Source organism: Tyto alba, unplaced genomic scaffold (genome assembly GCF_018691265.1).
Source record: "Tyto alba isolate M040663 unplaced genomic scaffold, T.alba_DEE_v4.0 Super-Scaffold_45, whole genome shotgun sequence".
In the NCBI taxonomy this organism is placed as follows: domain Eukaryota; kingdom Metazoa; phylum Chordata; class Aves; order Strigiformes; family Tytonidae; genus Tyto; species Tyto alba.
Window position 1 is genome coordinate 3,012,732 of NW_024881321.1, and position 288,358 is coordinate 3,301,089.

General features: G+C 41.5%; 7 protein-coding genes and 1 long non-coding RNA gene across 14 annotated transcripts; 5 read left to right on the forward strand and 3 right to left on the reverse strand.

Annotated features, from left to right (window-relative positions):
- Nucleotides 1–6,103: 6,103 nt before the first annotated feature.
- RCBTB2 (RCC1 and BTB domain containing protein 2) lies at nucleotides 6,104–42,758 on the forward strand. 3 transcript variants are annotated; one of them, XM_033006698.2, is made up of 13 exons: nucleotides 6,104–6,219; nucleotides 16,107–16,170; nucleotides 19,054–19,212; nucleotides 19,692–19,842; nucleotides 21,940–22,106; nucleotides 22,801–22,959; nucleotides 24,599–24,706; nucleotides 26,488–26,630; nucleotides 28,406–28,596; nucleotides 32,085–32,211; nucleotides 35,275–35,411; nucleotides 36,023–36,153; nucleotides 39,506–42,758. In XM_033006698.2, the coding sequence occupies exons 2-13, from the start codon at nucleotides 16,129–16,131 to the stop codon at nucleotides 39,644–39,646; spliced, it is 1,656 nt and encodes a 551-aa protein (XP_032862589.1). In that variant the 5' UTR covers nucleotides 6,104–6,219; nucleotides 16,107–16,128; the 3' UTR covers nucleotides 39,647–42,758. The 3 variants fall into 3 exon arrangements, with proteins under 3 accessions (XP_032862589.1, XP_032862587.1, XP_032862588.1); XM_033006696.2 differs by having other exon boundaries at nucleotides 6,136–6,219; nucleotides 16,107–16,158; XM_033006697.2 differs by lacking the exon at nucleotides 16,107–16,170 and having other exon boundaries at nucleotides 6,140–6,219.
- Nucleotides 42,759–44,887: 2,129 nt separating this feature from the next.
- On the reverse strand, nucleotides 44,888–125,721 carry RB1 (RB transcriptional corepressor 1). 3 transcript variants are annotated; one of them, XM_042805884.1, is made up of 28 exons: nucleotides 125,512–125,721; nucleotides 125,150–125,267; nucleotides 116,780–116,892; nucleotides 112,914–113,048; nucleotides 110,983–111,021; nucleotides 110,267–110,334; nucleotides 108,537–108,647; nucleotides 106,202–106,350; nucleotides 105,409–105,486; nucleotides 102,681–102,790; nucleotides 101,591–101,668; nucleotides 96,505–96,592; nucleotides 95,752–95,868; nucleotides 95,300–95,356; nucleotides 95,180–95,211; nucleotides 95,026–95,102; nucleotides 94,608–94,810; nucleotides 54,763–54,881; nucleotides 54,182–54,327; nucleotides 52,277–52,422; nucleotides 51,609–51,713; nucleotides 50,368–50,481; nucleotides 50,110–50,276; nucleotides 49,149–49,179; nucleotides 48,671–48,813; nucleotides 48,170–48,219; nucleotides 46,850–46,919; nucleotides 44,888–45,153 (listed from the first exon to the last, which is right to left on the reverse strand). In XM_042805884.1, exons 1-28 carry the CDS (start codon nucleotides 125,604–125,606, stop codon nucleotides 45,111–45,113), a joined length of 2,802 nt encoding a protein of 933 aa, XP_042661818.1. In that variant the 5' UTR covers nucleotides 125,607–125,721; the 3' UTR covers nucleotides 44,888–45,110. The 3 variants fall into 3 exon arrangements, with proteins under 3 accessions (XP_042661818.1, XP_042661821.1, XP_042661819.1); XM_042805887.1 differs by lacking the exon at nucleotides 51,609–51,713; XM_042805885.1 differs by having other exon boundaries at nucleotides 44,888–46,919.
- LPAR6 (lysophosphatidic acid receptor 6) lies at nucleotides 77,714–81,174 on the forward strand. The gene has a single exon (XM_033006727.2). The coding sequence runs from the start codon at nucleotides 78,569–78,571 to the stop codon at nucleotides 79,589–79,591; it is 1,023 nt and encodes a 340-aa protein (XP_032862618.2). The 5' UTR covers nucleotides 77,714–78,568; the 3' UTR covers nucleotides 79,592–81,174.
- Nucleotides 125,722–132,944: 7,223 nt separating the features above from the next.
- On the reverse strand, nucleotides 132,945–161,956 carry ITM2B (integral membrane protein 2B). Of its 2 annotated transcripts, none has more exons than XM_042806171.1 (6): nucleotides 161,709–161,956; nucleotides 144,341–144,469; nucleotides 142,079–142,282; nucleotides 139,906–140,016; nucleotides 134,956–135,106; nucleotides 132,945–133,672 (listed from the first exon to the last, which is right to left on the reverse strand). In XM_042806171.1, exons 1-6 carry the CDS (start codon nucleotides 161,805–161,807, stop codon nucleotides 133,584–133,586), a joined length of 783 nt encoding a protein of 260 aa, XP_042662105.1. In that variant the 5' UTR covers nucleotides 161,808–161,956; the 3' UTR covers nucleotides 132,945–133,583. The 2 variants fall into 2 exon arrangements, with proteins under 2 accessions (XP_042662105.1, XP_042662104.1); XM_042806170.1 differs by having other exon boundaries at nucleotides 142,079–142,285; nucleotides 161,709–161,954.
- Nucleotides 161,957–169,401: 7,445 nt separating this feature from the next.
- LOC116965029 lies at nucleotides 169,402–184,084 on the forward strand. Its single transcript, XR_004409083.2, has 2 exons — nucleotides 169,402–169,510; nucleotides 183,706–184,084. It is a non-coding gene; the product is annotated as an uncharacterized LOC116965029 (long non-coding RNA).
- Nucleotides 184,085–192,218: 8,134 nt separating this feature from the next.
- On the forward strand, nucleotides 192,219–202,059 carry MED4 (mediator complex subunit 4). Of its 2 annotated transcripts, XM_042806169.1 has the most exons (8): nucleotides 192,255–192,381; nucleotides 194,677–194,743; nucleotides 195,067–195,237; nucleotides 195,607–195,664; nucleotides 196,633–196,719; nucleotides 198,296–198,427; nucleotides 201,276–201,493; nucleotides 201,643–202,059. In XM_042806169.1, exons 1-7 carry the CDS (start codon nucleotides 192,260–192,262, stop codon nucleotides 201,446–201,448), a joined length of 810 nt encoding a protein of 269 aa, XP_042662103.1. In that variant the 5' UTR covers nucleotides 192,255–192,259; the 3' UTR covers nucleotides 201,449–201,493; nucleotides 201,643–202,059. The 2 variants fall into 2 exon arrangements, with proteins under 2 accessions (XP_042662102.1, XP_042662103.1); XM_042806168.1 differs by having other exon boundaries at nucleotides 192,219–192,381; nucleotides 201,276–202,059.
- Nucleotides 202,060–203,088: 1,029 nt separating this feature from the next.
- NUDT15 (nudix hydrolase 15) lies at nucleotides 203,089–205,932 on the reverse strand. Its single transcript, XM_042806172.1, has 3 exons — nucleotides 205,692–205,932; nucleotides 205,385–205,563; nucleotides 203,089–205,027 (listed from the first exon to the last, which is right to left on the reverse strand). Exons 1-3 carry the CDS (start codon nucleotides 205,841–205,843, stop codon nucleotides 204,882–204,884), a joined length of 477 nt encoding a protein of 158 aa, XP_042662106.1. The 5' UTR covers nucleotides 205,844–205,932; the 3' UTR covers nucleotides 203,089–204,881.
- Nucleotides 205,933–218,784: 12,852 nt separating this feature from the next.
- On the forward strand, nucleotides 218,785–241,583 carry SUCLA2 (succinate-CoA ligase ADP-forming subunit beta). Its single transcript, XM_042805979.1, has 11 exons — nucleotides 218,785–218,959; nucleotides 220,905–221,088; nucleotides 231,413–231,512; nucleotides 231,715–231,877; nucleotides 234,558–234,686; nucleotides 235,143–235,281; nucleotides 235,814–235,975; nucleotides 236,059–236,201; nucleotides 238,572–238,692; nucleotides 238,999–239,087; nucleotides 240,782–241,583. The coding sequence occupies exons 1-11, from the start codon at nucleotides 218,873–218,875 to the stop codon at nucleotides 240,854–240,856; spliced, it is 1,392 nt and encodes a 463-aa protein (XP_042661913.1). The 5' UTR covers nucleotides 218,785–218,872; the 3' UTR covers nucleotides 240,857–241,583.
- Nucleotides 241,584–288,358: the final 46,775 nt, after the last annotated feature.

A 288,358-nucleotide genomic window follows, 5' to 3' on the forward strand; every position in this document is an offset into this window, starting at 1 on the left:
TATTGTGAAGTAATTTTTTTATTAATCAACATTTACATGAAAGACATTTTGCTTTGATTAAAACCTGTTATTTGTTCCTATTTTAACTACAGGTTGTATCACTTCTATTGCAAATATTTTGTAATTTCCTGTATAATAAATGGAATTAATGATAGAATCCTGAAAGTAGAAAGGGCCTCAACAGGTCATCATGACTTGAATTAGGATCAACAAAAGTTATTTTAATTCTGATATACAATCTCAAACGATGAAAACTACAACCTCACTGGGCAATCTATTCCCAACTTCCTTATTACTACTGTGAGAGCAGTTCTGACTATTGCCAAAGCTGAATCTTCTTTATTTCAATTTTTCTCCTGATCATGCAGGGAAAAAAAAAAAAAAAATCCCCTACCTCTTTTCAATAGCATTTTACATTATTCAAAATGTTCTTTTCCTTCTGTCCTTCTTTAGCCTAAGAAGCCCTGTTCCTTCAGTCCTTCACCAGTTCTGTTTTAATCGTTTATTAACTTTCTTTGAACTACTTAGTTGCTTTACAGCTTTCTTGAAACACAACTTTCTGCAACTCTTCTACAACTTTTTGGAGCTCCCATAACTGAGAATAATATTCGTTTGAAACTTTCTCAGAACCAAGAAAAGGGCAATGATTCTTTTCTGCCTTAAGATACTCTTTTTAAACATCTTAATATGATGTTTACCTGTGCTGCAATGATATAATCCTACTCTATTAGATAAATTAGACTGTCTTCCAGTGCACTGCCAGTCCTTCCCAGCCTCATATCAACCAAAAATGTAACAAGCATCATCCATTAAGGAAGACACTGGAAAGAACTGGACCTGTGACAGACTTTACAGAGGTTTTATTAAACACATTCACTTGGATAGCGAACCATTGGTAACTACTATGAACAAAGTTGTCAACACATATGGCAATGAATTTTTCCTTTCTATTATTTGCGTAAGATCCACAGCTATGAGTGTCTATAATGAAAGACATTCTGATGTGAAACGTCCTGCATATTATCAGAAGATATGGAAATAACTCCTCTCCTCTGTATCTGACTGGTGTAGCCATCAAATCGTATACACCTGTTGGTTAGAAGGTTAGAAGCAAAAATAACTGAAGAAAGGCTAGCACAACTAATTTTACACTAATATTATTTGCTAATTTTATTCTGGTTTATGGTAGTAGGATATTAATAAAGCAAAGATTAACAAGGCAAGTAGCAAGGAACAGGGCAGCACTATGGTAATGTATTTATAAATTTAAGGATTGCTTGGATCTTGGTCAACTTGAGAAGAAAAAACATATTAAAAGACAAACCATTCAAAATAAAGCTACCTAACCACAGCAAGCCATTTTGTTACAGCAAAATGACTTGATTGCTATTGATCCATAGCAATTATAAGGTACTTCATGCCCAGACCTCCCCTTGAAATGAAGCAGGGATGTGGTCAGAACACAAAACCAGACTTCAAGAGTTTGAAAATTAATGGATCCACCAGCATAACTGAGCCTTCTTAGCTTTTATCTGCTAAGAAACTTTTTACTGTCAGGACAGTAACAAACCCCAAAGCACATTAAAATGTTTATTTCCTTTTTTGACCTTTGTCAGAAGACAACTCTTGTTAAGTATCCACTTCTTGGCAACTGCCCCCTTCCTTAACTTGCTCTGTCTGCTTCAGTTCTAACAACTTTATATAAACCCAGTCTTAAATCTCTTAAACTTCCTCCCATCTTGCAGCTGTTGCCTGAACTTACCAGCCTACAGTTGCCTTCCACATACATTATTTTACTTTTACAAAGGCTAAAATGGACCTCTTGTGATGGCTAATAACCCTGCAGACAACAGCAGTTTCCCCCGATGTTCATAACTGAAATATCATTCCCCAAAACCACAACACAGGTAATGGAAAACCTGCTACGGAGGTCAGAAGTTGGTTTTATCTTGACTTCAAAGGACTCCTGGCTTTCTTGCTTCCTTCCTGCTGACAGAGTCCCTAAGAAACAACACAACAAATAGTCAGCACCTTTATTTTGCAACCGAGTTAAGCAATGTAAGTCTGTACCTCTGCCACCTCTGTCCAACAGCACAGTCGCTGGGCTCAAGTACAGAAATTGTAACCACTCAATGAGAACTACAAAAGTCCATGTTTTTGTAGCAAGCCCCAAAATTATATGTCAGTCCAAAGTTACCTTGTCATCTAGGAAGTACAGAAACTCTTCCCAATGCTTCAAGTACTTCAGGAAGATCCGTTCATGGATGTGAGTTCAGTCTGTTTGTAACCACATCTGATGGAGCTGGATGGGTGGCAGGGGCAGCATTCGAGACAAAGTTTTGATGCTCTCCGGGCAGAATTCTGTAGCTGGTTTTGCACATCAGGTCACAGTGAGTTCAAGATGACAGAGGCAGGTGGTGGCTCTGGATGCTGCTGTGGGAGGACAGTTTGCATACGAGAAGAGATGATGCTTCAAAAAATACAGAGCTACCTTTTAGATGCTGCAGATAGCATTTTTATTAGATTTAAAAAAAAAAAAATGTTACTAACTTTAAACTACTCTACTTTTACTAAGTGAGTCTCTAAAAAAACCTGCTCTGCTCTCTGCTTCCTCTCTTTGGCTTCCCCGGTCCTAAGCAGTAATCCCCCCCATCCTTCTCCTTGTGGCACCACGATTACACCAAGGTGTAGCAGACTACTATAAGCCAAGCGTTCGGATGCAAAATCTCTCCCTGCCGGAACAACATGGGCTAAGCCCTTCCTCTCCTTTGCAGTTCTGGAGGAGAACACGGCCATGCTCTGTGCTGCTTCTAGCTTTGCAGCCACAGAAGAGCATGATCTCCAAAAGCGCCTGGCGTGTATCTGTATGGTCCCGCCTGGGAGGCTCCAGACCGCTGCTCATCCACCGCAGCTCAGAACGGCCTGCAGACCTGCCCTGGGACTCCTGGAGGCCTTGCAAAACCCACCTTCTGTGAAGGCACGCAGACCCTGCTTGGAGAACTCGCACCCTGAAACACCACTGGTGTGCTGAACTGGCGCTTAGATGCTGCAAAAAAAAAAAAAAAGAACAACTTCATATTGAAGATGTGATGCTGAAAAGAAACAACTGAAATCCTGCGTGGAGTACTTTGGTGCTTGGACTGATAAGCCAGTTCACTGATTTATAACTGTTTATGATTCCTGCTACATTCTCATTTAATGTCTAATTATATTTTGCAGTGTACAAAATACTCCTGCAGAATTAAAGTAAAATAACCATCGGTTAATCAGAAAAGAAAATTAGGTCAACTCCAATTAAGTTATTACGAAGACCAAGGGGAAATGCAGAAATTCGAATTAAAAGTAAATTAAGAAAGAGATATGAAACTCAAACTGCAGAGGCCAACAATAAATTGCTAGTGAAAAAAAAAAGGAAAATACAATCCTGACACATACTCACAAGAGTGTCTGTAAGGAGAGGCACATATTCCCATCCATTCAGTGCTGTTGAGTTCTGACTGGCATTATATGTAGGAAAGAAGAAAAGCAAACAGGAGGCAGCTCAAGTGAGAAGAAGAAAATGAGACAGGTGTAGAACAACGGGTATGTAAGGAAAGGCAGAAATAACTGGATCAGGTTTTTGATTGAGGGCATAAAAAACGGAGACCACTTTCACTGCCAGAAATCTGTGCTGTTTCTGATTTGAATTCTTGTGGCTTTAATTTCTCTCCATTGCTTCTTGTTATGGCTTTTTCCATTAAATTAAAATGCCACTCAGTACCTAATATTTTCTCATTGTAAAGAACCTATAAACTGTAATCACCTTTAAACCGTTTTTAATAAACTAAACAAATAATCTCTTTAAGTACCTTATTTTCAAACCATTGATCATCATCATGCAGCCTATTCCATTTTTGACTTCTCTATCAAAATGTGTAGTAGCATTATATGCAGCATTCCACTAGCTGGTTTAAAATAGTAATTACTGGAGGCAAATTTCCGTTTAATTACTGTTGATTCCTCTCTTTATCCATTTAGGAATGACATGACCCTTTTTCACTTCCGAATCCTCTGGCTTTACACTTTCAGTTGCTGTTCACTGACCTCAATCCTTTAGCTAAATGTTCCAGAACTCAGTTTCTCTGTTTGTAGATCTACATCCATTGCTTTTTGATTTAAGGACTTCACTGTATTAAAATGTGTTTTGTTTCAGTGGGTTAAATACACCATCTCTTCTACTGATTCTGAGTGTGACCTTCAGCCTAACACGGCACACAGCACCTCCTTGAGTTAAACAGAGCATGACTTTTAGAAAAATAACCAATAATGTTTTAAAATGTGCACTAAAGAATCCATAAACAGCTCACAGCCCATAATGAAACTTGTTTTAGGGGACAATTGCTCTTTGCTTTACTGACAGTCTGAAAATCGATAGCTTCAACTTCCACTGGGTCTTGTTACTTGACTGAAATTATCAGGTATATTATTATACACGCATCTGTGATCCAGTAAGTTTTTTCCCCCTGAACTGTGTTTAAAAAAAACCCAGAAAACTGAGAAGGGAACATGGTAACAGACAAGAAGTCGCTTTGTGCTATAGAGTGATCTTTTTATTCTACATAAAGCAAAACCAAAAATATAGGGAACCCCTTACAGTCCTTACTGGTCCCAGTGCCCCAAAAATTCATTGTCTTCCATTCTACATTCTACACAAATCATTATGGATATCTCTTTCGAATGAAGAAACCACCCTCGGCAAAAAATACTCTCAATTTTTCCTCAGAAGAATCAGAGTAACTGAGCCAACAAAACAGAAAACACATACTTTTTGTGGATTACAATTCATTCAGGATACACGCATAGGAAGTTGAATACATTCTGAAATGTAAATAATAGTTGATAAACTAAAAGGCGATAGCGACTCCAGAGAACACTACAGTCAGTGGCAGAGAACAGTAGGAAAGAACACTGGCAGTACAGTGATACAGGCACTTCATGCGTTATGTATGTGAAGAACAGGGTGCAAGACACGTGTGATGTATCACGTGAGACTGTCATACAATGCAGTAAGTATGGAGAACATATTTTCTCTACTCCTTTGGTAATCATAAGGGCAAGTTCTTGCTACTAGAGGTACTTAGATATCCAATTTTTGGATATCTAAAGTCTCATACCCAAGTACATTAATCTTTAAAATATCAAAACATCTTTCTGAGGCTGCCATTCCCAGCAGAAAATCTCCCCTAGGTGATAAAGGAATTTTCAACAGAAAGTTAGTTCCTTAGCCCCAGAGCAAACTTTCTCCTCAATGAGGTTTCTACCGCAATAACCTAATAATATTGTCTTCCATTCTACACAAATCGTTACTGATATCTCTTTTGAATGAAGAAACCACTCCTGGCAAAAAATACTCTCAATTTTACTTTGGAAGAATCAGAGTAACAGTTACACAGCTGGGTACCACAGCAAAGGTCTCTGAACATGTACCACGGCAAGATGGCAGGGTTATTACCACACTCAAGGTAAGAGAGGTAAGAAAGTAAAACAGCCAGGTTGCTGCTTTTAGGAAACCTTTTCAAGTTTATCCTGTTTGTGAGCTGGATAAATTTTAAACATAAGTTTTAAGAGAGATAGAAAAATATTTGTATTCTCTCATTTCCTTTGGGTAAACGATTGCAATGATTGCATGCTGGAACAGCATAGTAATACCTGACATCCCCTTAACAGTCATCTTTGACCGTGTGTCTCTTGCTACGTATTGTTGTCACACATATTTAGGCCCGGGCAACAGTTCGAGGATTGGTGAAAGGTGGTGTTATCTCCCTCGATGCTGAGTGCCCTCTGAGCATCCAAGTCCTCCCGAGGCGGCCATGTCATCGAAGGAGAAGATAAAGAAAGGGGTTCTAGGGGTTTCTCCCGGCCTCTCCTCGCCTCCCCTCACCAGGAGAGAAGCACTCTCCGGCAGAGAGCAAGCCACTCTGCAGCCGGGGCCAAGCCCCCTTCTCCACAGCAGCGTCCACGCAGGGCTCGGAGGACAGAGGCCGCCGTTCCCCACGCTCCTGCTGCAGTAGGTGGATCCCTGGGAGGCGCTAACCCGCTTCCCTCCTCCTCCTCCTCCTCCTCCTCCTCCTCCTCCTCCATCCCTCCCTTCGCGGCTGAGGAGGCGCCTGAGCGCGGCGGCATCTTCCCTTGTCTCGTTGGCGGGAGGAGGAGGAGCCGCCGCCGCCGCTTGGGAGGAAGGTAAGGTCGGGAGGGAGGAAGGGGATCGCCTCCACCTGCCCCCGGCTCCCCGTTCCGCGGAGCAGCGCCCTGCGCGCCGCCCCGCTGAGGGGAGCGGGGGCGGGCGAGGCCGTTACGCGAGGCCCCGGCGGGCGTTCCCGCTCCGCCCCGCCCGCCTCCCGCCCCGCTGCCCGCCGCCTGCGCGGCCCTCCGCTGTGGGGGGGGCCGGGGGGGGGGGGCTTCCCTTCCCGGGGCAGCCACACACACCCACACCCACACACACACACACACCCACACACACACACACACACACCCACACACCCACACACACCCGTGACCGCGGAAGGGGCCGTGGCCTGGTTGGGCGCGCACTGGGCCGGCGTGTGATGGCGCGTTTCCCCCCCCCCCCCCTTCGGTTGCGTTTCCCAGGGCACCTGGTTGGTAAATGGCTGACAACGGGGGGGTCGCGGCTTTTGGCAGGAGCTAAATTTGTACCGTGTTGGCCGCGCCCTGTCCGCAAGCGTGTAGAGGAGGTGTGAAGGGTAATAAGAAAGCCATTTGTTTAATGCAGCTGATTAATTGATTGATTAATTAATAAAGCTGTTGACTTGCTTTCTCTGTCGCTGTAGGTAAACATACATGAAGTAAGACCAGGTCTTTTTACAGTGCAGTAAGGAAGGAATGAGTGGAAGAATCACTAAGAAAATTAGGCAATTTATGGGCAAAATTAGACAATAGACAGTCTTAGCTTGATGGCTGATTATGGTTTTAAGGAAGAGAAAAAATACTTGGGGAAACCAAAGATTGTTCACACGTGGTAGATGGGAGGATGGCATTGTTCTTCCTTGTGGAGATGAAATTTCTAATATTCTAATACTGGTGGATAAAAAGAGAGGGCACGCTTGGCAAAGAGGTTTTACTCCAGGTTATGAACTGAGTAAGGTCTGTAGACGGTTATGTTTGTGCACCATCAGGAACCATTTGGACTGAACTAAGGTTGAACGCTCTGAAAGCAGACATGGGGTAAGGGAAAGACAGCGAAATAATGATCCTGCTGAATGTGGGGTAGGAGAGCTAATACTGTCCAGATGTGAGAAATAAATAGGACAATGACATGGGATGTGAATGTTGTGGTGGACTGTAAAGTAGCAGGAAGAGATGGTGTGCATTAAATAAAGAGTCAAGGGTATCATTGCTTTGAGAAAAGAAAATTATAAGAGCTTTTGATGGTGTCTGCCTTGGTCCACAACAGTTGGATTTGGATAAGGATATTGCTTACTGAGAGATACTCTCAAGAATTATGTTACACGTGGATTTCCTTCATAGATACAGATAACGACATCATTTCAGGAGGACATAGAGCAATCCAGTTGTTCTTACATACAACTGCGGTAAGCTTACCAAATGAGCACTGAGTTGCTTAGACTTGCTCTGGGTAAGTAGTGTGGGAAATTTGGAGAAGAGCTGGTTTATTAATCAGCTTGTGATCTTGGATAACATTTTTAATTAGGTTAAATAAATAGAAAAAGAGGACTAAACAGAGGCAGGTTTGAAATTCTCAGAAGGGCAAGCTTTGAAAAACCAGGAGGATTAATTAGTGATTTTAGTTGCACTGGAGTCCAGAGGGCCCTAGAAGCGAAGAAGGTATGAAGCTCTTTTATGTGAAAGGTAGAATCTGTTTGGAATTTATATCCAAAAAATGAGAAAAGGTCGATTGGAAAGAACTTTTACACACCTCAGAAAGGATTTTAGGAGTAAGGACTAGAGAAAGGATGGATAAGCAAAGAAAAATACAAAGTGCAGTACTAAAGTGAGAATTGACAAAAGTAATTCTGAGTTAGTTTTAAGCAGTTGTTTTTTAAAGCTTCTTTAATCATGTAAGTAAAAATAAGAATAGAAGACCACTGAGTGATAAAGTTGAGGTAAAGTAACCTTGGCATCATGGTGCATATGATCTGTTGCAGTTTGGAGGAGGCTACTGCAGTGGTTAGATTTAATATTAGATGATTAAATTTATTCCACAAAGAATAACATTTTGTCTCTTAATTATTTTTTAAGAGTTGGGAAGCCTCTATATGTTCTCTCTAATCCAGTGCTCTTGCCACTTAATGTTGTTTCACTTCCAGTATCAGAAGACTCTTAAATACCCAAATGAACAGTTACAGTCATTTACTCATAGTGGAAGTGGGCTAACTTTTCCTTCTTTACTATTGGATCTCTCTCTGCTATAACATACGGTATATTTTTATGCAGACAGCTATAACTATAAAAGTTTAAACTATCAGAATCCTCAGCTCCAGGTATATAATAGCTGTTATATGTGTGTGTATTTTTATATATATATATATATATATATATATATATATATATAATTTTTTTAAGTATATGCATTTTTAGATATATGTTTGTTATACATACCTATGCAAATACAGACTTTGTGTCAGGGAGAGATTGCACCATCCCACCCAGGCATTGCGTGCTGGGTTCATGGGAAGTGCTCTGGCAAGTGCCCAGTGTTACAGGGCAGCATAGCTACAGCCAGATTCATGGAACTGTGCTGGGCATCATCTTGAAAAAACTCCTCTCTTGGTGACCCAACATGTTGCCCTCTTAGCTGTAGTCAGGGGCCCTTATCATGGACCAAGGCTCCAATGTGCAGAAAGACTGTGCTGAACTGAAGTAAGCAAGGAATGTAGAAAAGAAAGCCAGGTGTGGTTCAATAATGCTTATGTTTAAGCTTTTTTATTAAGGCTTAGAATGTTTTAGCAGATACATTTTATAAATTAAAGCTTTTAGTCTAAATGAGGCTAGAATTACCTTCTTTGGGCAACTAAGGAAGTGATTAAAGGTTAGAACTGTAGGAGCTGTGAATGTTTTTTTCTTTAACAGCTAGAGCAGACTGTGAGGTCAAAGATCCAACAGCCAGACCCGCTACGTGGCTCAGCGTTTGGCTGGATCACGTAACTGCAGACTGCTGACAATTTAGGCTAGATCAGATCTACTTAGAGGGGGCATAACAAAATACGTGCATTGGCATGCTGTTTTACTGTTAATGCAATATGGTATTTCTGATTACATAATAACAGAAGGGTTCTTCCCAGACACGCTGTTCCTGTGGCATTGAACTGGTGTCCAGTCAGGCTCCCACATGCAAGTGCAATGCCACCTAACATCTGAAGCTTGAACACAGTTTATCCCGAACAACTTGATGACCTGTTAGTGCTTCTTAAATTCTTAAAGCTTCGATATTTTCTGTACTAAGATTCTTTAAGCTTATAAAAATATAATAGCTGTTTCTTTCACATATTTATTGCTTTATTTTTAAGTATTTTGCTCTTTTACGTGGTGAATGTTTTTAATAAAGTTATTTTAAAACCAGGGCTTTGGAATACTTTTTTTTTTCTCTAAAGTTGGTTCTTCGAACTCTCATGTCGGAAGGTCAAAATGAAGAATGAGTATAAGTTTCAATTCTACCAAATCAGTTATATGGTAAATTAAATTTTATGTAGCATTTAAAATAGACAGTAGCTAACAACTGCATTGTTGTGTTGTATTACATTTGTGTGTATGTACAGATTACAGGGAAGTGAAGTGTGTTTAGAGTTTGGCTAAGAAAAGTGAAAGATCTTTTCAAATGAATTTTCTGAAAATCTTGGATCAGCCTCATTAAAAAATGCAAAGCAATGTTTTTCTTCAGCATCTCAGGTTAGATTTAGGTTACCTTAGATTACATTAGGTTAGATTTAGATACAGGAATTACATCCTGTTCCCAAGAGACTGTCTAACAAAATATTTGATTATTTTATTACACTTCAAGGTTTGGAGACAGTACTTGTTATATTTTTTTTTATTTTACTGCAGAGGTAAACCACTAAGTATGTGAAAATGCCTCCAGCGTCCTCCTATAATGTTTTTCAGCACTGAAGGTAGTTCTTGCATTGTTTCCATGATCTCAAACACTTGATAGCCTTCAAAAGGTATTTTTGCACTTGTAGAAAGAAGTGTAAATATGTTTAAGTGAAAATGTTTTTTGATTGGCACCTTATCAGGCTTTTTTAGCTGCTGACCTTGACATTTCAGTAAGTGTATCAGAGGCATAATTTTAGTATAAACTTCATTACTTTTTTTCTAGTCTCTGTATTTCTGGCTTTCATTAGTTGGTTAAATAGTTTCTCATTAGTTGTTAGTCACTTTATTAAATTTTTTTTTTTTTTTTTTTTTTTTTTTTTCAGCCAAGTAGCTGGATAGCCAAAGCTTTGAAATTATTTTTTTTAGGGTGACTGTAGGGTTTGTAGAATGAGAAAAGAATTTTTGTTCTGCTTTAAACATTTATCCCTCTGGTGGGTGATGATGCATTTTTTCAGACACTTCTGCTCTTGTTGCTGGTAAACAATACACCATTCTACATCAATGATGATGATAGGCAGCAGTTCTAAGTGGAAAAAAAGTAATTGGAATAGGAATGGGAGAGATAAATAATATGGGCAGCGTGTCTTGCCATCACATAAGACTTTAAAAATTCCTAGATGATTTTATAAAATTTAAATTAATCAAATTGTCTTGCTAGCCCAAAATCCCGAGGTGTGGATTTTTTTGGAGGTGAGGGTTAGGTGTCCCAGGAATCTACATAGAATTTTTCAAAGCAGTTTTGTCACATAGGGCAGAAATTTCACACCAGACCCTAACATTTTTAAACCACTGAAGAGTTGAAAAATCACGCCCTCTGTTTCTCACTTACTTAAAAATGCTTTTCCCTGATGTATTTGCTCTTTATCCTAGCGGTACTGAACCTGCAGTGAAGGTTGATGCTAAGCATGGGTAGCAGAACAGTACTGCTGCTATCTTCCTTGCTTTTCATGTGCCCACGGTCTCTTCTGTGTGTTTTTTGCTTCTTATCTTTCACTGCTTTGATTCTTGCCAACCGCTTTCTTTTTGGGGGTGATGACGTTGCTGAGAAAAAGGCCTCTGCAAATAGATTTCAAGCATCTAGCTCCAGTACAGCATACTGCATGTAGATGAACCTCGGAAAACTTTGGTGGGGTCATGCTGGAGGTTCATCCATGAAGCCAGCAAGTGGAACTGGGTGTCATGCCAAAAGAGAAGTGACGTCTGCCAAGATGTTTTTTGTTAGTTTTGTCTCTGGAGACTGAGACAATAAATCTGCCTTATCTCAGATCATTTCAATTAGAAATTTCTGTAGCAGCTACCAACCTTGCAAGGCCAAGGGTATCAATCTTTCAGACTAAATACTCAAGTCTTTCAGAGTTTCTTGGATCTAGCCTCTAAACTGCATGTAGATTTGCTCTTACAGTTAGGAGGCAGCCAGTGGAGCTTGTCTTCGGGAGCGAGAAGTCACAGTCTGGTGTCAAGAAGCAAAAAGGGAAGAAGAGAAGGCTATGCTTTAGTTGGACTTAGCAGTTTTTCAAACAACCACTTACTGTTTCTTAAGGTCTGTAGTTTCTTGGTAATGGAAAGTGCTGCATCAATGGAAGCATGTATGACAAGATGACTTCCATCAATTTATTGTCAGCATAGCACTAGTGACATTTCATGAAGAAGGAAGGTAATTTTTAAAATAGTCTTCCTAGAAAGGGAACATGACCTGTTGAATTGGAATAACTGTTGACAATATTACTGGTCTGTCCTCTCCTGCAAGATCTCTTGGACAAGTTAACATCATTTCATGACTACTCTGGTAGGAAACTGCTGAGAAATCAAGAATATCAGAGAAGGTTGGGTTCCTTTCCTAAAGGTGTCAGGAAGTCCCTTTTTTCTGTGACTTCTTCCTCCTAATCTTTCCTAAGCCTGTGGTTAGAGTCCTTGGGGAAGAAGCTCCGGACAGACCTTTGATTCAGCAGATGAGATTCATAAACGCTCAAATTACGTGGGAGGAAATACTAAGTGGAGTTCTGAAAAATTTTGTTTGCTTGCCAAGTTCCTAGAGAGACAGTCTGCAAGAATGTTTACATTCAAATGAGTCAGTGAACCTCTTTAAATATTAAGGATTAAGTGGCCTTAGACTGCTAATAGAATTTGGCTATTAGAGCTAGTACTTGTGTTGGTCAGCTCAATCTTATCTGTACTGCAGGAGCATATGTGCCTTACCCAAAGACCTGTCATGGTTGGACCAAAACCAGGGTCAGAACTTCCAAATTCCAAGACCTAAACTCAAACTGCTGGAGTCTACTGTGCAGATTCATAATTGTACTTGGACTCCAGCTAAGTAATATAAATATTTTTGTATTAAAATGCTGCGCACTTCCTTAAGAAAAGGACATTTAAACAATGAAGTTTTCTCCTTTAGATCTGCACTTCAGAATTTGTTTTGGAAACACAGCTAGTGAAAATGTATATAAAGTTTTAATACATGAGAAATATTTCTTGCTTACCTGTTTGACTTTCTAAAGTAACTACTGCATTTTTATTTTTCTTTAAATGTAGTGGCTAGCTATTTTAAAGTAATGTTTCTGGGCAGTTATGTTCATATTACAAGATTTAGTAGCTGAACAACCCCAGTAGCTTGTCTTAAATAGCTCAGGTGTATTTTTCTTCTGTACCTGAAGTTTTCAAACATACAGGTTTTTATCTTTCAATTTTTGATGAAAATGCTGTTTTTTTCTTTGCTTCACTATGTATATACAATGGTTATTTTTCTGGAGGGAAAATTCCTACAAGTAGGCAAATATGAATCATCACTTGTATTTTAAATTTATACAGATAAAAATGATTTTAGACAGGCTTAATAACGTGGGTTTGTTGTTTTTTTTTTTTGGTCTGTCTTTATTTTCAGGATCCCAGGGTGACTATGTACTCTTAAATCAATTACAGGTTTTTAGAAAGAACACTTTTGCAGGTGCAGACATGTGGCAATCAATATGTACTTTTATTATAATACATGAATTTGAATATAAGAATAAGCTGATGTGATTTGAGCTGTCCCGTGTACTCCTGTGGGGCTGCTCAGAAATAAGTTGTCTATGTTTGCAGAACAGCTTGAAGAATGGAGTTGCAGGGTAATTTTCACTTAGTTACATATGAGATAAGACATGTTATGTTATAACTTTTGAGTTGTGAGGACATGTAAGTGATCTTAGTTCTTGAAAAGCTAGGGCTAAACTTCCAGTGTGTTTGTGGGACTCTGAAAAGTAGTGAGCTGGAGAACCTTTTATTAGGTAACTGAGGCAGTGAGATCCTACCATATCTTTCTTTATACTAACAAACTGCTTTTAAAGTCAAATTATGCTTTTGTCTAAACAGAAGCAATTGAATTGAAATAGTAGAACTTGAAGAATCATGGGAATCAGTTATGTATCAAATGGCTTTAGGAAGGAAATACAGAATCCTATATTTATTTAAATTAGAAAATTCATCGTTAATAGTTATTCTCCTGGGGGACGTCAGCCCTGTGGCCTGAATGTAGGCTAAGGATCGCCAAGAAGTGGGTAACGTATCAGCATTGCTAGGGAGTACTGGAAATTAATGCTGCAAAATACTGGATAGCCTTGATAATCAGTTTCACAGTAGGACCACTCACATACTGGAAAGAAAATGTTTTAGAGCTGCAGTTCAGTAATACAGTTCTGCTCAGACTGTGGTCATACCAAAGGCCTTGTCCTGGGTTTGAGTGAGTGGTGGAGTTTTTTGGTGGCAGGGGAGGGGGCTATAGGGGTGTCCCCCTGTGAGAAGCTTCTCGAAGCTCCCCCAGCTCCAAGTCAGCTCCACTTCTGCACCAAAACTGAGCCCATCAGCTGCGCCTCTGCGATAACGTATTTAAGAAGGGACGTGGTGACGGGCAGTGGGACTGGTGAGGAGGAGTTGCTGCAGCTGCATGAACACCAAGGTCAGTGGAGGAACGGAGGAAGAAAGGAGGGGGGAGGTGTGCCGGAGCAGAGACCCCCCTGTATCCTGTGGGGAGACGGCAGGGCGGCCCCCCCTGCCACCCATGGAGATCTATGGTGGAACAGACACCGATTTGTGGCCAGTGGCTTCCACCTGAATGATCAAGGTGATTGTGCCTGAAGAAGGCCGGGGTCTTGTTTCCCCATCCCAGTCCTATCTCTAACCCCAAGCCTGGCTCTCTGTCCCTTCTTATTGCTGGAAGAGAAGGGAGAGAGAGTGGCTTCGTGGTGGTTGGCTGCCGACCAGACTCAAATTGGGAGACAGCCTTAATTGGGAGAGTTGTTTGTAGTGTAAATACAGGTAATGTACACAAAATCAATTGGTTGCGTTCTTGTTGTTTGAACAAATATGTTGAAGAAAATAAGAAAGTAACAAATTGCTTAACAGCAAGAGCTTAACAAGCACCTGTTAGGTTGTAAAGCATGGTAAATAGCTACATGTGCTTATTCAGGGTTCTGTTCAGATGTTCATGCGTAACTGTCTGGTGCCATTTGGTTCTTAGATGCTGCTCCAGCATGGCATGGTTAACCTATAGGTCCTGTATTATATCTGCCAGCACTGTGTGGTGTCGGTGCTACTGCGGGTCATCTCAAATAGCAGTAGGTGCTAATGTGTGGCCGCCTGAATCAGCCCTTTAGTCCTCCCTAGCTGAAAGGGAATATTACTTCAAGTTTTTCCAGTTTGGTTGTGTGTTCGAGCCTTAAGCTCAAAGTCAACATGGAGGTGAGAGTAGCTAGACTTTCACACATGAGCTGAATTTATCATTTAATGTCTCAAACTACGTGTATAAAATACACTGTGTATGTAATTTTGTGGGGTTTGTTAAAGCAGAAGCTTAACAGTGTGCATATTAAGTACAGTTGAGCTGCAGCAATTGTTTGGGTTTTTATTTGTTTTAGGTAAATAAAAATAATTTTGTTTATTCAGGAAGTTAAATCGTATTTGTTAAATCATTAACATTTATAATATTTAAATAATCTGAATCTCATGTATTCTGTATCCTTGGCCTAGGTCTTACAGCGTGAAGTTGGATTTAAGAGGCGTGTTTAGTAGTAAGTTAGGTAGTTTTATAAAGCTAGATTTGATACTTCTTTTAAAGTGGTATTCCTCTGAAAATGAACTGAGTAAAATGGTAGCTTCTTGTTTGTTGGATGTTATTCTGCCTGTAGTCAGAATTTTACAGACCATTAATTTGATGTGAAAAGTAAACAGATTTTTGACATTGGCTGAACCAGTGTACCTCAAAGAAAATGATGTGCACAGCTTTCTCACTTGTTGAGTAAAAGAAGCCTGCACAGCTTAAGAGCTGCTTACTCCTTTTTGCAGTTTTACTGAAAGTGGAGTTGCATGGCCTTGTGTTAGGAAATAACGTAAGGATAGCAGAGCTGTGCATGTTTGTTTGTGAAGAAACAACTGATCTGAAAATCTATTTCTATTGATAATGTACGTCATAGAAATTATACAAGTAATTTACAGGGTTGGCAATATTTTCTGAAACAGAGTAAGTATTTTAACAGCTCTCAGTAAATTGGAGAAGACCCAAACGTTTTTCTAACATTGGTTTTCAGAATGGAACAAGTAAGAGCCTCTGAAGGCTTAAGCCAGAAACAGAAAGCTCGGACCAGTGTGCTTTTTCTTTGCAGAAAGAAATGCCTTGAAAAATTAGGTCAGCAAGGTTCTGAATTTGTTTTTACTGCAATAAAAAGACATTGGAGTATTGTGTTTAATGTAACTTCTTCCTTTCTAATCACAGTCTGATTAATTTTACTACGTATTTTAAATAAATTGTTTTGGCCAACAGTTGTTTTAGGTAAGAATACAGAAGAGCAGAATCTGTCTAACTGATCACTGTGTAGTTGAATATAAAACCAAAATTGACTGAGCTTTGTGTTTCTTGTTTTCTCAGCCCAGAGAAGCAAATAGTTCTGACTTAATACTGTGTATAGTTCCATTAAGTATTGTTGCAGCAGTATGATATGGTGATTTTAACCACAATTCTCTCTCTGCAGGGGGACACAAGCACAAATCCATATGGAGGATGAACCTCCTCCTTCTCGAGAAGTCAGTGTCAAGGTTAGAGTGTGAATTTGTATTGAGAATTCCGTACTGCTCTACTCAAAAGGAAGAAGCTTTGCTCTATTTAGCAGTAGCTTAGTACATGCTAGTAGCTTTCAAGATAAACAGAAAACCAAAGCTATGGGTAGAAAAAATGATACCAGCAAAAGAAATACTGCTTATGTGATCCATAAAATATTAGAACAATATATTAATTTTAATTAGGTTGAATTGCTTCTTTGGCTTACAAGGCTAGTTTAATTTAATATTAAGTTCTGAGGTTACATGTTCCAGCCTAATGTTTCAACAACATGAACTTGTTAGAATTAAATTTTGTAGCATAATTTGGGTCAAAAGCTTCCTTCTATTTTTCTTTTTTATTTTCTTTGAACACTGCATGTAGAACTTAATGAAACATCATTCAGATTTTGAGCTTAATGGTGATGCCTTTTAAGATGATCTGTGTGACAAATAAAACTGAATAACCAGCTTTCAGACTGATTGCTGAGGTCAAATGAAGTGTAGAATTTTTAGGAGTTCTTGAGGCATAACTGATACACCTTTGGCATAGGTAGCTGGACCATATGAAATCTCAAATTCCGGTCTAACTTTGTCTTTCATGACTTTGTGCAATATAATGAAGGAACGGATCACTTACAGGACATAAATATTGGCAGGCTGATAGTTCAAGCTGTTTTTCATAGTTTTGGGACAAAATAGATTGGAGAAGTCTGGGAGGGGAGAAAATCTTGAAAGGTGAGAGAATGTCTCTCACTGAGTTGAATGAAACTAATAATTCCAGAGACAGGATTTAGATTATGAATATTTTTTAATCTGATAAAGTTTGTTGATCCTTCTTTCAAAAAAAATCAGTATCGCAAGTGTTTCCTTGGGTGCTTTCTATAGTAGTAGTTTGGGTTTTTTCCTTCAGTGTATTATTTTAGTGTTAAAAAATCCTACAGTTTGGGTTTTTTTTTAACCTGGTAATTATGAGGGTGGAACACGAGTGCTTTGTAGAAGGAGGTTACAGAAGAAAACTTTTCTATTTAAGATGAATGGATTCTGACCCACTGTGCACTTGGAATTTAGAGCCCACATTTTAAAGAAACCAGTATGTTACTCCAGTAAGGGAATCTGTACAGTTGAAGGACACCCTGACTGTCCTTTTGAACCCTGGGTTTCATCAGTTTTGAGCAAAAGCGGGATGCAGTTTTGTTGATGCAACTGGAAGACTAGTCTGTGATGCTTTCGCTGTTCACTATCATGTTTTAAAAGTGCCTAAAATCCTCCATCGAATTAATGCTAACTTCTTGACATAAACCAAATTGTTCTGTGAACAGCGGATGAATTAAGCCTGATTCCATGTGGATTCATGGCCTTTGTCTCTTATAACCCTGCTGTGTCAGGGAGGACAGCATTTACTAGGACTAGCTTGGACCTACTTGCTTGCAGAGTTATTTCATACCATACGTGTCCGATTGTCCAGCTGCCGACTGCCAAATGGCTTGTGTCAGCAGAATCTTACTTCCCTTTCGTTTGCAAATTTGGCTGAAATTGGTCAGTTAGTTGGTATGAGGAGGTGGGGAAAGAACTGGTGTGATCAAAGCCACAGCTTTTCTTTAGGGAAGATGACCAGCCCTCCTTTTCCTTCCTCAGGAGTATATTATAAGGAAATGTGTGATTAACTGCTGTTTGTTTAAAGACTTTAAATCAGGATTAATTTAGGGATTATTTCTTTAGTTTCAAATGTTATTTATGTTTCTGTGTATGTTTTTTCATACTAAGTGATACTAATCAAGAAAGCAGTATCTTTATGACTAACACAGTGTGCTTCAAACTACAGACTAGAATTTATTCACGTCTTTGTTTCAGTCAGAGGTAGAAAATATTATGTTCTATAACAGATCATTTTGTAAGTCAGCTACTTGCTGGAAATAAACTAAGGGCGCAGTCCTCACTGTTACGTGGTAAACTACGTAACACCTGTGACAGGCAAAATCTATTCTTATTTACTTTCTGATCTGGCAAGCAATGCTACTTTTCTTTCATGTCCAGAGCCTGTTTTAATTTCAGTCAAGAAAATTTGATGCATGCCCCATGCGAAATTTGCTACTAAATTTTGATACTGCAACATTTTTCTGATTTATGCTATACTAAAGCAGTAGAAATGCTGCTCAAGGTTCAGACATTAGCTTGGCTGGTTTAAATGTCTGGAGAGATCCGTGTTTTTTTCCTTTAACTATAAACTTGTCATTTGTCCTTTGATAAGCTGGAAAATGTTCCATTATCTTTTTTTCTTGTATTATATGTCTACTTGCATAAAATGCACATATTCTTAGGAATTTTCCAAAGATTCAACAGTTGTTGAAACACAGAAATAAATTTCAGAAGTAAAGGAGAAAGGAAAAAGTTTCTCAAGTTTTCTTAATTTCCATTTTCAATTAATGAAAACAAATCTTTGTATTTTTCAAAGATTAGTATATTCTTGGGCAGATTTTTTTTTATGGTTTCTTCTTTTAACAGTAACTTTAACACCAGACAAAAAGCCACAAATTATTTTCAAGTTTTGAATGTATACTTTACAGTTTGTATTAGAATCCTGTACAGTGAATTATATAAGCTAGGAGTTACGTTGTGTGAATATAGTGCAAATATGACCTCACCATTTAACTTCTTAGATTGTATTTTTCTCCATGCGTATAGATCCTTCCTTTCTGGATCATGATATATTATATTTGTTTATTTTAATGGCCACCCTGTAAGTATTTTTCTAGAATTGAAATACTGGTTTGTGTTTGAAAAAGGAGATGGTGGTGTTTCTCTAAATTTTTTACTTTTTACTGTGCCAAGGTAAACATTTCTCTCTGTCTAGGTATTTGATATCATTTTTTATAATACCAGGTCTTGGAGGCAACATTACTGTCAGCTCTGAAGATGCTGGATGTTGGGAAATGGCCAATTTTTTCTCTCTGTTCCCAAGAAGAGCTCAGGTTAATTCGTCAAGCCTGTGTGTTTGGCAGTGCTGGTAATGAAGTGTTGTATGCAACTGAAAATGATGAGGTAATTGTCCAAGAGTGTGCATGAATATGTCATATTTAGTCATTTCTGTATCAAGTTATTCTGAAAGCAAGTACTAGGATAGTATACCTAGAAAAAGTTGCGTACAAAAATGCCTGATCATTTTGATTGCTACTAAAATATTCTCAATTCAAATTAATGGCTTCCTGCCACAATCAGAGGATTAAGAGACAATGGAGTTAGACGTTTCTTGGAGGAGCACAGTAACAGGGTGAGAAGCAATGACCCAGTCTGGAATATAGAAACTTCTGATTCAATATTAGGAGAAAAAAATCCTGATGGGAATGGTTAAATCCTGGAGGGGGTGTGAGATCTTTTCCTTGGAGCTGTTCAAGACTCAACTGGACATGGCCTTGAGTCAACTGATCCGTTTAGACCTATGAGTAGCGGGTTGGACTAGTTGACCTTTGGAGATCTTCCATTCCAACCTAAATTATGATTCTGTGATTCTTTCATAACAGGTTTTTGTGCTTGGCATGAACTGCAGTGGGTGTTTGGGAACAGGTGACATGCAGAGCACTATTGAACCAAGGAGGTTAGATTCTCTGTGTGGCAAAAAGATAGCCTGTCTGAGTTATGGAAGTGGCCCTCATGTTGTTCTTGCTACAGAAGGTAAAGTATGATCTGAATATTGCTTTTCAGATACATCTTTAATTTCTCCAGCAGGTGTGAAAGGTCTGTGCTGGTAACGTAAGAGAGCAATTGAGATAGATGTTCTGGGCTATCAAGTACAACATATTTTCATTAGTGACCATGACATGTCAGCTAGCTCTGTTCATAGCTATTTCTTTTCAAAAGTTTTTCATGCTCTGCTTTGATGTTGTTACTACTTTTGGGAGGTTTGTTTTTTTTTTTTTTTCACTTTGCAGTTAAGTTTGTAGCTTCTGATTGCTTTTGAAATGCATTAGTGGTTACATTATGTCCATATGTTTTTGTGACAACGATGCCCTTTAGCTAAAATGCATCTTTTCCCTCCTGTACTTCCTTTTGGATGTGCTTAAAAGACCAGTTAAATTGCCTGTCAGCCTTTTCTGTTGTCTCGTTGACACTCTATTATCCACATCGTGGTAGTGGCCCTTCTGTTCATAATCAAGGACATTATTATCAATGACAAATGACTGATGTTGTGTTCCCAGTAGAGTCTCTGTTAGAGCCCGACTGATGATGTTAAAATTTGTCTCTTTCCCTCCATTAACGAGAATAAATCTTCTTGAGTAGCCTAGATTAGATGACTAAAGGTAGGTGAGGGGAATTGTTTTGTAAATGTATGACTGTTCTTTATATTTAATTACATTCCACCATTTTCTTCCGTCTTCAGCATAAACCATTCTGGAAGCTTTGTATAGATGTCTCTGTATTCTTCTGAGCTTTGTTGCTGGCAGATCTCACTGACATGCTCATACTCCTTACCCAGATGATGAACTGAAATATTGCAGAAGAACAGGTTCAGAACTGATCCTTGCTGATTTTTACTCATAACTACATTTGCATTAATAATTTCCGTTTAGCACAGCCTCTTTAAGCTACCTTTCAGACTGCCCTTACATATTTCACAATTCTTATGTTAATGACTGTAATTTCCAGTTTATGTTGTATGTTTCTATGTGGCTGTTTCACCTGTTTACTGAAATTTGTATTCTCATGTTGGTGGAAGAAGAGGAGGTTGTTTGCTTTTGACAGGGTAAAGTCATTAGATTTAACCTGTTGAGAAATACTGGTTTAGTGTAGCACATTTTGCCTTTGTAGTTTGGAGGGAACCCTTCCTAGGGACAAGGACTTTGGTGACCTCATTAGAAACCCGATAGAGTTGTATGTCAAACCTAGCTCTCCTGTAACAATGGTGTAATTTAGGTTTAGAAAATGATGATGGTGATAGACAAGGTGAATGGAGGACAGATATTCTCCGAGTCCTGCACTACTCTAACTAGAGGACACTTCATTTAAAACAGATGAAAGAAAATGAGGGTAAAAAGGTGTTAGCTTCATGGATAATGGGCCAATATATGTACGTTAAAGAGGATCAGAGAGGTATGTGGTAATACCTGTACTCTAGTGATTGTAAATGCTTGGGAGCTGCAGAAAGTGACCAGGCTTATGTTTCCTTTAAACAGCAGCTTTTTTCTATTGTCAGTTGGAGACAGAATTTTGTACTAGGTGGACCATCAGTCTAACCCAGTCAGACATTTCTTGCATTCTTAATTTTACTAGCATGTTTCTCAAAATACAAGATATGACTAGTATGTTTAAATAATAAGTAAAGAATAGGATGTTTATAAATAAGTAATAATAACTTTTTCTTACCAGCATCATCATGTATATTGTAAGGGAATGAAAACTTGTTATTTGAATTTTCCAGAGTGGGAAACAGAACACAGACAAGAAATTTTGATTGATGATCAGTTACAGAGAAATTGAAACGGGTACTCCTGACAGTCATCTCATCCTTTTCTTTTCTGTATTGCACTATCTCCTTTGTTTTAGCTATATGATTTCTTTTACTAAGATTGTCTTAGATTTGTGGTCAACTCTGTGTGGAGGTAGCATTGGTATGTCCATGGGCATAAGAGCCCCAAAGGGCACGTATACATATTTAAGTGTGTGTGTATATATATATTGTTACATAATTTGACTTTTCAGTTTGTAATCTTATGTTACGTACTCATTGGAAGAACAGAGATTTTAAACTAGCTTTTTACATTTTTATTATAGAAGGAGAAGTGTATACATGGGGTCATAATGCCTATAGTCAGTTGGGCAATGGTACAACAAATCATGGTTTCATTCCCTGTCAAGTCTCTACTAACTTGGTGAACAAGAAAGTCATTGAAGTTGCCTGTGGCTCTCATCATTCTATGGTGTTAACATCTGATGGAGAGGTGAGAATAGCTGGAATAAATCTCTCTTTTCTCTTAATGAAATTTGTGTATGTGAGAAACAGGAAAACATTCTGCACCTAGAGCATTAGACCGAGCATTAGACCTTGCTTCTTGCTATCCTCACAGTGCTGATGCAACACAAATGTTTGATAAAAATGGAAAACGTGTTAGGGTCTAGCTGCTTTGAAGTGCATGCAGCACTTTGATTTTTGTGCCACATCTGCTTGTAATAAGAAATTACAGTTTCTTTGTAGAGGACAGCCAGTTCCTTCCTATGCTGTACTCCAAATGCTTAAAGGTGTTAAAGCTGACATTCATATAAATCACATTCACTTAAGGAGTTCTAACCACCAAAGTAAGTTTTCTGTCAATTACTTTGAGGTGCCATTTGTGTCCAGTTAGCCATTCTACTTTGGGTTCTGGAAGACTAGCAACGAATTCTTCCAGCATTCATGCAACTGTCATGTTTTGATTGGAGGAATGTAAAAGGATGGAATATGTAAATACTGTGAGTGGCATATTTTTGACAGAAACAGTTAAATTGTACGCCTATATGTCTGCCTAGATCCTTAAAAGATTACATCCACCTGAACTCAAAATATAATTTTTTATGCATATAACTTTTCTTCTCTTGAATATGTACTTTGAACTGTATGTTATGTAGTGTTCTTTTATGACAATTCACTCACGACAGGTGTACACGTGGGGCTATAATAACTCAGGCCAAGTTGGATCTGGTTCAACAGCTAACCAACCAATTCCTCGAAGAGTTACCAGCTGCCTACAGAATAAAATAGTAGTTAATATAGCTTGTGGACAAATGTGTTCTATGGCTGTGGTGGAAAATGGAGAGGTAAGAGACTTTAAGTGAGTTTTCTGACTGAATTTTGTTGTATGTAATATTATGGAATGTAGATAATTTCAAACCAAGAGCTACTGCTGAGAAACCGAGTATACCTGTCCAGGCTACCTCAAATCCCCCTCTTTTTGCTGCTTATAAAAACCTTTGTCACAAATTCTCCTGCACATTCTGACATACTTAAGCACATCTTCCTATCCATGCTGATTATGGTTTCTTCTTTAGAAAGGAAGTAGAGTGCCACAGGGAAAATTGGTCACTAACGTTTGCTTTATGACTTTTTGGTTTATGAGATTACCCATAAAATTTAACAGCTTTTACTTTGTATCAAGTATTGAAGTTGGCTTTGAATTGAACGAATTCAAGTATCACATTTCAAATTTAATTGAAAATACAGTTTTGAAGTAAAAATAGCATTATGTAGGTCAGGAGATTTTTACAGATTTGGGGATTAAATCATACTGAATTTATATACGTATACTTAGCATTTCATGCTAGCTTCATTTTCTCTGTGTAAAGATAGCTAAGCTTGTCTCACCGATTTACTGATTTTTTTTTTAAAGCTGGTATTATATTCTAGCAACAATGAAAGTGCTGATTAATACGTTATCCCACTGCTGTCTTTAGCGTTCATAGAAAAATAAATTGTTGTCTGTGCTAGAGTCATAAGTATCAAGAATGTGAGAATAATCAGTGAATACTGTTTTAATTTTCATTGCTCATATATGCACACTTTATCTCAAGAGAAAACAGAAAAATAAAAGTACAGTGCATATATTTGTACTATTGCAGTACCCCTTGAATCCCTCTCATTTTTTTCATGCTCATACAAAAGATATGAAGGGGTTGTAGCATTCTTGTTGGTTTAGTTCATATGAGCTGAAGATTTTGGGCAGCCTGCATCCTCTCTAGCTCCACTGCGCCAAGCATTTCAGTTTAGACCTAAGTAGCTATTGATTGTTTGCGGTAGAACATATGTCACTGAAATTTTCAGAGCTCAGTATTTTCCCTTTTTCTTACGTTCAGCAGAAAGCTGTTAACAGCCTACTCAAACTGTTTGTCATGTTTTCCAGTTTATACTTGTTTTACTGTGTTTTATTTTCAGTGAGAGGGTTTTTGAATGAGAAATTAGCTCTTTGTAAAATTGAAGTATTCATGCTGAATTTGTTCTGTGCTGGGAAACAGCCGTCTGAATCACTTATTTTCCACTCTTCATATTAAAATTTTGTAGTCTTATATCATCTAACTCTTAAACAGCAACATGAATGCGGGGGTTTAGAATTTTAGATGAGCATGCAGTTGGTATTTTAAACGGAAGCAGCATCCAAAATTTCTGGTACGGAAAAACATATACAGGTGTGTGTATATAAGAACATATGTATATATGTATGTTTATGTAGGTATGTATATATGTGATACATGTGTGTGTCTGTCTGTATGTATATATGTACATTTATATAGGTATGTATATATGCGTGTGTGCTTGCGTGTGTCTACATGTAAAGTACAGATCCTAAGGTGTGGGGACAGGAAGTACTGCAGAAAATGGTCCCTGTGACTCTGAAGTAGTTACATAGCTTTCAGAAGGAGTAGGCAGTAGCAAACAGTTAAAACCCCTGTCTCTGTTTTTAAGGTCTATGTCTGGGGTTACAACGGGAACGGGCAGCTTGGGCTGGGCAGCAGCGGCAATCAGCCAACGCCGTGCCGAATAGCAGCCTTGCAAGGCATTCGTGTGCAGCGGGTACGTGCGCGTGTGATGCTCCATGTCAGGCCCTTTATCCACAGCTGAAAATGTGCTAAGGCATCTTCTACGTTTAGAAGAGCTAATCCTTTATCTCTTTATTTAAAATGCCATTTATCGGAATAAGAACATGTGTCTTCAAGCAGATCTCTGCCGGTAGGGGAGAAACAGTGAACCTGGGGAGTTCAGTGGGAATTTTGCCATTGACTTCAGTGAGGTCAGGGTTTTACTTCAAGAGGACTAGGGCATTAGAAATGTTTGGGCTTTTTTATCCTGTGAAACTTAATTAAAAAAAAAAAAAATCCTGTTATTTTAGTAAATAAAAAAGTCTTCTTAGGCTACCCTGTTCTTCATTAACCCCGGTCTTATGGGGAAAGGCTGCAGTTTAGCATTTTGTCTTGCTGGCAGGCTGAATATCACTATTAGAATTGCACGCCAGCCACAGTGACTAACTGGTGTTTAGAGTCTGAACAAATTGTCTGCAACTGCTTTTGGTCAGTAGTTTGATTCCGTGGTTGTACGGTTCCGTGGTTAGTCTTGATCTTGGGTGGTTATTATACTTCACCAAATAGCTGGGCTGCCATCAGTGTAACTAGCAAACCCAGAACTTCTTTTGACCGATAGGGAATACTTAAAGTAACTGCAGAACTGATACTGAAAGTTTTTAATGGATTTATCCAAAATAGAGGGTACTGTCAAGAAAATGACAGATTCTGCTAGAAAGGATTGGGTTTGTAACCTAGTGAAAATTTACAGGTGTGTTTTGAAGTCTGGATCCTATCAGATTTATTTGGGGAAGTTACTTTTCACATAAACCTATTTAATTACATAGTTTTACACTCGATTTCTAGGATGTAGACTGGAACTTTGATGGTAACAATTGCTGTCGGAGAATAACATGATAAAGTGGATGTTATTTTCCCCTGTATTTATTCTCCTGTTTAGAGAGCGTGAGTGCTCCAGTAAGTTCGACTGAGATCCTATTTCCATCCAATTCGTTTGCTTAATATCGATTAATGCCAAGCTGTAGACCTCCAATCATGAAGTAACTTAGGGATTTATTTAATTTAAAGCACATCACATGCTTCACGGATGTCAGTGGACTGCACGTGCTTACGGTAGATCTGCTTTGCAGGTCACAGAGAGATACGGGAGCTAGTTTTGAACAAGGTAAATTGGTTATTGATAGCCATCTAGCTATAAGAGGTTACACTGACTCATGCAGAGCAAGACCATTGCTGGTAATTTTGCCGCTGTGTGTCTGTATGTGCAGCATGTGCTGCACGTGTAGATTGTAAAGTGGATATTCAAGCACTAGGGCTGGCACAGGGAGGGGGCAGTTCTGTGTGGCTGGCAGTCAGGGAGGAGAGGAGCAGACGGGGAGACCTTGCCTGTTTTTATAGTGGTGAGCTATTCACGTTGGAGCAGTTGCCTGTAGAGCAAGAGCAGTGCAAGGCAAATGATCTGCCCTTTTCTGCATTTTTTTTTTCCTGCATATTGTTTGTATTTGTCATATAGCTTTCCTGCTTTCTTAATTTCTAGTTATCCTTTTGCCGTACTCTTGAGATTATGTGGCAGGGTTCCTCACTGGTAAATTTTTTCCTCAAAGCCACCTCATCTCCTTTGTCTCCCTTTTTAATAAACCTATCTGTATTTGTAGTTTTTGTGATTTTTACACTGGTATAGAATCAATAACATTAACGTATAGCAAAACATGTATCTATCTGTATTAACTTATTGTTACATACAAATGAGATTTTTCTTTTTATTATTCCTTATAGGTTGCCTGTGGCTATGCACATACATTAGTGCTAACAGATGAAGGTCAGATTTATGCCTGGGGAGCCAATTCATATGGCCAGTTAGGTACTGGGAATAAAAGTAACCAGTCTTACCCTACAACAGTTGTTGTGGATAAGGACAGGTAATACTTACAGTCTTGCAGTCAGACATTAGTTGGCATACTCTCAGAAGAGCTACAGAAAATTATGGCATTTTTAATCTGTTTTTTTGAAGAAATAGCCTATAATTTTTTTGCACTCGTTCTTCTGCTAAATGTGAACAGAATTTTCACTGAAAGTGCTTGAATCTGCCCCATAACCATCCTTGTGAAAGAGAAACTGAATGCTCTGAGCCCCAATGTGCTATTTTCTGCTTCGGCTCACACTGTACTTTATAGGCCTGAATTGCAGTTTCTCTTCCATGGTGTAGTTTCATTGCTTGAAGTCAACAATAAAAGCCTTATCGTCTCTGAATATAAATTGTATTTTGATATGCTACTTTTGACAAGAAGTACACATAGAAAAAGAGTGGACATCTGCAATTTGTGTTATTTCTGCTATTAAATCTGGCTCATAACCCAGGAGAAAGGGAGGAGTTCTTTCTCAGTACTGTTGCCTGAAAATTAAGCTTAGATTTTTACAAGTTAAATACTTTCTTGTAAGTCACAGTTACTTCCATTGCTAGTGTAAAGCTATGTGGTCAGAAATTTGAATCTATTCCTTACTACTGAGGTCTTGATTTTGGCCTCCTGTTGTGAATAATAAGAAAACTGAGATGTTTCTCTTAAACTCCTGTCTGTGTACATTATTGTAAGGCAGAGGCAGCTCCTCTGTGGTGATGAGACATGGCCTGGTTTTGAACATTGCTATGTCTTTCTGTGCCAGCTTTTGCTTAAAATGTAACTGATTTTCTTCCAGACGCTTTGGCTGCAGTTAAAATGTTACCACATTTTCATACAGATTTTAATGTTTTATGCTGCCTTTCCCTTCTGTTGGCCAGAACATGCATTCCTGGTGTCAGTGAGAATATTACCTTACTAAAGCCTGCAAGATTTGTACATACAGCTTTAAACAAGTTGTTTCCCAGCTATTTTCCCCAGGCAGCTGGGAAAACAAGTAAACAAGTGGTAGTTCAGATTGCAAAACAGTGGGTTGTGTAATGTTGTACACAGTGGGAGTTCTGAAATCCTAGGATTAGTGAGATAGCCTAACATAGCTAAAATACACTTAGAAACAGCTCTTAGTGCTGTTTGGTTCTAATTTTTAATTTTCAAAATGAAAGTCCATTAAACATAAGTAATAATAGAGTTGTGTGAGTAATGACACTTCAGTATTTTAATTAAAAGAAGTATGCTTATACTTCTGGTTTATAACTGTTACCAATAAGCAAGCAGGAAAAAAATTTTCATTAACTTTCAATTAAAAGCCAAAACGCAAATTTTTTTTTTTTTTTTTTTGCTTGGTTGTTTCTCGTTTTTTGAAACCCCTTCTCATTTCCTTCTTTACCTTCTCCAAGTACCCGTTTTCTTCAGCTGAATGCAGCCACTCACCTCACTGCCCAGCATCACCAAAGGCATTCAGAGACTTGAAACTCATCATAGCTTCCTTTGAGGGGGCCGAGGGGGTCAGCGGAGCCTGTGCTGCAGCAGATAACACCGCTCTGCTGCAACAGTGTCTCCTCACTCCCAGGGTGCTTTTTCACTGAGAAACTTTCTGAGCGCACACTATTTGAAGAAACATTGAGAGCCCTTTTAATTTTGCTACGTATGATCAGAAAGCATTCTTGCAACTGAAAGCGCGTGCATGCTTACAAATATGTTTTGCACCAGAGAAAGACAGGAGGTAGCGGGGCTGCTTCACTGCGTTTTGTTTTTACGAGAGTGACTTGCTTTTCTTCTTTGTTTGCTTGTAAATCCAGAGTTATAGAGATTGCAGCCTGCCACTCTGCTCACACGTCGGCTGCCAAGACGCAGAGCGGCCAGGTGTACATGTGGGGCCAGTGCCGCGGGCAGTCGGTGATCCTGCCCCACCTCACTCACTTTGCCTGCACTGACGATGTGTTTGCTTGCTTTGCTACCCCTGCCGTTATGTGGAGGCTTCTATCCGTAGGTGAGCTTAAATATTTTTTTGTTTTGACATCTTCTAAATAGAATCATTAGAGCATAAAAACAGTTGTGTGCGTTTGAAGCCTAGACTTAGTTTCTTGCAAAAATTTATGCTGAGAAGCATAGTCATAGTCATATATTACGTATCTATAAATGGTAATATGGAATTGTAGCAATTGCTAAGGCCTGATGGCAGTGCTAAATGATTATCTGTTTTATGGACGTGTGGGGAAATGCCTTGGGTTTGGGGAGGTTTTTTTTTTTTGTGTAACCACTGAATGATACTGTACAGTGGCCACAGGTGGAGAAGCTGAGTTTGAGTTTGGAGACCTGAGGGAGCCGTGCAAAACGTTTAGGAACCCTGAAGCTTTCTGTGATGCCCTTAAGTAGACTACTAAGAATTGAGGAGTCAAATTCCTGTGTTCAGAATTGGCCACAGGCACTTAGAGTCTCCTCACACATGATCATGACCTGGGCTTCTGAAGAGACAAGTTGCTGGGTCTCAGATATTTGATTAACACTAAGCTCTGTTTTGCTGGCCTTGACTAGCAAGAGTTAAGTATATAGCATTGTCTAACAGCGAGCTCATTCTTCAGCTACAAATTCAGTTTCGTATTGGTTGCTGTTAAACTTACTGGCTTTGCTGACCTAATCAAAGATGAGACTCTTGGTGTTGTTCTGTACTGCCTTTGTAATTGCTTTTGTGTTGCTGTATGCTTTTGTCTGACAATTGTAGAACACTCTCTCCTCCCTTGGTGCCTTCTGCATGCCAAGGTTAAGGAAATTTGTTAACAGTACTCATATTTCAACTTTGAGAGACCAGAGGATTCGATGGAGAATCCTGTTCTCAGGAGACTGCTTTGCCAAAAGTCACGTTTCAGGGCACAGTCCAAAGACCCTCATTTGCTCTAGATTGAGGCAGTTGTGCTTTCTAGGGTGGCTTGTTCAGAACTGTAATGTATATGCTTAATTACTGTGGAAATTCTTAATATTCCTGATATTTGCCTACCACTAAATGGATGTAAATTGTGTTACTGCACTAAAATCCCAGGCAATGGGGTGGTTCCTTCATGTAAATATGTGTTTGTTGGTTGTAAGTTCCACATAAAAGTATCAGTAGCATGTTCAGATTTTTCTTCCATAAGAACTAGTTACTTTATGAAGGAAATGGGACATTACTAGTCTATGTAGCTTAATCGTAAATTCAGTTATATGTAGCTTATGTACATTAGCAGGGTTCTAGGGCTCTTCAGCATCCATCTCTTCTTGCCCGGTTAAAATGCTATTTCATGCTATTGGAATTTCACCTCCACTTTTTCTCTTGCCATTTCTTCTCAGTTTAGTGCAGGGTATTGAGGAATTTTTCAAAGGAGAGTGGAGGAAGGCAAGAAGCAAAACCTGCCTCTTTTCTTATTTCATTCCTCACAGACAACTGCTGGAGTGAGACCGAAACTGTATGTTCCAGTTTTTCAGTGCTTCTTTCCGCAAATTCACCTTTTCTTATCTTCTTTTACAAATGCTGTTTTAGGTCAGAAAGGCTGTTATAGGTCAGCTAAAAGAGGCCTGAGTGGGATTATATATGATCATTCACGTAATTACCACCTCTATGCTGAAGACTTCCAAGTAACCCATTTATTAATAAGCATGTTGCTCATTAATACTCACAGATATTCACTCTCTTTGAGACAATGTGGTTAGGTCTACATTTGTAACTATTTCCCAACACAGCTTTTATCCCCACCTTCATGGTCACCCTGAAGGATACACCCCGCCTCCTCGCACTGCTTCGCACCTTGGGGGTGATTTTGACTGTAGCAGCTCCTTTTATTTTTGTTTTTTTTTTTTTTTAACCTTGTCTTCTTGGGCCCTTTGGAAATAGTGTTGCGATACATTAGCAACACGGTACCAAAGCACAAGGTTTGAACCTTACAGGAGGAAAAGGTTGTTTTATTTTTAAACAAAACTAATTTCAGATGCGCTTTCAAACCCGCATTATGTGCCCAGGGGTCTGTCCAGATTCCTGGCACTAAAATGTGTATTCTGGTGGTCTGAGCCAGGGCTGCTAATGATAAAGATACACAGGATAAAGGGCTCTGGCTGTCAGGCCCCTTGTCACGTCTCCTGGATTCCCGTTGGTTAGGTGACTGCTGGTTTTGGATGTGCCTTTTTGCACGCTGAAGGTGTCTGGTCTCCTCAGCCTGTCCCACCTTGGTGAGTCGTCAGAACTGACAGACTCACTCGTTCGTCTCCTGACCTGCGTGTGGTGAGAATCATCAGGCAGCTGCATCCTAGGATCTTAACACCTGCTGAACTAGGTGCCACGGACATCTGCCATGCCCTTCTCTGCCTGTTGGATTCTGGTGCTTCCACACCCAGGCGTTCCCATTCATTCTCTGCTTGTGGCAGTTCTAACGTTTCTGTTACAATTCTCGGCACTGACTGCTTAAGAGTTTTCTTGGCTTTGTGCCTTGTCAGTGCAAACTGCCTCTTCATAACCCTCCTCTGGTTCCCCTTTGACTGCTGTAACAAATAGAAGCATCTGTTTTCCCTCTAAGAATTTCGTAGCTGAACCCCACTCTGTTCAGTTGGCCTGTAGAAGTAGAAGCTGTAGAAGTCTTCTGGAGATGTGTATTGGTGGACATCTGAATTGCCAGTTAACTTTGAGGAAGAGCTCCAGCTTTGCATTGCTTGTTAAAATTGTTACTTATTTGGATAGCAGAGGTCTGAATAAATAAGCCACATTGTACAAAATAAGAACTAACGAAGTTTTTTGCAGTATCATTATTTCAGAAGGATTTTTTATTACCATTACATTGGATTGCTCCCCCTCCCTCAATCCTTTTACCCGGAATCCAATGAACAATGGGATATACATACATATGACACAAACAGGAATATGCAGACATTCACACAGAGTGCTTCTAACACCGTAACTCCAGGGAAAACACTTTTTGAATAGACTCGTGACTGTTGGTATCTACCTTTAGGGATACTGAACTGGGCAGTTTCCCTGCCCACCAGTATGTTGGTGATGTAATAGCTTTATTTCTGCTGTAAGATAATGTTTCCTCATGGAATTTTAGAAAACTGTGATTTTTTAATGACCTTTGGGGTATCTTGTAATAACTAACATTTTTCATTGAGGATCATTCACCCAGTAACGACTGATAGCATTTGCTATCACATGCAGCACTAAACTTCTGAGACTGTTAAAATTTTTTTTCTGGCCTTATATAGAATAGTTAGAGGAGTGAGACTTCTTTTTTAATAGGGGCATTTGTTTTGAGTAGGAAACTAGTAAGGACTGAAGAAAGCTGCTCTTTATTTGCTTTTCAGGGGGGGTTTAGAATGAACGTGTAGTCTGCTGGGGCTTTTTGCTAACCTAAAAGAGAGGTCATCTTTATTAAGAGTGTTAATTGCTGACAGATACCCATAGCATGAGAGATACTTGTATTACCTACTACTTACTAGCGATTCCCCTTTTTATTCTAGAACCTGATGACCATCTAACAGTAGCCCAGTCACTAAAGAAGGAGTTTGACAACCCTGAAACTGCAGACCTGAAGTTTCTAGTGGACGGAAAATACATTCATGTTCATAAAGTTCTTCTCAAAATTAGGTAAGGCACAAGCTGTATAGTTTAATATAAACTGTATAGTCTAATCCACTGTGCTGATTAATTACTGCTCAAAATTCTTGACTTACTCTCACAAACTCCCTTTTTCCTCAGCCATGGGATTCACCTGCTATTCTTCACTGTTAATCTCTTCTACATGTCCTCGCTGCTTGGAATTACCAAACATGCTGCTTACTACCAGCCTTTCCATCACTTCCCTCCATCTGATGTGTATCCTCCTTCGTGCTACCTAAATGGCCTTGACCCCGATTTCTAATAACCTTTTTCCGCTGAGGAAAAGTCTCACTTCTTTCTGCTGCCTTCCCAGTAGTTTGAATCAGTTTTTCCTCCTTTACCTGCTTGGCTTCCTCCACTGGGATGATTTGAAGGTTTTGTGTTTGTGCTCACCTGCCTTTCCTTCCACAGGACCCTTCAGTTGTTTCAGCAACTTCTGTAGATCCTCTTCAGAGCATCTTTTTTATCCTTTTTTTGCCAGATTTCTTATCCTACTTGTTTTAAAACTTCTTACCAGTGAATTTGAATTTGAAGTTGGCTTCTCTTTTTGTTTTTCAGCTTGTTGCAAGTTAACACCCCTTTACAGTGAGATTTGACATACAGAGTTCTACAGAGTAATCGCATTGTTATTAACACGCAGTGATTAGTTTGTTATTGCTGACACAGTTTCTGCTCAGATATTCCAGAAGGCAGTGCTTTAGATCTCTTCTGTCTTGCTAACTGCTTCTGCTCAATCCTCATTGTTACAATATTTTTTTCTCTTTTTAATTTTCTTTCTCAAAATGCTGGGCTATCTCATCCTGCTTATCATCACTTTTATCTTCCTACTTTCGCTCCTGTTAGTGATTTCTTGTATATTACTGCATAAAATTACAGTTCCGTGTTAATTCTTGCCTGCCCTTTTTTTGGTCTTTTCTGATCTCCTCTTACTACTTCAATTACCCGTGTTACTCTTTTCTTCCCTTTGCTGGTTTCATTGCTTGTACATTACACTCGTGCCTGTTTGTTTGGAATGCCGCATGCCCTTCATCAGATACCACTTAAAATCTTATGTATCCCCAAAATGTTTCTGTGATACTTTTTCCTGATAATCAGACTATAGGTAACTTTTCCTTATCTCTGTTTTTTTGTTGCTTTACTTTTCTCAGTTTATATGGCATTCCGGGAAGGAAATGTGTCTAATTCTAAAATGGATTTAGATGTATGGCATTATCAAAATACTACGCAGGAATAATAAAACATCAGGCACAATCTGTAGATTTAATATTTTCTTCAAGCCTTATAGTCTCATGATGCAGCTGGATCAGAGGATGATTTATTTAACATGATATTTTGCAGCATTCAGTCTGTTCCAGAGCGTTGTCATGAATGCAGTGCTGGTAAAAGCTCCTTTTTCTTATGAAGTCATTTCTTTACCACTTCTGAGGACTTTTTCCCATCTTGTTCTGTGCCTACAGTTGAACTAGATCTTACTGTTTGAGGTTATGAGCTTGCAGTGGTGGTGACGTGGCCGGACAACACCCAGCTGGGTGAGAGGCTGGCCGAGGAACATCCCGCCTGCAGAAACAGATACATATGAGTATGTGGGTGGGATTCCTCTGCTCTGCATTTAACCAGCTAAAATTAGGTGTCTGGTCTCTACTGAGAGAGAGAGAGAGAAGAGGAGAGAGGCACTCCAAAGGATAAGTCACTCCAGGATACTTTGGAGACTGGAGGAGTAGTGCCAACTGATTTTTATTTCTTTACGTACTTGTTTTTAAGAGAGCAACGTGCACCACCTTTCCTCTGACTTTCTGCTTTTGTGCGGTGCCGTTGTGGCCACAGACCGTTCCCAAGGTCTGCTCCACAGCTGGGTGGTTAGCATGGTCACCACCACCTAACAGGAGGCTCCAGAAAACAAAGCAGCGGGGTTTGGTCTGCCTCTTCCAATGCTGAAATGGGGTACAAGATGTGGCAGAAGCTAGGTAATGACTTTTTAACTCTGTATGATTTTGATTTGATGTTTATTGACTTTATTAAAACAAACAAACAAACAAACAAACAAAAAAAAAAAAAAAACAAAACACCACACTGAGAAAAAAATTCTTTAAATAACCAGTAAAATAAAATGTGAAAAGGGTAAATTAAGTGATAAAATAAATAATTATTTTTCCTTTGAGTCAAAGTTATGCTGTCTTTATGATGTAGACCTGTGCCAGCATCATTAAGAGGAAACCAACCTACATTTTACATAAAAGTTTTAGTAAAAGAAAAGCAAATTCTGATGTGGAGAGTTAGACAGTAAGTAGTGTAGTATAAAAGACTCCAGTTAAATTGTGGCTGTTACCTGAGGTGGTGATGTTCATTTCCATCAGAAAAAATTTTGAAAACAATGAAAATGTTACAGGATGTTTTTTAGGGAGCAGGAAGGTACAGTGAGTTGTAAGTTACTGTGAACTGTAAGTTGCAGAGTACAGCTGTTAAAGACAGGGCTTCTTCCTTGTTTGTATGTTGTCAGTCACAGAAGTATTCAGACTTGTAAGAAAAAGGTGATGAAAGATCTGGGTGAGAGTGCTGTCACTTTAAATTTTTTTAATTCTTGAGCATAATGATTAAATCTGATGCTAAATTGTGTATGGACTCTGACACTGGACAAACATTATCTAAAATATTAATAAATTCCCTCCTCCCTAGATCATGTTGGAGAAAGGTTGAGAGGTGAGAATTGTCTAACTTAATTGTAAACTTTATCTTTTATGAGGCAGATAATAAAATTTATAGTTAATGTATAACGTATTTAAGAAAATGACATCAAAACCACAAGGACCATCCTTAAAGATACTGTAAGTAGAAGGAAAATTCTGAATTCTATATTTATAAGGCTTAAAGAAATTAATGTGTTCAAACCAAGTAATCATGTAGCTAGAGTTTATGCTTGTGTATTTAGTCTGTTATGACTGATTTTTTAATTTGTTTTTGTTTTGTTTTGTTTTGTTTTTTACCAGCTTCTTCCTTCAGCTGTCTTTCAAGCTTAACTCTTCACAGTATGCAGTCTTTGTCCGTGTTTTGTAGGTGTGAACATTTTCGTTCCATACTGAATAATGATGACGAAATTATAGAAATGAGTGAATTTTCTTACCCTGTTTACCGAGCCTTCCTGGAATACCTGTATACAGACAACATTAGGCTCCCTCCTGAAGATGCAATAGGTATTTGTCATACATGGAAATAACTGTAGGTTACTGTTTCCGAAAAGTTCAATTTCTGTGTCGTAACAGGGCGAGGAGAGCAGGGCTTGTTAACTTTAGTTTTATTAGCACTTAAATCTTGAGTTTGGCAGGCGTCAGGAAGAAGGGATGCAGTAGCAGGAAAATTACCCACGGAGAATGAGTGGTGGGGACGTGTTAAGATCAAAGATGCAAAACGTTCAAAAAGAGCTCGTTGTTTCTCATATTAAGAACTTTTTTCCTTAAAAGGGCACTAGTACCATCCTAAAACTTTTCTGTTCGAGTAGCTGTGGCAATTTGATCATTAATGAAAAGGGAGCTGTTCCCCACATGAATTTAAGAGGATATAAGTCACTCATTGATGCCTAGAATGAGATCCAATACAGCGAACAAGAAGACAGAACACTTGCGTAGTAATACAAGGATCTGGTTTTGATATGACTTTTGAGGACCTTTAAAAATGCACACATCATCTAGGGAAATAATAGAGCAAGTCTTTGATGAATTCAGCCTAAACTAGAGTAATTGATTAATTTAAAAATAAATTAATATGTTTTGCACCAGGATAGTAAAAGCTGTATGAATTTTTACAGGACTACTAGATTTGGCAACACTGTATGGAGAAAACAGATTGAAAAAGCTTTGCCAGCAAACCATCAAACAAGGCATTTGTGAAGAGAATGCCATTGCTCTTCTTTCTGCAGCTGTCAAATATGAAGCTCAGGTAAGGAGAACTTCTTGCCAGGCGAACGGTTGTTTTCTGAGAAATGAAACTGTTTCATATAAACACAACTGCCTTTAACTAATGAGGCACGATTACAGCATTTCCCTTTCTGGCTTCCCAGATGTTTGTTTTCCCCTTTTTAAACTACAAAAAAAGGACAGGACAGCTACTAGTGTTTTCTTCCTGGCCTTTTGGCTTGCACCTGTGATTCAGCATTCTTAATCTGCGTCCTGCCTGGGCAGCTGGCGTGGCATGGCATGCAAATTTCTCACTGCCATTTACTTCACCCGTGGATTTTGCATTGCTTGTTCACTTCCCGAGTTCTCCACCTGATCATTTTTCCTGGCAGTGTCTGGCACAGTTGTTCTGGTACCGCCTTTTACAGGCAGTGGTAGAATTGACCTGTAAAGTCTCTCCATAGTCACACTTGTGCTTATGTAAAAAAAAATCTCAGTTTTGCCCCGTTGTTCACAATGAGTCGTGCTGACATGCAACAGATTTACCTATTGTTATTCCTCTTCCCATCTCCTGTCATCTGGTCTGCCTTTGGCTCTGGAACGTTTCACTAGCACTCAACCTGCTATCAGCAGTACTGCAAGCAGTTTTTTTTTTAGTTCAACAGACAAATACTTTCAAAGGTGTTTGCCTTTTCGCAGCTTCTTAGCGCTCTGCTGGTTGTAGAAATACCGGTGTGGTGTTTTTTATTATTCAAGAAGTCTGCGTATGTATTTTAGATTTAGTAGCCGCTGTTATAACTGAGCATCTCAGCTGAGAGGCCCTCATCTTTCTGTTCAAGATTCCTTCGGCTTGACAAGAAGGAAATTAATACAGACAAACAGAAGATTACCCATTAGGAGAGCCGAAACACGTAGGCTGGAAGTCAGTGGGGTTTGTAAATCGAAAGAGGGGATAACGTCAGATTAGTAGGTAGGAAGGTTATCAGCTGCTGGTTACAAGGCCGTTGTAACCAAGGTATTGGTAACGGAAGGCATGACCAGCTGAGGCAAAGAGGAATTGGACTTGCAGTGTGTTGTGGTGGTGGAAGCCCAGCACAGCAGGGAAGAGGGCTGGACGGGAAGGGAGGATCCCGTGATTTGATTCTCCTAACAGCAGAAGTTTTCATTAAAAGTTTACTCTGGAGTTTCTCCTCTTACAAGCTGTTCGACATCTTTGAAGCAGAACTACCTTTGGTTGACCTGTGTCAGGCCAAGTAGTTAAAGAGCAGTTAAGGACACATTTAGGTGTATTGTGAAGTAGTAAAACTAGCCTGGGCAAAGTACTAGAATTTATAATGGCTGAAACACAATAAAAAGGGATCGGCTAGATGATTAACTGTATGTTATCTTCCTCTTCCTTCTGTGCTTCAGTGTTTTATTCTGTATACCTGGTATTCTTTCAAAACATGAAATACTTCTAAGATGATCCATCAGGTGATGAATTGGTTCAGCTGCCCTGGGTGCAGCACGTCCCAAACTCAGGCGTGCTGCCCTCCTCCCTACATCCACAGCTCGGAAGGGGATGGGGGAGAACTGCCTCAGAGAATTGCAGCAAAGGCTCGTTTGTCAAAGACACGGGATACACTCTGTCTAAGGAGTCATGAAGCAAGCCAGGATCTTTTAGCATACTACATGAACACAGTAAAAACTGGATTGAGAACCATGTGCACTTCAGTAGAAAACTGCCCAAAGGAGGATTATGAAAGAGGCCTGATATTTTAGAAGTTTGAAAAGATGGAATTAATTCAATTTTTTGTCATTAAACGTGAACCCTGCACATGAAAGATTAGAGTGCTGTGTCATCTGCCACTAACACACCGAATTAACTGAAGACTGGCTTGGCTACTGTATGCATATGGCAGGATTAAAAATGCTTGAAAATATTTTGTCCTATCCTCAAAAAATGCAGAGTTGCCGTTAAAAGATATTTTTAAAGCATAATTCCAATGTACACTGTAGCAAATTTTAGGTTAATAATCTTCTATGTAACAGAATGAAAAGCCAGCATTTCTTGAAACTGCAAAATTGGTGGCCGGGATATGGATCTCTATGGAGCATATCGTAGGATCAGCACCAGAAAAGGCAGCTGCCCGTCATTTCATTTAGTGAAAAAGTTTACCCTTTGACTGTAAAGCAACCCAGGTTCTGGCAGTAGCATTTCAAAGGTCTGCTGAAATCTAAGCTGTCAGTTTCTTTCATCTTCTACGTTTTTTTATTTCTTCTATTTTCATCCCTTTTCTTGCTTTTCCAGTAGTTTTTGACGAGAGATACAATTTACTTCTGTGTATTGCTGCTACCTTATTTCTTTATAAAGGGTATTTTGTGCTGTTTGGCCTCTGTTAAAGCTTTAGTTACATCTTGATGGGGGCAATATACTTGAACCATTCAATCTAAGGAAGAGGTTTCAAAGGGGAATGCACCAGGTATTCTGCTAAATTTCTTTCTACTATTAATCCCTGGCTGCAATATTCGTGTAGTTAAGGCAGAATGAAACTGGCGTGGGTTAAGAGACCTCATTTTGCTGTAACCCCTGAAGGTTATAGATCGTGGATCACACTGCCAATTTAGACCCACCTTGCTGCTGGCTCCAGCTCTGTTTGCTGCAGAAGGTAAATAATCTGCCTTCAACAGCAAGTTGTTGCACAGGAACCAACTGAAGGGGCTCGACCCGGTGCATGGAGAGAAGGATTGCCACTGTCGTGAGGTGTTCGAGCGCCCAGAATTTGTTGGGTGAAATCATGGTTGTGTGGCTTGTACCTCTCCTGAGCTGAATGTCTGAACACTCTGGAACAGCAAGGCCAGAACAAGACAGAATCATTTTTGCTGTGTAGGAGTCCCAGTTCCTTGGTAGGGGGTCACAGTTCCTAGGTTTGCCATGAAAGACACGTGCATCCTAACATCCAGGTTGTGCTCAGCGAGCACCATCGTATGTTACTTCATATTTTGCTTTTATTTTCAGCAAGACTAGGCTATCTACTATTTCTCACAGGACCCACTACTGAATTCAGTGCAGGAAGGAAAATAAAGGAGTTACTGATGCTCTCGTAGTTTTATGTGGGGGAAGCTGATGCTTTCACTTATAAATAACTTTTCTAATGAGCTCGGCAAATGTGATGGGGTTCTAGAATCGATTTAGGTGGCTACTGTTTTCTCAGAGTGGGTTTATTGACCGATTGGTATGAATAAAAAAAATTTATCCTATAATTTGTGATCTAATCAAACCGATCAGGACAGGCGTTGGTAATGTGAACAATCTGGTATATTCTCTGCTAATTAAATGACAGGTTTTGAAACAGAAAAGTAATAATTTTGCTCTTGGTCATTCATATTAGAAATTAACCTCTCTTTGTTCCTAGGACTTGGAAGAATTTTGCTTCAGATTTTGCATAAACCATTTAACTGTTGTTACACAAACTCAAGGCTTTGCAGAAATGGACCACGACCTCCTGAAAAACTTCATTAGCAAAGCAAGCAGAGTGGGAGCGTTCCGAAACTGAGGTCTGACTACTGCCAAGCTGAAGAGCACATCCTTGCCCCTCCTGGAAATACCTCTCCTTTGGAGAACTTACCCCTGGTCAGAATGTGCAAAGGTTTGGAAAGAAAGACTGGGTGTCCATCAGTTTAGGAAATGTGTAAAAGTCTGCTAACGTACAGGTTTTTATAAAGATGGCTACAGTGTAGATGTACGGTGAGAGTTCACTGCCAACAGTCAGAATTTTAACAGCAAAAGTCAAATGCAGAGAACTACATTTTCCCACTTAAAAGTCAAGCAAACATCATTATCTTGCCTGTCTGGTTTGAGGTTTTTTTTTTGGTTTGGTTTGGTTTTTTTATTAGACAACCTGCATTTGGATTTTATGGGACAGTGAGCTGTTTGCTGCTAAAACTTTTGTCACCCAACTAAGTTAACATGCCGTAGTGGGCTGCTTTGTGCCTGGTTTATCATCTGGTGAAGATACAAACTTGGTTTTCTGAACATATGATAAGGTAGTAAATTCTTTAGGATGAGAGGCTTTCTGATTGGTAGGAGGATACGTCTCACTTGGTCATTATTTGGAGTGTAAATATGTAAACCCTGGATATTACAGTTTTGAGTTCCTGGCACTTACATCCATTGTTCTAGACAGAATGAAAAAAATCTTCCTTTCCATTACGCCAAGCACGTTCTCTGGCACCCCAGCGGGCCAGGAAGCATTCACAGTAGTTGTCTGGATGTGAATTACTGCGCTGTGTGCTCTGGTACTCAGAAAACCATCTGGTTGCTTGTTACCAAACCCAAACAAAATCTCAAGGAAAGGGAAATTCCAGTTGAGGTTTGTTTATTCATGTTTTGCTGTCTATCTCCAGATAGATTCTCTTAAGAAAAATGGAGGGAAAAATACAGTTTTGAAGCGATAAAAATGGGTCTTACAATTAAATCTGAATTTTCCACATTATTTTCCACGTAGCAATAAGGACACCTTGTCCAAATGCGTTGTTGCAGGTTCTCCTTTGGTCAGTGCTATGAGGTGACCATACCACTTACCTTACATGCCTGGTTTAGGTGAGAGGAGTTTGCCCTCATCATGGACCATGGAGGGGACCGGCTGGCTAAGGTGGAGTAGATGCTTAATTTCTGACTGACTGAGGTGAGTTAAGATGAAACCCCACCCCGTGTTGCACAGAGGGAGGTTTGCCCCGTTACAGAGGATGCTGAGCTCATGAAGCATTTACTTGAATTTTCTAATCGGCAGCTGTGAATTAACCCTGAGAAATTCTTTCTCTTAAAATTTTGGCTGGGTGAAGTGGCTTTAAGTGCCTTTCGTAGCATTTTTATAACTGGAGAAGGCAAGGGGCTGGATGACCAGGCTCAGTCCACTAATAGTCACGCAGCCTTCCTTCAGATCCTCGCTGCGCTACAGAATCCTTCGATGACTTTTTCTAAATCCTCAAATGCGGTTTCTAAAAGAACCTAATCCCCTTAAACCATCACAGCCTCATTTCCACATTTCTAAAGTAGAAATAACTGTTCTTTGTTACATTGGGGGATCACTCCTCAAACAGTTCTGTTCCTCGGGGAGGAAAGGGAGCAGCACTTCCTCAGAGAAGCAGTGAGTGGTGCCTCTCTTCACATCGGCCCCTGGGAGTGCGCGTGGAAGGGCGAGGCACGCAGAGTTTACTTAGGAAGAGGGCCGTAAGCAAATTAGTTTGGAAAATGCTGTGGTTAAAAAAAAAAGGTCTTGTGCTTGAGGCACCTGCCTCAGGCGCTCACTAGAAATACATTGGATCACCTGCTGCTGCCAAGCGTGCTCTGCCACCCCCCGGGTGATTGGTACACCTTCCCCCAGCAGCTGAGTCTTGGGGTCGCGCCGGCCTTCCCGAGGAACGTACGGTAACGGGCCTCTCCAAACGTTTCTGTCGTTTTACTTAAAAGAACCAAACGGAAACCGGAAATGAGAAATGCCTGCTTTTAACTGAAGGTCTGGTCGCAGAGGTTCTCTGCTCGGTGGCAAGCCCGGCTCCCTGGAGACACCCCTCCACGGAGCGGCAGCGCCGGCGTGCGACACCGCTCTCCTGAGCTGGCTCGGGGTGGGAACACAGTTCCCCAGCTGCTGCTGGCACAAGGGCATGCTCTCTCTCCTAGCACCGCTTTTTTTGCCTCGATATAACCAGCGGAGCCCTTTTTTCCCCAATCTATTTCCTTCCTGCTCATAATTTCCAACCTACCGCGCGCATTAAAACCTAGCTGCAATTTCAGAGTAATTGACACAGCCTGTAATTCTGAGGAGAAAGCAGCTCTGGCTCGAATGAGGGCGATTCTGAAGATCCAGTGCTGGCTTTGATTTCCTGCAGTATGTATCACCAGACCTGGATGTGATAGTATTACGTTCATAGAGACACTTATTTAATTTTTTAAACTTTCCTTGCATGCACTTTCCTTGGCACTTGAAGGTCAGTGTTTAAAAAAACATACTGGCTTAGGTGGTTAAATGTGAGTGGAGGTATGTGCTTGAAACCCAGTCGTGGGACACTTAAGCAGAAATTAGGGATGCATTTTACCATCGTGAGATGGTCTGCCACAAACTTACATTTATGGATCTTGCAGGTTAAATACTTAATACAGTATTTAAGGATGTAAGTATTGTTCTGGTTTAGGACACCCGAGGGGAAAAGGTATTTGTTAAAAAGTGAAAATAAGGTCAGGCATAAATTGTGTCTGGGGTTTAAGTACAGAGGAACGTTCCATTTTGCAGAAAGGGAAGCAGGTAGATAACTTCCTGAATCAAATGGAAGTTGAAAGAAAAAGAAATTAGAGGGATGGGGTCATTTAAGGGTTCTCTTCTGATAGGGAAGCTGAGAGCCAGCATTGCACTGTCACCTAGCACCCGCTGCTAGAGTTTCATTACAATGCCTGGTAACTGTGTAAACTGCTGGGTTTGCACAATCGGAACAATTTCCACGAGCTCTCCTTGTAAAACAAAGCGTTTACGTACCCCACAGAGACAGGACTCATTGGCTACCACCTAATGATGTAGAAGGTTTACAGCCCGAATATAAAATCATGTTTTCATTTCTTGTTTCTTTATAAACTTGCCTGGTTTCAGTAATAAAGACGCCGTAATATTTAAACAGGACGAGTGGGATTTTTTTTTCCTTTTCAGTAAAAGTGAAGAAAGTCTGACACTTGTAAACTGAGTTGACTATGAGGTTAGCGGTGTGGGGGGAAAAAAAAAGAGATAAACCAGAGATAATATTTCAGAGAGATATTTGAAAGACTGTTTGTGTTCTTTAGGAAATAACTGCCACAAGATAAAGTCTTTGCAAGCAGAATAAAAGGTGTGTAAAAAAAGAGCTGGAGAGTTTCCGTAAGTGTATTTCTACCTTTCAAATAAATGAACGCCCTGGTGACTTGGTGTTTAATAAAAGTGTCCTCAAAACCTCGAGAATTGTTTCTGAAGCGAATGTACGTTACCACCAGCTTGCTTGTTACTTTTTTTTTAAAATATTTCAAATGTGTGCTTTGCACCAGTGTCACAGAGTGCTTGTTACTTTTTTTTTAAAATATTTCAAATGTGTGCTTTGCACCAGTGTCACAGAGCCATCACCTTCTCCAGCTGTTTCACGTTTGACACAGGTACCTTCCAGCTGCCACACCTGTACCTGAAAGACAGGCGGTTCACCCATTCTGCGGCCCCTGAGAACAAACAGCATTTGGGAACGGGGCAGCACCAAGAGGTGACGGTGTAAAACCGCGAGTAAAGAGGCTGGGCCTCAGCTCAGCTGCCTCGAGATGGCTACGGAGCCAAGCCGCCAGACTGAAATCCTCCCCTGAGCAGCAAAGGGGAGGAACTGGCCTCTCCGAGACGCCGCGCGCTCGAGCCCGTTTCACAGGTACAGCTTAGGTAGGGACGGGCTCTCTCCACAGATGTATTTCTCCACTGGGATTAGATGAGTTTGATCCGTGGGGCGTTCCTTACCATTAGGCACCTGGAACGCCCAGCCCGTTTTCTCTAAATTCTCTTTTTTTCCCCAAACAGTTTCAATATCCTAGCCCGACGAGGCCTCTATAAGAAAAGCCGCCTTGCTCTACGAAAAGTACTCTCAGACAGAGAAAGATTTCCCAAATCTGATCCAAAGCCGTTACTTCCAATCCACGTTTATTTGCGCATCTCTCTTGCTTAAAAAAATAAGACACTTGGGAATGTGTTTTCAGAGGGGTGAGGGACGGGCCAGCACGCCAAGCCTCGTCGGGAACGCTGCCGCCAGGAACGGCGCCGTGTGCCGGGCTCCTGCCGTCCCCTGGCCAGCGGCTCCGCAAGGAAAACGCGTCGATGAGGAAAAAGGGGGGGACACACACACACACAGACACACACACAGACACACAGACACACACACAGACACACACACACACACACACACACACAGACACACACACACACACACACAGACACACACAGACACACGCAGACACACACAGACACACACAGACACACACAGACACACACACAGACACACACACAGACACACACAGACACAGACACACACAGACACACACACAGACACACACACAGACACACACACAGACACACACACAGACACACACACACAGACACACACAGACACACACAGACACAGACACACACACAGACACACACACACACACAGACACACACACACACAGACACACACACACACAGACACACACACAGACACACACACACACACACAGACACACACAGACACACACACACACAGACACAGACACAGACACACACAGACACACACACACACACACAGACACAGACACACACAGACACACACACAGACACACACACAGACACACACACACACACACAGACACAGACACACACAGACACACACAGACACACACACACACAGACACACACACACACAGACACACACACACACACACAGACACACACACGACGGGAACGCTGCTACACGCGGACACCAACCTCTCCCAAAGGGGAGCTGCCCTCGAGCCGGCCCGGCGGCTGCCGCCAAGGTGGGAGGGGGGGGGGGACGACGACCCTGGAACAACATTTCCAGAACGTTCTCTGGCAATTTCTGAAGGGTTAACTCCCAACGGTGGCAAAACTATTCGGAGCTCTGCGCCCAGAGGGAGCCGCTGGAGATGGAGCTGCTTGCACCAGCTGCAGCATCACGGAAGCGGAGGACATCGTTCACCATCTGACATCACCACCTCGATCTAATAAAATAAAGGCACCAACTAGAAATCTTTTAAAAGCTATTTTATTTATCTTGGAGGGAGAGAAACGGATTAGTCGTATAAAATGTCATATATTTGATGGAAAGCCTTCAGTCGGTTTGAACAAAAGAAAAAAAACCACCATTGTCACAGTAAAGAAATAACGAATCTGCTCAGGTACTGGACTCTTATATCACCCCTCCGACCAACGGATCAGGGAACAACTTCAACTGCTGGAGCAGAGCTTGTGGTCAGCGTAGCCCAGTGTTAACCTGTTTTTTTCTCTGTAAAACTCTGCAAAAAGTGAGAAAATAAACACTAGGTACTCTTAACGCTTCTGAACGTTCTTCAGGGAGAAAGCTGAAGCCGTGTTGAGACTAAAAAAATAATTTTATTTTAAAATTCATGGACAAAGCGGTGTGCTGCTCAGAGGATTTTTAGTAGCTCCAGGATTAGCTTCCCGTTCAACACAAGGACTTCTCTTTAAAATGTACTGCCGTAAGTATTCTGGGATCAGCTAAACAACTGCTAAATAAGCTACCCGGAGAAGATGTGGTTTTAAAATGTTTGGGTAATGAACAGCATGTTTTTCTACTATAACTTTTAAATTAAGTAGCTGCAAAAGCTGAATTTCATAAAAATTGGTAATTTTAAAGCAAGAGTTCATTTATTTACTTAATCCACTGGAAGTAAAACACGTGCTTTCCTTAGCTGGCTGTTTTGCTACATCATTGCAAGAAAAAAAAAAAAACCAGTATCTGAATCAGTAACTTCCAAAGACGTAAGATGAAAAAAGTTTTGGGTGGGTTTGGTTTTTTTAGGGATTTTTTTTTTTTTTTGGTTGGTTGTTTTTTTTTTTTTTTTTTTTTTTTTTGCTAGTTGCAACAGTTCCCAAGTTGCCCGTTAAACTCTGCCTCCCCAGTAAGAGGCGGCAGACTGATTTTCCCAGCATCGGGCCGTTACGTTTGGCTTTGGTGCAGGCGCTGCAGCGAGGCCGACGGGAGATGCCCTGTGCCCTTACACACCTGGAGACCCTCCGCCTTCAGCTGTAGCAAAGAGCCTGCTCCTCAAGCTCGTTGGCCTGGCTACAGTGAGGTGAACATTTGAAGAAATAACAAAAATTCTACATCATTAGAATTTTAAAATATGTGTACCAGGCTGGATTAAGGTTTGGAGTGCTTTTTTTTTTTTTTTTTTTCAAAATATTTTTTTTCTTTTCTTTAAATAATTGAGATTTTCCAAGATCAGAAAGTGCACATCAAGTACTCTGCATATGGGAAGAAGCTTCAGCTTCCAGGAAGATTTTCTGTGGGATTCACATTCCGTGAAATTCAAACTGATAGAAGTGCCCTCTGAGATTACCACTGGGGCAAGAACCGGGGAAGGAAAACGACAAAACACTTAATTATTGGTTTCAGTAGTACGGCTACAGAATGAGCTCACTTTGAAATCCGGTTGTAGTTCTCAGGTGAGGCCCTGACTCTGCACGGCCTGTGACCGCCGTGCAGTTTAAGTTAATGGGAATTCGATGTGCTAGTTACATACAGAGACAGAAATCTTTGCAGTGTCTGGCCCCTCATTTTCAAAATTGGCAAGTAATGAAAATCTAAAAATCTAAGAAACAGAATTAGTGCATTTCAAATCATTCTCGCTAACATTTTGTCTTTAGACAGAGAAATTCAATCCAAGTAGACTGAATTGGCTTAAATCAGTAATGCTGCAATAGGAAACTAAGACCCTTTCCAAGTCTGTTTTTAAAATCCTCAAAAAAATATATAAATTAAATTCAGTGGCTTACATTGTATATATGCTACATCGTAAGGCAAAGTATCATGAAAAACATTTAAAAATTTTAAAAGTCCAAATCCTTTCAGCTAGCAGTTTGGAATAAAAAGCAACTAAAAAAGCAACGCAATTAATGAAGGCTGTAAAACAAAAACAAATCTAAGAGGGCCTGCGGTGCAGCCCTTGGTCCTGAGTAGAATCTCACTTTTCTTCACTGGCTGAGGTATCATTTCCATCATTCAGTTTCTGCTTTTGCATTCTTGTTCGAGTCGATGCTAAAAAAAAAAAAAAAAACAAAAAAAAACCAAAAACAAACAAAACAAACACAAAACCACAAACAAAACAAAACAAAAAGAATGAAATTAATCCTTTCTGACTTCCTTCAGCATTCCTTTGGGCGCGTATTGTAAAAATCTGCGATGGCACCAAGGAGTGGAAGGTGCACACCATCCTACGGAAAACAGATCCCTCAGTTTTAACAATCGAGGCGTTAACGCTCGGGTTGCTTCAGCGGCTCTTGCTCAGGCCCACGCGCCCTGGGAAGTTGGCTGGGGAGTTGGCTGCCCCCCCGGCCGTGGGGCAGACCCACGCGGGGCCGCGGCCTCGCTGCGGGGGGGCACGGGGCGGCACAGCCCCTCCCCACCGCTGCCCCGGGGGGAAACGCTGCGCGATTCCTCCCACCCCGGGGAGAGACCCCGAGGTCCCTGGATCTGCACAGGGAGCCACCCGGACGGGCAGACGCTTTGCTAGGCAAGAATTTGTAACGAGCAAACCCGCCCGAAGCTACAGAGCTCCGATTCCACCCGGGGGGGGGGGGGAAGCTGGTGGGGCCAAAGCGTGCTGCTTCTCGGGAGGGGGGAAGCACAGCTCGGATGTGGCGGTGGGGCCGGTTTGCTTTTCAAACCCGAGTTTCACTTGGGAAACACAAAGCGATCCCGTAAAAATCTGAAAAAAAAACCACCGAGCCGCAGGGAAGACTCTCAGCAGTCCCGGGCATTTTAGCATGAAAGGCAGGAAAGCAACGTAGAAATTACACGCAATTTTCCTGCGTGGATAGTTTTCCTTTACTGCCCTGTCAACACCTAAAAAGGTGTTCCAGTCAACGGAACGCTGCTGCAGTTACTGCCCATTCCTGCCTGCAAGCTCTCAGCTAAGGGTCTGGCACTGGGACAAACGGGAAAGCCTTGCCATGCACTTCATTCCATTTCAGCAGCTCGAGTCTTTCGGAAGAGTGTGTCACGCCCACTGTCTGATTCACACGCTGTACAGCGTCTTCTACGCTGCTGTGCCATTCAACATCCTCAGAAAAGGCTTTTGAGGATTTCCATTTTACGATCTGCATTTTCAAGATTCGGTGGAGCCAGCACAAAAAAACTAAGCAGGTTACCGAAATGCCATCAGCGTTGAGCAATTTTTTTTTTTTTTTTTTTAATCGGAGTGGGCACAAACTCTTTTACCCAGGGCACCCACTGCTGTGTAGTTAAAGAAAAAAAAAAAAATACAACAAGAAAACCCCCAAACTCACTCATTTCTGCAAGCTTTTTTTGGAACTTGGATTCCTGGGGCAGGTGTTTGCTGCAGACAGAAAGCATATGATTAAGCAGAGGTTAAAAACCACAACTTTTTATCCTCATAACCTAATTTTAAATCCAAATTAGTTCATTTCAGTGCCACTGCCTTCTCTTACAAAGATGCAGACTCTTTTCTTCACCCACGCTAAACTCAACAGTTGCTTGATTTCTCCTACGTCTGAAAAATTTGGGGTTTGTTTTTCAAAAGACTGAAGACAACAGCATGGCTTGTAGCACTCAGCAGTCACACCAGGATGCCGGACGTATAGGCACCGAATAAATCCTTGCTTCTGACATCAAAGCATCTAATGGAGAAGTACTATGCTATTGTCTCTCATTTAATATGTTTATTACTAAATTAACAGGGGTTCGGATGTCGGGAAGAAGTTAGGGTGGAAGGCCCCGAGAACCAGGTGAGATGTAAGATTACCAAAAAGCCAAGAACAATCTCTCACCTTCCATCTGCTTCGTCCTGCCCTTCTATATCAAAGCGCAGCCTCTTCAGTGGCTTCGGAGCAGCGCTTACTTCTGCGCTGCGTTTTAGCTGGCAGTCACTGTTGCACACCATCTGGTTTATTTTTTGAAACTTTTCAGAAGCCTGAAACGACAAGGAAACAGGGAGAGAACTGCTAATAAATCCTGAAAGCACTCAAACTTCCCGGATCATCCACTAAGAGAATTAAGGGTTCTAAAACCCTGCGGTCTATCTTCTGTCAAAGCAACTAAAATAAAACGCAAAACATTTTAAAAGTGAACTCTGGATATCTGAAGGGAGTTAACAGAACGCCCCTGTAATCTCTGTGCTTACAGATTCCCTCAAACACTGCGTTAAGTTAGAGACACTCATTGGGCACTGCGACGGGTGTCAGCTATCCCACTCCTCCAGAAGTTACGCGCGTTCAAGACCAGACATTCAAAAATGTTAAAACTCACCCCAAATGATTCACCAATTGACACCAAAATTCTGTCAAATGAAGAAAAGAAGCATTTAAGGTTAAGATTTAACAATAATAGAATTTAACGACAATAGAAGCATCCGCTAATTTGCACAGCTTAGCAGAAGACTTTAACAGAGTCAGAGTCTCCTCCCCTCGGCGTTAAGAGAGCAAACCCACGCTAGGCTTTCCTGGCCCTCGGGTTTCTATTCGGGCCAGTGAATGCTGAATCACCAAATCAGCTGTACCCCACAGACAGAAAAGAAACTGTGGCTTGAAAGAATCAGAGGCCCCCACAGTCTGTCCCTTACCAGCAGGAAGACACTTCAGTGCTGGGTACCCAGATAATCATCCTTCCATTGACACCTTTAGGTATTTGCTAATCGAAACCACGCAGGACTCACACCTAACATACAATATTTTAATTTTTGTACACAGGGTGCAGTGGGACTCACTTGATCCTAGTCTGAAAAACCCAGTGGAGACCTGCACACTTGCTGTCATCCTTGTCTGCTAAGAACTAGTGACCAACAGTTTGAAATGTTCTGCTCAGTCAACTAAATACCGCACCATTTTTTTTTTTTTCCAAAAAAGTATTTTGTCTTTAAAGGAGAGTACAAAGCTCATCTATGTTTTTCAGGAGTGTGATCCAGAGTCAAAGCCAACAACGTTTAAGCAGCTAGGTCAGAAAACCCCTCTTGGATGTGACCATTCTTAAAAAAAAGAAAAAGGAGAAAAGTTAAAACCCCCAAGCCCCTTGAGCACACCGACTCAACTGAAACAGAGAAGTGCTCAAAGATTAATAAAGATTGCAAATACAGGGCCTAAACTTTTAACCAGAAAAGATAAAATAACCACAGACTACTGAGAAACTAGACCGTGCCATCTTCTAATTTGCTTTCACTAAAACCCCCCAAATACCTTTGATTTAGTCAAAGAAATGCTTGCCAACAACCTACCTAGACCTTGGAGTCATCTTTGTGGGTGACTGAAACCCATCTGAGAATTTGTAAGGGCTCTTCAAGGGTGAGATGTAGATGTTATTGCCAGCAGGGACACGCCGAGGAGAGTTGGAAAACTGGTAAGGGCTGCGAGGAATGTGTGGAATAGGTGACAGAGTGGGAGGCTGTAAAAATAATAAAATAATCATAAGGGTTTACTGTCTATATATTCCTATTCTGTTAAATAATTAATACCGAACACAACTAACAGCTTACCCTGTTGGAGGCATACTGCAAAATGTTTGTTTTCAGCTTCTGCATAAACACTAAGTTGTAGAAGACTATAATGGAGTCATACTGTTCTTCCCTGATAAGAACACGCTTGAAAGTCTACACAGGGTGAGAAAATCATACGCAGTTAAAGAAAAAGAAAAGACAAGACAATTTTACATGTGATAAAGTCATTCAAAAAATCTGTGTTAGATAAGAGCTAAGATGGCATGGGTATTGTATACAAGCCATTGTAACTACTATTTAGAACTGTTCTAGATTGTTGGTTTTTGTTTGTTTTGGTTTTTTTTTTTTTTTTTTTTTCCCAAACACGTATGAACAGCAGTGCTGGCACCTACTGAATTAACTGGTCACTGGCACAGCTCCCTGGTGCAAAAGCAGTTCATCAGTACCATAACAACATTTTTCAAATTTAAGCTCCACTTACTCTTATACATGCAACTGTCAAAAAAAAAAATAAAAAGGCTTCACTTACTGTGTATGCCTTGCAAGCCTGAAAAAATCATTACTGACCTGACGTGGATAAAATAGTTCTTTAGGCTTGGGGACAAAAGACTGGAGTTTAGCCAGGATGCACAAACACACTGTGAGAAGTTCTGCTAATAAAAGTGTGCCTACGGGTCAATTAACTCTTTGATTGTTTGCTTGATTTTCTATTGATTTAACTACCATTTGGGGCAAAAATTTCAGTAAGGCCCTTACAAAGAAAGGAACATCTTAACCTTAGAATTAAGCCTGTAACTTTAATATACACCTACCTGTTTGATATATAACCATACATCTCTGATACCTAACCATATTTCTAGGTAAGCCTCTAAAGAAGGTTATCTGCTCGTCTGCCTTTAACGCCCAATGGCAGTTAGGTAGCTTTTAAAAGAACTTGGGTTGCTTTTGAAAATCCTATTAGCAGTACATCTGAATCTTTCATAAAGCCTCCAGGCAGAATTATCACCAATTATTTATTAACTTTACGTAAAAAAGTGAAGTCTGCTTTCTGAGAAGAGTTACCAAACTATTTGTGTGAGATTTTTAAAGAAACATTTAGTATTAGAGCCGGTTCTCTCCTCCACAAAATGGAGATGCAGTGAAAGAGTTTACTTTTGTATGTTCAAGTGTAGTTTGGTTTTTTTTTGGTTTTTTTTTTTTTTTTTTTTTTTAGACAAACAGAGAGAAACAATTAGTTAGTAAGATTTTAATAGAGGGGTAACATTAAAGAATTTCCATACCTCTTGATTTGTGTTGGGAAGCTCCTTGTATGCCGAAACTATTATTTTAAATCTAAGATCTACATTCTTTACTTTGCATATGCCATACATGCAACACATCATGATCTATTAAAGAAACGAGACAAGACAACTATAAATGCAGAAAATTAATTCATCTTCTTCATTTCAAGTTAAGGAATCAATTGATGAGCCTTCTATTACTGGTTGTGCTCTGTAAACTAGCTTACAACTCAATTTCATAAGAACTTCCAGAATATACATCAACTACCATTCCCTCCAATTCTGTATGACAATCAACTAATCTGAGCTGATAACAGCTTCTCAAATTCATTTCACACGCTGCAATTTTAAGGCAGAATAACAAAAAGTGTATCAGCAACACATGTTGTCTTCCCGAAGAAAATCAGTGTTTTTTTAAGCAAAATACTAGAAAATTTGGTGCGTCTTCATTATTTCGAAAATAGCTGCAAATGGCACTTGAAGATCCCATAGTAACTGCCAATACTTAAAAAACCTGAGATGATAGACTTCACTCTAATTTCTCCTCCGAGTGATCAACAGAGAAATAAAAGCTCAGATTACAATTTCTAATGGCCAAGTAATGCATAAGGAACATTTTGTTCGGGAGAGTATTTTAAAACTTTTAAAAACTTTTTTGTTAACGTTACCTGGTCCAGGTGCCTGTCTCTCATAAGTTCATACTCATTTTGCAGCGTGTGCTGGAAGAGGGTCCAGATCAAGGGTTCCAGGTCAGGATGTTCAGAGAGGAGCCGAAAGAACAGGGTATGTAGTCGAAGATAGGCCAGTAGATACACTTCAGAAAAAAAGAGAAGAAAAATATACTGGAAGTGTAATAATAGAGGTATACAAAATAAAAGGAACATCGTGGAGGATAGACAGCAATTGAATGTTCACCATCTCCCACTGCAAAAACCAGAAGCCCTCAAATGAAGGTAGTAGAAGCCAGGTTCAAAATAAATGGTTGAGTGAGTGGTGGGTTTTTTTGGTGGCAGGGGAGGGGGCTATCGGGGCGGCCCCCTGTGAGAAGCTTCTCGAAGCTCCCCCAGCTCCACGTCAGCTCCACTTCAGTTTGGGAAATTGAGCCAATCAGCTGCGCCTCTGCGATAACGTATTTAAGGAGGGACGTGGTGATGTGCAGTGGGACTTGTGAGGAGGAGTTGCTGCAGCTGCGTGAACACCAAGGTCAGTGGAGGAACGGAGGAAGAAAGGAGGGGGGAGGTGTGCCGGAGCAGAGACCCCCCTGTATCCTGTGGGGAGACGGCAGGGCGGCCCCCCCCGCCACCCATGGAGATCTATGGTGGAGCAGACATTGATTTACAGCCTGTTGTTCCTGCTCGGATGATCAAGGTGCTGTGCCCGAAGAAGGCCGGGGTGTCTTGTGGGAAAAGGCAGCCCCGCTGCTGTAATTCAGCACTGGGAGGATTGCAGCATGTGGGGGAGTCCCACGCCGGAGCAGCTCGGGAAGGGCTGCAGCCGTGGGAGGGAATCCAGTCGGAGGAAGTTAGTGACCCATGACGGAGCAGTGTGGGGAACGCTGCGGCCCATGGGAGGAATTCAAGTCGGAGAAAGTTTGTGGAGGACTGTCTCCTGTGAGAGGGGGACCACGATGGAGCAGGAGGAACAAGTTCCAGAAGCTCCCCTCACCGAAGATAAGAGAAGTGGCAGCACTGACTGCACCCCCCATTCCCTGCCCCTGCGCCACTGGGGGAGGAGGTAGAGATATCGGGAGCAGAGCTGAGCCTGGGAAGAAGGGAGGGGTGGGGGGAAGGTGTTCTCAAGATGTGGCAATGCTTCTCACTGTCCTACTCTGTTATGTGTTGTTAGTGTCTGTAATAAATGTATGTTCTTTTTTTTTCTTCCCCTAACGAGTCTGCCTTTTGCTCGTGATCATAAAAGGGGGATTTTCCCCCATCCCAGTCCTATCTCGAACCCCAAGACTGGCTCTCTGTCCCTTCTCATTGCCGGAGGGGAAGGGAGAGAGAGCTGCTGCATTGTGGTTGGCTGCCAACCAGGCCTAAACCACGACAATGCAACAGGCAACGGACACACGGAAGTCCACACAAAACAATGCTGCACAGGTATGTTCATCTCAACTCAAAAAGAGTCTGGACAAGCACTGGGAACGTGCATCTGCTGAGAGTTACCAAGCAGACAGACACGTTGCAAAATGCTCAGGAAAAAACCCTGGTGCTGGGGAAAGTCAAAGCTGCATTCAGGGGAAGCACCACACGTGCTTGCCCAGTTCTTAAGCTTCCCGTGACATCGACTCACGGTCACTGCTGGGAAAAGGATGCTGTGAGAGGAGAACCCTCCGTCGGAGCCCACACGGCCACTCTTAAAATTTATAGGTAAGCTTCCAGTCTGAAACTGCCGTGCCTCAAGTGCACGCATCAACCTGCTGACACCGTCCCACCATTTCTTCCAGAGGCAGCTGAGAGCTTGCAGAGAGTTTACTACAGACTCCATTATAATCTTCTCAGCTCCAAAACCCGAAAAGGATAAATAACAAGAGAGAAGCTTGCAATTTCAGCATATATACAGAAGCAACAAACCTTTCTTGTAGAACAGAGAGAGGGAGGTAGACTTCTGTGGTTTCTGTGTTTGGGGGGTCACAGTTGGCTGAGCATCTGCAGTGGAATTAGCGTTTGGAGAAGGTCCAGATGCTTTCTTCTTAGGAGATCTCACAGGAGAGAGATAGCTGGAGATTCAACATGTATTAAGCACTTAATTTCACAGGATAAAGGAACAATTTTATATGAGTAACTCTTGAATAAACTCTTCCCTCTTCCCCCATTAGAAGAAATTAACTGCTACTGTAACCTGTTATTCCCATAGCAGATATTAAAAATTCATGTTATTGATTAAATACCTGATTAAGGGACTTATTTATTCCTGGGCAAGTAAGATAACAGTTTGCAATTACAAGTTTGACAGGGCTTGGGAAAAAAAAAAAAAAAAAAATTCAGAATTTGATTTAGCTAAATTTACGTGTAGAATAAGCAGCAGCAAATACAACATTTCAACATAAGCTGAGTTCCAAGCCTGACAAGTAGGAAACCAGAATACAAGTGGATTTAAATATTAAGGGTGATATTAACGTCGTATTTTACTAGACCTCAAGCACATCACTTACAGGTCTGCTGCGGTGTGATTATGTTGGAGAGGCAGATTGAGAGTGGAAGTAGGCTCAGGCTGATCAGTTTGGCCTTCTCGTTCCTTTGACTGCCTGATAAGATCGAACAGAGGTGACCCCTAGAAAAATGACAGTAACATTACACTGAGAACAGACAACCACACTGGATGGATTCTGCTCCTTCTTCTCTAAAAACTATCCCCGAAATTTGAACCTAAACTGAAGATTAATGTTGTCAAATATGACAGAACACTGATATTTTGCCAGAGAAATTTTAGCTATTTAACTGACAAATTTACACTATTAAATACACCAAACACTTTTTCTGTTTCAATAGCAGTCCGTTAGATAAAAACCTGCAGATTTGAGACACAGTTGTATTCTAGAGTCTCTTCTTACTTCCTATTAAATAGCCATTTCTGTAAAGAAGAGCAAACAATACAAGAAATTACATAAAACGTCCCGTTAAAAAAAAAAAAACAAACAAAAAAAACACACACACAAAAACCCCCACCCTATCAATGACTGAAAGTTACTCCTGTATCTACTGTCAATCCATTTCTGCTACATCATCTACACAACATTTTACACATGGTAACATACACACCATTGCCATAACTCATCTAACTACACCGGGGACTATTTCGATCTCTATAATAGCACGTTTCAGAGCGACCTCCGGCAAGAGTTACAGTCACTCGGGATACATCAAGCCTCTGCCCTCACGCCCCAAAACAAAAATAATTTTGATTTTAGGTCAATTTTCAGTACTTTAGGCAAGGCAGCTGGGGTAAGTCCAAACCAACTAAAAGCCTGAGGTAGGAGGCAATGCAGAGGGGATGTAAACGGCTGGCTGAAGCAACATTAGTTGTTAGTAATAAACAGCAGAATTGCAGAAACAAAATCTCAGGCTCTTCCAGCTTTGCTGTCATGCACAGAGTAGAATTATGCTGAAACAGCAAGACTGCATGGGAAAATACTTTGGCACCGTATTTATAATTAATTTTGAAAACACAGGGTTGCTGGCTTCTGTTTTTTTTTTTGTTTTGTTTTGTTTTCTTTAAACGGGAGATTCATCCTTGAACACAATGTTGCCTGCCAACAGTGCAGCATCCAAACTCCAGAAGCAACAGAAGAACTACTGATTAGCAAGTATCTGCTTTCTCAGGGGGAAAGCAGTGTCCATAAAACTGGGAATGAAGCGGGCAAAAACTGACATTCAGCATTTCCCTCCAAATGATCCCCCAAGGGACAGCAGTGAGATCAATTCTCTGCACATAATGCATTGTCTGGTTGTCCAAAATCTATTTGATCCTACAAATGCCCGTTACTAATATTAAAATATGATGGCACAATGACAAATCTATAGCTACAATAACAAAGAGGAGTACAGCACGCATGTAAAGCAAGCTGCACCACCCGGCTAAGGCAATAAGGCCCAGCAAAACTAAACTAGATTTACCAGAATTAAAACTAGCATTGAGACTTTCCTCATTTAGCCTTATTTCTAAATAAAAAACCAACACACTTCAGGAGTTCATCAACTAAAAAAATCAGAGCAACAAGAGTGACTTGAGATATACATTTTTTCACATTGTGTAATTTTTAAATGATGATTTTGGCAATTCTTGGAGCTGTTCCATCTATAACAGAAAAACATCAGTTACTGACTCATAACCACATGGTTATTTCTCTGTCATTTCTCAACCAGCTCAGCTCTTGGGCTGGTTTGCATCATCATTCCCTGAACTTAGGAGTGCATGCACTTCTCACTGCTGTCTTTCAGCGCTGCCCTTGCTGGAAATGCAGAAACGTGACCTTCTCTGTTTCTCATTCTTTTGGCCACTTGGCCTCTTCCTTCTTATTATTCCCACCAGTGTTTCATTATGCTCTGAAGAATCCAAGTTTCTTTCCCACAGCGATCACTAATTCATTATTGAAACATCTCTTGATTCCTTGACTAAAAGTGAATCCCGCTTAATTCATTTCACATTTCAGCTATTAATGACTGGGAAAGGGGTTGAGAAAGGGGAATGAGAAAGCAAGAAACAGAAGCAAAAGCTACTATTTTTAAAGTTAGCACTTGAGACCAGCAGTTCCAGGTCCTCTCTCAACCCTGCTCCAACTTCCACTACACAGTGTGATTTCATTAGATAAGGTGAGGGCACGCGGTAGCTTGGTACCTATGGAAGGGACCTGACTGTTTTTGCATCGTTTCCACTCCTCTTCTACTTGCCAGCTTTGACAATCAGTCAACCTCCACGTAAGTCCGTTTGATGCACTGAACCAGCAGAAAGTTAACGGAAAAAGCAAACCCAGAATTAAGGCAGCTCTGCAGAGAGTCACAAGCGGAGCCAGAACAAGCATTAAGAGAAAACAGGGCAGCAAGACCACGGAGATGGGGAGCAAAGGAGGAAAGCAGAAAACAGGGAGCACAAGGTGTCTGGCATTTACTGACAACCACCTCTTCAATCATCTGGTTGGCAGGAATCCCTGAAACTTGCCTCTGCTGTCCATCAGTAAGATGAACTGCAGTTGACAAGAAGACGTTCGTTGTGTAGAAACATCTACGTGCAGACACCGCGTAGCAACACGAGCCCGACGCACCTTTCTTGGCGCCCAAAACTACTGATCGCCACGGTGGTTAAAAACCGTGGCAAGCAAAAAAAAAAAAAAAAAAACGGGGTGTTGTCACCCAGCTGGCCCAGAGCAGCGCAGGGCAGCCAGCACCAGCAGCGGTGGGATGGGAGGAAGCACCAACCCACCGTGTGCCCTTGGACAAACCGCCGTCGGGACGCCCACCCCGACCGCAGGAACTTGTGTTAGTGCCGCGGTCGCACGGGGCAGGGGAAAGGCTATTTCGTTCTCCAACCTGGTGAAACTTAAGGCGGGCGTTCCGCCGAGCACAGTTTCCACCTTACAGGTAAGAGGACTTCACGCAAGCCCTCTTCCCCCAGGGAACCCCCCTACCACTCTCGCTGGTAGCTTACCAAATGCACAGCCACACAGCTGGAGAAGAGAAGTAGGCGCTGCACTCACAAGGCTGCTGGGTCACGACAAAAATCCTGAGCGTGCCATAATGTAGAAATCCGCAAGAGATGAGTCTGCTCAGATGCACCCACCCCCAACACTGCCAAAGCCGTGGGTTTCATTACAACCTTGCCTCCTTTCTTTACATTTAAACATTAAAAAGACTTCTGTTTAGTGAATCCGAAGTGCATTCTACAGCTTACAGGGAGTTTTCAAGCTTATCAGGGCAAACTGTTTGGCTCCACTGCCACTATTTGGTATTCAGCAATCTACTTCTCACTTGAATGAGTGAAATACAGTATCAACCACCAGACAATTACCAGTCCTCTAAGTAATAGTCACAAAAGAACTTTAAGTCCTGGGTCCAGCTTTATCGAACAGGAATGTTTACCAGTGACTTGTTTCTAGAGTGACATTGTTCACACTATCTTTTACAAATTTTATATTGCTTTGTAAAGCTTTGAAGCAGCATTTCAGGTGAACAGGTCACCTCCAATGCATTCCTTTCACGTGGAAGGAGTTCTGCAGTTTTTACTTTAAATTAATGCTCAGTAAGTGATTAATGTTACCAGATGCAGCCACAGAATACATTTTACTAATTAGGTGAAATGCTGCTTGTCATTTAAGGCTTCCCTGAAATGGCTAAAGAAGCCCCATTTTATTAGTGTGAAAAGGGAGAAAGCAATTAAGGCCTAATGTTTCTCAGGGTCAAACAGCCACTGGTATCAGAACGAAGGACTTTGTTGAGTGAGCCTCTGCAGGGTGCTTCCCTGCAGCAACACCTCCATCGCAAGCACCTGCAGCGATTCTTCCCAATCTGAAAGCTCCTTTTTATGCACAAAACAGGCAGAGTTTCTTGTGGGTTCATCTTCATTTGGCTATGATGATGCTACAGAACATACAGGTGCTTCCCAGCTTCAGCTCTGTCCCAACAACGTGTTTAACTGGAGTTTGGTTTCCATGACAAGATTAAATGAGACACCTAAACCCTTAAATATGGGAAACAGCTACCCTGCGGTTTGGGTGTAGTCCACTAACTACAGAGGAAGTCCCTGAGTAGCTTTACTCTCTGCAGTGCTAATTAGCAGTTCGCAGTATTTTAAAAACTGCTTTTGTCTTTGTTTTCTATTGCTTGATCTTTTTATTCTTTATAATAACTTCCCAATATCTTTTCAGCTTTTAGTTATTTGTCCATAATAAATTTTAATGCAGTGTTTATCACTAAACTATGTGTGTATCTCAATGCCAAATTCCCTTGGGGTTGTGTTTTGTTTGGTTTTTTATATAACCAACACCACCTCAAATTATTGAATCAGTCAATACAATACATAACATTAAGAAATGTTCTTCTTCATAATATTCCAAAAGGTGGCTGTGATTTTGCAATGCAAAACAAAGCTAATTGAGAATTGACAGCTTTGGAATGCAAGTGCAAAGACTGGATCAGCATGAGCTACTTCCAATCCTTTTTCCCACGACAGAATTGCACGCCCAGAAAGTTGACTTTTGCTTGCAATTGTATCTTCAGAAGCTTCACGTGACTATTAGTATTCAGAATTATAAAATAATTTTGGCCTGCCAAAACAAAATATACTTCACAGTCTAAATTTAAATAGTATTAACCATGAAAAAACAATACGATTATGGATCACATTTTAACTCCATACATATGAGTTGTGTTATATTAATAATGTTCCTAACAGGGTTTGTTCTTACAAAATTTATAAAGAAAAACATTAACAACTGCAGTGTTAATGGTTTAGTTCATATAAGAATACTGTCAGATCTGCTTTTAACTTAGAGCAAATGTATGTTTAATACAAGTCCTACCCCCACCTTACTCATCACCAGCATTTTAAGATCAAGTAATACTGTCATCAAGCTTTGTGAGGATCTCCTTTCATCTAAATGCATAGTATGCAGAGGGGGAAAAAAAAAAGGCAGAAAAGAAACAGTGACTGTTAATTAGTTCTGGCCATTTGAGAGCAGTATTTTGACGGGCTTTTCCGCCTCACACAAGAGGCTTAGAAAGTCATACACTACTGTGGAAGTGACAAGCACATACTGATACACATACAAATCATGAAAACTCTGATTATTGAAGACCTTGACACAAAGCTGACCTGAAAGCAGGTGCCCTAGCATCAAGCCTGTTCAGAATTTTCAAGTTCAGTACTCTCATGTTCCAGTTTCTTATAAAATTAAAAAAAAAAAAAAAAAAAAGTTCTTGCACCAACAAAAGAGTAACTGCTTCTGGTCTGGCACGTAGGACCCATTGAGGAAATGTGGAACCAATTTAGGCAGTCTCTAGTGAATACAGATATTTATTAATATGAAATCAAGCAACTCTAATGGGAGAAAGTGAGATTTCCTATCAAAAGCTATTTGAAGGCCTAGTGAAAAAGGAGTTCAAATCTATCCAGTCAGAGAAGGAAAGCCAGATCGCCACAGCCTGCGGATGCATCTTAAACTCTTATTCAGCACATTAAAGCCTTCACTACACAAATGCTCTAAGTCAGTACAAGCCAGTATTCCACCAAAAGATACAGCCCCAAACTTCTCCATCTACCTGTGCCCCTCCCTCCCTCCTCTCCACCATCCCCAGTCCCTCCTGTGCCCGCAGAGTTGGAGATCTGGTCCAGAGAACTGAGGTTGTGTTGTTATTTTTATTTAGTTGGAGGCTTTTGCTGTTTTATGTAAACACACTTGGCAGGGAAGGCCTTAGTTTTACCTTCAGAGCAGCTCCCTTACCCAGTCTACCTTACGGCAATGCCAGCGTTTGCCTTTTGTCAAATAAAGAGACAGAAACGAGCAGCAGGAGGACGACACGAGACACCGCGTTTCAGTGGCACTACCAGGGCAGAGAAAGGGGAGTCACGACCCACAAATTCCCAGGTTTCTCCTCTAAAGCGGTCACAACGCGCCTTCGAACGGGATGATCCTGCAGAACATCTCCAGATCTTCAGAGGGGAGGTTCTGACAGGCTCCTTCGGGCGAGGCTCTTTGAACAACGTGCTGCCACAGGGCAGACGGGAACGCCGTTACTGGTTAAACGAGAGATACTGGGAGCATGAATAAATGGTCAATTTTACAGCGGAGAGAGGTAATCGGTGAAGTCTCATGCTCTCTGCTGGTACTGCTGCTGTTTAACGTTCACAAATGACAGGGAAATGTGGCACGGGCAGGGAGGAGAAGGTTGCCAGAAGCACAAAATTATTCAGTTTTAGGAAAGATGTGTAAAAAGATCTCATGACTTTCAATGACTGGATGATGAAAGAGTTATAATAGTCAGTGATGATAAAAGGAAAAATAATGAACAGGGGAAAATGACATTAACTTTACATTTAAAAAAAGGGCTCTAATGTTACCATTATTTAAGAATTTTAAAAAAAGGTATCTAGAGTTAGTGTAATTCTGAAAACACCAACTCAACACTCAGAGACAAAGAATTACTTTACAAAGTTAAAGAATTACTAGCAAAACAATAAAACAGAGTTATCATTATGCCAGTATAGTAGCCCAAACTAAATTATCAGGCAATAGGACTGAAAGCCAAACCCAACTACTTTACTGTACATGCCAAGTGTTCAGCTGTGGAAGTAACTGCTACAAAACGTGAACGTGGAAAATACAATTTGCTTCAGAAGACAACTGCACACATAAGTCCACAAAGCACTACAGAACACAAGAATCCTTACTATGTATATTTTGCCAAACATTATCCAAGAAAATAAGCCTCATCTTCCACATGTTTTTTTCTCCAAAGCAATTGCTAGGAGTCTCTTCCAGATGGATCTGTGGTCTACACCGGCAGTGGTGCTGCAGAAACAATCTGTATCTGAAGAAATCAGCATGTTTATTACCTAGCTCCCTACGGTAACCAGGCTGCAACATGACTAATTCTCGGACAAAACTTACTTCTCAAGATTTTTAGGCAAAAGCCAAAGGTCTCAAAGTCAAAGAGAACTGATACAAGTTTTCCCCCCTCTCCGCACAAGAAACTGTGTACAACACATCAACTAAATCCCACCCAATGTGAACCATTTGAATGTCAGAAATGACAGTGTATCAGTAAGCTACAAAATGTCCTGCCAAAAATCTTGAGATTGAGATAATCCTCAACAACCTTAAACTCTGAAAACACTCTATAGAGCATGAAGACTTTTTCAGAATAGGAAGTAGAGAAGAGATGCTTTAAAGGACCATTACACGTTAACTGACACCACACAGGATTTAAGAACAACACTTCTGTAGTTATTTCCATATACAAAAAATTATTACCCTCAGGAGCAAAACAGCACTCAAGCATTTACTTTCCTCAGAAGAACTTTTGGGCCACAAAAAGCCCATCTCAGTAAATAATTTATTTATGTAACTATCATTGTAACAATCCGACTGTCACAGTACCACATCACGCTTTCTAGCAGTTTCATTTCTAATTGACTTACACAGTCCCAGTTCCCAGAACAACAATTGAGAGCAGTTCCAGGAATTATCTTCCCAAGTACAAGTGGAGACATGACAATGAAGCGCCTCTGAAATTTTCAGTTAAAGCCGGTAATTCAGTTTCAAGTCTCTTCAGTTCTTTTCAGTTTCTCGTCAGCTGGACAAATTTAGGTACAATGTACCCACAACAACTCTCTTAATCCAGCTAAAAGTGGTAAGTGTGCCAGGAAACAGCAGACAGCAGTTTTTGAAAAAGCAGGACAGTATCTTTTACCAACATAACCAAAGAATCAACCAATTCTGAATTGAACAAAAAGGGATAGAACAGATAATGTGCAGTAGATGTGGATGAGCATGTACAGAAAGACCAATTCTCTAGAAAAAGCAATACTAGCTAAGGGGATGGTACATGTCCTGAAACCATTAAGAGCAGACTGCTCTATGATGTTTAAAAGCAAAAAGGACTATAAATATCTTGCAGTGTGCTTTGTATAATCTAAAAGAGAAAAACAGGACTAAGTAATTGGAGTTCCAAAACCAATATGCCATGTTTCATAACAAAATATGGCAACACAAGCTCGAAAACTTGTTTTCTGCAATGGATTTATGAACCACTTTTAGAAAATACTTAAATCTGAAGAAAATTACACATAAGAAAGAGAAGAAAGCAAAAAAAAATGAAGTTGTAACAAAACTATCGGTGTAACATTCTGGGCATAAACCCATCCCTTAGAAGAGTTTTGGTCTTAATTTGAGCCAATACTTCTGTGACTCCCATAACAGAAAAGATCAAGCTCAGCTCCCTCGGTCTATAGCTAGTATTTGCTCAAGGCAGACAAAACCTGGCAGTCATCAGGTTGTGCTTAGCTTTCAAAGTGGAACCATACATAGAGCTTCTGAGCTCTCAGCTGACAGAATTTAACAAGATGTCTCCAATTAAACGTTTCTGCCTTACAGTTATTTATTGATCAGACAAAATACAGTATAAAAGAGGGAAGGAGTAGTGCAGTGGAAATCAGAATAACAAGGTAAAATTTGAAAATGTCTTGGGCTATTATTTAGGTCTTATTGAAAATGCATTCTTCCCAAACCAAAAATAAATAATTGAATTTTGACAGTGTGATGCAGAACAGTATAAAAATCACTCAAAACACCCCAAACTTTCCAGTAACTTGCCTGAACAGATCTGAAATAAAAACTTGGCAGACACGGGTATCTCTGTTTTCTGATGTTACATCCATTTCATACTCACTTTTTAGTAATTTTACAAATCTAGTATTTTAACATTTACTGTGTGCTTTTCCTACTGTTTCCTCTCAAAGTTTTGCAGGTAGTTCTGAGCCTTTCTACTAAAAAAAGTGCAGATCTCCTGACCGCCTCAGCTCTTTTCCAGTTGTCACTTCATATCCACCCCCTGGCCTTCTTGAGGGCAAGGTCACTGATCTACAGCAGTAGTTGGCTTCCTTAACTACAAACTGTAAATTTGTATAACCATACCAGAAACAATTCTAAAGCTAGTAGGTCAGTGTTAGCTTTTCAGAGACCCGAGATGGAAAAAAATTTAAATAATAGCGTTAAACACGAGCAAACCTCAGTAAATGAGTCAGAAGTGTCTTACACACTTATGTGGAGTATCCATGGAGTTACCTAGGATACTCAAAAAGACTGAAGAAACCTTAATACAATGCAATATATCTGCTTTAATTTTTTTCTAATACCAAAAGATGCTGCTGAGCTATGAAAGAGGGGCAAAAACACTAAAAAGGAGCAAAAAAAAATAAAAAGTCTAACAATTTATGTAAGATCCAAGTGAGTTTGTCTATGTGGTAAACTACAGCTACAGCGAAGGAGACCCGGGCTTCAGCAACATCTGCAAGAAGCTTGAGCTAACATTTCCCCCAATTAGGCCAGTATTATTTTACAGAAAATAACGTAAGGCATGATATTCAGTGTCTCTCCTCATGGCCACACACAAAAATCTTTTTGGAGTGAAGGCTATCCCAGGCTCTGCAAAAACATTCTGGAAGGCAGAACATTTTCCCCTTACATATTTGGAGCCAAATGATGCAGGAAATTACTCATTTACAGTGCTTTAAAACGCCTTGTTTCCAGTTTACAACATAAGGTCAAGCCTAAATACTTTTCTGTGTAAACATAACGGCCTAATATACAGTGTCTGATTACTGGCTGTTATAGAGGACAGTTGCTGGTCACTACTTCATATAAAATGAGCTACTTTCATTTGCCTTGACAGTTTGGGGGACAGCAGACAGAATGGATGGAAATAACGGCACGTTGTCATTCTGAATTATTTGACTAACAAATAACAAATATGTAGTGAGTTGTAACATAGCCAGGTGACAGCACCATAAAATTTTTGTTGCCAACTCAACATTCTCATTTTTAGCTTCCTTTCAAGTTTGTTAACAACCAGACCGAGATGTTTGGGGTTTTTTTTCCCTTAGCTGCCTGAACTACATAAACGACCAGAGCAGAGTGTAAAGGTAAGTGACTTTAGAGAAAATGTGGTTTGGGACAAAAACGCCTGAGTGCTGAAGTACAAAAGTAAGTTAGATCATGCTGATGCCCAGGGAAACAACACGAACTTGCATTTAAAACCCAGCGCACTGCTCTCTGGATGACCTCAGAGAAGGATCTGGGAGAGCAACATTAATCTTCGTCAAGTTTTAAAATCAACAGCTATAAAAAGACAAAGATCATGGCTTTTTTTTCTAAAATACCACATATAACAGATCCCCTACTTCACATTTGAACAGCACTGATGCAAAAGCTTCTCTCCCTATGGGAAGGAAGGCCTTGTGCTACACATCTATACAGCGAAGGACCCATACTCAGCATCCAGTCTTCCCACCTGCGGCCCCGTTGCCCACCTACTCTGGAATCTGAAGCCAGAACGGGGTTTGGAGGTTCCTTGCGAGATCCATGACGGCCACCAGCTGCCTCAGAAGAGAAGAATGGCAAAATCACAAAAGCCACGCTGGCCGAGACGCACGCACGCAGCTGGGGACTTAAAACCAAGGTTGCCCAGCTCAGACACGAGCACGTGCGTCTTAGGTCTGCATACAGACAATGAGGAAGCCAACCCTGCTTTTAAAATGACAAAATTCAAAAAGTGACATATCCTAAAAGAATATAAAAATTTTGAGAATGCTTTTGATGCCTTTTTTTTTTTTTTTTTTTTTTTGGGGGGTGCTCAGATACTCCTGAGTGTAGGAAGTAGATGTGTTCATGAAAACCAAGAAATTTGCCTGACCTCTGCTATCTCCTTCCTCTGTGCAACACTTGCTCCTTGACCACTTATCTTTGCGTTCTATTTCTATTGGCATATAATTAAAAACTGCAACATGTACAGAAAAGAACGTACGTGACTCTCGGAAGTAATAAATTGGTGACATTAGGCAATACATGAAGAACACCTATCAACAAAGCAGTAAAACTGACTTAGCTGACAAGGTACATTAAATTACCAAATGATCAAAACCTATGTTTCCCTTGAACTCATTAAATTACAAATATCTTGATGTTTCCGCATGAAAAATGTGAAATCCTTCAGTAGCAAAGTGCTTTTCTATTCAAGCTCTCTGAATTCTTGTGAGAAACTCTCAGTCATTTGTAAACAGATCAAAACCAAAGTTTCAATGTTTCTGATGAAACCACTATATTTTACAACCTATTTTGAGAAAATCTAAGTCATTTGCTCCTAGCTTTACTTCTTGAAATTTAAGGAAAATGAAATTAGCTTCTAAAGATTTTTAATTTTTTTACTTCAGTTGGCCTTTTTGGAAGAAATTTCACAGAAACATATTCCCACAGAAACCTTACATTTTGCCAGAACGTTTTCCAACAAAAAGATTTCAAGCTCCTTCTGCAAGTCCCACAATGGAGTTGCGGTATCCCTTTTATCAGTTTCAAAATATAAGCTCACTGATCAGTGCTTTAAAAGGCATCACAGTAATTTTAGAACTTGATCATGTTGTGAACAACCACTGTGCATGATTTAATTGAAATATCTGAACTCTGTTTTACTGAAGTTGCATGCAACCATGTGAAACTTGCTACTGTTTACTTTCTACGGCTTCAGCAAATGCGGGAAGACTGGGATGACTTGGAAGTTTTCCTCTCCCTCCAAGGAAATTTAAACTACCAGGCTTATAGAAGCCCCCCAGATGTTTCCCTTTGGCTCTCAAAGTCCAGTGTCTAAAGGTCGCACGTTATGTAAAGAATGATGCAATTTCAAGTCTTCTGAATTTTACAGCTTCTCCTATTTGCACTAGAAAAACAAAACCAGAACTGCAGCTTAGCCATTTCTCCTAAACCTACCTTTCACATACTTTTTATTTGGATCATTTCCTGCCATCAGCACACAGTGCAATACTGAAGCTTACCATGCTCGAACTGTATAGACGTGGAGCAAAACTTACCTCTCCCAGGCTGGGAGATTTCAGCTACAGCTACAGCCTTGAGCACAGCTAGCTCACCCATGGCAAAAGCAACTTAAAGGTGCCTTTTGACTGGCAGGTCCGTGCAAGAAGAAAATGCAGATGCACAGCATGGTCCAATGGCTTAAATAAACAGTTTCCAATCCCAGTTATACAGATCCCCAAACACCTTTCTCCCTCCCACCAGAAACTGAAAATCATTTCTAAGAAAGGCTAGGGGACAGAAACAAAGGGCTCATTTTGTTAATTAAAAAAAATAATTTTTATCAACTCTATTATAGAGGTGAGCTCTGAAAGGAGTATCTTAAAAGAAGTAAAATTCCCATGAAATTAAAAAGTCATAGCTACCATAGATTTCTGTTCTATTTTAATGAGGAAAACCTGCCTGCCTCAGAAAACGTAGATAATAAAAAGAGGACTTAAAACCACAAATTGACCTTGAAATTTCAACACATTGCTTCTGGTAGGGAAACAACATTTTCACACTGACTTATGTATATACATTTAGGTTGTTCTGTGCATCAATACATTCCAGTGTTTCGCTGTCTCAGAGGAAGACAGACAAAGTAAGCATGGAAACAGCTGTCAAATTTAAAGGAGTTACTTTGTTATGGATGCATTTTTACTCTTCTGTCTTCACTGCCACTGAAGAGAAAATGCCCGTTTTCTGGCTTTGGTCAGTGGTATCTATTATGGGCAGCTTGACTGACTTCACTACAAATATACTGACATAAAACTTGCATAGAAACCAAAGCAAATTATGTTAAGTATTACAGTGCAATGTGTACCCACAAGTACAGAAAAACAGCAGACAGTAGCCTTGCATATAAATGCCACTGTTTAAGAAAAGACCATACAAGGCACTTCAACTCACATGCAACAATCCATCAGTAGGAGTTCTACTATGGAGACTTCTCTATTTTTCTTTTTAACTTAAGTATCCAACAGGTTCCTCACGCGTCATTCAGTGCACATATGCTACAGCTATTCTGAAGCATATAAGCCAATGTCTAAGCCATAATAAAACCCAGACGGGTTCTACCATCCATTTCCAATTAAATAAGAGGACGTAAATTAAGGCATTTCTGAAGTTAGACCCACAAATGACGTTCTCAAAGAACCTGAATTTCTCTCTCTGCTACCTGACTCTCTATCCTGTCTGTTTTAACGGCCTGTGACGTGAAGCACCTGTAGCATATTTGTTTGTGATGTCCTAACTCTCTAGATTGGTTGACGTTAAGTCTTTAGACTGTAACATGACACAGAAGATGAAAACCAATACCAATTGAAGACAGCTGGCCCAAGGCATCCACCACCCTGGAGTCAGTAAGAAAGCTTACAGCATCTTCAATGGAATCCTGATCGGACATTTGCCTTGCAAAGCTGTCATCCTTCATCACCCCTATTCATCTGAAATAGGAAAGCACGACTACACACAGTATGTCTGTATTAATGCTCATTTTTATCCTCCTTTGTGGAAAAATTAATCAGGCATATATGGCTCTTTTATTATGTTGTAAATATCATTATTTCAAACTGTTTACATGAAAATAAATTATAGGGAAGTAGACCAGAAGCACAGATCTCACTCGTAAGCTTAGCAGAAGCTCACACAGACAACACTAAGTTAATGTGTGGCTAAGAGTCGAAACAACAAAGATTTGAAAGCCTCAAAGTTGAACATTCTGACACACTTCCAGCAGTTTCACAATTGGCTTAAATTAGTTTAAGTGCGCTGGTGCTTCTCTAAATTAAACTTCTGCACTTTCTGCTTCATCCCTTGCTTTAGCATTAGCATAGCAATGACTGTGGAAATGATGTATTTGTTAGGATTAGTTTAAAACCCAATAGTTCTCCACATTCAGCTGAGTGCATATATACACATGGCACAAGGGAAGAAGCAGAAGAAGAGAGAGAGGCCTGAAGGAACAGCAGTAGGATTACTTCAAGCAACAGCCCGTATTTAAACTGTTTAAGTCAATCATAAAAACCGTATCAGAACTCAATGAATTCAAGTACAGGGAGAGTCAAGGCAGAGTAAGCAGAAGTAGGACCTTTGTGTTCTTTCCTAAATAACGGGTACCTAATCCACTCTTAGCCCCTGCCCCAGTACCAGTCATTTTAATTTTTTCTTTCAAAGACAATGTAACTGATAATCATTGAAACTTTGAGCTAATGACTTTCAACACTACTGTTTCTACCTCAGATTTGAAAATCTTGTTAGATGTCACTCTAACACCACCACTGGAAGTGCCCAGAGAAGCCAAATCCTACTGCCTGGGCAACTCACTGGGAATTGCAGGGTAAAGCTTCTGTTCTCAGTGTAGCGTCTTTTTCCTGAGGCTAAACGCCCTGGCTCAGAGGGCTCGCCCTCTTACAGGAAAGGATGAGAAATCCCTCATAATGAGAGCACTTGCTCAGAGCGTGAGACCTGGGTTCCAGCCTCCCTTCTCCTGCCAGGGTCAAACTGACATCTCCCAGACAAACGTCCTGCCCCTTCCAGGAAGATTATTATTAACACAGATTCAAGTGAAAATGGTTCATTTGTGGCAAATGTTCTTTCAACCAACCTTCAGACCTCTGTAGCAGCTTAGCTGATGAAAAAATGGCTTTGCTTTTTCTCACGTACTCTACAGCTTTTGCACCTGAGAGCCTCACTCTACTCTTTCCAAGATTTCAGCAGAAAATTTCAAAATATCATGCATGAAGCATGTCCTTTGTGCCTCCTTCAGAGTTGTGACGTTTCCTTCCGTATCTTCTAGAAATTAGCTGACTGCCACACTGAAAATACAACTGCTAAACACGGTCAATAATGTAATAAAAAAAGTTCATAAAATACTGGATTTATTTCGTAAAACTTCAGGACATGGGCTGGAAGGAAAGAGCAGTTGTGGGTGGGGAAGTCAGCTGAAGTACTTGTAATTGCTGTTTACCAGTACTAATGATATGCTAAATAATCACTTAAATGATCTTATGATGCAGAATTTAAAGAGGTTATTTGCTGAGTTAGACATTTAGAAAGTAATAGTTCTTCACATTAATCGAGTCCAAGTTCTGCTTTTTGGCAGCAGTTCTCCCCTGACAAGCATTTTCATGTCTGTATTTATCTATACTAATTAGCTTACCAGCTTGAACAACTCTTATGAAACATTTTTTTTTTTCCTTCTTACATTCCAGTTTTGTGAAGGAAACCAAATTAATACCAGAGGTTTGGTTTTTTTGGTTTTTTTTTTTTTTAAACTACATGAATTCACATAAATCTTACTGAATGACTATGGCAAATTCTTTCAATAGCTTCGTAATGTTATCCTTTATAAAAAAAGAGAATAGGAAGGTGACTGTGGGCTTTGTGCTATCTCTGAAAAGTAGAGGTTAAAATCCTCTCGTACAGTCAGATGCCTCCATTCAGTCAAAACTGCAGGAGGCTTCAAGCACTTGATGAGGTGGTTGCACGTAATTTGGTATGAAAGTGAGACACATCCTCAAGAACTATGTGGATAAACACCAGTAATCCTGACATGGAACCAGCCTACCTCAATCCAGGCGAAAATTTAAACTAAATATCTGAAAAATAAAAAGTAATTGCCTTAGAATTAAACAAACAACAAGTTCCATTCTACAGGTTCTGTTCCGCTTACCCATTTCACTTTGTGTATTTGGCAGAGCTTCCAAAATAATTCATTAAAGTTTTTCCATTTTCTTCCTATCATTCCTAGTATTTGCTTACTATAGCAGCTGATTTTTTTTTTTTTTCATAAAACAGTAATGTTTTGCACTTGCAAAGTATTTTGAGGAAGAATTTTTAAGTCATGGAACACTGCAATTAAACTTTGAATTTCTAATTCTATGATTTAGAAAGTGTAAGCTTGAGTAGAGCCAGAATTTGCCACAGTGTTAGGGAAAGCCATTTAACTTACTTCCTGTGCATAAGGTGGAGACAAATACTGACATTATTTCAATCATGTTTGCAGAGTGATTGAATAAACACATACATTTCTAATACAAATGAGAGTTCAGGAACTCAGGTGTTTTGTTCTAATTAAGGCACCTCTCTTCCTACCTGACATTTTAGAAATTCCTTTCATGTTGCTAAGATTGTTTACTAATCCTTTTTCCATTTTCTTTTCCTTTGAACAACACTGACTTCCATTTTTCAAGCTTTTCATCTTTATGATCCTTTACCTCACTTTTTAGCCTATCCCTTTTAAACCACTCAATCCATAGATTAAAGGGCACAACAATTTCATGTTATCTTACCTCTACTAGCCTACTGCAAGATCAGCTAGGCTTAGGTGTATGTCATAATCATCTGCTGGCTGACATACACTTCTAATGCATGATGCCATGCTGCCTCTTCTCCAGGGAATACACTGCAGTATACAAAAAGAAGCTTTCCTGAATTAATCTATAAAATGCAAACGGCCCATCACCTCAAGATGTATCTGGATACTGTTACAGACTGCCAGCTCTTCGTGCAACTGTCCCGAACAAACATCCATACAATGTCTACCAGGTATAATGTCGGGCCTCTGAGAAACACCGTACTGTACAGAAGCAGAACCATTTTCAATCATCTTTCAAAAGTCTCCTTATCTTGCCAAGTGGACTCACTAAATTACTCCAGAGATACAATGGAAATGGTGATTTTGTTTTTCATGCCAAGTAATTTCTCCCTTAAAGTGAGACTATATAAAAGGTGAGAGGCTTGAGTCAGCAACCCCTAACACAAACACACGCGTGCACTGTTCATAACTACAGAAAATGAAAAATTTAAAGCTGAGGCTGGAGGAAGGGCTAAGTAGTGTGGCATTTCTTACCTGCTCTTCTTGTATATATTACAGGGAGGTGGGGGCCACCATTTTAAATGTATCAGATAACAAACGGACGTGTTGATAATATCCAATTATTGCTTGCTCCCTCTGGATATCTTTATAATTGTATTCTCAGAACAATTTACTTTGCACATCAAAACATGTGAGAATGTAAGCAAAAACTGCTGCTGGGACTTTCCATGAGTTACACAAAAAAGGCAATTCAATAACCTTCATGCAAGTATTTATCAGTCATCCGTTAGTAGCCTAAAACACTGCTGTAACTGCTCGTGTGTATTTACAATGCAAAAAAAAACAATCTGCATATTCCATGATACCATTTACATAATTCTAGACAAGCCTAACATGTTCATTAGCATTAACTGGACCTTTGAGATAACAAAGCTTCTTTTACTGCTGGACACTGCGCATTTCTATTAGTGCCATCACAAAAATTACTTTCAAACTTGCAGTACTGTGCTTTAAAAAACTGATCCATTATTTTCAATCTCTGTCTCAACTGCTGCGGTCAACAAACACAATAATGTCAAGAACAAGCTCTAAAATGTAAGCAGAGGGTCCATGTAATATTTTCTGAAATTAAATATTCTAAAATTATCTTCAGAACTTGTATGACAAGCTCCAGGACACAGCTCTACACTTTTTTCCATCCCTGTGCATGGGAAGCTTTTCCCAAAACCCTGCTCCAAAAAAACTAGTAAAATCAAAATGAAACAAGAAAAAGAATGTCAAATTAGAAGCATTTTTAAAGATTCTCCCATTCTCTTATGAAGTTCCTTGTAATTTACAGTATTTAAGAAAGCTTCAAGTAGACTTGTAGGTATTCTGAAGGGTTACGTTAGGATAAGAGATGCTGCAGTGACTGAACACGGTCCCAACAGCAGCGCTTTAGCTCCAAAATTCCACTTCAAAGGAGTCAGGTTCCAGCGAGGAAAGAAACAGAATATACTTGTTTGCCTTTTAGTTAGTTAAAAATTATTAATCAACACATGTTGGCTTTCCTTTCTGCCTATATCAGCTTTTACATAGTATTCAAGTAAAAAACACATTCTCTGTAGTCCACTTCTCTCTATAATGCTAGATAGATAAAGGACTGTACAGGAAACAGCAAGGAAGAGACTTGATATAACTAACTGAAGTGGTTCAAAGAAACTACTTACTCACCCACACACATACAACAAACACTGTGAAGAAGTGTTTCAGGACTAGAATTTGACTAAAAGTTGCATTCCTTCAAGTATGATTGTCAGATTCACGGCACATTTTTAAAAACAAAGAACCAAAGCAATTTTTTGCTAGCAAGTTATTTAGAGAGATTGTAACAACAAAATACCTTTGCCATACATATATTTGGGTTTTAAAAGCCCTTCTCTCCATGAATCCAAGAGGAAAAAACCAGGACTCTAGCAGCCTGAATTTACACAAAAGGAGAGAAATTGTTTCCTCTTTCTGCAAGCAGGAGAGGAGCAGTTGTGCTTCCTATAATGGAAATTGAACTGCTTCTCTTTTCTCTTTAGAATTGTTTCAAATGCACAGGAGTTAAGAACTGTTGTTTTATTCTGAGCTTCCTTTTCCTTTTTTTAAGCAATTACACACACAGAGAACTAATTTTAATTTACAGAACCTAACAGATTCACAATGCAAATACTTTAGCTTCTCCTGCCTTTTTTTTTTTTTTGAATATTTGAAAGATTTTTGGCAGCTGTGTATTAGAACATAGCCAGTAAAAAATTACAGGACAACTGGTTCTAGAAGGTCAGTCAAACTTTCAGCAGAAAATATTTACAGGGTTTTTTTAACTTTTACTTGTAATTTATACGTGTAGTTTCATTTGCATGAAGCTAACAAGTTTCCTGATATGGAGGAGTCTGACTGGCTAGGCAAGTGTCATGCAGGATTAGTCTGGCTAGATAAAAATAGTCTGTTCAATGTAAGTGTTACAATACTCAGTTAAAGACTTGCTTACTACACTGGGAAAATTTTTAAGAGGGAAAAAGGGAATATTCAGTGCTACTATTTCACACTGTCATTGCATTCTAAGGCGGCTGTAAACCACGCACCAGAAGCAGTCTTACAGTGACTTACGAATTTCTGTCGGAGCAGGCAGCTCCGAAAGGTACCTGAGAAGGTTGAAGCCCCCAGCCCTGCTTTCTCTGCACCTACTTCCCCACAGGCTTATGGAGTTGAATCAAGTGAAGTCTCTTAACAGACCCTTTTGCCTGGCAGGAATCTAACCTAAAAATACAAAATTTTAATCTTTCCACATTTTTATCACATTCACTAGCCACTGTAATTATCTCAATACCTTATTTAATAAAGAGTTCTCCATCAAGGACTTCAAACTCTATTTAACAATTAAGATGGCCTCACATCCCAGTGAGGAAGTGAGCAAGCTCTTACACAGAGGGAAGCTAAATCATAGAAAACTTTGCCAGGATTGGAACAAAAAAATCTGTGGCACAGCCCAAAACAGACTTCCTGGCTCCCAGCCTTATGTCTCAACTATAATAAATTCCTTCCTGTACATATGCACACGCAAAGAGAAACTCCGGTCAATAGACTAAAAAAGGTAAAGCCCATGAAAATGATTGGATAAATAATAACAGGGCAAAGAAAATACTGTCCTGCAAGGGTTTGTTTTACTGCAATAGTTAGCATAAGTTCTTTTGCATAAGCTTCCTTAACCAAAGTGAGAATAAATGCCTGTACCATGACACAGTCGTGCCTCTAAAGCAGTAACATTAATTATAGAATAATGGAGTTACATACAGCATCTTGTGCACCTGACAGCCTTAATTTAACAGTGCATACTCCGACTTTGGGAGCACCGCAAGAATTTATTACAACATTATTATTGTTGAAGTTGTTTTTTTTTCACTGAAGTAAGAGCTTTTAGTATTAGCATCAGCGTCAGACTAAATGTGGCACACGAGAGAAGTTAAAAATTAATTTCACCTCTGACTACTACTTCTGTTTCATTCCAGCACTGAAGACTAGGGTAACACCAGAGGAACACAGAACCCTGGCCAAAACAATCTGAAAGGCTTCAAAAGCCTTCCAGTACTTGTTTTATTTCAGTGAAATATTTCTTTCCACCCAACTTGGACTTCTGAATTTAAGAGATCCTGCCCAGGTCCTGACTGAGAGCAAGCATCCGACTCTGTGGCATCTAGGGGTAGCAGCTGCTGGTGGCAGAGCGTCCGACAGCTCCTCTAGTAGTACACTGCTTCAGTTGTAAGGGCTTTTCTTTCTGACCCCCTGTTCAATGCTGGAATAGGTTTGCTACACAAACCCAAGGGTGTGAAGAGTCCTAGATATCTAAACTTGGGTGTCTGAACTCATATAAGCGGAGTTGAGTGGTAACCGCCTGAAGGAGTGTACAAAATCTGCTCACTGCTGAAGTGACAGATGATTTCAAGCACCTCATCAGCTCTTAGCTTTAAGAAGCCCAAGCTCACTCTGCCTTCGATGCCTCTTCAAGAGCCACAGGAAGCCCGTGATGGAAACGCAGTCTTTTGCTTATCTCGCACCAGCGCCAAACGACAGGTCCTAACTCATTCTCCTCTCCGATGCAGAAAGGCAGACAGACTGACATACGCATCTCCCTGCAGTGCCAGCGTTGTTTCCTTTGGAGAAAAACACCCCCACAGTGTCCAGGACCCTCCCTGCAGCTGCTTCCTCCTGCCTATCCCCTGCTCCCCATCCCGAAGGAAAACGTGCCCATGGTGCAGGAGCATAAGCAAGGTCATTACCGAGTCAATTCTTCCCTCCATAATAACTGATCGACTTTTTTATTTTTTTTTTTTTTTTAAAGCATTGGGGCTTACTGAAGGCTTTTCAAAATCTGACAGCACAGAGCCCAACGTCTTGAAACGTGATCCGACAAGAGGAAAGCGCGTGATGAAGTTTCCTCCCCGCCCGCCCTGGAGCCCAGCCAGAAGGGAGGCTGCTCTTCGCTCCCGTGGCTCCCCGCGCGCGAACGCAGGTTCTCCAGCTTGGAGAAGCTCACACAAATTAAAACGCTGCTCGATAACAATCAGCCGCATCTGAATTAATAACACGGGTATGCAGTTCACCATCGCCATTCACACTTTTACACCAAAATGACTCCGAGCGCCTGCTCTGTCATGTACTGAAACATGGTATGAAGGAAAAACCTGTCGACTTTGGGGTTTTCAAATTTTTCTTCTGCAGGTGGAGATGCTATTTCCCTGCAGCTGAATGCTGTTTCTGGAAGTGTACAAATACCATTGAACTCTTCAGTTAGAGTAAAGCACACATGCTGTCCTGTCCCAAGGAGATGCAAGAGAAAGTCCCAAAGACAACCAGAAGCGTATACCCAAGCCCCTAAAATACAGCTCTGAGTAGTGCCCACATTCGTAACAGGAGCAACAACTTGGGCCACAGCACGGCAGCAGCTCTGGCAGATGATCTGAAGGCTGAGGATGCACCTTCTCAATTGCCCTAAAGCACATTTAGCATGGACAGTGTCCCAGGTCAGACATCCCTACCCTGTCCCTGTGCACCCACACCTTTGCCCAAACAGGAAATCAAGTACTAATGAATAAGAGAGACATATGCATTTCCATTAGTTTCCCTCTCTAAATGTGAATTATTGCTTGAAGTTTTGACATGTGACGTCAAATCTCTGTACTTCAGGGATTTTCATTCCGGTAACTGAGCTTGCCCCACAGTCTTCCTGTGCAAACAAAGCTGGAGCAGGAAAGCTGAACTCGGTTCCCACAGCTCAATGAAGAACTCAGAGGCTCTTGCACGAAAAGTCCCCTTTTACCATGCAAGGCTGCCAGGAATAGAAACAAAATTTAACCACATGTGACAACTGCTTTTGTGAGGGAAGCCAGGTAAGGCAACTTTAAGCAAAGGTACAAGTTAAGTTGGACACGCAAGAGACTCCGCCAAGCTCACATTTTCATTTTTTGCTGACTCGGATGAAGAAACACACACTATGCTTTGCAGTTAAGTATGAATTCCAACAGTAGCCAAAAAGGTTTCTTGTGGTTATAGCCTGTTGAAGTGAAACTGCTTGATTTCACCTCAAAATCACGGTGAAAGAGTTTCACAGAAGACACCTACGAAGAAAATTTGAAATAAAATAAGAAAGACTATTTTTGCATGTTTCTGAATTTTGTCTGACATACCTTACATTAAGAAACTATGCCAAAGCCCTATGAAGTGCTATTATTTACTCCCCTTTACAGCAGACTAGAAAGGTTTTGCCCAGAGTCTTGCTTAGTTACAACTGATTAAAATCTAGTTCAAAAGAACCATGCCACCCAGCCAGATATTAAGAGATTTGTTATTCTAAGACTTAGGAATAGACTGGTTTTGATGCCAGAAGTAAGTCTATCCAAGGTGCTGTTAAATAAATGAGTCTGTCTAAACTGGGGTTTATCTCATATCTGCCCCTAAAGGCAATAAGCGCTGCTTTTTTTATATTTAGTTAACAATTTAATTAGTTACAACATGTTTTCGTTTCATTAATCAGTGACTAATGGGAGTATTTTGTGCATGTGCGATAACTGGCCCCCTTTAAATTATCAGAAACAGTTGCATAGGGCAATATTTATTTTGCTGTATTAATTCTACATTTACATATTGAAGAAAATGCTTTCTGCACCACAAAATATATATTAAAAAAAAAAAAAAGGAAAAAAATTTTTTTTTTTTTTTTTTAAAAAGAACCATCTTTCTGATTAGAAATAGAGCTTGAGATATGCTTTCTAATACAGAACAAGCTAAAAATCTCTCCTTCAGCTGTAACACATCTCAGTCCTGGGCAAGTCACAGGTTCATAATCTTTATGCCTCTCTCCTTCAGTATTCAGTATTATATTATTTGGAGAAATTATTTAATTACCTATCAATGTTACTTCGCCCTTCCTGAGGTTTGTACCAGTGTAGTAAGGGAATTAAGATAGAACTACTCAGCTGATTTTTGGTGATTAACATGTTACCTATCACGTGCAAAGTTATCTATCAAAAAACATAACGTTAGTTCAATCCTACATAAAATACAAAATCCTACAATTACTGCGATCTTCAAAAAAAAAACCAAAACCAAACAACCCAGGAATTTTAAGGCGTGAGAGTTATTCAGACACTGAAAAGTTGCCTCATAAGTGAAGAAAAAGATTCTGCAATGAAGCTTTCAGACTCCAGCAACGCTGACAAAGGACCTTTCAGGGGGGCACGGAAGGAGTTAACAGGAGGCTGCAGCTGCAGCAGCACTCTGCAAGGTATGGTCCCAACAGACACATCGGATTAGGGGAAGGCAAACAAACCAAATTGAAACCATTCTTCAGCCAGTCCGACCTCTTCCTCCTGTGATGTCACGTTACAAATTGCCCGAGCTCTTTCTCTCTTCTCCAGAAGGAACCGGGCTGGCGAGAGGCTGCCGGGGCGCGAGGGCCGTGCTCTGCAGGAACAAACACGCTCTGGAATTTCATTTTCTGCCCTCGCAAGCAGCTTGTTTCCCGCCCCGTGGGGCCAGCCAGCGCTCGGAGGAGCCGGAAAGCTCGTTTTACAGAAAGGAGGCTGAAAGAGAAATGCAAGCGCCGGCACCTCGCAGCGCCCAGGAAATCGTTTTCTGAAGCGCACGGCCCCTGCAAATCTGGATGGACGAGACCCCCCCCGCCGTGACCTGCAGCCAAGAGTGAGGCACAAAGTTCTACAAGGGCTCCGTGGGATCCAGGCCGGGGGGGAAATGGAACTGAGCAAGCTTTGGGATGACCTCATCTGCCACAAATGATACCTTTTTTTTTTTTTTTGACTTTCCAAGACTGGCGATGTGATTACAAATAGCACTAGCAAGAGGAGAGTGACCTCCCGGTGATTGCTGCTGGAGATGTGCGCCCCTGCTACAGAGCGGGTGCTCCTTCTCTGAAGCTTTACAGTGCAACAGGCTTACCCGGCACACCCTTCAAATACATCTGCAAGTTCTTCTGGCATTTCAAAAAAAGTTGCAACAAACATACCAGAGAAACCTCCGAGTCGCAGGACTTTTAAAAATACCATTATAATGGTAAGCTCTAATTGTTCCACTGAGGACTCCTTTAAATATACTTTATATGGGTGTATCTTTAGTATGGTGTTTGTTCTCGGCCTCATAGCAAACTGTGTTGCTATCTACATTTTTATTTGTACACTGAAAGTGCGAAACGAGACTACCACTTACATGCTTAATTTAGCAATATCAGATCTGCTCTTTGTCTTTACATTACCCTTCAGGATTTATTACTTTGTAACGAGAAACTGGCCATTTGGAGACATTCTTTGCAAGATTTCTGTCACCCTCTTTTACACAAACATGTATGGGAGCATTTTATTTCTGACTTGCATAAGCGTCGATCGCTTTTTAGCTATAGTCCACCCCTTTCGATCTAAGACCCTCCGAACCAAAAGGAACGCAAAAATCGTCTGCGCTGCCGTGTGGATAACCGTGTTGGCGGGCAGCACACCAGCAAGCTTTTTCCAGTCTACAAACCGCCGTAATAACACTGAACAAAGAACGTGCTTTGAAAACTTCTCGGAGGACACATGGAAAACCTACCTATCCCGGATTGTTATCTTCATTGAAATAGTTGGGTTTTTTATCCCGCTCATCTTGAACGTGACCTGCTCTACTATGGTCTTACGGACTTTGAATAAACCACTTACATTAAGTCGGAATAAGTTAAGCAAGAAAAAGGTACTCAAGATGATTTTTGTCCATTTGGTGATATTCTGCTTCTGCTTTGTGCCTTATAACGTTACCTTAATACTTTACTCCCTTATGAGAACACAGACCTGGATTAACTGCTCAGTGGTAACTGCAGTCAGGACTATGTACCCCATCACCCTGTGCATCGCCGTGTCAAACTGCTGTTTTGACCCTATAGTCTATTACTTTACATCGGATACGATTCAAAATTCGATAAAAAATAATAGGTCCACTAGACCACGGGACATCAGATTCTCCGAAAGACCAGTTTCAGAAAACTTCATTCAACACAGCCTTCAGACTATAAAAATGAAAATATTTGACAGTGACTCTACAATATAAACTGTGTTAAATACTACTGGGGCTAAACTGGAATTAGAAGCCTGCACATTTCTTCAGCTGTGGAAATATATTCTCGTATGTATATGTTACGCTTCCTTCACACCAGAAAAGATGATAAGACTGTAAAAGTGTTAAGCATAACAGTACACGGAAAAAAAATATTTTAAGAATTTCTGTCAAATGTCAGTTCTGACAGATTGTATGTTAGAAATGAACTTTTGTTTTCAGATTAGGTTGACCAAAGTCCAAAGACTATCTGCCAAGTCAAACACAAATGAAAGTAAGTGTTTTTTTTTCTGTCGTTAAAGTAATTACTCATTTTTAATATCAATATTTGTTTCCAAATTACTGAGGACGGGGGTGAAACTACCTGGTGTACACTGCAGGATCCAGTTGCTGAGAAAAACAGCACCATATTGATCGTATCACTTCAGCTACCGTGCCTGCTCCGGATTTTCCTCTTCTCTTACTCCTCCCTCCTGTCTCTCTCCGGGCACTTTCCTTCTTAGGGACCATTACATTCACAGGAGGCTTCGATCAATGGGCTACAAGAACTTTGTTACTCCCAGGTTTATCTGATAAAGTATATGCTCTCTCCACAAGCCTGGCCCCCATAAAGCAATTAAATCTTCTGGTAGTTTAGGGCATCTGGGAACAACTCAGATAAACTGGTTTTTCTTCTCACCTCTGTCTCAGATGTCTGTGTAATTACAACAAAATAACCTCTGATGACTGAAGTTAGTGCTTCAGGTACAGTAACCACTTCATTAAAGACTTTTGTGAGAAGTTCTTCAACTCAACATGACTTTTGAGCAAAATAACATCCTCCAAATAAGGTAACTCAATCTCAAAGAGGCAGTTTCTTAGAAAAACATGTCCTTTGCTAACTAGAAATGAGCGTGTGCGTCAACCCAAATATTTCTTCTAGGAAACTATTTGGTGTCCCATAAAGAAACTCAAGATACGGTAATTTTTAGAGTGAAACTTACTCTCAATCTTTGTGTTCTATAAATATTTTTAACATAAACATTTAAAATTTCAAATGCTATTTTCTTGCAAACTTTATAAAGTATAAAAATAAATTACCTGGGGCTACATGCTGGCAAAATTAACTGAGACACTTTGAAAAGTCAAAGCCATGTAAAAGGAGAAATCTACGTATATTACTGTTACAAACAGAAACATATAGACAAAAGTACTTTAAATCATCCTGCTATGTATGTTTCCCAGCTATTAGAACATTGTGTACATTTTCCTCAAAATTAATTTAACATTGCTGTAAAATAAAATAAATATTTAAATGGTAAAAGCAAGCAGTAAGTGTCGTTTTTTCCTTCCCAAAAACAAGGGAGTCAAGAATAAGAACTGAGTTAAAATGAATTTGCAATTTAGATTTAGGGAAGTCGCTTGCAACACATATATAGCACTGAGGCATTTTTAATTCAGGCAGTATAGGGAATCACAAATCAACGTTGGAGAAAATGCATACTGAGCTGTCACAGAGTACATGACATTATCTGAATGAGTTTACTTTCCTTTGCAAAGCTTTTGCTTAATTGTTATAACTAACTGTACTAAAAAACTGCTAGAACCTAATGCCAATTGAATTTTAAATTTACCAGCATTTTAAATCTTTATCCACACAAATTATGAAAGGAAAATTCAAATAGCATGATCTTAAGCTACAAAGGTAGCATAGATGTAAACGTCTGCATAATATCTGAAAATAGGCAGTTATCTTAGTTGGGAATCGTAAAATCTTCTGATTCATATCCGACCTCAGGAAAAGGCACGAAACCCCCAGCATGAGCAGAAATTCTGTACGTTTTCCATACGCCACTGACAAATCCAAAGCTCAGAAGCCAGGTGGACACCTCTAATGTCTCAACGCATCTCTCTCTGAAGAGCCCATTCAGTAACAGACTCCCTCCAAAGACTTTGAGACTAAAGCCCTTAAGGTCACTGCTGGGCTACCTTTGACGGCTACCACTCTCCCTGAGCTTGTCAAAGCTGTTACTTGTTTGGGTGACAACTCCTTCAAGCAACACCCCCGCGCTACAGCAGCGAGCACCCCGGAGCCTCACCCTGGTAGAGAGAAGTCACTCCTTCTGAGATTACAAAACTGCAGGGGAGAAAAAAAAATAACCACTGACTTAAAAGCAGAATAAGCAGATCAAGGCACGCGGATGGGTCATCTTCTTTAAACCAGACTTTCCTCGGTGTATGAACTCAAAATGCCTGGGGTAGCATGAAGAGTAGCTCTTTCTGCCTTGCACTCACTCTGCAGGACAGTAGCTTCTGCTTTTTGCAATAGAGCATACTGCAACACAGTACAATAGCTTTCCAACCAGTTAGCAGCCTTTTATCTCCAAACTGTTTGAGGGAGCTTTGTATTTTTTATTTTTAAACACAGTTCACTCTTTCCACAGGGAGGAAACAAACAAACAAGAAGGACTCAGTCAAAAAAGCAGCATCTGTAATTTAGAGAATCTGGCCATTACTTGAGAAATTCCTGATTCAGGGGGAGTGAACCTGCACCTCCCACAACGAGCTGATATAAAGCCAAGCTACCAGCTCTTCAGGACTGGATGAGGTTTTCTCCACCTTTTCCAGTTCCGCAACAAGATTATCCTGGAGAGCTGTGGATGGAGCAATGTACATTCCTGAACAGCCGCACTCCTTCCCTCTGCTCCTGCCTTTGATACCAACTCTTCCGTCTCTCTGGTAAGAGCTTATGCCAAAATTTAAATCTACATGAGGAGTTATGCTCCTAAATCATGCCTAGGCATCTCAAATTAAAAAAGACTTACATTGTCAGAGCTCCTAAGCGTCTGAATGTGTTGTATCCAGTACCTCCTAAAAGTACATTATTTTCACTCATATGCCTATGTGGGGGATTTGGGGGGGGCAGGACAGGTACAAGTCCCGTTTTAGGATCAAAACTTACAAATTTGTTCTTTGTAGTTTGTTTTCTTCATCCACAGAGTGCAGATTCTGCACGCTTACCATAAAAATAAAAGCAGTGAAAATGTAGTCGATTCCAAGCATTTTTTTTGATCAAAACCAAGGCAGGCGGCCATTGTTAACTAAATAATTTACGCGCAGTTTCAAAAGTCAAGGAAAAAGAAACAAACTTTCTATCAACACATCTGATTTACCTCAACATATCATTACTTTAAAAGCAAAATATTTTGCATTTTATACTTCTTCTATTCGGCCTGAAATTTTAATTTTTGCCTTTCTCAGAAACAGAATGCGAGTCAAAATTTGTTTCACTCAGTACACACGTCTGACATTTAAGGAAATACCACGTCAAATATGTCTTTACATTTTTCATCTACAAGTGCTTAAAAAAACCCCAAAGGTGATACTTCAGGCAGGCAAGAAATCCTTAACTGGAACCAACCTCCAAACTTTTATTTCTTAGGAAAGTAACCTCAGTCATAGAAAGGCAAAGATTGAAGAAGAGCTCAGGAGATCAGTTGGAAGATATGAATGGCTGTACTGGATCAGACCCCAAACATTCAGCTAATCTACAATCCTGTCTCCAACAGTGGCCCAGGCTGGATGCCTGGGGAAGAAGATAACAGCAGGAGAGGCATAACAAAGCTTTCTCTCGTCCAAGCACTGTGCTACTTCACCGGTTGGATCTCAGGACCTTCTGGGTCAGATGCGTTTGTTCAGCAACACTAAAAAATTTGTCTTCTGTGAGCTTGTCCTGTCTCCCTTTGAACTCGTATAAGCTTTTTTAATATCCACAGCAATCTGCAGGAAAAAGTTCACGTTGTGTGCATGTGTGGAGTGAGAACAAAACTAGAAAAAAAAAACAAACCAAAACAAAACAACAAAACCAACAAAACCAAACCTCCCTTTCTTTCAAATCCACTAGTTTCGTTACTGCCTCATTTCTTTTGGAAGAAGCAAGGAGCACTTTATTGGCATTCAGCCTTTGCATATCACTGATTAAAGTCTTCCATAATGTCTTGCAAATGAGGAAGTGATTTTCATTTGTAATTTCAACCGGCATCATTGCCAAAAATTAGATTTTCAGAATGACAGAAAGAACTCAGCTAAAATTACAGTGAACCCAGAGAGGTTCACTTTGAGACCGATAATTTTGAAAATCCCACTTAAGCATAGCATCCTCTAGCATTATTTATTCTTCCAAGTCATTTTCTAGGAATTTTATCAATGAATAGAGATTTGTTCATATTTTTCCAGAAGTAAATGTAATAATATAAGGTTCTTGCACCTGGGCAGACCTGTAAATCCTGACAAGTTCCCTTTTTTGCTAGACTACTATCATTTATACCTCGGGGTTACTGGCATTTGAGCATCACTGACAAAATGAAGTATACATTCCAGAAGCTAAGGCAAAATGTAAATCAGAACAATTCTAAAAGTTGTAAATGCCTGGACTGCATTTGTTATCCAACTATCAGAGTGCTGAAAAAATTCTATAAATACAACTGACAATCACAGAATTAGCACATTTTCAGAACGTAGTCAATAGAGCTCATTAAAGATGAATGCAAATTCAGAAACCCACACTTTACAGTCTAATACTTCTGCAAGAAGTTGGATGGAGAAGTTTGTTTTAAACCTCTAATTCTACTTTGACACTGAAGTTTTCCTATTTATCACCTCCCCCCATCTAGTTCCTGTTATACAACTGTTTATAAAGCAAGCCCAGTTTTTCCCCCGCAAGGGAACTGCACTTATCACAAAATTAAAACAAAGAAAAAGAACCCGGCACACATCATCTAGTCTTCTATAAACCTACCACTTGGCTGGAAAACTAAAAATTTCAGAACCAAGAATTTAGATCTAAATTTATTTTTTTCTATTTAACAAGCAGTCTGTCCACTCTAGTTATAGCAAAACTAAAAGTTGTCCTGCACCAAGGAGTAAATTTGCTACAGTTTAAACGTGAGAATCAAACAACAAAGGCAGGCCTCTAACATTAAGTTCCCAACTTTTTACGAAGAGATAAAAGAATACATTTCCACACACACAGCTTTAAGATTTGCCCTAACTCCACCTTTTTTAAACAGTGAGTTGCTGCTTTAAAGAAAAAAAATTATTAAATAGCAATGCTTGTAACAGGAGACACCTGATATTAATGCCATTATCTTGGGAATAATATTAGGTCTATCTCACATGAAAAAAACTGTGGCTATGTTAACTCTTCTGCTTTTCAGATGAATTCTGCAAAAACTGATGCTTTATGAAAGGAAGTCAATTGTACACTGTAGTTTGCAAGTCTTCACCCTTCTGTAAAATTATGCAACATTAAATTTACTACTTTTTGGAAGTTTGTCCTATAAGCACTTTCTAAAAGCAATCATTAATGTAATAAAAACTGAAGATACTCTTGGTCACAGAGGGGTGATGCTGGATTACAAAAAATTTACCATTTATCACAGCATCAAAAACTACACTTAACTAAATTGGGAAGCATCTATAATAAAACTGATGCTTTTATGAAGTAATGAAAAAAGTACCCAGAGCATTGCAGATATTTCTTAATGGAGAAACTTGTTAAGTATATAGCAAAACAATGCAAAAAAAAATGGAGAATACAGATGGTAAAACAAGTACCAAATTATCTACCTTTTCAGCCCTAACAAAAGTATCTTTCGTAATGAAACTAAATCTGAAAACTCTTGGTCTACTTGTTTATTTAAGTTACTTATCATTTCTCTATGTGTGAAAGAAACTTTACTATATATACTGCATGCTCATGTTGTGTTTCACATGGTCCCGCAGGTGGGTAGGTGCAAAAAAAAAAAAAAAAAACCAAACCAACCCAAACCACCAGCAGCTACTTTTGTCCAGATAAGATCTGCGAGCTCCTCTGAGCTGCTGGAGGATGCAACAGGCACAGACAGAGCATGCCAAGCTCAGGCTCTGTCCTGGGCAGGCTGCCTCCCAAACAAGAAGCAGAGGGTGATGGCAGTTCAGGTACTTACCCAAGCCAAGTTTGGAACAGGTACAGTCTAACTGGGTAAGCCTGAAGTCTCTGCACAGGAGTTCAAGAGAGAAACATGCACGCAGGTCTGGACATCAGTGGCACAGCACTCAGCTGTATCGTTGGCACTTGCCAGCCTGCGCCTAATCCGAACCAAACCCAAACCAAACCCATCCCAAATGAAGAGCTTCAACACAGCTTAGAGGGATTACCTTTCTGGAGGACACTGAACACTATGCCTACTCAGCAGTTGTAAAGAGGGGTATCCTCATCCCTGACAAGGACTTTCTATTACTCGAAAGTTACTGCAAGACACACTCACTGATACAAACATATCACTGAAATACCATATGTTTATACAGCATAAAAGCAGGCACAAAAGCACCTGTTTGGCTTACAAACAAAGAAAAAACCCCACATCCAATGACATATAATTTGGCAGTCTGAGTTTGTCAAGATATTGTTACCCCTTAAGAGCTTGAAAATTGAGGATATAGCTGAAAAAAACCCTCCACATTAGAATGTTTGTTTAGCACCTACTTTGCTTCCTAACAGAGGCTAATACTATCTTCCATAAAAAAAGTTAACACACAGCAATAAGGCTAGAAAGAGGAATAAAAGCTTGTGACAGTTATTCAGGACTGTAGCTCAGATAAATAAACAAGACCAAAAAAACCCCAAAACAAAACTTCGTTCTACCCATTTCACCAGTTTTGTTCCACTACAAAGTCAGAGAACATAATCCCATCCCAAGAAGTAGCAGCAGAGACAGTGCCTCAGAACTTAACCCAAGCGTTATTTACTTTCATATTTAAGGAGACAGCCATATCAAATTTGACCCAATTCAATAAGATTTTACAAATTAAAGAACTGCAAGTATCTCTCTGAATTCTAATGTATTTTTTTCCTCGTGGGCAACCTTTAAACATTCCTACAAAGATACTGCAATGCTACACAATGAAAAGCTGAAGTTCAAGCAACAGAGTAGGACTCAAATGAAAGTCCTACAGCCGTGGCACGACCACCAAAACACTGAACAATATAAAAAAAAACCTTGAAAATCAAGGATTCACAGAAAACTATTTCACTATTTTTTTGTTAAAATGTTACTAATAATCAGGGCAACCTTAAAGAAAAAAAGACTAAAAAAAGTGTATCATGTTAACCCAGTCTTATTTCTGTGGCTAACTCTGTACTTGGGACCAGTGTAGACACAGGCAAGTTACCTTTCTACCGCACCAACAGAGCTGCAAGCTTCACTGAGCACAGGCTATAAAACCCAGCTCCCTATTACAGCTGTAAATCTATAGCCAGAGAGATCATGACACCTCCTCTGCTTCTGTAGCCACACTGATAACAGTACACGACCTCCACGTGAACAAAACCCACAACCGTGACTATAGGTGAGATATATAGCACAAGTAACCACCTAAAGCAAAACTAGGCATAATTAAATAACTACCTCTTACTGATGTCCCCTTAATGCTGAAGAGGGAAACACAGTTATGAAAAAATAATATTAAGCATATGATTCATTTCTACTAACCTTAACAGACAAACATTATATATTTAGTTTAGGTCTGTCATTGAGACAGATGCTCTCTACAGTCAGTGGAGAGAGGCACCTTCAGAACGTGAATAATCCCATTATAAAATACCTGTTCAAGATAAACAGAACAAATTGCATTCTGGAAGTGCAGAGCTGGTCTCAAGTATAGAAGGAGCTTAAATACCTAAGCTACAAGCCTAATAAGAGAAACTTCAAACTTTAAAGCAGTAGACGAAGTAGAAAAAAAACTTAAATCCTTAATCAAGAATAAAAACTCCGCATAGTTGCTGTGTCTTAGGTAATCCCTTTGGTCGTGTTTGTACTTGAATCAAAATAGCATCTTAAGGGTTGGGCTGGCTTGGTAATCCTGCAACAGATAAATCCATTAACAAGGTGCTAACGTAACAAATGTCTTGCAACCCCAGTGAGTGTTTTGCAGACTCGGTGAGTGCCTACCAAGAAGCGAACACGCTGCCAACACAAAGGCAGTAAACGCAGAACCTCGGCTTTAGGTATTCTGGTTTCTCTTCCAATAGCCTAACTGATATGCTCAGATGGTAACACCCAAGCATGAATAACAGCTTAAGTCATCTTCACGATAAATAGGAGTGGCAGGGAAGATTTTCAAAGTGATGGTGCAGACAGTGAAGACTATCATTCTGTATTCTTCCTGGTTTTTCAATTTGCCTTCAGCTGTTAAGGCAGATAAAAGTTTCAAGCCTCTAAAAGCACAGCACAATTTCTATAAAAGGAAAATCCTCAAGAGTACTATAACGTCATGGAAGAAGCACTCTTACATATTTTATTTATGCATTTATTTTAAAGTGTGTGTATGTATATATATGCTCAAACTAAAAAAGCATGTAAACATATATATATTTATATGATGTTATACGGTATATTCACAAATACCCAAAAATCAACCACTTTATAGACTTCTAAGAATGCACCTTGTACGATAAAGGCAAAAAATCACAGAAGGCTTTCCAGCCACAGCTGTGACAACTGAAGTGTCTGAGCTAAGTCATGACCTTAAATAAAAAAAAAAAAGCACATGCAGCAGAACCCATATGATCCTTTAGCACTATCACGCCAAGCAGCAGTGGTGGCAGTGACCTCTGTCTCATCAGACACGCTTCTGGAACACACTCATGATGCAAGCAGAAATATATTTAGTACGTACAGACAGAAAACCTCAAATCAATTCTCAGTTCCTTCTTTAAGGTTAAAGCTGCACCCTTCTAACGTAACTTTTTTGAAAGCAGCATGATGAGCACATGAAACTGTATAATTTGGTGACCCTTAGCACACTTTTTCCCCCGTAAGAAAAACCCTAGAGAATTCTACATTAGAAATCATTGTCCATAGCAACCCCCATGCTGAGACAGGATACCAGGTGCCTAAAATTCAGAAGATCACATCAGATGGGTGATGTCTGAAAGAGCAATCTGATGCCTGCAATTCCTGAGGTACCTGTCTTTACACTGGTGAAGTTCCCTAGGTGGTTCATACCCTGCCAGTGAGCGTGCTTGCAAATGCTGTCGTTCTGAATAAGCCGAGGGGGTTTTTTTTTTGCGCCCAAGGCTGGCCCTCGTTCACAAATTAGGTATTCCTATATCTAAGGAAAGGTGAAATTTGGTAGGCATGAAAGGAATATGTCTGACATACACTAGCTTTCCCAAGAGAAACCAGCTGCTGTGCAGGAACACGTAGGACTCCTGGAGCCTAGAGGAGAGGCAGCGAGGGCACGCCTGACTCATTTGCCACCGCTGAAGTCACTCATGAGGCTGAGCGTCTGCAGTCAGTAAGACAACGAGCCATGGCCCGTCCTAAGGCCTTGAGGGCAAGCGGCAAAGCAGGGATTGCATCCACACAGCTAACCTTTCTCCGCTTCTAATCCATACCAGCAGTTGAAAATAGTCCCCGAGCTGCATCATGCCCCAAATCTTGCCTGGGCATTGTCCAGAGGAGTGCTGGCAAATGCGAAAACGTGCCAGGGAACACATTGCCAGTGGAACACCGATGACTGTGGGGCGATATCCAAGCCCAAACTATTGTCCCTTTGAGGCCTGTAGTACAGACACAGCCCCAATACTCAGTCCTTGCTGACTGGCCTTACTTGGCTGCCTATGAACAAGGTTTTAGAGGCATTCTTCTAATACAACAGTAAACGATTTATCCAGTAACCTATTGTATAAAATGTTGACAGTACGACCATTCCTACTTATTCCAGTTTTAAAAGGAATGACTTAAGACATCGAAATCAAAGACAGGACTTCAAACTGCTTGTAGACACCTACCTCTAGAAGAGGTGTAGTACTTCAGACATAAACCTAACAGAAAACACTACTGAGAAGGATACATACCACAAGAAAAATATACTAACTCCCATTCCTAGATGGCCCAATTCCTCCTTTCAAGGAGCACATAAACCTAATTTGAAATTGTATGCTGCATCCAAGGAAACAGGCACTGAGCACTCAAGTATGGTGAGCTCCACAATGACTGTGTCCTTGGACAATCAAAGACTAAGAGGCTGCACAGTTAAGCCTGTACTATCCCAAAGTACTAAGAAGTACTTGCTTACCTGTAACTTCCTGCAACTTCATCCTGAGCTGAATTTGTCTAACACTTTTTAAGCAAATCTTACACATACCTATTTAATACTTTTTTCCTTATGGCACAATTGAAGTAGGTCTGCTGTTATTCCAGCTCAGTAAATTTGTCATATTAATGCAATAATACATATTCTTTGGGAATATACGGTTTTCCTCAGGAAGGCATTTCTGCCACAATGAGCTGCGTAATTTAAAACCAACAGAAGTGTGTGGTGTGGGATGAGGTGTCCAAGTATAAACATTAACTACATAGTTGACAAATACTTATTGCAAACATTGAGTTATGTTAAATCAACAGTACGTGAAAAAACAGTACTGTACATTTCATTGCAAATGTTAAATTGACAACAGAAACCAGCAGAAGACGGAGCTGATAAAGGAGAAGCATTATGGAGCACAGTTTAGGTGATGCTACATGGAAGAAGTTGTAAATAAAGCAAAGCACACTTGCCTACTTCTGATCATATTTTAAATATTAAGAGAAGTAACCCTGTAGAGCCATCTTTATCTTTCATCAGCCATTAAAACTCCAAACCACATTACGCCTCTAAATCACACCACCTATCAATACTGGTGCTCCTTCTTTCTTCGAAAAATACAAACAGCAATTAGGATAGCAAGTGTTAAATAGCAATACAGCCAAAGGCTGCAGTGTCAACAGCTTCGGTTCAACTTCTCTTTGTGCCACCCACATAAACAAACACCAAAAAAAAAATCCAGTTGAAGCTAGCAGACCAAATCAGAGTGCAGTTGAACTCCCTTTAGCCTGCCACAGTGCACCTCCCCATTCTGGGCCGTTGTGGGGTTGTAGAAGGTGACACAGCTGCCTCTCATCCCTGTTAACAGCAAAAGCTACCACATAACTTTTTAAAACCGCAGTCCTACAAGGAATACCCCTTGGACTCCTAGTGCTCATGTGGACAAGTTAACAACAGACCACTTTACCCTCTTGTAGAGCTAACCAGGAAAGCAATACTGTGCTTCTTTCTCTAACCTGCCTTGCTGGGCTGGCATAAATTACTTTATCTTTGCACAAGGTTGTGGTTGGTCTGCAACTCCAGCGCAGAAGAACAAGACCCTTCCACTACCCCAGTACTGGGCAGCTGAAGCATGATGGAGCAGAAGGCCTTCGTGCATCTCATCTCTGGCCCACCAAAGGCTGGCTTGCAGAAGAAGTATTTTGTAACGCGGTCAAAACTATTTTAAGCATACCAAATGTAATGATTTAAAACATCCATACGCTCCACACTCTTCACTTACTGTACATGTGAAAAGGCATTTGCAAGAAACGCATTCTCTAAGCAGCAGTATGAAAGAAATCTAATACTTTGCTTGTAATTTCAGTTCCCTTGATCTAAAGTTACAAAATTGAGATAGTGGCCAAAATACTGTAGTGAGATGAAGCACAAACATTCTACAGTAAAGAAAAAATATGGCATGGTGTATTTCTACTTTGTCAATAAAAATTATGAAGCGTTATTAACATATTCTAAACTGATCTCCACATAATCTGCATCTGGAAGCATCATAACCTCACTGGTAAATCATATTTGAGTAGATAAATGAGGCTTCTCCCTTTAGGGTTCAATAAAGATTTAAGAAAAAGGAAGTACTTTCCATATTATTTAGTCAGTATGGACACTTGCCCCTTTTCAAAATGAAAAGCTATTGAGAAGAACCTTTAACTTTTTTCCACCCTTTATTTCCTCTGGCTATGCTTTTTTATTAAAAGAAAGGATGACCGAGAAAAGTTTAATCTCCTTCCTAAAGTACAGATGACTAAATCACTAGCTATGCAAAGGCAATAAACATATTCACAATGACTAACAAAGGAGTGATATATTATCTTCAGACACCAGTAAGAAACAGAATCCTTCACATTCATCCGATACAGCTTCCAAAGTCAGATAAAGGTCAGATGCACTTAAGATTTTTCTCTTCGGGGAAATTATGCAAGGCGTTTTTCCTCACAAAAGCTCTGTGACGAGTAAAACTACAATAAATTCAAGCTATTCTGTATTCAATTGCTCAGCCCCTTCAAACCTCATGTTGAAGTCCTACTTCCTAAAGCGGTCCAGAGAATGAGGAAAGACTGGATACAGAACTGACTTTCCAAGGAGCAGATAAGCAGCCTTGTAATGAAATGTACTACCTGTGGGGGAAGGTAAGGACTAAACAAAAATACATGGCAAATAATTGGGGGAATCAGAGTTGCATTATGCAAATATTAGTAAATAAAAGTATTTCAGATGTTTCTATTCTTATTTACCAAGCTAGAATTTTTTTGCATAAGCTTTACTCATTCCATGCTTTTCTTCTTCTTCATTTAACACTTTTTGAAAAATACACATTCTCTAACCATATTAGGAAACTTGAACCTTCTTGAGATTCCATCTTTTTTGGATTATCAGGTAATTTATTTAAAATTATCCCAAAGCAATCACTTATGATGAAATATTCTTTCTGACAAAGGAGAAGTCATCTTCTCTCCTCCTTTACCGAGTGTTTGGAGGTAAGAGATATTTACTGGTATGAACTACACTTTTCTAATTGCCTACCTCTTCTTGGGGGAATTACTAATTAAGCAGACACTTTGTAAACACTATACATGGTTACATGGAGAAAATATCCAGGTAATGAACTGCAGAAGAATGTGGTAAACACCCCTCCTTCCTTCACTAGCTGAACCCTTCTGGGACACCTGACCTCAACAGCCTTGCAAGTCAGCCATGGAACCATTTTCTTCTGTTGCTAATAAGTTACACTTTTCAGACTAAATCAGCCAATATTTAAATGTGAGGCATGGGTGGATTTTCTGCACTAGAGGACTCATGGCTTTGCATTTCTATCTGCAGCCTTACGATGTATGGGCCTCAGGTCCTTCCCTTCCCTACAGTCACCCAGAGACTCAGAAAGACATTTTAGCATAACATTTCACTCCTCCTCGTCTCCTGAGCCACCACTATGCAGTCTGCTGCTTACAACTTGCAGCCTTTCCCCTCTGGGCAGCTGGAGGAGGCAATGGGGGCCAGAGCAGGATCAGAGGGTGCCTGCACCCAGGCTCCAACTGCCCGTAGCCGGCTGCCACAGCTTCCCTCAGCTTTTGAGGTAACCTGGCTGTGTCCTCGAGTGACAACGGGAGCCCGTACGCTGTCCAGGGCTTGGGGGCATCCAGGTGAGTCATGACACACGAGTCAATGAAGCAGAAGGGCCCTTGGATACGTGTACTGCTCATTTCTTTTTAGCCCCTCCACTGTGCTCCACTCTACATATCTTACTGGCACTAGATGATCATTGTAGGTCCCTTCTAACTCAACTATTCTGTTAACATTCAAAATCAGCTACATAAGCCACCCCAACACAGTATCAAACATATACCTCTGGCCACTCAAGAAGATAGATTCAATAAAATGCATCCAAACAGAGCACTCTGGAAACCTGAAATAACCCTCTGCTTACTGCTGACATTATAATTTGTTTCACAAAAGCCTGCAACTACACCTGTAATTTTTGAAAACACACTGCTTTGCATCTTCCAGTCTGAAAAGCCAAATCCAAATCAGATTATCTGCATGAGGTGCCTGAATTACTGGGTAGAAAACTGGTAGATATGTCTTACTGCTGGCCAGTAAACTGACTTCAAACCAGTCTATGGAAGGTAGCAAGAGCCACTTTTTGCTTGTAGAGTCAAACTTGGGTATCTGCACCTCTGCCTTTTGTCCTCCGAATGCCACAAGTCTCAAATAAGCACTTTCTGTATGCCTGCAAGCTTCTTAAAATACTTCCTGGATACACAAGAATTGGCTCCCCCAGCAGAGAGGTGACCTTCATAACAGGGCATATTCAGGGAGCTACACGCGCCCATTGACAGTCAGCAAGGAAAAGTGAGTGGCCAGGGCTGGTTGGTACAAGCCTGCCCACCAGATTCAGCTTGAAACATGGCAATTGCTTCCATACAACCCTGAGGCCAGCACGCTTCTCCTGAGCTAGAAAAACCTAAACATGGATGGGGCTCTTGCTGCTCAGGCACAACAGTGCCTCTTGAATCCAGCAGTGTAACCCCATGGCCTGGTAAAGTATCACCCATACTAGAAAATTGTTAACTCTTCACTCTGAAGTCATACACAAACCAAACACAGATTACCCTGAAAAGAAAACCTGCTTCATGATTAAACTATCCCGTTAGCTATGGCATACAGTATTTTTTAAACATCCCAAAATTATAAGATATGAGATGGGTTCTTAAACGGTTGCTAGATGTCTCTCTGGTCAAAATTATCAGTCTTTATAGTCTCCTGTTTTGTGGCATTAATAGCATATTTTTGGCTTATAAGTAACACACAAGAAACAATGTTTGATTTAATGAAATCCAGCCTAAAAAAACAACCCCATCTCCTAGCATTTTATTTTAATGGCATCCAAAAATACCAAAGTGAGTGAAGCGCAAAGGACAATGCGAATCAACATTTTAAGTACTATTAACAAACATACCAGATGCACAGAACTAAGGCCCTATTGCCAAGTGGGAATAGCAACTGGATAAAAATTAACTTACAAATAAAAACATAGAATTTATTGCCTGTCTTTGGCACCAAAATAGTTTAAGGGTATTACCCTTATGATTCATGCCAGACTAGTAAAATGATGTTGGCTTACAATCACATAAATCAGCAGAGCTATGTCAACTTCTTCTTATACACCCCTTTTATTCAAAGCCTGAAGACATGCCAAAACTAATCTTGTTTTGCTCTTGTAATTTATTTTGCTAGAAATAAATCTCAGCAAGACCACAACTTATTTTACAGTGTTGGATGTGATTTCCTTTTTTTAGATATGCACATTATACAAGGACAAATACTACTTTAAAGTATTACTTACAGATTGCCAAGCAAGAGACTCCATAATTCGATGCTCACAGCGTTCTAGATGCTTTATCATTTCCCTCGTTAGGCTTGGCTCCGCTTTAATAAAGCTTTCAATCACCTTGTAGAAGTCAAAAGATTTTAAATCAAATACGTTGAGAATCCATGGGAAAGACAAGTCTGTTTCAGCACTGGTACCATCACTCTGTGAAGCATTTCCTGCAGGGAAGACAGACTAGTATTATCAAGAGTACTACATCCTTTCACTTCTTACATTTTTTCCTTTTTGTATTTCTTGAACCATTGCTAGTTCAGAAACTTCTCTGAGCACTTTTTTTTTTTTTTTTGCTATTTACTGTATTTTATATATTAGAACAAATGGCAATAATTATCAATAAATAACAATGCTATTTAGCACTTTAGATACAACTTACTGCCATATGTAGCCATGACAACCTCAACAGCACATGCCAGCAGAGATGTGTGGAAGACGTTATCGTTCAGAAGTTTGCTAAGGAAAAAGAAAGTTATTAATACTTGTCCTAACACTAAAATAGCAAACTTTAATAGCAAGTTAGGGGCACATACCTGAAATTCTGCACCGAAAGGCGCTCTTCCTCCTGAAACATATAAATCAAACCAAAATTGTGACTATTCTTAGTATTTGTAAACACAATGCCAGTACTAAGCTACCAGTACTAAACTTACCGACTTTAGCATAGACTCCATTACTCTGTAATATAGACGTACTCCAAGCTTATATCTCTGTTAAAAAAGAAGAAATTCAAGAATATAACAAGAAGTTTTAACAGACTACAACAGGTAGACTCTCATGTTTTAATGATTCAGGACATTTCTGTTTTTTGGAAAATATACTAACTAAATGTATTTTGCTCAGCAATTTCCCCATTCTTCATGAAAGTATTTCCAGCATATTTCCACCTAGTTCCTATTGCTCCTTATATATTAAGAGCAATTTGTTGAATACTATCTTTGCAGAGCTTTAGAAAAAAATACAGGTCCATTCCTCACATTGAAAAGAATATTGTTACTTTTTACCATTGCTGATCTGCACTGAAGGACAGTCAAAAAGTCAGGTCTCACATTAGCTAGTACCAACAGAGTTCAAATGAGTAATACTAGAACAAAATGCTAGTTACCTGTGAGCCAATTTCAGCACAGCCCTGTCCAACAGCTTCAGCAAATTTCTTTTTGAAGATGTGGTCAAGAGTTTCCACTCTTTTCAGGATACTATCCTTTGGGTTCACTGTGCAATTCTAATAAAGTACAGAAAGGAGGGCAAGGGAAGGAAAGGACATTTTACTTCAAAAACATTTTAATGACTTAATCACATTAGTCCTGCTTCACTTTGTAACATCTCTCAATCAGCTCATTAGTATAAATAAAAGTGGAGTATTTAAAAAAGACAGAAACATTGTATCTGTTCAACAATTTGCAGTAACTACAACTTCATGTCTTAGATGCAACTAGCTGCAACTAACCCAACTAATATGTGAGCAGTGTCACCAATGTTAATATCTTTAAAGTTAGAAATATGATTAAGTTGCTCAATGTGGACACAAGAAATCCTCTGTGAGTACATCCTCCTTGTCTTCTTTGTCTCTCTTTTATATCCCTTTCTTTTTCCATCTGATATGTAGATAAACAAACCTTAATATTTAGTGCAGTAACAAAAATATTTAAGACCTTATCAGGTTTCAGTACACATCAGTTAGATAGAAGTGCTCTCAAACGATTAATTACGTTTAAACCATCCCAATTAAAATGTACTTCTTAAAAAATGGTTGTTGATAAAGGAGTTCCCAAAACGTGTGTGTCAGATCTCCATATGTACATTTTACTTCAGTGATAATTCCAAGAAACCTTCACAAATCTTCCCTCCAGTCACTTACATTGAAATACATTATGAGAGTATCAGACGGTTTATCAGGTGTCGAGTTTAAAATCATCATCAGTTGCTGAATGTTATTCATTGCAGCTCTGGAAAATACAATAAAATGTATAATAAACATTAAGGTTGGCTTGACAGTTTCTGGAAACTGAACATAAAAAAATAATTAGGATTTTAGTTCTTAACTTAGTTATCAAACAACCTGCTGGGAAAAAACGTTGTCCTGTGTTAACCATTGTGAATTTTAATAATCTAATTAATCTAATCTTCTCATTATTACAATGATTATAATCCATAAGTAAACAACCAAAAGAACATAAATTGAGTAATAAACATTAACAAGCACTTCAAAAAGCAATAAAATGGTGGAATTGCAATCCTTGTATGTGAAAGTAGTCAGTTATATCAAGCAACTCCCTAACAAAAAACCACTCTTGCTATTGTACAAAAATAATACAAACGACTGGTAAATGAAGACAGCTTTTACGTTTTAAGTCACCTGTTCACAATGTAGTAAGAAAGTTGTATTAAAGTATCCTTGTATGTGAAAGTAGTCAGTTATATCAAGCAACTCCCAAACAAAAAACCACTCTTGCTATTGTACAAAAATAATACAAACGACTGGTAAATGAAGACAGCTTCCACGTTTTAAGTCACCTGTTCACAATGTAGTAAGAAAGTTGTATTAAAGTACAACAGTCACAAGAAAATACAGCCTTCTTAACGTAGAAGCTTTGAAAAACCCACATTTTTCAGAGGCAGAGCTGTCAACGTTCCTATTGGCAATGGCATGAAAATAAAGCCTTCTCCCTCCCTGGATCTGAACCCAAAAGTCATATTAAAACTTAAATTCTTATTTTAATTCCAATTCCTTCTATTTCCAATAGAAAAGCTAAAACTTCTGTAATCCTTATTCTACCTGCTGTATCCATAGCTAGGTTAGAAAATCTTAGATATAAAATCCTTTTAAGTATTATGGGTGTGGGAAGGGACGTGGACATTAAAGAGATTTTTCAGCGTTTCCAAGAAATACAAACAATATCTTCTTAAAAAAAAAAAAAAAAAAGTAGAACAAAATTCTTTATTGTCTTGACGAAAAGTAGATAAAAAACACGAATAACACTTTATTAACTTGGGACAAGTCCTGTTTAATATATTCGTCCACGTCAGAGACGGCGGGATCGAGTGCGCCCTCAGCCAGTTTGCAGATGGCTCCAGGCTGAGTGGTGCGGTTGACACGCCTGAGGATCCCATCCAGCGGGACCAGTACAAGCGCCAGCAGTGGGCCGACGCGAACCTCGTGAGGGTCAAACAAGTACAAGTGCAAGGTCCCTGGTCCCCGAATCAGGGCAACCCCCGGTATCAACACAGGAACTGAGAGCAGCCCTGCGGAGGGGGACTTGGGGGATACTGGCGGGTGAAAAGCTGGACACGAGCCGGCAACGTGCGCTCGCAGCCCAGAAAGCCAAGCGTGTCCTGGGCTGCATCAAGAAGTGAGGCCGGCAGGTCGAGGGAGGGCATCCTCCCCCCTCTGCTCTGCTCTGGGGAGATCTCGCCTGGAAAACCGCGTCCAGATCTGAATTTCCCAGTCCAGGAAAGACCTGGACCTGTTGGAGTAGGTCCAGAGGAGGGCCACAAAAACCATCGGCGGGCTGGAACACTTTCCCTGTGAGGCCAGGCTGAGAGGGTTGGGGTTCAGCCTGGCGAAGAGAAGGCTCCGGGGAAGCCTTATTGCAGCCTTTCGCTACTGAAAGGGGGCTTACAAGAAAGACAGGGACAAAGATTTTAGCAAGGCCTGTTGTGATAGGACAAGGGGTAATGGTTTTAAACTAAACGAGGGCAGATTTAGACTGGATGTAAGGAAGAAACTTTCCCAATGAGGGTGCTGAAACACTGGAACAGGCTGCCCAGAGAGGTGGTAGATGCCCCATTCCTGGAAACATTCAAGGTCAGGTTGGACGGGGCTCTGAGCAACCTGATCTAGTTGAAGATGTCCCTGCCCATTGCAGGGGGCTGGAACTAGATGGCCTTTAAAGGTCCCTTCCAACCCAAACTATCCTATGAACTTGAATATACTGAAGTATTGAAGTATGCCTCCATGTATGATCTTATTTGCATTATTTTACAGGTACAGAGTAAAGTAAAACCAAAAAATACTGACATCAAAACTCTTCGTATCGCTACTCAATGCCTACAAATTTTATTGCTAAAACCAGATTCAAAACTACAAGTAATATCCATTGATTCATATCAAATGCCTTAACATAGAAAACTACTAAAGCTAACTGCAGTAACAACAGTTATTTCAGAAAAGCTGTAATAATTTAAAGAATTAAGAATATGCTTTAGCCAAGTGCACAGGATCCTGTTTATTCCACAGTTAAATGCCTTGTTAGGGTGAATGCGTATCTCTCTGAAGAAAGCATTTTTCAGTTTCTCTTCTAGAAATGAAATCCTGATGACAAACATTTTTCTGAGTTTCAGAAAGATCATTATTTTAAGATACCAGAACATGACCGTTTCTCAAATAGCATGTATTATCCAGAAGGTGATTGTAATATCTATAGTTGGAAAAATAAGAACAGTAATGATCTTGTCATACAGGACAAGAAGATTACACACAGAACTAATAATATATCTGTATATCCATAAGCACTAATGTATCCTGGCTTTTTTTAAAACGTATTTCAAGGTGTGTATTAAGCAATAGCATTAAGTTTCTATTCTTTTAGAAAGGTTAGTATAATAATTTCTCTCCTAACATGTAAGAAACAGTTTGCTTCTTCCAGTAGTATTGTTACTTTCTGATTTTTTCTCATTATGTTTTTTGGTTGCTTGTTTGTTTTAAATTTCTGTGCTATTTAACCTCAGTTTGGCTCATATCACTCAGAAAATAAGTAGAGAAAGAAGAAAAATATGTTCAGTCACTACAACTGCAGGAGTGCGAAGATGCATTTTTCTTTGATCTACTTTTTAGACGGTTTTGGTAGAAGTGATTTTACCAACACTCTGCTAGTGATGAGGAAAAGCACAAGGACAATGGAAAACACGAAAACACACAACCCATTCTCACTATGCTCTGAACTATTACTTAGACCCAATGTATCTACTGCTTTCTGTATAAATGACCAGACACAAATCCTCTCATGAAAATTATTCGACCCTCACCAATTTCAGGGGGCTTTAGAGCAGATCCTAAGTGTCTAGGTCCAGAAATAAGATATTATAAGATGATTCAAACTAGTAAGTCTGGTGCTTTCAACATAATCTATAAGGGGTTCTACCTAATGCAGGGAGAGTTAGATACACCTTCCACTTTACGCTCTTGATCAAAGTTTTACTGCCATCTAGTGACAGTTCTGTGGCTTGATGAAAAACAGTTACTACAGCCCAAATAAGTCACTGCTAGTAAATGAGCCTTCACTTGGACTGTCTTAAATGGCATGTTTTCGAAACCTCAGAGAAGATCCCAAGTGTGGATGGAGAGAATCTAAATATCTCATTAGACACCCTCTCAAGATCAGAGTTGGTTTAGCACATTTTAAATATTTAGCAATGCGGAAAATTGGTGCTCCTGGACTTTCTTAGTAAGACTTGCATGTTAAGAACTTTAACGAAGCATCTTTCACAGTGTTGGCGGGCTTTTCAAATGCGCATATAACTGAAAACTGACAATAACAAACTATCTGTATTTGTCAAGAACAGGATTTGTTCTCAATCACCTTCTTGTTAAATACACTGCATGTTACAGATAGACCAGTTCCTGATACCGCACATTCAGTCCGGGAACCAAAAGGCAAACTTTTGCCTTTATGGCTAAAAAAGCATCACTGGCAGTTACAGATTTGAAGCATAAGATTAAAAGGTACCACTAAGGCAATCAAATAAAACCTTTTGCTGTCACAGGCAATTAAAAGTTCTTTCATATACTGATCAATATCTATCTCAACTGCATGCCTCCTTTTATAGTATTTATGAAGAAGCTTTTCAGAATCTTACTGCTCTGTTGGCTAGAAAACAATTAGTTTCTGCGTATGGCATTTAGTAGATTTATACTGGATGCAAAAGCCCAGACTCTAATTCATTCTTCCACAAGCATATAAACACTGCAGAGTATTTTTAATAAAAATGGTTTTACTTATTTGAAAAAACTGAAGTAATAATTAAGGGTACAATATTTTAACTTCTCTCATCTCTACAGCATGCTATAATGAAAGGCATTTATACAGCAAGCATGGAACAAGAACATCTGATTTTATTAAACCTGACAACTTAAGAATGACTGCCTGCATGAACACTTCTCTGTTTGCCCACACAGGACATGGCATTGCAGTGACACAGTTGGCTGGTTCTTGAGTGTCCAGGAATTTCTAAGCACCATCAGCTGAAACCATAGTGATTTTGACAAAAAATGATGTAGCATAAGGGAAAAATGGTACATGCAAATCTCCTTTCCTTTGGTTAACTGAATTAAAGCTTGCAGTTTTTCTGCATTTGATTGTAGGTGAAAATCTCCAATACCTCATTTCTACTGTGTCTGTCCATTTTCCCAAAAGAACAAAATATGTTGGCACTCTGAAATGTTCATCCTTTCCAATACAGGAAAAAAAAACTGTTGCTACTCCAAAATGTTAATCTTCTCATACAGAAAAAAACAATACTAAGAAGAACAAGATAAGATCATGGAAGAAGAAATGTGCGTACATATACAATTTGGTATCAGGAAAGGAAGCCAGAAGACACAGAGGAAGAGAAAAGATGGGAAAGGAAGATAGAAGTATAGCAGACATAAGTTACTGGAAGTATAAAGTTACATTCACGTAAGAACTAATACAGTGATTTATTTTACAGACATCTTGCACTTCTTAAGATAACTCAATAAAAAGCTTTTTCTGTTTTCCAACGACCTCACCAGGAACTGAGGGCACTCAGCACCCCTCAGTACATGTTTACTGCTCATTAGTGACCAGAACTACAGTCTGTTTATTGAAAACCAAAACAGTTGCTTTAAAATTGAAACAGCTACTCTAAAGATGAACATTTCTAGTTAGGATATTAAACAAAAGAACACAGCTTAAAACTCATACCGAACAGGAGTCTGTGGAAGTATAAGATTAAGCTCTTCATCTGGATTGTTTTTTAGTGGTGTCCTCTCCAACTGTGAGCTACAGAAATGGAAAACAAACTTATGAAGTACTAACGTAATTCAAAAAATAATGTTTTCTATACTCATTAATCTGCAGAAAAAAACCCTGTGGAACACATTTTTAGAAGATCTAGACATCCAATTACTCCAGTTGTTAGAACAATGTAATTTAAATTCCCAAGTATATCTGCTTTGAGCAGGATGTTGGACTAGACCTCCAAAGTTCCCCTCCAACTTCATTTTTTTTCTAAAATTCTATTCATAGCAACTTCATTTATACATACAGCTGGTATTAGCTCCATTTTAATCCCATTTTAAAACTAAGCATTTTTCTAGCATAAAATCACACTCACACTGTGATCTTATATTAGGTAAAGTTATGGAAATGTTGAATTGCCAGGGACCGCCGGAATTTAAGAGCATGACTAGAAGAATTCAAATACATCTGTATTACTGAACAGCACCAGGGAGTGTGCCCGGGCACTGATATTCACCTGTTCATTCTGCAAAACCATCCGTGGCGTAGTTCTGTCCCATGCAAACTACCATTCCCCAAACAATTTGTGGGTACAGAAGTCAGAATGGCCTGAGGACCACTCCCAGCAGGCAGCTTCCAAATGCCACCGGCCGGTTTTAGGAAGGAGGGGGACAGTGAGAACCCAAGCCATTCCACGCAAGCTGGCCCCAGAGCCGTAACACTGCCTTGGGCATATCTAGCATGACGTGATCTTGGCCTCCTCCTCATGATTCCTCAGCTTCCCCCAGACAACAGGGGCTTGCACAGAGCAAGAATTACAGGAGAGCTTCCAAATCACTTTAGGTAGAGTCACAGTCATATGTTTCTAATTATTTGAGCTATAATGTAAAGCAAGGCTGGGGTTGCCAGAAATATCTTAGCTGAACTGCAAATCTAGGAGATCAACAGGATACAGAGATCTCCTTTTAGAACACACAGCAGGGGGACAAAGGGAGAAATCAACACAAGTTCACATTTTCTATTCTAAAATTGAATTAGTAAATGGAAATATTACCGTGCTATGATATCAGGCTGTAGAGTTTCATCATGATCCAGAAATAATCTTGCATCTATATCTTTGTTGTTGAGATAGAGCTCATCATACTGTTTTGAGAGAACCTCAACCTCAAAAAACATTGAAAAAAACTTTATAGGAACAAGTTTGACAATTTACTGAATAATATAAGCCAATCCTACCTCATGAACACAATGTTAAAATGCTAAGAGAATGACCTTGGAGATTACAAAGTCACTTCTCACACAAATAGTTGAAACATACCCAGAGGAAAATTATCATTCCCACATGCAAAGATAATCTTTTAGAAGAGAAAATCCAAGATCATGAGACTTTTTTGAAGAAATGTAGGTATTGACTCTGTAAAAGAGCTAAAAATTGCTACAGTGGGAGACACAGACCTGCAAGCCAAACTAATGCTTCCAGGCTTTGAAATCTTTCCTTGCAGAAGAAAAAAGTGTCTCTAAGAGCAGGAAATGTAGCATGAGTGTCTTTAGAATAGCTGCCAAAGAATTCACTAGGTGCCTGTTTGGTGCTGGTTTGGAGATGAAGGCCAAGACCCAAATTCAAACCCTCTTGTTCTGAGTGTAAGAAGAATTTCCCCATTCCACATTAGTATTTGTAGCGGTATAGTTTTCAAGAGACAGGCCGTTACTTCATATCCACTTTCTTGTTTCTTAAATTACTGTTAAAAGTTTTTCAGTTGATTACATCCCATACCAATATGACCATTTTGCATGGAAAAGTTTGTTGCTGGTTTTTGTTGTTCAGTTGGTTTGTTTGTTCTTGTTTGGGGTTTTTTTTGGTTTGTGTTTTTGGGGTTTTTTTTGGTTTTTTTTTTATTTTGAGTGACTAACTGGAAGTCTGAAATTTTTCTATCAGGGCCAAAGACTAGCCTCAACTTCAAATCTGCTGCTGTGCTCCTGCAGAAGTAGGTAGGCACCTCAATTATATGTTTCTTGAGCCTTTAAACATACTAAATGAGGCTGTGCTCTAGCAAACTCCTGCTATAAAAACAGACAACAGTGTATATGAACCTAAATTAGTCCCCTCCCAGTCCCAAAAACAAGCAAGTTGCAAATACCTCCTACACAGCTTTGCTCCTCAACCTCTTCTTTTACCGTGGCCAAATCAATTTGCTCCAAACAGATCTCATGGTTAAAATTTTGAGATTAGGACTATTAAATCAATTATTATCTTTAGATTCCTATTATCATTTTACTTGTTTCATTTTAAAAGTTCCTTTCACTTTTCGTTATCTTCCTAAAGGCTTATGTGTCCTTTTTGTCTAAATATTTCAGTATTTCATAAACTTCTAGAAACTTCAGATTCTCACTGAAAAAAACAGCAGCTCTTAAACAAAATGACTGTATTGGGCTAAACAGGAAAAAACCTTCAGCCAAAAGTAAGAGTTCTGAATCAATCTATTCATCAGTTCATAAATCCTGACCATCAAACACACAGTGAAGACACATGAAATGCCAACATTAAGCCTCATAAAGTTTTTCTTGTTTTGGAAACAACATTAAAATTTATCAAAAACTCAGTGGTTTTTAATGAAAATGAAAGTCAATTTATATGTCCCATATTATTAGCTATTGTACTGATGATCTCAGCTATGACTCATGGTTAGTTGGATTACCTATATGAACTGACTACCTCTGACATACAGCTGTAACTTTCTGCTTTGTTTTAGAACATCCCCTCAAGCACTCGAGTTTCAGGAGCAAGGACTGTGTGACTGGATTTTTCTTCAAATGCATCATTTTATACATTTTTCACCAGCAGAGTCTTAGACTGATAATTCTGATACTATGCCTAAATTAAGGAGCCTTGGATAAGAACCCTCATAGATTTGAGAATAAGCTGTATAATGACCTTTGCCTGTAAATTCATACAGGGTTTCCCAGCTACATATATCCACACACTAAAAGTCTAAACAGACTGCTGATACCCTGAAATTCATTTTGGAAGAGATGAAGATCTTTAGTGGGTCTTGTATTTTGTCCCCCACCCAGCACACTATGAAACTGAACAGAACATATACTTGGCTGAATCTTGCAGACCTTCAGTTTGATAAGGTTCAGAGATACTTATTTTCAGGTTACAACACCTACTGCTGACACAAAACTAAACCTACTCTTTTAAAAATGATGGATGTGAATACATTGCAAGAAATTACTTACTAAGGCTCAGTCTTGCATGCGATTGCACAGATGCAGTCTGCTGCATCCAGGCCACAGCTCAGGAAGGTGAGAGTACTTCTGTACGGACACAGAAGTCCAAACTCTGCCAGCTGTGAAACTGAGACTAATCTTTTGGATATCTCTCCAACATGACTACAAGAACACGTCTCAATTATATTTAAATTAAGGTGTGTAATTTAAGACTGTATGCATTTATAGACTGACTTCAGAGATTTGATATTGTAATGGCTGTATTTTAGACTAAGGGCCTCACAAAGATCAAGGACATGCAACTCTTATGCCATGTTTTCCTTTGAGCAAAAGCACTGGTTCAGCCTCGGGAAATTAATTTATTAAATTCAAATGTAAAAGCTAAATATACTCCGTGAATACTGGAATCCCTGCTAAGCCACATTCCTGGAAAACAATGCATACTGCTATACAGTTTTAGAAGAACCTATTAGAACTTCATCAATGTGTAAAGAGAATCTTAAGTAATTTGGCATGAAGTGAAGCACTGTTGTTGAACTGTCTTAAATTACCTCTGGCAATCCATTTGAAGCTACAATACCAATAGAATTCAAGAAAGGAATAAAGCTTGTGAAATACACATTTTTGACCTAAAAAAAGAAAAAACATAACATTACCAACACACAGAGGCAGCCATACATACACTGCTTTCATGTCTTTAACAAGAAACTAAATGAGACACTTCTGTAATGCACTGTGTTTTGTTTTCAATGAAGAGAAAATCAAATTGCCTACGTATCCAAAATATATTGGTATGTAATCATGCAGCACATAATCCACTGTTAGAACATTAAATGACTGAACTGGGGAAGAACTGCACTCTTCCCAGCCCTCTTGGATTTCTAATTCCATCATCTACTTGGATATTCAAAAAAACCCAGTCCTTTTTATACAGGAATAGATTTATCTGTGAAGGAAAAGGGGGATGGGGTCTTTAAGATCCCATGCAGAAGCAACGTGCTGGTTGTGTACATCTTCTCATCATGGGATGCAGCTGTGAAACCCCATCAGAACAGCCTCGCGTCCACACGCTACAGGCTGTGATCAGCGGCTAACTGTGTACTGTGTTCTTCACAGTTCGGTTTCCCTGGCAAAAAGTTACCACCCATACCCAAAGGGCTTTGTTGTTTCTTTTCAACTACCTACCAGAGAAACTAGAGAATGGTAGAATACCTTCATTACTGAACCTGAGGGAATAGTCAAGCAAGCACAACTACTGAGGTTTAAAAAGACCGTTTAAATAAATGCATATTCCAGATGGGGTTTAGCAGCAAGATCTGACAGACTTTAAAACACAGGCATTACCTCATCTAAATTACAATCATGCTCTTTACAAAGGACTTCAATAACTTTTGTATCGGTATCAATTTGCTTTGAAGTACGTGTATTCCTGTTCTGACCTCTTCTTGGAGTTCGAGCTGATGCATTAACAGCCACTGCAGTCACAGCAGACTCTGGAAAGACAGTCAGAACCACCACAAGGTTAGAGTCTTCTTAAGAAAGAAGAGATTTAAATTTTTAAACCTAAAGAGATTTAATTTTTTATATCATTTTCCAGGTCCTCTTCTTAAGTATCTCCCTTTTCATCCGTTCAGCTGCATGAAAAAACATCACTACAGGTAACATGTATGAAAAGAAAACTAGTTTTTAAATTCCCATATCAGTATTTGGACATTGTGCCTTTTAAAAGCTATTCAACACGGAATGTAATTAGCACTTTCTGTAAGTAGCTTTGAAAAAGCATCTGTTTTGAAATACTAGGAAAGTCTTATCTTTTCACAGATGAATAACTATTTTTTCTATTTTTAAAGAAGCGTGAAACAGGGAACTGAAAGAGTAACTTCACTCTACGTGTCTGAAGGTTAATGAAGTCGCACAAGGCTTAAATGCTGGTGGGAATCTGGAATATGGTTCTGCAGGGAATTCCTCCTTTCCCCAAATACTTTCAGGCAAACAACTGTGAAAAAAATTAGTTCACCTCAAAACAGATATCAAAAAAGCCTTAATTCACTGAGATAAAAATGTTTCAATCTGTTCAAGTCGATGGCTTCATTATTGTCACCTTGAAACACGTGAATTATACTAATAACATATAGTATTGTCGTTATATTTTGTTGGATTAATAACTGACACTCTAATCAGCATGCTGTTCTCATTTGTAACTTCATCTTTATTCGATAACTGTTCTGAGAAAAATCTGACAAACTACACTGCTCATGTGGCTGCATCTTAATCCCCCTCGGCCATGGTCAGCTCATAAAGCTCGACATCATTTAGCACAATGTGAAGCCTCCTGGTCTCAAGGATCTGAACGCTACAGTGTGTTACTTGCTAAAAGAATGAAGCGCCTCATAACAGTTCACACAGCACCTGCACATACTGCACAGCTTCAAGTTAGAAATCTAATGCTTTACACTTAATGACAGGGATACCCGTATTTGCAATTTAGTCTGAAGTGGCAGCGTTTTTCAAGATGCAATGCACAGAACCAAAGTGTTTCTAATAATGAGCTCCTAGTTTCCACAGTTCCACTAAGAAAAAAAAAAAAAAAAAAATCAGCGTGAAGAGTTCAAAACCAGGTTGTTTCAGTTCAGTGTTCTTTGAAAAATATGTTCATTTAAGACAACTATGGCTTTATAACACCTGAAATAAGCAGTAGCATGCCTATCCTACTACAATTGACAAATTTAAATTCAAAATAGTACTGGAGGAGGGCAGAGATTTGCTTGCCACAAGCCCATCCTTTCCCATCCTTTATTTGCATTGGCATTAAAATTGAGTAAGTTTTGGTATAAAAAAACAGGTTATTTGTCCTTACCTGCAACAAATAATTACAAGGTCAGATAAGTATCTCCCAAACCATGTAATTTAAAGAACAGAGCAGGGAATACATTTTCTGTTCTATCCCACTGTAACCCAAGTGGGTATTTAGTTGTGAAACAAAGAAATAAAGCAATACATTTAGACTATAAATACTAGTGTCACATCCAAACCCAGCAGAAGATAAACCTAGTTAGTATCAAAAAATTGTATTCTACATACTGTGGCTCCAAATACTTCAGTGTATCAGTCCCATAGCTTGTAGAAGAAAATATTCAACAAAAATAAAATTCTGTCTTTGAAAGATACAGTAAATGCTTGCTTTTTCTGCCTTTTTAGTGAGGTTTTGGGCATAAAAACTGAATGTACAAAAAGTTACTGAATAGGATTTTCTATAGTGAAGACCCATTATATTTTTACTTAAAAGAGACACTTCCTAATAACTTCCTAATAACACCATCTTTTCCCTTTGTAACTCAAAGCAAACCTAAATAATAGTTCTCAGCTCATCATCTACCCAGAACCTGAATCCTTTTACCAAAGTGAAGCTGCTGTTTTAACAAGCCCCTGAAAAACTTGTATGGGCAGAGGATATAGTAAATGGGTGGCAAGAACAGAAAAAAGAATTATATTAAATATACTGCCACATTCAGACAATTTAATTCAAGTTCACTATCATCCAAATTGAACTAAAACACCAAAAAATTCCATTTTAATAAGCTTAAAAAGTTTTATGTTAATTATTAATGTTAGCATGACTCTAATAGAAATTTAACCAATTTACTTTCTACTTTAGTGAACAAAAACCTAAAATCCTTACTGTATGGTTCCTTGAGCATAGCAGGAGGTGACAGTTTGATAAAATAATCTAAGACACACAGCAACAACTGGAAAGAAATCACCAGGTCATCTTCCACTTGCAACACTTTACCTGCAAAGGTTTAAAAAGGTAAAGAAAACCTTTGTGAGATGTTTGACAATTAAGTCAATTAAGTAAATTTGAGAAGTAATTTTGAAAAAATAAAGACTTGGAAGTTCATTTAATAAAACACTTCAATCAGAATTCAGAAAACATCATACAGGACGCCAGTGTTCTTTAAAGGCTATTGATTTTAAAACTCTTTGTTCTTAGGAGGTTTGTTGCTTTAGAGATTGCACATATATAAATAAACTTATCGTGCACAAAATTCCTACCTCTCAGCGCTCCTTCCTGATTTCTTTTTATATAGTGGAGTAACTGTGTAGACTACTCTAGGGACATGTACCTCTTATTTCTGTGCAATTCTTCCTCACTTTCTTTTCTGTAGTTTTATGCAAGCTTTGTGAAAGCTGCTAAGCATTCAGAGAGCAGGAGCTGCTAGTTTATAGTGGAGAGAAATTCGTAATATTCTATCACACCGTATGCTCAGCTTGTCAATTTTATCTGAAATGACTTAAAAGTCACGCAAATATTAACACTAAGAGCACTTTTAAAACTACATTATTCCAGCTGTTCCCAAATTATGATTCATATGCCAGAGAAGATCTACAGGGCCATTCCAAAACGGCATGCATCACCATGAAAGATCTGGAAAGCCGACAGTGATTCAGAACAGCTACAGACTGCTATTTGTGTTCCATTTACGTGTACAGTTTCTGTATTGTTTTCTATCAGAATTACCAAGGACCACCCAAGCTCTCCTTGGCTTCAACTTATTTTCAGTGAAAAAGCAGGCTAGAAAAACTTTGTGGGTTTTGCTTGATGTTTATGATTGGAGAATTCTAGTGAAAAAGCTCCATGAAGACCAGCTGATCCAAGACCAGTTTCAGTGGCAGAGGTGTGTACACTTCACTGATAACACAGGCCTGGAATAAGCAGTAATTAGGATACAAGATTCATTAATTTTTGTAAGAGGAGTACAATGAGACAGGACTCTGTGGGCTACTATTATTATTTAATCACTCGGTTTTAACTGGAACTACTGCCTTTTCAAGGAAGAATTGTAGCATTTAAAGCGTATAATTTCAAGAACTTACTATCTTATAATATCTTATTAAATTTATTTTTATATTTTAGTTTACATAATTTTATATATTTTTATTTATTTATATGTACATTTTATTCCTCTTCTATTTTAAGATATATTTTTATATATCATATATTTTATATTTCTATTTTTATATACTTTTGTAATATATATAAGCCTATTTTAACAAATCTGCCAGTCTTTTCACATTAAGCATACATTATTAAAATACTGGCAGACTATAAAGCACCTCAGAATAGACTCAAATACAGAATACCAACCTTTAAAGTAAAAAAAAAAAACTTAGAAAGCTTAAAAATAGATATATATTTATACACAGGAAGAAATACTAGTGAAAATAGCCAAATTGAGTAAAAATAAATATTAGTGAGTAGTTACAAAAGCTACACAATGAAAACATTCCGGGCCTGTACTGTGCACGTTTGTAATAAGGATGCTAGTCTCATACTGGATGTGTAAAACAAACCCATAAACTCACCTCGACAATATTCATTAAAATAACTGTCTTTTAATCAAAACTCACCTTTTGCCAGCAAAAAAGTAATCCAGTAATTTTTTAGGACTAATAGAGAACTGAGTTCAGCAGAAATCCTGTAGACACAATAAAATAAAGACTTTGCATTAACAGCTCTGTAATAATTTAAACTACAATTTCTGAAAACATTCTTCAGTCTATGGAACAATTTAGGACAACATGCAACATGTCCCATATGGTTAAGTTTATTAATTATCTCATTCCATTCCCTATGCAATTATGACTACGCATTTGAAAAAATTAAGTCTCTGTAAAGCCATTCAAGAATCAGGAAATACCTGGATCATCGTTGGAAAGGAAAGTGAATGTAGATAATTCACTTAACTGTTACAAGCTGCTTTCTCTCTTGTGCCTTTGACTAATGCCCTATTCTCCAGTCACAGCAGGAACTCAAGCTCATTTGGGAATCACTAAGGCATCTTCTCATCCACTCCTTGGTTACTACGATTAGGAAGCTCACTATCCAAATGTTCATTTCCACCGTGCTGAGACACCCACCATCGGGCGGCAATCCTTCACGGAGGAAGTGATCAAACAGATATCACTTCTGCAGCCCTCATCATCTCACTGAAATTCAAAGTCCCCACTAAATCTAAATTAAACACACGACATACTGTGACTTGGGCCAATCTTAATGGGTTAAAAGATAAAAGGCTGACACATTTTACATCTTGACGAATGCAATTTAGGAAAGTCAAACTTACTCACTACTAGGTTGTTCCAGATAAATAAGTCCACAAGTCCTAAAAAAAAAAAAAAAAAAAAATCTTATTTTTAAACACTTCTCTGAAAACAAACTACGCAGTTTCTTCGACTTGAAAGTAGCAAAAAATACAGCCAGTTCACAAAACGTTACTCTAACTTACTTTAAAAAGATGATGACTCTCTGAGAACAAATTAACAACAGACCAACTACAGCCCTGCTAGAGCTGAAATAATGCTGCTGCTTGTGCACTTACGTCAAAGCTTAAACAGCAAAACAATTTTCATTTGATGTAATAAAATTCCTTATTGTTTTTTTCCAGAAAGACAAGGTTTGTATGTACATTGGTATACAGTGGCTTGTAAAACACAGCAAAGTATGTGCTACAGATGTGCAGAACACTCTAAAAAAGGGCATTTTAAAATCTTTACTATTTCTGCAGTGTCACTGCAAGCCTTGTGGTGTAATGTTGCTTCCTAATTATTCTAGGTACGTGTCATTTAAAGAAATAAATTCAGGTTATTCAAAAACAAAACAGGAAAAAAAAAAGATCTTTCAAATCCTGTTTGAAAAAAAAACTGTTACTGCACTTCCAGTTTCAAAAAAGTAAGCAAGTGAAGAAGAGTTAGAGGAAGGACAAAACCCAAAACATACCTGTGCAAATCTGCAATGATACTTTTATAGACCAGAAAAGACTTGCAATTAGTAAAATCAAATTATTTACAACTTTCATAGAACTTCATAGCTTTAAGGCAACTATAAACTTTACAATGACATTGTGATATACACATTACCCAGGATAATGGTAAGTGTGATGAATCAGAAAAGACAAATAAAACTTTTATCACATTTATGCCTTGATTCTATAAACTACCAAGGGGTGACCTGCTACCCCTTTCAAGGGTCATTTAAAGGATATCTGAGAGCCTTTTGTGGTTTGGGAGGCAAAACATTACAGTGACTCAAATTCCTGCAGATGAAAAATACCACGGCGCTCTGAAGCAACGGTATCAAACAATACATCATGGAATAATGCTTTGATGTTTAATAACATGAAACCATTTTATACCGGTATATTCTGTAGAGAATTTCACAGAATTATTAAAAATTGCCTCAGAGGATATCAGGTTTTGCCAATATGCACCTGTGCTAGCACATACTAGCCCGTAAAAGGATCTAAAGCCTTTATCATCTCTATCTTCACATTAAAGCACAGAGTGCAGGAACTTACCACCGTGGAGTAACAGCAACTCAAAAAATCATCCATTTGAGAATCTCCTGACTTTCAAGTTACACACAGCTCTTAGCACTCTACCACAAGCACATTCAATTTGTTCTGTACAAAGAGAACGTCCCTCAATTTTCATTGTATGGTCAGCTAAACCACCTGGAAAGGTTTACCTTGATTACAAGTGAGAGAGCTACTAATAGTGCAGGCTCTGCAACACCCCTAGATGCTGGAACAAACTGCCTGCAGTTCCAGATCTGGGAGAGAAAAACTGTCATATTTGTGGTTTTTTTTTTTTTTTTCTTTCCAGAGCTCCTTAGCAAGAAACTCCTGGATCGGGATTTGAAGAGGGATAGGCGGGTAGAAACAGAAAGTCCATTAAATAAATAAAAAAAAGATAGTAAACCCATCCTCTTTATATCTGTAAAAAGCTTAACGAAGGGACTAGCAACCACTTGTCATGCTACTCCTTACTGTTTGTATTGCAACAAAGGGATTGTTTAACAAAGTATTGTCACAGTTATGGATTAAAATGTAAGATGTGTTTATTCAATGCACGTAAACAGTTCCATGTCACTGTTCTGTAAATATTAGCACACAAAGTTTAAAATGGGCTCTTCTAACATACAGTTTGAAAAAGCTAAATACTTAAATGTTGATAGCCATAAAGAATTAATAATTAAAAAAAAACCAACATATATTACCTTTCAAACTTGTGGTATAGTGCAAGTAATACATCATATTTCTTTTTCAGCCTTGATACAGTGCTATCAACTTTAGTGCTTACAGTATCCATGTTAACATCCACCTCTTTCAGAAACTGAAAAAATGTGCATACACTGAAAAAAAGGAAAAAGATGACAGATTATCATAACTCTGAGAATGAGTAGTCTGAAATAGCTCTTCAAATAAAAACATCCCACCAAAGCCCATTATTTAACTAGACTTCAGCATATTCTTACTACAACTAGCAATGACTGAGAACCTCGCCTTGGAAAACATCACGCCCCACCTTTACATTTTCCAGACATAGAAATACTACAACTAGGTAGCAGAGGTATATCACAATATGGGCTCTACTACAGAAAGAGAATTTTCTTGGCTAGTACAGGTATTATCTTTGGAAGTCAGAATTTGCTAACTAGACACATCTTTATTCCTTGCCAGCAAAACCACACATTTCCCACACGGGCATCTCGACTCATCTGTTCTGCCTAAAAGTTCCACTTTAGAAATGTTCTTAGTGCTCTAAGAACATGAACCTTAGCTCCATCCATGCTAAAGAGAGGCCTAGGAATTGAAAGCTGAGATGAATGCATTGAATTATATGGACTATAAAGTCCTGCAACAGGTACTGGGGGCAAGAACATCCCCACCCTTTGGAAATACTTTTACACAGAGGTCCAAAATTTTCCCTACTTGTCCATGTAATATTGTGGCCATCAAAAAAGCACCTTGTTATGTTCATAACCAAAATGAGCAGATTGCTAAAAATTAATGAGGAGGAAGCTATCAAATATATTCAACTATTTCAACTATATCAAATATATTTTGATCCTTTATCAGAATATAGTATTCAGAGATTTTTTGATCGTAAACAACAAGCAGAAACAGAAGAAAAATACCATCCCGCGGCTAAACGGGAGAGGTGAATTAGTCACCAACAATGCTGAAAAAGCTGAGGTTCTCAACACTTTCTTCATCTCTGTCTTTACCAGCACTGTTGGGCCCCAGGCCTTGGGAACAAAAAATCCAGGTTGATGCAAACACCAGCAGTGAAGGAAGGGTTGGTGTGTGAACTATCATAGGAGCTTGACCCCTACAAACGGGTGGGTCTTGACATTATCCACCTGAGAGTGTTAAGAGAGCTGGCTGACACCATTGTAAGGCCACTCTCCATAATCTTTGAGAAGTCGTGGAGCTAGAGAGACGTCCCAGAAAACTGAAAGAAAGCTAGTGTCACCCCTATCTACAAGAAGGGCTTGAAGGAGGATTGAGGAAATTACAGGCCCACCAGTCTTAATTCAATCTGTGGGAAAGTTATGGAACAAATCCTCCTGAGGACTATCACAAGTCAAATGAAGCATATGACTGGGAAAAGCCAGCACAGATTCACCAAGGGCAAGTCACGCGTGACAAACCTGATCACCCTCTACAACAAACTAACCTGCTTGGTTGATGTGGGGCAAGCAGTGGACATAGTCTACTTGGATTTCTCCAAGACTTCTGATACGGTTCCCCACAGCCTCCTCCTAGAGAACCTGATACATTATGGTCTAGACAAGTGGTCTGTCTGGTGGGTAGGGACCTGGCTGACAGGCTGCACCCAGAGTGTGGTGGTAAATAGCTCTTTTTTTTCAAACCAACAACTTGTCATAAGTGTGGTCCCCCAGGGATCGATATTGGGCCCAAGACTGTTTAATACCTTCATAAGTGATCTGGAGGATGGGATTAAGTGTACCCTGATGAAGTTTGCTGATGATACCAAACTGAGTGGGGAAGTGGACACTTCAGAAGGGAGAGACACCCCGCAGGAAGATCTGGATAGGCTGGAAGAGTGGGCTACAAAGAACCTTATGAAGTTCAACAGGGACAAGTGTAAGGTCTTGCACCTGGGAAAACATAATCCAGGAATGCAGCACAGACTGGGATCTACCTGGCTGGGGAGCAGCTCTGTGGAAAGGGACCTGGGGGGTCTTGGTGGACAACAAGCTCAATATGAGTGAACAATGAGCTGCAGCAGCAAAGAACACCAACAGGGTGCTGGGTTGCATCAGCAAGGGCATCACCAGCAGAGATAAAGAAGTCATTATCCCACCTCTACTCAGTGCTTGTCAGGCCACACACAGAACACTGTGTTCAGTTTTGGTCCCCACTATACAAAAAAAGATGTGGACAGGCTGGAGAGAGTCCAGAGAAGGGGCACAGAGATGATCAAGGGACTGGGAAGCCTGCCATGTGAGGAAAGGCTGAGAGAACTGGGTTTGTTCAGCCTTGAGAAAAGAAAGCTTAGGGGAGACCTTATCACCATGTTCCAGTATTTAAAGAGTGGTTACAAAGAAGATTAAGACTCCCTTTTTACAAGGAATCACATGGAAAAGATGAGGTGTAATGGTTACAAGTTACTCTCGTAGAGATTCCAGTTGGACACAAGAGGAAAATTTTTCACAGTGAGAGCACTCAGCCATTGGAATAATCTCCCCAGGGAAGTGGTGGATTCTCCAACATTGGACACTTTTAAGATTCAGCTGGACAGAGTGCTGGACCATCTTGTCTAGAACATGCTTTTGACAGAAAAGGTTGGACCAGATGATCCTTGAGGGTATTCTATGATTCTTTGTCAGATTAAAAAACACAACATATAGCCAGTCAGAAGTTTATTTAGGAATTTTTTTTACCATGGAATGAAAAATCTTTCCAATGAATCTGTGTGGCTCTAGAGGATAAGGTGACTGGTAGAAATCTGTCAGTTTGACCTTACAGCTGACAAAAAGCCCAGGGCTAACAAGCAATTCAGTATTGCTAAAAATCAAAATCAGCAGAGTAACAGCTTACTCTTTGAACCCCTCAGGGAAGAAGTCTCTTTCAGCTTGCAGGACAAGTTGATCTGTACCCAGGTGGAACATGCTGAACACTGCTGCACAAATGCAATTAGATTTCATCCACATGGTTCCAAGTCAGTCAAGACTGAAGAGATCGAGTCAAAAGATAGGACCTGACCGCTGCTCTGGGAGATGGCGCAAGGTAGAAGAGGCACGGAGAAATCTAATCATAACAAATGACTTACAGGAAAAAGATATTCTGGCCCAAGTCTGGGGCTACTGCCATGAAAAGCCCAGCATTCTGCCTCAGCCTCCTGCCCTAGAGCATCGAAAGGCTCTGCTCCTGCACATGCTTTTGACACACAGCACAGTTACTAGTTATTAGGCAGACAGCACTGGAATTCTTTCCTTGTGTGAATCTTGGATAAGCTATGCCTATTGCTGTTGCCACCTAAGTTTACCTTAAAAGCAGGTATTATCCTTATAGTCTTCATTTCTGTATTATGAACTCTGTGAATATACAATACGACGGTAAAAATCGCCTAGCAAAAAGCATGTACAAAGTACAGAATTTAGACTGGTATTAAAATGTTTGAAAAAGAGTAGCATGCTGGCAAACTATCTGAAAAGCAGTATTTTTTCTCCATTTCTTGATTTAGCCTAAGCCTGATGGTGGAAAAAAAGGTTTTATGGAAAATTCTGATACGGGGAAATAAATGAAAATATTTTAAGTGTAATTTACACCAAGTTAAATTAATGAAGACTTTAGCTTGAGAAAAAACAAGAATCGGCTGTGTGATACAAAGTCAATCATAGTTGAATCAAACAAGTATCATTGCTCCCTCAACTAAAATATCATAGCAAGACCCCTACTTTACTGAAATATTCAGAATTCCCATAAGTAACCTTCATTTAAAATCAACTAGCCTGATATGCAAAGATTCACAATGCTTTAAAAACATTCTCTTTGTAAAAATGTTGACTAGTTAAGTGTTGAAATCTAAATTCATACACTTAAATTTACTTACCTTATGCTTATACTTTTCAGAAGCTCTGTGAAAGTGAATGTCATTTCATCCAGATCAATTGCTACAATAAAGATACAGACTCCCCATGTTTCCTTCTTCTTTTTGCTATAAGCCTTTTAAAAAAAGAGAGAAAAGCAATTTTTATTATGCAATAAAAGTGGGTAATATATGGAAAGCATTAATTTGTCCAAATTAGATTAGAAAAGGCAAAACAAAACACCGTTAAGCAAACATTTGACTATAATAGCCAATCATTCAATAATTGAAAACCATCATGAGTTTTACATTACAGATGAAAGACTAAGCACTTCGACTCTAATGCCTAGAGTACAAGATCAATTTTACCCATACAATTCAGGTAAGCTTCGAAATAGGAACTTTGGTTCCACAGAATGTTTATGCAAAGCAGAAGCCACGATTTTACTATTTTTTTTAAAGTTCCTATATTTGACTGTAACAAGACACTGAATGTTAAGGAATCCGGAGAGAAGCCGTAAGAAAATACAAATTCATTACAAGGACAAGCAGCAAATACTCATTAACTTTATTTTCCAGCTAGGTCTCAACCACAAACCCATCTCTTTGTCTAGTAAAGCATGACAGTAACAAGCACCTTCAAGCATTTTCCTACCATACATCTACACTTCGGGTGTGACTTCTGCTGCTCAGAAGTAAGGTACAAGCTGCAACCGATCATCCTTCACCAAAGAAAAGCCCTCCCACAATGACAGATGCGCCGTCCACACGGAGTTCACTCTTGACAGTTCACAAGCTAGTCACTTGAAGCTGGCCAGGCATCTGTTGTAATTCCAGTACCCTTCCACCAAACCACCATCTCAAAAGAAAACCTCTAAAGAGCGATGCTTTGTCGAAGCACAGAAGAAAAAACCTTAAGCAGGTGTAGCACAGGTTTTGGAAACAAAGCCGTTTTGAAGGCAGAACTAGGTGTGGGTTCAGCCCTGCAAGACTCCTAAAAGAGCAAACTCTTAAAATACTCTTCAGTCATTTGGCATCCTTGTAAATAAATCTCCACTGCCACCCAGGCCCACAGCCACTTCAGCAAAGGAGCAGCATTTGAGCTCGTGTCTCAGCTAGGTCAGATGTGACATCTGTTAGAGGACAGAGGTGAAACAGACCCCCAGAAGTGAGTAAGCTGAAACACCAAACTCCTGCTCTTCTACGTTCCTTAGTTTTATCCCCTTCCCCACACTACCTTTTTATCCTTTCCCCAATCACTCCACCTAGCTGTCCCACAGACAACACCAACGCAAGCCACGTGGGCCAGCTCACTCTAGAAAATATTCCCAAAAGGCAACAGGAATAAGACTGCACCAGACCTGGCTCCCTCCATCTTACATGGTCTCCCAAAACCACCCCAAAAGGCTCTGTGTCCCCTGCACCCACTCGCGTCCTTGCTTACCCAGCAGTGTAACCATGACAAATACCTTGCCGTGCCCATAAATGACACAATTTCACTAACACTGCCAGCAATTACTTTTTTTTTTTCTTTTTTTTTTTTTTGCAATTGCTCTGCTTCTTTCTTGGGACCAGTGTTTATACACTCATGAAGACTGGCTGGGGCCTCCTCCAAAGAATGAGAAGTTTCAGTGGTTTGTGCAATTGCTGAGAGTGATAGTACAGGCTTGAACACTGAAGTAACCAGCCACCTTCAACAAGACGGTAATTGTTCATTATTCAAATTACTACTTTCTTCCTGCGTTCCTACTTGAGCATTTCTATGAATTGTGACACCTTGTACAACAGAAAATTATTTTGAAAGAAGCTGTTAATAGACTGAGATGCATCTGATGATACATAAATGGATATTAATATCAAATAGTCACTGTCTCTTTGCTTTTTGGAAACCCTCACTTTTTAGATATTTTATGCACCATCATATACCACCATCAAGTTAAGGATGAGGCAAAAAAATTGCTCTCAAGGGCGATTTGCACAAAAGGCTTTGGTAAGAGATGCGCTCCTACCACCTCAGCCAGTCTCAACAATCCTTTGCTGACGTGTACAAGCTACCAGACACATAAGAACAAAAAGTATCCTGTAGGATGGGGACGTCTATTTTCCTACATCAATACATCTGTGATGCATTGTAAAAAATCTTGAAGGTTAAGACTAGCTAGTGATCTACCAAGGAGGAGGATGATTAACTCACTTTCCCAGAACATCGCTGCCACCGGACTCAGTTGACCTCGTTTCATGAAGGAGTTCCTCTCACTTCATGCTCCTGCAAACTCAGACCATGGCAATACATCATCTCATAGGGCAGGAGGACCAAGTGCTAGGAAGTGGTAAAATTGTTCCTAGTTTGCTGCCTATCCAAACAAGCCTAGCTCTCCCAGGCGGCTGAGCTCTACCCTGGGAGGATGAATGCCTGACGGCTATAGCAATGCTCTGTTTGCTAAGAGTAAGGTCTGGTTTTGCAAAAACAATAAACTCCTTATCCAGTATGGTTTGGGGTAATAACTCATTTATTTCTAACATTAAACAAGACGGCAGCCTCAGGGGCATCCTGTCAATCCACTAGATTCAAACCATTACAGTAAGTCAAACTCTAGTATCAGGACTAACCCCTTATCCACTCCTGGTGTTACAGGATGCTTTTTGAGCACCTCTTCCTCAACCAGACAGATGTTGAATGACTGCTGGCCTAATAAAAAACATTACACAGAACCCAGGACAAACTAATAGCTTATGATTGGTTTTCAGTAGCAAAGAAAAGGTGAGCAGCTATTGAGTGTGCCCGCCCCTTAACACCAGCTGCATCAGGGAAGAGAGAAAAATAAGCAAGAACAGCAGACTGGGCCTATCCCATCAGCTACTGCTGGTTAAAGCACCCAAAACACTTCCTCAGAAAATAAAACTATCTGTCCATACCCATGCGTGAAGATTTTAGTGATGGGGTAGAAGGCGAGAAGAGACAAAGAGAGGTCTTCCTGATAAGTCAGACTCCAGAGTATTCTCCTCGTATCCCTTCCCTCCCAAAGCTCACAGATATTTTTCAAGTCCTTTCCTATACAAATGAATTAAAACTGACTGCGGAACAAAAATGCAACAGCCTCACTCTGTTCAACTATTTTGCCAGCATCATAACTCCAGGGGAGCCAATCCTATGACACAAATTAATGGTTTGTTTACAGCCAAAGCCAGACGATTCATCCCGGACGGACTTGAGGGCATGGGAATGTACGCAGGACAAATTCACAGCCAGAAATTAATTTCTGAGGGTTTTCTTCTTGACCACAGTGACTCAAGATCTTTGTTGATACAGCACCACTACAGAAAACGGACAGGACAATAGCTCAACATTTGTCCTTGGCTGTCAGTTCCAGTAAGATAACTTCCAGTGACCTTATTTCAACTCACCATGAATTGAAGCCTACCAATCACTAGCTCAAAGACTATTTAGCACCTAGTAGTCTTCACAGATTTCTTTCTTTTTCATTTAGGATTCTGGGGAACCAATGCTATAACTTTCAGCAGTGTAGGTCAGTTCTGTTGAATCAATGTATTTTTTTGTAGGAAAATGTATTTCTCATTCTGGACTTACTATTACTACTATTTAATATGTTTTTAGCAGATCATCAGTTTGCCTAAATACAGTGAAATAACCTGGAGGAGCCATAGGCTTAAAATGCTCAAACTGAACTACTGTGAAACAGGATTCTTGCCTTTCTTCTTCCCAGACGTTGTTGCAAGGTGTTAAAGGCACTAACAGAAATAACTTCTGTTCACTACCTCAAGAGTTTCTCCTGTACTAAACCAGTCACAAGGAGGAATCTGTCACAGGAAGCCTCAGTTCTAGTTTGCAGTTAGAGATGTTTATTATTCTGCCAACACTGATAACAGTTTTGATGACAGTCTACAAATGTGATCCAGGAATAGAAACCTCAAATGATGTTGTGTAAAAGAAGGTCAAGAGGAATGTACATGAAAAATATGCAAATGCAGATGGGTATCTGAAACAAATGGGATGTCACTGTAAATAAAAACATGAATTTTGAAGATGAAGATATGGAACTTGTTGGCTTACTAAAACCTCAGCCACCACATCCTAACTGGTATAGAGAACTATAGTTTCACAGTAGAAAACTGATCAGGAATTTTTTTTCTAGGAAATTTTTCTTACAAGTCTTTAATTCCAATATGAAAACTTCCCATTACACTTCTCTTGCATGTAGTGAGACTGGAGGGGACATCAGTCTTTCCCCAGGATGGGCAGATGATGAGTAAAAAGCAAAAATGTCTGCCAAATTAGCTATGCTTTTGAGGTGCAAGGACACAACACATACATGCAATGCATTTGTTACTAAGATACTGAATATCACCAGCAAGAGGCCACGGTGATATTTATGTTTGCTTCGGGACTTTCGGTAGTTCTTTGTTTTTGTTTAATAACAGAGGATCTTAAAATAGCTGTAATCTTGCTCATCCACACCAAGCTTCAGTGGATTCAGGTTCTGTTTAGCTGCCATACTATAAGAGACAAAGGTCTAGACAGAAAAGCCTTTATTAGCTCATATGTTTCAGGCTTTTGCCAAAAGCAAGAAGCCTTTGCATGCCTTCTAACACGGGAATGAAGTGTTTTTTTCATAAGGAATTACAACCAAAAGGAACTGATCTAATTTAAATGTGAAATTTTACAGATTTAGAACATTTGACCTGCTGATCACTAACCTTTTGGTCTATATAGAGCACCTTTGCTGTACTTAAGAACTCACTATTTAATTTCTCCAGTTAAGCTACAGTTTGTCTTTTAAGTTTTCTTCACTAAGAACATAGTTCAACTCTTGTGCAAATCAAGTGCTCTGCAGTATCCGCATACCACTAAGTCACCAGTTGAAGCCAATCTCAGAATGTAAGATGAGCAACTGGGAATGAGGAAAGGTGACAAACACCTTCAGATGCTAGAGACTTTCTGGAGTTTTAAAAAAAAAAAAATAAGGTGGCAATAATACATCTTTCACCTCCATGGGGTACAGAATAATCACCGCTAGCTTGAATTATAACACAGAAACAGATTAGTGTAGTACATGGGGGAAAAAGTCATAGGCAAAGAAAGTTAAACTAAGAAGGATTTACTATGCAGACTGCAGATCTTTCATCATCACAATTTTTTAATAGTGGGTTAGACAGACACTTGATAAAAATGATTCAGAAATTCATGAGTCTGAACAGCTGAGCAGCAGCAGGAGAACAGTGGGCCACATTTCCCAAAGGGTGCTACGAACCGCAAACAAAAAACGAAGCTCCTGCCCACACACAGCAAGTTGGGCTGATGAGGTTGAAGTACCATAGACCCTGTGCCTCAAGGTCCTTGGCAGGCTCTAATTACATATCAATTTGCTAAACCACTTACATTTTCTTTGCAGAAGTTTGTTTCCAATTTAGTCACTGTGTCATCTGTTCCTCATATTGGTTCTTTCCAATATATCAAAGCAACAATGCACTGAAGTTTCTTTTTCCTGCTTACATCACCCAATATTCTACTTCAACTTCTCGTTTTGTTGTTCTTTACCAAAACAAACAGTAGCAGAACATAGCAAACACCCTGAACTTGTTCCTAGCAGTATTAGTATGGCTTCCAGGACATCTCCTACTCTTTCTTACACCAACAATCATATTCTGCTTACCAAAGTACATTAGTAATTCCACCAAGTATTTATTCCATCTAGAGTTTACAGGCAGTATTGATTTGTAACACAGATTTCAGGACAGTTACAAAAAAATAAAGAGTACGAGAGAAGCAAGAACCAGAGCCAGTTTTCTAAGACAACAACTGTCAGCATACAGGAATTCTAAAATTAAGACAGTAAAAACTGCAACACTAAAATAAATATTCTGTTTACCTAGGTAGCTTAGTTTGGTAAACCAGAGAAATTATAGTACAAAAGTCTTTGCATGACACTAATGTAGAAGCTCTGATTTAGATACACACTTCCGTATTTATAATTAATTTGTGTGGGAGTTCACCAGATAAAAAACGAATGCAAAATAAAACAAAGCAAAGACTCTTTAGGTGTCTCACTGAAGTGCAGACCCACTTCGGCTGATCAGTCACTATATCCTAGCAATCTTTTGTGTGCATGTGCCAAAAATAATTGCTTTAGACTTTTAAGCTGCACATACCTTGTTTGCAGAGTCTCTTTGCACATGATTGCATGTACCCTAAGTGAAACAAAAAGGACAGTGCTACTTGGTGCTTTCACTTTGAATATTTAGTGAAATATTATTGAGCAAGGATACAGCAGGTGTTCAGACTAGGTCCAAGACCACATTTGAACCCTGAATCTCTGCCAGTCACCACAGCACCTTATGTCTGGGCCACGCCACCTCCTAGTTAGCACTACCAGCCCCCTCTACATCCTCAGAGGCTTGGCAGGCACAATTCTGAGATCAACCACAAAGAACAAGGCCAGTGTGCCAGAGAAAGTGAGGCTTCGGCTTGAGAGTGGGATCACTAGATGATACCTCTATTCCCATCAGTTGTCTGATGATTTAACCTTCCTCAACTCAAGCCAACTACAGGGTTAAATAGAACTGTTCTGGTAGGTGTTTCTCTCAACCGGTATCCTACTATTTCCCTTTTTGCTTGAGAACAGAAAGCTGCTACAACATAAGCAGAACCAAACAGGTTAGCACTGAACCACGGTCATTAAAACAAACACAGCTGGTGCTTGCAGGCAAAACCCTGGGGCAGCCCCTCCAACACATTACCTTTACCACTGGGGAGAAAGGAGTGGGCATTTAAATACAGTCTCCTCCCGAGTCCCTGCAAACTGAACTAGAGAGTCACCCTGAGAAGCTCTAGTTCTCCATGATAACAGCTTGACTTGGAACAAGAAGCAGCAATCAGTCAGATGTTAATCTGCTTGACTTCCCACTCAAATGAAGCCTGCACTGGTCTCAGCTAGAAGTAGCAGCTCCAGTGCCTGCCAGGTCCCCGTGGAGGCACATGCTTGCCAGCTTCCTCGCTTCAACACCTGGCCGAGACATCAGAAAGTTTGAGGAAAAGGCCTTGGATTGAACCACAATGTAATGTAGATTTTTTTTCCTATACAGCAAAAGGCTCTGAGCATAGGCCTTAATTGCATGACAATCAGTATTAGCTACGTGGCATAAAGAAGATCTATCTAGTTAATTGTCATCTTCTGAATAGGTAAAGGAGGTCATCTCCAGATGCTGAAAAGAAGGGTTGAAAATGCCCCGTGTCTTATCTGGCCACTGCTGGGCAATGATCAGTGAAAAGAAAATTTCACCTGTAAGTGAAATTTGCAGACCTATACTCCAAAGTGCCTTGTTTTTCCTCACTCAGTAAAGCTGACCGATCCTCTCCTGTTTCAGTTCATACAGAAGAGCTTGATCACGTTAAGTAAATGCTCCCTGGGAACATCCACGGCCAGAAACTGTATCTGTTACTGAAAGAGTTCTACAGCCTTTCTCCCCCACACTGTTACTGTATTGTGTTGCAAAACTCAAGTGCATCAAGAGCTGGTATACCCATGCGGTGGTTTAAAAACCACAGCCAAGGTATTACTAGTGACAGCACAGATAGGGCAGGTCAGTTCAAGCTGCAGAAGAATAAGCAGAAGTTGCAACAAATACACGGATGCTAGTTCACACACTGCGAATAAAAATCCCAACTAGGTATTTTAAATGTAGTTTGAGTCTGTATTACAAAGCTTCAGTGGTGATTTAATTGTATTGTAGCTGTCCTCCAAGTCAGCTTGTTGAGACAGCACTAATGCACTGAGAAGAGGAAAAAACATCAGGAAAGGGCACAGCATTTTAATCTGTTTACACATGCCCAGTGACTAACTTTGAACGGAAATACCTCAACAATAAGTACGTGCAGATTAACATCATGGAGTAGAAAAAAAGTTTAACATACAAACATCCCTTTCTCTCCAGCAGTCTTCCCCAGACCCCCTCTGCATCCTCATAAAGAAGGAGGCAGCAGGAAGAAATTCGCAGAAACACATGAAGAGATGACCCATATACAGCTGACTCAGGCATATTTGAAATAACTGGCGGTGTGAAGAATTAGCTGATCACAGGGTGTTGTTTTCTACTGTCATTTATTAGTAATCTAAAAGAATTCTTGAGTCCGTATCGTTATTAGAAAGCATTCATTAAAAAAAAAAGGGAAATAGATAGAAACCAGTTTATGCAGGCACGTGCACAGCAACGTCCAACTTCAGTCTAACTGCATCTGGGAGAAAGAAAGTCATACTGCACAAGCCCTGGTTGTGAGGCACTCGGCCCCCAGCGCAGCAAAGTTATAGTTTTAATATTTCAGCTTGGGCACAGGCCAGGCACCACGAGAGGTTTGAGTTACAAGCAGCAGGTACTCACTACAGCTCCATCCGCAGCCGACAAGGTCTCGTACGTCTTCCACGCTCTCTCCCTCACGCCCTCCGACGCTTTCAGAGCATCACAGAGCGCAACGAAGTCAGCTTCGCCGATTTCGAGCCTCGGGAAAAAAAAAAAAAAAAAAAACAAAAAACCGAAAAGCTTCACCAGCGCGGACTCCAGGCAGCACAGCGGGGACACCCCAGTTGCGGGAGGACGCCCGGCGCGACGCCCCCAACCCCCCCCGGCGCCACAGAGCTCGGGAAGAGGCACAACCCAAACCACCTCCCCCCAGCCTGGGGAGCAGCGAGCCCCGAGCCCTGGGGTATCCCGCCCGCTTCCCCCCGGCCCCGGGCGGCGCTTACCGGGGGGCGGCGGCCGGCGGCGGCGGCGCGGAGCCGCTGTCGGGGCTGGCGCGCTGGCTCCTGGCGGCGGCCCTGCGGGGGGGCTTGGGCGGCATGGCGGCCGGCCGGTGGGCCCCGCCGTTCAAGCGCCCGCCGCGGCGCGGCAGTAACGACGGGCCCGCCGGTCTAACCGGCGCCCCCCCCCCGCCCCGCCCCCCTCTTTCCCAAACCGCGGGAAAACTGCGTCACCGCCAAGCCGCTCTACCGTCACTTCCGGGCCGGCTGCCGCTCCGCCCCCCCCCCCTCGGAGCGGCGGCCGCGCCCCCGAAACACCAACCCGGGCTCCGGCCCCCCTCGGAACCCGGAAGGAGAAGCTGCCCGCGCCCGCCGCTCGACCAATGAGCGCGCTGCTTTCTCCGCGCTAGCCAATAGGAGCCGGCGCCGCCTCGTCGCGTCCCGGCAACCGGCGCGAGGGCGCGTCCCGCGGCGCGAGGGTCGCGCGGCTCCCTGAGGGGAGGCGGGGGGAGTGTCCGGTTTTGCGTCACGGCCGAAGCGCGTCACGATCCCCGGTGGGGCGGTCGGCGCCGCCGCTCCCCTCACAAAATGAGCTGCCGGGGTCCCTCAGCCGCCCCGGGGGCGGTGGCCTGGCTGCCGCTATCTCAGGTACTAAACAAGCTGGAGGCAGTCGATGCGTCCTTCCTCTGACATGAGAAGAACCGTAAACCTCTACATAAAAATAAGTACGCAGATGTCAAGCGGCACAGAAATTAAAAATCCTCTAATTTCCCTCACTCTGACTTCCAAGCCCTAACTAAAATACTGCTTATTAACACCGTGCATTACAATTACATTTAATATAAGAAATTCTCCATGCCTTGGGCAACTTCTGGATTTAAAGCCAATGAGATTCAAAACCCCAGTGCCCCAATTCATAGATCTTCAAAATCCACCCTGTTGTGAGCAGTCACCTATCTGCATTTAGAAGGCAGATCACTGTTGCAAATGAACATGCTTACTTTCAGATTTTTACGATGACAACTTTTTAGAAAAAAATATTTGTATGTAAGGACTCCTACTTCATGCACACATTTATCATTTGTCTGTAAAGCAACTAGTTTTAGTGAGACTGCTGTCAAAACCGGATTAAAAAAAAAAAAAAAAAGGCATGAGTACAACTATGGTATACAATAAAAATTCACTAGTATTTTTAAGAGTCACACTATTCATTTGTTCAGGATTTTTCTTTATATTCGTTAACTTACAGACAGGAGAACAGTCTGTTTTTCTGGTTTGCAATTAGAATTAAACCAATTACAGTAAAGTGAATACAGAGCAAATGGGATTTTGGAGGCAAATCAAAGTACGCAGATGCCAAATGAAATGTTTGAGTTGTAGACTATAGTGGGATTTAGACATTCTGTGTTATGATTCTAGTAAAACTGTGACAGTAACTTCACCCTACTTTTCGGCGCATTTAAATACTTCTTGTAATCTGATGGTACCAGATGCTGGGGAAGGTTTGGAGCCTAGGACTGCATGTTATCTACAGCCAAACCGCAGACAACTAGATACATCTACCAGCTTGGAAAAGTAAGCTAAAACCCTAAGCCACGTATGAATCCACTGACCCTTCCTCACGATTGGCATCAAGGGCACAGAAGAATTTAAAACGAGAGCAAAGCATCTCAGAAAACATGGTCAGAGCCAGTGGAGACCCTCCCAGCTGTCAGCAAGGAAACAAACACACCCTCCTGGGTAACTTCGCTCCCAGCCGCTGTAGCAGGCTGATAGAGCCAGGCCCCGGGTCATCCGAATGACAGGCAAATACTCTGTGTTGCTCTGTTGTGGTTTGAGCCCGGCCAGCAGCTAAACGCCCCGCAGCCGCTCACCTGCCCTCCCCCCACTTGGGAATGGGGAGGGAATAGGAGGGGCAAAGGGAGACTCGCGGGTTGAGATAAAAACAGTTTAATAACAGTAACAGAACAATACGCTGACAGCAAGATCAACAGGTAACGTACAATACAGCTGCTCACCACCCACCAGCGATCCCGAACACAAAGGCCCCACAGCCACACTCCCAGAAGTGAGAGCCCCTCCCAGCCCTCTCCTGCCTTTATATAGTGAGCACAAGTGTCACGTGACATGGGATATCGGCCAATCGGGGCCCAGCCCTCCAGCTGTGCTCCCCTCGCCCCCGCGCACAGGTGAGGGCACTCAGACCTGGGGAGCCCCTGGGGTCTCAGGGGGCTGCAGCTCCTCCTGCTACTGAAACCAACAGGAACTCTAGTCCAGCCCCAACCAGGACATGCTCTCATAACCTCCTGTACATTAATGCTCAGAGAAAACCATGCCCTTTTAAAGAGCTGACAACCAGGCTCAGTGTAAATACTAATTTTCTAAAATTGTTAGTGTGCCAAGCACCTTCTCAAGTCAACTTCTGTGTGCTTTTTCATCAAGCAAGGCAATGGGGGCTCCCCTCCATAAGCAGCTACAAGCAAAATACAATCTCAGAATGCTTCCAGTTACAACTGGAGGGAGAAGAAGGGAGGCAGCAGATGAATTGAGCTACAATAACCTTTGATCCTCCATCCTGGAGCCTCAGGTGTAGTAACTACACATAAACTGCAGTAAGAAGATTTAATGTGTATGTATGTACTTCCAAAGAAAGGTGCATGTGTAAAACTGTAAGTAAATTGCTGCACTTTTTCCCCCCGCTTTGTTAGATATACTGGTTTGAATGTTTTCATTGTTTATTTTAAAACTTTTTATTTTAAATGGAGCCATTGGGCTTTTGGAATAAAATAAGAAAAGCAGCTCTTACTGGGGGTGGGGGTGGGGAAGGAAACACTGCAAGGTCAAAGAAAGTATTAATGATAATTTCTCATCTCACCTGACCATATCTTTATTCTAAACATCTTGTTACAACAGCTTTTAAAGTTAAGGTCATAAACAGATGGCAGCCTGTGAAACATTGCCCAGTCAGGCAGTCCTGACTCACTGTTTTCAGCTGCCGCACAATCTTAAGTAATTTTATTATCTTAATTTTTTCACTTAAAACTGTTGCTATAGTTTCATGATAATTGCCCGTGGGAATAGGAGTCATGCTTTCATTGCAAATGCAACCAAGCCTTTTTATTTTGACTCTTACTGCTCAGATGTGATAGAAGTTTGCTACTTTTTTCAGTTCTCATAAAAATGAAATATTTGTGATGGGGAAACTTGGCTTAAGTGCACCTCATGGTCTACCGAGACTAGTTGCTTATTTTTACATTATCACAGAACTCTACCACTGAAGATGATAAAATCAGTTCTTCTGGAAATGCGTGACAGAAATGTATGCATTAAAAACACTAAATTGGGAGTTTCTAGATATTAGCTGGCTGGTTGTACCCCTTGTTGGTGAGCCTGGCCCCTAATATCATTGTATTCTACATAAAGACTCCGTTCAGAATATGGATAAAAACCATTTCTGAAAGTTAGTATTTCTACAGTGATGTAAAATCCATAGGGACCATGACAAACTTCAAGCCATTTCTCTAAACAGAGAGGTATTTGTTAGATGTTGCCTCCTCTAACAGTTCTAAGCCTCTCTCTCTATATATACACACACATTATTAATAAAAAGGATATTTCCACTCCATGTTTATACACACCCGTGACTTGCTCTTCGCCGAGCGTTGTGTAGGGCGCTGCTGGAGTCTCAGGATACCGCAGGGATGAGTTGAAGGCAGGAATCTCTATGGATAAAGTGTTTTGACCAAATTGCTAGTGGGAGCTGAAAGGACGCTCTGATTCGTGTGCCTGGATGGAGAAATGTCTGCATGTATATAGTGCCTACATGCAAACCCCCTGATTTGTGGTAGCCCTGAGGACCAGAGTACTAAAAAATAAAATGCAATTTATCAGGTGAAGCCTTAGTGCAAGTGCAATTACATCAGAAAGAACTAATCATTCCTGGTACAGCTTTACTTGCTTATGAAGGTGTCTGGACGTTAGTATAAAACTTGGTTTTGTGTGCAGAGCTGCATCACACCACGTGCTTTGTCATTGTCCTCTGTGTCTCCAGCCAGCAAAGCGCTTCTAACCCCAGACATGCTCTGCCCCTGGGGTGCGCAGGGCATCCTGCACCCCCTCTTCAGGGCTCTTCATTCCCGTTGGTCCTGCCAGCTGGTCAGGAGAGAAAGGTCGACAAAGAAACAAACCACAGCCCTCTCCTTGCTTGCAATTCCATGGCCCCATTAACAACCCCAGCGCGATCCCTCCCTTCCCGTCCCGCTCAGTCCCAGGTTCTGCTTCCTCTCTCCGCGTGAGAAAGCGTGCTCAGGCAGGGGCAACACCCTCTCCTGCTGCTGGCCGTCTCTCCAGCGAGGATGTTTCCCGTGCTCCAAGATTTCCTCAGCCCACAAGAAGCAGAATACGCTCTACTGAAGGTAGTTCTCAGAAATCAAATTGATTTTTACAGACTACCTGAAAACCAATTGAAAATCAGCAACGGTCGTCTAGAGTGAACAGACAGGGATTTGTCTGAATTACGTCTGTGATCTTCTTTTTGTTAAGAGTGAGCCCGAGATGATGGCGTTCTTTACCAAGGCATGGCAGTGAAATACCCCAATTAGGTTAAAGCATTTATGTATACCAGCAAAACACATAGCACTGAAACAACTCTATAGGCTCTTCTATGTTGCTTCCCTCGTAAAACATCCTCCTACAACCAGAACAAGAAATGCCAGAGTACAGCTCTGCTCGTATTTCTAAACCACAGGCTTCTGCTAACACAGCCGTGTCAGACTTCCATCCTCCCACACACCTCACACAGACAAAAAGCGTGTCCCCACCTCTGCAGGAGACATCGCTACCCTCCGTTGACGGCTTCGATAAGCCTCTGTTGGCTTCCAGGGTACCGAGCAGCTGGAAACGATCTGCTGCACACGAATAAATCCAGCCCCTCCTTCTTGTCTCTGCGAGTGCAGCACACCCATGCGCGTTGCTTCAGGTAACCCCGCAGCTGCTCCTTGCACCAGATAACCAAACGCCTGCATTTTCTGTCTCGCGGGCCTCCAGTATTTTGGTCGTGCCAAAACTTGCCCGGTGGCTCTTTGCTAAAGCTGCAAAGACTAGAGAAGGAGGCAAGACTTGTAGCTTTTATGCTTTGCAAGCCCAGATCATACACGCAGCCTGGTGACAATACCCTCACGCATGCAAAGACCGACAGAGCTTCAGAGGCTGCTCGGGACCCACAAGAGAACAACACAGGATAGTGGCAACTACTTTGATTTGGTTGCTTCGGTGACAAAGTGTGTCTGAGCATTAGGATTAATTTTCTTTCTTACGAGGAGTTTTAAAAGATAATTGTCCAGTGAGGTCATTTTTATGCTAACCCTTTTCTGGAATTCACTGGGCGAGAAATGTGGTTTTCTTCAGTATAGCACAGCTACGTTTCTTTATTGTACTTTTTTTTTTTTTTTTAACGTAAAAATAAAAAAAAGGAAAAAAAACCCCAAGCAGCTCCTAGAGCTAGTTTGTTTCCATGTATTTGTGGCCTGCACTTCATCAGCTCTTTCTAAGAGGGCAGAAATTGCAATAGATCTTCCCGTACAAACTGCCCGGCATTTAATAAGATGTGAGCGTGTGCTGGGAGTCTTCCCTCAGTGCACGCGAGTTTCTCCCTCCTTCCCCTCGCTTATTTTCACACTACTGATAGAAATAAATTTCCTTCTGCCATCCAGTGGGCTCAAAAGCTACTAGGGACACAGGCATGCAGCATGATCCTGTCTAAAAGGACAAACCTATTTCTCCCCCCCTCTGCCACCTTCAGCAGCCTTGTTTGCTGGTGTCTCCATTAAAGGACTCACCACAGATCACAGAGCTTCTTCCCGAGTTTTAAAAACAAGTTAAAGATGATGCAAGGCTTACTTAAAAATGAGCACGTTTCTTATTAAGGAAAATAAGGACAGTACGCTCATTAAAAGGTAGGAAACATGCTTAAAAGTACTTCAGCATAAATCTCACATCATATGGGGCTGCCAAACGTACCAGTAACCCTTTCTTGACATGTATCTGACCTTTATTGCAAGCACACACTTGCAACATCCTGAATGTCTGTAGCTAAAGTTTTCCCAGCAGATTTTCCAGTTTGCTTACATCGATACCAAAGTGTAGTTCTGTGAATATAATTTATACACGAGCATCTAACCTATATCTACGGGAGGCTTTATTTGATGTTCATGACTGCCATGCACGACCAAGAATGGATTACAGAAGTCCAGCTTTTGGAGAGTAAGAGTTATGCTTTTTATTTGCACTTATCCTAGGACTAAGCTGTAAATTAAGCCAAATGCAGGCGATGGAAAAAAATAAAATGTATTGTGTATTTAAGAAACTTCCTTTAAAACAAATTATTTTATCTCGATCCAAACATTCACAATAGCCGGAAGCTGGAGGATAGCATGTTTACAATTGTAGAATAGCTCCAAAACCAGTCAAGCATCCTCCCACTATATTAAGAAAAGATCTTTTGAAGGGTGAAAAATAAGATTAGTCCAAAGCCTCTTGACTGAATTAACCTAAGACAAAAGATGTGGACACCCATGGTGCATATTATCTAAAAATCAGTTGAAGCAGTACTTTTTTTGCAAACAAATACGGGAATATTCTATTAAACATTCCTACTTTCCTGAGAAATCAATGTCCAAAATGTGGTCAGAAAGACAAGTCAGTTCCCATATTATGGAGCCTTAGAAGTGGATTTGGGGAGAGATTTTCCAGCCTTGGTTTTGAGTGTTACTCCTTTTTTTTTTTTTTTCCTCTCCCACAGTTTTTCTTGCAACCAGCTTCAAAACAGCAGGTACTGATACACCTTACCCTGCGCTCTCCCCTACCGAAGTTACCATTACAAAGATCCCCGCCATAAAAAAAATTCAAACTTGCCTTAGGAGTAGCAGTTTTAAGTGTAGATGGCTCCACACGGAATGGTATTGGTGACATCTGAGCTGGCTCCAGCTTAACTGGCAAAGCTCAGCGGCGCAGGCTGAGCTGGCAGGAATGCTGTGAGGATGAACCAAGGGAAATGCAAAGTTCTGCGTGTAGTGAACGCTCCTGGCTCTCAGCGGGGTCAGCCCGACTCATGGCATGCTCCACATCACACACATCATTTCACAAATACTCAGGACAGGGATTCCAGACATGAACAACATGTTAAGTCAGCTTTGGAGCTCCACTCTGTATCTGCTGTGGGAATACCAACGCAGAATTTAAGCAAACAGCCCAGTATTGCCTTTAAATGAAAAAGGAACAGCAAAACACGCTTCTCTGTTTGTATTTCATTTCCCAGCCATCCCCTGCTCCATTTTATATTCTTTTAAAAATAGCATTGCAAGTAAAAAGCATTAATTTTAACTGTAGCCCCCTTCTCTAAAAAAAAAACAACCCAGTAACAGCAGAAGAAAACACAAGACTTTTAGACAAACAGGTTTATAAGGTTTATTTTCCATTGCACGTACATGGATTATATACAAGTTAGTAACATAAGTTACTTCTTAATTTTCTAAAAGACTGTTACAGCAAACACTTGCCATTTTAAAACATCAAGTCAGAAATCAATCTAAAAAGGTAAATATGACAACATTTTAAAAACGAAACAAATTGCACTTTGTTAGGGAGAGTCAAATACAGGTTTGTCTATATGCTGTAACAAACTATATAGCAGGTAATATTACAGTTAGAAGTAGCTCTTGCAGTCCATTTGTACATTAATAATTCTTTTCGATTTTACTTAATTAAAAACTGGTGGATATTTCAAAGACTTCCTCTTCTTCCTAGTATTCAAGATTCATCACATGAAATGCACTAGCAACTAAGTCTTTATACAATTGCTATTCAAATATAAGAAGAACACCACACCTGAAAATAAGGAAAAAACTAAACCATATTGATTTTACATGTATCTTGAGATGAAAAGTATGGAAGGTGTTCAGCAATAAAGCCCTGTCCACTACTTACATAAAAGAAGATTTTAAAAAATAATCACTGCACACAATACAAAGGGTGGGGTCATACTGTAGTTTTTAAGTCTCCTGTAACAGTAATATTCCTCATTACTGTTCACAGATGAGTGTTTCCATAGCAAACCTGTTCTCAAAGTGTCGAATCTTTCGGCAATTGACGGCTTCACGCTTCTGAATTCCTGTTTGCATTAGGAAAGAACAACGGAGGGTAAGCAGAAGAGGAGATCAGGTACATAAGTTTTACACGTGCTATAATAAACTGTCACCAGAAATAAGAACTACCCCTCTTCAATCCCCCTCTCACAGAAAACCCACGCAGGCACACATTCATACTTCGAAAAACAAGCGGGCGATGATCCGGAAGGAGCGGTGAACCAAATCGCAGTACTAGTTTAGTTAAAACCAACCTGCCCCCAAACCCTCCCTGGCTAGTTTTAACCCAGATCAGTTCCCCATCTCCTTCTCTGTGTGTCTGTAAAAACAGTTGTGAGGACGTGAGAGAGGGAACAGCACAGGAATAAACCACTGTGGGCAAAGAAGTGTGGGCCAGTAGTATTTAAAAAACGTCTTGGAATCGGAGAAAGACAGAATTTAGTCAAATTTTAGCCAAACAAATGCTCACTGCTGACCTATGCTCATCATTTATTTCCACAGGATCAACATACTGAATTTTAAATTGGATTCTGCTATTAAGATCTTCTCATTTTTAAACATTCTTCTAAGTTATTTTTATAAAATTTATTTCTTTTCCTTGTTTTCCCAAGAAGTCAGGTCCAACAACACGACTAAAGCAATTAAATTGCTTCAGTGTGCACTTCCACATCACATACAGACTTTGTTTGTTTGTTGTTTTTTGTTTGTTTGTTTGTTTTTTTTTTTTAAATAGTCAAGTCTGAGTAAAATCTGAGTGAAAATTTTAGGGCAGTATTTAATAGCTTGCCAAGACTCTTCCAAATGACGTTTCTCCACCATTTTCCACGAAGCAGTACAATTCTGTGAAGACAACTCTTAACTCATGTTTCACTGATGCAAACAGGAAGACGTGGACTAATTTATAGTTGGCTTTAATGACAAGAAGAACCTGCAATTCTGTACTTGGACTACAAGGCTACGGCTTCTTACTTAATTTAAGTTTCTTCTTGTTTTGGCAAGGTGGGTCAAGAAACAAGATTAAAGAAAAGCGTTGATGAACCCCAGAAAACATACCCATGCATACCCTTTTACGCTTTTTAACAGCTCCTAGCTCACTGGGGCCTTGAGCACTTTTGCACAATAAAATTACTTATTTCCATACCCACACAGAAAATCTCAGACGTACTTAAGCCCACAGAGCCCGTTACTGCAATAAGCAACCTCTTGCTTTAATAAAAGTCATTCCTTTCAACACAATCGGGCCTATTGATTGAACTCAAGCAGCACTGAACTTTCTGGCAACACAAAAGATCGCAGGAAGAACGTTTACCTTTCACGGCTTCTTTGCGCTGTAGTTTATAGGTCTCCTTGCCACGGCAGAGGCGGTAAATAAAGAATCCCAGCTGATCCACATTTTCAATGCGATCAGTAACAATCATCTGTTCATGAATCAAATAGGACTGAGGCAAATATGTTCCAGCCTGTTGAACAAAAATGTAACAGCTCTGTCAAAAGCCATCTCTTCGCGGTCTAAGTACGCAAGAAGCACGCTGCAATGTGTTTCTTTAACACAGCTCTGACATATCTTCTCTGAATTCTTTCAAAGTATGTATTGCCCACAGAGTTTTATTCTAAATGTGCAAACACGACTGCACTGCGCTACAGAAATACAGGATGATTCTGTTCAAAAAGGTCACAGAACTTCCACTGATGCATACATCCACCGCCCTCCTGCTACAGGAACGTCAGTCTTCAGCAGAGACCAAACATTTCTTTCCAGGAGCACCCACTGTCACGGATCAGTCCTGCGCTTCTCATCCAAAGCTTTCACTTAATTAACAACAGCCCAACAGACCTCAGCAGGAACTAACTCCCAAACCGGAGCTGGCAGAAGCGTGCTCTATGTGGAGACGCTCTCGCTGCCGAAGCACGCCAGCCGCGGTACCCTCCAGCGGCCGTCCACGGGGCCTGGGAAGCCTTGGACATATTCACAGCGGGGGTCACAACCCTCAAGCCAAACGCAAGACGAGACTAACTAGTCCTCTAAGTTAGTACGGTGAGGCCCACAACTGTGTCTGTGGGAAAGGTATTAGAAAGCCGTTTCGGTGTCGTGGTTTGGGCCTGGTCGGCAGCCGACCACCAGGCAGTCGCTCGCTCTCCCTCCTCTTCTGGCAATGAGAAGGGACAGAGAGCCAGGTTTGGGGTTCAAGATAGGACTGGGATGGGGGAAAACCCCCCTTTATGGGCACGAGCAAAAGGCAGACTCGTTAGGGGAAGGAAAAAAAGAACATACATTTATTACAGACACTAACAACATGTGACAGAGTAGGACAGTGAGAAGCATTGCCACACCTTGAGAACACCTTCCCCCCACCCCTCCCTTCTTCCCGGGCTCAGCTCTGCTCCCGATATCTCTACCTCCTCCCCCAGTGGCGCAGGGGCAGGGAATGGGGGGTGCAGGCAGTGCTGCCGCTTCTGCCATCTGCAGTGGGGGGAGCTGCTGGAACTTCTTCCCCCCTGCTCCAGCGTGGTCCCCCTCTCACAGCAGACAGTCCTCCACAAACTTTCTCCAACGTGAGTCCCTCCCCCAGGCTGCAGCGTTCCCCACACTGCTCCGTCATGGGTCACTAACTTCCTCCGACTGGATTCTCTCCCACGGCTGCAGCCCTTCCCGAGCTGCTCCGGCGTGGGACACCCCCGCATGCTGCAATCCTCCCAGCGCTGAATTACAGCAGCGGGACTGCCTTTTCCCATGAGACCCCGGCCTTCTTTGGACACAGCACCTTGATCACTCACGCGGAAGCCACAGGCTGTAAATCAGTGTCTGCTCCACCGTAGATCTCCATGGGTGGCAGGGGGGGCCGCCCTGCCATCTCCCCACAGGATACAAGGGGGTCTCTGCTCCGGCACACCTCCCCCCTCCTTTCTTCCTCCGTTCCCCCACTGACTTTGATGTTCACGCAGCTGCCCCAACTCCTCCTCACCAGTCCCACTGCCCGTCACCACGTCCCTTCTTAAATACGTTATTGCAGAGGCGCAGCTGATGGGCTCAGTTTTGGTGCAGAGGTGGAGCTGACTTGGAGCTGGGGGAGCTTCAAGAAGCTTTTCACAGGGGGTCGCCCCTATGTCCCCCTCCCCTGCCACCAAAAAACCCCACCACTCACTCAACCCAGGACAGTCGGTATGTCAGGTGTTTTAAGGCAAGACACCAACAAAGGAAGGAGCCATGACGACACACAAAGGCTTCCCAAGCCTCTTCTAGTCCCTTCAGTGCTATTTTGCCACAGCTGAAATGAAGGAGGAATCCGGCTCCGTTCACACCTCACTGCACACAGCTGAAGATGCAGGTACTTAGCTCTCAGCCAGCTTGCTAATACTGCTGCTGGTAATCACCATCAACATTTTGGTGATACTACTTCATTTAAGAAATCCGGCTAGTGTGACTGTAATTTATGGCAGTAGAGGTGGTGTTGCTTGCTTTCTAAAAATAAAGTGATCGCCTAATACGGAAACAAACTCAGTGTAGGTGAATCACTATGTTTTTAGCGAAAGATCACTGTATTTTTTATTGACAATAAAAAACTTGAAATTTCAATTGCAAAACAAGACTGTCCTTTTCAGTCCGAGCAACATGTTGAGAAGAAGCTGACTGAATGCTATTCTTTTCGGTAAAGGAAGAAAGGACTGTATAAAATTCACTTTAAATTATGAAAGTTTTCTTCAGCACCTACTATGAGGAAAACAACAGCGATTTTTTTCGTTAGATAAGAGCTTAGAAGACTTCAGGCTCCCAAGTTATCCCACTCGTGTTTTTGTAACTGAATCACTGTAAATTGTTGTATCTTAACCCCCGGTCTCTCCAATTTCAGGAGAGAGCCCCAGAGCAACACGGTGGCAGGGTGGGCAGCAGTGCTGGGGACGTGGGGCAGCCTGCGAGGACACTCCTGGGCTCGCGCACTCCAAACCGCAGGGACCTCCTGGAGCACCCCCCAGACCCCCCCCCAGGGGGTTCCTCAGTGCAGGAATCTCCTCTGCCCAGCTGGTCCAGAAGCAATTACCCAGCACTGAGATCCAGCGTCGCCACAAATATTGTCGTCTTTGAGATGCCCCGTGCATCACAGACAGTTAAAATTGGCTGGCTGGCAAAACAACGGGAACGAGGTGGATGATGCCTGGGTTTCAGCCTTGTTTCCCAAGCAAGGGGGAAGCTTTTCACTGTCTGCATATTCAAGCAAACTGTATCACTATATAGAAATGTGGTTCTTTAGGCTAAAATTATGGCTTCTTTTTGTAAAAAAAAAAAAAAAAAAAAAAAAAAAAATCAAACCAAACCAGCCCAGAGCACCTCCATTTTCATAAAAAGCCCTCTGAGTGTATTCAGAACTCATTTTAATGAAACAAACACTTTGCAACCAGTGTGACTGCAGGACAGTGAACAGAAATTCACTCACTTTGTGGATCTGCAGAATAGTCTCCCAAATTTCAGTTACAAAACACTGAGCCTGATACTCTGAGACATCAAATGCCCACAGCATTTTGTTAATACAATGAGAATTAAACAGATGTCTCATAAAATTAGGCCACTCATTGTTGGGGACAATGATCAAAACAGTTTGCTTTTGCACAGATTTTCAATTAAATGCGTGATGCCTGGTTATCCTCTCACTTGTAAGCCAAGCATGCTTGATTTAGTACTAATGACAAACTAGGAAACAAACAGTTTTTAATAGCGGAATTTGTGTGAATTAAACACAATGGAAATGTGTGTTTAAATGGAAACGAAACAGCATACACAAAGTAAAAAAATAGGGGTTCACTGTGTTTTGCAGATACCACCTCATCCTTACGTACGGGCAATGAAAGTGTGGTTAAATAGCCAGTCTCAAAATAGGCAGCAAAAAAAGCAGCAGAGGACTTACTTGTGAAGTCATTTTTCACGTGAAATTTATTTATAATACACAAACCACTCAGAAATTGCTAAAATGGTTCCTGGAGCCCTACTGCCAAAGCCTTGTTCAAAAGATGCAAACCCGATATTAACAATTCTAAAGTCACAAAAGCCCAGTAAAATAAAATTTAAAACACTGTCCCCAAATCTTAGCCACAAGTTAGCTTATCAGCTCTCTTCCCCACCCGGAGTGTTTTGCTGTTCTGTAAAGAAACCAGGAGGCTGAAATGCAAGGTAAGTACCATTTAAATCTGCATTAAAAGCATACATATGTAAGAGTTAAAAAGAGAAAGATAAAGATGATTCATATTAAATTAGTAAGAGACTCCATTAGATTATCTGCTTTGGCCTCCTCAATGTCACAGGCCGTTGTGTTTTACCCGGTCAGTACCGAGAGAACAGCGTGTCCCTGTGGCAGCGACAAGCCAGCCAGCACCAGCACCAGCACCACGGGCCAGGCAGCAGAGTTCCATTATCAAACCCTGCTGGGAAGAGATTAGGAGCTCCCACAACATTTTACTGGAAACTCATGTTCGGGTTGTTGAGTGATTGTGGTATCTGAGCCCCGTCCGCGGTCGGCGGTTTTAAGGACGCTGAATCTTGTTCTGAAGGTCTGGTGCTGGCAGAACCAGGAATCTGGCTGTACTGCAACCCCTCTTGTTTAAACAGGCTTTGCTAATCACACAGCCCAAACCCTGCTCACTCCTACAAAAACCTCCCTGGACACAGGAAGATCCGTCTCAAGGCTGCTGGAAGCCTCATGAACTGGCCCGTCACACCGAGCGCCACCTCTCACTTCCCTGCGCACGCACAGCACATCCAACACACCCCAGGGACATCACCCTCGAGCCACTGGATCCGTTCAAAGTCGGGGCCAACCCTGGGGACCTACGCTTGCAAGGATGCCCCCGTTCAAAGGATTTCCCAGCGTACCTACTTCAAGCCTTTCAGCTAACCAGTCCCAGTCCAGCGCACACGTGCTTTATGGAAACCAGTCACAACGGGTTATAAATCAAAAGACACACAGGCTACTACCAAAGAGTCTAAGTACACCACATCTTCACAATTTTGTCAATCAAATTTGTGGCACCAAAGAAGGAAATCAGGTTTGTTTCTCTTCCTCTGAATTAATAACTCCTTCATTATTGTAGTTCATTAACTGAGAAGGTTTTAGATTTTTTTTCTCTCTTTGCAAAGTTCTCTAATGATCAGTTAACTTTCTAACGCACCTTTTGAGAATGTCAAGAGTTCTTGGGGGGGGGGGGAAGCAAAAGCAAAAAAAAATTGTTTTTTCCCTGTCTTAAGAACAAATTAGTTACGATTTAACTGTACCTTGATGTTGATGAGCAGCTCCAGGAAATTTTTTGGTGGCATAACAACTGAAGTGTTCAGAGGAATCACATAGCACTTATCCAGGCTAAGATCGAGATAGGCAGTGAGTCTCTGTTGAGGAAATACTTATTTTAATCAAAATAATGAGAGTATCGGAAAATTCACATACAGACTTTGCTAAACTGCTATTGCCTCATGTTGTTCTTCAAATTATTGCTTTGTACGCTATGAAGTGTGTCCAAAAACCTCCAACTTGAGGGTAGGTAAATGCAGAAATAAAAGGCAGTCTTGATGAAAGTTTAAATCTGTGACAAGGATTTATGCAAGGCAGCAGGCAATAAGCAGCTCAAATACACTACAGTAATGAAATTACAAAGGTGTATCTGAGCTGTTACAGAATCAAGTAGAGCATTCATTTATTCCTAGTGCCTGCATTTTGAAACAACAGGGGAAAAACCTTGCTCTAAGCTCCAGGCTTTTATATTTTGTTACAGTGTAAAGGGGAAATGCTACCGGGAAGAACAAAATCTAGAAGGAAAAAAGTACTGCGACCGATAATGCAACAAAAATCCCTTTCTTTTCAAAAATGCTACTGACTTGAAGTGTTAATGATTATTCATAGCTGAATTCTTATCTTTATAGCACCTCAACGGCAGTATTTGCCATTATTTGATAAAAACAGAGGTCTAAAAGCCCTGGGAATTATCCTGATGAATCCTAAGGCTCTGTTCACTGAGCTGTGTTTTACTGCATCTGTTCTTGCTAAAGAAGACATTATCTCAAGCTGCTGAAAGCTCTAAGGCTGCGGACGTATATAAAATACTGAGCACCAAGAGCCCAACAGTCAAAATAGTACCAGGACAGCAATCATCAGTGCAACTAATCTCATTACATGGGAGGAAGTGTTGTGCCTATGGCAAATGATTCTTGCAGTGACCTTTAGAGCAAAGCCTTTAACCCGTTAAGTCAAAAAGTATATTTCTACCATTATACTGTGCCTATTCAGTTCTTACATACTGCCTTTTTTATTTTTTTTCCTTTGCTGGTTTTCCCTCTTTAGAGGCTTTGCTCCAACTCTTAACAGAAGCTCCCTAAATATATTCAGGAATATTTTTAAATGACATAGCTCAAGCAAGCAATGTTTTCCTCCAAATCTGGTTATGAATATTTGATAGAGAGCACTCATTTTGCTTAGAAAACTTTAAACTCTGAAGTTTGCATAAAAAAAAATAGGATGCTTCCCTATTCTTCTTTTGCAGCCTTGCTTAGAAAAGCTGTTCAGCAAAGTCTTCAAACGTTTGCAGGAATTTAGCTTCCTGAAAACCAGCTGTAGAACATTTCATCGCTATCAGACAGCTTCCATCAGGCTGATACAGAAAAGAAGGGCTTCTAATTGTTTTACAGCTGTCGTTAATACCAAGAGCTGCAAGCCTGTCAACAGCCTTAGCAAAAATTTATTACCATGATTCCTACCAATCAAAGTCGTTTCTATAAAAAAAAAAAAAAAAAAAAGGAAGAAACAGCTAAAGGCACCTCGATACCTAAAGGCACTGAACCAGGGAACAGCCTGTGGCGCCCAAGAAAAATTCAGCTTCTGGTAGGCTTCCAACAGCATCTGGAAAAAGAGCTCTCTCCCACTGGTCAGTCAGCAGGTCGCTTCCTTCCCTTCCTGCTGCTGCTTTGGGGTTTTTGAGTTACGCCACCAGAGCAACCTCTGGGGGTGCTTGAGCAAACCCGGTGACACCGGGCGCAGCCAGCCCCTGCAAACTCAGGTCAAAGCTACGACAACCCTTTCTAAACTTCCCCCAGCACCACAGCAGTGGGCCAGATTCTGGCTTGGTGGATTTAGCCCAGCAAGAACTGTAGTCTCTTTACTTCCTCATAATAAGGAAAGGAAATAGCTCTCAGATTTTTCTCTTTCTAAAAACAGAACTGTATTTGCAAATGGTGGTTTACAAACTACCTCGTGATGATTGTATAACGCTGTACTTTGTATGCCCAGTTAATTATTGCTTGCAGCCTGCTGCTGATCAAAATGTTTCTTCCTGCTGCCTCCTCCACCCTCCACTTTCCCCCACCACAATAATTAGTGAGTACATTTATCAGGATGACTGAGGGGGAACATTTTTTCGAGTTTTTAAATGCTTTCAACTTCTGCAGAAATATTCCTTACCCGGTGGAAGTCATGGACGATATCGGCAGGATCGCTGTCAGCAAACTCGGGGACTGGCACGCTGATGAACTCAACATCTTCCTCCTCCAGGATCTGAATATTTTGCTCAATCGTGTGGTAGCGAGCACTCTGAGCCTCTGCCCCAGGCTCAGGTAAACTTAAGCCGTCTTCAATATACTTTATTCCACAGAAATACACACCACCCTGCTAAAAATAGTAAACATCCCAGCAACAAAAACATCAGTAGCCTTGTTAGAAGCTTAAAACTAATATTCTCAAAGCACTGTGGAGAAGAAAAACTTGTCAGACTAGATGAAATGTTTTCCCTTTAATTTGATTCAGACGCCAAAGTAGGAGTCAATTGCTATCTACAACAGGGCAATGGGTAAAACATTGATTGTACGGAACCCAGAGGGAGTCCTTCCCTTGAATTCAAGGAAAAGCAGGTTCTTAAAATCTAGTCTTCTGGTTTGCATCCATTATCTGTGGCACACAGCACCTTATTTTTAGAAAGATGCTGAAGCTCCTATGCCTATATGCATATTGTTTTTATTATTAATTTATGATTTAACCGCAGTCAGTAATTAAATTTAAGACATTTAAATTGATTATCCACGTCACCTTTAAAAAGGAAGTCTAATTCTGAATTTGGCTCTGCTTACAGTAGGGGTGTTGGATCAGATGATTTAAAGACTACCCCTCCAACCTCAATTATTCCGTGAAGTTGCTCAGTTTCGCAAAGCTTCAGGAGTTTTGAAAGTCAGTTTCTAAAAGAAATCATTTTTTTGTTTGTTTTGAATAGTTTTAAAAGACAAAAAGGTAATAAAAATAATTTAAAACAACCCATTTGTATCCTTCTGTCACAATACATGTGGCAGCTTACCAGAGTGAAGCATAAAATAAAGTCTTGAGTCAGGGCAAGTCATATACCGAATTTATAGGCCAGGTAGTTTTAGAAACATACAACTTGTGCATATGCACATGCCATCAATTTCAAGTTTTACACTGAGAACACGTCTTCAGTACAATGTTAGCTCGATTCCTGAATGTTTCCTTCAACCCAGATCTGACACGTAGACAAGTACCACAGGTTGGAATTAAACAGCACCTTCCATTTCAGATAGCTGGCATGTGAAAGGTGGAGCACTGTGGTGCCAAGCATGGGCAAAACACGCGTTAGTAATACAGCAGGCCTTCAGCTTCTCCGAGCTTATTAATCCACCAAGATACGCCACGCTGTTTAATCATTGTTTACAACACTACTGCTCCCCTGTAAATTAGGTTAAAGCGACAGCCAAAGAGGCTATAAACTGCAAATTCAGCTAGAATATCTCATGTTTAATTACTTCGCCTTCTACACAGAAATCCTGGTAGCAGGGACAAGAACACAGAATTTCTACCTTATAATTACGTGCACTAACCAGTGGACTAGAGGGGTATGTGTTTTGCTTATACTCTCCCTTTCTGGCCCTGTGAATCTTGCAGCCCCAGCAGTTTCTGAAGGAGGGAGGGTGTGCTCGCACCATGCTGCCCAGTGACAACTCCCCCCCCCGCCAAGGATGACAATATTTAACTCGGATCTCCCACGTTCCAGGTAAAAGCCCCCCTTCCCTGGCACCACGGCCTCCACGGGGCTCCTCCTGCAGCGGTGCCATTTGCTGAAGACTGAAAACACGTTTTGTCAGAGGTCTCATCTCGTCAGCGCGGATTCGACTTGACAGAGCATGTTTAACCGCGCTGACTGTGCTTCTCCCAAGACCGCTGCAGGGCCTGTATTTCTTATTCCTTTGGAGGCCAGGAAGGAGAAGACTCACTGCACTGCTCTGACAAGCAGTCCCTTTCCTGTGCATTAGCAGTACTGTATGCACGTAGGAAACCCGGGGTCAAAGAAGGAGGCTTTCGAGGGATTAACCCACCTCCAGTATTCAGCATGGCAAAGCAGGAGAAAGAGCAGTTAAAAATGTGGGATACCACTGGGGTTCCTAAACCCTAGTCCTATTTAGATATAATCCTTTCTCTGCAAAGTGTGATTTTCAAAGGTGTTGCTCTCTTATTTGCCAGCTTCGCTCCCGCCCTCCCCTGCCAACAGGAAACTTCAGAGCAGGCGATACACTCTGCCTTTAGAAAAGCTGAAGTTTTCTTAAGATAAAAACGGGACTAGCAATGCTATTATTGGGTTGAGTCTGCTGTCGTCCTTCTAAATTTAAGGCCTAACAGAGAAAAACACCAGCCTCCCATACCAAAAAAATCTATTTGACTCACCTGGAATGCAAAATATTTGTACAGATAGGCACCCCCCAGGATGACACCAGCCAGCATAAAGGCCAATCCGAAGCACATGCACCAGCACCAGGCCCTCCTCTGCCCAACAGGCACAGCATCCTCGGGGTCCTGCAATGAATGCATCAGAAACCGACCTTCAGCACGTTGTTCCCAAGACACAGAGGACAGCAGATACTTCAGGCCCAGCAAGCACAAGCATTGCATCCATCAGAAAACATTATACGTGCTTTACCACAATTGTCTGGAAAAGTAGGGTATTTGGTAAAGTTTAAAACAGATGTGTTTAAGATGAGGCTTAGGAAAACTTGTACTAACAGTCACTTTTAATGCCATTGTCACTGACTAAGTCAGCAGATTTAAGGAAGAGAAAAATATAACAAAATCTCCCGTGATACCTAATAGCACACAGTGAGCCTTTTTTACAGATTGCAGACAGAAAAATATCCGTTCTCAGGCAACCTTCATACAACAACAGCAGAGCAAGGAAGTCAATTAAGAAAGCTCCGATTCTTTTTTATTTTGGAATATGCAATTTAAGTGAACCTGGAGAACTAACAAAAGATCAAAGGCAGTATGAAGAGCAAAATATATCCTTTCCTGTGCTGTCCTATCAGGACAAAAGAGACTTCAGCACGTCTTTGCTGGCAGAATAATAAGAGAGAGAATGAAAAGAAGATGCTTTGTAAGTTGCTGTTAAGGAAGCTTTCTGCTCTAAGACAGTGCTGGCCATGCCTCTAGCTGCTGTTCCGGTTACACTAAACCAATGACAGGATGTTTCCCCTTTGGGGCACTTGTTTGCATAACCATGCAGTCCCCACAGGCATCCTAAGCAATAAACTGCTGCTTGCAAAATCTTTCCTCTATCAGCCACATTACAATGCTCTTGCCTCCCCGCATTGTTTGCATAACTCACACCCAAAAAAAAACCACCCCATCTTTGAGTCACCCTCTTCCAAGCCATGATAATCCTGGGAAAATATCAGAATTCAAATTCATTACCCCTTTGCAACTGAAAAAAAACAACAATAGGGTAGAATGATGACCAGGGCAAAATCATTATGGCCAAATAAACAAAAAAAAAAAAACAAACCAGAAAATGGAGGAAGAGCATGAGGGAAGGGCTTGAGAAGACAGCGCTATGGTTCTCAGTCCATGTTCTGCCTCATGTGTTTGGTTTTGTGTTTTGTTTTGTTTTTTTTTTTCTGCAGTATTTGCTAATTAGCATGATTTCCCACTTGAACAAAGTTGTTGGTGTAGTCCCCCCCGCTGCCTTGGTCCAGTTAGGAAGGAATTCCTCTCATCTGGCAGTAGCCACCTAAGCCAGTCTGACACCAAATGGCAAGGGGACCCTCCCTGCAAATGGTGGTGAGAAAGAGGCACTGCCTGAGAATGGCTCATCCCAACCGCTCCTGAGAGGGAGAAGGAGCCTTTCCGTGGGGCTTCATCCTTTTCACCGATTAGAGAGAAATTTCTTGGTTAACAAACTAGGTACCTAATCCATACGTAGCTAAAATTAGGTGACGTGAAACCCACCTTTACAGTACACTGCAATTATCTTTCATAGAGAAGTGGCAATGCAGGTTCTTTGCCAGGCAACGGCTGCCAAAATCTGATTCAGAAATATTTAGAGTAAAACTGAAGATATTTCACAGATTTTGTTTTATGTTACACCTTGCAAACTACTGTAATAAATCAGATTGTGAAATCTCCATCTTTGGAGGTTTTCAAGACTCAACTAGACAAAGCCATGGCTGATCTTGCTTTGGCAACCATCCTGTTTCTAAAGGGAGGCTGGACCAGATGACTTCCAGAAGCCCCTTCCAACCAACATTGCTGGGATACATTACAAGGCAAAGTGAGAGTGTCTAGAAGACTGCTGCTGTGGACTGAAAAAGCAAGTAGCAATTTTTAGAAGGAAGTTTTTACATTACTAATTATTTAAAGAATTCAGTGTAAAGAACTGCACAATTACTAGCTGCCTGGTTTTTAACCTGGCTGTTTGCAAAGGCTGAGAATAGGACATAATACCCATGGTAATCTAATTAACTTTCAGGTCAGGTTAAGATTCACTGTGGATTCTCCTATAAATCATCTCAATTATAAATCTAAACTAGGTAAAACAAGGATTTTTATTTTTATGTTGCCCTGTATCATTAGGTAACTATTTCCCTTGACATTTCAAAGCATAAAGGGCATCTGACTGAAACTTTTAGAAATACTGCCATTTGAACGGTTGCAAGTTAATGTCAGAAAAACAGAGAGCAAACTGGCTCTGGGATACAGTGCCAAAATATTCCCGAGTGAAGACTATAGAGAGTATCTTTATTCTTTCCCAGTACTGCTTTTATCCCTGCCCTCCCCTACCGTTTTTATCTCCAAGCAGAATTATCTATTAGTGGAATAACTGCCTCTTCCATTTTTACATCATTTTGTAAGTTCAGAAAGACTAACAAAATATGCATCTGGGAAATGGTGCAGAAGGCATACACAGTGCGAACACCTACCTGGAAATGGGGATTAGTGTCAAATCAATTTTGCACAGGCCACAAAAATAATCAGAAGAAGAAAGCAACTTGTACATTTTTACCATGCTAAGAGGAACCTGAAGGACAAGTTTATCAGTATTCCACCCTAAATAATTTCACTTTGATATATGAGGTGACAGATATAAACAACAGGTTTAATACAACTCTCTTATCCTCTACCAGCAGCTAAATTTTATCATTATTATTTCTGAAGGCATCCCCAATGGTGGCACGTTAAGCTATTTTGTATTTGTAGTTGCTGATTGCATTGATTTGTCCACAGCCTACTTAAAACAGCACACCAAATTTAGAGCAAGAGTTCAAGCCCAGTTTAGCCACTTGCTTAGGACAGCACACGAAAGTACTGCATCTCAGTACAGAGGAACCACAAGCATTAAGTAACACAGAAAACATCTTATGCTGTTGAAGGAGAACACAAAATGGATTTCCTCTTCTGAATTTGAAAACTAAGTACATCACCAAGCAGTTTAAAACCACCTTAGATTAATATATTATAAATAACCTACTGAAGTTAAATTATACTCATATTAGTAGCTGTCCTGGGGCTAAACTGGCTAAACTTCTGTATTGTTGCCATGACATCTTAGTTTAGGCTGAATTAACCCGAAAGAATAACTCATCCTTCACTATATAAATCTGACCCTCCGCACTGCAAGAGGAGAAAGTGTGACGGATGCTCATCCTCCTTCCAGGTGACTCATGTTCTGAAAGAAAAAACACTGAGTGAAAGCAGATCCCCCCTAAGAGGGTCAGTGCTGAATTTGCACCTCTCCCCACATAGTTACGACTGCACTTTGTTCCCAGGCAGCAGCACCAGCTTCTTAAGCCAGAGCACAACATGAAACTGCAGCCTCACTGATTTTTCTCTAGGTCAGCTTTCCACTGCCAGAGTTACCTGACAAAAGAAAGCATCGTGTACTTGAAGTGAAAATTGATCTCTAAAAATATGCCTCTCTGCTTTTGTGAGCAGTAATAATTAATCATTGCTGTTCCGGTCTTTTCTTTCCCCACTTCTGTTTCATCCCTGCCCTGTGTACTTCCAACTCCCTGGTGAATCCTCAACCTTAAGATGATGCCACAGAACTAATTTTCTTTGATGCAAAATGCCTTAGGAGGAACTGGATACAAGCCCAATACTGGCTTGTTTCCCTTGATGAGCTGATTGTTCTAATTGGAAAACATTTGATTAGCCTATTTCCCGTGGACAAGACATGAAACAGAAGCATCTCTCTGCCACTTGTACACTAACTCCTACAGTGCTAAAATTAAATGGTTCAGAACTTCCCAACCTGAATAGCTTCAAGATCTGCAGGAAAAATTTTCCTGTAGACAGAAAACGAGAAGTACTAAATTCTCTATTATTTGAGACTGGCAAGCTTCAAATCTGTTGTCTTCTCACAAAGAAGTTACAAGATGACCGCCGTTTTCAGTAAAGTTCCCTTCATCAGGGACCACAGCAGCTAATAGAAAGTTGTATTCTGTCTTGTTACTGGAACAGTGAAAGACTTTGGAGATGGGCAAATGATACCACAAGCTATTTATCAAAACACCTCTCAACTACAGAGAGATCTCCACAAGAACGTATTTATGACAATTAGCAAAAAGAAAAAAAAAAAACCTAATGCCCCCTAAACCTGCAAACATTAGCAGTTATTAACAGCTACTGGCCATATATTCTCCTGCTCTTTTCAATTCAGTTTTATTGCTACATTTTTTTTTTCTTTAAATAGATGCTGAATTTCAGAAGGACCAAATTAATATTTGGAGTAGCATCACAAAATTCTTCTACGAAGCTCCAATACCAAGCCACAAATGTGTATAATTAGACTTGGTAATTGCTTAGATTTTCCCCTTGTGGCTTTTTGTACACAGTGGAATATAATTGCTTTAACATTGTAAAAGTAAAGCAGTCTAAAAACTTATAAGGCATATGTCTAGCTCGTATTAAAATGGGTGAGAAGACTATCAGACCTTGTTCCTTTCCAGAAATTAAGGACACATCAACTGTATGATTAAAAAAAAAATTACTATGAGTCAATTAGGTAAGAATCCACCTAAACTAAATATGATGGATATGCTGTGGGGAGTGCAGAATATTGTATGACCGCTGTGCGAAAGGTAACGGCCCAAATTTAAAAATACATACAACAGCAATAAAAATAACTTGGGGAGGGGGAAATGTCTTTCAGAAGCAATACGCAGCCTTTGATCCACAGAGAAACCAGTTGCAGAGTATTACAAGTATTACGAAAAATGTCTGCAGTATAATACACAAACCGCCCATAATGACGCATCTGAGAATAACATCTAATAACATCTAATCCATATGTGTGTATATACATATATATATATATATATACACACACACACATAAAAGCTTACAATTAATGTGGGTAGAGCTGGCTGGAAGCTGTTCAGAAGAGTTTTCTTCCCAGGTCCTTTGCGTGCCAGTTAGCTCACATGGATGGACAGAACGCAGCGGGGCAGACGGAGCTTCCTAAAGGCAAATATTGACCAACTGCAGCTTTAATTAGTGGAATGGGGAGAAGTTCATGATGACTCCCTAAAAGTGTTTTTTGATGAGGGAGGCTAAAAAGTCTTGAAATAAAATACTGACCAATGCCTGTATAAACCGCATTCTGTTGGTCAGGCATGCCTGCTCTGACTTGTAAATCTGACATCTGTAGAAAATCCTCCCAAAAGACAGTCAATTTAAAATGAACTTAATATAGAAAGAGCTCTGCATTCCTCCCATGGTATTCCTGCCTGAAGACTGCTTCAAGCCTGGTATTCTATTTATTACTTGTTGCAGATGGGAAATTAAGGCAGGCTTTTGCAAGGCTCCTCACTTGGCAGATGCTGCAAATCTGGAAGGCCATCATACTAATCTGCCTCCCAAGCAGCAATTTTATGCTTCCTAATAAAATGAAATTTAAATTTTAAGTACAATGATCTTTTAACTTGCTAGTTGGAAAAACAGACTGTCTACAATAGATGCTTCAGAGACCTCTCGCTTATCACAAGGAGTGAAGTATTCTTTCTACTCAGATGATGAAGCCTGGAAACAAGCTATGGTTGTTTATGTGCAGTCGATATCTGAACGCTGCAACCCTTCTGTGGCAGCACTGCCAGTTCCTCTTCTGTCAAGACGGACAGGGACTTGTCCATCTGGCTAAAGGCTCTCTGCCTAAAGAAGAGCTTGAAAACCAGACCTTAGTTCCGGTGTTGCTTCTTGCAGTCACATAGCTTGGATAACCAAGGAGATTAATTAATTAGAATTATCTGTCAGGCAGTCGGTACTTATTAACCTCTTCGTGTATTTCTAATATCTGTGTATGTTCCATAAAATAGTACTGTAAATACAAAATTTGTTGTACAGCACTGAGAAATCCAGAAGCAAGAAGAAATTACGTTCCAAGAGATTTCCAAAGTCCAAGGCCATTTTTATATTACTTGAATGCTACCTTTCAGCAAATAATGGGGGTGTTTTAACAAAATACGAGGTGTCTGTCAAGTGACTCATTTCATGGTTCAAACGTCATAACCACCATGGAATGAAAACATTAATATAAGCAGCCAGATCGAGATCATCTTACAAAGGGCACCAGTGCTGGTGGATAGGAAGGAAGTTGCATGTATCGGGAAAGATGGAGGTAAAGGGAGAACAAAAACAAATCAGAAAACGGGCAAGAAAAGGGGAGCAGGAAATAAAACTAGACAGAAACATTGAGGAACATAAAGAGTTCAATTTCTCTGCAGGAAGTCAAGGAAAATAACAACTGTAAAGTGAATGTAAAGGATGTGAATCAGCAGTTTACCCACAGATACCTGATAAAGGGACAATAAAAGAAGCTGTGTTGGAAGAGTAATCCTGATTTACCTAAACCCTGCCTTCAACTTCTGAGATAAGAGATTACAATAATAGATAGCAGTCAACAATTAAAAAGGACTCGTAAAGAGGAAGAAGCCTGTAACTACTTAGTCTGCTGTTCTGATTAAATTTCGGAGCAGTATTGTTAAGAGTGATTATTTTTATTGTTACCTTTGGTCTTACATAGACTAGAAAGTGGGGAGAAAAAACACAAGCCAAGCCACACCAAAACAAACACAAAACAACCACACTTACTTAAACAGTCTGAAAGTTCTCGTAGACCAGGCAATGGCTTTCTTCTGGTGATTCACACATACACCTTTTGGCTTTATCCTCATCCCAGACCCACACACTGTATTTTACTCTTTCCTTCAAGCGGTGTTCCCCAAATTGTTCCTCTTTTCTCTGCCCAGTTCCAAGATCCCCCAACTCCATTCTCTCACCGCCAACGCCCGTGGTTTCAAGCCTTTCTATCACTTCCTTCTTATCCTGTGCCAATATCCCCAGTATCTTTCCCCATCCCAAAGCAGAGTTCTCCAGTCTCTGCCACACGCAGAGTACTGGGCACACTTTATTTCCGTTTCCAGCATTCATTACCGCTAGAAGATAACCCATTTACCTCACCAGCGTGCCACACTCTTGGAAAGAGGAGCTGGGCTATGGCTACAAAAGTGCTCTACACTTTTACCTGCCCCACCAAGCAGCCCCCCCGCTCCCTTTGTCCTGCATTTTCACTGTAAACACTCAGGGCCAAGGATTGCCCTCTGTTGTTTTGGGTTTTTTTTTGTTTTTTTTTGTTTTTTTTTTTCTGTACAGCAATTAGCACAACAGGATCTTACTGCCATCTTATATTCCTTATGAACATCAGGAAATACTTTTTCTACTGTAAGAGTGACCGAGCACTGGCACAGCTCGGCCAGACTGGCTGTGGAGTCTCCATCCTTGGAGACACTCAAAAGCCGCCTGGACGTGGTCCTGGGCAACTTGGCTCCAGGTGGCCCTGCTTGAGCAGGGGGATCGGACAAGATGACCTTCTGAGGTCCCTTCCAACCTCAACCATGCTGTGATACACCTTTACAAGTTTTAAGTGACACTATGCAGGGGGAGGATTAATGAACCATTAAAAAAAAAAAAAAAAAAACAAAAAAAAAAAAACAAAAAGAAGAAGTCAGGAGTGCTAGGTATGTGCTAGACAAGTAATGAAACTCCACACATCCCTCCTTTGCTGTGGAGCTTTTAGGATTCCTCTGCTTTCTCCCCCCAACTCAAAACTTCAAGAATACCTACAACACTTGGAAAATGTGTTGTCTTTAACTATCTGGATGCTGAATTCCAAAGTTCTTGTGCTGCTGACAGCCAGAGATCCGCAACTGCCACTGTACTGAATACAGAGTGTTTGCATAAGCTTGGCTAGTGAGCAGGTGGTGGAAGCCAGGTTTTTTATATCATGTATAAATGTTGATGAATTTACCTACACATTTCAGTAAATTAGAATGATGGAATTTTGTCCTGCATTCCACATTATTTTTCTCAAGTATTTTAAGAAAAGAGAAATGTTCTGGTGCAACAGTTTGCAAGTCATAGTCCAGAACATGCAGATAAAAGCTTGCACAGCTCTCTGGCACCAGGTGCCTGAGGGATCTTTCTTGTTTAAAAAAAATAAAGCCCAAACCTAAGAGGTTATATAGGACACTTTTCAGAATACATTTTGCTTTCAGAAAACAAAATCACTACACTCTTTATGGTTACAGCATATCAAACCTGGCATTTCATTAAACTGTCCAATTTTGAAAAATGCTTCATTTTTACACATTGCCAAAATAAACCCTTTTCCCCCTCTGAATTCTTTAACTTGTAATTGACTTGTGTTCTCCCATACTTCTAAAAACTACGCTAAATAAATCTATAACTTTAAATGCAATATTTCTCTTGACTTTATCCTCAATTAGATCAATGTTTAAAAACAGGAACTTGGAAGATTCCTACTCCACTTAAAATGGATCAATACTAAATTATCTTTTTGACCTTGACTGTTCCAGTTCCTGTCTCTTCCCTACCCTGCTCGCTTCTTATGTCTAAATTTTTCTGCTTTTTTCCTACAACTGCCTGAATCTCAGACATCGCTATGATGGAACGCTATGTGGATTTAACCTAGATTTCTCTCAAGGCTATTTCCCCAAGAGGTGATGGCTCTTTCACCCAAGAGATCTCATTAGCATGCACATATGCACCACTGAGCCTCAGAATTTAATAACTCTATTCCCAGTTCAGCCACAGATGGTATGTCATCTCAAGCAAGTTACAAACACTGTGTCTCGGTTTCTCTCAAAAGTAGAATCTAGCATCACAGAAACCATTCGGGGGGGTCTCTAGTCCAGCCTCTTGCTCAAAAGGAAGGGGGACTCTGAAGCCTGTCCAGATTGCTCAGAGCTCTTGTCCACTCGAGTTTTCAAAGCCTCCAGGGACTGCCACTTCATATCTCCTCTGGGTAACCTGCTCAGCATTCAGTTCTCAGGTTGAAAAATATTTTGCTTATACCCGGTTAGAAGCTCTCCTTTTTGTATTTACAGCCCCTGTCTTTTCAGACACGTGCCACGAAGCGGCTGTGAAATCTCCCCTCAGCCTTCTCATCTCCAGGCTGAACAAGCCCTGCTCCCTCGACCGCTCCTCACAGGGCATGTGCTCCAGCCTCTGACCGTCGTGGTGGTCCCTGCTGGACTCACACCACTTTGTCAATGTCTTTTTTTTTTTTTTTTGGGGGGGGGGTGGGACGGGAAAGCTCTCAGCCTTCAGCAATACCAGTGACTTGTGCCCAGCTAGCTGGCTGTCCACCAGGAGCCCTGGGTCTTTCTCAAGCAGATCAGCTTCCCAGCCAGGCGGTCCCCAGCCTGTCCTGATGGACGGGTGACTCTGGTCCAGGTACAGGACTCTGCAGTTGTTATTTCTGGAACTCATGAGGTTTTTTTGTTCAGCCCATCGCTGTAAACAGTTGGGGTCCCTCTGAATATATACCTTGCTAACACACGTATTAAAGCGATCTAAGATGTGTAGTACCTATACAGCAAGCGGAGTTCTCTGAGTAGAAACCATTCTACGTGCAAATGAACAGCATTTCAGTGTAGCATTTAGGGGTGTCAGCACAGAAGAGGCTGACCTTGAAAGGCTTACATTTAATTACGCCCTCTTTCTAGAAGAAACCGTTGTACCAATCTGACGGGCTTCACTGCAATTAGACTTTTCAGAGCCTGAAGTGGAGCACACGCTTCAGCACCTGGGTGCATCACACCCTGCAGAAACACAGAGGCTGGGGCCAGCCCTCAAACACCCCACCAAGCAGCAAGGGAACTTCCCCAAACTTTAAACCTTGGGCAAGACAACTCACTGCACCCTGCGGCAGCCTCCAAAACTCACGTTCAGCCTCCCACCCTGCAAAGGGTACCGCATTTTCAAAGGTGTAAATGCAAGGGCTTCCTACGTAGACCGCATCTTTTAAAATAAATAACTAACTAGACCGTTGTGATTCAGCAACCACCTATGATCCACCCCAGAGATCACTGCCCCCTCCTCCCAGTTATGATCTCCCCAGTGTGCTCTTTTTCCAGAGTCATTCCACTGTCTCGTTCTACTCTCAAAACAGCAGAAAGCCACAATCAAAAGCAGGAGTTTGCTGAACCCTGGGAGGAAGACAACCACAAATTATCCAAGGATTTGCATTCTTGGAACTCTACTCTTAAAATGCCCGTGGGTTTTATGTGTGTATTTATACATATGTATTTTAAAAAATATATACTTAATAATATATAAACTCTATAAAAATATCTGTATACACACAGAGAGACACTATTTGGAAAGGGAAAAAAAAAATAGCAACTTATTTTTTCCACGGCCTCTATAACAACTTGGGCAAATATTACTTTGCTTTTTTTTTTTTTTTTTTTTTTTTAATGGTAAATTTTGCAAGGCTGTTGCACAAAGGACCCTTGCTTGTAGATGCTGCCTGGATTGCTCAGATAGGAGCTGGAGTCGTTCTTTATGTCTGTTGTGGTCCCAACCTTGGGCCACGTGATGTCTGCTGCAAAACCGGTTCTGACTTCATTGCAGAGCTCGGTCTTACTAATTATCTCATTCCTTTGGTTTACCACATCTGTAAAATTAGGACAGATATCTGAGTTTTATCAATTAGCACGTTCTTCATCTGTAGATTCAAAATAATTTCCACTGAGAATAAAAAGCAGTACATAAATAGTAGGAAAATGAATGCTGTATTATTTCATATGGATCAGGAGACTAAAAACAGGTAACGCTAAACTTTGTCAATCATAGCAAAAAAGGCGAGGGGGGCAGAGGGGAAGGAACCTATGCATTTAGCTAACAGAACACACCATCACTTAACCCAGCTGTAGTTCTTATGTTTTAAATACGTCACAATGTTTTTGGAAGCACAGAAGAAAGAACCTTACTAGGACTTAAAAATGTAGGATTTGCTTTCAAAGATATTTCCTGAGAGAGACAGAGACAACTATTTTCTTTGTATGTAAGCTATTTGGTGCCTGTAGCTAGTGGCTACTGGACAAAATATGTATAATGCTGACAAATATACCAAAATCAGAACTGCAGAAGAGTTAACTGAAAACATTACTGGAGTCAAGCATGCTTACTATTCTTATAACCCATCCTCAAATGACCATTAGCATCAAAGCTTATTAAATTGTTGATAAGAAAAAAAAATGGGAAGAACTACACAAGTAACAAAGAAAATTGATTTATTTGAGTCTATAAAAACACAACTGTTAGATGACATTTGCAAGTGTAAACATTAATTAAAATACTTAACAGGAAAAAAACCCACATACACACATTATATTTTGAAATTAAAGTTCTCTTTAAATAGACATTCATATGTTGGATTAAATATTCATTATAATGGAAGGAGTCTAAACTATTTCCCTTGAAAATATTGTTGATTCCAAGAACACTTTCTTTCAAACGTTTGTTTTTACAGGAAAGTTCAGCATTTCACCTTGATCCACACGTTCTGAAATTAACTAATTTAACTTTAGCTTTTCCCACTGAACAGAACTTTTGATTCCAACAGCCTCTGTTTAAGTGTTGTTCTTCGTACCACCATGCAATGTTAATATCCAAACTAGTTTCTTGAAGCTTATCAGAAAGGAAAGAGTATTGCAACAAAGTAAGACAGGAGTGAAATTAAGTATTTGTGGCCTTAACTATAACAATACATTATAGCACAGGATAGTTTTTCTAGATTGTGCACTATTATAAAGCTTCATCTAATTACAGGCTTTTCCACATGACAATGGTAGGCAAAAAAAAAAAACCCAAAAGGTCTCCAAAATACATTTTTAGGGCAAGGGGCCTCAGCCAAGCATAAATTTGTTAATCTGAAAAGAGAAACTATTTAGAACTGCATAAAGGATTTGCACTGTCTCTATGCTCATCCCTGCACTGAATTCATACAAGCTGTAATGTACGGACATCAACTCTTGCTCAGTCAGCCAAAAATGTAAATGATACAAACAACTGACAGAGCAATTATCACAAAGGTCTGGTGGAATACATCCTGTTTGAAATATCAAATATCATTTTTCTGGGAAAGGGATGTATTTCCCAAACAAAGCTTTATATTTTGTTATTCAGGTTAGGAAGTGATGAGAAACAGAAAAGGAAGTGAGATACAGACCACTGACAGAACTCCTTTGTCCCACAGGTTCATTTCTATTGCCGGGGGGATGGGGATGACACAATCTCTTCCAGATTACTTTCTGATTTTCCTAACTTCTAATTCCAAATTCATGAACTCACTTCAGAACAGCAAGGTATTTTCAGAGGAGCACCACAAACTTTTAAAGATCTTGGTCTTTTAGTATTGTTCTTTCAATTGCAGGCAACCTCGATGAAACAGCTTTAGGAGCCAAATGTCTCAAGACGACAGTGATCTTCTATTCAGGAAGCTGCACTACTTAACCAGTAGCACAAATTCACCATGTAAAAGGATGCAGGGACTGATATCAGCCACAAGGCTTCTTTTCTTAGTAAGAATTCCTCATGCCACGTATTTTGTTTACATAAACTCAATTTCCCTGAATCTGTGAGTGCAGGTACCCATAAAGCCAAGTAAGTAACAGAATCCTAGGTAGCGTGTGTGTGCGTGTGTAACTGGAGGGTTTTCCATCTGAGGTTTGGTGGCTTTTCACTAAAATCTTAGCAAAGTCAGGGAGGAGAAGGAGAATTCAGTTTGTCAGGATTCTTTTTGCTTCTGGTCCTCTTTTAAATAATCACGCCTTAATACAGAATGCTCTGACAGACAGCAGAAGCTGGTTGGTTGAGTGACCTAGTTGCATCACAGAAAATACAGGAAAATACAAAGACCGCTCTTTCCCCAGCGGTAACTGGTGAAAGGCCTATAGAAAATTTCCTGGAGGAATGCTTATAAAGGGAGTAAGGAAGCTCCTCCAAGAAAAAAAGAAACCAAAACCAAACCAAACAACCCCAAAACATCCACCTACAGGCATGTCCCATAAAGTAGGAAAACCTACTTTCCTGACAGCAAAACAATAAGCAAGTGACTATTAGTGTGTATACTAACATATACAGTATATAAATATGCTATATACTATTTATATATATATATCTCCACACACACTGTAAGGCTAACACCTTTATTTCAGAAACACCTAACACCAACTACACAAAAGCTAAGGGTTTTTCTACATGGAAAAATCATGCTCACTAGTTGCTTAACAGTATTTCCCAGGTGGACCCTCTTACTCTGTGTTAAAAATGCTTATTTTAGTATGCTTTACAAAAGATGAAGCTAAACTAAAAAAAAAAAAAAAGATTCGTTTTAGAGTGTAATAATGTTCTCATAAGGAATAAATGCAGAAAGCTGCTGCTTTTAAAATTCTTAACATTTGCATTTTCACACTGAAATCTCTCTGCAGATACAGCTATCCAAAGGTCAGCTATGATACTTGTGTGTGAATCCACAGCTTCCACACACAAAGCTGTATTTGGTAAAGATGTGCTGAGTTGAGCACCTCAAGAATTAAGAAAATAAAAAATACAAATAGAAGGTTGCCACCTCCAGCGGAAGGGAGCAACGGCCGCAGAGTTACCGAGGGCCCAAAGAACTTTCAGGAGGACTTAGTCTACTGAACGGACTCTGCAAAATGGCTAAGTCTTCAACTGTGCTCAGAACCATCTTTGGCTCTTCAAGGATCTATTGTAGGGAGAAATGTTAAAATACCACACATTGTTAGTTGGGAAACTGGGTCATAAAATATCCTATTGTACTGACAATGAGCAAAATGGGAAATTAAATGCGGCCTGAGAACCTTCACTAAGAGTATTTTGCATTTTGGCCAAGAATTATGGCATAGAAATATTATCCCAACAGCAGTAGCAGAGTTGTAATGGTTGCCTACAGCAAGTATGGAAACACTTTCACAACACGCAATAACACTGACAGGTGATTTATACAGAGACAGGATTAGCACTCTTGATTTTTAAACTCCTTTTTAAGTAGCACACTCCAATGCATAAGGCCATTGCCTTCTGCAAAAGCTTTTTTTAAGCTGTTGTTCCCGTGATACATTCCCTACTCTTCTCACATCTTTCTCTCCTCCCTTCCCCAATTCATTTCTTATTAGTGTCTGATCTCACCAAAATCTGCCCAGTAACCTCTGATGCAGAGTATTTCTATGCCACATCAGCAGCATATTTTGGCCACAAATGCTCTTTAATAAACCACAGGAAGATTATCGACTCGAGAGTTATCTGGCGATGGCAGACATGAGCGTCAGTCTTCACGACACCATGCTGGAAAAAGCAGCAGAATGAGACTGTCTAAGAACTAGCCCAAAGGCTCATTCCACAAATCTTTATCTTCTGGACATTTCAGAGTATTTGGTTTTATTCATTAATATCAACTGGTTTACTAATATCCCTTGCTCAAATCTTTAGAAGTTCTTGATAATAAAATTCTGAATGCAGAATTCCACTGATCCCCTTCCATTTGTAAGTGTTGCCATTTACTTCAAGGCCAGAACACCTCCCAGGACTTTCTCCATAAAAGAATGCTTCATAAAATGCTGTAATACTTTTCACGTTCACACTTGTGATGCAGATCTATTTATTGACCTAGAGAAACAATGTCTGTAAAGATACCAGAGAGGGGAAAACAAACATCCCATATATGCTGTTTTGGAGATGTGACCTTTTTTTTCAATCTACCGGGACTCACTCTTCTATACACATTTTCACATTGCCTTCAAACCTCACTTGAAGCTAAGGTTTTTCCAGCAATGGAGTAATACGAATAATACATTTGTCAGATGTGGTTTTGTAGAGGTTCCTTGTAAAGCAGGTAAAAAGATTAGTTTCTAATGCATTTCTATTAGAGGAGGCAAAGTTCAAAGAGTGTATCTTGCACTTACCTCAAAGGTGTCAAGGTTTACAATGGCCTTCAGTTCTTTTTTTTTTTTTGTCCGAGATATGAGAATAAACTCCCAGACTCGAAGATCCAAATACCTCTACAACTACATGAATTAATTTGTTTCAATATTATTAATCCTACGTGGATTGCATAGCCTTTTTTACTAAAACTACAGACAATGCTACTGTACTCAGACCTGCTTTTATTTATGTTCTAAAACACACAAGCTCGGAAAAAGCTTATTCCAGAGAATTTTGCACACTGGTAGGTGTAGGTCTGCAGTTCTGCTGAGAAAAGACAGAAATGTGTCAAGGAGAACGTCAAAGGCTCAGTGTCCCTTAAGTGCGCTCACTCGCTTTTGGAATTTTCATCTGTACAGACCATCCGCTCCTAGCGTGCTATTTTAGGACTCTTTTAAGCCTCGTTCAGGCATGCTCATCCCCTGGTAACAGAGCAAGAACTTATAAGTAGCTACTGTGAGGCCAGACCACCTTTCAACCTGGTTAATAAATGTTTGCAAGTCTCATTTCTAGGCAAGCAAAGCAGTACTAAGACCTGGGCAAAGTTAAGGCAGATCCTCTGTCTTATCCTCAACTGCAAGAATTTACAGCTCAGTGTTAAGGAAATCATAGTCTAATAACACGCTTCCGTCAGTATCTGGACAGGGTCAGGAGGATTTGCTCCCCAGTGTACAATTAGCCAGATGTATTTTGTTTGTTTAGCAGCAGGAACGACAAGTCCAAACTGGCAGTCTATCTGGAAACAAACACCATCCAGGGCAGATCTGGATTCCAAGGTACTATGAAAGACCTGGTTTTTGGAACTAGTTTGTGTCTTGCTTACGTGCTCAGCGTCAAACAGATGACCAAACTGGGGGTCAGGGAGGAACTCCACAGCTCAAGTTGTGCTCAGGGAATCCATTACCTGCTAGAGAACGGCACTCCCGCTAGGAACAACCAGGCACACATATCACCTAACAGATTTCCCATAATTGCAGGCAATCTGAGTGCTGATATTGTCTCATTCGTTGTAGCACACTGTTCCAAGGACTTAAATACTTTGGTCGGAGTTTTGTAAGTGCAGTATGTTCAGCAGAAGTGTGAAATTTAATCCCTCACTACACCAGGAAGATGTCCCTAGAAAACGTCTTGCAGTCCCTCTTGGCTTTGCAGCAACAGCGGATTCTGCAGGTGAAGAACCTGGCCCCATCAAAATCACTGCAAAACCTACACTGGGGCAGGACTTCATGCTAAAAATTCGTCAGATATTGTCTTCCCAGGCAGAAGTTCATCACAAACATTTAGGAAATTAATAAACACTCTTTTGCAGATCCAATCTGGTCGTCCAGAGGTCTGATGCACAAAAGACTGTGAAAGCAAATGAAAACAGCAACGCACGCTGTTTATGTGCAGCTGGCCGTTTTTCAAGTTTTTATTCTCTCCTCAAAGAGCTGAGCCTAAATTACGCTACTCCTAATTAAAAACTGCTTCTGATTGAGGGAGCAGAGAAATTGCAACCAAAACCCTTTACATTCTGGGCAGTTTTGCAATTCAAAAACTTTAAAAGCCCTTGCTGTTTTGTTCTTTCTTGCTCTTTGGGGACGCGGAGAGAAGGGAGACAGCAACTGGAGTTTGGGTGCTGTTTTGGGGCGGGGGGGAGTGGGGTGGGGGGAGGCGGCTCTTTGTTCTTTTATTTAAACCAGCCCAAGTTTCAAGGCGAAGTTCGCTGTAATCGCCAGGCTTTGGAAACACGCTGCGGCACAAGCACGGCCGAACCTCCCAACTTCACCCTCGCCAAAGCGCTCCCTGCCCTGAAGCGTCTTGAGGTTTTCGAGGTGGCCGGCAAGCTCGCCGGATTTACCCGTGCCGGCCGGAGGGGATTTAAACGCGAGGGGAAGACCAGACGCGACCTGCCTTCTCCACCTAAACCACCTTCCACCACCGACCCCAACGCACCGAGGGGCCGCCCCGACTCACCCCCCCCCCCCCCCCCCCCGGCTGGGGACCGGGGGCAACCGGGCTCGGCGCCGCCTCACCGCCCCCCCCCCCCCCCCCCCCGCCTCACCGCGCCGGGGCCGGACGGGACGCCCCAAAAGGAGAGGAAAAGCGCCTTAAAAGCCGAGTCGGAGGCGGTCCGAGCGCCGTCGAGCTCAAAATAAAAACAAACCAACACCAAAACACCACAAAAATCCCCAAAGTAGAGAGAAGGGGAGCTTTAAAGCCCGTTCTCCTGTCAGCCATTTTAGAAGCGTGAGCGGAGAGGGGCGGCGGGGCACACCGCTGCGCAGCTTTCCCTGCCGGCCCGCCCGCGGTTTACCGCCGCGGGAGGAAGAGGATATAAAAAAGAAAAACCGTTCCCAGCGCGTTTCCCTCCCCTCCGTAGCCCCTCGCCGCCGAGAGGTGCGGAGCGGAGCGCAGCGCCCGCCGCCGCGCAGCCGGGCCGGCCCCAGCGGCTCGGTTCCCCCGCCGCCCTCACCTTGGCGTCCGGCGGCAGGATCAGCACCTGGCTGTTCTCCTCCTCCTTCTTCGCCGCCTCCTTCTGCGCCAACGCGGAGTTGAACGACACCTTCACCATGGCCGCTCACTCAACGCCCCGCACGCAGAAGGAGAACGAGAAGGAGCCCGGACCGGCGGAGCTTCGGTAACTGCCTCCCACCACCCCCCCCCCCTCCGCTGCCGCCTCACCGCGACTGCCGCCCGCGTCCCCTTGTCAGGAGGAGGAGGAGGAGGAGGAGGAGAGGCGGGCTGCGGCGGGGCGGGGAGAGGAGGAGGCGGTGCCCCGGCGGCAATGGGGGAGGTGAGGGCGGTGGGGCCTCGCCCGCCAAGCCCGGCCCGGCGCGGTGAGGGGGCCGCGGGGTCGCGTTGGTTCTTCCCCCGGGCGCGGCGGGGCGCGGCGGGGCCCGCCTCTCTCTCTCCCTCTGAGGGGTCCGTCCCCCTCAGCCCCGGGGGCCGGCTCCCGCGCAGAAGGCCTCGGCCCCGGGCTCGGCGGCGGGTCGCGGCCTCGCCTGGCGGCTGCCGCCCGTTCGGGAGGCCTTGGGGTGGCACAAGCGGTTTGGTTCACGCGGTGCTGGGTCTGCCTTTCACAGGTTGTCGTTTTGACTTATTAGAAGGAAAGGCATGGGAGTTTGGGAGGGGAAGAATATCCCCGAAATGCTATAGAGGCAGCGTGACGGTGAAGCCCGCCTGTTGTTAAACCCCCCCCTGGGGAGGGAGGGGAGCGGTACCGGGAAGGTGGAGGTGTGTGACCTTGCCCCTTCCCTTCTGTGGTGGGTGTCAAAAATCAAGTGAATCCGACACACCGGCCCGAGTAGGGTGCTCGATGCACCCAGTCGCGTTGTGGGTATGGTCACAGCCTGCTCCAAGAAGGATTTTGTTTTGGTGACTCACCTGGGTAGAGTAAATTTCTTGGCAGGAGCTTGTAGAATAATGTTTCTGGCATTCTTGGTAAGGTACCTGGCAAGCGAAATGCAGTCCTTGAGCTCAGCGGATGCTGTACTCTAGCAAAATCTGGTCATTCTCCATACGGCATGAGATGGCACCATGACTGAATTGTCCTTAAGTTATGTGCTTGATCATCTGTGTCATTTAAAATTGTTGACCTAAAATGGCTGACAGAAAATCTAACTTACCCTGGTTCATGCTATCATCCTAAAGTATCTAGGGATGATCTAAGGATCTTTTTTTTTTTTTTTTTTTTTTTTTTTTTTTCTGAGAAGGATAGAAAATCCACAAAGCAAACGATAATTTTACATTATCTCAAAACAGCTGATGGGACAGCTTGCACCCAAGACTGCAAGTTGCCCCACATATTCCAAGAATTCAGTCTAACTACCTTAAAATTCAGTAGAGGTTAACTGAATCATTTGCAGATACTTCACTGAAGTATAAAAAGTCATGGGTGCCAAGGAAGACAGAATACAGAGATTTCTCTAAGCACTTTCCGACCATATTTGGTATGATTGAGGAGGTTTTACTTTAGTAGGAACTTTCAGAAAAAGTACTAGAATGCTCATTCGATATGAAAGCCATGAAGTACTTTAATAAGGCTATCATAAGCTACAGTTTCCCAGGCTATGACTATGTTTTTTTCATTATTTTTTTTTGTAAGTGAGACTTTATTGTCCCACCCCCAGACTGAGAAAAGCACCGGATGACACCTCTGCTCCCATTTCAGTGAGAATCTGTGCAGGTGCATTATGTATTCAGGACAATATTTAGCATGCAAAGGCTGCAGTTCAGAGGTTTGCTTTGCTTTGTTCTACTTAATAACATCTTCAGATATTCCTCACAGAAATATGGGTATGCAGAAGACAGTCAAGGCTAAGGCATGGCATTTTATTATCTATGTCAAAGTATATCTCTTTCCCCATTCTGCATACACTCTTATCTTTCCAGATCAAATATACTCTGTCTGCTTCTTGAATCATGCTTACAAGTCATGGCAGTTTACCACAGCTGGATTAGAGCAGCACCCTTACGGTGTTGCTACTTCTGACCTTTTGATTAGCAAGAATTTAGGATGTTTGGAGTTCTTTCTATTAGAGAACAGAGTAAGAATAAAGCACCAGGAGAACCTCTCGGCTTACTTCCAGACTGTGCTTTGCTGCTACGTGCTTGCTTTCAGGCTGTGGTTTCACAGGCAGCTGAGCAGACTGGATGGCTCCGTGTTCTCCAAAAGGAATCTTGCCTCATCTTCTTCCTCCTCTTGCCCTTCATCCTCCCCCTCATCTCACTCTTTGTACTCCCCTCCTTCCACCATCAATCCCACCCAGTGCCTGTGCTACGTGTGTGACCCGTGCATACCTAAGTTTTTCTGGGTTAATTTTCTGCTGGGTTGGTGAGTTACGTCAGTTCAAAGAGATACGAGGACCAGCACCAGCATAAACAGTGGGCCGAGAACGGGGAGGAGGGGGGAAGTGGGAAGAAAGGCGTCCCCACTTCTGCATCGATACAAGTGTTAAATCAGCCCATCACGTCTCTCAAAACCACAACCTCGTTTTTTCTCAGGCGAATAGGTGCATCTCAGTTTATACGCGGACACATCCTCTCTCACGTTTCTTCCCCTCCTCTACGTACAAGGCTTCATTGCCTTCAGTCCCCTGCCCCACGGTTGATCTGATCTCAGGAACCCCCACAGGTTGATGACCTACGCTGTTCAGATCTGTGTGTTTGTGTCCTGGGGCAGAGCTTTGCCATTGTTTCAGCTGACACTAAAAAGGGGGGACTTTCATTGATTCCTCATTTACCCTGAGTAGAAAATGGCTATTGCATCCATCAGGACTGGGAGTCGCTTTCTCTTTCTGATGACTCTCTTAAACTGCCAGGATGTTCCAAGCTGTATCTCTGCTTGCCCACCTACAAATCAAAATCAGCCTATGTGCTGTCTCTTGCACCGGGATCATAAGTTTCTAATGCCTGTACTAGACAATCTGTGGATTCAAATACGTAAAACTGCAGGGGTTTTAAATAAGGATATTGTCTTCCAACAAAGGACACTAGTTTGAGATGAGGAGAATGTAATTGTTTTTAAAGGTTTTCTGATAAAGCTTTTAAATGCAACTGAACGTGGAAAGTTCCATATGGTGTCACGGTATTTTTTAATTGTCTCTTCTCATTTCTTGTTAACTGCATGACATTTTGATATGGTGTGTCTTACTTTTCCCTCAACCACTCTTCCCAGTTTTATGTCTATATATATCTATCTATCTATCTCTGTCTATGTATATCATTCTCATTTCTTGGGGCAGGGGGAGGGAGGAGACAAGTGAAAGTTGTTTCTGTGACAGACATTTCTTCAGCTTGCTTTCTTAGCTAGAAGTTGAAATCCATTTACACTGTTTCAAGGCTTTTCACACCATGGCTGGCTCTTCCTCTCTGCCCTGTTCTGCCTTCCACCCCCCTTTCTTCTCCACACAGCCCCCTCAACTCCACGTGAGAGAAGTCTCATCTACCAGATTCTTACCCAAATGGCCCACAAAAAACTTACTGTCACACTGTGTCTTTTGCACAATCCCTGAATTAATTCACAAGGACTTGTACTAAGAGTAGACTTAATCTTAGATATGTTAGTACGCAGGTAAGACTAGTAGTTTTACTTGTATAATTCCAGTGACAAATCCCTGTACTGGGAATCCTACTTTTATCAGCAAAAAGGAATTTATTTTTTTTTACCATTGTTCGATGTGTCGATCTGGGAAATTTTTTCCAGATTGTTTGTTTTGGTTAGATGGGGGAATATGGCCATGGCAGCTTTTTTTTAGCCTTGTCCTAAGTTAAATCTGCTACCACCTCAAAAATCTACCTTTCATGTAACAACTCAAAACAAAAAGAACAACATAAATTCCTGACGGCTAAAGCAGAAGGGAAAAGATGGCATTTACTTTTGTAAATAGGATAGGATAGGAAAGAAAACCTGTCAAAAGGCTTATGAGTCTGTTTATCAGCCTCTATATTCTTCTTAATATCCCAGAGCCTGCTGAAGTTGGCAAACCAAATGGTACATAAGTCTTCGCTATTCTTTAGCTTGCAGATGGTTGGGATTGCAGGCTGTTGGTGTTCTCACATATTTTGGGACCCAACCATTACAGCAGAATCCCCAATTTTTATTAGCCTCTAGGCAGTAATGTAATCTAAATCTTAAAAATAACATGATTTTCACAATCTGTCTAAAATGTAGCCACTACAACAAAGCATGAAATAAGCTTGACAAATCTATTTCAACTTGGCTTGTGCCTCCCGGCACCTCAGTCATCCCTGCTGTGAATAAAGCCCATTAGAGTGCGTAAGTGGCACCACAGCAATGAATTATGCCATAATCCAGCAAGCTGCTTTGCATGGCTGGCTTCTGCACCCACGTGGAACCCCGAGGTCCACCAAAACACAGCAGCTTGCCTGACTGGGTCTGTAGTTTCTCTGGTGGGAAATTACCGTGTGCAAGATGCAGAAACGTACCTGCATGTACAGTACCCAGTGGCACGCTCTTCATTTCAAAGAATTGTTTGCAACATGAGCCATGCCTCGTTTGAAGGCGGTGGAAGGACTCTCATACTCTCTTAAAGCTGATCCTGTGCTCAGGTTCAATACAAATGTTTTTATTTCAGTTCTAACTGGGTGTCATCTATTAAGTGCCAGACTGCAGGAAGGCAACCTTTATATTAATTTATCAACATTTTATTTGTTCATTAAGCATCAATGATTTGGCCAGGACTGAAGAAAACTCAAATTAAAGACTATTGCTGCCTCAGGGATTTTATAATCTAAATCAGATACAGAAAGAAAAAATTCTTAGGGAAGCTAAGGACCCAGAATAACTTTGAAGGCTCACTCTCTTTTCCCTTAAGCTCTTCTCTCATTTCCGTTCACAGAAATAAAAAATGTGCTTAAGTCCTTGTCCTCTAGTATCCTAGCAGCTGCTACCTTCTCCTTACCAGCCCAAGAATGCCATTTTCCCCCTTTTTATACCTTAAATATACGCTGCAAATACCTTTTGTCTTTTAGGCTTTATCAAGCTGATGTTTTCACTCCTTTTTTTGTCCATTGCCACCCAAGACTGACAGGATTGTTGGGTCCAAGTGCTTCATTTACCCCAGGACACCTGCTTTAGGAGGTTAAAGATTAATTCAGCTCCGTTACAATATATCCCAGCATAGAGTGTCATAGTCTCAAATTTCTGTTTAGGCCTGGGGAATTTGTTGTACCTCTCCTTTTGTCTCCTTTTCTGCTACATCAAACACAAACTTCCTCACTTGGCCTTCCAAACCTTCCCTGGCTGGTGTGTGGCCCTGTCCATATTGACTGTTAGATCTCATGCCAGGTCCTACAGATCATCACTGCTGCAAACTTTATTTTCTTTGGCTCTGGGTCCCCCACACGTGGAAGAAGCTGTCCTGTCCATCAAAAAACCAAAATATTGCTAAAGTTAGGTGTGTTCATCGCCCAACGGAAGAATCACATCTGTGGCAGCTGGGTCACCACAGATTTTGAAAGTTTCCCTTATCTCACACTTCCCAGCCAAGATCACTAGGATCTCACATATCTGCACTCAATGCTATAGGATTGCTCTTCCTTAGGGCAAAGAGTGTCTATGCAGAGGAGAAGACGAAGCCACAGCTGAAGTCTGCTGGATGGACCCACACTCTGAGACCCTGCGGAGCCGCGGACAAACGACACGCCGAGACGGGTTCAGTGTGGGAGATAGAGCATCAATCAACGTGTGTGTTTATTGGTCCAGGGTACATATATTTATACAGACAATGATAATTATTATGCCTACTAGTCACTAGCTGATTGGCTTAAGCTCTAAGGGTCGTATTCGCACGGTCCACCTACTTGCAGTTAGCTTACAGCCCAAGCTTCTCATAACACTAAGTTTCTCATGCTACTATTTCTGATTCCTGTTGACTTGTTTTCGATACACGACGGTACCGTAACACAATGTTTCTCAGACCACCGTTACCATAACACTGGGTTTCTCAGACCACTATTCCTAATTCCCCTTAACCTGTTTTCGACACACCACGGTACACAGGGCTGAAGCGTCCTTGACATTCCTCCTGTATCAGCAGCTGCGAGCAGCTGCAGGCAAACCCTAGTGAGGCCCAGCATCAGCCCCTAGAACAGGCTCTGATCATACAATTGCTCGGTGGGCTCAGGACCCTTGTCTCTGAGCCATTCTCCAACAATTCCCCCTTTTTCTTTTTGTATGAGCAGAGCCTGCGCTAACGTTCGTTCAAAGATTTTCTTAATACATGACAAGGCACAACTCAGGTATGCAGGCTTACAGTCTACTGGCTAAAGGCACAGGACCCTTGTCTCTGAGCCATTCTCCAACAAGACCCTACTGCTGCTGTTCCTCTGCGGTCCTGGGACTCCTGAGCACCAATGTGCGGATAAAACGAGAGTTCTGCTGAGGTGAAGCGACAGGCTGCTCGCCTCGCTAGTCCAAATCATCTTACCATTGCTCTGCACCCTTGTTTTCACCCCTTTTCCCCCCATTTGCTGTATATCACTGTATTCCCAGGGCTTTTTTCTGGACCCACAATTGTCTTTCCGTAGACGTGGTGTGAGCGTGCAGGCAGTGCTTTCTGACAGATGCCAACTAGCTCAGTGCCCTGAGGCACTCTTGTGGTACAAACCATTCCGAGAGCATCCTTGCTGTTCATTTGGGGGTTTGAAGCAAGCAGGGGAGTGGAATGTCAGCGGTGTGGGATTGCAACAAAATTGTCATTTACTGAATTTGACAAAATTTCTATTAGTCAAGGTCTTTTGGTTGGTTGGTTTTGATTTTTGTTTTGTTTTTTTTTTTTTTTCCCTCCCTAGAGCTTTTGTCAGCTCTGTTGATTTTCAAATCTCTTCTATGCTTACCAGCATTTGGCAAAAAAGTAAGGAACTGACCTTTCCAGCCTGATGCTGTCATATTATTCTACCTAGCAACTGGTGGTTTTTAGGATAAACTTCTGCAAGGCTGCATTAGTTACACAATAGAAAGCATGAAAGGCTCTACCCTGTTTAAAAAGGTTTCAGTGTGGTTGGCTCACACCACCGCTCAGGGAACAGCAAACTTGATGTCTTTTGTTGAAGGGTTAATTTCTCTGCCAGCTGCTCTGCCACACCTAAGACAAACCTTCCCAACAGCAGGTCAGCGGCTGCACCCAGGCTATTTAAAGCATCACCTGGTACCTTCAGGAGAAAAGTTTCATGATACACTGAGTTTTGGACAACTGCATGTATCTGCTACAGTGGCACCCCCATTGCTTCCTACGAGTCAGGACATGTTGTGGTCATAGATAAACTGGATCCAAGAGTAAAATTATTCTTTTTTTTATTACTGCGCTTGCTTGGTGGATGAGCTTGCGCTGGATCAGCTCAGAGCCACTCACTGTTCAGTTGCACTATCCCTAGAGTTGCCTCCAAGGAAGCAACCAGAGCTCGCTGATGGGAGGAAGGAGAAGGAGCAGTGAAAGGTCTCCTTGCAGGCAGCAGCGCAGTCACTTTGCTTTAGATGGAGTACGAAACCTCACTCTTAATGTCAGAACAACTGACATTGTCAGCCTGGTAATTAAGATGTTGGGGGGGAGGTGTAAAATGGCTCAGATGCTGAGATCTCTGTGCTCCTCAAGTTTTTTTCTCTCTTTGTTTCCTGGCAGGTTGAGCATCCTGGAAAGACAGAAGGAGCAGTAACATAAATTAAGAAGGGCTGCAGAATACTAGTAACAGAGGATGGGATCCACCAGTTGTCCCACGGCAGTAGTCAGAGGTATTCCTACTTTTGCAATTGAGGTGAGATATGTTTTTCAAGATGCTTGGACATTTAGTTACCTTTCTACTCCATTTACAGACTTGTCAAATAGCCTACCCCATTTTATATATTTTAAAAAACATGTGTAATTTCAGTAAGATCACCTGACTTATTAAGAACAAGGAAGGATTTCCCCAGGAATGCTCGGCATGAGGGAGGTTTCCTTCATGATACGGTAATTCTAGTAAAGCAGAGCAATAAGCATGCATCCCCAGCGTATGACTTGTTCCCATTGTATAGCCCAGACTTTCCAGGGAAGGGAAGGGGAAAGGAAGGGAAGGGGAAGGGGAAGGGGAAGGGGAAGGGGAAGGGGAAGGGGAAGGGGAAGGGGAAGGGGAAGGGGAAGGGGAAGGGGAAGGGGAAGGGGAAGGGGAAGGGGAAGGGAAGGGAAGGGAAGGGAAGGGAAGGGAAGGGAAGGGAAGGGAAGGGAAGGGAAGGGAAGGGAAGGGAAGGGAAGGGAAGGGAAGGGAAGGGAAGGGAAGGGAAGGGAAGGGAAGGGAAGGGAAGGGAAGGGAAGGGAAGGGAAGGGAAGGGAGTGGGCTGCAGCATACTGCTGCTTAAGTACTGACCCTGGGCCAACGAGAGTTTTGTATGTGGCAATAATTTAAACCTATTCTAAAACTTCCTTCAGGAAAATTTACTAAAAGACTGCATTCTCAAATCCTGAATGGATTTCTGGAAAGATGTTTACTCCTCAGAAAGCCTTATCTTTTGCCTGATTATAGAGACAAAAAGATCAATAACATACAGTTTTCCCCAACATTTTTCTTTTCAGGATTATTTAAAGATATAGAGCTAACAAATTGAGTTTCCTTTATATTTTTGAGGCTGGTTAGTGGGCTAGTGATACGATTACGAGAATGAAACACTGAAAAAGCTGAAAGAAATATTTAATAGTTTCTCAGGAAATCGCTGCGGTCTGTTGTTATGAACTTCTTCAGCATAATACATCACTGACTGCACCAGCCCAGGGTAAAACAAGCTGTAGCAAGGTGACTACCTACTGGTTCAGGATGGCTCAGACTGCACTGGGGAGATAAATTTATGCAGGAAAAATAAAGGTAATGGTAATTTCTAAGGAAATGCCAAGACTCAGAGAGAAAACCATAGTCTCAATCTAAAAACAATTTCTCAACTATCTCCTCTGGGGACGGTTAGACAAAAAAAAAAAAAAAAAAGATCTGTCTTCCTGCCTATGACTTCGTTCTGTAGTTACTGAAGTCAAAAGTGATATTGCCATTGATGGGAGATGTGCAATTATAAGTCTTAATTGCCTTAGACATAAATCATCCATCTTCACTCTGCTAAAAAAGGAGTTTACAATCCCCTTTCAAGATTAATGAAATTTATGTACCAAGAAACACCTGGCCATTTCTGGAAGCAACAGAGAAGAATACAGTGGTTTTAGCACAAATTGCATCATTCAGGTGATTGACAAGAAGCCATCATGAGTCAAAGGCATGGGTCAATGTTTTTACATATGTACCTTGCCAACAAACCAGTTATTTTTCCTTCAGTCTTCAATAATTCATGGCACAAGAATTAGATTTCTAAATAAAGTCCCTTCCGAGTGGAAACCATCTTAAAAATAGGTTAAAAATAGAAAACTTTGTGAACAATAAATTCCTTACATAGATTATAAATGGAGACATAGTATTTAATGGGTCATCTGTGACCAAATCTGAGACTGCTTGTATATTGGTAAATATGTCTACCAGCATGCAGCTTGCCACAGAAGCAAGATCCTAATATGAAAGCCGTGGATCATTTCTGTTGCCTTTTTTCCAGTAAGATTGTCATTTGCTTTCAATAAAGAATCGCCTGAGTAAAGACAATAGATGCAGGTCCCATATTTGAAAAACAAGAACAAACACAAATAAATACAAACCAGGAATGACAGAGAAGGAGCCAAAAATGAATTAAAACAGAAGAAGAAGAGCTAGAGAAATCAACATCTTAATGAGATTGGGAGTGTGGAGATTAAGACAATTTTCATGCTAGTTTTAAAGCAAAATTAAGAAGAAGGTGGTAAGTATTTTATTCAAAAAAAAAGGGTAGACATGGTTTGGCATATCATGCTTTTCTCAGTATGCATGGGGGCTATCGCCTTGTTTTGGTTTAGGAGACATAAAGACATGTTCTTCAGTGTCAAAACATCTTTTAATAATTTCCATTATCATATTTGCTAGACGCTGTGTTCTCTCCCGTTTTGTACAAGTTACGGACTGAGTTTGTGGGCCCTACACTCAGCCTCATGGTACCTCTGTCTTCTCTAAAGTAGTAACTTCTGAACACAGTTTCCATTTATTTCTTGAGTTCCAGGGAGTATTCTTGGCACAAGTGGGCAGAACTCTCTTGATTTTAGTAAATAATTATTAATGAATAAGGAAGAAAAACTGAAGAGAATGGAGAGCCTTTTCCCTATGTGTGTCAGAACTACAGTCCCAGGCACTTTTCTAAGTGTGTAGTGAACCACAAATCCATTAACACCTTCTAAGATAACAGTGCCCATCCATCCTCTCTGTTTGCCCTTTCAATACAGCTGGGACACACCCACACTCTGGAATAATTCCTCTCACAGACAGAAAAAAAAAACAGCAATCGTGGGGGAATGGATATGAACGAAGCACTAGAGGTAGGGAGGGAAGGAGGTGGGGGGAATTTGAACTGAAAAGAAAGAAAAAAAAAGAGCATAAAGTTCTTAATGTAGGGAAATTAGGGACAACTGAGCCATGAGCAGGAAAAATGAGAAGACAAAATCCTTGTGCCGGGTGGGAGGGTAGATGGCAAGGGAAAGTGGTATGGACAGAGAGCCTTTGGCGTGGAAACAGAACTGAGATCCTGGCAGAAACACTGGGGTACACTGGTGCACGCGTGTTTGTGGAGGCTGGGGGGTGGGAATTATTGTGGTACTTTTTAAGTAGAGAGCAGGTGAAGAGGGAGTAAAATAACGACCACGTGGGCCTGAGGGAACCCTGAAACTGAAAGGGGAGGTGTCACATAGGGAGCTTATTTTGTGTACAGCACGAAAGGTGGCTTTAAAAAGAACAAATCTTACCAATTCATAGAGTGAGGCAAGACAAATGGAGATTCCAGGAACCGGCTCCTCTGGGGCCCCTTTGCTTTGTCATAAACTCCCCCCACCTCAGCTCGAGGGGACTGGGGGCAGGAACCTGCTGTCCTCAAAGGGCTCCTGAGCCGCTGGGCTGGGAACAGTTTTTTCAGGCAGACCCTCACGGAGGTCGGTTAACCCTGGCCGTTTCCACAGAGCCACCGTGAACGTGAACTTGCCTCCCCCGGGGAGCCGTGTGTCACTTCAGAGGAGGGCGAGCGAGGATGCGCCCTGCGAGGGCAGCACATCCTCGGGGCCCGAACAGCGACTTTCTAGGAGTGATGGCAAGCTGTGCTCAGTCTGCCCAGCCCTTTGGGAGTGCGTTCACGCAACACCAGAACGAAGAGATGCTGAAAAGACATTTTACAGGGAGCGAACTCTCAGCATCCCACCAAACCAGTAACGCTGCACATACGGCCTGTCCATCCACACTCCAGTACGCCCCATTTTTCTCTCTCTGACAACGCAGAGGCATTAGTATCTTTTCAAGTTTCTTTTGAGCTATTGTCACGGAACCGTTTGTATCTTTTCCTGGCACATTCAGTTCGGGTATGTACTTGCACTGCTACTAAAACACATCCTGAACTGCACAGCTTTCTCTTCACCACAGAGCAACCACCAAATACTCAGCGACACAGGATCTTTTTTTAACACTGCGGTTATAACCACTGACTTTATCTAACAGGTTCATATCTGCCTCAGGAAGCACCAGCACAGGACCAAGACTATGGCTCTCAGTACCGTCTCAAGGTGGCTGTTTTGTGCTTGGGGAGAGATATAGGAAAGGCAGATCTGGCTGGGAACTTTTGCTATCCGTATGTGCTACACGAAGGGGCTGCCCACTTGGGGGTGAAGCAGAAGAAATCTTTAGGGGTGGTAGGTTTGAGTGGCCTGTTATAGGATGGCTATAGCACTTTCATAGACCTAGGGCACAAAAGTCCTGTGTAGGAGCCCTTGACGAGACACACTGTAGTCCCCCAAATTAATGAGAAGCCAAGGAAAAGTTTTTGTTCCCCATCCCTGCAGATTTTGCTGCTCTGAGTATAATTTCATACTCATTCAGGCAGCGGGAGTAGGATTACACAAAATATGATTAAACATTAGAAATGGAGAAGAGCAATTAGGAGCAATCAGATTGCATGCATTTTCAGAAACCTGAAGCGATGGACACAGGACACCACAGTGATATGTGCTGTACAGACACAAGACAGAAGGTCCCCACCTCTCGGGACCGAGCAGTTAAGCTTACAACCAGAGACAACAGACCAGAACAGTCAAACCAGACAGGACAACAGTTCAGGCACCATGACAGACCTACGTGACAGTCTACGCGCTGTTGTCAGCTCTTCTCGGAAAGTACAGTTTTGAGGAGTGCAATGAAGTACTTGAGGGGCGGCGTAAGACGACAACAAGCTTTCTGGAGAAATCCTTCCTGGGAGAAAGATGTGAGGGGCAGAAAGCATGGAGATCTCTGTCAGCCTAAGCCCTGGCGTTAGCAGATTCAGTGCATACGTTTGTCACGGCTGCGTAGCCTCTGAAGGACACCTGAACTAGCGTTTTGTTGGCCTAATCAGTTCAACTGATCAAAAAAGTGGTTAGATGGAGGGAAGAGGGAGGGAAGAGAAAGAAAAAAAAGCCATATCTGCTGTGTAATGAGAGCAATGCCATGGGCTGGTTGGAAATGTGGCAGCGTACTGCAAGTACATGCCACTCCCCACTTTGAAGAAATCCCATTTTTCTCCTCTCTGGCTGAGATCAAGTCTGGATGGGGAGAGGGAAATAGACTTTGCAGAAATACAGTGTTTTGCCTATCTCGTGACCAGACACATATTTAACTCTGCCTCCGAATAGTGTCAGTCAACGAAGTGGGAAGTGTCAGTAAATTCCCGCCTGGAATTGCTTTTATTCAATCCTGTTCAAGTTCTAGCATGGCACCTATTGACTTGCTGCTGAGTGGCTCTGTGGTCAATGAAGCATTTTTTATTTCCAACCTGGGACATGGCAGAAAATAAGAAGGTTTTCCACTTAGAAAAAAAAACCTAACCTTTTGCAGGAAGGAAGGACATTCTGAGCAGTCCTTTCACAGTATCTCCTGGCAAAGAAGGGACTTGCTTTTGTTCCTTAGCACTTCTGTCAGATCTGGAAGTCAGCCTCGACCCATGCGTGCCCCTTTTAGTCTCCAGCTGCTGATTAAGATTGGATGGAGTCTTCCCTCCCAGTTTTCTTGGGATACCATGATCAGGACGGTGGGATCGATGCACCCTCAGCAAGTTTGCCGATGACACCGAGCTGTGTGGTGCAGTGACACGCTGAGGGCAGGGATGGCATCCAGGGGGACCTGGGCAGGCTGGAGAGGGGGGCCCGTGCGAACCTCACGGAGTTCAACAAGGCCAAGGGCAAGGTCCTGCCCGGGGGTCGGGGCAATCCCCAGCACAAATACAGGCTGGGCAAAGGATGGATTGAGAGCAGCCCTGCGGAGAAGGACTTGGGGGCATTATTGGTTGAAAACCTGACTATGCAATGTGCGCTCGCAGCCCAGAAACCCACCCGTGCCCTGGGCTGCAGCCAGAGCAGGGGGGGCAGCAGGGCCAGGGAGGGGATTCTCCCCCTCTGCTCCGTTCTGGGGAGACCCCCCTGCAGTGCTGGGGCCAGCTCGGGGGCCCCCAACAGCAGAAGGACACGGAGCTGCTCGAGCGGGGCCAGAGGAGGCCACGGAGATGCTGGGGGGGCTGGAGCAGCTCCCCTGGGGGGCCGGGCTGAGAGAGTTGGGGGGGTTCAGCCTGGAGAAGAGAAGGCTCCGGGGAGCCCTTCGAGCGGCCTCCCAGGGCTTAAAGGGGGGACAGGAGAGGTGGGGAGGGACTCTGGATCAGGGGGTGGGGGTAGGACAAGGGGTAACCGTTTTAAACCGAAAAAGGGTAGATTCAGACTAGATATAAGGAAAAAATTCTTTGCTGTGCAGGCAGTGAGGCGCTGGTCCAGGGTGCCCAGAGAAGCTGTGGCTGCCCCCCCTGGGCTGGGGGAAGGGGGGCCCTGCCTGGGGCAGGGGGTGACACTGGATGGGCTTTAAGGTCTCTTCCAACCCAACCCATTCTATGATTTTGTGATTCTGTGATTCCGTGGCTGGCAACCACGTGTTTATTGCCTACTTATTATGAAAAGGGCAAAGACTGGTCGTGGTGAGGAGATGCTTGTGAGACAGAGGTGGAGTACAAAAGAAATAACAAAATATTAACAAAACATGTCTACGTAGCACATACAGAGTATGCAGACTTTTTGACTGTCCCAGATGGATCACCTTGAAGCAATTTCCTGATGTAAATTAGCTCCCCTTGAAACATCCTAGAAAAAATTTCAGTCTGCTGCAGGGAAACTGAAATTCTTCTTATAGATGAAGATTAATAATGGAAATACAAACTGAAAAAAACTGTAACCTATAGGTGAGTACGAGGGACAGGAAAAACGTGGCTGTAGAGAGAGGTTAAATATGAACTGATCATAGGAAGGAAATCTTGGTTTCTCAGATTCACTGTCACAAGTTTCTTTATAAAAGGAGAGTTTAAACTGCAGAGAGTATTATTTTTCAACCGTAATACGAATATTACAATGCAACTGTATTATGAATATCATAGTATCCAGAATGCTTCTGTAGCAGCAAACAAACACAAATGAGGGAAAGAATGATCAGGGAATAACATCAAAATCCCGAGTCAAAAAAATGTGCTCTTGTCCCGTGCTTGCGAGGAAGTTCCTTTATCTGGACTAATGAGAGTTTTTCACCCTATATATCTACTCTCACTGGGAACAGGCAATGTGTGGGGTGCTATGGGTTTCATGGTGTGTCCCTGCTCTGTCCTCCCCCTTCCCTGCCCTCGCCCCTGTCGTGATCCGGTGTCTGTCCAGATGAAGACTGGTTGGAGCACACCGTAATCCTTCATTTCCCATATACCTGAATTTCCTTCCAGTGGAAACCAGGATGCAGGAAGGGGGGAAAAACTGTGCATCAGAACCTTATCCCCACGTGCAGTTACAATGTGGCCAGGGTACATTTAGGGAACTGAAAAGCCTGTGGTCCCACAATTTTTGACACACCCATAGAGCTCAAATTGCCTGATAACAGCTTTCTCATATTAGGGATTAAACTGTGTTTCTTACTGCCCTCCTCTGTAAAACAGGAATAATACCTTACAGCAAAGCAAGGAATGCTGACAATGTCAGCTCCTTTCATTATCAGACGAGTGCACTGAGAGAATAATTATTCATCTGTAAGCACTTGATTCGCAGGTGGCTTCAAAATTATCAGCTAAAAATTGTGTCAATATAGATATTCTGCACACCTAAATGTGAAATGGCTGCTGTTACAATTAAAAGGACAAAGGAAGCCTATGGAAAATTAATAGGTAAAGATCTGGCTGAGATTTCTGTTAATTAAAGAATGTAATTTATTAAAACAAAACAAAACAAAACAGTGAACTGATTCCAGACCATCTGTCCATGGTAATTATAAGTATATATTGCTAGTATTGCATCATATGAGTAATAACCATAGTTGAACAAGCAATTTGAAAGAAAGATAAACCCATTAAACATAGGTTCTTTGTATGAGCAAAATGAGGACCCTAGTCTTCAGTCAGGACTGGGCCTCTACATGCTGTGACAGTATAAAGAAATATAAATAAGGAAAGGGAATTAAAAGTAATTGAGGGCTAAACAGCAGGTTTTAACGTGTTTAAAACTGTTGACTAATATGCATCAATGACTAAGAAAAACAATATATTGACTTCTCAATTACTCAATTTTTGCCCTTTTAAAACAGTTTTTTATTATTTTTACGCTTCTTCCATAGACTTTTATCAGAAGCAGAATAAACAACAATCAAAATATGCACTGGAATGTTTTCCTCTGGGGGTGAAGGAGAAAAAAAAAAAAAGAAAGGAAGAAAAGCATCTTTCTCCTAGGAAAGTGCTTGAATTTTAATGTAAAATGCATTCTGAGCTAATCCTCTCTTACACAGGCTTGTTCTTGCACTGAGAGATGACAGGATTTTAAATCTGCCAAAGATGAGTTCAGGCCTTTCGTTCTGGCTCTGCGCTGCTTCTGCAATACTTGCTGACATCGCTGCTACTTAGGGGAGCATAAGGAGTCTACCTTAGCTCAAGGGTGAGCTGTGGAAGTGAGAAATGCTGACAGCTGGGCCTCAAAGGTGAAGGAGGAACTGATGTCAAAACCATCTTTAAAAGAACAAAATGGATGAGCAAGAGTAGCAAATAATTAGTCGGATTTTAAAGGAGATTCTGTACTGTAAACCTCACAAATTCACGTTAGCTCTATCCATGTCAGCAATTGCGAGACACTAAGGCTGTGCCTGTGCTAGTAAATTAAATGTGCTTGTGATCCCACTGAGGCTCACTGCGACTACCCATTTTGTTAAACTCTCTTATCTCCCCAAACAGGGCGGCTGCTTCCAAATTGCTTATTGGGAACGGTCCCTGACTGATTACACACAGCAGGGGTGAACTGCCTGGGGACGGGCTGCCCACCCCCCCGTCAAAGGGTCAGCAGGTCCTTCTGACAGGACCCCTTGCCAGGGATACTTCTTCCAGTTTAATAATCTGGATGCTCAAATTCTAGTTCCAGGGGACTTTCACCGTTTACTTTACCAGTATTGAGAGGACAATGCGTCTGTCTACTAACTGGAATAAATGTGTTGAAGTCAAGAGAATAACTCATAATAATGAAGGTATAGACCTAGTACACTGTACTGTATATGTAAAACTTAGAACCTGATTAGTAATTATCACAACATCAGTCTCTGCATACTCGTATGTATTTGTTCTGTGAACCCACAGACCTTTGAACGCTTGAGAAGATCTAGGAGCTATTTATATGCATAGGGTTACTTGAGTACTTCAGGGTTTGACGTACTGTGGCCGAGACAAAGACAGACAGTAAAAGCCACCAGGAATGCACATAAAAACATTTCTATTATTTCTTCTGGCAACTGAAATTTATATTATATTTCTGTTAGTACTTCATTATGTCCTGATTCAGAAAACTGGTAGTTCGAATCATTCAGTTTTGGGGAGGTAAAGCCACCACCACAAGATAGGAGAAGTGTGGATTGTTGAAAGTAGCTAGAAGCCCACCAGAATTTTAAAGCTAGCACAGTTTTATTGTGTTTTTCTCCAATAAAACATTTTAATTCACCAATGGGGATAGTATATTTTAGAGTTGCAGTGATGGACATACCAACCATGCAGTGACCTGCTAAGACCTAACCAAGGTGGGGTTAAGGAAAAAACGTACAAGACTATGGGAAGTAAAATGTTCCTTGTTCAAATTCAGAGGATAAGTTTCATTAACATTCTCTTTAACATTAAGCCCTCTCTCCATAGTTATCAACCCTCACTCCCTAGTCATGCAGGATCTGGTTCTATATTACAGGCCTGCAGCAAAGGAAGCAAAGCAAGAGAGCAAGCAAGAGTGGGAGACAAAATTAGTATTTATTTTTTACTCTCCTGAATAATCAAGTATTTCCATATGCCACACAGCAAATGAAACCTGGTTTCCAACTCATTTTCATCTCACGGTGGGATCCTCTGGTGGTGCCAATTCTGATTAAAACTTCTCATGAGGTTGGGACACATAATATAGTTCTCCTGCGCAGATTCTTTTATGCCTAACATGGCTTGGGTTGATGGTATACATTTTCTTCCTTATAAGGCTGTAGGTTTTCCCTCTGCTATATGCAACCGTCTGTTTTCATGAAATATGTAGGGACCCAGTTTGTTTAAAACCACTAGCTTTGAGTGAAACTGGGCTGAAAATGGCCAGGAGTTATTTGCAAAGGGAGGACAGACAGACATACAAGAGCACAAACATGCTCAGAGTATGACTGCATCACTGTAATTTCCATAGAAGCTAAAAATAAACAAACACAAAAGTCTGATTTCACTGCACAATGTCATCGTTAATTGTAAAAGTTCAGCTGGGCTAGAGACCGAGTTAACCACATTTTAATGCTAAGCATATCTGAAGACTCATGCTGCAGGCCCAAGGCAAGCGCCTGCTCAGAAAGTCGGCTCCACACCAGGCCCTGGATGCAGCCACAACAAACCATCCTCCTTTGCACAACCAGATCCCCAAATGGGGTGCAAAGACAGTGCACACGGTGGCCTAAGCGTGGAAAAGCAGAAAATGCAACCACCAGGGACACCTCCTCTTCAGAAATCACTGGCCATGTTACTGAAACACACGGACTTCCCAAATTCTGTCAGAAAGTGCACACATCCTCTTTCCAGATCTTGGCCACACACAAAAAAACCAAAAAAACAAAAAAAACAACCAAAACCATAAACTGAATGATTCTGTGAGGAATAATCTGGAGTCCGGGGTTCCTATGGCTCCGTTACATCCTCAACAATAGCTCAGCAACAGATGTTGTTGGTAGGAACTTGGCGTATATGCTGCAGAGGAATTTTCACTGAGGCAAACCAACTTCAGTATGAAGGATGTTTGAAACTCACGTTACTCATGTGTCGGAGGGGAAGAAAGGTGTCCACCACAGCTTCTACAAAACTGTAGTGGCTCGCAACTCCGCGGAGTGGATCCTGTTGCCTGGGAGTCTGGGGGGGCAGGGACAGCGTTAATTGTTTTTCTGTCCAAGGACTGTGGATGGCTTTGTAATCACTCAAACTGGATGGTGCCGCTCCTCAGGGGTGGAAGGGCTCTCCTTTCTGCCTGACTATTGGCCAACTGAAATCATTTTTGTTTGGGGAACAGGGAAGGGCCCCAGAGCTGTGACCTGTGAAACAGATCTGTGAATCTCTTGGCTTATAAATGCCAGTGGAGAGAGGCTGGGCCCATTATGACAGCTGCCTGTAAAAACCATGACCTGACACTGAACAAAACATCAACTCCTCTTAACAAAGGAATCGCTAGATTGCTGCTCAAAGAGAGGAAGTTCTCAAGTAGGTATTTTGTCATTTAAGTGACATTCTTCCTTTCTGAAGGCAGGCTTCATCACAGCATTTCCTACTATTGTTGCCTAGCATCTGGATTACCCCAGGGCGCTGGCGATACAGATTCTCCAAAAGCTTCAAGCACGTAATTAGATTGCTCCCTTAGTAAGCAGAATTTCCCAGAGGGGAAGCACATTGCACCACTGTTCCACAACTTGCCCAAGCTGCCAGCAACAGCCAAGAACAAAGCTGGTTCTTGAGTCGACAAGGATCTGCAAATTCATTTGGCCCATAACGCGGAGCAGCAGAAGTTTGGCAGGGCTCTGACGCAGGAGTTGCATGCATTTAATAACGAGCTCTGGATAGCAAAGTCCAAGAAGAGCTGGGCTGCAATTTGGCAGGAAAATGAGCCAACCTAGCAGCCTGGTGTTGCCAACAGGCTCCTGCCCCTTCCCTGGAATCGCTCGGTGTGGTGCTCATCCGACCAAGCCAGGTGACCAAGAAAGCTGACTCAGCTCCTAAACCCAGCAGACCACTCGCTTTTTTGCTGGCTTTGTTTAGTGACGCGGTTAGCAAGACAAACTGACCCACTCTTAAACTACGCGCGAGGTGAATGCTGGAGTTGGTGCAAGGCAGGCATTAATGGCATGTGCCCGTGGGGGAGGAAATGCAGGCGAAAAACAGATGAGCAGCCCCCTTTCAGCAGCAGCAAGCTGTTAAATTGCATTCAGCATCACACGAAACCCTCCCCTTGGGCCTTGCTCATTGCCAAGTTTGGGTTTGGGGTTTTTTTTTTTTTTTTTTTTGAATCGCAAAACCCTGCGGTGGGTGATATCTAATCTATTTGGGGACTCAGTGTGCGGTTCAAACTGATTTATTTTACAGGAGTTATGGATGATGGCAACCCACTGGGCAGATAACAGCCCAAACCATACCCTGGAGTATGATTCCAACACAGCCTAAGCTGCTCTAAATTTGGGCTACTGCTGCCTTATTCCCCTCCCTCCTCACTCACAGATTTCTTCCTTTCCTGCACGTTTCATCCTCTTGTCTTGCGTGGCATGGAATGAGAAGATGAACCAAGCTCAGGGAGCTGATCTAGCTAGAATCTAAGCTGTCAGGAAGGGATTTGTTTCTTCAGGAATCTGGTTCCTGAATCAGACCACTGCACAAGTCCATCTCATGCAAGGGGAGGGGTACAAACACTTAGCTGACGGCATGAACAAATACTTTGCCTTTTTAACAACCTTGTAGGTGTGTTTTCAACCTTAGGCACTAGGAACACAAGGGGAAAATTCACAAGGGACTCAGGCCGGATATTTTAACTCTAGGCAGGTACTCAAGGACTGTAATTCATGAGCTTGATTTAGGCATCTCTCTCCCCTTCCAGGAACAGAGGGAGTTAGGCACAAGTGCATCTTTTTCTGAGCAACAAAACCTCTAAATAAGGGAGAACAGCATCCGTTGAAACCAGCCAGTGGGAAATGAGAAGAGGAGAGGTGAGATTCTTCCTCTTCTCACATTTAGACTTCTGCATGTGTGAGACTGGAACACACCTTGAGCCCTCCTTCCTTTCATTCGTTTCTAGATTTAGGTAACTAGCTCTTGCTCTGGGGAACAAATGTGTCTTGCTGAAAAATGGCCTCCAAGGAGAAATATGTAATAGTTTGCATGTCCACCCAAAAGAAAAAGAGATCAGTGTTCTCCTCAGGGGGACGGTGTTCAGACCTGCAGCTCCCTTCTTCTCAAAGGGGAGTTTCTTACGCCGAAGCTAGAAGGCTGAGCTGCATGAGCCTTCCCTCCCGCAGCAGAGACCACTGGACAAAAAAGCACTGAAGAATCACAAAGCCAGGAAAAGCACAAGCAATAATAGGAAGCCCAGCTCTGCACCTTAATTATAGAGGTGCTCCCCTGAGAGATGGAGGTCCTGGGCGCCAGTCCTTGATTCCAGCATAATTACTTTTTTTTTTATCCAGTAATTCCTTAAAGCAAAACACGTAGGCAAATCCAGGGGCAGGGCTATAGGGAAGGTATTAATTCTCCTTACCAATTCATTTGATTTTTCAAAACACAAGACATTTGTACAGTGGCTAATAACACGCTCTAAATGCCCAACAGCTCCAAGCAGGAAAGAGAATGAAGGCTTTGTTATTCTAGGAAAATAGATGTGTATTTTTACTGTAGTCATAACAAAGGAGGCTTCAAGCATTCCTCTGCATGCCAGTTGAGTTGTTTTTCTCATCACAGATATTCATCTCCCTGCAGTCTGTAACGTCTTTCTGTGTTCATATGTAATGTGTTCTGACAGTTTTTTTACAGTTAAAATTTGGTGTTTCAAGAAATCCATTCACAGTCTGCCTCTGAATATAGCACGTGAAGTTACTTTAGCTTCCGCATCACTTTCCAGTTTATTTTCAGCAAACTTCGGTTAGCGTATTCCCGTGAATATGTGTGAAACTTCAAATTGGAAAGGGCTGGTTTCAATTCTCCTTCTGTTAATAGGAGTTTGTCATCTCTCCAAAAGATAGAGACAATGGGCTTTGACTGAGGGTTAGATTTCCTTCCGACATACTGTTCCTTCTGGAAAGTCAGTGCACGCCAGGTCTTTGGGAGGGAACCCATGATGTTGTTGTTCCACCAGGAGGTAGGATTGCCAGAGATCAGTCTGAAACTGGGGACATTGCATGGCTTCTCCAGCTAGCCCTCCTCTGATGTTCAGATGTTGAAACAAACCACAGCATTCGGTTTTGATAAAAACAAGCCTTGAGGTAATCGGGCACATGGGATTAACAGCAAATACTTGTATGAGGACTGCAGCGAACAGACACTAAAATCATGCAAAAAAAAAAAAAATCAAAACTAAAGTCTCTCTGCAAGAGTTTGAAGGTTTAAAGATTTTTAAGTTTGGAGGGCAGAATTCATCAAAGGCTGAAACCTCCTTCTAACTGCTTATGTCAGAATAGGATTTCTGTATTATTTCCTTGCATAAATCGTCTTAAAAACCTGTATCGAGTCCTCCTCTTGTTTACAAAACTCCATAGCATTAGACTACTACTTATAAAAGCACTATTCTCTCCTTCAAATTCTGCATTTCTTGTTTTTTCAGCACCTGTGTTCAGGCCAGGAAGAGGAGCTGGGTGAGAAGGCACATTATGCACTGAAGATTTTATCTCTGCAAAATCCGGCGTGATCCTCTCTTGTGAGGCTGCACCTTGGTACCTGGCTTGTGTGCTCTGGTGAGAGAGAGGCAACTGTTTGTCTAAGAAGATACAGAACCAAAGGCATGTACGAATTCACAAGACAGGAGTTTTATGTGGGTCCCGAAGGAGCAAGGGACACGGCTGCACGGCATCTGATAGCCTGAGAGAAGTAGAAAGCCCATACTGTGAACGTGCCAGAGGGATAGGATAGCCTTTTCACAGAGACAAAAGCAAGGTTGTTGATGAAATACCTGCGTTTTGTGAAAAATAAATTTTAAAACTGCATTCCAAGACATGTGGTGTGAGTTAACAGACAAGGCCTTAAGTCTCTAAAACAACACAGGGCACGTGGCGACACGCAGAATGCAGGTCTGGAATACCTGACAGCGTGCTCCTTGCTTGGGGGTCTGGATTACCTGACCGTGTGCTCCTTGCTTGGGGGTCTGGAAGAATGTGTTATGGTTGTCTTGTGGCCTGAGTTTATTTCCCGTGAAACAAAGGTGTGAAGAAGGGGGGTGAAGCAAAAGGAGAGGTTGGTGCACACCCAAAGCTCACCCTGACATATCGGAGACATGTGTCTGGACTTGGGACTACTGTGGAGGCACTCCTGGGTTCTCGGGTTTAGACATACCCCCGGAGATTCTTTGAGTTTGCTTGCAGCTGCACGTAACAGGAAGGTATCGTCAGTGCTGGCAGGGAAAGTACAGTCTAGTGCCACCTCCAGCACTATCACCTAAACTCTGCTGGCTGTGTAGGGAGTTTGAGCTGTTGGGGGAATGTGGAAGGATACTCGCCTGTGACAGTGGAGTGGTCGTGTCAGAAGGAACCCAGTTAGTCCACGCAACTGCCCACAATTTTATAAGCATCCTGCCTGCATTCAAGCTGGGTGCAATTCCACGCTTGTGGAAATGCTCTAGGAACAGCAGAACTATACTGTGTTTTACAGGCCAAAATCGCACGTCTCGGAAGGCGGGGTATATAGAAGCACTTGGCAGTTATCATCATCTAGAATAACATTTATCTGCTGTATTTGGGCAGCCCTAGCACAAATGTGTCCCCGACTACTTTGTCCTGCAAGACTGGAATCTGCCAGGTACTGTATACTCAGGCCACAATCTACCAAACAGCTTAAATGGGTGCTTAATTGCAAGCAAGGAGTCCAAAGCTTAAAGCTAAACACAGGGAGAGGCATGCTATTTGAACTGAGGGCAAAAAAAGCTCAGCACTTCGCAAAGTCAACCCTTGGCAAAATTGAACCTTAATTTCTTGAAGTCCCATAATTGTTCATGTGTCTTTGAGGCTTGAGTTTGGAAATGAGGGTGACTGTTACTTCAAGGTGTATGACTCAGGTCCTGAGTAACCAGAACAAAATCAGAGATGGGAGAATTAGAAGCACAAGGGATACTGTGGGGGAGGAAGCAGACGACTGAGTAAGACGGTTCCCTGGGGTGAACTCCTTGCCATACTACCTGCAGATGCCTGTAACTCATGCCACGGCATCCTTTTCGTTGCCAGCTTTATTACCAGATGATCTAAGTGTGATTTATGAAGCACCTGGGGACAAGAATTACATGGGATCCCAGCCTGGGCTCCTTCCCTCCTGTTGTAATGACTGTATCTCTTACTGGGGTGGGGGCAGAGCAGGTGTGGGATTACGGGCGGATTTTGGTGAGGTTAAGAGAAACAACAGCCTATAAAATATTCTCCTGTCATGACACTTTTCAGGGTCTGTAAAAACGTGACAGATTGTGATGGTTGCTTCTCATATTGTGTACTCCATGGTGCATTTTGCATATATGCTTTATGTGCCCAAGTTCATGCCTACAAAGTGGCTCTTAACAAAGTATTTTCCAATGCTAGCATTGCCATATATATATATATATATATATATATATATATATATATATAGCATATGAAATTCTGACAACCAGCTTGGATCTGAGCAAGATTCTGTGTCCTTACAAGGCACAAGAGACAATTCCTGGCACGAGGAGCTTAGATTAAACAGTCAAAACACCCAGGATTGTTTCAGAATACCCTGGATATCAGCGATACGTTTATTTGAATGATGTATGAACTCTTGGCAGATTATTTTTATTGACTGCCACCTATCTAGCACAAGGTGGCATGATGACTGCACGGCTTTTAATGACCTCATGTCAATAGTGTGTTGCAGTTTGAGCTAAAAAGGAGACATGAGACTAGTAAGCATGAATTGTAGTTAACATTTGACTGCTGGAGGGAGGTGTGGTGAGAATCTGAGTGGCAGCCTCTGATTCTGCACTGAGAATGCTGCTGAACAGCCTTAATCCATTTTGGAAGCAGATGGGGTGACTCTTTGAAGGCCTCTCTTGGCCACCTGAAAGCACCCACATAAGTCACTAATGAGGAACGACGGTTCAATGTGCTTTCAGTATCTATATGGATGATCAAAACTACTGAAATACTCCTCACCCAGCCCTACCACTAACCCTACAACAACTCATCTACAGACACAGTAAATCTGCCAGCACTTAAATGAAGAGCAGGGCTCCTTTCTGCGTGGTACGTTAATGTCCAAATAAATGGCACAGTCCTGAAGCAGAGATCCCTGCGTGTAATTGTAAGACCTGCTTCACACAGGACAGACTACTACTGATCGTACTGGTCTTTCCCAGGCTTAACAGCTATGAACTCTCCCCTCATTTCACATGGAACCAGCATCGTTAGTAGTTTGTTAGATTTCAGAATCTCCCATGGGATCCTACTTGGCTGCTGAGTACAAGTCATTCTGTAATTGCTTTTGGAATAGCTTATCATACTGTTTTCTCAGCTGCCAATAAAAGCTTGCTTCACTTCTCCCAAGACTCATCTTTCACAAGGAGTTTTACCTCTACCCATCTCCAACTGCTAGGATAGAAACCACTTTTTTTTTAATTTTTGCTCTTGTAGGTTTCTAAAGAAATCTTCCTTTTTATCTTCACCCTAGAACTCAGTCCTCACAGCTAATTTGAGCCAGCTACCTCTATTTCTGGCTGGTGTTCTGCTTTTCCTGAATCTCAGGGCAGAAGCTGGTGTCAGTTGCAGGTGTCTGAAAACCTGTCTGGAAGTTGCGTTACTGTGGAGCAGGTGAAAATCTGAGGAGCACCTTGGAGATCAGAAGATGAACTCACACAGTTAAAAGACAGGTGACCCAGTCTAAATGGGATGACAGCTTTATCTTTAGCAGGCGGTGGGGCACAATAAAAGGATAAGGGAGGTGTGGGAAGAGATTCATACTAAGTAAATTACAACTCCTATCAGCCTAGCTGGAATTCAGCATGTGGGAGAGCAAGGACTGCTGCTGTCATCGCTGCCCTTGGATTTATTTTTTTTTTTGAGGGCAAGTAAACAACTCTAAATTTCAGCCTGGCTTCTGTAGAAGCTTGCGTGGGTGTCCCAGTAGTGTTTGGTAAACAGGTTACAGCAGGAGCTGCAAGGAAAATAAGGTTTTTTTCCAAATAAATGAGTTTAACTTAATGAAGACTCAAAATTAATATGTGTTGGGAAGTTACCCCAGGAGTCTCATTATCCCTAATTGGATGTTTTATTTCATGAAGTAGTCAGCGTTAACTTTTAGCCTGGTGAGGGAAAAGATCTCATATTTAATTGCCCCCCAAACTGTCCTTTATTCCTGGGAACACTTGGCAGGATTGTGAATATCTCTAGCGGCCAAGCTGTCAAACAAGCTTTCCCTTTTCAAAGGACATTTTTTTTTTTATTATTTTTTTTTTTTCTCCCCTCACTATTCAGGACCAGTTTTGATTCTCTCTCCCACTCACCACCTCCTACTTCATAGGCAGCACCGGTCCCAACAAGCCCTCCAGCAGACTGAAAGCCACGGCTGCTTTCTGCCTGGGTGACTTCCCGTCTTGAGGGCCCTGTGCCCAAATTTACACCAGCAGAAATCAGTGTAACTCAGGTTTAATATAGCTCAAAGCAGAGCTAATTTTGTGCTGGAACAGTCTGGAATGGTGTACCAAACTCTGGTTTTGGCCATATGTACTAGTGTTTCACACTCCTTCCACAAAAAAAAAATAAGCTTTGGCTCATAGTATTATCTATTTTTACCTCATTTTTAACCTATTCTAGAATTACATTGGCTAAGCAAAACCACCTTTTTTTTTCTTTCTCATTTGATCCATCTAAAATTGCTATCCAACGTAAGTGAGCAGGTGAGGCACCTCTCTCAACAAGCAGGGAAATAAAGATTTGTTTTTAAATAGTAGCAAGAAATGGATGATTTATCAGAGGCATTTAAAAATGTTAATGGTGTAAAGACAGCTTGACAAATAAGGGATGATTATTCTCATCTCCACAGGCCAAAGTACAGCTGTGGCATCCTTCCAAGCAGCGCTCAAGATGTTTGATTTCTATTTTAGTTGATATTTGACAGAAAGGATTTTATTTTTGCATTATCTAGGGGAAGTGGAAATGAGTATTTGTTCTGTCCTTTTTTCTACTTGCTCTCCTTGGTAATCCTCCTCCCTTTTTATTAGTTCTGTTTGCAATGTTTTATTTACACATGGTCAGACACCTGAGAGCATTCAGGAGTTACAAATCTCCTGTAGTCAGTATTTTTCATTATTTTAAGGTGTGGTATCCCAAACACTGACCAACTGAACATTTGATGTTTAGTGTCTGGAATGTATAAATAAGAACACAGCTCAAGAGGACTGTAGCCAGACTGAAACTGAAACACATACTTGGGCTTCTCACATGAGGTTCTCTACAGCTCAACTTCCAAGTTCCAAAGTGATCCCCTAGTTCATTAAAAGTAAGGTAGGAACACCAGGAGTTAAGAAATCACCATAGTATGTTAGAAGAAAAGGCTTTGCACCAGAGGAATCCCAGGCCTGAATTTCACTTAACTAGGAATAAGAGTAGCATCCCTCGTTCCCTCCCCTGGCCATGTATTCGCTTGTCAATTGCTTCAATGAGCTCATCTGTCAGAAAACAAAACCACCAGAAAAACGTTCCATTGTACCTGTTTGTTCACCTGGTTCATTCTGCAGTCTCACCATCACTAGACCTCACATATGGGCGAGCAAGATGAAAATACCTGGATGGAGAGAGATGGAGAAGATTGAACTTTTCAGCATTAGCCCACAGTCATACTGAATTAGTTGTAACACAAAACTGCATTCTAAAGGCATGGTTCCATACAATGAGGCTAGGTTTCACTAGCTAACCCACAAGGAAATGAACACCCCCTCCCGAATCAAATATTCCTCAGTCTTGTTATTGAGTTGAAGTGGCTCACGGAAGCATATGGCAAGCACCAAGGAGGAGCTAAGCGAGGGTGACAATTTGCAGTTGGGAGATGAGGAGTCAGCAACATAGAATCACAATCGTAGAATCATAAAATGGTTTGAGTTGGAGGGGACCTTACAGACCACCTAGTTCCAACCCCCCTGCCCCGGGCAGGGCCCCCTTCCCCCAGCCCAGGGGGCTCCCAGCCCCGTCCAACCTGGCCTTGAACCCTTCCAGGGAGGGGGCAGCCACAGCTTCTCTCAGCACCCTGGGCCAGCACTTCACCACCCTCACAATAAAGATTTTTTTCCTTATATCTTATCTAAATCTACCCTCTTTCAGTTTAAAATGGTTATCTCTTATCCTATCACTATAATCCCCGACAAAGAGCCCCTCCCCATCTTTCCTGTAGACCCCCGCTGCCTCTCAGTGTTGGTGAACTATTAAATCAGCTCAGCTGCTCATGGATCTGTCTACAGGAATCAGTTTGCTCTGTAGATCATCATTTAAAAGCCCATTCTGGAAGAGACAAGACTCAACTGAACAGGATAAAATAAGATATTTTTGCTTGTGCTAACAGGTTCTTAATAATATATTGTATGCCATTGAAAAGATAATCTGAAATGAAAGAGCTCTGAAACGTCTCATAGTCTCTCTGTGGACAGAAGAATATGTTCATGGCCACGCAACCTAAAATGTTCTCAGACTACTGAAAAAAAATCAAGAACAATGCTTAGTTATTCAGGAGGGGCGTGAGCTTTAAAGAAGCAGATCTGGCTCAAAACCAACACAACTATGAAAAAAGTTTACTCAGGGGAAAGAAGGCCAAAAGCACTGAAGAACTGAGGAAACAGAGGAACCAACACTGGGGAAACAGAGGCTCTGTTGTTTTGTGTGGGTAAGTGTTTCAGAAGTCTATTCAGCAAATTGTCCACTCAGTCTTAAAGCAATGGGCCCACGGGGCAAGTTTGGGGCGTGAGCCCTTTTCACCCAGCCTTTCCCTTTGTCCTGAAGGAGAGGACCTCTCTGACATAGTCTGAATGACTTTCTGTGTCTTGGCACAGGCGGGCATTCCCTGATGCCTCTGGTCTCACCCTGTCCTCCCACGCAGAGCTGGGAGCACAAGTCAGTCTCTGCCCACGAGTCCGCACTTCCCAGCCACCGCTGCAACCCCAGGGCAAGGAGAGGGGACGGACCGGGCAGTAGAAGGCAAATAGATGTCCATGTTGCCTGGAAGAGGGGCAGCAGTTTGAGAAGTGGGGAAGAGAGGTGCCACTGCTCCAGGTGGTATTGGCCTGGTTGGGTGAGAGAAGTACTGCTGTCAAAAGGAAGGGAGGGAACGGGCTCCTGGGCGCAAGGAGAGGGCAAGATCAGCCGACAGGAACCTCCTAGAACCGATATTCACTCCTTGGCCTGTCAGCTTGGGTGTCCTCTTAATGCCACAAGCTTTTAGCTCTAGGGAAACTAGTATTACGGCCCTGAAATATATCAGAAGTACTTCGGGTCTAAATAATTCAGACGTCAAAATGAGTATGAGAAAGAAAATGATTTAGCAGAAGGATTGCTTTGTTTTCAAAGTTGCTATTTCTTTCTGTTTATGCACTCATACAGACACTCTAACAAATCAGTGAACTGGATGCACAACCAGACAGCATCACTGATTACATCTTTCCTTGAACAAAATCAGGGAAATACTGCGGGAGGCAGAAAGCAAGAAGCAAGCAAAAGTTTCTTAAAGGGCAGAACTATTTGATGAGATTTTATCTGCTATGTAGTTTAAAAAGAATTCCCAAACTATCTATAATCAGAACATTGAGGGTTGTTGCATATTGTAAGTGAATTTTAAGTAACTCCTGTTGGCAGAGTTATCTTCTCAGGGTTGCCAAATCTCACTGCTTTATCACAAATCTCATAATGCTGAATCGCTTATTTAAACCATAATTCAAAGAATCACTGACTAATGAGTTTCTTGCCTTTTTTAAGAAAAAATAAGTGTAAATTTCTCAGGGACATACTTATTGCAGAAGATAAAAAGATAACCAGAGTAAATACCAGAGGAGTCAGAGATGTTATCATTCATCTAGTGCCTTCTCTAATCAGGAGAGAAGAAAATTGCTGTTTGCTGGCAGGTTTTCCAGCTGCCTGCTGTCAGCAGAAGGACCTGGGGTCTGGGGACTCCCTGCTCTTCTGTGGAAGTGCTTGCCCTGGTTCTAAACCCTGGCCCCAGATTAGCTTTCTCTCCATGCTCCCTCATTTGCTCTCCACTCCGGCTTCCCTCTCAGTCTCTTCACATTACTGAAAAATTTTGTGAATATAAAAAATTCCACTGGCTTCACTGTGACCCCACCCAGCGCTAGAGGCCTGTTTACAGCACCAGCCCATATACAGCAACATCTGAAAAAAAAAAAAAAACCCACAGCATTTTTTAATTATAGCTCAACTGCTGGCAGGAACCGGGTGTGTGTGTGTAGAATTTGCATCTGTTACCTGCCCCGATCAAATAGCTGCAGAACTGCTTTTAGCCTCCACAGACACCCAGGTCTGCACACACAGCATCGGTGTGTCGGGCAGGTCACTGCTAGCTCCTGTCACAGGGCAGACAGCCCAGCTAAAAGCTCTTGGCTCTGACTAAAAGCCCGGGTTTTACATTTTCGGTACCAGTTACTTTCTTCAGCCATTAGTAAAGCACCGTTTCGCCCACCGACAGAAAGCACCTAGCAGATTTTTGGACAGCAGGACCCTCAAAAAACGGAGTTAAAAAAAACTTAAGATGTAATTCAAGTCACAAGCCCCTTATCTGCAGTTTGTTTACTGTGCCTTCAGCGTACATCTGCATCCCATTTACAGGCTTTTCTGTGGAAGTCGGGGGACTGGAAACGCCTTCCGCAGAGCTACAAACACAGCCCCTTGTGTAACGAACAACCCAGCCCTTCCAAACACGCATCTGGCCCCGCCGAGGCAGATGGGACCTCTTTTCCCCCTCCCACCCGCGGCTCCCCGCGACGAGAGCCGCTCCTCTCCCCGAGCCGCCCAGCCCTTCCTTCCCCTCTTCCCTCCTCCGCCTCACGGGAGCCATTTCCCCTCAGCGCCTTCCCGCCCCGCCCCGGGCTGCCGGGCCGCCCTTGCGCATGCGCCCGCCTCCGGCCGGCTGCAGCTCGCCGCTCCGCCGCCGGGGCCGGGGGGGGGTGGATGTTCTCGGTCGGGTCCGCGCCCGGGATCGTGATGGCGGCCGCGATCGGGGGAGGCGGGGAGCGGAGCAGCACCCGGGACCGGCTCCTGGCGGCGCTGGAGGATCTCGAGCTCTTGGCAAGGTACCGCGCTTTGCTTATCTTCCCCGCCCCCCCCCCCATACACACACACACTCCCCGCGCCCGGTGGGGGTGCGCCGTGGGGGGGGGGGGGTTTGAGGCTGCTCGGTGCTGTGGGAGCGCGGAGCCTCCGCTGACGGGGGCGGTGAGAGGAGCGGGTGTCCCCGGGGATCGGCTTGGCCCGACCCGATCCCTCTCGCAGCGGGGGCTCGGCCCGGCTCCGCGCGTTTTCCTGCCCCCCCGCCCCGGGCCGGCTCCGGCGGGCGAGGGGCTGGTGCTGTGGCGGGGGGGGCTCGGCCCGGCCCGGCCCGGCCCTGCGCGCCGCCCTCAGCCGGGTCGGGAAGCCTCGGCGGCGCCTTGTTTCCTATTTTCGGAGCAGAAAGAGAGCTTCCTTACTCTGCTGCATGCCTTTCTTTCTTGGTTGGCACCTGCATTTCCTGTGAAACGCAGCCACGCACCGATTTTTAGGCTCTTTATCATTCACTAAATTCACGCTGCAGTCACGAATTTGTAGATGGTAGTGCATGACTTAAGCCATTCTGGTCATTGCCTGTATTAGCGTTAAACTCGCTCAAAGCAGGCTGCAGAGCTCGTCTTTGGACGGATACCTTGTGGCTGGGCTGATAACCTTCATCCAAGTTGTCCACCATGTTGTGGAGACACAGCTGGCAGTGCAGTTAAACTGGTTCCTAATTATTTTCCTCCTCTCGGGGAGAACAGAAGCTTAGGAAAACTTTTTCAGAGGGAATAACCCATACGGTCTGGGTGGCTGACTCTGTATGATTACCACTTGGTAGGGCAAGGAAAATACATTGAAAATGTATTGGTCAGTTGCTCATGTTTCTGGTTAAGTTTTATTTTCAGTTTTACATTTTTATTGTGACATACAGGTTGCTGGAGAACATGTGTTTTTAGGGGAAAAAAGATACTTTAGATAAACGTTTTTCATTTTTTTAAATTTTGGAACTAATATGATGCCATAATTTATCCAGAGCAGCCCTCAGCAGCATTTCGTGAATCTTCTTGTTGGTCAGCAAAGCGTTGCAGCACTGTGGAGCTGGGCCTTTCTCAGTCAGGATAGTGATTTGGTGGTAGGGACAAAAATGAAGCAACATGTCTAATCTGTAGCCGATGTATAGTTTTGAATCTGTCTCTGTGCATTATCAGGCTAACAGAGGACAGAATTACAACTCTCCATGACATCAGCCTTGATGGTGGTAGTTGACCTACTTACAACAGATTTTATTTGCTACTGCTCAGTGTTGGTCAGGTAGAAGAGAGTGATAATGCCGAGTTTCTTTATTCTCTAATCGTTTTAAATCATGTTAGTGTTCAGGAGTGACCAAGAGACGTAGACCAAGGTGCTGTTTAGAGATTAACTGGTGAGGAGCTTTTTCAGACATTTCGAAAAGTGCATTTTAAGATTCTGGCCCCACCGCTGTATTAGGCATATGCCCCACTGAGCTGCCTCACTGGAACAAGCAAAGAATAGGTACTGCTCCAAGGACAGTGTCTTCAGATAGTTACTCATGTATAGCATTAAACTGCCACCCGTAGCCTTAGAAGCCAAACAAGTTTGCTGAATTTACAGAAAATGCCTTTTTGCATTATAGTCTTGTTGCTTAGAGAGTTCCCTCTGAGGCTCATCTCAGAGGGGTGGCATAGTGAATGGGTACCTGGAAGTGTGATCTAGAGGTTTGTGGGACAAGCACTTCTAACCTAGCACCAGAATATTATTAGTTTTCAGGTATTTTTGTGTGTTTGATATACAACTAATATACCACTGTGGAAATACTTGTTGTTGTAAGAGTAGTTTCACAATAAACTCTTCAGGTGTTTGAAAGCGTGAACTTAATTGGTCTTTAAACCCAAGCGTGAAATTTGCTCTGTTGGGAAAAAAATGGGGGGAAAGTCTTCTGTTATTTTTACTTCTCTACAACTTTCATGCCCACAAACAAGGGCAGTAGAAGTAGGGTATGAATGCATTTCATTGTGCTGTTTCTTCTCTCAGGTCTTACGTAGTTTGGCAGGGACTTAGCACATTTCATGAGTACAAATACAAGAGCTCTTCATGAGCTCAAAGAACAAAGAAGAAAATGTGCTCCAATCATGAGACTATTCAAAGAATTACTCTAAGTTGAGAAATCCCTGCCAGCACCGTACTATAAAACTATAAAATACTCAAGTCCATGAATACTTTTGTAATGATATCAGTACTCTGACAATTTTGGTATGACTTGATGACTTCATTTACAAATAAAGCCCTAGAATATTGTGCAAACATAGTTTTCCTTTCAGGGAACTGATTGAAATTTTGGCAATTTCAAGAAACCAGAAGCTTCCACAACCGGGAGAGGAGAGCCAGGTAAGATGACTTTCTAAGCTGCATTTCTCTGAGTAAGCACAATGCTTCTTGGATTTTTCTGGCTTTTTCTGGTTTATGCTCAGGCTAATGCTGATGATGAGGTTTTGGCCCCACTACAAAGGCATTCTTCATCCTCATGTTGCTGTTTGTTTGTTCATTTGTTGTATGCTTCATAGGCTGTTTTTGCAAATAGAGGAGGAAATTTTGTTTTAGTTTTCATGCAAACAGAACTACTGCTATGGATGTCAGTTGCTCTTCTTTGCAGGTTGAGAGTGTGTTGTTACTCTAGCTAAATTAAAAGTTCTGTAAAACTCGTTCAATAGATCCTGGAACTGCTGATTCAGAGGGATGCAGAATTTCAAGAGCTAATGAAGTTGGCAGTTGATCAGGGGAAAATCCATCATGAAATGCAGCTTTTAGAAAAGGTAGTAGAAAAGAGGGATAATGATATTCAGCAGCTGCAGAAACAACTAAAAGAAGCAGAGCACATACTGGTAAGTTCATAATGATGTGTTTGCTTTTGAGCATCTAGTTGTGAAAAAGGTGGTTCTGGAGAAAGTGGTGGTGTGTTAGTTTGAGAAGATTTAAATATTTAAAACTTTGTAAGAGTTTAGTGGTTTGTTGGTTTGTGTTTTTTTTTTTTTTCAGTAGTCAAATACTGTTTATTATGGTATTCAGTTTTGTTTTATAATGCTAATTTTCTTCATCTTTATTTCTGTATATTTTGAAAGTGTTTACTTTCTCTTTTAAACTGCAATTACATGCAATGGTTTACTCACAGAGCTGACATTATGTAGAAGTTTACAAATTAAAGATGCATTGAAGGTTTGGTTTAGTTTCTTTGTTGTTTTTTTTACAACTAGGCAACAGCTGTTTATCAAGCAAAGGAAAAGCTGAAGTCAATTGAAAAGGCAAGAAAAGGTGAGTCCATGATTGTACGTACTACATAAATGCAGTTGTAAAGAGAATTGCCAGTGAGCTCAAGTTTGTTTTTTGTTTTTTAATTCTACCATCACAGATTTCAGATGCTTTACGTGTAATCAAATTTCCGTTTCATTACGAACTTATAACCATTTTCTCATAATAAAGGCAGGAATGAATTATGTTTTGTGGCAAACATCTTAATATTAACTTGAATTTGCGTCTCAGCATTCTTCTTGAACTGATAATAGTCTGATTACCTAAGTGTCTCACCAAGTAGCATCAGTAGGTCTACTGAGGAAAGAGAGAATGTCCATGTACACATGTATTGTATTTGAAAGACTGACTAGCTGGTGATACTGGTTTGCATTTGTAGCAATTCCTGCCGCTCTGTGGCACTTACCAAGCTAAACTGACTTTTTTTTTCTTTTTTGTGGGAGGCATTTTCTTATTTGTTTTTTTTGTTTGTTTGTTTGTTGTTTTTGTTTTTACAGTGTCTTTTATCATTTTGTTATACTTCTTTCACCTAAATATCAAGGAATTTCATAAAGTTTCTATTACCGTAATACAGACAGATATTTAGAAGGGCTGCTGCATGTATACAATTTCTAAACAAACAAAAAAATTATTTACTGCAGAAAATCCCATAGTAAAGCAGGTGCTGAAATTTTCTTACAAATTGTTCTTGTCAAGGAGACTGCTTAAGAGATTGTTGTGTGTTTTTCACAAGGTTGAAGAACTGTTGACATTGAAGGTGCACTGAACTCATGGCTATAAAATCAGTTCACTGTGAAGCTTGTCCTTACATAGTCTTAAGAATCCTCTAAGCAGTTATTGCATTTGAAGCATGCTCTTAATATTTGATAAAATTACATTCCCAGTCTTTTAGATATTAGTGTCCGTTATTCTGAAATAATTGAATGATGCAATCTCTTGAGAATATAGTAACTTTTCTTCTGTTCTTTCAGGTGCCATTTCCTCTGAAGAAATAATTAAGTATGCCCATAGGATCAGTGCTAGCAATGCTGTTTGTGCCCCTCTGACGTGGGTACCAGGTAACTGTCAAGTTTATGACAATACATTTTTTTATAATAAAGCATGATCAGTATCTGGTCTTATAATGCTGTTATACAGTGAAAAACACTGGGATTTATTAGAGTAACATGTTTTCAGATGTTATAGCTAACACTTCCAACAAAAATGGATATCCAGAGTCCTGTAGACTTTATGTGTACCTCTTCAGAAAGCTGTGAAACTGCATGCTTCCATTAACTGACTGGCCTTCCCTGATCTCCTTTGCTTGCTGCTTTTCCCTGAATGTTGGCCCCAATTATAAGTTAAAGCCAAGTATGTTAAAGGCTTTTCCACGTTCTCCTGCCCCTTATAATGTTATTTTCAGAGGATATTAGTAAACAGGGGAGTCAGAAGCAGGGCTTTCATTATGTCAGCTTTCAATTTTGGTAAATATCCTCCTTGTCCAAAATGAGAATGTGTTTTTTTTCCAGTTTTGCTCTTGCTGCTTAGCTGTGAAGTAGCATGGAGAGCAAAGTTATCTTCTAAACATGTTTGTTTTGGTTTGGTTTTTAATGTGCTTTTCCTGTCAAGTTTAAATGAACAAAGAAAGTCTTAGGTGAAAGACACAGACTTGGATTTTAACAAAAGAGGTGTGATGATCATTGCTGATCCAAGCTATCAGTGTGTGGGATTTTTTGCTCGGGAAATGTGCGTGCATGCCTGCAGGGCTACGATCTTATTGACGTCACGGAGACATGGTGGGATGACTCCTATGACAGAAGTGGTGGAATGGAAGGATACAGGCTCTTTTTGAAGGACAGGCAGGGGAGACAAGGAGGGGGTGTCGCCCTCTATGTCAATGACCAGCTGGAGTGCAGGGAGCTCTGCCTGAGGATGGGCGAGGAACTGACCAAGAGCTTATGGGTCAGGATTAAAGGGAGGTCAGGGACAGGTGATGTTATAGTGGGGGTCTGCTACAGGCCTCACAGCCAGGAAGACGGAGCAGATGAGGCCCTCTATAGACAGATAGGAGCAGCCTCATGTTCACACACCCTGGTCCTCACTGGGGCCTTCAACCACCCCAATATCTGTTGGAGGCACAACACAGCAGGGCATAAGAAATCCAGGAGGTCCCTGGAACGCGTTGGTGATAACGTCCTTCTCCAAGTGATAGAGCAGCCAACGAGGAGAGGGGCTGTGCTGCACCTTGTTCTTACCAACAGGGAGGGGCTGGTGGGGAGTGTGAAGCTCAAGGGCAGCCTTGGCTGCAGCAACCGCGAAATGGTGGAGTTCAGGATCCTCAGGGCAGTGAGGAGGGCACACAGCAAGCTCGCTGCCTTGGACTTCAGGAGAGCAGATTTTGGCCTCTTCAGGGATCTTCATGGTAGAGTACCATGGGGTAAAGCCCTGGAGGGAAGAGGGGCCGAAGAAGGCTGGTTAATATTCAAGGATCCATGGCAAAGGGTTGGAACTAGATGATTTTTAAGGTCCCTTCCAACCCAAACCATTCTATGATTCTATGAAACTAGGTGCCGAAGAAAAAGTTAATGTCTGCAAGACAATTGTTAAACATTTAAAAACATTCCGTTGCCTTTTTTTTTTTTTTTTTTCTTAAAGGGGATCCACGTAGGCCATATCCTACAGATCTGGAAATGAGGAGTGGTCTCTTGGGTCAGATGAACAACCCATCCACCAATGGAGTTAATGGACACTTGCCAGGGGATGCACTTGCAGCGGGCAGACTGCCAGGTAAGAGAAACTCAGTTTTGGTTTGCTTTTCTTTATTCATTGTACGGTCATAGGAATTACACATATCCCTTAGCAAAAGAAACTCAGAGTTAAAATATTGAAAATTATGGCTAACGTTGTTCCCTAGCAGTGAAGATGTAATAAATAAAATTAACAATTAGAAATTGGATAATTTTATTTCATGCTAAATCATACTGTAGACACTACAGCGAAGTCAGTATAATCAAAACTCCTTTAGTTACCCTTCAATTCACTTATTTTAAACTGCTGTAAAATAAGTGGTACCAAATCATATCACAAAGAAGCATTTTCAAAGCAAACTTTTCTTAGCTGTGATGAAAGTATGGAATTAGGAAAGCTGTATTTGGAAGAAAAGAGGTGTATTGTATTCCCTACCTTACTTTAAGTCTACTCTCTGTATGGCAAGACTTGCTTAGAAGTTCTGCATTGAAAAGACATTGCAAAGGACAACTGGTGAGGTGGTACCTTGAGCGCAGGAATCAAACTTTAATTGCTTAGTGAAATGGGCACCTGCATTGACTTTAGTGGGATTCATTTATTCATGCTAAAATAGAATTTAGCAGTAAATTACAGTAACTGAATCAAGAATGTAGTGATTTGGTGCCTGTGCAGCGTTAATCTACCATGTCTAGACTAGATTGTGGAAAAATTCTTAGTTTGGATTCATAGGAGATCTGTAACAGTTTTTAATGTGTTAAGCCATTTGCAGGTGTTACAGAAAGCTTGTTTTCAAAAATTTTACTGAATATATTAAAAAACCCCTGTCTCACTACTCCATTGGAGAAATAGTAAAATTGGATTTTGTTTTTTTTGATCATCTGTCTAGTTCTCAATCATCTTGCTTTCTAAACCTCTGGCCTTGGATAAAATGGGTCAGTGAGCTGAATAGGAGTGGGACCCTGATATCTGTCCATAGCAACTCACCAGGGAGATGCTGAGAATGGGCCCATCTGTCTTCTGTTCTTTTGAAATATGGTCAGGGGAGAAGTTGTATCTTCCTCATGGAGTTTGAGCATTTATTTGCATAAGTTTTGGTGGAGCCCATTCTGGCTGGCTCCTCTGCTTTAGGGGGGATGCAGACTTGCTCCTTTTGAGTGCTGTTTCTGTAAGAACTGAAAGCCCACTCTTCAGGACTTTTCCTTGAGAAGCTGGAAAACATGGGATTTAAACTCAAGTAAAGTTGGTAATTGAATCTGGGTCTCCTATGTCGGGGGAAATCCTCTAATTACTAGACTGTCAAGGAAGAAGGAAACATCAAAACTTCATTTAAAAGAAAGTAGAGCCTGCCCCAGCATTTTGTGTAGGGATGCTGAATCTATTGGGTGTGTGGAGGCATGTGCTGAGAATGGTAATTACAGGATCTAGTCTTTTTAGAGACTTCTGCAGAGAGATGTCCAGTTACTGAGTCCTTACTGAGTCTGCAAGCCAGTCACTGGGCTGCTCTGTAGCCTCAAAACTTTGAGGCTGCTTAGTAGGCACGTTCGACCTGGTTTAATGGTGAACTGGTTCCAGCATTGAAGCATGGCCACAGTGTGTGAAACACTGGCTTATATTCCTAGCTGGTTCAAATAAAGTTGATTGACCTCACCGCAGCTGGGATGAGACCACCTGGTACTATTGTTGGTCTTCCTCAAGTGGGCACGGAACTGGCATAAAGGCTGCATTTTGTCCTTGCATCTGCCAGTGGGTCGGATTTGTACAGCTACGTAATGCATCTGGGGTTAGAGGATTGTGGATGTCGTTCATATGTGGAGCCTCAGGTGTCTGCAGACTTAAAGATCAGAAGCTACTACGTGTGTGGAGTCGGTGTGCTTCTGAATCCAGCAGTGCCTGAGTGACAGTAAGTCTACCTTCTATGACCTACTGCTTAGACAGTGCCCCCTCTTTCTGTACTCAGAGTCCCACATATGTGGCCTTCTGTTCACTCCTGACTCTGCCTAATTATTTTTAATTTTTGCTGTAAGTGGGAGATAGCTGGTTTATTCTGTGGGATAGACTTAGCTACGGTGCCTGGTAATAACTGGAGACCTGAGGCACAGCAGTAGGAGCATAAATTGAAAGGAAGGGAGCAGAAATGGCATGGAGATGTGTACTGCAGCTTTGAAATGGGAGCCATTTTGGGGACGAGAGAGGGGGAGACTGAGAAATGTTGTGTGGGGAGAGTAGGTTGGTAGAGAGTACAGCATGGGGTGGCTTTCGAAGTAGGAAGAGAACGGTGAGAGCTGAGAGACGTCAGAGGCAACTGGGGCTGGCCTGGCTGGAGTACAGTGGGGCATTCCCACCTCTCAAGTATCTGTCTGTGGCCCTGGTTTTGTAGTAGGAAGCTCTTCTCCTTTGCACTTGATGCACCGTATTTGCTGTTGGAAAAATGCTAACCAAGGTGTTTCAGCCAAATTTGAATAAAACGTTTTAGTCTGAATTTCTATGGTCTGCCTTAAGTATTTCTTTGATCTAATATTTTCATCTGTTTTTGCATACTGACAGAGGGTGTCCATTTTCATTACTGCCAGTGGTTGTGAATGTTAAGTCAGTTCAAACTGTGCTTTGAAGGTAAAAAGCTCTGTATGAATATATAGTGTTTCAAAGTGGTAATGAGAGATCAAGAGCCACCTACATGAATGGACCTCGTTGGCAGAGTAGCCTTTTACAGTGATAGAATGGCTCCATCATGAGATGTTTTCCAGCTGTTACTGGAGGGTTTGATCTGTCCAAAACTCAGTAAGGATTTTAAGATTCGTTTAATTTTAAATCGGAATTCTGGTTGAACTGTCTTTTTGAATTTGTTGATATACAAAGCTGATAGTTTGATTATGCCCCTTTTTTCCAGATGTGCTCGCTCCTCAGTATCCTTGGCAGTCAAGTGATATGTCAATGAACATGCTACCTCCTAATCATAGTAATGACTTCATGTTGGAGCCTCCAGGACACAATAAAGAGAATGAAGATGATGTAGAAGTTATGTCAACAGACTCCTCAAGCAGCAGCAGTGACTCAGACTAGGTACAGGAGGGACAGTATCCCTAGTAGACCTTTCCTGTGGTGAAGGTAGGTTGGATGCTGTCCGTCACAAACTGCGATACCCTTTTGTTATGCTGGCGGCCCTGTGTAGGGAGAAGATAATAGCTGGCTCAGAAGTAGGGTGACACATAAAACATGGACTTCAGAATTATTATTTTTTTTTTTTTTTCCATTAGACGTTCAAGTAAAATTACTGGGAGCTTTCTGCTGGAGGAGAGATGTCAGATTTCCAGTGATTATGTAAATGTGTGAATGTGTATGTTCACAAGACATGCGCGTGTGCATACATATATTTACTATACATTTAGATGACAAAAGTTCCTGGGAAAAAAGGTGTAAGGGGAATCCCCTCGTACTGTAGTAACTTCACTCTTTTGATGATAGCCTTTTCTACGGCACAGAAATGAGACATGAAATTTGTAATTTTAATATCTTTGTTACTGCCTAAATCCATGTTCTTGATCATCTTTGTGTGTGCTGAGAACAAAAATACGGCAATAAGGTGTAAAGTTTGTAATTATTGTAATATATAATGAATTTGTCATAAATAAACTCAGCTTTGATGTAACTACATTTCATTTTGCAAACCGAAATCCGAGATGAGTTATTATGTAACTTAAATACTCAGCACGTTTTATCCCAGTATGTGGTTGGATTCTGATTGACTTTCAGAAGTTTGTACTCCATTTTCTCATTTGCAAAATGCCAAGTCAGTATTAGAAGCAGCTGAGGAGTCAGGAACTGAAAGTTTGTCTTTCTCCGCTGAGCTTTATCAGGTACACACATGACTGGGCAGACCCTGAGGCAGTGATGTAGAGTGCTGGTTCACAAGATTTTCACCAGTACTTTGGTTAAGCATCCTGGGACCCTGGAGATGACGCGCTTTGGGGCACGCTGCAGGTTCAGCTCCTTTCAGTTCAGAGTGCTCACAGATTCTTTATTCTTGTCACCTCTAATTTTTTCAGTTCTTTGAACCTGCTCTAATCTGCTTACTTTAGCAGTTGCATTTCCTGCCTCAGCTACAATGTTCTTTCATCTTCCCAAGGCACTTCCCTTGGCTTTCCTTTCCTTGGTCTGTTTTGCTTAAGGAATCATTTCGATAGGTACTTTTCTCTGTAGTTTTCTGATTTGATCAGAGGGTTACTTATGTGAACTGTTGCTTTTGGCCATTACAGGTTTCTGTCCTACAATGAGGCTTCCTGAAGCACAGATCACAATTCTCTCCACTTTTCCATTTTGTAGATACTTTGCAGAAAGGAGGTAACTGATGACAGTTCTGCCCACTGTTCACCTACATAATAGATTTACCTATTCAGCAAAAGTACCAAAAATCAAAGTACACTTAACCTTTAGTTGAAAGGACAGAGCCTTAGCAGCTTAAAAACTACTGAGAATCAAATTTTGGAGGGTGGGGAAGGGGGAAGTACAAGTGTATGACACACACTCAACAAGTTATTTAAGGTAGTTGAAGATTAATTGACAGTTGATGGCAGTAATGCACTGTAGTAATTTAATTGGTCCACTTAGAAAGGATACAGAAACCCTGACATATGGAGGTACTGTTTGTGTCCTCATTTCAGTAGCTACTTGTATATTTACAACAGACAGAATGAATATAACCATTAATAGTAACAAAATATTTATTGCATGACAAGCCATTTTACAGTGACCTTGGTTTTCCTATCAGGGTCTAGGTGCCTTCTAAAATTTAAAATTGCACTAAGTCATTTCAATATTATTTTTCTTTTTTCATTATTCTATGGGACAGATGGGCAGGACATCTGTCAACTCTTCTTACAGCCTCTTTGTTGACAGCTGAATGGAATAATTTTCAGTGTATATAAAGTGGCTTTCAGGAAGAAAATCTCCACTTTTGAATAGAAAAAATAAGCTTTCTACAAAGATACACTAGTAAGGCATTTTCAGTGATATTTCCAATTTCAAAACTGCTTTATAACATTATCTTCTTTCTTCACTTCAGAGAAAGAATGTCTGTCCTAAGGGAAGTTGCACATAGTTAATACTTCAAATTCTAAGCAGGAGGCTTGTGATCATCAGTAGCATCCTTATAGCTCATGTCGCTCTGTCTGTTTCTCGGCAAAAAAGAGCCACCTCCATTTAAGAAAATGTATATGCAAAGTAAGGAGTTAATTTCTTTTAAGAACTGACAAGTCCATTTCAGACAATTTTAATCTTTCAGTATTGTGCTTATGTTTTATTTAAAAGAAGCTAAAGGTGTCTCAGAACGTTCTGTACATGGGGCGTATCTAAAGGAAATAGGCAAAAACTGTGTTTTAAAAGAACCCTGAAGAGGAAAAAAAAATGAGCCTGTAAGTTATTTTTTAAAAGTCATATCCTAAAATTAATTGCTGATGTCCCAGTGACTACAGCTGGAAAAGAATAAAATTTGGTAACAGATTCTAGAAAAAATAAAAATTTAAACCTATTTTTTTTGCATGTATCTCTGTACCGTGATTTCATTAAATCATTTAGTCACATTAAACTGAAAATTAACAATTATATCAAATCCCAGTAGCCACACAGAATTATACCCATCTGTGCTAACACTTACAACCATCTTTAGCCAAAAAGCGTGGCTGTCTGCTGTTGAACTACACCTATAAATTAGGTTAGTTTGTACAATGTTTCTGGTGTCAGCCTAGTAGAAGACTGCAGGCACCTCTCCATTAAACTGTTAAGAGTTTAGTAACACGATCAGGAATTAAGATCAACTGCAGAGATCTAAAACACTTCTGCAGATAAATTCTAACGTAACCAAGACTACAAACAGAACTCGGTAATGAAAGGGGGTGGTAAGAAGAATCAAGAAATTTTAATTCCCTACAACAAGCCACTGCAACCGTTTCATGATACCCGTATTTTCAAGTATATACTACTGTCTGCAGGAGAATGAGGCGGCATTGTCTGTAAAATGTGACTTTTGTTCATGATGATAGCTTAACTGAAGCTACGAGACAAGGCTATGGTTAAAAATTGGTCCAAGATTTATAAATGCAGGAAAGCAGAATGATGTACAAAGTAGTTTTACACAGAAGCAGGACAGTGGTTTAAACAAAACAGTTTCTCTTGGGCCTGATGCTGCAACTATCTCCAAGTGAGTAAACTTCTCTGACTAGTTCTGACCTCCAAAGGGCTATTTAAAGATTAACCAGATAAACCACTATGAGTTTTCTATAAAAGAAAACATTAATTGTTAACCACTAGAGCAAGAAATAACTCTGGAACAAGAGACAACCGTCATGTGAAATATGGTAAAAGCACTGAAATATTTGGCATCATTTTGGGTGTGGGAAGGGTAGTAATTTCACATGGGCAGCATGAGCATGACATATCCTTTTTTACACCGAAAAAGCAGGTCAGTCCTTCGCTTTGTTACATAACGTACAATTAGTTTTTACGCTAGTTGGTGACTTCCCGTGTACCCTTTCAGATGATCGAGCTCTTCGGTAAAGGGATTGTAACCCTGCTCTCTTAAACAGCGCAAGGCCCAGAACAGTTGATCTGCTGGAGGAAATTCATCCCATTTAACCCATTCCCAACCTGTAGGGGAAAAAAAAAAGAAATTAAACCCCCCCCCAAAAAAAACCTCGAGTATAAAATTAATCACGTAGCAATTCTGCCTGTTCAAGTCTGGATGGATTGTGCAAAAACTCCCAACTCAAGTTCCCAGCCGCACGCAGCCACTTCATCGCTTTCCTCCCGCCAAGTCCCGACCCCACCGGCCACCCGTGTTTTCACAGAACACGCGTACCCGCAGCCTGACCTCATCTGTGGCGAAGTGTGGCGCGACAAAGGGAAACACAAAGCCCGCGAAGCTAAAACGCGCTCGGACGCGCCTTTCGACACGGCCGAGGAAAGGGACCGACCCGCCATCGCCGCGCGCGCGCGCCCCCTCACCCTCGTTTTTCTCCGGCTCGCGGTTGCGCGGCTCCGCCTCCCCCTTCATGAGGACGGTAACGTAGTGGTAGCGCGCGGCGGCGCAGGCCGCGTTGACGGCGGACGCGAAGCGCACGTTGCGCAGCGGCAGCGCCGCCTCCTCCAGCGTCTCGCGGGCGGCGCAGTCCGCCAGGCTCTCCCTGTGTGTGTGGGGGGGCACGGCCGCCTCAGCCGCGGGGAGCGGCGGCGCCGGGGGAGGCAGCCGGTTCCCCGCGCCGCCGGGCGGGAGGGAAGGAGGGAGGAAGGGGGGGGTAGGGGGTTGTCCTACCCGAACTCCAGGTGTCCTCCAGGGAGCTGGTAGGTACCGGCCCCCACCGGGCCTTTCCTCTTGCCCAGGAGGACGCAGCTGGGGTGCGCGGCGCTGGTGACCACCACCCCCACGCCGATCCCCGGCCGCGGGGGCTGCGCCGCTTCCCCCATGGCGGCGGCCTCCCTCCCTGTCCCTCCCTCAGGCGCGGGGGGGGGGCGGCTCCTCCCATCGGGCCGTTGCCGCGGGGGGGTGGTGGTGGTGGGACCTGCGCGAGGTGCGCGCGCGCGCGCCGCCGGGTGGTGACGCCGCGCCGGGGCGGGGCCTGTGGCTGAGGGGGATGAGGGCGCCCCGTTGGTCAGGGCGACCGCCTCGTATTGTTGCAGTTACCTTAATGAAACAGTTGGAATCCTAGAATATTATTTTGATTTTAGTTTAAAAGTATGATTTTGATTTAACATGAAGCTACAGTAGCTCTGAAAATATAAAGTACACTAAGGCCCTTAGGATTAAGCAACTAATAAGCTGTGTGCTTTGAACATTATAAGAATCGTCATGGGCTCTGAATTAACGTAATGGGTACTGGTTATGGATCTTGACTTGAAACAATAGGTACCTGAGGAAAACTGGTTTGGTTGGAAAGATTGGGCAAGGGAGAGGTGAACATTAACCAAAGGTGGAATGAGCATGCGCAAGGATGGAGTTCAATCAAGCGGACACAGTGATGAAGACTATCAACGACCACCAGAGACCCCCATCCAGTATAACCACGCATGCGTTGGAGACATTTGCATATGATAATAATTTCCAAGAAACAACATGAATATGCTAATCATTGCCCTCCCCCCATTCTATTTAAATCAATTAGTGAGGATGACCAATGATTTCTGTAGAATAGGAATATAGGTAGGGAGAAGTAACTAAAAGCCAATCATTATAAAGGTCAGCTTAAACGTTATGGAATTATTGATCTTATGTAACTATGACTCTGCTGAAAAAGTGTATAAATATGTTGTGCTTTGTACCTATCGACGAACACGTCTTTGGCGGAGTTATCCCCCGTGTTCCCCAGCGCTGGAATGAAGAAGTGCCTGCTTATCTGCTGTGTGTAGATAAGTTCTATTCGCGATTGCGACCGCTAACAGTATTATTTTCTTCATTTCACTGGCGTAGTCAACTGCTAGGCGGAGCTAAAATGTTTCGAAGCAAGGCAGCTTCTCCCCTGGTCAAATTTAGGTAGACCTTAACCGTTAAGTTCCCCGAGTCCCCCTGGCAGCAGGAGCCCAGGGCGCCATTGTCAAGCACCGGGGAGTTAGTTTGGAGCATCCGAAGAACGGATGAGCTCACTCCATGGCCGTATGTGGGCGAAGGAAACCCAAAATTCAATCAGCAGACACTGCACGACCACCCGAGGAGGAAAAGACCCTAACCCTAATTTTACGACGCATGCTCAGACATATACATAAGTTCCAGGGAATCTTATGTATATGTAATTAGTTTTTGGAAATCTGCTGAATGTGTATAACCTCGCAGCATATTTTCTCTATTTTTACCTGTCCGTTGGAGCACTGGTGGTGGAGTGATCCCCAGCGTGGCTAATAATACCTGCTTAACGGTTATTTTGGACTCTTAACTGTTGAGTGAATTTCTGTGTTTCAGCCGCTGGGGGGAACCGGCGTGGCTCTCCTCCACCGGGTAAATAATCGTAGCTGGAGTGCTGAGGGAGGCCCGACCCGGTATTTGATCACTCTGCTCGTCGTGGCTGTCAGTAGTAGGAGTGGAAGAGCTGTCACCTGCGAGGAAAGTGGGGAGCTTCCCAGGCAGCCTGGTGTGAGGGGGAGAGAGCCTGCCTGCATGGCGAAATGGCTTCCCATTTTGTACTTCTGTTTGAGGGGTTTTAGGCCTCTCGGTACAAAGGGAGTAGTGAGGTCGCTGAGAATTGGAAAAGCATTTGTGCAAGCGAGGGGCACCTGAAAACAGACGATGGAACTCAGTTCCTTGGAGGTCAGGGTGCTAGGTGGTCTCTGACTGCAGATTTGTTCACAACTTTAAAAGTGGCCCTTCTTAGGTTAGCCCACAGTTTCTGCTAGGTGAAGAAGAGTCTGACTCTGGAGAGTCGCTTAAAAAGAAACTACAAATTGAGCCAAGAGGAGCTCCAGCGGGAGACTAACAGTTCCTAACTGATGAAGAAGAAATCAAAATTTCTGCTAACAACTGTTTACCTTCATTTTCACATTTTTAAAGTTGTAGAAATAAGAAGAATATAAGATAAAAACTTTAATATTCCTTATAAGCAACTGTAAAGTTTGTCAGATTTTTCCTTTCCCCAGCTTATTGAACGCAACAGAGCTAGGAAGTATTACTTCACAGGATATTCAAATAGCTTTTTTTTTTTTTGTACGGTTTTAAAGTACTTGCATACAGGTGTTTTTATGTACTTCTGAAGGTCACAGGGCCAAATTGGTTGAAGATAATCACCACTTCTTGTGGGATTGGTTTTCTGAGGTTTAATTGCCTGAACTGGCTCGGTATGGCATTAGGTGATTCCCAGTGTTGGCATGAAGGAGATGTCAGGAGCGCACAGCTGGGCATGCTAGAAGCAAGGCTGCTGTCTGACAGTAGTTGGCTGTGCTGTTTAGCTGTAATGTCAGCCCACACCCTGAATTACTGACATTAGTAAATAAAAAAAATAATAAACTTGGGCAAATTGCCAAGCTAACTGACTTTATGTAAACCACGCACATTCATTTATATCTGTCCTCCGGTGCAGCTGGAGTATCCTAAACTCCAGATTAAACATCAGTTATGTCACTTCTGTATTTATATTTTAAGATGACAGTGATTTTATGGAAGTCTTACCAAAGATGAATCCTCACCCACTAAGCTCATTCTGGTCCAATATATTAAGACACCCCAAGGCTGTTTATCTGAATAATGAAAATGTTCTAATTTCTGTGTATGCTGTTTTCCTGTACCTTATACCTAACAGCACTCACAGACAAGCTGACCCCTGTCATTCTACTCATATCTTTTTAAATACAAAGAATAGTCATACAGTCATGCTTGTTAGATTGGTAGCAAGATACAATTTCTTATAAAAATTATATTAAGATAATTATGTAGAATATAAAAACTGTCATATTTCTTATACACAACTGTAATATTTGTCAGTAGGCTAAGATTTTCCCTTTCTTTCTACTGTGCTATTGATCACGAGGATGTGAAGTATTATTCCTTTAAAGGACTTCATCTTTTTTTTTTTTGTGGTTAAGGTTTTGAAATCGGCTTTTGTACAAATATTTGTATTTAATTATTTCAATTTTTTCATCTTACATTTGTGGTCATTAACATAAAGAATACTGTGTGAAAATAAAACATATTTTGTTGAATTAATCTGTTCTGATTGGCTTCGCTTTAGGATTTATTTAGGACGTGGTCTTACACTCAGATTTTGCAGATTATGAATAAATACAGGCCAGTATTTCTGAGTTTGATAGTGAACAGACATCCGCTGAAGAAAAGAGAATAACTCAAGAATGAGAAAGTAAAAATGCATCTTCTACTATAGTAGTATATTGAAAAGCTTGCAAGGTGATGATTTATACGCTCTTGTGAGCTTGTTTATTAATATTTCATCTGACAAAGTACTTCTAGGATATAAACAGCCAAAACTATGTATTTAAAGCAGCGTGTGTGCAGGCTGCTATTGAAAGACACCTGCTTTTTAGGCGCTAGCACTCGCTCCTCATGCTCATACTGTTATTGAAGTGGCTCTGCAGTGAGCTGGATGAGTGGACTGATCTGGCTCCAAAATCAAGACTATTTTTTTTCATGATTTTGTTTTCTAGCATGCTGTGGGCAGCACAAGGAGGGGATGGGGCAGAGTTACATCAGATTAAACATAGCATGAAGCCAAACCTAACTCAGCAAAGTGGGAAAAAGTTGATTTTTTCAGCAGGATGGGTTCCCTGCTGTGATTTATAGCTCAGGTGTATGAGTGAGTGAATTGGCGCAAGGGAGGCAGTGAGTGTGAGCAGCTGGTAACAAGAACCACGTTAGTGAGAAACTGGATTTATGTCAGGTTAAAATGACTACACAGCCATTCCTTAAGCTGAGCACACATCAAGAAACCAGGTCATGAAAGCACACGGTGTACAAAAGCTACTTGAAAAGCAGCTACGCAACCAGAAAACGTGCGTCTTTCTGAGAATCTCCAAGCACGTGGTTCCATGTCTGTGGAATTTACTACGTACTCGCATTTGCTTAGCAGAAGGATGAGCTGGAAGGTGTAAGGATTGTGTTTAAGTGGGTTACATAGCAAAGCTGGCATTCAGAAGCTCGGTGGAAAGTGACAGCAGTGCATGGCACCCAAGTCCTGCCAGCAGGCTGACTGAAACACGAGCTTGAAAGATAGATGGATTTTCACTTGCGTTCAAGCAGCTGGTTGTTATCCTGAACCCTAATACTGAAAATTTAACATTGTTAACTGTTTCCTCACTTGTGTTTTAGCAGAAATATTTCCATGAGACCTCACGCTTCCATTAAATCACCAAGTCTCTTATCGTAAATCATCCCTTGCTGTAATGTTACCACTTGATAGAAATTAGTACCAGAAATGAGGTTTGTATGATACTTTTTTTTTATGTTGAAATGTAAATAAACTCTGATCACGTGTACATAATAAGATCCTACAATACTTTGTTTTTTTTTTTTAAGTAAGCAATCATATTCTACTGCAATTTTAGTTGGCTGGAAAGTGCCTTTCCATCATTACATATTACGGTGCAGAGAGCTGAGCCTCACCCAAACAAGCTGTGCCTGAACTCCTCTGTTTTGGGAGCTGAAGTGAGTCTCCTGGGGAGACTGGCTGTGCTCCGCTGGAGCAGAGAGTTAAGGTGAGAGTGGCAGAGCACCAGAGGACGTTGCTTGGAGAGGCTGTGGAACCTCCATCCTTGGAGAGACCGAAAACCCAACTGGACACAGCCCAGAGCGACCCGCTGGAAGCTGGCCCTGCCTTGAGCAGGGGTTGGTACGAGGGGAAGAGGAGGGCTTGGAGCAGGTGGCCTGCAGAGACCCCTTCCAACCTAAACAGTTCTGTGGTTCTGTTCTGGCAGCCAGTGAGATTTCTGCATATACTCAGTATTTGCAAAAGTACAGAAACTTGTTAAAAGGACTGAACCTTTTGATTTAAATATTGATTTTACTTTTTAGTTTAATGGAAGCAAGTAGTTCCTAACTTTTTTATGAGCAGCTACAGTAATTTGAAGACCATTCATCTCCTTAAAGCCAAGAAAAGATGACAAAGCTTGTAAGAGCACGGAGGCCTTGATCTCTTAAATCCTCTGGGATCTCCTGGGATGTTCAGTGCTACAGAAATATGAATATGTGTGCATGATTCCTTGTGGAGATACCAGATATAGTTGAAGCTGCTTAGCAGTTTCTAATTCCTTGGGTTTAGTTTTTTGCAAGTTTACTAAACTAAACCGTAAATATTAATCCCATAAATTACTAGCATGTCGTCTTTGTGCATCAACTCCTGGGGTTTATTTCAGCAAAGCCAATTCAGTTATTTCTAGGAGATACATTGGGGGAAATATAATTCAGATTTGGGAAGAAAAAAAGCCTTTCAAGAGGAAAAAGATGTTCAATGGACAAAGGATGAAAATGTATTTGTGTCAGTAAATTCACATGCCGTTTGCGCATGGAGCTTTTTAAAGGCTTGCAGTTACTACCTGAGTATTTCACCTCACTTGGCACATCCCAATCCCTTCATCTTAAATGTACCCACTTACTTTTCCTTAAGATGCTGTCAGTTAGAACTGTGAGGTAGTTTTGCCTCACAGCTGAGAAATCAGGACTTGTCATGTTCGGTATCAGCAAGGGAGTTGAGTCACCAGAAGTGAGTGTTCAGGCAAAACCTGCTCACGTCTTCCATAAAGCTGAGGCATGATCTAATGAGTCGTCATCTGCTGCCTCTCCAATGCATTGCTGGCAAAAGAGTATTTAGTCTCCTGGGTGTAAATCCTGGCATTTTTGGCACAGGAGGGTGCTGCACTCTCTTCTCTAATACTGGGGCTCATTTCCTTTCTCTGCTGGGCTGTTTTATTTATACTCAGCCTTAGTTTAGTCCTGTGTCAGAGTCTCTTCCATTAGGATGGCCAGCCTGCTTTATGCAGCTGTGGTTCTGCATTGACCAGGTAAATATAGCTAGAGCACCACTTTAGCCATGCCACTTTTAACATTAGGAAAGGTGGTAATTAAGAGAGGTTGATAATCTACAGCTTCCTCCTATGGGATAGTATAATCCTATAATTGATATTTTAAATTTTTTTCTTCTCAAGCTCGCTATCTTAAAAACATATGAAATTGCACTTGTCATGGTTTGAGCTCAGACAGCAAGTGAGCACCACACAGCTGCTCCCTCCCTCCTTCCCCCCCCAGTTCTGGGAAGGAGAAAATAAAGCGAAAGACTAGGGACTTGAGACAAGGACAGGGAGGGATGACTCACCCATTACAGTAATGGGACAAAAGACAGACTCCTCAGGGGAAGAAGAAAGAACATAAATTCAGACACTAACAACAACACTTAACAGACAGAGTAGGGTAGTGAGAAGCATTACTACATCTTAAAAACACCTCTCCCCCATGAATCTCTTCTTCCCGGACTCACTTTTGCTCCCGATATCTCTCCCTCCTTCCTCACAGTGGTGCAGGGGCAGAGAACAGGGGGTGCAGTCAGTGCTGCAGCTGCTTCCTCCTCTGGTGTGGGAGGAACTTCTTGCATTCTTCCCCTGCTCCACTGTGGTTCCCCTCTCACAGGAGACAGTCCTCCACGAACTTTCTCCACCATGAGTCCTACCCACGGGCTGCAACTCTCCCCAAGCCACTCTGGCGTGGGTCACCCCCACATGTTGCAGTCCTCCCAGAACCGAACCGCAACAGTGGGGGCTGCTTCTTCCCACAGAGTCCAGGCCTTCTTTTGGGACAGTCACCTGCTCTGGCGTGGGGTCCTCCACAGGCCGCAGGTCAGCATCTGCTCCACCGTGGACCTCCGTGGGTGGCAGGGGGGGCAGCTTGTATCACCACGGGATACAGGAGGGGGATCTCTGCACCAGCACACCTCCCCCCAACTTTTCCTCCTTTCTTCCACTGACCTTGATGTTTGCATAGACGTTCTCCTCTCAACTCCTCCTCACAACTCCAACTCCTCTTCTCAGGTTCCCCTTCTTAAATACGTTATCACAGAGGTGGAGCCACTGTCATTAATTGGCTCAGCCCTGGCCAGAGGTGGGTCCGACTTGGAGCCAGGGCGGCTTCGAGATGCTCCTCACAGGGGCCACCACTCCCCCACTACCAAAAACCCCCACCACACACTCAAACCCAGCACGGCACTGAAGAGACACATTATACTAATAAGGGTACAAAGCTTTACACTTGAAAGTGACAATGCAAATTTTACCTACACATTGAATTTGTTGGTTTGGTTTGGTTTGTTTTTTGTTGTTGTTTTCACATGGTAGTCCAAATGTAGAGAGTAGCTGCCTTAGATAAAACAAGGAGAGAAGACAAATGGATTTTTTGGGGGTTGCCTTTTCCATTTAGATTCAATCACTACATTGTCCTGATTCAACAGGAATAAACTTTGCCATGCTTATGAGCCGAGTCTTACATGAAGTTGGTAGCTGTATCTTCTACTAGGATATTGTGCAATAAGTGATTTGGAGATTTTAGATGAAACAGGGTTCTCCAGTGAAGTATGGTTCTGTAGCAGTAAAACAGACTTTGCTCTTTGCTCTCACACAGCTTAAGAGAACTCAGATCCTTGCAAGATACGTCTGAGTATTTTATATATTCCTATCATTACTTGTGTAAAGCATCACAGTGTAGCTGACCGGAGTTATTTTCTATTCAATAGCTTGTCATGCAATTTGTGAAGCCAAGATGAACTACCCCCTGGAAAAATGTGTTTTCTTTTGATCCCTAAATCCACACTATTTTTCCCCCTTCCACACATGGCAAACAACTCTTGTGATCTTTAGATTTTTGACAATATATCTATTCTGCTTTAGTTTGCCTTCTTATAATTTGAGATTTTTTTTAACTTAGTTTTCTTGATATTAGTTCTTTTCAATTGCAAATATATTTTCATACTGATAATTAATATTAATTGCTTGTCACATCATTTTTATTTTCCCTTCAGTTTATAACAGATTTGAAATTTTTTATGTCTCCATCTAGAATTTCCTGAAGTCTATAAAGTGCATTTTAATAGTAAAAAAGAAAAATGGAAGAAGATGGGTGAGAAAACAGTTTTTGCCCCAACTCTTTAACCTCCCCCCTCCCAAACACAAAGTAGTAATACCTTTCATTTTTAGTACTTGTGCAGGTTCTCTGTGATAAAGTCTTGCACTAATTCTGAACTGCAAATAGTTTACTTTAGTATGAAAAATAATCATGGTTCAGTGCTGCAATGTTTATCCAAATTGCACAGCAGGAGAAGAAACGAACTTGATCTGCCTGCCTGAACCTATTGGGAAGTGCAGGAAAAGAAAGACGGGTTGACGTGGTGGGGTCACTGGTTAGGTCCCATGTGGCCTGACTTCCTTTCCAGGCTTTGCCTCTAAACTTGGTCTCTTCCTTTTTCATGACTGTCAAATAGTATTCTGCTAGAGAACTTTGTTAGGAAATCTGTGGATAAAAAGCAGGCGAGGGTTCACAGTATCCCCCAGTGTGCCACTGGCCTGTCTGTCAGGGTAATTAATGATTTGATGGAACCACTAACAGTGAAGTGATGGAGAACACTGAGTAAAGAAAAAGACTGCTCACCTTCAGCTGAAATACTGGAATTTCCACAGATGATCCTTCTACTTAAGAAAGCGTTTCCAAATAACAGAAGGGAAATTTTGATAACAGAAGGGATATTTTACCTTTGCATATGCCCTTACCCTGCCTTTATTATAAATTTATAGTCTGCATCATTCTCCACAATCCCAGCTTCACATTAAACTCCAAACAATTTTTTTTTATTACCTTTTCCTATCAGAATTTATGAAACCTATGAGATTTTCTACATTACATAGTTCCTTATCATAGAACAGAAGATCCTTGCTTTCTATATCATACTTCAGAAAGGGCCTACCTGAGGAAAAAAGAAAAGGTTGATTCCTATAACCTTCACTGGCTGTCATGAGCTCCTGTACTTTTTCAATACTGATATATTCTTTTTTATATCAGTGATAGAATTATCATTCATATCTGATTCCATTAAGAGTACTGTTTGTCATCAAGATATGCTGTCAGCCCAGAAGTGGTCACTGTCCTCACAATAATTCGTAGAAATTAATGACGTGCATATGCAAGTGCAATAGGACAAATTAGAGCTGTACTGTGGTGAGAGATTTCTACTGTCTTCATTGCTTGTTAATTATTTCTTTGCTCTGCTGTGTACAGACAAGACTGAATCATCAGAATTAGTGTATGTGATGAGACAATTCTGTTTTATTTGTACCTCTGCCATTAATGTTTTAAGTGACCTTGGGTGACTCATAGGCTGGCAAAGATGGATTGTGCTCCAGCACCTATGAAACTTCCAGGCATATTCAATCCCAGGGCAGACAGACAGAAGAATACAAGTGTCCATTAGCTCAGGACAAATACCCATCTTTGCTTCTGTGGATTTACTAGTGCTCTTCTTGTTTCTCTTCTTTAAACCTACCAAGACTCTTCTTGAGTCCACGTAAACTTCCATCTTAGCTATGTGAAAAATCACTTTTGCAAACAAAATCCCTTTGCTTACATTGAACCTTTCACCTATCAGCCTTCCCTGGTCTTTCCCAGTTCTTGTACTGGGAGAGACGGTGAGCAGGTGCTTAATGTTCATACTGTAGAAAATTGTACCCATCCAGACCTGAGGCTGCGTACATTAAATGCCTGTTGCAAGGGCAGGTGAAGGTGTCAGAATCCTCGCAGGAGAGACACTGGAGCACCTTCAGGGAAGGACCCTGGATTGCCTTTTCTATATGACAGTCATTGGAACAACAGATGGAATAACCTGCTCATATTGCAAATGGGTGCAGTGAATAGATCCATGTTATCAGATGCTCCTGAGGGTCCCCTTAGCAACCTGCAGTTCATCCAGAGTCAACCATGACGGTACTCCTGCAGACAAGGAATGCAGACAGAATTCACTGGCTGCAAGATGTGCTACGTAAAGCAATGTAGACACTACCGAAGTGTTATTCTCACTTTGCTTCCAGTCGGGTTTTTTGCTCTGACCTTGGTTGGTCCAGCAGCTAAACCAGTTTACTCACCTATCATACCAAAAAAGTAGGCTCCTCCCTCTTGTCTTCAACTAAAAGTGTTCTGGAAAGCTCAGTGAGGTTTCCTCCCCAGTTACTGGGATGCTTTTCAAGCCCCTGCTAAATCTCTTCTTTTGTTCTTGAAAATTTTCTACCCTCTAAACTCATGGCCTTGGCAGGGGCTTTGGCTTTCTCACTCAGATGTCCTTCTTGGCAAGATCCTCTGTCCTAATATTTTTGAACTCAAATAGCAACTAATGGAGCTTACAAGGTCTGGGAAACAAATCAGATTGTACCATTGTCACTAGATAGATGTAGTAAATCCTTAATAAAGCACATTCATATCTATCTCAGAATGTCCGAGCCTTCTGGGATGCTTTATTTGGCCACAGACAGCTGTCTGTTGGTTAAAACATCTTTTCTCCTTCTACATTATTCACAATGTACCTTTTTTGTCCTTCTTTATAGCCTTAAATACAGATATAGAGAGGTCCTTGATCTGTGTTAAAAAGCTTATTCCTACTTTAGCAAGAAATATCACATTTTTAAACTTTGAATAGGAAGGAACCTATATATATATATATTTTTTTTCTGGAGATTTGGCAAAACATCTGGATATCTATCGGACTCCTACAGTGCATTCCCCTTGCACAATCTCTCCGACTGTAGGTCATGTATTGAACTAGGCTCAGCTTATGCAAACCTGAGTTAGTTTAACTGGACTAATTAAGAATTTGCCTGGTTATAGCCAAGACAGTTAACTTTTCCTGTTTCTCTAAGAAGGTGAAAAAAAGGTGAATGTGTAATTTCCAGGAATTGATGTTTTAAAGGTTTGAGTTGTGTTAACTCTCGAACACCTTGTACTGACAGCCTGAGCCAGATGGTGGCACTGGCGATCAGACAGAAATTGATGCGTTTTTACAGTGCATGCCAGTTAGACCCATTCTCACAGCTGAGAAGGAAATCAGGCAATGTAACATCCAAATAATTAAAGCTCTCCATACAGCTGTGTATCAGGCTATAGATAATGGCAGCAGCTGCCACAATTCTTCTAGAAGTCCTTCAGTATTGCAAGACCATGTAACATTTTTTCTTTTGATGTATAAGGTAAAAACCTTCTTCATCTTCAAACTGGAAGAAGTCACCTGTAGTGAGAAGAATAAGAAACAAGAGTAGTTGTACTCTGAATGCTTTACATCTCTTCGATGAATTATAAATCCAGAGAGATTTGTCCGACTTCTTTGCAGTAGCAAGCAACTGAGTCAGGACATAAGTCCTGTTTCCAGACAGTTCTTCTCTCTGAACACTAGCTTTGGACTTTCAAGCTTAAGGTTTTAAGTTTTGCCAAGCTTCGTTACATCACCTTTGTAAACTTTGTTGCATACCCTTTCTTCCCCTTTCCAGGTGGGAGGTCATTTCAGAGTCTCCCGGAGTGATGAGATTTCCTGAAGTCTGCATGTGGAAATGATATACCAGTATTGTCCTGTGATGGAGCCATGGGCAGTTCTGGTGACTAGTGAAGAGCCACTGTGTGTACGTAGGATAGAAAGAGCACAAAGTTGGGGGTTTTGTTTTGCTTTGTTTTGTTTTGTTTTCCCTCTTGGCAGAAGGAGGTCTTATCAGCTGTGGTGAAAAATTTTGGATGGTCTATCAAAAATTTGCAGCTGTTTACAGGTTCAGTGACATGTTCTCCAGCTTTACAGGTCTGAAGATAAGAGGTGCAGAGCTAAGCACTCCGCTGAACTCGCTGCAGTGCTAACAGGTAACAATAACACTAGGACGGGAGAGGACCAGAAGCAAAATAACTGATCCATGTTTACTTTGTCTTTTGCAATACTCATCTGAGGAGAAGCTGTGATAGTGCACTTTAAATTTCAGAACAAAAACATGCAACTTGTCTGGTTATTAGATAATTACAGTTACAAAACTTAGGAGAATCACAGCTCTGGCATGGCTTTTCTTCAAATCAGATCTAGCTCTGACATTCACGATGTAAGGAAATAACTGAATTCTTCCTTATTATTGGTAGAGGACATTTCTCATTCCAGTTTCTCAGGCCACTCCTATTTTCCTAATTACTGGAGTTTTTGTAAAGGAAAAAACTTATTCTCCTTGTGAATCACAAGATCTGTTCACTGGTTTCTGCAGAGATGTCTGTCCCCTGTTGAGGTTCGTTAGTGACATGCTTCAAGGCCACCATGGTAAAAGTATAGATACTAAATTGCACAGGCGGAGATGCAGCTTCAAGCTGTGTGAGGCAGAAACGGATTTTGTGTCATGGGCAGAAGAGCCTGGTAAGGGGGCAGTGAAGATGGACAGCAGAATAAGTACTGAGAAATATTGGGCCTTCAGTTCACTTCAGTAATGGATGTGTTTGAGCTGTTGTTTGAAGACACCCTGAAATCCAAAAAAAAAAAAAAGAAAAATAATTCCTCAGAGTAAAACTATTGATAAATTGTCCATTTTGAAGCAGAACCAGGGCAGGGATGAAAGAAAGGTGCTGGGGCCTTCTGTCGGACAGACACGGCACCAGCCGACGCCGATGTGCGTGGGACGGTTGTGGGTGGATTACAACCCTTTTTAGGATCCCTGTCGGGAAATAACCATTTTCAATCACAAAATCGTTGAAAGAGGAGAGGCTTTGGGAAGGCGCTTAGCTGCCCGCCCACGCTTAGTCCGCCCCGGCAGGGGGCAGCACGGCCGCTCTGGGCATGGGCGTGGCCCCGGCAGACCATAGAGTCGCCCCTCCCCTCCCGCGCCGCGGGCGGTTGCCATTGAGGGAGGGGAGCCGCGCGAGCGTTTCCTTCCCCACCCCGTTCCCTCTGCCCACCCCGTCTCGGTGGTAGCGCATGCGCGTCGGGAGGGGCACCTGAGGGCGAAGCGGGGGGGGGGGGGGGCTCAGCGATGGCGGCCTCCATGATCTGCAGCCGGGTGTCGGCCGGGCTGAGGGGCAACGGCCTCCGCGCCGCGCTGGGCACCGCCTCGGCGAAGGTAGCGGCCGTTCGGGAGCGGGGGCGGGCCGGGGCCGGGGCCGGGGCCGGGGCCGGGGCCGGGGCCGGGGCCGGGGTCGCTCCCTGCGAAGCGGCGGTGGGGGGAGCGGCCGTCACCGTCCTGCCCTGCCCGGTCGCGGCGGCGGGGCTGGCAGCCGTGTGCTCGCCTGCGGCGTGCGGCCCTCCGCAGCGGCTCTTGCTGCTTGGGGCAGGTCTTCGCGGCCTGATTCCCTTCCCGTTCCAAACCTCCCTCCCATAGCTTCCTCGAGAGTCCCGGTGTTGCCAGCGCCGCCGTCACCTTACTCAGGCGAGGGGTCGGGCCGTGCCAGTAAACTCGTCGTTCAGCTCTTCATCTCCCCAGTCCCAGCCCTTGTTTCCTGTCAGTGCCTTTTCGGGCTGTGGCCTTGTTTTTGGCCGCAGAACCCCTGGAAAGCGGTGCGAACAAACGAGCTAGGGAGTCGAAAGTGTGTAACCCTCCCTGCGGCTTTCTTCTCCTTCCACGAACGGGGGAAGGTCGCTTTGAGTTCCCCTCTCGTGTTACGCACAGCCTCCCGGGCCCGGCTGGGCAGTCGGTGCCAGAAACAGCAGCTACGGCCGTCAGCGCTTCTCTCTTGGGTTTCGTGCCAAGGAAAGGGCCTCCCGTTTGCAGAAGGAATCCTTTGGAGGCTAAATAGGCCCCGTCTTGAAACGCTGTAGTAAAGCTCTTGTGTTGTCTGCATGCTGACTTTATTTAAAATGAAACAAAGCCTTCAATAGCCGGTCTGTTAAAAACAACCTAATACAGGCTGATATTTGTGGTACTTGTGGCAATAGTACGTACTAAAGTAAACGCAAAATTTTGCTTTTACGTAAGTTTGCTTTATAGTCTTTTTACCTCGAATCTTTCAGTGCTAATCTGTGTTCATGGATTAGCTGAGTTCATTGGGTTTGTTGTGTTGTGTGTGTATAAAATTAAGGTCTTGTTCCTATGTAGTAAAATATGAAAAATGCAGCAAACATTTGTTACTTTTACTGTTGATAGATTTTCTGTTATGAAATACAGTTACTTTACAAGGTACCCTTTGGAAATCCATGTCGTCTTAAAGTCCATGAGTAGCTGTTCTTTTTAAAAAGGCATTGCTCATGTAGTACCACTTCTGATGTTTTATAATCAAAATAAGTTTCTCCCTGAATTACTTTATACAAAGTATCTGTCAAATTCTTGGAGTTAATCACTTTTGCAGATGAAATTGAGACTTATTCCATGCTGGAACTTCTTGGATTGAATATTAGGCATGTTAAATTTTACTTGGCATTTAAAATGTTATTTTTGCACTTTTGGCAACCCTCTGATTCAGTGTAGATGTTTGAAATGGGTCACAGCTATTTTTTTTTGTGTTTCACAATAGTCGTATTAAGGCTGAATAGTCTGTTCTGTAGAAAATTAAATTCACTACATACAACCACTGAAGGTGATGTAACATAGTTTCTGCTGCCCCTCCTTCCCAGGGCTTAGTTCTTAGTTTAGCAGGCAGAGTCAACCTCCGAAAACTTTTGAATGAACCTATTCTGTGTGTTTTTCTCAGTTTTCTTACGCTTCCAAAATTCTTCAAGGTTCTTTCCCCTACAAATATATTCCTTAAAGTACTCGAATGCTAACTACATACTCAAGGGCATTTTAACCCTGCCCGTCCTTGTCAGTGCTAGCAGCTTCACCAGCTCTTTCCTGCTGCCCCAGTAAGACCTGAGAAAACCCAATATCAGACTTGAGATGAATGACTAACGTGGCAGGGTACTGTACAATAAGTATAGGATTAAATGTTCAGGTGTTTGCATTGGTACACTGAACTACTTGTTTAATAGGTAGACTTTTTTTAACCTAAACAAAGAGGGCAGTTTTTCACAACACAGTCATGTTCTTTGTTCTTTTTTTTTTGTTTGTTTTCTTTTTGTTTCTTTTCCTTCAGGTACTGGGCGGAAGTCCAGGAATACTCAGTAATCATGGATTTCAGGTGCAACAGCAGCAACAGAGGAGGCTGTCACTACATGAATACATGAGCATGGGACTGTTGCAGGAGGCTGGCATTTCTGTTCCACATGGACTAGTTGCCAGGACACCAGATGAAGCTTACAAAATAGCAAAAGAAATAGGTATAATATTAAAGAGAACATATACAATATAGGCATGGGATTGATACAAGGTGTAACTACTTTTTCTGTCTTTCCTGGTAAGACATTTCTTGGAGTTCTGAATATACCTTCTCTTTAAGAGAGCCTTTCCTGTGAAGCAACTTTCTTGCAGATTTGAGTATTTACTTTGGAGCTGACGTTTTCTTAATTTGAAGTTTTCTAATGCTTAAGATAGCTCAGTGTGCAAGCACACAATGAAATCAGTTAAGTGATGTAGTTTTAAGGACACTCTCGGTTGTGTATTGAGACTTGTTTATGAAGCTAAACTGTGTCCCTGAAATTCCAGTGGGGAGGGACTTGGTCCTATTTCCATTAAAGGCTGTGAACATATATTTGGAGTAGCATCATTCCCATATCCCTAATGCTGCAGATACTTTTCCTGTAACTTGTGAGTCTTGTAACTTGTGAGGTATAAATTGTATTAACCTAGACTAATACAACTACCTAAACTTCTTTGAGATGAGTGATAGACTACTTTGTCCAAATCCTGGATTTCTTTTTGCTTTCAAGCAAGGTTAGAGGAAATCTTGTGTGAAGATTCAGTGGTGGTGACAGGTAAGGCTTCAAAGCATACTTGCCTTTAGGCTGCAGAAGAAGAGTAAAATCATGTTCCTTTCTGAATGTGCTATTCTGGCAACTACTTCATGCAGGAGGGGAGAACTTTGATGGCTTGTAGTTATACTCTAAATTCATGGCTCGTTGATGAAAAAGGATCCGATCTCCTTTGCCTGGTGTTTAAATACTTTAGAGTTCAGCTTTAATTTTGGATTCGACTTTGCCTATTAATTTGTCACTTTACCTACTATGTGTTTTAGTAAAATTTTTTGTTTTAATTTGGATGTAATCTAGAAGTCAGCTTCTATTTTTTGAGGCATTAATACTGATTTTTTTTTTTAATTTTAGTTTAACGCTTTTTCACCCCTGGAAAAAATGTAATAGGCTTGTCACACAGTTTTAGTGAAGGACATTGCTTGTATTCTGCTTTCATATGCAAATACCTGAATCTCTTTTTACCTCCAAGTGGATACATTTGTAGTAATTCCTGGGGTTATAGGTTTTGTTAGATTCACTTCAGTTTCATGTATATATTTAATGGAAGAGGTGAGATCTGAAAAAGAAAATAAGTTTTGTGTTTTTTTTCTAGAGCAAGTTATGCTGCTTTGTAATGTAGAAAGGAATTGAAGATCTGCTTTTCCTTCAGATCTGATGTCCCAGAGATCTACCTGTTGTCTTGTTCCCACTAGAGAGTAAATGATGCAAAGTTATAGCTTCATTAGTGTGAAAGAAAGGTGTTAAAATGCTTCTGTTGTGAGAATGGCTTAAAATTCAGACCCTCACCTGTTAAGAATGAGCTTGTAGCATAATCTCAACTTCTCAAATTGGGCATGTCCCTTTGCTTACATTATGCAAATGTAATTTGCATAAAACCACGTTATGCAAACGTGACAGCCTTTGCCTGTGGCTCTTTAATAGGCAGCAGGGAAACTGGCAGATCAGGATTCCTTTGTTTTGTTCCTTGTGCGGAGAGGAGTTGAGACTGCTGGTTTATAGCTGTCTCATCCATGTGACATCATAGGCGTGCCTTTTTTCTGGAGTATGCGACTCTCTGCAGTTCCTTGGGGGCCAGAAAACTGAAGTTCTGCAGTGTATGAGTTAGCATCCTGGACTAAAGGAATTCAGGGCTGTCAGCCATATACTTTTGAGTTGGTGTGTATTTGATGCTGTGGCTTTCTTTGGTACTTGAGATGAGGAAGGGAGGACTTCTCACAAGGACAACACACTGAAGGAGCTGGATTTTTTTTAGGCATTGCTGAAACATCGTCCAGAACTCATTCTGAATGGTGACAGATCATCATTTTCTCCAGTATTCTGGAATTCTTTGTTATTGTAGCTGTTTCCCCACTAGTTTTCATTTAGTATGTACTTAAACCAAACCAAGCAAACCAAATCTCTAGCATAATGAAAAAAAAAATCTCACTTTTTCTTGTCCACCTGCTCGTTGTTTATTTTTGTTGTGTAAGAGTTGTTGTCAGTAGATATGAGATTATCTTTTGCTTCTTCTTATGTGTTAAACTGGTTTTTCAAATGTTTGTCTAAACTGTTACACAAATAGTTGGTAATGCTGCTTGCTCAGTCTCCCTAGTGCTGATCCACATGCTCCTGATAACCTTTCGTCAGAAACCTGCTCTCTGTAAACTTGTTTTTGGCATTGGATTTCTTTCCTTTTACAAATACCTCACTTCAGTTAGAAACGGGTAACTTTTTATCCTGCTGTATAACAAATACAACCTTTTCATTAATAGAGATTATTGTAATTTGGCTGTGGCTGGAGCGAAATCAGTGTAACCCTGTTGCATGAACAAAGCCAAAGCTTAACCTTACCAAGATTATTGCTGCAAGGTAACTAGTCTGTGGTAGAATCAAGCTGAGGCATATGAATGTTGCAGTTTGTCGTGGAGCCTAGTTGGAAGGGTGCACTAAATATTCTTTAAATCACAAAAATAATGAAATTTGCTAGTATTTCATTCAAAGGTATGCTTATCTTGAGGTCTGAAGTTAGATGAAATAGTCTGGAAGCCAGAAAGGTTACTGCTTCTCCATCCCTCCAGTCTTTCTTGTACTAAATATTTTTTCTGCTAAAGACTGAAGTGTACTAAGGAGAGCAGATTGTTTACCTGTACATGAAGTAATTTTGAAATGTATGTGAAGTAAAATACAGTATTTAAGCTTGGATTGTTTTCTTCCCTGTAACATTTTTCTAATGTTTTTTAAAGGAAACTGAGATGAAATTAGATGCTGTGAACAGCTTTTGAGCAATGATGACAGATAATTTAAGGTTTGAGTCTTATGGAAATAAAACAATTTTTTTGCTCTCTTTTAAAAATTTGATTTTTGCTGCAGCTCTCAGATTTCTTAAAGTGCTGTTTTCAACTCAGATTTCCGTTCTAGCTAGGTTCTGCAAATGATTATTGTTTTGCTTCTATTGTTTGAAAATCTTCTGTTGTGTCATGGGAAGGTAGGCCATTGTAATTAATACATTGGTTTGCATACAGCTTTATCTTTTTATATTTGTTGGGCTGTTGTGAGTCATCATTGAAATTTGTTACTTATCATAAGCAGCTTTTCCCAGTAAAGAGCCCTCCATCCCATTTCAAGTAAACTGTTATCACGTGTTGGTTCATGAATCTATTACTCTCTTAAAATAACTACTTCTGGGTAGTTCAGTCCCTGGGAGTAGGTTTGGACCTCCTGTAAATGTCACTGCTTGTTCACTTTTCCTCCAGTAATTCACTATCTTAATTTGAGAGCTCCAGATCTTATTTGTGCCACTGAAAGAAGCATTGTATCTGATGAAGCCTTTAAAAACTTCATTGATTAAAAAAAAAAAAAAAAAAAAGAAAAAAGAAAAAAAAAGTATTTTTAGTTGTTTCTAGGCTTTGCAATATGTGGCTCTTCGTATGTTACATGAGCATCTTAAATTTTGAAAAAACGAGTGTTGATAAGAGGCTGCAGTATGTCTTGATGATTGCCTCTAAGTTTATGGTTTACTTTCAGCCAGTTCATGCATTCCAGCTAGCACTGTGACCAGCACTGATTTAGAAGCTGATACGCATTTATTATCAAGAACATGACTAACGAACCTAAAGACTATTTCTTGAAGAACAGATGCTTCATCAGTGTGATAGAAGATAGCTCAGCAGAACACACTCTTTGAAATGCTTAGCATTGGTGTTTAAGACAACATCTGTGAAAGTGTATGTGTTGCTGTAACTGAAGTTTTGATGCTTCCTGACACCTTCCTGTGTTAAAAGTTGTGTGGGAGTGACATATTGTATGCCTGTAGAAAAGTCTGCTTTTCTTTTATAGCATATATTTCTGTTCATGATGATTTGAGAGGTAAGACTTATAAAGGATTAGTATCTTGAAGCAGCTTTTGTGTTCCAGTAGTTTTTTAGGATTTTAAAATAGTGAATTCCACGGCTTTGTGCTCATATCAGACTGTCAGATTTTAGTAAAATAAAAAGCTATACAGAATAGGAGGTGTGGAGAAGCTGAGTGCATAACATTTCACCTTCCTGCAACAAAGTTCTTGAAAGGAGACTGAAAGCAATGGAGTCTGCTGCTAATTTTGCTATTGTAGTTTAAGAGACCTAGTTCATCTCCTTACCAGTGAGGCTTATAAGGTCTGATCTTTTTTTGGTATGCTTTCTACAGAATGACTCAAGTAATTGGCTCGGCTGTGTTCCTGCAGACAGTGCTGTGATTTATAGATGTTTCTTTTCAGAACTTTTAAGTTCTTTTCAGTGTTAAGATCTTTTAAGTTCTTGTCAATGTTATTAATTTATTTTTCTGCCTATTGCTTAAACATATAACCTGTATATGTTTTAAAAAAACCCACAAACGTGATGCGTAAACCTGGGTAGATTTATAACTAGATTTCTTGATCTCAGGCTCGATTTAGTCAGAAACCAAAGTTTAGTACAATGCATGCAATGATTTTCTTAGGTAACTAGTTTTTCTTTACTAGCTCTTCAGAAGAATAAGTATTCCAGGCACTGTGTCACAAAAGCTGGGGTGGTTTTCTCCTTAGTGTATGGCACAGCTTCCTTGGTAGTCTGGCATGTTGTTAATGATAATTCATTAATTCAAATAACTCATCTAACCAGCCGGTTCAAATTTTGACCGCTGTATTTTAATTGCTTAACTTAAGGTATTGCCAAAGCCGAACCTGTCCTGTGAGTTGATGAAAAACTTGATGCAGTTGATAAATGTCAGGAAGTGTTTGTATAGAAAATAATATTTTGTAATAGCAAAACATCTTGTTTGCTCTCCTGACTGGTATGGTCCTTTCAGTGAATGTATGAAGATTCCTGGCACATAATTATTTCAGTAGTCAGACTTTTGATCTGCATGCAGTGATTCTTCTAACACTCAAAAGTTTCAAATGCTAACAAAATGTAATTTTGAAGTTAAATTCTAAACAACTCTACTTATTAACAAAATGCAGACAGTATACTCTGAAAAGATACTCTGTGTTGGCAGAGTTAGAGTTGGTGTACTCTTCATCTCTCATGTTGAGTCTTGTGTTGATAATATATTGTTAGTTACAAGCCCATTTTTTCCCTCACTAATCCCAGTAAATACAACTATATTGTTTAAACTTAGAGTTTTTATTATATCTGTGCAACAACAACAACAAAAAGGTTTGTGTTCTAAATGGAGAAATATTCTTCCTGAAATGAAAAACTTTTAATTACAGAGTAACTGAGGCAAAAGCTATGGATCTCTCTCTCTCTCTCTCTCTCTCCGAGTCAGCTTGCAACTGAATGGTAGTTGAGAACTTGACTGGGGCTTGTGTTATTAACCTGTCACTGCCTTTTACTGTTGTCTGTTTTGTCAGAACACATTAGGCTTGCATTGTTATGAAGGTGTTTATAATATGTGGAAAACAGTATTGCCGCTGCAGTCAATATTGGGCAGAGAAGTGGCAATGAAAGCAATTTGACAAAAGTCAGAATGGAAACATATAAAGCAGAACATTTCAATAAAGTTTGTCTGCCCTCATCATCAGGCTTTATACTTGCACAGAGAATGTCAGAGATACAGTGGAACAGGCTTTCTTGCCTCTTTAATAAACTTACCATAAGGTTGTATTTTACACAGATCAGTGCATGCATGCAAGGAGAAAGAGACTTTTCTCCCAGTTTGAAAGCTCAGGTTATGGAATCAGAATTATTCCTTCCGAGAAAGAGCTATAAGTATTGCTAGAAATGAAGATCGGGCTGTTTGCTGGATTTATTAGTCTTTCACAGTGTAGTAATAAGTCATTGTTGAAGGTGAAACCTGTAGTGTTAGTACTGTATAGATTTTTGTTGTCTTGAACAGATAGATGCTAACTCAGTGTTCTACTGATTTCAGGTATCTGTTCTCGTTGATATACACTCCTAATTTTCTAAATATTTCCTGATTCTTTTCAGGCTGTTTTACTTACATATACTTTTAGTGCTAACTGCCATTAATATGGAAATATAGCTCTTAACAAACGCCTGTTCTGAGTTTTGTGAATTGGTCTGTAGCTTGCTTGCCTGAGAGATTAGCTGTACTCAAGGTTTGTTGTTTGTTTTGTTGTAGTGCCCTGTGTTAAGGCTCTACAGTTTGTTACTGCTGCTGAGAACAGATGTCCTGCTTTCTGTCCTGCTCACCTCAGTGTCCCTGTGTGTGTGTGCTTGTCACACGGGGCAGAAGCTTGCAAAAGTACTGTCTGCTGGATCAGCTTTTGCCTTCAGTGGTGTCACTCTTCCGATACGCTTCAAGGCATGATCGTGCAAATGCTTATGCTGGCACAAGAGCAGAGTCTGGAGTGAAAAACTGAGGACAGGAGGCAGGGTAGGACATCTGGTGTGGTGTAGTGTTGGCTGGCATAAACTGCCCTAACTTTGTATGTGGATGCCTGCTCTAGGGCAGAAACAGTTATTTTTTCATTGAAGCAAAAGCCTAGCAGTGTTTCAAAGCAGTGTATGAAAAACAGAAGGGCACAACTGGTGATACTGAATAGAAAACTGTGTTAGCTGCTGGTTTCTAAATTTTTTCTTGGGTTACTCTGTATCAGCAGTTCTCTGCTGTGTAGGATTGTGTGGTGGTGCTGCTGCTGTAAGATGAGGTGAGTGACCAAACATTTGTCCTCCCGTTTTAGCGTCACTTTAAATGGGACCTACAGGAAAAAAGTGTTTATTGAACAACAGATTTTCTGCATGGGTTAAGTTAAGGTTGTCTCAGAAGATGTTATCATAAATTTTGTTTCAGGTACATATATGCATCTCAATTGCTTGTAAACATAGCTGGTCAAACAACCCTTGAAGTGTTATGTGTTTATGCAATCAAGTGGCTCGCTTGCTTGCAGTGTTGTAGGAAAACAAACTACAAATTATTAATATCTTGCTCATTTAATGCCACAATTGTTGTATTCTGTTGCATAAGGAATAGTCCAATGACAACTTTCTTATGGCCAAAACTGATTGCAAAAAGTTTAAAGTTGTTTCTCACACAGTTTTTTTCCAAGATGTCTTTATATGTTGCCAAGGTGTAATCGTGACTAGTAATTAAGTTCTTAAGAAATACCCTGTGGGCTCAGAGCAGTGGTCCATCTAGCCCAATACTTTGCCTCTCAAGGTGGCAAAAGAACGTGCTATTTAGAGAGATTGTTAGCCTGGCTATTTTCTGCAGTCCATACCCCTCATTACCCCCCAGCATTCATAACTGTTGTTTTAGGAATATCAGAGGGAACATCTCTGCCCAGTTCCTTTCGAATCTCCTTTCTTCATGTCTTCTGGTAGACTTCACTATCTTCTGTGTCAAGGAGTGTCTTTTTCTTGCACCTTTTTAAAACTGACTTCCCTTGATTGGTGGCTTCTGGTTTTGGCTGGTGTAGAGCAGGAAATGGTATGTTTGATGTACATGTAGTTGTATGTTCTTGCTCTGTCCCTCACCGGGTATGGCTACAGACTGTAATCATGTTCTTGCTTTGTTCTCCTTTGACCGATTTAAAAAAGTGCCAAGCTCTTTTTAGTCCCTTCTTGTAAGGTAAGCTCTTTTATTTCAGTCATCATCCTAGTAACCAGTCTTTCCCACTGAAAATTGCTTTTATTATTATGCCCAGAGCTAAACGTAATGTTCCAGCTGAGATCTTACCAGAGCTTTAGTTGGCATCTGATTCTGACTTGTTCAGATTCTGTTTTTTTTTGTTCTTCTGTAGAGAAGCTCTGTAGAAGCAGCTTCTCCCTCCTGGGCTTAGTGTAGGAGATAAAAAGAAGGGTGGAGAAATAGGACTCTCTCTTCTGAACTTCCTAGTGGACTGTAAGTTAAATCTCTTAGTCTTGACTACTAAGTATATCCGTTCTGAATCTTTGTAAGATAGAAAACTTCCATGGAAAGCTCAAAATAGCAAAATAATGCTGTGAATATTTTAAACCTGAAGTATTTGAGTCACTTCAGATCATTGTGAAGGAGCCCAGGTGGATCATCCGTGAGAAAGAGAGTGTGTTAGGTTTTTTTTGTTTGTTTGTTTTGTTTTGTTTTTAAATCTCCTCAAAAGAAAGAATTTTCTTCTTTCTCTTATACTAACACGTCATGTTCCTCCAAATTTTGTATTTGTACGTACGCACAAAGTAAATTGTTTTCAAATGGATGGAACTATATTTTTAAGCTCACACATTCGAGTATGTGGCTTCATTTGTCCATGAAGTTACTATTTATAATCTTATTAATACAAAACGCTTAGTGTTTTGTAAAACAAGCATTGTACTTAAAGTAATTGTGTGAAAGTGTTGTTTTGCGTGGCTTCCATAAAGCCTGTTAACTTAATTGCCAGTAGCTGTAAAAAATAGTTCAGGAACTGAGTTAAATATTAGATAATAGACTATAGTAAATCAGCATATACTTGTGTGCTTATAAACTTCATGATTCTTGTGCCAAAGATCATAGTATCAGTTGTGAATTTAGAGATCTGTTGTTAGGTAGACAGTCGAGAAGTAAAATCCACAAGTAGCTAGCTGGGAATAGTAACTTGAACGTTCCCTTTGCTTATAGCCACCTTAGCTTGTGATATTACGCAAGTTTAATTTTATCAGGTGTGCTGGTTTTGGCAGAGGTAGAGTTAATTTTCCTCAAGAGTAGCTAGTATAGTGCTGTGTTTGGTATTTGTGCTGGAAACAGTGTTGATAATTCAGGGATGTTTTAGTTCTTGCTGAGCAGTGCTTACACAGAGCCAAGGGCTTTTCTGCTCCTCACCCCACCCCACCAGCGAGCAGGCTGGGGGTGCACAAGGAGTTGGGAGGGGACACAGCCGGGACAGCTGCCCCCCCCCAGCTGACCAAAGGGATATCCCATGCCATATGGTGTCATGCTCAGCATATACAGCTGGGGGGAAGAAGAGGGAAGGGGGAGATGTTCAGAGTGATGGTGTTTTGTCTTCCCGAGCCACTGTTACACGTGCTGGAGCCCTGCTTTCCTGGAGATGGCTGGACACCTGCCTGCTGGTGGGAAGTGGTGAATGAGTTCCCTGTTTTCCTTTGCTTGCGTGCATGGCTTTTGCTTGACCTATTAAACTGTCTTTATCTCAACCCACGGGTTTTCTCACTTTTGTCCTTCTGATTTTCTCTCCCACCCCACTGTGAGTGAGTGAGTGGTTGGGTGGTGCTTAGTTGCTGGCTGGGGTTAAACCACGACATCTGGCCAGGCAGGATGCAGGTCAGAAAAGGAATCCACACAACTTTTTTGTCTGCCATAGTCTTTTTCAGTATGCATAGTGGCTAGTTTTGCTCGAGTACTCTTATTTTTTCTCAGGCTTTTCTATGGTAGCCTTTTCACATCCAAGAGAACAGGAAGTTCTGTCTTTTCTCGGAAAGACCAGGGTGGCTCAGCTAGTGGTGGCATGGGAAAAAATGGGATGTGCCGCACAAATGTGAATGCGGCAGCTCAACATCTTGCAGTCTAGCTGCACTCTGCAGTGTATTCAGTGTAATTGAACTTGAATAATAACTCAGGTTTTTGTTTTTCTTCCTTTATCACCTTAAATGACTTGATGAACTGTTTGCTTTTTGTCTTTTAATGGGACTTCAGAATATCCCAGTTGATTTTGATTATATTCTCATACTTTACTTTTTAAACCCAAATGCAACGTCTCCCCTACCTAGAAGAATATTTTGTAAAGGATTTTTAAACAGTTAAAGCCAACTAAAGGGCTTACTCTGCCTACTCTGGGAAAAATAGTGGATTTGCTTAGGCCTCTGACTTCTGCAAAGCACTCAAGCGTATGCATCAGTGCTCTGCTGGATGGAAGCCATAGTGGACCTGCAAGTTGACTTGGGTAAGTGCCATAGTTACATATCATTGCTGAGAAGATAGTGGTTACAGATCTAGGGTATTTCTACTTGTTTGAGGAAAGGCTTGGGCTATGGTGTGTTAGATGCTCAGTTTCATCTTGTTAATAGTCCGTGAGATACTAACCATTTCTTACTGGGTGCTTAGTCATTCGTGATTCAAACAGGTGTTAAAGATACATTTGGTCACGGAACAGCCTAAGGCTGCAATTTGTGGATGGTTTGAGACTTTTGTAATAACCTGTGTGAGTTACAATATGGTCTTTGATTCACGTATTTGTGTTTTAAATTGGGGTGGGGTGGGGGTGGAGAAGGGGGATAAAGTGAAAACAGCCTTTATTGTTCTACCTGGGGCCATTTGTTTTAGTCGTCACAGATGACAAATTTTGGGTTTTCTTTCATTCTAGGTTCAAAGGATCTTGTGGTAAAAGCACAGGTTTTAGCTGGTGGTAGAGGAAAAGGAACATTTGAAGGTGGCCTCAAAGGAGGAGTGAAAATAGTTTTTTCGTAAGTTGTTTCTAAATTATCCAACCAAATGGAAAAACTTCAAGGTTTCACATTATGAATTGAATCTATTGCTTAGTTTAAAATCAGTGTTTTAATTACTAACCTTAAAATAACAAAAATTAGATAAGATTTTTTTTTTTTTGGTGCTACTTATGTTCTTCCAACAGTTTCTTTGTCACATTCTGAGCTTCTTTTATTCTAGTCCAGAAGAAGCAAAAGATATCTCCTCCAAAATGATTGGAAAGAAGTTGTTTACCAAGCAGACAGGAGAAAAGGGCAGGATATGCAACCAAGTATTTATCTGTGAGCGCAGATATCCCAGGAGAGAATACTATTTTGCAATAACAATGGAAAGGTCTTTTCAAGTGAGTAATATTAGAAATAGAAGTAATCTAATTAACTCGTTATAGCTGAATTCAAAAACCAAGAAAAACATTTACTGTACTGGTCACTTGCTTTTGAAAATCAGAAATACATATGAGCTGAATTTTGTTTCTTAGTATCTCTGACTATATGATTGTCTTAGTGTTTAAATGCTTAGAAAATGTAATGCTGCAATTTAAATTTAAGGAATAATAAATATTAGTAGCCTCAACTGAAGTTCAGAGTCATATGGCTGAAGGGGAGATGGGTGGAATGAGGGAGTTATTTCTATTGTGGTTTTAGTTTGCACTTATCTACCAGATGCTCATACTAGAGTTTAGTTTAAAAATACAGCTATGTGTGTGCATGTACATGAACACACTATGAGTGTCAGGAACAACATTAGTAAAAATATTTTTTTGGAGAGTCAGTGGTCCTGGATAAATCAAACATCCTTTATCTTCAATGTGTGGAGGTTCCTAGAGGTGCACAGGTGTGTCCCTCAATTTTGAGAATGCTGGTAGCTTTGTTATGCCAATACTATTCAGGAACTGCTAGGAAGATTTGGGCCTAGAGATCTGTCTTCAGAGCGTTCAGAAAGATAAAAGCCATAGTCTCTCCTGCTTGTATGTTGTGTATGTGTGGGTATATAGTTATTTAGGCTACAGTTCAAACCCAGTTACTGAAATGTGTCAGTGTATTTTCTGACAGACTGTTCTGTTTTGGAGCATAGAGCGTTAATTGCTAAATAACTTCAACAAAGCTTCAGTAAAGCAGGTCTTGGAACTTGATTTTTCTGAAGCTCAGCAAAAACTGAGTTTGGTCTATCCAGATGCTTAAGAGTTTGCAGAGACACTGCTCTTGGTAATTAGAGGAGCATCTCTGTCAGGAGCATGAAATAATTTTCTGTGGAGGAATGAGGACAGTAGTCTTACTTTTTTGTTGCAAAATTAGGAGTTAAATATCCTATTTGTTCTTCCTCTGTAGTGTTCTTTCTGATAGGAAAGTATCAGTTGTGTTGGGTTTCAGTACAATTAAGTGACTTGGGCACCTACATTCCCTTGTACTCTGTAATAAAGCAGGGAAGATCCAAATGTGCAACGCACATCCCAGATTTACCACAAGGTGGCATTAAAATACTGTAAATAGCTGGATTTTATAACCTTAAAATTGTGTAAGCAATTTCCTTGTGGAAATAAAATTTACTGTAAGTGATTTAAGCAAATTAGATAAAGAAGGGAAACGTATTTTCCTGACATGTTCTTGCTCTTGTGTAAAAAACCTAAATCTTGTTAGTGTATATTAAGCACAACTGTGTGAATTAGTCTTTTGATAGTGATGTGCTTTACTTTTACTGCTGACTTTATAAGTCATTTTTTTAGATGTGCTTGTAATTGCTGTAACTTCTCTGGGATGCTTATGATGAGGAAATGCTTTTCAAAAGAATGAAGTGTGAAGGTTGAATAGCACACAGTGTGTACTGACGTTGTTGCAAACCTCTTCCTTTAAGGGGGGAAAAGTGTGAAATAGTTGAAAGTGGAACTTGGTATCTTGGGTGTTATTTGCCAATAGGGCAAGACTTCTTATGTTTTAAGCAAAATTGTTCACTTTGGTCAGTTCTGTGAAACAATCAGTTATTTTTATAATGTGTTTGTATCTTCCTGACTGTTCAGGATACGAATATCCAGAAATGTTCGTTGTGTTGAGCCTTGCTGTAAGACGTAGGATAATTAACCATCTATATGTTTCCATTTGGAAGGATGGTGATGGGAGTGGTGTGGTTGTCAAACATGGCAGTGTCACACTTTCTGTAATTAATTGTCAACAGTTATAAGGCTGTTTAATGTTCAAGATGTGTGCTGATATGAAATGCTGCCTTTGTACACCAGCTGTTATAATCCATGCACTGGTAGTGATAAGGGAAGGTAGGATGAGCTGATAAAAAGTGAGTATGTCTTTACTGTAAACTGGAGGACTGTGCCCATGGGGAGAGATTTTTAGGTTCCATGGTAGCGAGTCCTTGATGTTTTTGTTGATATTGAAATAGCTTTTTTAAAAAAATCTCTGTGGTTTCTTAATTTCTTTTATTGTTGAATAATTGAGTGCTGTTTCATCAGAACTCTGACTTGCTTTCAATGATGGCTGTGGTTATTGAGCTTCGTGATGGTACTGAACAGGAATAGTTTCCAGTAGTTTGTCACTAGGTTCTGCAGACCTAGATTTGTCCTTGGAATTGGAACATGGAAGAATGAATAAATGAGTGCCTGGCATCCAGTGTGTGTTTGTGTCAGGGTGAGATGAGAAGGCTGTTCTTTTTCTGGTGACAACCTAGAAGGTAAAATGCATATGATTACTAAGTTGAAGCTTTCTATAAAAATTCAAAACCGGAATGTCTGTGGTAATTGCTCTGTTGCTGCAGTGTATACAAAGGAAAGTTTTCCCTGTTATAAAGAAATAGAACCCAACATACACCTTAAAGTTTGGAAGGCATTATTAAAAAGTTTTATATAGATAGGTAGTAACATTCTCCTCAGAGCGTACAAGTAAAATGCTGAAATAAAAAAATTTTCCAGCTAACAACGAGGTTTTATTGCTGTGAGATATCTTATGGGAAGAACTAAGTTTCAATTGTGTGGTACAAAATTACTTACGCTTTTTTTTTTTTTCTTCTTTTTGTTCTAGGGTCCTGTGCTGATAGGCAGTTCTCAGGGTGGTGTTAATATTGAAGATGTTGCTGCAGAGAATCCTGATGCGATAATTAAGGAGCCCATTGATATAGTAGAAGGCATAAAAAAGGAGCAAGCTGTTAGGGTAATTGTTAATGTGGAAAAGTACACATTAGTGAGGATGGGAGGGTTGCTTCTAAATTTTGCAAAGTGTGCATGCATTCAACCTGCTGAGTTGTCTTAAGCCCTTTGGACATTTTGAAACATTTGAACTGGATATTTTAGTATTTTCAGGTGATAGTCTATGTAAATCCTACTCTGCATGGCAGTGCTTTATCTAGCTTTTATATAGCTCTTTAAAGGCATATGATGCTGGCTTTTTACTATTTCTTTTTTAGGATAAGTGCAGTGTTTTTTGTATTGAAAACAGTCTTTTCAGACCCAAGAGTTACTTTTTTTTTTCTTTCCAGGAAGACAGGAGAGGTTCTACATCTACAAATTCAATTGACACTGAAATAATAGCTAAACTGGGACATTCCTAATTTGTAACTAAATCAAACCCTGAGCATCATTTAACTGATAACCAATCTTTTACTTTCAGCTTGCCCAAAAAATGGGATTTCCTCCTAATCTGGTGGATGAAGCAGCTGAAAATATGATCAAATTATATAATCTCTTTCTGAAATATGATGCTACCATGATAGAAATAAATCCTATGGTGGAAGATTCATCAGGAGTTGGTAATGTTTCTTCTTCATATTCTTCATGTAACAGCTTGACATTTTTGTAAATCTTAGTTGCTTCACATTGCTAAAGCTTCAGATGTATACAGCAAGAGGTTATTAATTTTACATTAATAAATATTAATTATATTTTATTAATCTAAAAGCAGAACACTAAGAGGGAGTAAAAAAACCCCAAGCCAGACACCTTCTGTAGAGATTAATTATATACGAATTACTGAAGTGCAATTTGTCCAGATTTATCAAACAGCTTGTTGTAAGCTTCTTTGGTTTTAGAATGTCTCAAGAAATACAGTTATCTTCCCTGTTTGCGCAGTTAAAGGAACTTAACTGATTGGGTAAACTGGAGAGCTTCTTGTATTTATGTGCAGTACTAAGTGTGTCTTTTCAGCAGAACTTTTAAGTTTGGACTGCATGAGCTAGCTGCCAAGTTTGACTTAACATACCGTAACATACTCATGTAGCAGTTGAGGTGTTATTCTAGCATTAAAATGATGGTTGCTTTTTTTTTTTTTTTTTTTCCTTTCAGTGATGTGTATGGATGCAAAGATAAACTTCGACAGTAATTCAGCCTATCGTCAGAAGAAGATCTTTGATATGCAGGATTGGACACAGGAAGATCAAAGAGACAGGGATGCTGCAAAAGCAGATCTCAACTATATAGGATTGGATGGAAACATAGGCTGCTTAGGTATGTTCTATTTAATGAATTTGAAATGACCTAATGGATTTATAAAATGAATTCCTAAGTTTTGTCTTTATTTTCTCATATAGTCAATGGTGCTGGTTTAGCTATGGCCACAATGGATATAATTAAACTTCATGGTGGAACTCCAGCAAACTTCCTTGATGTTGGTGGTGGTGCTACAGTGCAGCAAGTGACAGAAGCCTTTAAGCTTATTACCTCTGATAAAAAGGTGAGGAAGAGTTGTCCTATCAAGGTGCTACACAGTGGTAAAACAGGCTATGAATTGAAAGACAGTGCTTAGTGCGTGTTCTCCAGAAAACATGCTTTTATAAGCATAGAATTAAAAAGGGAAGAGAATGGAGATGTTAGCTTTTAATATTGGTGCAAATGAAGAAAGCCTGAAAACCTGTTGAATTTTTTTCCCTTTTTTTAAAAATAGGTTCTTCGTCTGTGGCTTTTGGGCCCATTTTTCAGCTGGGTCAGTTTTGTGCCTGTTTTTTCTGAGTTGTAGAGTTGAATATTCACTGTACTGTGAACAAACAAGTTTCTAAGGTACTAACGATATGCAATATAAGATAAAATAACTTTGTAATGGGCTTGGAAGGGCATTGATGTTTTATCCTCTCAGAAGTTTATCGGAAATGTTTGAATATTAATAAAATAACAAATTGGTTGAAATAGAGGAAGAGCTTTACCATCCCAGAAAGACAATGCAAGCACTGGATTGATGGTCTGTAGTGAGATGCTTATCCCAGTGGGAACTCGATGGCAGTCTCGGACTTTTTAAAGAGAAAGAAAAATATGAAAAAGAGGTAACTGAAAAAGGTGGGAGTGACTTGCTGGACCTGGTAACGGTACGCTAGTTTTGCACCAGAATTTCACGCACCACTTGCTCATCTTTGGAAGGGCCATAATCAAATAGTGAATGATGTTACATTCTTTTCCCCACTGGAAAGATTTTTGTAAACAAGTGCAGGGTCTGACACACTCTCCAAGAGTATTATAGAATCAAAGAATCATTTAGGTTGGAAAAGACCTTTAAGACCATAGAGTTCAACTGTAAACCTACCACTGTTAAGCCCACCACTAAACTATGTCTACACATCTTTTAAATACCTCCAGGTGACTCAACCACTTCCCTGAGCAGCCTGTTCCAATGCTTGATAACCTCGGTGAAGATATTTTTTTCTAATATCCTATCTAAACCTCCCCCAGCGCAACTTGAGGCCATTTCCTCTCATCCTATCACTTTTTAATTGGGAAAGAGAGACTGACACCCACCTCAGAGTGATAAAGTCTCCCCTGAGCCCTCTTTTCTCCAGACTAAACAACTTCAGTTCCCTCGGTCATTCATCATAAAGTTTCTTTCACAAAACCGAGGGAAAAGTCAGGGACACAGGCACAGAGCACCTGAATTACAGAGAGAAGAGACAAGAATTTGGGGGTTGTTGGTTTGGAATAAATTCTTGCAATGCCGATTCTCTGCTTATGCATGGGCAGAGGCTGTCCAAAAAGACTTCTTAAGATATCTTTCCCTTTCTGCCTTCCTTCAGCTGTTGACCATTTTATCAAAAAGTGATGACTGGCTGGGATTCCTGGTGCTGAAAGTCAAGCAGCAGTACAGCCCACTGGTGTCATGGACTGCATTCTGGCTGGCACTCTGGGTTCAGTTCAGGGGTTGTTTGGAACAGCCTTTTGGGGTGCCAGTCCCACTAGTAGAAGGAGCAAGAACAATGTCACACAGATGAGCTAGTCTTAATTGCAAGCCAATGAGAACCAAGCTACTGTTTGTTAACCAGTTGCATGTTAATGTTTTGTCTTAAGTTTATTCTGCCCTTTGAGACTGTCTACCCATTTTTGCTCCTTCATTATTCCATCATTCACCATGATCTTTTTACCCCTCCTTTCCACCACTTGAGTAGGAACAGACTTTCCATTAACCTCAGGCTCAGTCATATTTCAGATAGCTTACCTCTAAGCATGCTAGCTTTTAAGCTGTATGAAGTGTCTTGTGTATTAGTTTTGTAAATTTTGTGTTCTTTAGCATGGATTCTTCAATAAATGGAGGTACTAGTGGGGGAGGCACCTCTGCTGGAGTAATGCTAGAAATGGAAAGATAAACAGTTGACAAATTGTTAAATGTCTTCAAGCTTTGCCCATTTGATTTGCTTGAAGAAAATCAAACCGCTCTCTTTATTAATCATGCTCAGAATATTCTGAAGTAATGTACAGTGTTGATTTTGTACAGAAAATGGGTGTGTGTGTGTCTTTGCATGCAGCTACGCAGAGTAGATGCTGTGAATAAGAGAAATGGCTACTGTCTGCGACTCATGTTGGATTGAAGGACAAGTGGAAGTTTCCTGGGGCAGGCATTTTTGCAATAGGGTTTTCTTGAAGTAACTGTTGTGCTGTATGTGACTTCATAGAACTGTACTTTTGTTGCTGATGTTTCCTAGAACCGAAATATTCCCTGTCTTCTGCAGAGTCCCTTACTACATTTACAGAGCTTGAATTTTCCTTAGGCTGAAAGGATGAGTGGTGCTTTTATCTGATGTGGCTCTGGCCATTTTTAACATGAAAATTGTCATTGATTCTGTAGGTACTGGCTATTCTGGTAAATATTTTTGGTGGCATTATGCGATGTGATGTGATAGCACAAGGCATTGTTATGGCAGTAAAGGATTTGGACCTAAAAATACCTATTGTGGTACGGTTGCAAGGTGAGTGTGCTTTATTACATGTTAAATATATTTATGTCCATATTGACAAATGTTCTTGAGCTTATAGATTTGGTAATAAGTTGACTGTAAGCTGAAGACTATGGAACAATAAGGCAAACCTGAAATTTAGATGGTGAGAATAGGCAAGTTAATAAAAAGAGATTTCCTGCTTATATAATTACTAAAGTTGTTGTCTTCTAGATTTACTCACTGACTTACTTTTGAAACAGGCTTCCTAGAAAATGTGAGAATACTCTGATAGTAGTAGTCTCCTGTTAAATAAGAGTGGCATTTTATCTGTTTAAGGTACACGAGTTGATGATGCCAAAGCTTTAATAACAGCTAGTGGCCTCAAAATCCTTGCGTGTGATGACTTGGATGAAGCTGCAAAAATGGTAAGATCGCTTTTTATGAATATTCTTTTCTGAACATAGCACCTGTTGCAGAAAAGTTGAAACTCTATTCAGTCAACTAAAGGTAGCTGAGGATAAGTCACAGTGCCAGTTATTATCAGGGCCTGAAGGAAACGTTCTACAAATTAGTAAGTACATATTTTCTAAGGAGAACTACACAGTCAGAAGCTATTATACCCCAGAAATTTCTGTGTTGGGGACTTCCCCCCCCCCCCCCCCCCGAAAAGCAGGTTAAAAAATAGATTAAAAAAAAAAAAAAAAGGTAAATGACCAGATCAGTTGCTTTGCTTGGTAGGGGAATGGCTAAGAGCTTAGCTTTATTAATTGGAAGAAAACACTTAAATTGAGGTAGCTGAAAAATGCAGTGTAATGCTTCCTCTGATAGACCACTATATTTCAGTGTGCATGATTAAAACTGAACATAGTTGATCATCCTGTTGCCTCATAAGGTAATTAGAAGTTCAGGTATACAGACAGGTTGGTTGTGATTTTTTTTTTTTTTTTTTTGTGTGTGTGTGTGTTTTGTTTTGCTTTGTTTCCTGTGGTTGAAGCTCTAGAAGCAGTTGTGGATTGCTTGGAAGAAGAATTTTGCTTATCTTGACAGTATGGCCCTCTGTTTTAAGGAATAGTATTAAGTCCTACTAGGTTGATCAAGCTTTGGTTAGGTCAATGGAAATCTTCCCTAGCAGTACATATGGATCTTTAAACTATATTGCGTCTACATAATGCATCTTCTAAACCTGCTGCTGAATCTGAAGTTCTCAGCTGAATCATGGAGCCATGCAAATGAAGTTATGATTAGTTTTGTAATCTGAAATTATCTGTAGAAGCACTTTTTGAAAGGATTGAAGTTGCTTTTGTATGTTGCCCACAGGTAACTCCTTAAACAGGTTTATGTAAAATGATGCCCTGGGTGGTATAAAATGGATGAGGATAGATCAGAGTAATAAGATCAGTATTAAAAGCAGTGGTTTTAACCAGTGATGTTATAAGTATTTTCTTCTACCTAAATATTCAAGAGTTGTCTGTAAATTATTCTAGCTAGCTAGTATTTTAGGTGCTTTTGAAGTTAGGCAATGTGGACAAGAAAAACATACTACCAATGTGTAGCAACAGTGAAGATAAAAATTTTTGATCTGCAAAAAAATAGAAGGCATCTGGTGGATTTTGTATCATGGGGAAATTTATAGTTCTGAATCTTTTTTTTTTTTTTTTTTTTCCCTAAAGAACCACTTAGTTATAATACTGGATTCTAAGCAGGGAATAATTCATAGAGGTTTTGAGCTGTTATGCAAGAGAAGTTGAGGCTCCATAAGGTATCAAAATAAGATCCAGAAATGCTTGCAGCAAAAACTCCGAGGAGAAATAGCTTCTAGATTATATAGAATCTCTTGTGAGTGGGTATCCCAATGCCTCCCAAGAAAACAAGGTGGCACATAAAGTTATCAAGTTATTTGTTTGTAAATGAGAACCAGATACTGTATAACTGTGTGGGATGTTTTCTAAAAGACTGATCTTTCGTTTAAAAGTGATTAAGAAGCACTGGACTAAGTAATAATCCCACCCTCCTTAAGATCTTGCAGATGATTCTCTGGCATTACTTTATTTAAAAAGATCGGTCCAGCTCACTCATGTTAGGATTGTTTGAAATCAAGTCTTTATTTTCTGTTTTTCAGGTGGTGAAACTCTCTGAAATAGTAAGCTTAGCAAAACAAGCTCAGGTGGATGTTAAATTTCAGTTGCCAATTTGATCTGAGGAATGTCATGCTGGTGTCTAACATGTTCTCTGAAATACTGTGTTCTGTGGGATATTTTTCATTTTTTTTTGTGTGGAGGGTTTGATTGTTTGGCAGGTGCACAAGCTGAAGTTCCTGGTCTTTAATGTTAACATTCAGAATGGTCAGAGTTCTTGTAAAAGCGTGTATTGCTGATATTTAGTTCTTCTTAGTTGTTACTCTTCAGCCTCCAGCTTCTGCTGCAGAATGTCACTTGCAATATACTTCTGCATTGTCCAAAGTAAAGCTTCTGATTGAAAAATAATTACTCTGAATGAATTCTAAAAATACTTTACTTGTAAATTTGTATCAGCCTTTGTTAAAAGTAAATATGACTAGATTATCTAGTTGTCCATGTGGAGAAATGTATTGAAACGGTATTTTATACTGGAGACAGTTGTACTTAGCAGTATAATGGACATGAGCAAACCAATCATTATTTATGAACAGATGCATTTGAGCTTGATCAGAAACATTTTTAAAAGTGCTTCACTGAAGTGGCTGGTAACTCTTCTGGACAACGTGTTTAATCACTACAAAATATACTGTAGCACTTAGATTTTCACCATTTCCAAAAAGCATCATGTAGTTTTATATATGAACAAGCATTTACCAAACTTCAAGGAGACAGAATACATAGAAAATTAAAATGTCTATTGTACATTGCTAATTAAATTGTACATTAATAAAATGTCTCCCAAAACTTCTACTGTGTCTTTCTTTATATGTCACTCTTGATAAATTGCATATACTCATGGATTAAACCATACTTTAAGATGGCAAGTGAAAAGCTTTTTAGGAGTAAATTTACTATAGCACATACGTTACTTTTTTTTCCTCCTTCAGTTGCATCGTGTGATTAAAAAGATGTGAACTCACGCTGCATTGAAAAGCCTGGACAGATACCACACATAAAACATCTTACTGAACTGGCCATAACTGATCTCTGCACAAGCAAATATGCAGGAAAATGTTGCTTTTTGGGGAAACATTGCTTCTACTAACGAATCTTGTATTAACCATTAATTTTTGTCACCTTGTAGTGCTGTTGATTTTGGCATTACGTAGAACTTGGAACTTTAATGATGATCTATTTGCCACTTAGTTTCCAAACGATTTTAAATTTCTATGACTCATTTTTTGCTTGTATTTTTTAGGGTTTTTTTTTTTGTTTAAAGTGCTGTTTTCTTGGCTAGTGGTAGTGTAGTTTTATCAGCAAATAATGAAGACTTGTCTGTGGTGGGATTTCAAAATGGGAAACCATATAATCGTGAACAAAGACTTAAAAGGTTTACATGAAAGGTGGGAAAACTTATAGTCAATCATATGCAGTTTTGAGGTAGGTAAGGTGATAAAAAGCTTTAAAGTAGTGTGGTGTATTGCAGTAGGTTTTTGGCAGTACTAAAAAAAATCAGCAGAAATTAAACTCAGTCTGGATGTAAACCGGATTATTTTTGATCCTAGTTGGTCTCTCACAGCTGACTGCTGTGCGCTGTTGATCCAGCGTGCTAAACTGGGCTTGGGGGTGTGCTTGGAATTGCTTTTATTCAATGGCCTTGAATGGATTTGCAGAGGTAACTACTTTGAATAGATTAGTTAGGCATTGAGCAATTTAGAGAATAAAATTAATTTCTAGCATGTGGGTTTGCTTACACCCTTCTTTTTTTACTTTTAAAATCTCTGTGGAATGATAACGTTCCAGGTTCACAAGGAGGTAATTTTTTAAAAACATACCTAAGCATACCAGCCTAATTCTTTCTAAATCGGGGTGAGGAACAATAAGACAAAAGTGACTTGGTGTTGCCAAAAATGACAAATGAAAATGTCCAAATACTGGACTAGAATGGAGTCAAAACCAGATCCTGCTGTTAGCCTGGAATTTCTTTATGCCCTATTTGAACTGTTAAATGTAGTTGAGTAGGGGAGAGGGAGCCAAGACAAAGTCACTTCCATCTTTGAGAGGGATGTAAAATACTGATATTCACAAGTAATGGACTTGACAGAAAGCAGTGTTTTGCCATTAGGGTAATTCTAAAGTCCATAGTATTCCTTTAAGGAATGATAAGGAATAGGTGTGGGATAGAAAGGTGGCTGCATACAGTTTCCTGACCAGAGTGTTCAGGATAGACCAAATCAGTCTTAACGCTAAACTATCAAGCTGTGGAGTGGAAGATAGTTGCTTAAAATTAATTCAGCAATGTTTATGGCTTTGTAATGCAAATACTCACTAATTGGAAAAAAAAAAAAAAAAAAAAAAAAAAGCTGAATTTCCCTTTGGAAACAGAAGTGTGTAAGGGGTTGAATGTGGTGTCACAGATGGGGTGGGAGGCATGGGAGGAGTGTGAACAGTAGGATGAAGGAATGTGACGAGGGTGGTGTATATGGGTGGCAGGCATGCCCCCTTCCAAAGATAGAGGTCTGGAAACATTATTTCTTATTATTTCACTTGATGAAGAAACAGAATTAGTGATTGACTTGATTTGTGTTACATATCCTGAAACTAAGCAAGCATATGAAGATTGTTTTAATTAACAAGATACTAGAGTGCTATGGGACCTTTTAATTATATGTATGTCTTAATCGTTCTTCAGACTGTTTTGCCTAAATCAAAGTATGTTGCAACCAAGGAATGTTAATCCATTTGGTGTGTAGTTGATAATTTAAAGGCCCAAAGCTGATGTAGGAACTCACTGAATCTACTTAAAGCCTTATAAACAACCTTCTTACCCATCCTGTATTGCAATATTAATAATCAGAGTATTAAAGTTAGTCTATACAGCCAAACGCAAAATTTCTAACAAAGTAAACAAAACATGAAAAATGTGTGAACAACTTCTTTACAGATAAGAGCTTCAAAGGAACAGGAATTTTAATGGCAGTAAAAGGAGTTTGTATTAGATGACTTGCTGCTTTTTGATGCAGTTGTTACCAATGCAGAGTTTCGCAGCTGTTTTGAGATACCATAAAAGCAAATGCCTTCTTGTAAGAATAGTGTAACCACTACCAACCTTGAAATTCGGAAATTAACTCTTTTTGTGTTCCACAGCTAACCTCAAGAGCTAAGACTTGGGGCACACTGTGGCCAACATGCTTAAAGACAGCTCTGGTAGATGTTAGGGGTGAATCTTAATAAATATTCAAAAAGATTAAGTCTTTTTTTTTTTTTTAACATGTTATCTATTGAACCAGTTTCTAGTTAATGTATTTAACTACTTTCTACTGTGATACTTCAGTGAAATAATTGACCTTCATGGAAAGACAGACAGTAGGATTCTAAGTAGTAATATAGATACTGTTGGGGAACATATTCAGATTTCGTTAAAACAATTCTTATGCTAGAATTCCAATGTTCAGCAGTTTGAAAGAGAAGTAAAAAATGAGGCTCTGAAGGAGCTGGGAATAAAGCTGTATTTCAAATTACTAATAGGTTTAATGCATTTCATGTGGGGAATGTATATGTAATGTCCTGAAGACTCCTGTACTGGCCAGTGTTTCGTGGAACGTGTGTTTGTAAGGTTTTTGTCTTGTGAGGGGAGGTAGGGAGGAGAAAAAAGTGCAGCTTGACCTCCCTAGTGAATAGAGACGAGCCAAGGGGAAGGAGGAGACATCAAGGATCTGTTCTTCCCAGCGAGCTACCCGGCAGTCAGCTGGAGAACCAAGTACCCCAGGAAGAAAGAGGAGAAGAGCTTATTACCAGCTTTAATTTGAAGCCTTTTGGTTCCAGCCAGGCTGGATAGACGTTGGCGGCCTTGGTGTGTCCTTGCAGCAAAACTTTTAATACGAATTGTAAATACCACTGAAATTCAGTTACCTGCTGTTCTACATGACAGGGACTGATGGCATGGGTCAGGTAAAATGTTCCCCTGGTAGGGGATGCCTGGGAAAGGTATTACATCGGGGTAAGCAGTAATGGTGCCTCACAAATACCCTCTGTCAGTCAGCGCTGATTTGGGGTCTGGAGTAGTGTTACTCGGAGGTAGACACGACTGAGGCAGGACTACTCAAAACCAGCGGTGGCTGTGCTCTGGAGTTCCTGTTCTGCAAGTGAGCTTTAGCACATCAGGTGCATATAGCTGAAATACTCTGCAAACTAAACCGCATTTTTTTTTTTAGTCAATTGAAATGATTAGTTTTGTAAGATGGTGTGTCATAATTAAGCAATCCTTAAAACGTAATGAAAGATTTTCTTCAAGTGTGTGTTAAAGTGCAAGAAACCTAATGAAGGGCCTATACACACAGGTGTTCAACTGCTTGAATTGTGTTTTTTTTTTTCCTCTCCCATTTACACCCAGTGGCAACATACTCCCATAAGCAGCAAATGATGAGGCACTCAGGTGTTTTCTCGTGAAGAACAGGGAACAGATGAGTAAAGTCACTCAGGTGTGGTGGATGATATGAGGCCAGTAAACATTTTTGCTTACAAAAATAAGATCTAAAAGACCGAGCTTGCTGAGAATTGTGTCGTGGTTTAGGCCTGATTGGCAGCCAACCACAATGCAGCACCTCTCTCTCCCTTCCCCTCCGGCAATGAGAAGGGACAGAGAGCCAGGCTTGGGGTTCAAGATAGGACTGGGATGGGGGAAAATCCCCCTTTTATGATCACGAGCAAAAGGCAGACTCGTTAGGGGAAGGAAAAAAGAACATACATTTATTACAGACACTAACAACACATAACAGAGTAGGACAGTGAGAAGCATTGCCACACCTTGAGAACACCTTCCCCCCACCCCTCCCTTCTTCCCGGGCTCAGCTCTGCTCCCGATATCTCACCTCCTCCCCCAGGGGCGCAGGGGCAGGGAATGGGGGGTGCAGTCAGCGCTGCCACTTCCTTCATCTTCGGTGAGGGGAGTGTCCAAAACTTGTTCCCCCCTGCTCCATCGTGGTCCCCCTCTCACAGGAGACAGTCTTCCACAAACTTTCTCCGACTTGAATTCCTCTCATGGGCCGCAGCGTTCCCCACACTGCTCCGTCATGGGTCACTAACTTCCTCCGACTGGATTCCCTCCCACGGCTGCAGCCCTTCCCGAGCTGCTCCGGCGTGGGACTCCCCCGCATGCTGCAATCCTCCCAGCACTGAATTACAGCAGTGGGGCTGCCTTTTCCCATGAGACCCCGGCCTTCTTCGGGCACAGCACCTTGATCATCTGAGCAGGAACAACAGGCTGTAAATCAATGTCTGCTCCACCGTAGATCTCCATGGGTGGCAGGGGGGGGCCGCCCTGCCGTCTCACCACAGGATACAGGGGGGTCTCTGCTCCGGCACACCTCCCCCCTCCTTTCTTCCTCCGTTCCTCCACTGACCTTGGTGTTCACGCAGCTGCAGCAACTCCTCCTCACCAGTCCCACTGCCCGTCACCACGTCCCTTCTTAAATACGTTATCGCAGAGGCGCAGCCGATTGGCTCAATTTCCCAAACAGAAGTGGAGCTGGCGTGGAGCTGGGGGAGCTTCGAGAAGCTTCTCACAGGGGGCCGCCCCGATAGCCCCCTCCCCTGCCACCAAAAAACTCCACCACTCACTCAACCCAGGACAATTGATTTCTTGACAAAGTGTTTTTGTTGTTTTATTTTTTTAACCCGATTCCAAATTTCATGTGTTAAAACCCAAGAAACTCTACAGATGTCGACAGAGGAAGGGGGTATGGTGTGTGAGCAATAGATACGCAGCGATGGGGATAGTTTATTCCTAATACAGAGTTGTGGTCTTTTGTGTTCGCAGGGCAGGTAATTTCTGGAATGCTGTCTTTGGTTTCACAGGCAATAATCAGCTCCTTGGCTCTAGGAAAGCAGAAATCCAAAGTACAGGAAGAGTGCCTGAGGTACTGTGTATTAGACTTTGCACCATTTCTGGCAATTCAGTTTCCTTATTGGAAATTCAGTAAATCGTTGTTTTGGTCTTTGGTGGTGGTTTTGTAGGTTTTTGTTGTTTTTTGTTTTTTTTTTTTTTTTTTTTCCGTTTTTACCTTTTTTTTTTCCCTCCCTCTCACTTTCTTCTCAACTTGTATTATGCTCTGGACTAAAATGAGCTTGTTTGGTCTCCATCTGCGCTGAAGTTCAAAATCACCGTGAGGGGCTTTATCTGTATCCCTGTTTCCTCTGGTTTCTGTCTCCTGCTGTAGTTTCTGCTGCTGCTTGAAATCCTCACCAGTCTGTCCTTTCGTTGCAACGATGGCTGCAAATATGGGGGGGCAACGTGCGGAGGGAAATGAGAAGGGATCTGAATTAAAGACTGCACCGCAAATAACATGAAACTACTGTTGTTTTTATATTTCACCCAGATCCTGAGTGACAGCGAGCATGCCAGTACTTTGATTTGTATATGTCCATGTGTGTCTATGCATGTGTACGTATAAACATATTAAGAGTGAGATTAATATATGAATTTGGGAACAGTGTTTATCAGTTTACTGTGGTACAAAGTACACTGTATTAATGGTAAGTGTTCCCATTAGGCGTGGCCCATTTAAACAGAAAAGATGTATTGGTTGGGGGAAAGAGCCAGTGTTGCCTCTTGTTTTGAGCAGCAGCTGGGAGAGGTGGTGTGCCCTTGTTGCACTATGCGTTTCTCTGCTACTAACACCTGGGTTATCCGTTTAAGCGCTGCTCACAAAAGGTCTGGGTCGGCAGAGCTGTCGGCGGCTTTGGGTGCAAGCCGTGCACTCAGCGCTTGGGAATTTCAGGCTGTAAAGAGAATGAGTTGTGTTCACTGAAAAATAAATAACACCACACCTGAGGGACAAAACCAGGACTTGGGACCCCTCAGTCCCATGAGCTAGCAGTAAGAAAGCTCGCTCTTATTCTTTTTCCACGCTTTTGACCTTTCCTGTATTAAGCAACATCAAATCTTTTCACCAAAACGAGCCATACCAGGTATTGGAGCTGATCTTGTGGCTCGGCTGGGTCTACTTACTCTGGCTGAGCAGGCGGTCCTTGAGAAGTTGGTCCTTGCAAAGTTGGCTGACGATGGAAGGCCCAAAGCTGCTTCCTGGATGGCAATCTGCAGCAGCAATTTTCAGTCTTCCCTAGCTGCTTTCTGCTTTTCCTCTGAACTAATCTGACTTGTTCGGGGGAATAGCAAGTGCGCTTCTAATGTTTTCCTTGTATTCACTTTTAATTTACCATGATCCCAAAGGTAAGCAGGCTGCAGTGTTCCTATTCACCATCCTAAACAGCTTTCAGTGTTGTCCTCACACTAGAAGGGACGAAAAATGGAGAAAAGCAGCTAAATCTAGTGAAACTTGCAGCTGTGGGATACCAGATGGTGCCCTCATTGCTGTCACAAGACTAATGTACCCTCCACCCCCCTGGTCTCCCCGGCGTGTCCTCAGTCTGTCACTGCCATGCCCCGTGATGGGACACGGTTACCCCTGACACCTGCCGTTCCCTTTCCTCCGAGAGCAGGTGTGGGCATGACCTCCCATCAGACAAGGGTCCTCGAGACACCAGATCACTAGGAGCAAATCTATTTCAAAGAAAATGGATTTAAAGAAGCTCCTGTACTCGGTGTTCTTGGAAGAAAAATAATGCTAGTCCAGCACAGCTCTCCCTGACACTTGATACTACCTTTTTTTTTAAAAAAAAGAAGAAAAAAACCTCTCCGTCTGCCTCCCCCAAAGAAACCCAAACAGACCACCTGAAACTTTTTAACCAGGTATTACTGTTTTCTGGTGTTCCTTGCAGCTAGAGCTGCTCAGCTGCATGTTCTGTGTGTGTAAAGCCGACTACTCAGCCTTTTCCTTTGACTTCTCCACTGCTTCTTGGCAGCTTGCCTCTACACATCCACTGTGTTGCTTTGCTGATTGATTGTTTTTTCTGCTACGGCTGTCTGTCAAGCAATGCTTTCATACACTGAGTCTAGTACAAGTAATCCCATAACCAGACTTTCCTAACCAACACTTCCTGGTCATTTATTGTTTTATGCAAAGGATTTTTTTAATCTAAAATTCCTGTTGTCAAGATGTACTGGACTCTGATGGAATTAACTTTCTTCAGAGCAGCCCTTACAGTGTTGTGCTTTGGATTTGTGATTTGAGAGCACTGATAACACACCAGTGTTTTGGCAATTGCTGGGCAGTGCTTGCACAGCGTTGGGATTTTCTCTATTTCTTGCTCTGCATCCCCCAGCGAGCGGGCTGGGGGTGGGCAAGAGGTTGGGAGGGGACACAGCTGGGACAGCTGCCCCCAACTGACCGAAGGGACATCCCGTACCATATAACATTGTGCTTAGCAGTAACACTGGAGATCTTGTCTTCCATGCCGACTTGCTCCGAGACTGTCTGAACATTGCTCTGCTCGTGGGAGTGGGTGAGCGACTGCCTTTGCATTATTTCTTGAATCGTCTCTGTTGACCCATGAATGTTCTCACTTTTGGTTTTCCTGTTCTTCCCCCCCTCATCCTGCTGGGGAGTGGGACAGTGAGTGAGTGGCTGTGTGGATGCTTGTGTAGTTGTGGAAAGGTCCTGCTTGAAATGTGTTGCTCTACCCGTCAGAAAGACTGTTTCTTCAAAGCTCAGTTGGAATAGGGATACTGTGAAGAACCATTTAAGTCTAAGTTAAAAGATGATTTCTCCTAGATCTGCACAGCTATGCTTTAAAGTGAAGGTTCCTAGGTTTTTTCTTTGTTTTTTATAAAAAAAGTTAGGCTATTGCAATGGTTGCTGGAGTGATCCTCAGGTTGAGAACGATGCCTTTTTCTTACCCAGCTTTTTGTAAATGGCTAAGCTGCTAAACACAAGTGCTGCTTATTTGTTTTGAAATCATAGGCTGAATGTTTGAAGGGAAATGATCACCTAACTCCCCTGACCTAGGACTTGGCACAGACAAGGCCACTGAGATCTGAATTGCTTATTTTTATAGCAACTGACCCATGCTTGAATATGACCTGCCCATCACTGTGTGTGTGCCTGAGTTTGCAAACCTAGATGGTGTGGTCTCAGGAAGTGTTTTCTCTCTCCCTTTTTATATGTTTGATCTCACCACCATATACTAATGTCTTTGATACCTTTGTGATGAAGTTGCTTGGGTGTTCTAGTTACAGTCAGGGCTCTATACTACTTAAGCGTGACACACAGGTGAGAATATACAGTTCCTGCCCCGTTCTTTCCAGTTCAACTGGAATAAAGGAGGAGGAAAAGATACCTATCCCACAGACTGATGGGGACAATAGTAGGAGCAAGGTGCCTTCTTCCCAGTCCCTTCCTTTTAGCTATTTTTGCTCTCTTCATCTTTCATTGCAGATGACTTTCCTTTCACATTTAACATTCTTCTTCACAAGCTAGGGCATCTCCCAGTCACCCTCCATTTATTTATCAACCTCCTCCTTGTCCTTTCTTAAAAGTAAAGCTAAAACCATCTCACTCACCTTTGGTTCTGAAGTGATGTCTCAGCCAAAATCCCAGCTGGCCTCCCTTGCTGGTGGGTAACTGCTCCAAGTAGACATGATGTGTATCCTCTTTATACAGAAGACATCCCGCTGAGGAGCTGCTCTCTCCACTGGTCCAGGGCCTCGTGAGGCAGCACTGCTAAACAGATGGCTCAGGGGTAAGCTGGATCTGCCTTTAACACAGCGAAACGTGCTGGAAAATAAGCACTCATGGCTTCCGATAGCATTGAATTACTTGCATCAAACCATCCGATTTCTTTACATAACAGAATAATAGGTCTTGTAGATAAAAGGGAAGATGCAGATATCGTGTTGCTTGAGTTTTGCGAGGCTTCTGTCGCTCTCCGATGCCATATTTTCCTACACAATCTGAAGAGCTTGGTTTGATTAAACCTTTAGAGGCTGGACAGGCCCACAGACGAGGAATAGCACTTTGCGGCAGCGTGGAAGGTCTCAGGGAGCCAGATCACGCTGTGGTCTATCCTGGGTCTGACTCTGGCTGGTGTTTTCACCACCACATGGTGATGGGAGAATACGCTCATTAAATGTATAGATGGTATAAAGCTAGGAGAGGCTGCATGTGCGCTTGAGGACAAGAATAAAATTCAAAATTACTTTACAGGGTGAAATTAGAGAGGTGTTTCACCTGGACTTGGGTAACAAACACCGAGGAACCAGTGGCCAGACATCAGTTGCAGAAAAGGAGGAAAGGGAGATAACTAAGGCATAGTATTGCAGAAAAGGAATAAATTTTCAAGGGATGAATAAAGAGAAAGATTGCACTACTCAGTGTCTTCAACGGAGTAACATAGGCAATTTTCAGTGTATCTGGAAAGATGTAGCTTGGTTAGAGAGAGTGAAGAGGAGGCCAGCATGAGTGATCCGAGGTATGGAAAACCTGACCTTGGAGGAGAGACAGAACAACCCTGGAGCTGTTTTGGTTAGAGAAGAGATGGCTGAGGGCAGACAAAGTTTGCAACAGGCTGCTAGAAAGAGAGTGAAGGAATAATCCGTTCTCCATGTTTGTGGCAGATAGGATGAGGAGCACCAGGCTCAAGCAGTAACCTCTCTACTTGTGGTTAGATGCTGAAAAGGGCTTTTCATGGTAAGGACTGCAAAAGCACTGGGACAGCTTGGCTGGGATGCTGCTGGGTCTTCCCTGCAGAGATCTTTAGGAATAGGGTAGAGGGGGCAGGTTAGACCTCACCAATTTCCATTCATCCCTGTTTTTCTGTGTTTAACTGCAGTGAGGAACTGTTTCCATGCTGCTGCTGGTGAGGCAGCTCCCCGCCATTCCTTAGCTCCTTTCTTTAAAGTACATGGGGATTGTTTTTAGCTGTGGGTGTGGATTTGTCCTCATCCTCCAGACGAAGCCTGTAGTACAGGTGCATCTTCACGTTCCTGGGGCTGAGTGTCTCCTGAGAAGCCTACCGATCAAACTGCATTTATTGCATCCTGGACTAGCTTTTTTTTCTCCAGGACTGGCATCGCTGAAGACAGCTTGGCCTCTGTGGTTGTGTCTGTACTCAATTAAAAGTCAGGGATAGGTTCTCATTGACCCTTCTTTGGGCTACCTTCCTTCAGGGAAGAGATGTCTTGGAAAAAGTGGGTTAGAGCAGTCCAAACCAGAAGGGCAGTGATTTGAAAAGTAATCAGGGTGAGCAATGAGGAGTCCTCAGCTTGATTTGGTTTAGCAGAGCAGAGGGGTATTAGATCTTGCTTCTCCCCTGAAGCACATCCCTCCCTGTTTGAAATGCTTCCTTATTCCTAGCTGGCAGGGAAGTCCATTGCCTCCCTCCAATTTTCAGCCTCTTTGACAGAAGATATTAAATTCCTTCAATTCCCCTGAGACTGCTACTCTCAAAAACCCAGTCTGTGCTCCCTAATTACAGAGGATTTAAAGGGAGGAAGATCCACTGAGATGTAAAAAGAAAATAATGCAGAAAAAATGGAGGAGCCTGGGCTGGAACTACAGCTGGATGACCCTTGGGTTTAGCTGCATCGTCTTTAGGTTGCATTACCCAGACGTTTTACTGAAGTCTTTCCTGCTTTCCCAGCTTGCGTTGCTCCGCTGTCCTTCGCCGTGGGAAGCTGTGACTTTGTCAGGAGGCAGCTGGCTCTGTCCTGGCACTCTGCTATCAGTTCTCTCTGGCCATGTGCCCCCCCGGACACCACGGCTGCTGGGCTCAGGTTGCCCTCGCTCAACTAGTGCTCCTGGCAGCAGCGCCTGAGCGAATGGCATGCAAGCAAGAGCAAGGGCAGGGAGGACATGGCATCGTTTTCTGTCAGCTAACAGTCCGAAAGCTGAGGGTTTTGCCTCCCCTTTTATACAGCCTCTATTGCATCGCCTTGTATTATCTAATTGCTGTCTCACCGATTTGGCTGACACGGCTTCTTACATGTCTGTCCATTTAAATTGCTCTGAAAAGTGCAGGTTGGTTGGAAGTATCCTGGTTTCACTAGCCCCTGCCTGTAATTACACGTCCTCATTCAATATTATCAGTGTCAGCACAGCTTCTCGTACCAGATCTGTAGTCTTCTGCATTTAAGGATTCTCACCAGTTGACATGTACACTGAGGGAGTTAAATCAGCCCAAACCTGCTAGAGTGGTGTTGACTTTGTGTTTAACCTTCAGAAGTACCTTATAATTACCTCACCCATTAGATTAACACGCAGACACAACTTTAGTTGAGGCTCTTGTCTACTTTTAGAGTTCATTTTTCTTCTGCCTTCACCACATTGTCATGCTCTCTTCCTTTGGACAAGTCCATATTTGACCGTTCTGAGGAATTTTGCTCATTTCAAGAGGGGCAGGGGATGCAGAACTCGGTTGTGGCTGGAGTCTGGAACTTTTTAGTGGCTTCAGGTAATACCCCCTGCCCCAAGCATGAGCTAACACCACGTGTATGGCAATGGTTCTTTGGAATAAGTAGAACCATCTTGCTTTTCATCTGGACGCAGCCTGGAAAGTTAATGAAAGATTTGGCAGATAGAAACCAGGCTGTGGAGAATAGTTTTGACAGCCCCAGCCTGCATTTTTGTAGGAGATTTGTGCCATCGAGCCACTTCTGTTTGCAGCACCATCCTGCCGGGAAGGTGGCTGTCCTGCGGGTCCTGCGTGCCAGGGTCCCACGTGCTCTGCAGGTCAGGCTGAAGTGGCCAAGCAACATTGTGCTGCTCTCCGGGGCACCTCCAGGAATTAGAAGTTCATCCTGAAGGAATGGAGTAGGCTGCAAAGAGAGAGTCTGCCCCCAGTATTAGAGTTGAGATGAGATGATGCTGAGTGACTCTAAACACAGTGCTGCTCAGATGAATTTTTAATCTGTTAGCAGATGTGAGCGTTAAAACTGATTAAGGCCAGAAGCAGTAAAGTTTTGACACTTGACTTTTTCTTTGTGTCTTTTTGTCTTGTTCAAATATTTGAAACCCTGACTGAATTAAAGGCTGAGCTTCTGGTCACACCCCAGAGTCAGATTTTCGTCAGCAACTGCTTTTTCTTGGTATTATACATTTGTCTCATGCATAGAGACATCCACGTGCACATGCTGAGCAAATACACTATCTTTGGGAGTGATAATGAAAATAAACCAAACGCCCCAAGTTCACACAGCAGCGAGGCAGCAACTGTAGAAGCAGAGATGTATTTTTGTCCCCTTGTTTGTGGTATTTGAACAGCACTCAAGTGCAGCACACAGCTAGTCCAGCTCCAGGAAAACTCCCTTACAGCACACCTAAACCTCTGTGGTCACGTACACACCAGTCAAAGAAATACATATGGGACCTCTTTCTGGCTCTGAGGCTGTCTGGTGTGGGGTTGGCTGGCTGTGCCCGTGCTGTTGTACCCTCTTGCCCTCCAAAATGGAAAGGACGTGGTTGAGAAATCACGCCGGACCAAACATTGCCTCCTGCAGTGAAACGACTAGCTCAGGGAACAAGGGGAGGGAGCGGTGTGTATTGTTTAGCTCAACTTTAGCAAGGCTTTTGGTGCTGTCTCCCATAACACCCTCACAGAGGAAGGGACGGAGTGCAGGCTAGGTAAGTGGATAGTGAGGTGGATTCAAAACTGGCTGAACAGCTGGGCACAAGGGCTTGTGATCAGTGGCACAAAGTCCAGCTGGAGGCCAGGTCACTAGTGGTGCGCCCAAGGGGGGCCGTACGGAGGCCGGTGCTGTTTAACATCTTTGTTAATGACCTGGATGGCGGAGCTCACCCTTAAGTTTGCTGGTGACACGAAGCTGGGAGGAGGAGTTGATAGATGAGACGGTTGTCCTACCATCCGGAGGGTCACCAGCAGTTTGAGGGAGCTGATCCAACCTCCCTGTTCAGCATGGTGAGGCACAGCTGGAGTGCTGGGTCCAGTGCCAGGCTCCCCAGTGCAGCAGAGACATGGGCTTGGTCTAGTAAGCCCAGTGCAGGGCCACAGAAATGATGAAGGGACCAGAGGATCTCTCATCCAAGGAAAGGCTTAGAGAGCTGGGACCGTTCATCCTGGAGAAGAGAAGGCTCGGGGGATCTTGTCCGTGTGGATGAATTCCTGATGGGAGGAGTAAAGAAGGTGGAGCCAGCCTCTTCTCCTTGGTGCCTAGGGACAGGACAAGAGGCGCAAACCGAAACGCAGCAATTTCTGTTTAAACTTAAGATGTTTTTACAGTGAGGGTGGTCAAACACTGGCACAGGTTGCCCAGAGAGGTTGTGGAGTCTCCAGCCTTGGAGGTATTCAAAATCTGTCACGATATGGTCCTGAACAACCCCGAGGGTTGCAGGGTGGAAGGAGTCTTTGTGTACAAGAGTTATTGGCATGCTGGTAAATTCAGCTTGAAATGAAGAATACTTTTCCAATAAGACAAATGGCTTTTTTTTTTTTTTTTTTTTTTTTTTAGCAGTATTGATTATTTGTCATAGCTATTTTACTATTATGTCCTACTGGTCCAAGAAACTTTAGCTTGAATTGTGGGATTCCCACACCACTGATGTCTGTAATGTCACTTTTCACAGAATGAAAGCTTCCAAAATAAGACACAGAAAAATTACTTGCAATGAAACAATTATTTTAAATATATTCTTAGGGGATTTTTTGCCTACTTTGAGACCTACTCTCCTTCTCCAAACTTCCTGATTTTTGGATGAGCACTTTCCCCATTTTTACTGCACTTAAACAGGATGGAGGGAAAGGCTGCAGTTTGGATGGCAATCGCTCTTCTGGGCTATGTTTTGGGAGCAGTTTGGATTTCAGAACGGAGGGATTCTCAAGGGAGGTGTCAGCTCTACTTTTCCATTAGATGAGGGACTGAATGGGGCACTTGAGGGAGCTATTCACCTTTCCGTGGAAGTAGTGAGGAGAAGGAATATCCACCAGCCTCTATAAAAAGGAACTAAATGAAAAGAATAAATTTAAAAAGAAGTGACAATCATATGTTTTAAGGAAAACCAGTGCTATGAAAACACTGCAAATAGAATTGTCTGAAATACATAAAGCAAAGCTTTGCTATGGGTAGATCTTCTCTTGCTTATGCTGGAGCTAATGCTGGACTGAGTCTAAATGTTATTGAGTTAAAATACGCTCATTATAGATTTTGAAAGTCTGCTTTCAAGATGTGAGGGCTTTTTGCACAGAACTCTGATGCATATAGCTGCCTATACCTGCAAGTAGATGCCATACTGGGAGGGAGGAAGGGATAAAAAGCTAAATTCAGAAGCAGGAGGCCAGTGCCTGGTTCTTTTGATAATCAGAGGGTAAAATTGAGCTTGATCAAGGGGAGAAGCAGCCTCACTCCAGATTTTCTGAAGATGCCTGAGATTTCCCAAGTCAGGCCTCTGTCCTGAGTCTGTGCTTCAGAGGAGCTGGTCTCTATAGATGATATGAGAGACTGTCAGTATCAGACTTAAGGCTTCTCTTTGATTTCAGAAGCTACTAGTGCCTGGCAGCTTATTTGGGTAGCTAAGTATCTTTAACAGGCAGGTCCTTTGCTCTTTTTTGGTTTCACCGTGAATGCCACCCAATTACTGAAGAAATGTCTGCTACTAACTGGGAGTGGGGAACACTAAATGCCAGGAGCAGAGGTAAGCCCTGCAGATCATCTAGGCAAGTAGAGATATAACGTGGTATCCTTGGATGCCTAGGAGAGACCTCAGGGGCTTTACATGAACACCCTCAAAATGTCAGTCCCTCCACTGGTGAAAGCTGAATGAAATCCCCCAAAAATCAACTCAGGTTCTAGATAAAGCAAATAAAAGTAGCTACCTAAACTAGAGAAGTCTGTCATACGGGTTTATAAAGATCTGTTAGGAAAACAATATAATACTGCATTTTGCTGATTTATTCTAAGATTATGTCTCCTTCTTACTCTGCACTTGGCCATGCTTGCTTGCCCAGCTCATACTTTGCATTCCAAGACTGATTAAATATGCTAGTATTTTAACCCTTCTTTGAGGTCTTGATGGGATCCCCTTTGGATTTAAATCTTCCCCAGGTCCCTTTTTCACCCCCGCTTCTGATGGATCTTTAACCCATGGTGAAGGTCGTGCCTTCTCCCTATGGGAAGCGCTCATACTCCTGCAGCAGATCAGGTGTCCTCTTAGGTTGTCAATGAGTTCACGAATAAATCATTAACCCACCAAGGACAGAGAAGTTCTTCTGTCCCCGAGAAGGCAAAGGTGGAAATAGCAAAGTGAAACATCACTAAGCTCTCAACCTCATACAAGCTGTTAGTCATACCTGATACAAGAAATTAATGTGAGTGGTTTATTACTAGTTTCTGGCTGAGATCAAGCATGTTGATAGCCTCTTGCCTCACGGCCTTAACAACTATCTGGGAGTGACTTCTTGCCAGAAAATCTCTGTCTCAGAAGGATATATACCATGACGGAGGGGGACAGAGAGAGGACTGGGGTGGCTTTTCTCATTCACAGTGCAGCCCCCAGTCTTGGGAGGACTTGGGAGACAGGGACCCACCATCTGACTGCAGATGGGGACCAAGCATCTTTGTTGTGATGCTGGAAGGGTGAAGATTGAGAATCCAAACCCGCTCAGGTATGTGCGTGAGGATGCTGGAATTGTGCTCCACTGGCTTGGAAAAACCAGGGCAAAAAGGTTGGTTCCTCAAAGAGCCAAATGTGCTGTTCTCTAGACAAAAGTAATTTCTCGGCTGTCAGTGACAGCTCCTATTTAGGAGGATCCTGTTTTGTAGCTGCAAATCAAAAGAGCTGCTTGGCAGCTGGCCTGCAGCACAGCTACTTAATTTACCAATGAAAACTTTGAGGAAATGGGAAAAGTTTGCTAGAAAGCCGGTCTGCCATACAGCAGACGGTGTTTCTCCTTCATGCAACTGAAAATCCAAGAAAAATATGAAGGAGCACAGAAATGTGTTTTGTGTTCCCAGATTTTCTGAACTGTACAAGATCTAGCTGCTAGAGCAACTAGAGTATATATATATATATATAAATACCCTGCATTTACCTTTGTGACTCCTCTCCTGAGCACCTCTGCCTATGACTGACAGCCCTTGGACCACCTTGGACCTCTTCAGCTTCAGGGCAGTCAGACTCTTGCACTTTGTGTAAGGGTAGACTGGTTCTAGCCTCTATACCTGGAGCCCCTGCCAAATAAAAATATATATAAAAGGTAATTTTCTGAATGTCTCCTCCTGGGATGCATCTCCCTGCCTGGCGAGCGAGTACAAAATCTTCCCTACAGCAGATCTTTAATGGCTGGATGTAAGTATACAAAGACACCGGTGCCAGATGCAGGATGAAAATTGCAGCCCTGTGGGCAAATCGTCCAGGAGATAAAACCTGTCAGGTCACGGCACTGCTGAGAGCTCAGAGGCCACATCAGTGGGACAGTCACATCCAAGCAACCAGGAAGAGACCATTTTATTAATGATGGTGCTTTCTGCTAGAGCATGCTTTTTTTTTTTTTTTTTTTTTGGAGATTCTCCTCATAAAAAGCACCCTTCGTGCTGCCTGCTGACACCTGTCAGCTTTATGGGCTTTGCTATGAGTCAGTCACCAAACTGGGCTCAGAAATGTAAATTTTCATTGGAACAATAATCATTATGTGACTCTAATGACATACATCTCAGTCAGCAACCCTTCTTAAGCACAGGCTCATGCGGTACTCCATATCCTCCCAATCTACCTCAGTTTACCCCAGCTGATGGAAGAAATAAATTCCGTGGGTTTTTCTTACCCCCCAGCATTGGTCTGGCATGTTGTTTAATTACTGGTGATTTTGAAAGATCCAGGTACCAAAGTCTGTGCTCCACTCTCCTTCACAGTCTCCCATGCCTTACATCCCCATCAACTCCAGTTGTATCCTCTTCACTCACACCAATACCTGGTGATTTCTTTAAAACTTCTGTAATGCCCTTTGGCATTTCTAGCCTGAGGTTCTGCAGCAGAAAGAAAATTAAAATTTAGGGCAGCATTAAGTTAATTAAACTTACCATCAAATCTATAACACAATGAATACTGTGCAGACTACATTATTCATTTTCATGTTTTATTCAGTAAAACCTCCGTTTTTAATGCTCTTAGTGTTACTGGAGAATTTCTACCTTGCTCTGCTAGAGTTTCATGGCACACAGAGTTTCTGGGGTCTTGTATGTAAAGTCAATGCAATTTTCACTCAACTGGTGAGAGATTGACAATTAATAAAAGAAATAAGAAATCTCTATTTTCTAAGAAAGGAAAAAATAGTCAAACATGGGGGACCAAATTCCTATATGGTTAAATGAATTCATTTTAATTCATCACCTTTCTTATTATCTCTTTTCCTAGAATTCTTACTATTCTCCCCACCACCAGTTTTGTCCATAGACAAAGTGCTAGTTCACCTCTTAAAGGTTTTTCTAAGGGTCTTGGTGCAGAAGCCTTGCTGCACCATCGTGATGCACCCCAGAGTTATCTGTACAGCTCTGCTCCTGACCACGCTGCACGAGGTCATTATTTATGAATAATGCAGTGAAATACCACATAGTATGAGGTTAGGACTATGAGTTCTTCAGGTTGATTTTTTTCTTTAAGTGCAGTGAAGCGATAACTAAATAACATGGTTCAAAGAGCTACGGCTCCTCCATTCCAAGGGGACTGTGGATTATGGTACGAAAGAACTAGCACAAAATGAAATTATGGACACAATAACCCAGTGCATGCTTTGGAAAGAGGCGGTGGGAATATAACTACCCTTGGAGAAAGGAAGGACATTAATGAAAACTGAAAACATGGCACAGAGACAGCATTATTAAGAAGTAAGGCATAAGGAAGGAATGATTAAGAAATGTGCAGCTATGGCTGCAACACAACACAGGGGAGATCAGATGAGCATATTAGGTGTTTCCTTGCTTAATTGCTACATTTATTAAAGGTTATTGTTGATACAGAAATGGGTAGACCTTCAAGGAAAAAGCTGCCGCTGGATGACGAGGTTGAGTTTCACCTTATTATTAAAATTTAGTGCCTGGTGCAATGTGCAGAGATGCAATCAAACTAGCAAAGTCTTCTTCTTTCTAAATCCCTCTGCTCAGAGGAAGAAGGGACCAGGTAGCTTAGTCTCTGTGGAAAAGCACACCCCAAACTCCTCAGGACTGCTGTATTTCCCTATGAGCTTTGATAAGTCTTGTATGTGAACCACCATCCATTCCTCTGAGCTTTTCCAGATACTATCTAGGTTTGACAGCAGAAGAAAAAAAAAAAAAAAAAAATCACTTATTTAATAGTGCATGAAATATTCTGATGCCTTGCTATTAAGAGAGAAGTATTTTGAAAGAAAGTCACATATTCAGCATACCAAGTCTCTGAGTCAGTGCTGAGCCTGTTGGGGAAGAGGTGGCTGTGGGGAACGATCCCCAATATCTGTGGTGGGTGAAGTGGGAAAAGGAAGAGAAACGCTGCAGTTGCTGGGGTTGGCTTTCCCCCACCCAGCTGCCTGTGCATTTGGGAAGCTGCGGCTTGTATCAGCACAGCTGAGGAACTGTGGTGGCACCCAAAGAGCCTCAGGCACATCGGGGACCCTTCCCTACACCCTGGTCAAGCTGCAAGGTGAAGTGGGGCTTTTGCAATACTCTTCTGCTTTCCATCCACTCTCTCCACTGGAACTAGATCTTCCAGATTAGGGGCCATTTGTGTCTGTGGAGAAAAACAGGATTGGATGGGTTTAGGGGTGAGATTGCACTAGATGTTGGTTTTGTCAGAGCTGGAGAAAGGCTTTTTTCTGCAATGCGCGTCCATGTGAGTGCTTATGCATGGAGCCTTCTGCATCCAGGACAACAAGATACCATATTCACTTCTACTCTCCATCTTTTTCTCCCTTTCTTCCCTTCTCTACCTCCTTCTGCCACCTGCCCCATTCATGTTCTTCTTTGCATTTACAATAATATTTTCCTGACAACTGGAAATAATGTCCAAAATCTGCATTTTTAAAAAAACACGCAGCAAGAGCCCACTCATCTGGGAGAGCTAAGGGTCTTCTTTTAGACCAGCTTCTTTATTTCCTTTTAAAGCAGTCTTTTCTAGTTCTCAGCCACTTCATGAATTTTCATCTTCTATACTGGCATCCCTGTAAGCACGAAGGTTGGTAGACCTTGCCAACATGCTTCAAGTCAGAAGCCTGGGGAGCATCTTTAGCATCAAAAATAAAACTCTGTTCCTGTGGCTGTTTGAAGAAGGGTGTGAAAAGCGGACTTTGGTAGTGTGATATTCAAGTGCTAGAGTGCCCAGAACAGAGCTGCTGTCTCCAGGAGTGGGATTCACAAGGCTGAGTGACACCTAACTAGTGAAGGAGGGAGAGTTGAGTGCCTCAAAGCAGGATTAGCATCCCTCATCAGTCTGAGTGGGGAAATGGGAAAGAACTGAAGGTATTCCTGAAATAAGTGTTTACCTGCTACCATGGTATTTATACCTGTTATTTGATATGCATAATTTGGGGCCTTGTCTTCTTCTCTTTAGAAGAGAGGGTGTGGGAAAAGATTAAATACTTTTTAGTAACTTATTTGGGTTCTTGATCAGGAAATAAGAGACAAGGTCTCTAAGTCCTCTTTATCCTGAAAAGTCTTGAATTAATGTTGCGCCTTTCTCATTTTTGCTAAACATTGCAGACAACAGTAGCCCCCCCCAAAAAAAAAATTCCCCTTGAGTCTAGTAATTTACCCCATGGAAAAGGCTGTCTCCAAAGTCTGATTATGTTGCAACTACAAAGAGATTTCAGGAGGTGGAGACCTGTGATAGCGGGAGCCTGTTCTGTGTTCTCAACCAAGTCCACATCTTCTTCAATATCTACATCCATCAGGGTGTTTAACCCAAAACCTGAGGGCTCTCAGTCCTAGGGGAATAGGACAGGGTGACTAAGCCACAGAATATGGTACAGAGTACAGTGCTGGAATGCTGGCCTGACTTCGGAGTTGCCATGAGCCTGAGCCTTGCACGACTGCAAGCTGGACCCTTATACAGAAGGAAGATACTGCTGACAGCTGCTTGGAGGCATTAACCCTGTAAAAAGCACCTGTGGGGGTCAGGAAGGAGCAGCAGCTGGGAGAATCTCCCACATTTGCAGCTCCTGTGCCCTTTGTTGGTTGCTCAGGCTCGCAAGGCTCCCATGTACCGGGCGACTGTTGTCTTCCCCAGGCACTGAGCTCGCTCTGAGCGGAGAACACCAGCCACATCCCGTGGCAGGAATCTTTGCCTGAAGAGCAGCAACCTGGCTGTGGGTTATGCAAGGAAGTGGTGGTGCAGCATACAGCCACGCACTGGCCTCCTTTGAGCGCTTGCACAGACAGAAATTTTGCCGTTGGAAGGTAAGAGGAATGTAGCTATTGGCACACTGATGTAGTGCCCAGGGCTTCTCAGCATCTTGTGCTTGAAAGCGTTTGCATGACCATGCCTTCAAAACAGAGACATATAACACAATGACAACTCTTAAGGATTATAAAACCATGCTTAGTTTACAGTTTGCTGCGTGGGCTCACTGACCCATTACTCAGAGTGATATTTTCCATTTACTGGCCATGCAGCATGTCTTGATTTACAACGTGCAGCTTTGGATACCAACCCTGCCAAAGAACCCAGTCAGTGTGGAGTGGTCCGAAAAGCCACATTGCACGGCTAGAAAGTTGGTCTTTTTCCTTGGACAAAGGGCCCGTGGGGCAGGTGGCTCCTTGAAGGACCTGAGCACTCTCAGCTTCTGTGTGTTCGTTCCTCGGCATGGCTTTGTTTGGGGGGTGAGGGACATCTGCACCTTCTGCATCCAGCCTGGAGATGAGGCTCTTGCAACAGCAACTGCTTTGCCTTTCGCATTCTTGTCTGAGTAGTGTCATTGGGAGAAAATTCCAAATAGAGGCAGCTCGTGGTCATGAATTATACAATTCCCTGCTTTCAGATTAGGACTCTACAGCAGCCATGGAAATCCAAGGCAGGCAGTTCAAAGTAACTCTCCCGTGTCTCTTTTGTTACAAACATGGGAAGAGAGGTGATATTACGTACTTGAGTGGGCTGTTGGACTGAATAAATAGATGTTTTTAGATGCAAAGTTCATACAATGACATTTGAGGATGCTATTTAGTAATAAATTCTGCGAATAATAAGACATCACTGAAAGCATTCAAAAGTCTACGTAGGAACTCAGGATGAGGGCTTTGAGAGAGACTTGCAGCAATAATCATAAATGTCAGCACTGTTTCGAGGAGGTGGGCAGTGGTGGAGTGCCAATTGATAAGCTCTGGTTTTGTTTTTGCAAAGTTTACCTTGTTTGTTTGGGGGCACCAGGCTGAAATTCAAGCATCAATCAGCAGGCTATAATGGACGTATTTTCATTATGGCACAAGGAGCCTCAAGTGTCTTTCACTCATGTATTATTCACAGAAATAGATGAACAAATCAGTGATGTACTACAGCATGCTAATCCCAGGGTACCTGCACATCTTAAAACTACACTGGGGTCTGGGAAAAGTCTCCACTGTCCCACAGCTGCCAAAGCAAGACCAAAATTTTGGGTTATTGGAGCAGTGTAACCACTTACCACGTTCCTTTTAACTCAAGCACTGGGGGACTGCTGGACACGGAGGAGCCAAATGTCTGTGTACTGAGGTGCCTTTGAAGTTTCTTCAGGAGGGACATGAAGATTCTTTCCACCTCTGAACAGTCCAGGGGACATAGTCTCACCATAAGAACTGAGCAGTCACCACTGAAAGACAGAGGATGCTTATATTTGTCTGCCAAAGAAAAGAATTACAGGTGTTATACCAAAACCACCCGTTTGTGTAACAATGGTTGAGGCTAAAGTTATATGAGGAACCCAGATAGAGTTATTCCCAATTATTCTGACGTTTTCAAAATATTAGGAGAAGTTGTTCCCTATTTTTATTTTATCTGTGCATTAGATGTTTATTTGAACAGAGAACTCTATGTTCGCATTCATTGAAAGTCAGCTGGGAATGGTTTATACATATTTTTCCAGGATTTCACATATAAAACCTTGAAGAGAAATTCTCTGCAGTGCTTTCTAAAAAGCCCATAAAGGCAGAACTATAAGCTGCATTTTGTGGGAGACATTGACTGGTGTGCAGTGGGCAGAGCAGGGAACATGAAGGAACAGCCTCAGTACTTCCTCAGAGAGATGGATTCTGACCCAGTCTCTGCCAGAGACGCAACACATGAATGTTTTTCAGTTGAGCATTTCTCTGCTAACATGTTCCTTATTTTCTGGATAGCTGAACTGTGACTCAGAGCCTACATGTTAAGAGCTGAAACTTTGGTCAGTGGGAGATTTTTTTTTTTTTTTTTTTTTTTTGGACTGTGCATGTAAAGTGCTGTTTAATACCAACTACTCAAAGATCCAGCTCTGGGTCTCCCAACCTGAGGACTCGGAATCTGTAAATGTCCCTCAGCGTCTTGTCTTGTCTCTTCTCCTCCCACCTGTGAAGTGGGAAGGTGCTCTCTTAACACAAAGAGGCTTCGTGTGAAGAAATCAAACGGGTCGATTCTTGAATTTCAGCCTGGCAACCCGAACAAATCAAATGGGATAATGACGAGTCCGTACAAACATCTTGGTAGTTAGACCAGGGCTTAAATTCCACACTTATGTGTCAAGGTGTGAACTCTGCGTAACAAGAAGAGGCCGACCTGTTGACTTGCTGTTCATAAACTGAACATCATCCAGGATGTGCAGAGTGTCCTAAGGCAAAAAAATCCCATAAAATTTTGTGATTAACTACTAGCATGGTACAGGTAAACAGGAGGGAGAAAAAACAGCCTGCACAGGGCTGCTTTTACTGTGTTATTTGCCACAACTTCCCCAGGACGCTGCTGCACGTTCCCTGGCTGTTCTCCCTTAGGGCAGCAATGGGCAACTGAGGAAATGAAGTGTATCCTGAAAATAGTTTCTGGGTTTATTTACGTTGTGTTGATTTTGTCTGTGTTTTTATGGCTACAAACAGATTGGCATGTGACTGTATACGTGTCTTTGTTTTTTTTGGATGCATCCACATCTGAATGTTTGGTTTTTTTTTTTTTTTTTTCCCTTAAATCTACTAAGAGGTTTGGTTGGTTTTTGATTGTTTGTTTGTTTGATAAAAACACTGTGTATTTCTTCACCTTGATGACTCTTGTTACTCTTTCCTTTTCCCAGTCACCATGACAGCACAAGGCTAAATCCTACTGAACTGCTGATTTCTTTGTATTTTATAGCCTTGACTCTCCAGATAAGGAAATGAAATGGGGAAAGAGCTCATGGTTTCTGGCTGTTGTAAAACTTCTCACTAAAACTGCTGCCCTATAAAGCTGCACCATGCTACAACTTGCTCTGAAACACTACCTAAGAGAGGAGGAGGAAATGGACTGCTTTTACAGCGTGTCTTTAAGGAAAAGGGAAAAAAAAGACAGATATTATTGCAGCCAGATGTAACGATTTGACCCTGATTAAGGGTGAGGTGGAAGAGCCCACAAGGTCCCCAGCCGTTACAGACTGCTGTTATTTTGAAATGTTGCTGTGCAGCACACGCTGGCATAGTTTGACTACTTTAGAAATTACAGGTTTTCTTTTTATTTTTAATGCTTTTTTTTTAAGGTTACCAGAGTAACATAGTGAATACTAATTAAAAAAAAAAAAAAAAAAAAAAAAGATATCTTTAAGAATATGTTTCATTTTGTTCTAGGAAAGATAAAACCTGGCTTTAAGCCATCACGTTGTGTGGGCAAGTGGAGGGATGAGAACTGGAGTCGTCCCTCAAAGTCACCAGTAAATAGGGACACGTCACTATCATTGCTTGACCACTCAGACCCACACTGGAATCCCAGGTACCGTTCTGGCATCTTTTCAAAAAGGTGCTGGAAAAAGATATCAGAAAGAGTCTCCTCACAGAATGACCGCTTCACTAGCAACCAGTGAACTCTGCTCCTAGACCAATTCAAGGGCAAGATTGGACTGCCTAGGCAACCCACACTTAAAATGGACTTTCCTAACATAAATCTAATAATAATCCAGAAGAACGGCAAGCAAGGCAGCTAAGAAAACACAAGACCTCAGTCCTTTTCCAGTTTTCTGTCTGTTGCCTGTGGTGACAAAGCATATTTGTTTATGTATCCATCGCTACTTCTAAGCAGGCATCCAAATGAGTTTGATGGTATAAACTAGTATTCCTCAAACTTCTTGCAAGCCTAACGCTCTTTCCACTGCAGCTGTTTTCTTGCGATAACCCTGCCACACCCTTTACACTTTCAGTTGCTGGCAGCAGCTCAGTTCCTTAAGGTGGGATAAGAGAGGCAGTTGCAGAGGTGCACACTTGTTTCCCTGCTCTGGAGCAGCACAGCTGCTACTGATAATCACTCAGCATACTTTGGTTTCTCTGTTTTTCTCCTCAAGGTTTTAATGACATAAAGGAAAATAGTACTTTAATAATCGACATGCATACATCTCAGAAGTTTTTATGATATCTCAGAAGTTCTTTCTTGAGATTTTCCTAATCTTCCATAATTCACTTTGAACTTTTTTTATGGAAGACTTCAGGATTGCAAATCAGTGCTTCACTCTGCACGCACAGGGCACCTGCATTACTTGGTGAGCCCCAGCCTCTGATGCTTGTTTCTATCCTTCCTGAAACCTGCTCATGTGTCCTTTCTGCATTCTCTGGCACAGTAAAGCATAGTGCATCTACTTCTTATAGCCCAGGCGCAAAGACAGATTTACTAATATAAGTCAAGACATTGGAAGTTTGATTTTTTTTTAAAACTATTCTTGATGCTCCAAAAGATCTCCATAGAAATCTTTCCAAGAAAAAGACTACAACAGTTTTTCTCAGGCCACCTCTGGCATATGTGAGTCAGACCAGGTAGTTTGTTTTCAGTTATTTCATTTTGAACAGTTTTTCACCAGCAGTATTCACAGAGGTTCGTTCTTCTCAGGTGGCCTGAAACCAAATCAGAAGCTACTTTGTTGTTTAAGAATCATTACTTTAATTTCCATCTCACTGGAAACACCTATTTGCTCTCCAGTAGATGAAACTCAAATAAGTACAATGGAGCTTGAAGTAGAAGAGCAGCATGAGACCCACAGTAAAGCCATACCAATTTTGTGGAATCATCTTTTATGTTCAGGGAGGTGGTTTGTGTTTAAATAAAGTCATCTTTAGTATTTTCTCCTTTAAAAGCTGGTAGTTATTGAAATGCAATTCAGTCTTCTTTTCAGGAAGGTCAGTACTGCATATCACTAAGCAGTGCCATATTAAGATAAAGCATCTGCCTGTTGGAAGAAAACCTAGAGATAGGTGTCAACCAGTGTCAGAGTTTAAAGCACTGTCTAGGGAAGTCTCCCTTCTTTCCCTTGACCCTTTTGTCAGTCAGGGGACTCATGCTTCATGTTGACCTAACCCTTGGAGATATGTTTTCAGTGCCGAGAGCTCCAGGTCCTTTCCCTTAGCCTGGCTTAATTAGCTTTTATTCATCTTCTTCCAGCTGTCCATTTGCGCAGGAGAAGTGCACTGGCAAGCCCTGTGCCTTGCAAGAGTTGCTGCTCTGAACTGATTTGAACTGAATTTCCTTCGTCCCCTTCCTCATAGCCGTGTGAGTTGAGCAGAGGTATCACTAGGAGCGATGCACGGGATCGTCGATGATGCAGGGTGGAGGGGACTTCAGGGGGCCTTTAGTCCGACCCCCTCCTCAAAGCATAGTCAACATCGATTTCATATCAGACATGATTCTTATTCTTAATCTTTTCCTTCACTGATTATTCCTCAGAAAGAATTCTCTACAATTGTTGAGAATGGTCAACTGCTCTGCGTTAAGTGTGTAAAAGCAAGCAGGACAGCAAGAGTTGCAATTTAGCAGCTCTTTCCATTGCACAGGTTAGGTTTCCTACCTGTGACCTGCTGGAGAGGCTGGCTTTTAAAGCAAAATATTTGCATCAGAGCTGTAAGAAACATCTCAAGTCGGCCACAACGAGCTGGGACAGCTGTGATAAATACTTGCTTTTGAAAATTTTGCGTGTCTCTACAATAAAACTCCTGTCCTCTGAGTTACTAGAGAAAAAATGCTGCAAGTTGTGTCAGGTCTTTCATTTGTTTTACTCCCACACAGTGTTCAGAGGTGGATGGTAAATGGAGAGACAACTGTGTCTTACTAGGTACAGGTATAGAGAGTAACTATTTTGAGAACTGGTAGCTGATTTGACTCTGGATCCTGAATGCTTTACAAATTGTACATCTGAAGTGAAGGATTCTTGCAAATCTGGTGGGAAGAAGAGGCTTTGATTATATATAGTCATGAACAGTGCCCAATAAAAAAAGCAGTTTTGATGTATTATGTTGTTTCTAGCAGGCAATCTATCTCTTATCAGAACCCTAAGACATCTATGTAATGAGGTCATGTTTGAGTATATGACCCTGTCAATTCTGCAAATAACTGACAAAATCCTACACACACTTCTGCTGTATCTCATTCAGTAGGGAACATTGTTGGTTTGATTAACCTAAGAGGTAACCACTATTATCTCTGGGCCTATTGTGCTATTCTATATAAGGGATTTTTCATTATGGGTAGTAGATAATTTAAAAAAAAGACATTCGAAGCAAAAAGGAAGAGTTATCTTTCTTCCTTTTCCCTGTAACTTTTTCAGAGTACAATTACATCCCTAACTACACAATTCCTTGCATTGAATCATTACCAAGAGAGATGTTTCAAAAGGATGCTGCTTTTAGAACAAAAAAAAATGCAAGAGATTCCATGTAAGACAATTCCACACATTTTTGATCTATCAGCTTTGAAAAAGAAAACCTTCCAATGTAGCATATGCCCTTTTCTCACCACATCTGCCGATGCTCAATGATGAAAGTGATTCAAATGAAGATGCTTTATCTTTTTTTGATTCAGAGCTGGCTTAATTTCAAGTGCTCACTTGTCCCTTCTCACGGTATCTTGTTGGGTTTTTACTGACATTGATCACCTATCAAATTATACCAGAGGACTAATATAGTGATTTTGTGAGTAGGTGGGTAAATACTCTCCGAAGCTGATGGCAGCTGTTGTCACTGAATATCTCCCTATGAGTTCACCTTGCTGTGCAGAACAGCTCTTCTGGGTTTGTACTTAACTGATGTCCTGTCATGCTGGCCAGGTCCTTTCTACTTCTGGAAAGATGACATGCCAAAACAGCACTCTTGCATCAAAGTCATGATGGTCTTATGGCACTTTTTGAAACACTGGAAGTGGAAATTGAGCTGTTTTGGGCAAAGCTATCTAGGTATGAATTCCCCCTGTGATGCCAGGTCGACACAATATCTCTTGTAATTCTAGTGAAGTATTGCATCTGCATGGTTGTATGCCAAGAGATTTTTAGAAAGCAGCTCTTTAAGATGTATACATAAATACTAATTAATCTTTTTTTTTTTTTTTTTTCATATCTGCATTTTGTACCTGTTTTTATGCTAGTTGGTTGCCACATTCTGCCTCCTAGCTATTTGTCCCAGGCACCAAACAGCAGCTTAGATATCTCTTTTTTTTGCCATCTTTGACCATTTGAGAACTCTACTCACTTTCTGCTTGTGGCAAGACCACCACGTCCCTTCCCACAAGAGCCCTTCACCAATTTTCCCTGAGGAGCAATGCAGGTCCACTTATTGGTGCCTAACCTTTTCTGATTTGGGATATTCCAAATGGTGCCTCTGCCCACCTGTGCATCCTTCCTGGCTTGCTGCCTGAAGAACAGGTCACAAGCCCTCCTCTCTCAGGTGCCCCCCAAGGAAGTCCCAATGCTCCTCTTAGGGACCCTCCATTAGGATTCAAATCTCCCCTGAGAAACCTCAAGCCTGTCCCTGCCTACTCAGAGCTCAACAACATGTCCTACGTGTGCATTACTCTCAGTCATTCTCCTTCGTTTCACTGAAGATATATGCAATGCTACTGAGGTCTCATTGTATTATTCTTCATTACTGATGCTTTGTGGTGTGCAGTTGAGAGAATAAGGGTGAAGAATAGCTGAAGGGTCTTGCTGTCAGACCAGTTAGTCCTGGTGTCAGAGAGGTGCAAGCAGTGCTGAGGGAATGAAGCTGATTTCTTGCTTGCCAATCTGGGAAACCAGAAGGCCAGAAAAAGTGGAGAAAGGCAAAACCAAGAAGGAATAGGGACAGCCCTTGTTAACTTGCTGGCTAGGTGCAGGCTGGGCTCCTGTGCTCTACCCCAATGGAGCCAGACATAATTAACAGCAGAGGTGTGACCTTGTGCCATTCTATGCATCAAACACACATATAATGTCATTATACAATAAATTAATGAGAGAAAAGGCATCACCTGCTTTTCTCTTTGCATGATAGCACATGGTTAGCACTGTTGAGAACAAGTGTTTTTATATATATGAAATTATTCGGGAGGAAACTTCCTGCACATATTCACAATATTTCAATGACTGGAGAAAGAGTATCTCAGAGGTCATCTGCATTGCTAATAAGTGACCTTCTTTATTAGCTGGTTTAATAAGACTGACAAACATAAAGATTTTGTGCAACTTCCCTACTGATAAATGCATGGGAAAAATGTCAGTGGTTGATGTGTTTTGGCAAAATGTATTCATCTTCCTCATAAGCTTTGAGCTGCCAGTCTTTTTCATGCACAGCTTGCAATGAGAGATTTGATTAAGTGATCCAAAAGGCTCAAGCCACTATATTAGTTTCTTTTTCATGAACTTTACTGAAGTCCCTCTGCTCAGGAATAAACATAAATAATCAAACTGCCTTTTGAAAGACATGAATGACTAGGGCCAAATGAGTGATGTCAGTCTACAAGAATAAAAGCAAAATATGAAAAGATCAAATTTATCACACAAATGGTAACCAGTCTCCTTGGATAGGCCCTCTTCAGCTTTCATTATGAAGAGTTTTATTCTAACAAGCGACTGTCATATTTTTACATTTAGTCTCATTTTTTCTTTTTTTCCCTTTTTTTTCCCCCTTTTTTACCCCTGAGAAGAGAACACACAGAAAGTACATTTATCTTCTATTTAAATTTTTTGCATATTCCTGCCAGTGGGAATCTGTTAAAAGCTAACTAAAGACTTCAGTGAAAGTTCAGGTTCAGGACTTCATCACTTACCTCGTGTGGATGTCCCCACAGGATTCCTGGTTACATTACGCAGGGTGCTATGTAAAATCGAAGGAGGGCAAAGTCGTCTTCCTAGTTCACAAAATAAAAACCTATGAGCAACTCATGAATCAGTCTGGCTTTTGGATGCCTTGTGTATATATTGCCTTAGTTGTAATTACATTTCCCTGAACAAGCACTCTTCCTTCCCCCCAGGTAACTCCTGGATGTTTAACAGTATCTCAAGGTAGATAGAGAAACGGGGGCAGGAATAGCCTTTTCAGGCAGGCCACTTGTGCAGAGGCACTCTGCTCTCTGTATGCCAAACAGAGATTATACTAAAATACTCTTGCAAAGGGATTGGGAAAGCCCCAAAGGCCAAGCACTATTTTAATTTAAGGAAATTTGGAGGGATATGACCTCTGCCTGATGTCAGTGCTGGATAAAACAGATGTGGACAGGCAGACTCCTCTTCCTCTGAAGACCTTTGGGAACACCGGCCTCATGCTCTGTGCTCGAGGTGGGGGGGAGCTCTGGCGCTTATTTTAGGGGTCTAGCTCAAGTACCTAAAATCTGGATGTGAAATGGAGCCTTCCACCACTCTTGTATTTATAGCCAAGGGCAGTAGGAACGAACCAGCTGAGTCATATCCAGCAATTTGAACTTTACTTCTACCTGGCAGGCTGTCTCGTTGCTATTTTGAAGCGGGTCAGATCATCCTGGAAACATTTAGATGGCACCAATCATTATGCAATTCTGCAAGTGAAGGCTCACAGAAAGCACTGTGATATTTCAAATACTGTGGAGGATTTCATCTCATGTCAAATAGAAAATATACAGCTATTCAAACAAACTGAGAGTTTCTCAATCTAATATGTGACTAATTTTTGTAAATTGTATATTATACAAGTCTGTGCTTTGATTTAATTTCTGTGCCTAATTAAGGATTTCAGACTTTAGTCCTAATAAGAACTGTTTGTTATTCTTTGAAATGATGTTAAGAAAATATTCAGATCTTGCTGAGGAATTAGGAAAGAAAATAAACCATTTTCTTGTTTTCCTAGTTTGAATAGATATTTAATTAAAGTGACATGCCTTGGGCAAAACCTAATTAATACATCATCTCTCTATAACTAAAATTAATGGAAGGATTATGACTGCTGAGCTGCAGAAGGGACTGAAAATTTCTTTCCTGTCTCCTTACTCATTTTTCATCCGACCATCCGTCATTATTTTCTCATTGGAAGAGGGAAGGTTTTTTTCTGATCATTCAATTTTAATGTGTACTGATGGATAACTCCCTGCTAGCTCTGCTGCTCTGCCAGTTTTTCCATTATGACTTGTACCCTGAGTAAATGCCACGGTAAAGCTTTGCAGTGGAGGTCGTAAAGGCCCAGTTCAGCCAATGCTTCCTCGGTCAAATAGTTTTCCTTGTGGAAAGCTGACCCGTGGGTGTGCTGACCAGTGTGTGGGACGTGGTGCCTCCTGCCCTCTTCCAAGATGAGATATATTTTCTTTCTGCTGGTGTGGCTCTTTGGATTATGGAGTTTCCTGAGGACTGCAAGACATAAAAGCTGCTGGGATCTGCAGGATCTCTCGGTGATTTCACGGACGTCGGGAGAAGTGTTGTGCCTCCTCCCTGGGATGGGCTTGTAAAAATGTGAGCGGGCAGAGAGAAGCGTATGTCCTTCTGTCAAACACAGTGGTTATCTCAGGGTGAGGCAAATAAACATAGACATCTTTAACTCTCCAATTACAAGCCCTTATCTCTTCCCTCTGTGGCTCTGGAACCGGTAGCACCTGGTTAGTAATTAAGATGACAGAAGTTGTCACACCATCACCACTTTGTGTGAGGTAGTGCCGTAACTATTAACGCTTACAGCCATACAGGACACTGTGATATTGTGGATGAACCCTTTTTCCTGTGGGATAAACCTAGTCTAGACTTCTCCTTCCTTGCATACCTTCTTGAAAACAACAGTTTTGAGAGTTTCACCATCAACATGCCTGTCTGAATCTTCTCTATCCTCTTCCTGTCTCTCCTAACTCCTGCCCACTGTTGCCATTGATATGACCAGCCTTTCCACCATTCTTCCCTTGTTTCTGTGGGGAGTGAGCTCATCTGTTTACAATGGTGAGAGCACTGTCTTGTCTCGGCTCCTTTGGTCCTATCTACTGCTGTCATGACGCCCATGTGTATCAAAACCCAGTTATTTATTGAACTGACGTGTGTTGTTTTCTGCAGCATCGCTGTTCTATCCCTCAGATTCTTTGTTTCACCTTCTACTCCTTGAAGTGGTCTGTAAACTCCTCAGGCTGATGATCTTCTCTGTCTGATTTAATTTTTATAGGCTGTAGAGAAACAGGAGCTGGTGGTATTGACACAAGTCCAAGACGTGCCAGGATGAGTCTATCCCCACAGACTGGCCCGATGATGATGATGGATAGTTGAGCTAGGTTCAGTGTGTGCTGGTGCTCTGCATAAATGCATGTCTGCAATGCCATGGCAAGAAGTCTTTCTGTGAGATGGACTGGGTAGGAAGATGAGAAAAGTGGGACATGAATGAGAGAAAATTGTCTTGCAGTGTGAAGAGGTCATGCTTGATGGTGAGTGACAGTGAGTGGAAAGGACATCAGCTCTTGTTGTGGTGTATGAGGAGAGCTGCTGGTTTCAGTGGGGTGGCAGGAATGTGGGGGAAAATCATGAGGCTTCTCCCTTGACTTGAATCTCATGGGATAACAGAAAAAGCCAAATTTCCCTGAACTTCTGATACTCCTCATGTAGGTGTCTTACTCTTTTTGTGTAGGAAAAAAAACTGTTGTGGAGATCAGTTCTGGGATTTCTGGGCATTAAGGGCAGTGGTTGTTGAGAAACTTTGCTCACCTCTCAGCATTGCATCCTGCACCTCTACCTGTAATTCCTGTTCCTTTTCCACATGTGTGCTTTATGAAAGGGGGATGCGTATTCCCTAGTGAACATTGCTCCAAAGACCCTTGTTCACAAAGAAGAGGGGCATTCAGGCTGAGACGCTCATGTTTCACAGCAAAAGAAAGGAGGAGGGGAGGGGAAAGGCAAATCTGAGAACATAGGAAATTGGAGAGTCATCCAGTGACAGAAATAAATGAGTGTCAGGAAGGGAGGGAAAGAAGGGGAGGAAAGAAGGCAGAAGGTCTTACAATCAAAAACAAAATCAGAAACAAAGTAGGGATGTAAGAAATATTAAACATAAATATACTGACAGCTATTGTAGCTTTTCTTATTATCACATTTCTATTTCATGCTCACAACAATACTTTGTAGTGAATTTGTTGGATCGTTTCCAGACAATAACTCCTAATCTGTTGCTGGAGTTTTTATGAAAGCTTGTGCTATTTCTGCCTTCTAGAGACTGCAGTTCACTTCAGTGAAGGTCTGGATTGTCCTCTAAAGAACCTCATGCCATTCCATTAGCCTCCCAATTAAGGAGACTTAATTTAGCTGGAATGAATTTGCACCATAGCGATGCTTAGAATTAAAGAAAGACAGTAAAATTGAAGTTGGTATATCCCGTGATTTAGAATGTTTTGTAACTGGAATGAAGCATCACTGATGGGCTGCTCTACAAGCATCAGCTTGGGCGTTTCAGGCAATTTTATCCACTGGATGCTGTAAACCATCATTACATTCTCCTCCTGGAAGTGGTGTAATTTGTAATTAAATTTAGCTTTGCTGTCCCGGACAGCAATTGGAGTACCTTGTGCAATGTGGGACTTCAGAAAGTTTAATATTAGTTTCACATTTCCTTCCTGGCTCCCACAACAGTCAAAGCAGGGCATTCTTGTGCTCTGGCTTCTGTGGCACGCCAACTTTTTTTCTGGTAAAATTTTATATATGTGTAACATTTCTTAGTTCCTGGATCCCAGAAAGGGTGTGAAACATTCAGCATATGGAGAAGCAGAATTATTAGCACAGTAAAAGTGAGAGAAAGGTTTGCTACTTGACGAAGCTTGCAGGATTAGACAACGGGTGAAGTGAATACTGATCAACTCCAGGGCTGGGTTTCTGCAATCCAGAAGGCTACAGACATATGGTTGGGGTTGCGGGCATAGCAATTGTCTTTGCTGCTGCTCTCATCCTTATTCCAGGATCACAGATGTGCTATCCTAACCCATCACAGAGTGGCATGAGGTACTTCACACCCTTGGTAGTACATAGATCTAGCTTCAGAAAGTGCTAATGAAGAGCCTAGCTATTTCTTCCTAAAGGTGTGACCAGGCAGCCAAACTAGAAATGGTCTGAGAAAAGCCAGCATCAGTGAGATGGAGAAGAGGTGGTGAGCACAGTGTGAGAAATGTGAGTGGGAGCATGTGGAGAGCCAGAGCAGGGAGAGGACGAAAATGGTGTCTTCAGCATCCTGGGGAGGAGGGATTTCCCTGGCCCTGCAAGCTGAATGCAGACAGGCAAGGGGGAATCTGGCACCCTACAGACAGGGCTGTACTGCACTGTACTGCAGCACCGAGATCCTGGTGGGCATGGCTTTGTGGCTCTGCCTTCGACACAGGTTTTATTTAGCAGCCCTTGGCAGGAGAAGTAGGTTAGAACACTGAAAAAAGACACCATTTTTCCAAAGATAAAGTTCAAGTTGCATTTATCAATGTTCATAACTGTATTTCCACTACAGAATCAAACCTTCCCTCTCCCTGACCCACCACACAGCATCAATACATATTTCTCAGTTTGCAGCAGTTTGAGCTGTGTTCCTCAGTATGTAGCTAGCAATATAGAGCACGTCAGGAGGAGGGAAACATTCAACTATAAAAACAAGATGCTGCCATTGACAGCAGACTCTGTCCGGGTTGCTGTGTTATGCATTGCAGTGCATACTGTTGCCGGAACAGCACTGCTTTTACAGGTAGATGTAGTATTGAAAATGGAGGCAACAGCTGGTACATGGCCCCACGGTCCCTTACTGACCAGCACACCCGAGTCAAGTGGCACAAGTTAAGATTACCAAATCTCTTTACACTGCGTTCACTCCAGTCTGCTGGGGATGGGGTGTTGGGTGCTCTTCGACATTGCAGCTGCAAATAAACCTTCATGTCGTCACGTGTGGTCATGACCATGGCTATGGTCATCCTAAGGTACCATGAATTCTGCAAGTTGTGCAGTTTCCTGACATGCAGGAAAGAGTTAATGACCAGTAAAGACAAGAGATGGCTCACCCGGCTTTACTGAAGCCAGGCATTTGCATTGCATGGGTTTTCTCAGTTTCCTTCATAACCCGTGGCAGAGATAAGCAGTTTCAGAGAGAAGTCATCCCACCTGCCTTGGGATATGAGATGAGGAATTACGGTTTACATAAATGTAGATGATTGGTGTAGACTGAACACCTACTTTCTAGGATGGATAAAGATAAGGGGGAATGATCTCCCCTGTCTTTATTTTTCTGTTTGCAGACTATCCATAGCTGGACTGACCTTTATAAATGCCTTGTTCAGTGTTCAGATTTTTTTTCCGATTGCCCTGAAAAGATTTCAAACTGTAGCTGCTACCAAAATCTTGCTTCTTTAGAGGACTCTTCTGAGGCTTTATACTTACACCATGATTTGGCTTGCTGAATCAGTTAATACATTAATTATTTGAGCAGATGTAATAACAAGCATTGCTTCAGTTGTATCAGCTGAAATGAACTGTGTTTAATGACCAAGCAAGTTTGTGCCAGTCACTGTGTGACTTTCTTATCCAACAGAAATTCAACTCTCTGCACAGCTATATGACCTGGGACTGTCCCGCATGTGAGTGCATCCCTCAGGGCAGTGGGGTGTGGGTATGAGGGTTGGTGATACCTGGATGCCCCAGATATCCAGGCACTGGGAATATATTTTCACAAGGAATCAAAATTTTTTTTTTTTTTTTTTAAAAAAAAGGATTTCTAGAAGAGACTTTCTGTGGGGCTCTGGTATTCCAAGCACACATCCTTATTCAGGAGTTCCAACTAGGAAAGGATTTCTCAGTTTTTCAGGGCAATTGCAGGGGGAAGGACTCCTTTTTTCCTAGCTGTTCTATATTGTAGCAAACAAGCCATTTGGCTTTATATTTTCTATCAGAGGGATTTGACTTTATTCCTAACACTGAGTTAATAACAAATCTTTGTATTTCATGATCACAGCACAGAAAGAATGCAAAGTGCAGCAGGCTTCAGCCATGTCGGCTTTGAGCTCTACATGGCTGAAAGATCCAGCAGTTCAGGAGTCTGGCATTCATGCATGGGCTGAAGTCATCTCACAGACTTCATACAGGAGAGAACTTTTTCCATCCCTGTTTTCTCAGTGCTCACAGGATTTTTTTGATCGTTAATCTATACCCTTCATTATTACCAGAGAAATGAGCACTTGCATAACAGCAGAGGAGTTGCTACACATCCGCACCAAAAGGAAGCTTTCAGGATCCTTTTGGCATATGAATCATCCAGTGCATTTTCTGTTCAGGTTGTTGCCAGTCACTGTTTAGCAGGTGTACCACAGGCTGTGCTATGAACAGGAATGGGCACCAATGCTTCCGTGTGCTTGTAGATGTGCAAAGATGTCCCCTTCCTCCCCCTCCTTGACTTTCAACTTCTCTGGAAAATCAGTGATATGAAAGGACAAAAGATCACTTATGAAGGCATGAGACAAACACAACTGAAGGCACTCCAAGCAGTTTTTAAGGCATTTGGTTTAGATTCCACCCCTGTATGTTATTAACCAGTGCTGGAGCATTGGCTCAGCCAGTGCTCTGATGGGAAATGAAATGTCTGGCATCAATGCCCTGAAACACTAGGAAGAAAATCTCACTATCCCAAACAGACAGTGCCAGAGGTAGATGGCTATAACAGAGGGGCCACTTTATTTACAATGTTATATTATTTAATAGACAACCTAATCTCATTTGTTTATGGCAATGGTACCACCCATTAGACAGGCTTCAGTTTTCTTCTAACCCTGGGTCTGAGCTACCTGTGGAAATGACTACTGGAGACATTCCAGTATGCCTCTCCATGGCTGTTCGCAGTCTGATGCTGGTTTCCATTGCTGACAGTTCATTTCTTTCATGGAAACCACCTTTTGCTGATGACCCTTCATTCCTGAAAGCGTGCCTGTATTCCTGCAGAATACGCAGAACTCTGCATATTAATATCCTCTGATATTTGGCAGAATTATTATGTTCTGTACCCACACACAGCAACCCCTCCACTCGTGTTATGAGAGACACTGCGTTCAAGGCTGAGCCACAACAGAGTGGGCTGTGTTTCTATGGGCTGCAATGTCTAGAAGAGGCTCTTATCCTGCTTTTGTACTGTTGACAAGAAGTGATGCAAAGACACACGTTTGGTACCTGCTGCTGCTGCACGAATACTTACTGCAGGGTTTGCCCAGGGAAAGCACCGCGTGATTACACCTCTGGGGTGGTGGTTTCATACCTTTCCAGAGAAACTCGCACCCTGGTGAAGCGCAGCTGACATAACACCTGTCTGGAAGCTACACGCCCGAGCACCTGGCGTTTGTCTCTGTTTTCTCTTGGACCCAAAGCAGGGTCTGATCCCGAGAGCCACATTTCCCAGATGGGGAGCTGCATGTGGCTGTACACGGCCACTGAGCACCGGGTATGTTCCCCTATGCCTCTCCAGGGTTGCTTGCACTCTGGATGCTGGTTTTCACTGCTGACAGTTTACTTTTTTTTTTTTTTTTTCACGAAAACCACCTTTTGCTGATGACCCCTCGTGCCTGAAAGTGTGTCTGTATTCCTGCAGAACTCCTAATAGAGAAATACTTTCCTGGCTAAGCGTAGTGAATATCAGTAATTACTTTCTTTCAGTTTACCACAGTTCTCAGGATTAAGATTAATAAAACACTGACTCTCAGGAAAGAAGTTTAAATAAAGGATGAGTACTTCAAGATCAGCCTGTTATACTGATTAGATAGCTCCATTTATTTCCCCTTGTTCACTGAAATAGTTTGAGGCTGTTGCATAGCATAGGCAACTAATGTCAGCTGTGCTTGACATGAAGGGTTTTTGACTCAAATGCCATTGAGAATAAATTTTAAGTGTTGTTATCTAGACATCACAGAAGGGAATAAAATCTAGAGTGTAAGCCCTAAAGTAATACAGGCAGATAGCTGCCAGACACAGACCAAAGAAGGAGAGCTGGCTCTCTAATAAAGCACACCTGACTTGTGTTCAGCCTAGCCCCATGCTGCCATAGGCAGGAGTGAGACAGTTTGAAAGCAGGAGGAAAATGCAGGTGATAGGATTGCTAAAACCACCAGAGGTGAGAAAAAAATACTGATGCCAAGGTGGACTCGGCAGAGCCTCTGACTGGGTGAAAGAAATTGGTTCTGCAAAGCAATGAGGAGCTCATAAGGGGCAAATGAAGATGACAGGACAGAGGGGAAGATGACCCAGCAATACACAGGATTGGAAATAGCACAGGGATCTGACCTCCCATGAAGTGACACTTTTTTATTGGCACAAAGTGAGTCTCTTCCTGGTTGTTTCTCCTGCCACATAATTTTCAGCAGTAACTGAAAATGCGTTTTTACCACTTGATTCATTTCTATCTCAGGGATTAGGGGGCAGCTGAAGTTGTTCCTCTTCTTCCCTGACCTTTTCTGACTTTCACACGTTTATTTAAAGAGGTTGTCTATTTTCCAAATCTCAGTAGCATCCACATTCAGAGGACACCAAGTGCACACCATGCAAGATTTATACACACGCTCTCTATTATCTCATGTCATCAACTCACAAGTAAAATGGGTTAGGCGAAAGCATGCAGGTACAAAGCATGACTATATTCAGAATAACTGTTAAAATGTCCCTTGTTCTATGGTGTAGTTCAAAGCCATCATTAAAAACCTGGCATGAAAATATTTGCTGACGTTTCTGTGGGAGACTGTTCTGTGAACTGGGGGTGGGTGGTGGGTGGTGGTAAATAGCATTTTATTCCAAGTTTACTCACCCAATAAATGGTATAAATTGCTTTGTCCTGCCAAGGGTTCCAGCTCTGAGCACTTCACTTTATAAACGATCCTAATTTCATCCCATCTTTTTTGCTGTCTCCAAATCTGTTTTTCAGGTGTACTAAGACTGTAGGTTATTCCTTGCGGACATGAAAGGGAAAAGCAGAAACACCATATGGTATATGCCATAGTGAAACCCTGTAGAACAGTCCACAAGCTTCCTCAGGGAGGAGTAGAGGAATGAAGGAATTGTTTTAACACAACTGAATACCCAGTATTTCATGCTTTCGCTCAAAGTTTATAAAGTGGGTTGTTTTTTTTTTTTTTTGGTGTGAACAGTTCCATTTGCCTATAAGCATGTTAAATATGTGTGTGGGAAAAAATTTCAGGCTGCAAAAGTTTGGGTTTTTTCAAGTGTCTGCATCTTTATAGGAGACGATATCTTGGCTTATTCTTTCTATTTTCATTTAAAAGTGAGGCTTGAGAAAAAAGAACATAATACACGTGGGTGCTTTAAGACCTCTCACAGCCCTGTTCCCCCTCCAAGGGTACAGCGAGAGCTCCCCAGCTTTGGCCAACTTCAGCCTCTTAGGACTGAGGAGGTGTAGAGCATGTGGATGGTGCTGGAGATGACATCCAGAAGGACGAGGGAAAGGTTTTGTTTACCCTGGGGGCATTAATTACCATCAGCTTGTATCAATCCACTGAACTGTTTCTGCATCACAAAATAATTGTGAATGTCCTATTCAGAAGAAATCCTGAACTGGCAGGGTTAGGTGCAGGTGTGAAGGCTGCGTCTCCTGAAGTTTGTTTGGTGACACAAACGGTGGTAGTTGCTGCCAATCTGCTCTCCCCTCTTCCTTGTACCTTCCAGCAGGAAAGCGACTTACTGGCTGGCTTCCCATCCGATATTTTGACAGTCGCAGGATAAAAAAAAGGAGCAGAACTGCATTTGAAACTTTCTGCCTTTGAAACTGGGTGCTTCTGCAAGCATTTTGTCATGGCCAAGGGCATAGCCGAAGTCAGGGAGGAGAGAGGGACCAATGAACTTCCCCTTTCTCAGTGTCATATCTGGGGTTTCCCATACAACAGCATTTCTAGTTTACGGTTTTAAGTGAGAAATTAAAAGAACTCAGGCGTGTTATGAAAGAAACAATATGCACAAAAGACTTCAAAAGCTGCCAGCCCACTATTTTAAGGGTCCACAGCAGTGGGAAACTTCCCAAGCCGAGGAAGAGCTCGATGCAGGAGCCATCGGGTGCATGCTCTCGCTAGCACGTGCAGCCCATCAGCTCTCTCTCTGCCTCCCAGCTACTGCTGGTGCTTTTTCTGGCTGAATGACAGGTGATGTCTGAGAGGAGGGGGATGAGCTATGTCACATTTCTCACGGTGCTGCCTGCCCGCATAACTAAACGTCTCTCCCTTTGCCGTATGACAGTTGTGCCAGAGAGTGGTGGGCATTGCACTGTCTGAAGATTTAGAGCAGGGATAAAAGTGGAGAGACAGAGAAGATGAAGAAGATGAGGGGATAGTATTAGTTTAACAGGAGAGTCTGGGCCTGGGAACCGAGTGTAAATCACCAGCTGGCAGGATGGTGGTTTCTACTATAAACCATGCACCCCAGCAAAGAGTTACTAAAAAATTACTGAGACCAGACACAGGAGACACATATCATGTTGTTTCCCATCTCATTAAATATTGCAGAATCTGAATTGGTATATTATTGTGAAAAATTTGAGAAGAAAGTACTTTGCTTCTTCAGGAAGTTTATGCCTGAGATTGGTCTCTAAATTTTCCTGATGACAAAATAGCACAGCAGGAAAGCACCATGGATGAAATGTAACTGTATTATAACAAAAAGAATTGAAATCAGGGGCTAACTGGATTGGAAAAGATTTAATAACAGTCCCACTTTTGACATTGCATGTTATCCTTCTTGAGGTCTAACACAAATACTTGCAAGTTGCTGCTGTTGTTCAATGTTGTCTTTGTTCCAGGTCTTCATAGTGCAGACCTGCTTAGAATAAGCAACTCTTAATCTATCTGATCCACCAAAAAGATATATTTGAAATACAGGTGCAATCCTGTCAGTGGCTTCAACAAGACGAGCACAAACCCAAAGATCTGACATGGATGGTCCACAGACAGAACAGATGTTTGCTCCCCAGCTCTGTACAATGTCCCACCACTCACCTATCCTTATTGCATTGCTGAGCAAGTACTTGTTCTGGTTAGGCTTTCAGAAGTGCTATTGAACTATTTTTTTTGTGCTCCACAATATATGCCTTGACTATAATGATCAAAAGACAAATTAACCTTCACCTACTATCCTGTTCCAATTTACTTTCTCTTATATGGAAACCTCATATAAAGCATTTAGGAACACCCCTTACCTATGGCTTTGGGGAGAAGAAGAGACTGCCTCGATTAGTAGACACACAGACACAGAAAAGCCTGAAGTATCACCACATCCTGCCTGTCAGACAAAACTTGGGAAGTGTGCATAATACACAAGCAGGCTGACATTGTCAGGGCTTATGTTGAGATGAATGAAGAAAATCTGTTTTTCACTGTGTTTTACTCCTCTAAGGAGTTAAGATATCATAAAGGCACTTTCTGTATGAGCTGTGGGAATGAAATCTATGGGTTCCCTACGTGTGTGGATGGAGAAATAGTGAGCAGAAAACAGCAGACCAGAGAGAGATGGTGCACGTGCAGAGAGGTAGCTCATGAAAGCCTCCTGAGTACCAACAGGCTCTGGAGACTTGTGGGATCTGTGAGAACTGACAAACTCAGGACAGTAAGAGTTGGCCAAATCTGTACAAGACCACCAGTACAATTCTAGTTAGTAGCTTGGACCACACCCAAAAAGGCAGTGGCTGCTATGTGCAGAATACAGGACTACATATACACACCTGAGGAAGGAAAGGACCTTCTTGTTCATCCATGTAGGCCTCCCGTCACCTTTCCTTGACTTCTTGCAGAGGGGGAAGGACCGTTCTTGAAGCTGTAGGAGGTGATTCTTGAAAATCAATCAGCTCTCCTGAGCATCTCAGCAGCATACACTGATAACAACACTGCCCATGTTGGTCTGCTATCTAATCCCAATCAATAAATGCTCAACTGGGTCATCATCCATCCCTGGGTAGACCTCCATGCATTACGACTGTTCATACATACACACATAAAGGGCAATTCTCCTTCCTCACCATCCCATACTTCATGAAGAGCCTACCCATCCACTGCAGCACTCTATTCACGTGAGCTATCCCACCACATCTCTGTGATCATAAGGAGATCATGGACCTGTAATCACACACAGACCTCTAATTCCTCCTCTTTGTTCCCCGTGCTGTGTATATTAGTGTGCAGGCACTTCAGAGAGGCACCCAGTCATTCCAGCCTCCCACAAAATGTATGAGTTTTTCACATAATGCTACCCTGTAGGCATTTCTCAATCTGTGTACTTACACTTGGGGTGGGATCCCTTCAGCCCTGTTTTGTTAGTTAGAAGGTCTCTTGTCCACAACACTCTGAACTCTTTACTTGCTCTCCTGGTCCACCACCTCCTGACTTAAATTTAGTCACCATTTTCCTCTGCTGTTTCTAAATTTGAAGCTCTCCTCACCATCTTGGCCAGCCAATTGGCAAAGGTGCTTTTGCCCCACTTAGGTGGATCCCATCTCTTTGTAGTACTCCTTGATCCTTAGCAGATGGCAGCTGCTGTCCCCTGCAACAGGGAGTCTCCCACTGTTTTCACTTTCAGTGTCCTTTTAATGATTCTGATGGCAGAGTTCAAACAAATTGAGTTGTGGAATAATTCAGGTTGGAAAAGACTTTGGGAGGGACCAAATCCAATCTCCTGCTCAAAGGAGGGCTAGCTTCAAAGCTTGATCAGAAACAAAATTTTAGTTATGTTAAAAATAACAAATTGCTCGTTTCACTTGGGCAGCAATGAATATAATTCTTAGTGGATGCTGCGTTCATAAATTTTCAAAGGGAAAAAGGAGGAGAAAACACTTTAGAAAACATCAGTTGTATTTATCTCTTTCTTCATTTGAATTTATCTTCCTAAGCTGGAAAATTGCCTGGCCCTGACTTAACTAGGGATCTGGAGGCAGCCTGAACTTGAAGAATGAGAAGATCAGGATAAACCAGATAAACACCCTGAAAGACAGGCTAGGTGACTTGTTTCTTTGTAGACAGAAAAAAGAACAGTGGAAAAGGACCTGGAAGAGGAGTATTAAAATATCCATCTCAATTTAGTGACATAATTTCAGTCATATGTGAGTAGAGATGCATCCTTTCCTCTCCAATGAAAGGATTTTTCAGAAGTCTTAAGCAAGCTTGCAGAGGGGGAGAAGCAAAGGTAATAATGCAACCATTTTTTTTTCCTTTGTGTGTGCATAAGATGTAAGGTCCTTGATAGTATTCTATGATAGACTCCTTCCTCAAAATATATTTTAAGGGAAGCATCATCTTTAAGGAAAAGTATGATTCATCCAGCCTTCAGTTAGCAGATAAAGTGCTATAATGGTTTATAACTTCATAAAGGGGGGGTAATTTGATATAGAAAGCAGCCAAGTGTGATTACAAGCAGTGGGGGGTAGCTAACAGGGCTGACTTAGACAAACACATCTGTATGTGAAGGAAGCTAGGGTTTTTTGTTGCTGCAGTATAGACCACAACATGGAGAGTCATGGGTATGAGGGGGCTTTGCCTGAGCTCAGATCACAGCTGACGTGAGAGGAACAACAATTCTCGCTGGCTGCTGAAAAAATTACAGCTTGTAATAAAGGACAGAAAAAATGTAATCTGGACAAAAAGAAGCCAGTTTTTCAGGCTTTTAGTTTTGAACTCTATTGATTTTTATTTTTAATGTTCTGAACGTTAAACAGATATTTACTTTATTACTTCTTAATGTTCAACAAAATATGGATCATCCTTTTTATAGGGCAACACTTCAAGCTACAATAAAATGTAGTGTCTCTTCATCCCATTGAAATAGATAAATTTCTATTGCTATATATTTATATTTTATATATATAAAATTAATTTTTAAAAGTATATCCTTTTTTTAAAAGATATTTTAAAATCACACTTAGAAAAACATCCCTCAACATTTTCTATACCTTCAGTGAGTGAACTCTGGTTCTTTATTGCACATCCAACATCTGCTTCCACACTCCGTGTCCAAGTAAACCAGTTGCCAGCCTTTGGAGATCAGTGTGTGCTTCACAATTCATCAGTTTGCTGCCAGAGCCCAGATAATCTATCACTATGATGGCAGCAGTGGAAAATATGGCTGTGGCAAGACTTTAGATGTGGGTTAAACTTCAAATAAGTTCCTGAAAGGTATTGAATTCAGCTCCTGGTTAGGTACATGGCTGAATCAAAACTTCATCATATGCTCAAGTGCTTTCCTGGTCTGAAGTTTCTATCAGCCTCAATGTGAGGTAAACACAGATTCTTGTAGACTCCTTAATATATATGTACATATTTTTTTGAAGCTCTGTGTTTATAGCTAACATATATCCTTGTATATACATCATTTTAGGTTGTCTTCCCAAAATGGAGTGTGGAGATGCCCAAGTCTCTTGATGGGAACACACCTGAATCTCAAAACTCCAGCTGTGACTGATTCGTCAGTGTAGATCTAAATACCAACTCTTTCCTGGCACTTTAAATTTACCTATTTATTTTCTAGTTAAAAAAAGGATTATTATTTATTGCAACAATTAGACAAGTTAAACGATACAGTAAACAATTACTATGAGTTTATTACACTTTCTAAAGAAGAAATGTAGTAGTTATATGCTTCAGGAATACAATTAAAGCAGAAAGTTTTCTCTTCCCTTGTTTCCATAGATTTTAATTACCACTAAAACCTGATTACTCAAACACAAGAAGGCATAGACCAGTAAGGGATGTTAAAGGAAGAAGCAAGCTGTTGGAGAGGAGTGTGAGTTGTAAATGCACTTGCCTTTCATTCTGTTGACAGGCACTGGAACTAAATTTTAGCAAGTCTGGTCATTTTCTGAACAGTTTGTAGCAATTCCCAGCTGCTGCTGCACTTTGGATAATGGTACAGTTTTACGTGCAGCTGTCCGGGTGAATTGTTTTAATGTCTTCTTGGAATTACTATCTTTCACTTCACTGAACCAAGGGATATAATTACTCACTTTATAACTATCTGTGTAGCAAGTTAAAATTACAGTAAACATTTGAATATTTTAAGTGATGTTGTCAAGAGTTAGGCCAATTCCAGGTCCATTCCCCACACTTAGTACCTGGGAGACACTAACTTTATCCAAGGCAAACAAGAAAGCTGACAGGGTTGTTGATTGTTATTTTTGATGTGCCCTTTGGTTGAGATTCCGGACAGAGAATTTCCAGGTGAAAACATTTCTGAAGTAGGTCACTTCTCCAGCTATAGCTACACTGACAGCTTTCACTGCACTATAACACGTCAAGCACCACCCAACATTAATATTATATATCATGACTCCAGTTTAAACTCCCAGGACCTGGTCAGCTTGCTGAAGACTATTTCCCAGCCCACTTTTTTTTTTTTTTCCCTATGAATTTTAAAACACCACTAAAGTAAAGAGTTTACCTTTCATAGGTTTTGTAATTGTGAGTTTTGTTCATGCTCCATGGTGAGTCTGTGTGTTGCAACTACTAATCAAATCCTATTGTGTAGCAAAAGGATGTCAGCTGCATTTGAAATTCACACACCTCGAGGGTTTTTACAGTTCTTTGTCTTAAATGTCTAATTACTTGAATGTGGGAAATGTTCAGGGGGGTGCTAATGCGGTAAAGCAATTTTCTATCTCTGTAATTTCCCCAGCCTGCTTTTTGGCAATGTATGTTGCTTCAAGTGCCTTGCAAGGTAAACAACTTTTCATAGTAAAATACTGCTAGGTACTGCAGAGGATTTTTGAGCTGGAAATGCAAGATCTTCTATGAAGTGCCATGGTTACAATAAAAGGCCTCCTTGCTACATCTTGTTATTGATTAAATAAAATTACACCATTGTCAGCAATGCCTGCATGCTTTATGGATTTCTTTTGACACAACTAAATCATGGTTGTTTTTCCTATTTTATCATAAATACGTCATTTTGTATGTTTGAAATGATGAAATCGCAACCTGTCATTTCTTGTTTGAAAGGGCTGAAATTAATAATTCCACACGATGGAGAATGACAGGTATATATTAATTACACCACAGTTATTTCGAGCCGCCCTTTCCCTTTGTTAAAAACAAGCAGGACTCTGTGTGTCTATACCCTGGTGCAGGCAGTGTTGCTGGGCTACTGCTGCGCTGGCTGGCACGTTTGGGCAGCATCATTCAGCTGTGAGGATCAACAGCACCTGAGCCACCAACACACGCGGCCATCTCCTTTGTGTATGTGGCTGAAGTGACATAAAACCTGGGGCTCGGAATGATGGGAAAGGGGCGGAAGGATAGGAACAGTAAAAACTAAAATTACATACTGCTGTTATCAAAGAAGTAGGCTCTGTGCACTGCCCTGTCCTATGTCATGAAAGACAAAGTACTTAGACTACAATAATTTTGCCTGATTAACAAAGAATCCCGCTTCCCAGCACCGGGACAAGCTGATCAAACATCAGGTGGAAGACCATACCTCTTTACCCCATCACTGAACCTCCCAAGCACAAAAGCCACTGAAGATCTTAGAGAATCCAGGTGGGACTTAGGCAACATCTTCGTACCTGAATCCAAACCCATGTGTCCCTGGTGCCCCGACTGCAGCAGCCCTTTGCTGATGGTGTCTGTGGGTGCTGCTGAAGCTCCCTGGTGGCCCCCGAGCCATGTGTGCTACTGGTTGGTGCCCACAACCTGGCGTAGAGCTGCTCATCCACCGTTGGAAATCCAGAGAAATGTCTCTCCTGCCAGGCTGAGCAACTCCAGCCTCTGTCCTGGAGCTGTAAGTACAAAACACACTCCCCCAAAATACGTCAGACCTTGCACAGAGCTACTCTAGCTGAATATATAGTTTAAACAGTACTTCAGTTCTGGAAACCTTGATTTGATAGCTGTAGGCCCACATGGTTTTGGGGGAAGTGTTGCTACCAGTTTGAGTGAAGGGTGAGCTTATAAGCTTGGGGTAGCCTAATGTGATCCTTCTGAACCAGGAGCAGAAGGACTGCTGTTGACCATGTTGTAAATTGTGCTAATTGAGCAGATTTCAAACCGTGAAATCCACCTGCAGTAGGTTTGGTGTTGGCTGACGATGTATGTTTGAGAATACAAACTGACCTAGTACTTAAGAATTCACAAGGCATGGTCATTTGAATGCAACTTTTTTATAGTTGTTGAGGAATCTCATTAGCAAGTTTAAATCCTCAAGGAATGCATCCCAGACACTTCTGTGTGTCTTAGTCACTAATAATGTCAACTAAAGATAGCAGCAACTGCAAGAAATTCCTTTACAAAGGGCAGAGAATCCTCTCTATTTAATGTGTCTTTAATCTGATATCTAGGAGAATACAGACACATCCACAGATGTCCTAAGGTCAGTCAGCCCCCAGGCACAAGATC

Coding starts and splice junctions, on each gene's coding strand:
- RCBTB2 (XM_033006698.2), top strand. CDS start 16,129: ATGGAGGATGAACCTCCTCCTTCTCGAGAAGTCAGTGTCAAG. Junction 16,171..19,053: donor CTCGAGAAGTCAGTGTCAAG/GTTAGAGTGTGA, acceptor TTATAATACCAG/GTCTTGGAGGCAACATTACT. Junction 19,213..19,691: donor ATGCAACTGAAAATGATGAG/GTAATTGTCCAA, acceptor CTTTCATAACAG/GTTTTTGTGCTTGGCATGAA.
- LPAR6 (XM_033006727.2), top strand. CDS start 78,569: ATGGTAAGCTCTAATTGTTCCACTGAGGACTCCTTTAAATATACTTTA.
- RB1 (XM_042805884.1), bottom strand. CDS start 125,606: ATGCCGCCCAAGCCCCCCCGCAGGGCCGCCGCCAGGAGCCAGCGCGCC. Junction 52,423..54,181: donor CTCTCTGTTCTACAAGAAAG/GTTTGTTGCTTC, acceptor TTTTTTCTGAAG/TGTATCTACTGGCCTATCTT. Junction 48,814..49,148: donor CAATTGGTGAATCATTTGGG/GTGAGTTTTAAC, acceptor TTGTCGTTTCAG/GCTTCTGAAAAGTTTCAAAA.
- ITM2B (XM_042806170.1), bottom strand. CDS start 161,807: ATGGTGAAGGTGTCGTTCAACTCCGCGTTGGCGCAGAAGGAGGCGGCG. Junction 144,470..161,708: donor TCCTGCCGCCGGACGCCAAG/GTGAGGGCGGCG, acceptor CATTCATTGCAG/GACCCCGAGGATGCTGTGCC. Junction 133,673..134,955: donor GCGCAAAGAAGCCGTGAAAG/GTAAACGTTCTT, acceptor TAATGCAAACAG/GAATTCAGAAGCGTGAAGCC.
- MED4 (XM_042806168.1), top strand. CDS start 192,260: ATGTTCTCGGTCGGGTCCGCGCCCGGGATCGTGATGGCGGCCGCGATC. Junction 196,720..198,295: donor CCCTCTGACGTGGGTACCAG/GTAACTGTCAAG, acceptor TTTTTCTTAAAG/GGGATCCACGTAGGCCATAT. Junction 198,428..201,275: donor TGCAGCGGGCAGACTGCCAG/GTAAGAGAAACT, acceptor CCTTTTTTCCAG/ATGTGCTCGCTCCTCAGTAT.
- NUDT15 (XM_042806172.1), bottom strand. CDS start 205,843: ATGGGGGAAGCGGCGCAGCCCCCGCGGCCGGGGATCGGCGTGGGGGTG. Junction 205,564..205,691: donor GGAGGACACCTGGAGTTCGG/GTAGGACAACCC, acceptor CCACACACACAG/GGAGAGCCTGGCGGACTGCG. Junction 205,028..205,384: donor CGAGCCGGAGAAAAACGAGG/GTGAGGGGGCGC, acceptor TTTCCCCTACAG/GTTGGGAATGGGTTAAATGG.
- SUCLA2 (XM_042805979.1), top strand. CDS start 218,873: ATGGCGGCCTCCATGATCTGCAGCCGGGTGTCGGCCGGGCTGAGGGGC. Junction 235,976..236,058: donor TGGAAACATAGGCTGCTTAG/GTATGTTCTATT, acceptor TTTCTCATATAG/TCAATGGTGCTGGTTTAGCT. Junction 236,202..238,571: donor TTATTACCTCTGATAAAAAG/GTGAGGAAGAGT, acceptor TTGATTCTGTAG/GTACTGGCTATTCTGGTAAA.